At 42.9% G+C, this 218943-nt stretch overlaps 4 protein-coding genes, 9 non-coding genes and 1 pseudogene across 15 annotated transcripts; 3 read left to right on the forward strand and 11 right to left on the reverse strand.

Moving 5' to 3' along the window:
* Positions 1-18689: 18689 nt before the first annotated feature.
* trnat-agu (transfer RNA threonine (anticodon AGU)) lies at positions 18690-18763 on the reverse strand. The gene has a single exon. It is a non-coding gene; the product is annotated as a tRNA-Thr (tRNA).
* A 359-nt stretch (positions 18764-19122) lies between these two features.
* Positions 19123-19196, reverse strand: trnat-agu (transfer RNA threonine (anticodon AGU)). The gene has a single exon. It is a non-coding gene; the product is annotated as a tRNA-Thr (tRNA).
* Positions 19197-22647: 3451 nt separating this feature from the next.
* Positions 22648-22788, reverse strand: LOC130195999 (U4 spliceosomal RNA). The gene has a single exon (XR_008832150.1). It is a non-coding gene; the product is annotated as a U4 spliceosomal RNA (small nuclear RNA).
* Positions 22789-23914: 1126 nt separating this feature from the next.
* LOC130196001 (U4 spliceosomal RNA) lies at positions 23915-24055 on the reverse strand. Its single transcript, XR_008832152.1, has one exon. It is a non-coding gene; the product is annotated as a U4 spliceosomal RNA (small nuclear RNA).
* A 470-nt stretch (positions 24056-24525) lies between these two features.
* On the reverse strand, positions 24526-24657 carry LOC130196004 (U4 spliceosomal RNA; annotated as a pseudogene).
* A 7509-nt stretch (positions 24658-32166) lies between these two features.
* On the reverse strand, positions 32167-32307 carry LOC130196002 (U4 spliceosomal RNA). The gene has a single exon (XR_008832153.1). It is a non-coding gene; the product is annotated as a U4 spliceosomal RNA (small nuclear RNA).
* A 472-nt stretch (positions 32308-32779) lies between these two features.
* LOC130196003 (U4 spliceosomal RNA) lies at positions 32780-32920 on the reverse strand. The gene has a single exon (XR_008832154.1). It is a non-coding gene; the product is annotated as a U4 spliceosomal RNA (small nuclear RNA).
* A 473-nt stretch (positions 32921-33393) lies between these two features.
* Positions 33394-33534, reverse strand: LOC130196000 (U4 spliceosomal RNA). The gene has a single exon (XR_008832151.1). It is a non-coding gene; the product is annotated as a U4 spliceosomal RNA (small nuclear RNA).
* A 741-nt stretch (positions 33535-34275) lies between these two features.
* LOC130196030 (U4 spliceosomal RNA) lies at positions 34276-34416 on the reverse strand. The gene has a single exon (XR_008832179.1). It is a non-coding gene; the product is annotated as a U4 spliceosomal RNA (small nuclear RNA).
* Positions 34417-34892: 476 nt separating this feature from the next.
* Positions 34893-35033, reverse strand: LOC130196029 (U4 spliceosomal RNA). The gene has a single exon (XR_008832178.1). It is a non-coding gene; the product is annotated as a U4 spliceosomal RNA (small nuclear RNA).
* Positions 35034-43623: 8590 nt separating this feature from the next.
* On the forward strand, positions 43624-156525 carry plxnb2b (plexin b2b). 3 transcript variants are annotated; one of them, XM_056415851.1, is made up of 38 exons: positions 43624-44122; positions 66779-66965; positions 117512-118635; positions 119185-119373; positions 119846-119971; positions 120969-121069; positions 122236-122362; positions 122830-122989; positions 124187-124298; positions 124845-124956; positions 125300-125401; positions 126446-126541; positions 127037-127124; positions 127457-127641; positions 128578-128726; positions 130277-130388; positions 131112-131248; positions 131687-131869; positions 133332-133425; positions 135430-135627; positions 137084-137263; positions 138119-138255; positions 139217-139317; positions 139684-139913; positions 140438-140619; positions 143132-143198; positions 143480-143626; positions 145375-145531; positions 146401-146501; positions 147838-147922; positions 148306-148457; positions 148671-148831; positions 151220-151367; positions 151536-151600; positions 151760-151835; positions 152868-152942; positions 153492-153581; positions 154267-156525. In XM_056415851.1, the coding sequence occupies exons 3-38, from the start codon at positions 117514-117516 to the stop codon at positions 154285-154287; spliced, it is 5568 nt and encodes a 1855-aa protein (XP_056271826.1). In that variant the 5' UTR covers positions 43624-44122; positions 66779-66965; positions 117512-117513; the 3' UTR covers positions 154288-156525. The 3 variants fall into 3 exon arrangements, with proteins under 3 accessions (XP_056271826.1, XP_056271825.1, XP_056271824.1); XM_056415850.1 differs by lacking the exons at positions 43624-44122; positions 66779-66965 and adding an exon at positions 102719-102786 and having other exon boundaries at positions 153492-153645; XM_056415849.1 differs by lacking the exons at positions 43624-44122; positions 66779-66965 and adding an exon at positions 102719-102786.
* A 2965-nt stretch (positions 156526-159490) lies between these two features.
* Positions 159491-185247, forward strand: tubgcp6 (tubulin, gamma complex associated protein 6). Its single transcript, XM_056415789.1, has 25 exons — positions 159491-159776; positions 160032-160840; positions 160966-161129; positions 161452-161665; positions 163750-163908; positions 164182-164303; positions 164446-164509; positions 164620-164729; positions 164884-164975; positions 166828-166967; positions 168899-169048; positions 169639-169720; positions 170209-170297; positions 171503-171615; positions 172587-172725; positions 172836-172925; positions 173045-174974; positions 175853-176014; positions 177981-178125; positions 178971-179112; positions 180652-180846; positions 181720-181852; positions 182399-182612; positions 183541-183734; positions 184666-185247. The coding sequence occupies exons 2-25, from the start codon at positions 160052-160054 to the stop codon at positions 184755-184757; spliced, it is 5724 nt and encodes a 1907-aa protein (XP_056271764.1). The 5' UTR covers positions 159491-159776; positions 160032-160051; the 3' UTR covers positions 184758-185247.
* Positions 185248-185643: 396 nt separating this feature from the next.
* Positions 185644-203899, reverse strand: appl2 (adaptor protein, phosphotyrosine interaction, PH domain and leucine zipper containing 2). Its single transcript, XM_056415790.1, has 21 exons — positions 203795-203899; positions 202075-202173; positions 201008-201067; positions 200223-200294; positions 199140-199227; positions 197914-197955; positions 197768-197826; positions 196509-196655; positions 195880-195962; positions 195506-195658; positions 193942-194130; positions 193792-193834; positions 193503-193559; positions 192233-192327; positions 190619-190774; positions 190379-190431; positions 189577-189751; positions 189054-189090; positions 188782-188937; positions 188221-188268; positions 185644-187459 (listed from the first exon to the last, which is right to left on the reverse strand). Exons 1-21 carry the CDS (start codon positions 203849-203851, stop codon positions 187331-187333), a joined length of 1998 nt encoding a protein of 665 aa, XP_056271765.1. The 5' UTR covers positions 203852-203899; the 3' UTR covers positions 185644-187330.
* Positions 203900-208248: 4349 nt separating this feature from the next.
* LOC130195533 (overexpressed in colon carcinoma 1 protein) lies at positions 208249-217859 on the forward strand. Its single transcript, XM_056417117.1, has 6 exons — positions 208249-208388; positions 212033-212057; positions 213433-213468; positions 213860-213927; positions 215828-215860; positions 215979-217859. The coding sequence occupies exons 1-5, from the start codon at positions 208346-208348 to the stop codon at positions 215830-215832; spliced, it is 177 nt and encodes a 58-aa protein (XP_056273092.1). The 5' UTR covers positions 208249-208345; the 3' UTR covers positions 215833-215860; positions 215979-217859.
* Positions 217860-218943: the final 1084 nt, after the last annotated feature.

Here is a 218943-nt window from a genome sequence, read left to right on the forward strand (position 1 = left end):
ATTTAAATTGCAGGAAGGAAGAAAGGGGGGCAATGTGGCCACCACCTTCTTTATTTAGAGAAAGGGTCATTTTTAGCCCTCATGAATCATCCTCACATCCTTTAGTTCCTTGAAGCTGCACCCATCGATATGATTTTATTATCTATGAACAGAAGTGTGATGTAAGAGTAATGTAAATGCTCGTAGTGGGAAACCCATCGTCTCTACAGAGCAGTTAACATCTGTAAACTCATTGTTTTGGTTTGACGGCACTGATTTGGTTCACATCCGTTTGGTTTCTGTTTTTAGGAAATATGTAGACACTGTATTTATTTTGAGTCGATGACTCCTACACCATCATGTCGCTGTAAATACTTATTAAAATGGCTGTTTTATGAAATTATTGACCCTTTTTTATTTGTGACAAATTCAGAAGACGGAACGTTTTGAGATACCAACGAACATAAACCATTATCATTGTTGGTTTTGGTCTTTGAATATGTAATAAAATCGGCCTCATCCTTTTTAGTGGGGCACACGTTGATAGGACGTGAGCTTAAGTGATACCAAACAGCATTGTGTTGTTTTAAAGTGTGCGTGCGTCGCCTGCCACTCCACACTCAGCCGGAGCCGATTAGCGAGTCCGTCAAATGCCTTTGAAGGGCACCAGAGGCTCAACTTTCCCGCAGCTCTTGAACGAGCTCAGGACAATAGCAAGTCAGATGCTCTGCCACATGCTTATCGTTTGCTGGTACTGCGCTGCTCTTTGTTGTAAAATCTGACCTTTTGGATAAAAAGGTCCCAGCTGACATTTTGGTTTAAAATTTAACTACGAGACAGAAACTTTAACAATTTCAAGGAGGGTAACGAGTACAGAGAAACCTTTACTGTGCTATTGTAACAGACACTTTACTACTTAATATCTGACTATTACACAAACCCAATTAGAAATTCTTTCCCAATTAAACCACAAGCAAAAGCTTGCAAATATTCAAAATGTTCAAAGGTTACAAATCATTTTAAAAATGCAATATTCTCTTTAAAAAAAAAAGTTTTTAAACCTAAGGCATGAAAATACAAGAGTATTTGAGAGAACATCTATTGCCACAGAGCAGCGGGAGACTGCTCCTATTAAGCTGCTCTGGGTGTTTTTAGTAAATAAAAATAGACGCTTTTATAAACTGAGTATTGCTGAAAACGTTGTTTGGATTTCATCCTTAGAGGAAAAATGGACGGAGGGGAAATGCACAGCCCTTGAGAGGGTCGACCTCACTGATCCCGCTTCAAGCTTTTATCTTCGGCATACATACGTTCACTTATCTGAGAGCAGTGCTGCCTGTAAAGTCACAACTAAACAAATGTGGTTTGTCGTAATAAAATAGATATAACGGAACAATGCATCCGTCCAAGGCCACCATAGTTATGTTTTTACGACATGCATCTGAATATAAAGTCAAAACAAAGCTAAAAAAACTCTGCTTAAAGTGCAGCGGTCACCATGGAGATATCCCCCAGCTGAGAAACAAAGAGCACGGAGACTGACCTTTAACCTTTGCATATGCAACATCATTAATGCAGAGAGAAGGGTCCTGCCCAACGGCCTGGACAAGGACATGTTTGTGCGCGTTTGTGTTATTGTGTGTGTGCCGGCGCGCGCACTTTTATAGGAGACACCTCCCTGAAAAGGACACGTTATTGCATCATCATCCATCACGGACGAAAGTATCATCGAGGACACTTGATGTGTCTTGTTCTGAATGAATTACCAACTCCACTAGAACTCTTCATCAGATGGAGATCATCAAGGAAAGCAGAGTTCATGAAGAGGTTCTTTAATCTGTTAAACCAGGTAAAGCCTGTAATGAAGAAGTTGAAATATGTTAGACTTTTACTGAGCTGGAATTACTATCTTGCTGATTCTTCCTTGATTGATGACTGGAAGAAGGTCAAATCAAGGTCAATGAAAAGAGAGAATAAAAACCTTACACAAGACAAATGTAAGATCTTGGGAAGATGGACCCCTCAATAACAATTTGTTTACATATTGCCAAGGAACTTTATTTTTACCAAGCTCTTTCTTAGTTGTTTCTCATTCTCCTTTTTACAATGTATTTACTTATATTATTGACAAACAGGGCAAGCATTGACTATTTGTAAAGCTCCTGTAAATCCTATAGTTGGCAATAAAACATTATTTTTTAAAGCTGAATGTATCAAATCCATGTCTGGCAAAGTTTAGTGAATAATTAGTTATTTTAAAACAGCTATTTTTCCTCAAAGTACAGTTTTGTTTTTTTATCTCCCCAATGTGTTATTACCAGTGATATTTACTAACAGTGAAAATAAACTGGAGGTGAAATCAGCCGGTTTCGCCGAGCATCTCAATCCAATCTGTGAACAATGGAACAATAAGAAGATTCTTTTGTCGACCAGCAAAATAAAGCAGCAGCCGCAGGTGGTGTGATTTTTAAATCAATCGCAGTCAAAATGAGACGCGGATGAGAAATGAATGTGGAAAACAGTGCGTCGCATACAGGCAATCATCGGTTCCCGTTTCATGCATCTCTGAGAGGATTGTCGACTTGAAGTAATCACTTTGCAAGTGAATCCCGGATTCCGCAGGAGGTGATGAGCAAAAATGAAATGACTGGCTGCGGAGGCGAGAGGCCGGTAGGCTGGAGTAGTGCATGTTGTGTCACATCAGTGAAGTCGCTGCAGCCCTGCAGGCCGGTCTGCTGCGTCGCGGTGGAGTGAGTTCACAGTCGATTGCCCCGAAATCCCCAATTTAGCACAGGAGTTGTGACATTTCTGGTAGGATTGCACATAACAACGCTAGAGGTGTTTCTGTGTGAATTTCGCCTCTCGCATGAACACGACAAGAGATGTGTTGCTTATCTTGCCAGTTGGATTCCTAGTTAAAAAGGTGGAGGGACATGGCTCTTGGGCAGAGGTTTGATCAAGCACTAAGCTGAGCCTGAGTACACTACGGTGAGACATTAAGACGCGGCACTTATTAACTAAGATGAATAATTGCTTTGATTCTGATGCTGACGTATGATACCTGAGGATATTATAACAAATATTCATCAAATACAACCCTCTCCTGAAACAAATGTGCTAACTCGCCCCCCAGGACTGTAGTTAATCGATAATATATGAAATATGATATGCAACTTTAACCTGCGAGAGACAACAATGTGCAATTTTGAATAGCTGCCAGCTACACTATGATGTTGTATTAATAAACTGTATATAGTAACTGGCTGCATTGACCTGCGATGGGGGCCCTTATAACCCTCCTGTTCCTCCCACTCTCTAAGCATTGTGAACAGTATGCCAGAACTGGAATAGTAAGTGGTTTGTAGGGTAATTTGGACACAAACTCATTTAGCAATACAAAAAAAGCTATATTTACTATGATTGATGAACCCAATATTTTATGCTAATGCTATCACATTAGTTTTTGATTCTCATTAAATGTGTCTGTTATTTTTCTTCTTCCTATGCTTTTCCACAATGGTTAAAAGAGATGCTGCATTGACGGGACGTATCGAGTGAGGTCTCATCGGTGTACCAGGCAGCTGAGCTCAGAAAGATGGCGATTCCTTGCTGCCACTGATCTGTTTTCTTGGCACACAAAGAGATTCATCTTTACCAGTGTGTTACAGCAATGCATTAAACAATAATACACAGACACTTACCAAACAATATTGTAAATTATTAAACAATAACACACATTCTATAACATGTATGAAGTTATGGTATATTAGTAAATCCTAATTTACATATTGCTTTAGTAAATTGTCTAATTCAACAATCCCTCCTTTTACACTATTCCATAGTGTAAACATCTTATGTAGTGAATTATTATTTATCATTACAATGAAGTATTTTTCTCTTTGTGGTTCAATTCAATGTTTTAATTCCAATCCTAAAGTCTCAGAGGTAGATGTTTCTACTTTTCAAGTTATAAAACAGATTTCAGTCCTGCATTAACTCAGTGTGTGTGTGTGTGTGTGTGTGTGTGTGTGTGTGTGTGTGTGTCCTTCTCCAGTTTCTGCTTCGGTCTCTGCTTTGTCCTTCTCCTTTCCAAAATGTTCTTCTCCTCAGTCCTCGTCCTCCATGTCTCCAGTTCCTTAATTATCTTGGAAATACACATCAGAGCAAGCAAGTTATTAGTCGCATGGCATCTTGTTCATACTACCTGTTTCGGTGTGGGCGGAGCTCATCTGATGGTGAGGCCAACACAGCAGGTACAGATGGAGGTTGGTAATGGAGAGGCAGGTCGCTGTGAAAGAGAATTATGAAGTACGGTTTCCACTCTGGGCTCTGTCTGACATCTGGGATGTCTGACTCCGCGGTCTCTTCTTCTCTCGGACGCCTGGAACGGTTTCCTGGGGGCCATTGTCAGACCTGATTCTCCTCGGAACACCATATCTTGGTATCAGCTCATTCTTTAGCCATTTCACAACTGTCTTTGCATCCTCTTTCCTGCAGGGGATCACTTCAACCCATCGAGTATATCTGTCAACCATCACGAGTAGGTATCTGAACCCTCTGCTTCTGTCCTCTGCTCCGAATGGCCTCGCAGGGGTCCTCAGGATGGCTCTCATGTCACCCACAGCCAGTGACGTGCCCATCAGAATCAGAATCAGAATCAGAAACAGGTTTATTGCCAAAGAATGTTCATATTAAAACACAAACAAACGAGGAACTTTTTTTGGCGGAAGGTGCAAGAATCGCGCCAAAGACACACCGCGGCCGTCCCCCGGCGCCATCTAGAAAAGGGTGGATGAAAGATGACAGCATAACATGAGGAAAGCCACCCCCGAAAAAGCCTAGAGGGGGTGCAGTGGAGGCAGGAGAAACAAAAAACACCATTGCACATAAGCACATACATCTTAGACATGACTTGCAACGAGTAGGAAGGGGGGGAGGGGAGGTAATCCAAAGACTGGGCGATAGCCCGCTATTGGGGGGAGAAGGGTAACCAGCACAGCAGCAGCCCCCCCGGTCCCACGCCACGGGCGCGGCGCGCCCCCCCTCCCTGTCACCCTGGGGGGGCAAAGCAGGCGAAGGCGTGGGATGGGGGGGGGGGGGTAGTGAGTGCATTTCAGTTTGTAAAGTTCGTGTGTGAATGGCCCGGTGTATCGTCCTCCCCCAGTCCATGGTGGCTGCATTGAGGGCTCTTATCCAAGGGGCTCCTCCTGACGTCAACGGGGGCAGTTTTTCCAGCACTAAAGGGATGACTTTTGGGGTGTACGGATGGTATTGCTTCCGTCCATCTGCCAGAGTCAGGATTGGGGCCTGTAATTGGGTCTTATTTTCCTCTTGTTCGCTTTCATCTTCTTCGCTTTCCTCTTGTTCGCTTTCCTCGCCTGACTTTTGTGCATGTGAACTTGTAGTCCCGGACTTGATGTTGGATCTTCCCCGGAGCCTACTTTGTGTTCCTTGAGGGCCTTTGTCTCTGCTCCAGCATTCAGGTAGGGCTATTTTGCCAGTAAAGTTAAGCAGGTGGCGATCTTCTTCAGGTGGAGGGGGGGGTGATGCAGGGGCCTGGATCGATGATCTGGCTCCCCCACTTGCTGTGTTGCCTAGGTTGGTTTGCATATTCACATGATGTCATCACTCCGGCCACCATTTGCCCTCTGACATGCGGTCCACTGCATGAATGGGGTCTCCTTCAGGGGCTCTCTCCATGCCGGGGGGGGGGGGGGATTCCTTGCTGCCACTGATCTGTTTTCTTGGCACACAAAGAGATTCATCTTTACCAGTGTGTTACAGCAATGCATTAAACAATAATACACAGACACTTACCAAACAATATTGTAAATTATTAAACAATAACACACATTCTATAACAGCATGTATGAAGTTATGGTATATTAGTAAATCCTAATTTACATATTGCTTTAGTAAATTGTCTAATTCAACAGGTCCCTGGATAATAACCAATCATCCCACCAGTTTAAAACTTTTTTTGTTATGCGAGGAACACGCATACAAATAAATAAATAAATACCTTAAACAAAAGGGTGTGAATATGAGAAGCTGTGTTTATATTGAAGGAGACAAGCCATTCAAATTCTGCTCAACAAAATGGAGCAGTCATTCAGTTCTCACTTGGCAAGTTGTGGCAGCTGTTTTATTCATTGTGCATGTTACAAGCTGTTCCAATGTCTGCTCTGCTTCCCACTGAATCCTGATGTAGACTCTGTCATTATTGTTCCTCCATCTGAGTATTGCTGCTGCCAAAATTGTTATAACACTTATTTATATGGCACTGGCTGACAAGGCTATCTTTCACTTGGCTTCGCCCGCCGGAGGTCTTTCGAGAGGCTCCGTGAGCGGATTCCTCATCACCGTGTTTACTTTGGTTGTGACACATACAACATGGGTGATGCAACGTTCCCCGTGCTCTGGTCTCTCCATCACACGCTGAATAAATTATTCACAAGTGATCACATCGCAGTCGTGTAATTATTATTGTCGGACCCCGACACCTCAGCAGTTTCTTAGCAACTGCTATCGGCAAATGTTCTGCTTCCACAACAGCAGGAATTTCCATCTAGTTGAAGCCAGACTCCTTGATCGTGGGACTTATCAAATAACGGTATCAGGGTTGTCCTAAATACAAATGCACTCAGTAACCAGAGCTATTGTGTTGCTTTGCCACTAACTCCTATTCTAAAATGTGTAATAAACATTTCTGTTTCTGTTTTCGACGCAACTTTTGGAAAAGCTGGCTGTCGATGCGAGAAGCTTAAAAGAAAAGACAGCGGCTCTGTGCACGCCGGTCGAGGAGATGAACAATATCTGGACTGCCCTCGTCAATTATTCATCCGCCCTTTAGAGCTGGCTTTAGCACTGCATGTCAGCATGGATGACAGGCAACCGCCCCGGGGTACAGGCTGAGAGAGTCGGCCTCGGTCTTAGTCAATGTGGCGGTGGCTCAGATGGCCGTGTGGACGGCAGCTGAAACAAACAGGAGGGAGCTCCAGACAACTGAGCGGGGACAGAGACGACTTGTTTGATCTGGGAATGTTTCAGATCAGTGAAATGACACTTGGGAGAAGTTAGCTTATTTTGACCACATAGTCACATAAATTAAACTCCCGTAATGCCCAAAACGCTTTTATATTTTGGATTTCCACCACACCTCGAGGCATTTTAAAATTACATCCATATTTTCGCTTTAGTGTGATATTGATTTGATGTTAGAAATCTGTGCAACGGTGAGCCTCAGTGTCATTTGTGTTTATTTTACTGCTCATTGTGAAACCGTGCTGAATCATTTAGAGCTTGATTGACATCTGACGGGTAAGTTGGCCTGAAGATAGTTTACTGCTGATGCATCAATAACATCAATATATGTCGTCTGATAGAAGAAATTGCAGTATAGAAATGTCATGAATATGGTTGAGGTCATTTCAAAACACTGTCGCTGCTACATAGAAAATGTTTTTAATAGTAATATCTCACAAAAGTCCTTTCAAATAAAAATTAATTAGTTGTTTGTGTAAAAAATATATCAGCTTATATATCATAATTGGATTACTGTAACTTTCAAATATCGTTACCAGTATCTCCTTAAGAAATCCACTAAAGGCCTCTGCAAGTCTTTTTTATGTTTTGTTCGCCATTTATTTATTTATTTATTTATTTGTATGCGTGTTATTCGCATAACAAAAAAAGTTTTAAACCGAATCGCATGAAATTTGGTGGGATGATTGGTTATTATCCGGGGACCATTTGATTAGATTTTGGGATCGATCGGGTCAAAGGTCAAGGTCAAGGTCATGAAAAGGTCAACATCTTCTTGAATCGCATGAAATTTGGTGGGATGATTGGTTATTATCCGGGGACCATTTGATTATATTTTGGGATCAATCGTGTCAAAGGTCAAGGTCAAGGTCATGGATAGGTCAAAATCTACTTTTTACCATAGCACGGTCAATTTTTATCCAATTGGCATGCAACTAATGCCAAAATGTTCATAATCCAATGCCCAATCTTGTGATATGCGAAGGTATGCGCTCTACCGAGTGCCCGTTCTAGTTGTGTCTGTTATGCTGTCAATAGTACTTTCACACAGAAAGCGAATATTCTAGCAAAAAAATATCGCGATTGTTTTGGAAAGGAGAGATTTTTGAATAAATGCATCAACCAATCACTGTGTGCTGAAGGAATATATTAAAAACATGCTCTACAGCAACAAGTATACAGTCTACCTTGTGTCACTGTTTACTAGAACATTCCCTCTCAGAGCATTTCACTAAAAGGAAACTTCAAAAAAAAGCTTTCACTAGTTTAGGCCGTACAACAATGTACCTCCGAGAGAGTGCCAGATGTTGCTCTTTTAGTATTATCTAGTATTTTACGTGTCTGTGTAATGTATTCTTCACGCCCCTGGTGAGTAAAAATGTTTTACTGTCACAGTGTAAAAACAATTGTTGTTTCTCTTGCTTTCCCACTCTCTCTAAACATTTTTTTTTTTAATCCTCAAGGTAGTTGCCTGTACATTAAATTGTTTTGCTGGCCATCAATAACATCACAATCTTACCCCATGTCCATAAGAAAGTACGACCCTGGGTATTGTGCTCAAGGCACGGATGCAAATCAGCACGGTTTCCTCTTAAAGTTTCCCGCAGTCATAAAGGGTAATTGTTCCCGATAAGGTGATGATCACACATTACAACACACCTGGGTGATCGTCTTGGCGTCCCCACAGAGAGGCGGGCGAACGGGCGGCGACGTGCTCGAAATTGAACAGCTAGCAATCCGTCCGTCTCCGGAGGAGGCCGTTTATCACATCCGATGACTTTCACGCCGCATCCCGCACGTTGTCGCGGCGTGGACCAGTTTTTCACTCAAGCCGGTTCCATCACTTCCTCCCATCTATGATCGATGGTGTCGATGCCATTCGGAGGAAGCACTCAAACGGGAGTCGACGACTCAAATCGACACACCATCCAATCTCCTGTTTCTGCTTCTCTTTAACGTGGGATATTAGAAGCTGAAGGTCTGCGCAGCGCTCTGCTTTCTTATCAGGATACCATGAGAACGTTGGCTTTCTGTGCTCATGCTTATTGTGTGTACAACATGGGATGTGGACTGATGTCCAGGTGAGTTCTTCTCATTGTAGAGTAGTTCTGAAACTGGGCACTTCGCAGATGATGGAAAACAGGCTTCCGGACGCGCGTGAATTAAGTTATCAACATTTAATGGCAGGAAGTGAAAACAAACATTCAAGATGCTCTTCCTCGGCCTCGGGGATACCTGTAGAAGAGACCCGATTTCTCCAATCCATGGAGTTTTATATTCAATGTCACCGGCCCCGGTCAAAACGTCACTTCCAGTCAAGTCGCGAAACAAGTATTTTCACAATAAGAGTCCTGTCTTGTTATTGTCCGCATTAAAGTCACTTTCACAATAAATGTCCCTGTTATTGTAAGTCACTTCACGGAATTCAACCGGCCTCGTCAATCTATAATACTAACATACAGTCACTCTCATGCAACATACATTAATTCTTGCCATTTACATTTGCATAGAGTATGCTTCATAATACATTAATAACAATATCAATATTCTCCCTAATATTTTCTATTATAATATCTTTCTATTTGTATTAATTTAAAAACATAAGACCTCTGCAGATGTTATCAAAATAAACTATTACAACCTAACATCATCCAGTCCTGTACGAAGAGAAGGCCAATTCAGGCGGAAACCTCTTTGTATCCGATTCTGAATTCAAAATTAAAATGTAAATTTCAATTTGATACGCAGCATCTCAAGTAGCTGTGACACTAGAACGTCTTTCATATTGCGTTCATGTTCTTGAGGAATACGTGATCTCTTGTATACAAAAGCAATACAATATTTACTTGTTGTTGATTGGGAATTTATGTTTTTTTCTCAAATATTAATCATTTTGAAGAACAACAAAGTTGCAATATACACTTTACTGTTGTTTAGTGTTTGCTTCAAGGAAAGCATGTTATCTTCGCATATTTAAGTAGCATTTTGATGCATAACTGAGAAAATAATTAGATAATTCAGAATCAGAATCAGGTTTTATTGGCCAAGTAAGTTTACACAAACAAGGAATTTGGCTTGGTAAAGTGACTCTCAGTGTGCTTACACAAAATATACATTACAACACAATACAAAACAAAAACAAAACAGTGCAGTACAAAACAAACAGTGCAAAACAGTGCAACGGTCTAAGAAGTTTCAGAAAGTGACTTAAGAAAGTATATACAAGGCGGAATGGCTATATACAGTAGCTGTGAAACAGTAGTGCAAGAACAAGTGGATAGTACAGTGATAAATATATAAATATGTATGCTACAGTGGGTTAGCTGTTTAGTAGTGAGACCGCGAGGGAAGAAACTGTTTTTGTGTCTGGAGGTTTTGGCGAACAGTGATCTGTAGCGTCTACCAGAGGGGAGGAGTTTAAATAGTTTGTGACCGGGTGGGAGGGGTCTGCGGTGATTTTTCCTGCCCGTTTCCTGACTCTGGAGGTGTACAGGTCTTGGATGGTGGGCAGGTTGGCACCGATGATCTTCTCTGCAGACCTGACTGTCCGTTGGAGTCTGTTCTGATCCAGTTTGGTGGCCGATCCAAACCAGACAGTGATTGAAGTGCATAGAACAGACTCTATAACTGCGGTTATAGTGTTTTGTGTTTACGATGGTATTCGGAGCAAAAACCTGTACTATGAAAATGTGTTACATTCTTAGCACTGATTGGCTCTCGGGGAGTTGGGGCGAGAAAAGCAGTAGCGGATGAGGTAAGGAATATTCAGTCATATTTTTTTTAAACATAAATCTGATGATAAAAACCTCTGAGTCACATGCTCTTCTCTTTGACATTTAGGTTGCTGTGTTTTCTTTTGTTTGAGTGCTTGCTTTTTATTCAGTCCTCTCACAGCGGAGAGAGAGAGTGATGGGTGACAAAAGCTCCAGTCGAGGTCCAAACCAGTAACGCAGTCTTGCCGGCACAATACAATGACAAGGGCTCTACAAAATAACCCCGATTCTAATTTGCTTGTAGTGTCCAAAAGAAAGAACGAGATGTTCCAGGAAGAAAGTTTGAGTTTATTTCTGGTGCCTTCTTGTCTGCACAGCGTGTTGACTTTGAAGTCGCCACATTTAAGGATGCTAATTTGTAATTGAACGAGATGATCTGGCACAACTCATGACTCTCAGTAGGAGAAGCTTGTTTGGTGTTGAAAGCCTCTGTAATTAAAGTATGATTGCTTTTCTAACTCAATAACTGAAATTAGCTGATGGACCAAACACCAGTAGCTTAACTATTTCGCCACATTACACTCACGTTTTAATAGTTGTTTTCCAAAAGGATTAAATAAATGACTATAAAACTAATTATTAAATAGATGCTATACATGTTAGATGATTTCATGCCAGTTGTTTTATTTGTTATGTTTCTACACCAAAATGGCATTTTATTATACGACTCATTTTTCAAGCAGAATCCAAGATAATAACATCACCAGAGACACACAGTCCAACCAGAAGTACGGCCAGATGGTGAGGTTGCTTCACAGTTTGCATCTCTTACTGTTCTGTGACCAACTGGTTTCATCTGATCCATAAACGGTATTCATCTCTATCTGTTACATAAGCTTTCAGATGGGTTTGTTATGATACACGTGTCTGGTTGGCATTTAAATATCTATATTTTCAGAAGAAAATAGAATAATTTCAAAATACGGTTTCTAAATTGTGTTAAAAAAAAGACATTTTCAATTTGTGGTGAAATATTTCACTCCATATTACATACAGTATTTCTATTTGTAATTTTCTCTGGTTTTGGTTCCCGTTCTGTCTTGCCTCCCCGATAATGTCTTGCCCTCTGTGTTCAGTGGGCGGAATGAGAATCTGCCTGACAGGAGATTTGTCATGGATGCTGACCATGTCCTGACGCTCCATCACTCCCAAGTCCCTGTGACCTGGCAGACCTCACACCCAAATCAGCCTGCTCTTTAGAAAATAATAACGACTCACTGGAACAGGTGGAAGGTTGGAACGGAAATCAAATAATATACTCGGCTACGTCCATGTTCCTGCATGCTGGTCACCGCATTGACATTTCCCGTATGTCAATAGATCCACTCTCCGATAGAGCGGACTTAGCGGCTTTGGCGCTCTTTGTACAGAAAATGTCAAATCCGGCTGTTTTCATTGACAGATCTTTGGGCCCCACTGTTCACCGACAACGCTTCTTTCTTTAACAAACGATTACAGCATGCTGAGTCAGTCGGCAAAGTTAAATGGCAAAACAGTTGGAGACTTTGGAGTTTGTTTGGTGTGTTATTTTCAACTCATTTTATGCAAGTAAAAGCAGGCTTTGAAATATTATCGAGTCAAATTGGACATCAGACTCGCTTGTGGTTTTCAGCAGGATGTTTCACTATGGCCTATAACGTTTGGGCAACGTGTGAAAGCCTCACCGCCAACGAGTGTCGAAGGCTTTAATCCGCTCCTTTTTAATTAGCTGCAGTGAGATAAGGACCAAATAACTGGCGCGGTTCAGTTTCTGTTTTTCTGCTTTTTCCTCCAGCCGGCCGTCTCTCCGTCTCTTTCAATCATATCACGAATGAAGAACAAAAACATATCCTTAAGAACTAACTGCACCACGTATCGTTCTGCCCTGACATCCAGCATCCGCACTGCTTAAGCATCAAGGTGTCAATCAAAAGTGCTCATTAAAGTGGGTGAGAATGCACCACTGGTCCCCATATGTCTTCATTAATTCAGTGCGGCATTTCATTAGCTAATCATATCTTTTGTTGTTACTTGCCGTACCCACCATGTGGTCCAAAGGAGGAGACACCCAGCCATTTCCTCATGCATCCAGTGAATGGTGTCAACTGTGCCATTATGGGGTTAGTCCAACTAGGGGAGGGGGGAGCAGATTATGTAACGGTATGTAATTAGGTTCATTCTGATGTGTTATGCATGTGTGCAAGGCACATACAATGTTACAGCCTTGTGTTTCTACCTGAAGTTTAGGTTTAAAGGGGTAGCTTTTGTAACTTAACATATTTAACCCTCCTGTTACCTTCACATTTACTCACATATTTTACCCTCGGGGTCAATTTGACTCCAGCGATAAAAACCTCCAGAAAATTATTAGAATTAATATTGTTTCCCAAGTTTAAGTGTGAGGTACTTTATGTTTGTTCGTTGACTACCTAAATAGCCCTTTAAATATATAAAAAAGTTGATATTTCTTATATGTTTGACACAGTGAAAAACAGCCTGGGGTCAAATTGACCCGAAAGAACACCGACATTAAACATTGAATGGGGTCAAATTGACCCTAAAGGTAACAGGAGGGTTAAGGAAGTGAATAGTTTCACCTGCACTCATGGTGCAAACTAGATCCAGCTGATTGGAGGCTGTATATAACCTGATGCCTTTGGCTGTTACTGGGGGGAAGAACATTTCTGTATAGCATGTGAGGTTATGTTAATATAGGTTACCGTTATTCGGTTACGTTTTGTTGTTGTTGAATTGTTTATTTATATAGTTTTAACTCCTTTGCTTTCTGGATAGAGTATCTCATGTCTGCTTCCTATCGTTTTCCGAGCCGCTCCGGTCAGGCTTCACTACAGTGACCTTACAGAAGATGATGAAAAGTGACCCAAAAAAACCCGCTCTTTCCCTTTCTTAGTTATGGACCTTGTGACCATGGGACCTCAGAATAAACGCCATGGCAGCCTCGAGACCTGCTGGACCCTAATGATTCATTTAACTGCCAACGGAGGAGCATATATGATTATGTCCTCTAAATTTGATTTGTACGGCGAGATGAATCACTCTTCAAATGACTTCATATTTATGTTTCATGGGGGGCGACCAACCACAACACATCAGTGGGAATGTACTTGCCTTGCTATATTAAACATTATGCTTCCGTATGAATTATGCATCCCATATAAATGTGAAAGTGGATTATGTGCTTAGATTAACACAAATTAAATTAGGTAAAACAAAAGACAGCGTGTAGTGTAAGTGACACTTGGCCCTAATCTGGGATTTACAAACTGACAATCAAATAATGCTTAAATATGAAATATGAAATGATATTGGTTAAGCCTCCTGCTTGATGTTCTTCTCTGATTGAATGTTTTGAATGCAAAGCACACCAAAATGAACAGTTTCAACAATTCTCAAAAGAAGGTTGACTAATTTATTTCACTGATAAATACTACAACTATAGTAGTAAAACTGTTATTTATATTTGATGACAAACATCTGATATTCTGCAGTAAAACTTATTCAGTGTTTTTCCTTAATTAACTTAATATTTCTACTGTAATAAGTCAGTAGATATGCATGTTACTGTCTGACAAAACTGACTGCAATCATTCACTGCAGTTAATTAAAGTTATACGGATCAAGAAGAAAACATTTTAAAAATGTAATAATCATACAATCATGTTAATCTTTTTTTACTTGTTTCATCTAATTATTCAGGCTACTTAAAGCTGCACGAAATAGAGCAAAACCTAGATAGAAATCTGAAAAAACTGAGTATCTAATGTATACATATACTAATGTTGTTTGGCCTCTCAAAAGAACATCACAAAGATGACAACATGAAGGTCCAATGACGAAACCCCTCTGCTTGAAACGTTCGGGTCCGTTTCCAGTGAAATAAATCCAGCGCATCCTTGCCCAAGGCATCCACAGTCTGTTAACCACTTACCCCGCATTGTAAAACACTCTGCAGGCACGCCGGTGCAATGCACAGTTTGGCAAGAACATCGAGTCTCTTGAAGCAGCGTTCCTCTCTTTGCCGCTAACCAACTTCCTTTTGGATTGGGAACAATGGCTGATTTAGGTAAACAGCCCTTCGCAAAAGCAATGCTCATAAATTGCAGCGGTCGCTTTACTGTTGGGGCTCCTGCCGTCAACTCGTTGCAGATTCAGAAACATCTGCACCATGAACAGCGCCGGTCGACCCGGTTCAGATTATATAACCTCCTTTGTGATTAACATAATTCATAATGTGCGCCGACATGTTTTGCCACGGCAATCCAGAAGAGTTGGCATCAAAATGACTCGTCGTTGCGAGTGTTTCAGTTTCTTGATTGACCGTGGTAACTGGTGACTTTCAGCTGAACACATCCGTGGTTGCTCGTGGTAACATATGTAAACGGTTGGCTTAGTGATGCTCATTTGATGGGTACCAATTACTTTTGGGCGCTTTTAATCTCTCCTGTCCTGGGCCACACACACACACACACACTGCTTGAAGTCAGGATCCTTTCTATTGCTCCCCCGTAAAAGTCCATACTTTTTTTAAATTTTAGCAGTGTGAGGATCTCACACTTCAGTTTGTTCAACACCCCAATGTTCTTCAAAAAGAAGAAAACCTGCACAGTGTTAGATTAGCGCAAGCAACACCAGAACCCATTTTTAGCCGGCTCTAACAAGTGGCGAGAGGAGAACAGATGAGACGCAGCATGGAGGTCCGTGACACCGTGGAGTCAGACGGAGAGTCTTCATAAACTCCCACCTGATGTCCCAACCTCAAAATACCACACCTTGTTAAAATATCCCAGCTGAGCCACGAGAAAACACGGTCTAAGTCTCACTTCATACTTCTATCACTCAATTAGTGGAGCGCCTCTCGACAGTGCTGTGACAGAACACAATGTCGGACAATAGGCCCTCAAAGTATCAAGAGTGAAAAAACACTTTCTAAACATTGTTCCCGGCTGTCAAAAGTGAACAAAGCCAGAACATCGCAGCTTACTTGGATTTCATCGACTCTTTGGCGGTCACGCGTTTAAACTAGATTGCCACCTCTCAGCAGACTGCTAATTCAAATTAAATAAATACCCCACCTTTTTTTACAGTTCTGCGAGTATTTTAAAGCACATTATTGTTATACGCCACTATCCTTTAAGTAGAAACAATTTCCTACTCAACCTTGTGTAAGCCTCTTGTCTTTGATGGGCACCAAAATAGCCCAGCACAATTAAACTAAACAATAAAACATTCAAATTGGCACGATAGCATCTTTGTCTTTATCGATTAATGTGCCCATCTAGACGGATAATTGTTGCTCATTTCCTCTGACTAATTGCTTTTAGCCAGCTTGGACCATCTACGTCGTTGCAATGGGATTTTAAAGGAGCAATGGTTTTCTTAAGTATTTATAGGGCTGGTTGGTAAAACTCACTGCCTTCAGTTCATGCTGCTCTTTAACTGTCTTATTTAAGAAGGTTAACATACCTTGGATGTATTGGGGACCTTGGGATTGAATGTTTTTAGACTGCCTACATATTGGCGGTTTAACTTCAGCCCCTTGTGAAGGCACTTGTACAATATGGCTCTGGAAGTGCTGGGGCTCAAATTTTCTGCAACGCGTCCGACAGGATGACTCTCAACATAACTCAAAGTCTCACCAGGCATTACGGTGATTCAAGGGCAGGTCAACATTTGGTCACGCTGTAATTTCCAATCAAATCAAAGTTCTTTTCTAACTTTATTTGTGATTAAAGTGACTAGATGGTAAAACTACACGCCATCCAAGCTTGGATAATGTTGTCGAAGAAATCCAATTAAAAGCACCTGGATCCCGAGGAAACTGGGGAGACCGGTACCTATTAAATAACTATTTCTGAGAGAATAGCCCGCGGCTCTCGGGGCTCTGCTCCTAATTTGAACAACCGACACACTAACACGCGCATGAAGGAACACAAAAGCACACACCAATACACACCGACTCTAGATCTCAAACGAGGTCCTCAAACGAGGTCCTGAACACGGTCTTTTAATCCTGAGTATCTGACGGTACCAAGTGGGATCCAATAAAATATTTAAATGACACATTGAGGTAAGTAGTTCAACCGCATATGAATGATTGTGACATTGTGCATTGCTCTGTATGTAAGAGAGAGGATTTTAAAGTGAATCCTATACTCTAGTTTGGGGGTGATGTGAGTCTATTTGTCCTATAGTCAATAATCTGGCAGCAGCATTCTGGATTACCTGGAGAAAAGTGCATTACAGAAGTCAATATGAGAAGAGATAAAAGTGTGTATGATCATCTCTAATTCCACTGCTGATAATACAGACCTCAGTTTGCTCATGTTTCTTAGGTGGAAGAAACAAGCTGCTTAACATGAGTCAAACGACAATGATTGGTCAAATATTACCCCAAAATACTGGAGGTCCTGACTTATAAAGTGTATAAAGTTCAATCATTTATATATGAATACAAGTTAAATCAGGTGGATTTGAGGACAAAAATGTAAAGTTCAGGAAGGAATCGTCTTTAATTTAGTTGATAATGATCTATTAAAATATACCCAGTCCCTGTCTCCATCAACCTCCAACATTATATAAACATTTGGAGCAGACAGACAAATGTAAGAATCAGTCATTGGATAGATCTCTACATTGTATTGGCGCTGTGGCTTAGATGGTTAAAGCGCCTGTTTAGTAAACAGGAGATCCTGGGTTCGAATCCCAGCGGTGCCTTTTCACCTGCAGCACGAAATTACCTTTCAGTCACTGTACAACGGTGAGTGGGACAGGTTTATTGACTAACTAACAACGTTCATCACGGAATTCCACTCGGGCTCTTTCGTGGACCAATTTTATTTCCCTTACATATATTTATACACTACCGTTCAAAAGTTTGGGGTCATCCAGACAATTTCGTGTCTTCCATGAAAACTCACTTTTATTTATCAAATGAATTGAAAATTCAATAGAAAATATAGTCAAGACATTGACAAGGTTAGAAATAATGATTAATATTTGAAGTATTAATTTTGTTCTTCAAACTTCAAGCTCAAAGGAAGGCCAGTTGTATAGCTTAGATCACCAGCATAACTGTTTTCAGCTGTGCTAACATAATTGCACAAGGGTTTTCGAATCAGATATTAGTCTTCTAAGGCGATTAGCAAACACAATGTACCATTAGAACACTGGAGTGATAGTTGATGGAAATGGGCCTCTATACACCTATGGAGATATTTCATTAGAAACCAGACGTTTCCACCTAGAATAGTCATTTACCACATTAACAATGTATAGTGTGTATTTTTGATTAATGTTATCTTTATTGAAAAAACAGTGCTTTTCTGTGAAAAATAAAGACATTTCTAAGTGACCCCAAACTTTTGAACGGTAGTGTATATATATGCTTCCTTTGGGTAATACTATCATGAAACACGCCATCAACTTGCATTGTTATGCAGATGATACTCAATTAGATCTATCAATCAAACCTACTTGTGTCCTAGAGTCTTAAAAAGTAGGAGGGGACTACCACCAGTAGCCCTGCATTTAGTGAGCGCAGCTCTCTAGTGGAGCAATATGGTACTACGAGCTCCTTAAGATATGATGGTGCATCACCAATCAAGGCTTTATAGGGGAAGAGTAGCATTTTAGATGTGATTCTTGATTTTACAGGGAGCCAGTGCAGAGCAGCTAATGCAGGAGTAATGTGATCTCTTTTCTTGGTGTTAGTGAGTAAACAAGTTGCAGCATTCTGGATTAACTGGAGGGAGTTAAGAGACAAAGGAAACAGATATAAAAGGTAAATAAAGTCGGTCGAAGCAGAGAATCTTGTGGAACTTCGTGATTAACGTTGGTGGTGGACCGACACAACGTTACAGTAAGTGAATGGTCATTTCGGGTTGTACGAGGAAAAGGCACCGCTGGGATTCGAACCCAGGATCTCCTGTTTACTAAACAGGCGCTTTAACCAACTAAGCCACGGCGCCGATGTGGTTAGGCCTGCAGTCCAATAATTGATTATTACTTGCGTCTGTCTGAACAACAAGACAAGAATACAGAAAGTAACATGTCCTCAACATCGTCTAACTAGAAAAGTACCATAATAAGAGCCAATTCAGTGCGACTGATGTGCTAATCTGTGTTTTAATCCAGATATAGTCGGAAAAGATGTGTTTTTATTTTCCGGCGGAAGATGTAGAGACTTTCTGCTGTCCGGATACTTTCTTGAATTTTACATTTGTGTCACGGAAGCACCTGACCTTGTGGAACTCTGTGATTGGTGGTGATCATTAACCCCACACACAGTTTGAGTGACTGAAAGGTCATTTCGTGCTGCAGGGTGAAAAGGCACCGCTGGGATTCGAACCCAGGATCTCCTGTTTACTAAACAGGCGCTTTAACCAACTAAGCCACGGCGCCGATGTGACACTGACATTAGTCCAACATTTTAGCTCAGTGCGAAATAATATATAGTTTCTTTGTTTGAAGTCGTCTGCACAGAACTTCCCGACGTCGAGCAAAAGCAAATTGATAATCACTCTCGGGCGTCCGGCTCTTTTATTCCCAAACACGACGCGGGGTCGTCTTGCCAAAATCAAAGACGGCAGAAACGTAGCAAAGAAAGATGAACGCGAAGAGCGGAGGGGGGACCGATCACCTCTGCCTGAAGGGCCTTTGAGAGTAATTGAAGCTGAAACATAATCACGAAGCGGCGCGGGTGTCAGGGTGTCACCGGAGGCAGCTAATTGGGGGCAACCCCTCGGCGATGTACACGAAGACGGCATTAGAGCTTTGGAACAAGTTTAATTGGGTGTGTTGAATAACTTGATGACTTTTGAGGTTTTCGGTTCATTCATGTCATCTCCACGTTTCTGGTTCTCTGCCAAGAATAATGGGCCAATTATTCTGATCAACTCCGAGGAAGAGCCCATAATTGGACGTGAATCAAAGCATCTCTTTTAGAGTTGCACCTGTTTTTTTGTTTCTTTGTAGGCTATGGACCGAGTGATGTCTCACTCTTTGAAGAGAAACGTAACCGGATTTGTGACAAAAGGGATCAAAAACACACAAAAAAGACCTGCCGCCAAGCAGATTGCAAATTATAGCTTGGCTGAACAAAAGATCAACAAAACAAAAAAATAATAACATACGATTAAAAGAAGTTTTTGTTTACTCTCATCTTGAAAAAAGTCTCTATTTGTCATGTTGTTCACGCTGATTACAGTCTTCATACAAACGAGTGGGAGGGACGGGGCATTTAATTGCAATGTATGAAAGTGGAGTTATTATTTCAAACACCAGTGCTGTTTTATTACCAACCGTGGTGCCCCCCCCCCTTCCCCCCTCCCCCGGTGTGTTGCCTTTAGTCTATAAACCTGTGTCTGTGTGGACTCCACACCTTGTTCAGAGTAGGAGGGGAAATGACTTTCTGTGACGTGCCGGTGTTTTCCTCCACAACTGTCAAACCTAGAAAGTAAAAAACCAACTCGCAGGAAGAGGAAATATTCTCACACGTTTCCCAACAGAACTGAGAGACACAGACACGGAGTGAGGATACGCCGGTTTCCATAGCAATTGCCGGCACTGTCACATGGTTACCTAGGAACTAGTCCTATGATGCTGTGCAATGTGTGTGTTTATGTTTGGCAAGTCTCCAGCTGTCTCTTACATGGAACAAAGACATATATTTCCCTTTTCTGGCGGATGAAGAGAACTTTCAGGGGTATTTGAAAAAGGTCGGAGTTTGAGAGACGTAGAATGCGTCGAGAAGGAAGAATAAGTGCATCATATCTCACATTTTCTGTCTGAGAGCATCTTCACATGAAGGACACCGGGGTCACATAGAGGTCAAGAGGACCACACACGGGCATCAGCCACTGTGAATCTTCATTTGGTGCATGCGGACGGATCAATGCACAGTGGGCGTGTTTGTGTGTGCGTGTGTGCGTGTGCGTGTGTGTGCGTGTGTGTAGCGGAGATAAAAACAAGGTGCATTAGGGGGTCAAACTGAATGAAGATTAAATGCAAAGGCCCCCAGTAATTTATGCAAATATGAGTCATTTTTCAAAGCCCCCCCCCCCACACACACACACACACACACACACACACCGCTATCCACACAATTGAATTATCAGGATGGAGGAAAGCAACTGGTTCCCAATAATCACATTTGAAAATGTCTTATGATTAATTATTGATACTGACCGAAACCAAAGAGTGATGACACATGAAGATTTTGACGAAATACATAATTGCTCAGAAACATGTCTAAATAATAACATATGTTTTAACGGTGCAAATGCAAACGCATTCAAACTAATATTAAATGAAGTCTAATGGCAATTGTGTTTTAGATAATGATGTTTTAATGAATAGAGAACGCAGTAACCCCCACACAGTTGAATGTGAGCAACGCAATTTCAAAAGGTAATCCATTAACTAAATGAAACATCCTGGTGAGTTCTACTGATCCCAGAACAGTTCTCTGCAGCTACACATCTAGTGTGTGAACGACAGCTACTCTCCTGAAGGTAGAAATGACAACTCCATCACAGTAACAAGTATGGACGGTGTGAGAGAGTGAGACTAATAAGTGTGCTGCATGACAGCAGTGAAAGAGAGTGTTCACGGGGTGACGGGAGGTTCGAGCTCGTCTGCCTCATGACGAGACTGCCTTGATTATAAACCCCCTCACCCTGTGACTGCCTAATACCCACCTTTCTTCTAATCAGACATCACTGCAATTACGGTTCTCTGCAGGGTGGTTAAAACATCAATCACAGGAAACTGTGGAGCACAACACTCTTTCATGATGCAGCAAATCATCCTCGTCAATACCTCTGACACTGATAATTGTCTAACATCTTTCAAACACACCCGTACTTTTTTCTTCTTCTCACGTTGCTAGAAAACAAACTGACTCATGTTTAAAGCTTTGAAAGCGTTTCCTCCTCACCTCCGCCATTTTCTGTTGAAGTGCGCCCTCTGCTGGTCGAGTGACCGCATTGGTCACCAGACTGCTGTGTGCAACCGGATCTCCAGGTTTCCCTTCCAGAACTATAATTCACTCGAACTCAATAAGAATGAGGACAGACATGCTGGAGCTTTATCAATATAATTTTTATTTCACAGTAAACTGCGATACTACCTTACAAGAGTGCCGTCATGTTAAAGGGAGTGCGGATACTCCTCAAACTACACACCGGAAACTAAAAACACATATTTTCCGACTATATCTGGAGTAAAACACAGATTAGCACTTCAGTGGCACTTAAATAGCTCTCATTATGGTACTTTTGTCGTTCGACTATGTTGAGGAAAGGTTACTTTCTGTATTCTTGTTGTTCTTAGTTTGTACTCTTGGTTGATGCACTTATTGTAAGTCGCTTTGGATAAAAGCGTCTGCTAAATGACATGTAATGTAATGTAATGTAATAAATGTCCCCTTTTGGAGAACCGTTGATCAACATCACCAGCAGGACGTTAAGGTGAAGTGTAGAGACATTGAAGTGTGTGCGCATCAAGATACAAAAGTACTTTGTTAAAATGAACAGTTAAACTCATTATATTATACAAAGATATCAGGTCTCCTAATATCCATAATATAGACAATAAAGAATAGCAGTAAAGTACACTCATACAAGTATGTTTATAACGAGAATAAGTGGGGATTTGCAGAACTTGACGTGTAAGCAACGATTAAGAGTTTGCAACTGTGTCTAAATGATGTGACATAAAGTTGCTATATTTAATTGCGTATCTAAATAATTACAGATTGAGTGGAATCCATATGGAGATAAAGTTGTGTATTATTTTTAATTAGGATCTGCATTTCTAAGGTTCGACCGTATTATTTTCACAAAGTTACAGGTCTCCTGAGAGACCGTCAAAAATTGCCTTCGCCGACTATATTGCAAGTCGTCTAGGCGGGGTATTGGGTAAAGTTTTCAACCAGCAATAATCGCGCCTCGGATAAACCTCATGGGCTACGATACTGCCACTGCGCAAGGCTGACGTCATCACAACTGGAGAGCGATAGTCTCTCAAGTGCCCACGTCCCTCTTTCACGGTTTACATGCTGCTGAACGACAAGACAGGAAACCAGCTGGGCCGGATGTTAATTTCCTTATCGGTGATTGGTTGAGAGAAGTCTAGGAAATCATCGCGTAGATGAAACAGAATATACTTGATTATTAAACTAAATCATTCATCCATCTGGATTGTTTTTCGTGTTGGTTGAAGGATAGTATAATTTGTGTTATTAAAACTGAACGTCTTACTTCCAGAACTAACTTAGAACATATATATTCATTTTAATTTTGATTACCAAAACTAAACTTTTGTTCAGCATTCTTTACTGTTCTTCAATTATTATTTTGCATATTTTATTTTTAGCTGTGGTATTTCTGGAAATGTAGAGGAATATCATTGATTACATACACCTCCTATACAATGTTAAGTCATTAAATGCATACATTCATTGGTGTCCTCTGTCGTCTACATTTTGGTTTTGCATCTGTTCTTTTACTCATTTGAGTTCTCCTTATCAAGTCCTGCTGTAATCTAAAGAGGACATCCGGGGCTTTCAAACGATACCACATGTGTTGGGGTGGGATGATGACAACTTCCTGAAACTTTTGACGCGAGATCAGGCAGCAAATTTTTTAGAAAGTCAAAGGTTAAGTCAAATATTGCTTATTTATTGTCTTTTTTAGTATGATATTCATATATGTTCTTGTTTATTAACATGTCAGGAATAATATATTTAGATTTGACAGCATTGCAGTTATTTGTTTATTTAATTAATACTCCTTTTATGAATCTCCATTATAGTGGACAACGAGAGACAATGTATGTATTTAATGACTGAACATTGTATCTCCCTGAGAACCGAGGGAAACCCGTGTCTTGTAACTTCTTATGGGGAGTATACCAAATGAAAAAGAGAATATGGTACTGAGCATTCAATTGAAATTCAAAATAATTAATATGATTATATTTCACAACATCATCAGGTCTCCTGAGAGACCGTCAACAAGTTGGAATTCTCTATATTCCAACATAATGTTGTGCAACGGTTAGTTACAGTAATCAGAAGGTTCGAGAATTTCAATCTTTTATTTCACAATGTGATCAGGTCTCCTGAGAGACCGTCAAAAATTGCCTTCGCCGACTATATTGCAAGTCGTCTAGGCGGGGTATTGGGTAAAGTTTTCAACCAGCAATAATCGCGCCTCGGATAAACCTCATCGGCTACGATACTGCCACTGCGCAAGACTGACGTCATCTAAACTGTAGAGCGGTAGTCTCTCAGGTTCCCACGTCCCTCTGTCACGGTTTACATGCTGCTGAACGACAAGACAGGAAACCACCAGGACTGGATGCTAATTTCCTTATCGGTGATTGGTTGAAAGAAGTCCTGTAAATTAATATACAGCTTTTACAAAAATGGCAAATAGGTACAGTCTAAATGAAACATAATACAGAGAAGAAAGAATAGCAGTAAAGTACACTCATACAATTATGTTTATAACGAGTATAAATGGGGATTTGCAGAAGTAGACATGTAAACAACGATTCAGAGTTTGCAATTGTGTCTAAAACAAATATGACAAAGTTGCTATTTTTAATTGTGTAACTAATTAATTACAGATTGAGTGAAATCCATATGAAGATAACGCTGTGAATAATCCTCAATAAAGGTATGTATTGCTTTGGTTTTTGAATGTAATTTTTACAAAGTTACAGGTCTCCTGAGAGACCGTCAAAAATTGCCTTCGCCGACTATATTGCTAGTCGTCTAGGCGGGGTATTGGGTAAAGTTTTCAACCAGCAATAATCGCGCCTCGGATAAACCTCATGGGTCCGTGTACGTAATGTTATTTCGTTTTTTCGTTTCATTCCAAATACGGAATACGGAAATCACGTGGTTTTTTCGTTTCCCGTTTGAAAACCAAAAACGGAAAAACGGAATACCACCCCCGTATTTCGTTTCTGCTGTCTGAAACCAAAAACGACAGAACGGAAGTGCTTAAAATGAAGTCAAAATAAAAGCCAGTGATACATATTCGTATTGACCTTAGAAGAATATTAATTAATCAATATAAAGAATAAATAATTAAACCGGGATATTTTAACGATGCAAACACATAGCAGGGTAACGTTAGAAGAATATAATTTAGTCAATATAAAGAATAAATAATTAAACCTGGATATGTTAGCAACAGTGGTGACGACGGGAAGTTTAATATTCATGTACACAGCAAGAATCACCTTCTCACTTAATGTGTGTGTGTGTGTGTGTGTGTGTTTTGAAACATATGGTTGGAGGGAGCAAGAAAGACTGTCCCACATTTACAAAGAAACAAATGGTGCAACATAACAGGAGGGTTAAATGTAGTTGACACTACAAAGGGTTGCATTTTGGGTAACTGAGTTTATTCTGTGTTTATCTCCCGCAGTAGACGTGTTTAGGTTCGCCACTGCTATATACACCCTTTTGCACTGAAGCACGCAAGATGGACTCCAGCCTGTTACCTTACTTAGATATTGTACAACAAATGATGCATAGTGGCTGTAGTGATGTGGACATAAAAAAACACTTGATATTTGAATGTGGCTTGCGTAGAGGAACGTCCGTGGCCAATATTCGGAAGTTTTGTAAAGACCACGGGTTAAAAAGACAGCGAGTGACGGACCAACAACTTGAAGCTGCAGTCTCCAATGCAATAACACAGGTAGGGTGCAGTTAATTTATTTGCGCGAAAAAATGCATACAACGAAACTATAAGTGTGTGTAAGGTTAGTATGTTATACTTTAACCCTCCTGTTATGTTCGTTTCTTACATACAGCCGTCATGCTCCCGGGTCAGTTTGACCCAAAAGTGGTCAGAAACAAAAACATCCTAATAACTATAGTTTGTACCTCATCACCAACACCATTACTAACAATCCAATCAGTTTTTAGTGGAATTGAGTTATTCACCCCTCCATAGATTTAATGAAAATACATGTTCAAACAATTTTTAGGTACATTGAAAAATCTAAATCTAAATTAAATTGCATTAGTTTACTATAACATGTATATTCTCCTACATTTTATTAGCATTTAGTTAAAAATTGTCATGGGGTGATGTAGATAAATAGAGATGAGACACCTGTGTTCAGGGTCATAATGACCCGCCCACTAAAAATCAAGCCAAATGAGTCATAAAGGATTTGTATTGAAAGTAAACTTTAGTTATGTTCATTTATAGTGTTGATATGCATAAATTATGTTATAAAAGATGACCAAAGGCCAGCACATAGTCATCCTCTTGGTGCAGTCGTATGGATCTGCAGAAATGTCACTCTTGTCTGTCTTCAAAACTTGAGAGCCCTGAACAGGGTGTGTGTCACTCTCAGTCACCCAGTCTATTAGAAGTACTAGAGCACCATATTTATTAGGAGAGACATGAAAGAAAGCCTTACCTTAGTGTCCCATGTCCAATAAAGGTGTATTTAGGGGGAAAATGAGAAACATTTGTAAAGTGTGGTTCTCGTGGGGTGATGGCTGGGCACACAGGCAGGATATAGATGGTTCATACAAACAGATGGTAAGAAAGACTGTCCCACATTTACAAAGAGGGGGAACTCCATAATAGCTATTGTATTTAGTAGTTATATAGTTATTGTAACACGGTCCGAAAACTGTGCAGATCCACGCAGCTCCAGCCGCAAATACCTGCCGTAAAGTGTGATCCATGTGACGTCATTCTGTAACTTGCTTGTATTTATTACAATAACAAATGATAACGACATCTTTTAACATTAAAGTTAGACACAGATCTGATTAAAGGTCAACATCTGAATCCAACTAAATAATGTAGCCTACTGCTAATTAAATTGGTCTCTTACAACTATGAAAATGTATCGAGTAAAACATGTTTAAACTGCAACTAGTTTTCATAATCATCTATAATTCAAAACACTTAACAATTAATTGTAATTTAATTGGAGTTGAAGTTGACATTTCATGGCTTAACATTACAATGCAACATGTATTCCTTTCTTTATCTTCAGGGTGGTCCTACCTATGGCAGGAAAATGATGACTGGGAGTCTTGCAGCTGCAGGTGTCTTTGCATCAGAGGGTCGTGTTGGAGCTGTTTTGCGCAACATTCACCCACCTTACCATAAGGCACGATGCCAGGTTTTTTTTTTCTTCTCAAATTAGAATATGTTGTGCTATTCAATAAGGTCATGATGTTCTTTTTTGTCTGTGTTTAAGGGAGCAAGGAACCTCAACCCTCTTCCTTACCATGCAGCCTATGTGGGTCACAAAATCCACATGGACCAAAATGAGAAGATTGTCATGTTTGGCGTGACTCATGTGCTGGCAATAGATGGCTTCTCCAGCAAAATTGTTGGACAAGCTACTATGCCTGTAAAGAACAACCTCACCATCTACAATGACGGTTACAGGTAATTGAAAAGACTGTTGTCCTTGTACCCTAAACATTACAAATCATCCCCATTTTATGAGGTGTTTTAACAGGGTGTCTGTGGGTCCTTAAAAACAAAAAAATGCATTTAAAATTAAATATCTTACAATTTCTTGAATACCATTTTGTCAGCTCTGAAAAATGCACTTGATTAGGAAGAGACGCACATTTTCGAAAGTGGATTTAAATTCAATATGGCTTGTTAATGTATTAAAAGAAAATGCTCAACTTAAGTGGGATTAGTCGTATGTGAAAACCTTCATAATATATATATTTTTAGTTTGGATTTGAATCAACGTATTAAATTGCATTCATATTGGTCTAAAAAGGGACTTAAATTAAACTTATTGAAAACTACAGAAACCCTTTTTAAGCAGCAAGTTAAAACTCAACTCACCTCATCAGTACCTGATAACACAAGACCTACTACACATTTTGTAAATGTATCTGACACCATTAGCCTTACCCTCCATACTGCTGTCTGCCAATGTTATGTTTTCTTGCAGGAGTGCAGTAATGGAATATGGGATGTGGGACCAGGTCAGAGTGGATCATGGAAAGGAGTTCTACCTCACTCTTTTCATGCAGGAGAAGTTGGCCAGCCACCGCCACAACACTGAAAGGACACCATATCTCCAAACACCATCGACAAAGGTGATCAACATACAATGGTTTTGCTGATTATAAAGTTAATCAACATGTAATTAAATAACTATTTCACACTTTCATTAATTATTCAGAATGGTTAACTGAAGATATTGAAATGTGTGAAAGTAAGTTAGTCTGGGGGGGCGGGGAAATATTTGTTTATCAAGAATCTGAAAATGTCTCTATTTTGCAATGACAGAATCACAGAATCGAGAGAATCTGGCCAGAAATCAACAACCGGGTTAACTACCCGTTGAAAGCTGCATTGGTCCAACTGGTGGATCAGGAGGAGCTGGACATGGAGGACCAGATGACTCGGTTCTGTGTGTCATCTTTGACATGCCAGTTGGCCCAGATCGGTGTTAACCGAACTGTGCAAGCATGGAATGCACACAGGATTCCTGGTATGTCTTCGGGTTGGTCTTTCAAGCCTTTTTTAATGTGAATAATTATTTTCAAAATGTTTTACTATTGAATGTTTCTTAAACATGTTTTATCAAATACTAGAAGGAGCATGTTGCAATACATGGCATGGTTGTGACAGCCACATTGAATTATTATTACAGGGAGGGGGGATACCAAATTACTTGGCCAGAGATGGATGCCCAAAGAAGCTGTCGACAGACCTTTTGCCAAATGCATCTGTGGCTGCAGACTGGTACGACCAGGAAGTGGGCTCACTGACACGAGTGTCAGACTTTGGCACCAACCCATTTCCAAGTTTACAGGACCAGGAAGCTGCAGTGAGGGAATTTGCTCTGCAGTGCCCTGATACAAGTGTACTGCTGGACAATGCAGTGAATAATCTGCCACAACCGTTCAAAGATGGACTCAAAGGCCTCATCGACATCTCAAGGAGAAATTGTCAACGCTGATGTTTTTTTGTGTGTCCAAATTGTTATTGTCTGTGCTTTTTATTTGGTTCAACTGACGGGATGTTTTTTTCTTTTCTTCAAATGTTGGGGGTTTAAAGGGAGAAATATGTTCTTATTGAATAAACACTTATGTCTTTAAAGTCTGGCACGAATTTCATTTTTAATCTGTAATGGGAAAGGCTGGACCTGTAACACCAACTATTGATAGTGACACGGTGTGTTGACCCCCTGCCAGTGTGAGTAAGGCACTGGAAGATGGCTTGTTCAGTGACCTCTGACCTAGGTAACAAACGTACACCCCAAAATATACACACACAAGACGGTTGCAGCCGGTTTAGGGCGGTGAAGCCATGATAACTTCATACATCAGCCACCATCGTATCACTTGTTTCAGGCTCATAAATCGGTCTCCCCGACAGCCGGGTATCACAGATTTGGACCCAGTGTGAAGATTTCCCACTGGAGGAGGACCCCTATGTGGTTAGGAACCTCGCTTGTTTATGAAGGGCAGCTTAAGGACCCTGACACCCTCAGTTTGGATGTCAATCTGACACCTATTGCTTCACTAAGAACACAGCTGATGTCTGAGCACTACAATCACACAGCAGGAACAAACATCAATGATAAACAATCTGAGCCAACCTATAAATCACATCATACTAAACACCATTTTGACCTGAGCTTGTAGCAGGTAGGCTATAAAGCTTCAGTGAAGCTCAGTCAGGACGGTTCATACATCTGACATTCACTTTTCATTTGGAACAGCTCTTGGAAGGCAAAACTTTGATGATGTAAATCATGCGAGCAGATTGACTGCAGATGGAAGAATCAGAGGAATTGAGATCCAGCAATACAATTCAAATACAAGAATGTAATCCTAATGCAATGCTACCACTAATTCTGAAGGCTTCCTCTTTTAGGGGAGTAGTTAACTTGTGCTTGACATAAAGAATTAGAAAATACCAAAGATTGTCTTTCTTTACGAATCTAGAAGTGTGCAGATGTCATTGGATCAGATATAAGTACATGTGAGCTGCTGCTCTGAGCTAAACAAGGCCACGACCTGTTAGGCCTACTCTGAGCTAAACCTGTTGCTATTAGCGAAACAAGGTCATGACTTGCTGCTCTAAACTAAAGAAGGCCATGACCTGTTGCTCTGAGCTAAACCTGTTACTATTAGCTAAACAAGGTCATGACTTGCTGCTCTGAGCTAAACAAGGCCACGACCTGTTGCTCTGAGCTAAACTTCTTGCTATTAGCTAAACAAGGCCATGACCTGTTGCTCTGAGCTAAACATGTTGCTATTAGCTAAACAAGGTCATGACCTGCTGCTCTGAGCTAAACCTGTTGCTATTAGCTAAACAAGGTCATGACCTGCTGCTCTGAGCTAAACCTGTTGCTATTAGCTAAACAAGGTCATGACCTGTTGCTCTATAAGCTACACAAGGCTCTGAGCTGAATATGGCTTATCTAAATGTACATGCAGAGATATAGCCATACGGCTAAACACAGGCAACAATGCCTAACAATCACGACTGTAAACTATGTGAGACATGTTAGAGATGTGAGGAGCTGTGCTCTCCATGTTTCACTCTGATACAATAACTCATGTAGTCAGCTCCTCAAAACATGTTCACACACAACACAGAGCTCCATCCTTCTGGAGACCAGAGGACTACATGATGATGATGTGATGTAGTCAGAGGAGTAAAGACACTGACAGCAGAGTCACAACAGAACAGGTTATATGTTTATGATGATTTAGTTTATTTCGATCAGCAAAATATACAACAATCATAATTCAACAAAAGAAGAAAGTGGCTGACCGAAAGGGTCGAGGATGAAGCTAACGAGCTTATAAGTGCCCTAACCTATGATTTCTCGAAAAAACTTATTTCAAAGAATCATATATATATATATATATATATATATATACACACATACATACGTATACATATACATACATATACACACACACACATATATACATATAAACACACGCACTATACATACACACACATGCATATAAACATAAAACGAAAAACAAAACAAAACAAAAAACGTGTCCCCATTAACCGTTGATGTAATGATGATGTAGTAATGAAGGTTACAGGTGAAGCACAGGTGGTGCTGTGACTGGGTGCTAACTGAACGCTGCTTAATAAGAAAAACTCAACTGTCTCTTTATTTTTCAATTGTCAATATGTATTGCCTCGTGGTCATCATATCCTCACTCTTCCATGTGGGAATGTTTAGTTCCAAAATGACCCAAATAAAACAAGTAAATACATGATGTATACAACTATGCTGGAAATTAACCATGAACATAAATATCAGAGGAAATAAACGGCATTAAATACATATGTATCAATAACAGGTATACTGCCATCTAGCGGTATAAAGGTGAACCGTTTACTCTGCGGTGGAAATATAGTTTCTGCACAGAAACATTACTTTGATTAATCTATATTAGGAACTGTGTTGCATCAAACAATGCAACGATTAAGTGAGAAGGTGATTCTTGCTGTGTAGGCTACATGAATATTAAACTTCCCGTCGTCACCACTGTCGCTAACATATCCAGGTTTAATTCTTTATTCTTTATATTGACTAATTAATATTCTTCTAACGTTACCCTGCTATGTGTTTGCATCGTTAAAATATCCCGGTTTAATTATTTATTCTTTATATTGATTCATTAATATTCTTCTAAGGTTAATACGAATATGTATCACTGGCTTTTATTTTGACTTCATTTTAAGCACTTCCGTTCTGTCGTTTTTGGTTTCAGACGGCAGAAACGAAATACGGAGGTGGTATTCCGTTTTCCGTTTTTGGTTTTCAAACGGAAAACGAAAAAACCACGTGATTTCCGTATTCCGTATTTGGAATGAAACGAAAAAACGAAATAACATTACGTACACGGACCGAGCGGTAGTCTCTCAGGTTCCCACGTCCCTCTGTCACGGTTTACATGCTGCTGAACGACAAGACAGGAAACCACCAGGACTGTATGCAAATTTCCTTATCGGTGATTGGTTGAAAGAAGTCCTGTAGATTAATATACAGCTTTTACAAAAGTGGCAAATAGGTACAGTCTAAATGAAACATAATACAGAGAAGAAAGAATAGCAGTAAAGTACACTCATACAATTATGTTTATAATGAGTATAAATGGGGATTTGCAGAAGTAGACATGTAAACAACGATTCAGAGTTTGCAACTGTGTCTAAAACAAATGTGACATAAAGTTGCTATTTTTAAATATTGTAACTAATTAATTACAGATTGAGTGAAATCCATATGTACATAACGCTGTGAATAATCTTCAATAAAGGTATGTAATTCCTTTGGATTTTGAATATAATTTTTACAAAGTTACAGGTCTCCTGAGAGACCGTCAAAAATTGCCTTCGCCGACTATATTGCAAGTCGTCTAGGCGGGGTATTGGGTAAAGTTTTCAACCAGCAATAATCGCGCCTCGGATAAACCTCATCGGCTACGATACTGCCACTGCGCAAGACTGACGTCATCACAACTGTAGAGCGGTAGTCTCTCAGGTTCCCACGTCCCTCTGTCACGGTTTACATGCTGCTGAACGACAAGACAGGAAACCACCAGGACTGGATGCTAATTTCCTTATCGGTGATTGGTTGAAAGAAGTCCTGTAAATTAATATACAGCTTTTACAAAAATGGCAAATAGGTACAGTCTAAATGAAACATAATATAGAGAAGAAAGAATAGCAGTAAAGTACACTCATACAATTATGTTTATAACGAGTATAAATGGGGATTTGCAGAAGTAGACATGTAAACAACGATTCAGAGTTTGCAACTGTGTCTAAAACAAATGTGACATAAAGTTGCTATTTTTAAATGTGTAACTAATTAATTACAGATTGAGTGAAATCCATATGAAGATAACGCTGTGAATAATCTTCAATAAAGGTATGTATTGCTTTGGTTTTTGAATGTAATTTTTACAAAGTTACAGGTCTCCTGAGAGACCGTCAAAAATTGCCTTCGCCGACTATATTGCAAGTCGTCTAGGCGGGGTATTGGGTAAAGTTTTCAACCAGCAATAATCGCGCCTCGGATAAACCTCATGGGCTACGATACTGCCACTGCGAAAGGCTGACGTCATTACAACTGGAGAGCGGTAGTCTCTCAGGTTCCCACGTCCCTCTGTCACGGTTTACATGCTGCTGAACGACAAGACAGGAAACCACCAGGACTGTATGCAAATTTCCTTATCGGTGATTGGTTGAAAGAAGTCCTGTAGATTAATATACAGCTTTTACAAAAGTGGCAAATAGGTACAGTCTAAATGAAACATAATATAGAGAAGAAAGAACAGCAGTAAAGTACACTCATACAATTATGTTTATAACGAGTATAAATGGGGATTTGCAGAAGTAGACATGTAAACAACGATTCAGAGTTTGCAACTGTGTCTAAAACAAATGTGACATAAAGTTGCTATTTTTAATTGTGTAACTAATTAATTACAGATTGAGTGAAATCCATATGAAGATACCGCTGTGAATAATCTTCAATAAAGGTATTAAATTCCTTTGGATTTTGAATATAATTTTTACAAAGTTACAGGTCTCCTGAGAGACCGTCAAAAATTGCCTTCGCCGACTATATTGCAAGTCGTCTAGGCGGGGTATTGGGTAAAGTTTTCAACCAGCAATAATCGCGCCTCGGATAAACCTCATGGGCTACGATACTGCCACTGCGCAAGGCTGACGATGAGACGGCCGCAACGGAGAGGTCTCTCCAGTCAACACTCTTCTCTCTCACGGTGTGGAATAGTGTAAATATTCAAGTTCTTAAAATGAAATATTTAACGCTCGAATCACGCAGCAACTCGCGATCAGTGAGAATAAAGACACGAACAAAGCGTTCCGGAGTGTAAAACGCACTCACCACTGTAAATAAATACACGTCAATTGCAAGAAATAAGCGGAAGTGACGTGAGATCTGGTGCGTCTGTGTTTCAGGCTCCCCTCAACCCGGCCACACAGGAAACACGAGTGTTAGTTCCGACCGTGTCGATGTTACCGACAACAGTGTTTTCATAACAAACAGAACACTAAATACATCAGAATCAGAATTGTATTTATTGCCAAGTAGGTTTTCACCTACCTGGAATTTGTTCTGGTGTATAGGTGCATACAGTGAACATAAAATGAACATAAAACATAAAAACATACAAACACAATAAGTACTATACAAACACAATAAGTACTACTAAAAATACAAAAAGCAGGGAAGGAGTGCAAAAGTGCATGTGCAATGTTCAGTGTGCAAAGTAGTGTGAGCATGACATACATCGTGTTTTATTGAGAAACTAATTATTGAAGACCTCATAATCACACAAAAAGAAGTTGGAATTCTCTATATTCCAACATAATGTTGTGGAACGGTTAGTTACTGTAATGGAATGTTGGAGAATTTCAATCTTTTATTTCACAATGTGATCAGGTCTCCTGAGAGACCGTCAAAAATTGCCTTCGCCGACTATATTGCAAGTCGTCTAGGCGGGGTATTGGGTAAAGTTTTCAACCAGCAATAATCGCGCCTCGGATAAACCTCATCGGCTACGATACTGCCACTGCGCAAGGCTGACGTCACCTTCATTGCAGAGCGGTAGTCTCTCAGGTTCCCACGTCCCTCTGTCACGGTTTACATGCCGCTGAACGACAAGACAGGAAACCACCGGGACTGTATGCAAATTTACTTATCGCTGATTGGTTGAAAGAAGTCTTGGAAAGTATTGTTTCGCTTTTGAAAAACTGGCATTTGTACATGAAACATAATAGAAACAATAAGAAATGTCAGTAAAGTACACTCAAATACAATTGTGCTTCTAACGAGTATAATTGGGGATTAATAACTAGCGAGACGTGTATCAAAGTAAGTATATGCAACTTTGTCTAAAACGTGACGAGACACAAAGGATATTAAATTGCTATTTTAGATCGTATGCATACGTAATAACGACATCTACATAGACACAATGTACTTTGTGTTGAACATTAGTTTTTCATGGTAAACCGTATTGAACGATTGTGTGTGTAATATCTTAACAAAGTAATCAGGTCTCCTGAGAGACCGTCAAAAATTGCCTTCGCCGACTATATTGCAAGTCGTCTAGGCGGGGTATTGGGTAAAGTTTTCAACTAGCAATAATCGCGCCTCGGATAAACCTCATCGGCTACGATACTGCCACTGCGCAAAGCTGACGCACATTTACCACGGAAAGGTATCTGAATCCGCTACACACATTCTTTAGTCATGGTAACATACATTTAATTCGAGACAACCAATAGGTTTCACAACACAATGACATTTATTACCTTGGAGAAGCGCAACCCGCTGATTATTTTTTATTTTACTTGTTTTAATCTTAAATACATTTCGAACTGTAGCCATGACGCAGTGCATGATGGGATGTGAGCTCCCATAGACTCATTGTCATGTCAGCTTCAAATCGCCGTACCGTTTTCGTCCATTTAAAAGCATATTCACCTGAATGTCGAACATGCATCATGCGTGTGAGTCTTTAACACATTAAAGTATGCATTTTAAGCAATAGAGGCAATATGACTGTAAGCGGAAATCCTACGGTGGCCGATTTGAACTAATTTCTAATCGCGAGTTGTTGTTTGGGAGAGATGACACACATGCACGCGGGTTCAAACGCGTGTAGTTGTTTAAAAGGAAGATAATGATTTTCCTGTAGGTATATATACAAATGGTGTAAATTAAAACTTATTTCAGAGACTCTGCATTTCAAACGACTGGGGTCTTCCTGCTCATTATGGCTCAGAGTCCTCGACAAGGCCATACTAGTGAAACACCATCAGATGGCAGCAAAGACAATGATAATACTTCTCTACCTTCCCCTTCAGGGCCTGTCGATTAAAAAAAAGTAACGAGTATCTCATATAAACATACTTCAAGACAACATATATGACGTTACACACCATTACATCGAAGTGTTACCAACGCTAACGTGTAATCATCATGAATGTATTTGTCGATAGAACAATAAGCATTCATGCCAATAATACTACATCCACGGTATTTACCGTTTCGCAGAAAGCCTACATAACATCAACATTTTTGGATAACCAACACGATTCATCATGGCCTAGATTTCATTAATAATAGTGAATTAGATTACATTAATAATAGTGGATTCCTTTAAAAGTCTGTGCTGAGTAAGGAAAGTTTCCCAAGCCACAGAGTATTTCATATATCCGTGATAAGCAACGTCCACCTTGACAGTAGGTGGACATCAGGGTTGGTACTGGGCCAAGTGTAACAGGCATAAAAACATATCCGGACCGGAAATTGATTAAAGGAGTCGACCTCCATTGTTTTCGCACGTGTGCTATTAAGTGAAGACGATGTAATGGATTGCCTCTCAGAGCATTGCTTAAACAAATTCCATATTTGGAGAAGCTCATTAATTTGAAGCGCTGGGCCACAGACGACTTTAGACTTTCAACTATGGGAGCATATGACTTTGAATATTTAATAGCCCCGAGAAAGCTTTAAAGAGGCGAACTGCACAGTAGTAAGCAGTTAAGACTCGTGACTGTTATTTAATTGTTAAAAGTTGTAATACTCCCCCCCCCCCCCCACACTTATAAAACCCACCTATTCCAGATTTAATGAAGAAGTGTTAATGGAAGTCCTAATGGTATTCTGTTGAGAGGGATACAATAAATCAGTAATAGCTCAACCTTTTATTTATTTCATAGTTATAAAGGCAGATTTATCAGCGCTAAAATCCTCTCGCAGCCAACCACCAGCAGAAAGGATACTTCAGCGGGCATGTCTGACGCTGTACGTGCATTTCGATGAGGCTATAAGCCCTTAGTAATGCCATGCTCTTTGCATATTGCGTGTTTGTGGAATGACACAGACCGTAATGATCGCCGTGTGGATATGAGACGCCCTGTCGCTTGTCGTGAAGCTTCTGCGGGATAACGCAGGTGCTTTTGGGTGCTCGGCAGATAAGCATTGACGTGCCAGGTGTTAAAGCTGCCTGGGCCGACACATTAGACAGGGATTTGCTCCTGCCAGAATGTCGGGCCAATGAGGTTCATAGAGGTGTCGGCTTGGATCACTGTCAGGGACAGGTAAGTACGCAGATAAGGGGATTACACCATGTTGGCGCCGGGTAATCTCAAATGAATCCTGCCAGCCTCTGTTTTGTCTCCTCACCTGCAAAGCCCACATGTCTTCTTTCTCAACCTGTGAAACACGTTAGTGAAGTAACAATGACAAGATGATCCCTTTAACCTGGCTTGAAAAGCTTTTGAGGGCACATTATAGGTTCTGGTCATTTAATGTGACAGTAATAAACACCTCTAATTATTTCAGGCACCTGGTTCCTTTCTTTGTGTTCGTGTTTCCTCCTTTAACACCAGCTCTGCCAAGTCAAGCAAGGTGTGTTTGTTTTTTTCGTGGTCACCTGGGCCGTGCAATAGATTAGATCTGGTTTGGTGGTCCGTCACTGCGAGGCTTGGACAAATAGGTCTCTGAGAGAGCGGTGGAAGCCCCGATAGGCCGTGGCTCTGCCCGCTGGTTGGCTGAGAGATGGGAAATAGAGTGTGACAGATGGCGTAGCTGTTTGTGCCATTCAGCACAGGCTGCTGGGCAGCCCACATAATATCATGCCATCCGAGAAGGGACTCAGCGGGCTGCCCGTCGTCTTCAGCGCGCTGAGAGCTATTTTCATCTCGAACCATCAATCATAGGCCTCAAATAAAAGAGAGAGAAAGAAGAAGAAAAAGTCATACACGTGTCACAATCTAACCTATCCTACACAATGTGGAGCGGCTCGTAGTAGGAAACACTGTTTTGGTTTTGGGGGGAAATGTGAGCTTGTCAGCTCAGTCTGTGGACCGTGTTTGTGCCAATAGGCTGATCCAGCTTAGACCACACAGTGCAGCTTTCTCCCTATAATCACACATTTACAGACCTTGTTAAGGACGTACAACCACTCCAACTGGGAATGGATGGAGGGTGGTGTGTATTTGTGTACCCGCTGGAGCCGTTGTGTAATCTGCACTACATCTTATTAGCCTGGTTAGGGGCATTTATTGATGCTGAGAGGCACTCTGCTGCTTCTCAGAGCCGGGGCCACCTGGACATTACAGGATGAGCGGGGCACGCTGTGATTCGATTGAGCTATGAACAGGGAGAGGAAAACCATGACATGATTCTTGGATAAAGTGACAGGTAAGTGCAAGACGGACATCTGATAAGAGAAGACAAATGATGCTCACGGTGCCTTTTAGTTTCTTCCTAAACCTCAAGGTCAAAGAGTGATGTGACTCCTTCAGAGCTTTCCCCAGTGCCACACAGCAATCTGTATATATTTACAATATATACATATCAATTGCAGTATATATGTGTAATTACTCAACTCTCTACCAGCATCTTTAATCATCGCCTATTCAAATAGATTGTCTTTCTTTCTCCCTGACACACACACACACACACACATGATTGCAGACTGTTCACACCAACCCACAGACTGCTGCCATGCTACTATTCCCAGCGTGCGGTCAGAACGGCACCATAAGCCTGCCTGTCCGCTTTATGCCAAACCTGATGTCTCCTAGTCGCACATGCCTTGGCGGAGAATCGGAGCCCAGAATACAGTATCGCTCGGCCGCTCGCACATCCCTCCCTCACTCCCCCTGTAATTACGCGCAAGTCATATTGACAGCTGGAGGTGCACTTAGCTTGGTCAGGAAGCCATTCAAATCAAAGTGCTCCTTATGCTGCAAATAACTACCCTCTGTCTCCCCGCTGAGTCTTTCTTCACACCTGTATCATTCACCGCCGTGACAGTTTCCCGTGTCCATGAGCTGCTCCATCTCTTACCTCAGAATCTTTACGTTTGCCACTTCAGTATATCTGGCAACCTTCACCTGGTGGTACAGTAAACAACTAGGACGGGCACTCGGTAGAGCGCATACCTTCGCATATCACAAGATTGGCCATTGAATTATGAACATTTTGGCATTAGTTGCATGCCAATTGGATAGAAATTGACCGTGCTATGGTAAAACAATTATTTTGACCTATCCATGACCTTTGACCCGATTGATCCCAAAATCTAATCAAATGGTTCCCGGATAATAACCAATCATCCCACCAAATTGCATGCGATTCGGTTTAAATTTTTTTTGTTATGCGAATAACACGCATACAAATAAATAAATAAATAAATACACGGCGATCAAAACATTACCTTCCGCATTTTCAATGCGAAGGTAACAAGGCTGATAGATACAGACAACACAGCTGCACAGCAAGAGCACGACCAAGGGGATAACTGAATGTCAACGTGTGTAGATGCATTGAGCTATCTATTCTTATTATTCTACCAGTATTGACTGTACGAGAAGGGAATTCTGTAACCCCTTATGAAAGCCTAGACCAACTGGTGTGTGTTATTTATTAACACAACTTAATCTGTGAAAGTCTTATGTTGTTTATTGAGGAATGAATGCATTCTCTGGCTGTATCCGGGGAGAAAAAAATCCACAAATAGTTCCAAAACTATTTTGCAAGATTGGGAATAATTCCAATGTTCCCCCATTGTGCTAATGGTCTTGCTATTGAGGCATGCGCTTGATAACTACTCACTTATATAACACACAAAGCCTTATTATATGCAATGTAAAGAGCTACATGGTGGACGCAGCAGTAGTAGAATATAATATAATGCATATGTTATTATTATAGAGGTGCTGATGTGCCCATTTGATAGTTTTATTGTTGTTGTATTGGATTGTCTGCACGGTATTTGTCTTATTTTGTACTTTTGTTGGACACACAATGCACACGGTCAAGATGGATACAAAATGTGGAACTAACAATTCACCCTGTTGACAATGCTATCCTTAAAGTACCCATATCTAGCATTTAGAATCAGGATATAGATACTGAATTAATTTATATATTCATAAAACGCTATAATGTTGTCGGCAAATATAACTGTCTTTATATTTTACATGTCTTTATGGGAGTAGTAATAGTTGAATTTGTTTATATATACACTACCGTTCAAAAGTTTGGGGTCATCCAGACAATGTTGTATCTTCCATGAAAACTCACTTTTATTTATCAAATGAATTGAAAATTGAATAGAATATATAGTCAAGACATTGACAAGGTTAGAAATAATGATTAATATTTGAAGTATTAATTTTGTTCTTCAAACTTCAAGCTCAAAGGAAGGCCAGTTATAGCTTATATCACCAGCATAACTGTTTTCAGCTGTGCTAACATAATTGCACAAGGGTTTTCGAATCAGATATTAGTCTTCTAAGGCGATTAGCAAACACAATGTACGATTAGAACACTGGAGTGATAGTTGATGGAAATGGGCCTCTATACACCTATGGAGATATTTCATTAGAAACCAGACACTTCCACCTAGAATAGTCATTTACCACATTAACAATGTATAGTGTGTATTTTTTATTAATGTTATCTTTATTGAAAAAACAGTGCTTTTCTTTGAAAAATAAAGACATTTCTAAGTGACCCCAAACTTTTGAACGGTAGTGTATGTTTATATACAAACACACACACAATATATATGTGTTTGTGTGTGTGTGTGTGTGTGTGTGTGTGTGTGTGTGTGTGTGTGTGTGTGTGTGTGTGTGTGTGTGCGTGTAGAAATGGTCAATAGGTGAATAGGTTCCTGTGTGTTTGTTACTGAGTTGTAAGTTGATGAAACAATACCAGCTGCCACCTACAGAGGGCAGTCTACCCACGTGGCAAACAGAATGTGAACTATGAACCTTGATTCTGACGTGACCACTAAACTCCATCCTTATGGACAACTGAAACGCTGTATCATAAATTACATTGTATTGTGTGTTGATAGTCCAAACATGTCACTTTTCGGCGCTGCTGAGGGACACTGTATGACAAATAGTGCCGTTTGACACCGGCGTGATAACGGATCATCACTATTCAAGCAACATAAAAGGCAAACTGCAGGAAGGTAAAAGCACATTGATCAAAATGTCATCACAGTCGAGAAGGACAAAGTTAACTTGTTTTCCACCTTAGTGAATTCAGAGGGCTTTGCCTTGGCTCCCGCCATCCCCCAATGGCTCGCATGTCCCTAGACTCAGCACTCGTCTTTCAGACAAACAGGTTTGTACATATTGAACTCAGACCCAAAACAACTCAGCTCTACCACTCAGCCAGGCTCTGTTTGTGATCCTGGAGGTGTTTGTCTCTCTCACTCTGTCTCTGGGTGTCGGTTTTCCCGACACTTGTCTGGCTTGGCCTACTTTCTCCTTGTTCTCATCAGTCAATGTGAGGACCTGTGAAGGCCATCTTCCCCATCTTGCCGCGTGAATCCTTGCCAGCTCCCGTGCCTGTGTCAGCAGTTTGGGGATGACTCACGCCCACGCGCATGCAGTCTCTGGTCTTCGCTCCGGAGCGGCACATCTCCCCTAGCAGACAGCCTCATTTGCATGGCCATAAATCACTCACAAAACTGACACGGAGCCACACAACAAGGCATGACACCGAGCAACACAACTCAGTGCGCCAATTTGCAGTGTTATGTGATACCATGCATGGGCTCTAAGGCGAAAATAAGCTATTCATGTAACCTCCCGGGTGATGATGGAGCCAATCACGCTTGAGTAGTTTTCCCATCCACATGGCCCATTTCAGGGAAATCAGAGCCACTTGTAGCTCGCCTGTGCAAGAATGAGTTTAAAAATAAATATATAATCAGGGAATTTGTTATGAAAAAAGACCACAACATATGGCTGATTGTTGCACTTTCTAAAAACTTAGGCTGACTAAAGAGCTTCAAAATTATACTTCTTGTGATTAACGATTCAGCAGCGATGGTACAGCGAACACACAAATAATTTGTGTGATAATGACTACTAATACAGCTCTTGTAAGGACGTATAGTCAGATGGGGCTCGTTATAAACGAGGAGTCGTTGCTCTTGAAAATGTTTGAAAACCAAAGCAATGTCTCCAAATTCCCCTTCCACAGTAATCTGTGTGCATTTGAATGTAATATCAATAGTTTATTTGTGTTTGATATAGCTGTTCATTTGACTGGGAAAGTGCAGTAATCATCAATGCATTCAGCCTCATAAGATGTGACAGACTTGTTGCAATTATTCTCCCTAGGTGGGCTTTTAGAAGAATTACGCAGTTTAAAAGGAAGCCTGATTTATCCGAGAGGAGGAAAACAACAGAATAACAAGATTCACGTTATATATATATATATATCAGTATATATATGTATATATATATATATACTGAACATCATCAACGGCACAAATACTGGAACATAAAGCGTCGATGATCATAGTGATCCAACCAATCAGCCACAAAATGTCACTTTTTTGGTCAAGAATTGCGATGCAGATGAGTTTTCTTGGGTTAAAAATAGAGCTTCCTGCTGTCGAGGATTCTGCTTGTTGGTAATGCTCAAAGGAGCACAACAAAATGACATTTAAAAAACTCAACAGCAACGCATCTTTTTGTGGACTACTGACAGACCTCCTTGTCAACAGTTTTCATCAAAGACTGTTTCCCTCCAAGAATCACTTTGGTACAGCTGCCCGTGGTGACGCTGGCTGATTGTTCTGAGTAAACACAAGATTGTTTCTGAATAGACACACGCTGGAGGTTTTTTCTTCTTCTCATGTTGTCACTTTTATGAGAATCTTCAATTAAACAGCTGTAGCTACCATCAGACACCTTCAGGGTCGTTTGTGTGAAAGTGGTGTAAGCACCTGAGGGTGAGTATTTCAAAAAAAAAATTACACACACAAGCAAATTCTGATATAGATCACAAGTTATAGTATATTTCACACGTGTCATGTTCAAAAATAAAACTGCTATCGTGCACGTTAATGTAATGTCTCTAATATTACTTGATTATGGGGAGAATTTAGAACCAGAACTCCCTCTGAACTCCTGCGCTTTTATGGGTCTAACATTTTGACAATGCAAATTAGGAGAACAACTAGTAAACAAGAGCATCAAATTCCATTTAGCTGTGTGCACACTGGCTCCCAGTAATGGTGACCATTAGAATGCAACCATTAAGTGCTCTTTCTATTGTTAGTCAGATTGTGAGATGAGGGGAAATTACACATTGTTATATTGATGGCAACGGTCTCAGTAGCACATATTTCTAAAGGATCAGCATTTAACACAGAAACTATCTCTTACCAATCATTTCTAAAAAAAAAATCGTGGTTCAGGTGAACTAGCCCTTTAATCTGACCAACATGAGCATGATGGATCAACAAGTTGAATTATTTCATGGGAATGTATCCTCATATTTCTTTGGGGTTAATCGTTCTTCCAATATGACTCAACATAATCATGTGAGGCCGGAATGTCTGGGAACTGAAACCGTTTATTTTGAACATTTCCTTGTGAATGTTTGATTATTTTTGCATAGAATGGCCCAGAGGACCCACCCCCACAGACCCCAAGTCGGTTGCCGGACCACACTTTGGGAACCGCAGCGCGGGGCTGCTACCACTCTGCTCCCCCGGCGGCGCCACGGAAATATTTCAGTGTCGGCGAACAGACGACACAACTTGTTTCCATTTCTTTCTACTTGGCTACTCGCCGCTTTCTGTCTCCAAACACTCTCACACACACACATACACGCATGCGCGCGCACACACTCACACACAGTGGCTTTGCCTGGCGGTGAGTGTGGAGTGGGAGGGGAATCATTCCTTTCCGTACCCGGCCGCGTCGGTTCTCATCCAACGCGCGCGCGCTTCTCCCTCCCTCCCTTCCACTCCTCTTTTTTTCCTCCGCTCCTCTCTCCGTGCAACCTCCCGGTTTGACAGTCGAAGTCGAAACGCGCGAGCGGATCCCACAGGTGTGTTGTTGCTAAATGAGCCGCGGGCTCTTGGAGACACGCACGCGCGTGCACAGACGAGCGCACCTGGAGATTACCATGTGACTCGGCACCTGGGCGTGGAGAAAGTCCCTGATATTCTACCCGGAGAGTCTTTTGTTGAGGAGTTGCCTGGATCGCCTTTCAACGGGAATTGACAAACCGCGTCATTCCAAGTAGCGTTAGTACGTGTTTTCTACGGAATAGTGCCTTTCTCAACCCCCCACCCACCTACCTCCTCACGGGACGTGTGAGGAGAGTAACATGTAAACTTGATTCCGGACTGTTTTTTTTCCTTCCTACTATTTCTCCAGAGGGCTCTTCATATATCTGGACTTTTTCTCGCCTGTGCAACTCTCTCTCTCCGCTGGTTTTCCTCCAAGGTGAGTTCCGGGAAAGCTGGCGGATCCCGTGGGGTTGTGGTGATTTGCGTCAGCTTTTAACAATAGAAGCAATACTATAGTATTAATTTCACAACCTTTTGTGTGTGTTTTTAGTCGATATGTGTCATGGGAGCATAAACTGCATAGCCTTTATAATACCACCGCATGCTCTTTATACCATACTGTTTTAGTTATCGTTTTTTGTTGTTGTGACGTGGCCATTCCGACGTATTGGCATAGGCAAATAAAATAAGGCATCATAACAATCGTGAAAAGAAGAACAACAAAACTATTATTTAAACTTATCTACAGAAGTGTCGTAGTACAGGAGATGAGGAAACGTATTAGGGACACGCCACTTGTTTTCATGTCTGGGTGAAAAGTTGTCTTCCTGTTAAACTCAACAGCTGTGCGTAAAAAAAAAAAAAAAAAATCACCCCCCCCTGTAGACACGCTCCCCTCCCCCCTCAAACATCCGAAACCATTTCATCCGAGGAGCCGTGCGGCCACTGCATCTGCCCCCCGGTCACCTCACAAGGACCCGTCTGTCCCCCCCTATGCCCCCCCCCCCCCCCTGGCACACAAGGCCATTCCAGTGAGAGATGTCCGTGTGAGCGGTGTGCGCCTCACCTCCAGACAGTGAGCCGTGCATCAACAGCTGAGAGGACGCGAGTGGTCGCGGGCATCGCCTCTTGTTTGCCTTTTTCTTGTTCCCCTTCTGTCTGTGCCCAGAACAAGGAGACAGACTCGCCATTCATGTCCCCTGTTTGAGTCTCCCGTGCAGCTCTGTCAGCCTGTGTGTGTGTGTCCCCCCCCACACACACCCTGACCTCTGTACTTGCCTTGTTGACTTGCTAAATTGCCCTTTAAAAAAAAAAAATCCCATCCCCTGCCATCTCCCCCCCCCCCCCCACACACGTGCATATTTACTGTACATCCGATGAGCCGTCTCCTGGGGATTATCCCTATTTGATAACCTTATACAAGCAGTCTCATAGTGGGAATGGATTAGTGGAGGCAAAGGGGGCACGTCGAGGCAGCAAGGCGGCTGCTGGTGGTGGTGGCTTGAGCCAAGGGGTCAACCTCCAGTCTCCCGAGTGAGCGGGGGTAGTTATCCAATAGATGGACACACACAAGCAATTGAAAAATCAAGCTGTTTCCTTGTATTTTCCCTCTGTCCAGCATCTCTCCGTCTCCTTCCTCTCTCTCTCTCTCACTCTGCCCCACAATGCTTCATTCAGGGGTTATCTGTTCCACTCTGAATAAATAGAGACACCTTATCTGAGCAGAAGAGAGTGGTGATGAATGTCTTTCTCCTGCTCCCCGCAAGGGTGAAGAAGACAAGCGCTCTACACTTTTCTCCATTTCTTATTCGGGTCATGTTTGTGTTTCAGGATTCTGCCAAACAATTCCAAAAAGCAGAATGCAACCCTTTAATACCGGGGAAACCGAGAATGCAACAACAAATCGGGCATTTCCATGAATCCACCCCCACCTTTTTTCTTCTTCGGGTAATCGTCTGTCGGCTATGGAAATGAAACTTTGTGGTGAGATCCACTCAGAGTATTTTTGAATCCAGTAAAATAGCCTGTGACCAACTGAGTCACTCGGCTGTTACGCTGCTACACGTTTTGGGTGAGCCAAAGTTCGTTGTGTTTTTTTTTAGTGTTTGACAATTTATGTCGTCTCCTGGAAACGTGTGCCACATTTCAGAGAGCGCTGTACTATTTTTGAGGTCAAACGAATTTGAACTCCTCCCCAGTCTCTTTTGTTTGCTCGGCGTTGGATTACAGACTTCCGTCAATTTCATTTTGAAAATAAAACCTTAATCCTCGCAAGCAACAAGCAATCCCGTGCTTCCTGTCTGCGGCTTTCAAACAGCGAAACGGCATAAAAAGAACTGATACACGAGCAGGAACAATGATGGCGGGTAAAGCCGTTGGTTCGTCGCCAAGTCGTTTATTCAAATTTACTAGTTAATCTTCTTTTGTCCTAGCCCTATATAAGAATGCAATGTTCTCTGAATCATTATGATATTGCAGTTGTTTGTTAGACCTGCTTTGAAAAGTGGACAGTTGGGCAATGTTTGAACAACGTTCTCCCTCTGTGCCGTGGACTTTGTCAACTTGTTGGTCATAAAATAGGTGTGGCGCTCATGAGAAAGACCCATGTGCATTACCTTGTTCCTCTTGCTTATCTAGAGTACACAGTCTCCAGGGGACTGTGGGCAAATGCGCCAAAGGGCGTGTCACGCTTGGTATTAGATGTCTGAATAATCTGGGGAATAGAGATTTCCCTTCAGATAGGAGATGGGCTCGTCTTTTCATATCTTGAGGATTATCCTACGATGAAGGGGCGGCATGGTGAGGTAGATATCCGGTCTTATTATCCGCCGGGGTTTTGCATCTGCCACCCTTGCCCTTGGACTTTACAACCTTGTCCTAAAGTGACCGTGTTTACATGCATTCGAATAACTGGCTTAGTCGGACTGAAATCGAATTATCCGTTTCATGTAAACACCTTTGTTCGACTATGTGCGGTCCGACTACGATCCGATTAACACCCCTGGATAACTCGATCCGATCGATAATTCGACTATCGCGGCATGGAATAGTGAATTGGATTAGGAACTGGACTTTGCGTCTTTGCGCATGCTTGAGATCCCGCCGCCCTCCTCCCCCCTCCCTCCCATGTCGTGACCCGGAAGTCCAAAGAGACCATAAATTGTCACTGCCGGGAGCCTGGCCGGCAGAAAACAAACACACAACGCCAATAGCGCCATTTACATTCGCTGTACTCCTATTAACATCATGCAAGAATAGTCGAGGGATGTAGCTTCGCCTTGCTCTCTGTTCGCCATCTTTCTCGAAATGTTGATGTTGTTTTTGTTGGTTGTTGTTGGTAGTGGTGAAGAGGTCAAGCGGAAATGGCTGCATCACCACGAGTTGTAATGAAAACAGCGACGCCCATCGTATCGGATATGACATGCTTTCGGCCAATGATTTGAATTACTCACTGCCATGTATATCAGCAGATCCCCCAAAAGATAGCATAGTCCGACTAAAGCAAGATTTGAATTATACCATCATGTAAACGCACTGAGTGTGCCCATAACAGCGGCCCTTTTCTTTGCCCCCCCTGCCCCTCCCGCCCCCTCTCTTCTCTGATATTGCTTTGTTTGTACTTCACACGCCAAGCCCTCTCCACTCGACACTTCTCCCCTTTCTGTGTGTGCTTGAGATCCGAGAAGACAAAGCTGACGTACGACGGGAGCCGCGAGGTGTGATCATGCTGATTTGCATGCTTTACTCCCCCAGCAGCAGGCCTGCGAGGACGGGCTCTGCTCTGTTGAAGAAAATGGCAACCAGTTCACTTTAGATTCACTGCGATGCAGAGGTTAATCTGGTCCATCCGGAGGTTTCCAACCGAGGCCCTTTATGGTCAGGCTTTGGCTTAGCAGGGTGCACTTTTACCTCGTAAAAACAAGCTGGACACGTTCTCAAACCGACACTGTCTTTCATCTCACGTCCGTCTTGGCTTACTTTCTTCTCCGCCAAGTCATGCCCCCCCCCCCCTGCTGCTGCCCTCTTCTCTACCTTTAACCACTGTGACTCCTCCTCACAATGCATGAGTAAGAGCAACACAATGAATATTGTAAACATGCTCACACTCCTGAAAGAGATGAATGATTCACGTGGGGCGGGAGCTGACATAACTGCTCGTTCGAGAGGTCGTGGGCAGGATGTTCTGCATGAGAAATATATATATATATAAAGAGAGAGAGAGAGAGAGTTTTGACGTAATGTCAGATTTCGAGAGGTTGAAATAAAGAAGTCAACCCCGAGGTAAACCTAGTCTCCATTGCTGTTCAAAAGGCGTGTTGGGTGGTGTTGGCTGTCAGCAGACGTGAGGTTGCATAGCCGAGGACTGAACCCTCGTGATGGATACACAATACAGATATCTCCCTCAGTCTCCTCACTCCCTTCCCCATGGCGGCTGAACTGACAGGCTGACACGGACGCGTAGTTGCGCCGAGGCTTTTAATGCTACCTGCTCACTGGAGGCATGTCAACCAGCGCCGGCTACTTCGATTGAACCGGGCACGGCAGAAGCGGGTATCTGAAAACGAATCGGCAGCGATGAGAGCGAGGGGTCACCTTGATTCCTATCCTGGGAATCTCTGTCGGGATGCTTTCTTCTCGAGGCATGTATTGGCAGCAGGGAGGAGAGTGTGCGGCTAATTTATTTATTTAGCTTTGGTAATTGAAGGCTGGCACGTATCGCTTTCCAAACGCTATCCATTCATACACTTCACAGGGAAGTTGGCCGTGCCTGCTTCAATCAGCATAATGTGGCGGGCTGGTGTTTACTCCGGCTCCTCTGCTCTTTGGTGTAAAGAGCATTCAGAGATCTCTCGGACGTTAACACGTCGAACACGAGTGGGCGCTTAATGTCTGCGCTAATCGAGGGTTCCTGTGCAGGATTTGGTCGCGGTGTATCGTTCTCACGGAGACTTTGGTTAAATGGACTCGGGCTGAGTGGAGATGAGGAATAATGGAAACTGTGTGGAGCCACTTATTCCACCTGTAATGCATTTGCACTGCACTTTTTGCTCATAACTGAGAGTTGCTCCATGTTGAGTGTCATTTAATTCTAGCTAAAGCACCAGAGGGTGAGATTCATTCTTACCCAAGTCATTTCACAGTTAATCCTCAAACTGACCAATTTACTCCTGCATGCCAAGTTCATTGTTAATTATCACCTCTGTTTTACAGCTAATATGACATCCAGCTGGTTTATGGTAATATGGGCGTTGCAGTCAAGTATTGGCACTCTTCTTCTTTTTCATACTTTTTTTCCTCCTTTTTTGTACACACGCTGGGCAATTAATTATGGAGTGCCGAATGTGAGCCTCAGCCAGCACAGTGGTGGGTGACAGATGCATGAAGGGTCAGTGCACTGGCGGCAGCTGGAGATGAAGGTCACACCAACCTGAGAGGGCAAAGAGAGATGGTGTGGCCAACTGAGGAAGACTTGATACAAGGGATGAATAATCCTCATTGATTCAGGAGTGTGACTGAACAACCTTATTTTAAATATATGGTGCTGTAAAAAAACATGAACATGCATCTGATTGGAAACATATGAAAATGTTTACCACCGGAATTCCCATAATGCATGCAACAGCTATTTATTCATGCACTTTTACATATTTAAAACGGGGACATTTTAGACCTGTCGGGCATTTGTGTGTGAGTGAGTTACATAACTCACGCACCTCACATATGTCAAGATCGTTAGATGAAAAAAAAATAGAAATGTGTTTGTTTTCGTATTTATATTTTTGATTTAATCATTGAAACTGTCACAACAGTATAACTTCATAATTGAATTGTCAAACTTTTAGAAACGATGACATTAATTCTTTAGGCAGAGTTATGCAATAGAAATGGCAACTTTAGATCTTGAGGAAACATGCTGTCCTTATTATCTCTGGCATATGCTGAAACCTGCTGGCAGCTGGAAATGGACATGGGGTGGCAGCACTGCTGGATATTGTGTGTCTATCTCTTGCTTATCTGTTCAAATCCAAATTAGAAGTCAGGCCCGGTTTTTTGTGGATGAGAAGTTCATCATACATACTTTTGCCTCCCGGTGTGAAGCTCGCAGGCCTCTTTTAGCACTCGGTTGCTGTCGGTCATTAAAATGAAAACCAATCTTGAATGAATGAAATTAAAGTGTAAAGTTCACATGGAAGTGTATCTGAGATGTTTCTCATTCAGCTGCACGTAACACAAACGGGCACTTAATATGCATCTATACTTGTTCTACAGTGTTATTATAAAGCTGGGATAATACCGCCACGGCAAGGTTGTTTGCCTTTATTACATAATGAAATGGTGTATGAAAATGAAATAATTTCTCTGTCAGTGTCATGTCCTTGTCTATGGTAAATAAGGTGGGTAGCGTGGCCTTTCGGTAGACTATGATCCAAGAGGGACCTATTAAAATCTGTTCATACAGAAATTGTTAAAGTTACTGAGAATCTAGTTAAATGCCACTGGCTGCGTTGCTTCATCTGTAAACTGACGGACCATTTTACTCTGCCAGGACTCTCGACCGCAGTAATAACACTGCCTCAACCTTAGGGGCTGACATTTTGCAGTGACCACCGGCCGCTAATGTTCGAGGTGAGATTTAACTGTTTGTTTTGTTAAAGATAAATTTGAGGCTTCTTTTTTTTATTATTTTATTGATCCCCGTGGGGAAATTAGTCGCCCAGTGCAGCAGTAGAGACGGGGGGAAAAGACGAGTAGAATATAAGCAGAAAAACAAATGAAATCTGTTATAAAAACAGCCAAATGGAAACGGCCTCAACAGAAAATATATAAAAGAATAGTGAAAATAATCCAGTCCGCTCGCGAGCGTTGTCACATGCAGTTGTTTTTGTTTGCAGCCTCATGTAGGGCATTGGTATGAGTCAGGCTTTGACATTGACCTTGTTGAGTTGGGGCATTGTAGCCGATCTGTAGGAGTGTACACCTCTCTGGCTCGGTCGTGATCTAACAGGAATGTTGGCTGTGTCTAACCAGCCAACCACAACCGCTGTGCTGGAGCAATGTGGAAGTACCCACTGCCCTTGTGTTTATAACTTCCTGTTTATGTTAACGACTCCATCTCTGAACACACTGTCTGGCTTCCTTTCATCAACAGAACAAAGTCCTCTCTCTATCCATTCTCTTGCGTTCCATAACCCCCCCTCCCAACTTTATTCTTTTGTCTGCTCTTACTCGGTGCATCTGTGGTCTAGGTGGATATTAATCCTGGGTCTTCAAACCAGCCCGAGGCTCAGAACCGTCTTCTGAAATGCAGATCCGTGGAGGTGCCATCATGGCTCTACGTCTGCGCTCGCCCCCAGCCTCACTCTCCTGATGACATGCATTATTCCTCACTGACTCATCTTGCCAGTCTCAGAGCTGTCTAGTTTCAGTATCCCCTCTCAACGTTATACATGCCACAAAAAGGAAGTCGTTGGAGATGTTTTATGCTCGTTTCTGCAAATCACGTAGATGTGGTATCTGCAGTTTTGTTCTGTTCCCTAATGTGTGTACACAGCGGTTCAGGCATGTGACGGTGATGCAGATATCTTGCACCTCTTGCATGATTCATTTTTCTCCTGTGACACTTTGTTTCCCGTTTTCACAGATCAGTGTTCATAGTTGCGCCACACTCGGTTCCCGGCCTCTAACTAAAGCACGTGACGGGCCTCGGAGAAGTGACATCAGAGTCGCAGCCACATGTCCATGTAAGAATGTCTAAATATTTACAGGCCCCTCCATAACACATGCCGGCCTACCACTCGGCTTCCCGTTTCTACAGCCTGTAAGTTTTTTTTAAGTCGACCCTGTGGTCGCTTCCTTCTGCTTTAGCGACGTCTATTCCACGTCCCGTCTGGGCTGGTTCCACGTCATTGATCCCTCCATGGAGCTGGGCTCTTTTAATTACAGTCATTAGCTTGAGCAGATCTGCTGCTGGGCTTAGAGAACCTTATTAACAAGACCTTGTCTCTTTCCTCCCCGCACTGGCGAGTGTGTTCTCTGAAAACAAGCTGCAGTCGCAATGTTTACAGAAAACAAGCTGCCAGATTGGGTCCCCAAGTCACACAAGTCTCACCGGGAGACATTTACCCCGTTTTCCTTTCATCCTCATTCAGTTGGTTATGGAGTGGGAAGTTTGCCGCTCTCAAATAACCGATTGAAGCAGAGTGGGGTGCTGCTTGTTTGCGTCTGGACCGGTGCCGACTGGCGGCGCGACCAGACCGGAGTAGCCATCTATCCACCACTCCAGACCTCCATTAATATCTCTTTGTTGTCCTCCATGTTGATATCTACAGTACACTTCCACTGACATGCCTCTCCTCCTTTAGCCCGTGCTCTTATTTTTAACCAGGTTCTGTTCCCTTTCACGTTCATCCTCTTGTTTTTGTCTGCGGTTGCGCGATGCATTCCTCTGTGTCAGTTGCGTGATTAGTCGCACGGAGTTTGTCTCATCTTTGCGTAACGGAGGAGATTGTACGAACGTTTAGCTTTCATTGGGTCCTGATGCGTCTCCCCACCTTCCCACTTGATTGTTAAGCAGCGTGCTAAAACCTCGTCTGTTCTGCACATCAGATATAAACAAAAACGACAACAAACAAGATCATGTATCAACTGGAATTCCAAGTGAGAGAGTCTCTGTTGGACAGGATTCAAGTTAACGGGTAATTCATCCACGTCTGTGATGTTGTGACTCACGGGATCTTTGTGAGGCCCACAGCGTGTGTCCATGAAGCTGTGACTGTTTTTTTGGTAGCAGTCAGGATAGCTTTTGACACACCAGTGATGTGTCCTAAAAGCTCATGCATCTAACAGCATGACTTGGCTAGACATCTTTTTTTAAACTTTTTGTATTAAGAAACGAGGTTCACCCCCGAAAAAACCCACATAAAAAGAACCCGCTCCAACACACGTCCAGGTCCTCAGTCTCTGGATCGCCATTAAGGGAAGTGTTGACATGCTCCTGGGTTGAAGTGGGCTTTTAGGCGGCACGGCCTCATGACAGAATATAGTTCAACCTTTTGTCTAATGGCATGCACCTCATCTCGGCTGATGTTGATGCTGGTAACTGAAAACGAGGGCCTGTATTTCAGTGCATTATTAGCAGCGGCAGACCACCCATTGAGCTCAGACGAATAAAAATCCCATTTCCTCTCTGACCATTTCTGGTATTAGGAGCTGAGGATTGCGCTGTTGCCTGAGTGCTAATGAAAAAGCCACTCAGTGTGTGAGCAGTTAAAGCTCTCTCAGCGCAGCGAGGGTGAGGCCTTCCTGCTGCACGCATCGCCAGAGCCGGCTTGATCGATTCACTGTTTGCGCTGTCTCGTCTAAGTGCGAGCTCACACTGCCCACTCCAACCGCGGTTCATAATTCCAATTTAGACCGGAGCAACATGCTCCCCACTCGGCTTTCCCGGCACACGTGTCCACGCACACAGATGTATACATGTACAGGGAACACACACACACACACACACACACACACACGCACACAATCTGTTTTTCAGCCTGAGGGAGCTGGACAGCCCAGGCATTAATCCATGAATTCCTCATAACACAATCTGTTGGCTGATCAATAATTCAATTCCAACTGTGAGCAAGCATGTCGGGATCCAATCTCACCTGCACCTCCCTCGGCCCTCTCTTAACAAGGTGGCTGTTGTGACCTTGAGCCGGGCTCAGTGTTTGTCGGTGTGGTTCTGTTTAGCTTGCTTTCATTCAGTTCTCAGGCAGTGCTTGTTACAGTCCATCATTGTGTGTCCACTCCCCCGGTGCATGTGTGTGTATACACACACACAAATAATGGATTACGGAGCGCTCATTATTTTTGACTGTGTACGTCTCTCGCATCTGTGTCCTCACGGCGGTGTGTGGATGTGAACGTGAAAGTGTCCATCTACAGTTTGCAAAGTTGATGTGTGTCTGAGGAGCTTATGTCCAAATCAAAGGCATGGTTCTCATTAAAAGGTATAGAGCCTGTGGAGAGGTCAGCAGCTAAGTTCTCTGATTAGTGGGTTTCGGTGGGCCGCCTCGGTGCTGCAGGTGTGGTCCCCTCATCAACATGCCTCTCATCCTTCTCCAGCTCACACCTGGGGTGGGAGGCCCATACGCTCTTTCTCACCACAGGCCTCAGCCTGACAGGGTCAAGGACATCACACGGAGACACGGATTTACCCCCCAGGTCCCGCTGTCTGTATTTCCCCTTCATTCGATCACGGCCTAATGGGCGACCTTCTTCCTGTTCTGTTTTCATCCTGCTTTGAGTGTTTAAAAAAAAATCAAAGGCCACATTCAGTTTCCATCTCAGTGACAGCCTCTCTCGCTGCATATCAAGCCGCACCGCCCGCCCGACGAGCTTCTCTCTGGGTCGTTAGGAACTCGTTTCAGGGCCCGGGCTCCTATCAAAGCCAGCAACCATGAACCGGGGATGACTTTCAGCCAAGGGCAAAGTGTGTGCGTGTGACTGAGTGAGAGACACAGGACGCTTTTTGAATGTTGCCTGACTTTGGACTGTTTTCCCTTTCCTCTGAATGGTCTTTCTCTTTACTCGCGCTGCCGGGTCCCCTGTGTGCCTCTCAGTTGAATGCCCTTCCAGATAAAACAATGGCAGTAAACTTCGTCTTTGTTTCTCTCTCTCTCTCCTTTTCCCGCTGATAACCACGCTATCTAAAAGTAGGCCCCGGCAGCACTCTGTCTATTCACTCCACCACCACCCCACGTGCACACACAATCCCTCTCTGCTTGTATGTTAGGGTGCATTGTGTGTAATCTGTAGATGGTGCGGGGGGAAGGGAGTGTTTTTTTTATTTTCCCTTTCTTTTCCGGGCCGCCAGAGGAGGAGGCTGCGGGTAGATGGATCTGCTGACTGTCACTTCCATTAGGTGTGCTGTCTTCAACTCCCACCCCTGTATGCCCAGACCAGGCTCTCAGTAAGCCAAGGTCCCCTTTTGTTCAGGGTCCAACCTTTCCTAATCCACAAACCCTTCAGTCCACAGATATGCTGCAGTAATGACATGTAATGTAATTACAGGGCACTTTTTTCCCTATGTAAACTTTTCCCACATTTTTTTGGGCTTATATGTGTTGCTGTTTGTGTGAGGTTTTGACATTCAGTTCCCCCCGTGGGCAGAGATGGATGAAATCACAATTAGTCCACACACTGCTTCACACTTCCGTTGCCACTCTGTCTCTATCCCTCTCAGGCTCCATCAATTAATAAAGCTTGACATTTATTGGAGAAAACAAATACAAAATGCTTGGTTTGGGGATTGTCTCGTGTGCAAACCACTCTCCCATTTTTTGTGTTTGTTTACATATCATTGAACGTCCTGTTCCCCCGACAACAGCGCTGCCACAAACATTGGTCTCCAAGGAATTCAGTTAAACGCTCCGCAAGTGCCTTTTTCTAAAGGGCAGTGCTGCGCCTCTGGTTGTCGAAATATGTTTAGCAGAATAATCAGTGCTTTAATTAACAAAATATTCAGTTCAGAATATCAATTATAGTTTTTCCTTTATCTGCAGGCCGGTCACACCGAGAAACAATTATGACTGATTGTGAGTTTCCATTGTCTCTTGCTGTTAACAATTAGTTACTCTGCTCATAAAGTACACTTTTCTTTCAATATACGGTGTCCCATCCTGCCTTTCACTCTCATTTTCCTTTCATCTTTTCAGTTTTTGTATTTAATGTGACCTTACTTAAGCTCCCCCTTCCCTCAAATCATGAGTTTGCGAGTCTATCTTGAAAAACACACACTGCCCTCTCTCTTCAACAGAACACACTCATTCAGAGAGCCGTGGGGCCCCGCTAGCATTTTCTTTGTCTCGTCCCAGTCCAGACACGCTCCTCGTTTTGGTATGACAAACATCTCAGCGGTGCTGGTTCAAACTACATATACACACACACATATACACACACGATTCAGTCACACTTTCATACACATTCACAGTTGAACTCTATTCCCCCCGCCCACACTTTCTGTTTATCTTCCCCTCATTGTCAAACACCGCTCTCTCGACTCTCCCGCTAAGTCTCGGAGCATACCCGCCTCTGGGCCTCTTCTTCATTTGCCGGGGTAATGACATGGTTGTGGCCCTCGCCACGGTCCCTGTAAAACAACAGATCCGCCTCACAACCGCACCTTTCTGTCTGTTTTTGTGGAATGATGGAGTGTGTGTTGTCACCTGGAGGTGTGCCATCATCATTAGCCTCCCGAAGCAGGCAACGCACAATGTTTTGTTTCCCCTCTTTTCCGTTCCATCCCTTATTCCTCTGCCGTCTGATTGGATCAGTCCTCGTGTTTTCACTTCTTCCCCATGTGAGAAAAATAATGTGTCATGCTTGACTGTCACTGAGACATGGCCGGAGTTTGGATCTCTTCCAGTTTCTGCAGAGTTTTTCTTTTGGTGCATTTGCTGGTTGGCCGTCCAGAGTCGGAAAGAGCTACAGTGGAGCCAATTATGGCAATTGGTTTGTGCGCAGTTAGCGTAGAATGCCGGTAGTGGGTGTGATGGTTTTTTTAATGGGACTGGGCCACAGTCACAGACGTAAAAGCTTGCTGTTTTTGGTGATTGTAATGGTCTGTCTGTGATAGGTGGACAGTCCATTTGAATCTGCGTCTGATTTTAAGATCAATCACCATTTAAAGCTAGATAGTTTCCCACCAGTATTGTTAACCACTTCCACGGATTTATAATTGAAATGAGGGACATTGTCAATATTATTTTTCAAAACAGAATAGCGCCTGTGCTGTCAGGGGGGAATGCCCTTTCTCACTAACTATGTTTGGTAATTCTAGTTGGCTAGTAACTGAGGACTAAATGGAAATAGAGGCTTGAATAACCCTGAGTTTTCTCATAGATGCACACACACTCTCTCTTCTCCTCTGTCTTTGGAGCCAGTGTGTGATTCTGCCTTTGGCTAAGTTCTGTAGCCTAAATGATATGGCGAAGGCCATTAGCTAGATCGTTGTCTGTTCATCTCGCTGGCCCCTCTTGATAGCTTAAGTGTTTTCTGCTTATTAACCATACTGTCACATGCCCTTGTGGAAGGATCCACATTAATCTAAATGCATTCAGGTGCATTAAAATTCTTTACAGCTGCACATCGAATCACAAGGGGCTTCATCAGCTAAGAAATGACTGAGAGAATGCCGGAGCTCTTGTTTTCCCCCCCCCCCCCCCCCCCACCCGGTGTAGACTATCGAAGAAGTGATTTGTAGTCTTGCTGCCTTGCCTTCCCCTGCCCTGTTTGCAGTTGCCAATCTGGACCTGGGGTTGTTATCGGAGGGCCTGAATGAAACAGCTGCCTAGCACTCTTCAACACGGCTCAGCTCAAGTACTTCTACGCCTTTTTGAAAATGTTGCGTTCTGCCCGTTGTGTCAGACACACGACTCACTAATGGCTCCTGGCTCTGATCCAACCTCATCCCACGTTCTGAACCTGGCTTTGGTAACATCATGCCCTTCTCACAACTCGCAGACTTACCTGGATCACGCCAGCCAACAACAAGCTAGGGAAACCGTCTTTCACAGTGTTTGCAGCAGTTGTAGGATAAGCCCTACCCTCCCGGCGGACCGCTCCGAGAGGCCATGACTAGCACCTGCCACTGCTAACACGTGAATATTTAACGACCAGAGGGTTTCAGCATAGCCCTGTGGGTAAGCCACACTGAATTTTTCACTTCACAAACAAGCCTAGTCACATTGAAATGTTTTTTTTCTCTCCCTTTCCTCCACTATCCTCTCCATGCCCTTGACTCAGGGAGCCGCTATTGAAATCGAATGCACGTACAGACATGTCAGCTTCATGTAGCCGCTAGCAGCTAGCCTTCGTGCATCACCCTTATCTGTGATGTCACTTGCTTCCTCCCCTGTCCATGCTCGTCTGAGCCAGGTCATAAGCCCCCCCCCCCCCTCTCTCTTTAGACCTGTCTGTTTTGGTTGTAATGCAGCCTAAGCTTTTTTGTTGAGAATTGCATTAGCCTATATTTCTGGGCATCGGCGCTTTGTCATCCAGACCTGGGAAATGCTACTGCAGATGGGTGATTAGTCACGTGTGTGTGTGTGTTTGTCTGTGTCCTAAGAATGGTGTGAGTGCAAGACAATGGGACAGACGGCCTAAATGAAGATAAAACACGGGCACTTGTATCGTACACCCTTCTGTACGTGCATGGATGTGTGGTTCTGTGTGTTTATCATCCAATAGCCATCATCCCCCTGTCCCCTCCCTTGTACTCACACCGCCAGTGCAATCTCACCTCGCACTCTGACTCGGCTAGCTGGGCTTCTATCAGCGGTTTGGAGGGCTGCTCTCATGCCTGTAGGCTGCAGTAATGATAGCTTTTGCACACAAAAAAGCCCAGCTGTTTGCTCACAAAATATGAGAATGAAAAGTGCAGAGGAGGACGAGGAGGAAGGCAAAGAGGATGAAAGTGTCACCAGCCCTCTTTTGTACAGCTGCGAGTGTCATACAATTTCACGGAGCAGACTTAACAAAAGCAAGAACACGTGCACCATGAAAGATTAATTGGTTCTGTTAGTTCCAACACTCATCACCTGCATCAGCGGAGGCAGGGGATACTGGAAAATAGATGAGTTGCCTGGTATTGGTGTGGATAACCAGGCACCAGGGTGAAGGGTTGTTTCTCTTTGGCCAGTGGCCGCCAAAAAGTTCCCCCAAGTCGAGCACACCGGAGTTAGAAATTGAAGCTGAGATGCTGTTGTGTTGTGCTTGTCTTGTTAGCTCGGTGACGGCTCGTCAGCTGGCGCTGATTGCACTGTGGACATGGTTAACGGCCTATTTAGAGGTTGTGTGTGCATGTGTGTAAGCGTGCATACAAATGGAACAAGCGTAAACCATTGTGTGTGTATATGTGTCTGGAACACCACTGTCCGACACATCTGCCTGGATTTAATTAGTTTTTGCCTGGCACAGGGACCCACCGGTCTCTGGTGTTTAATAACCGCCTCGACAGTGTGCATTTATCAAGGTCTGAACACGGCTGATCATTCGTGGATTCACTTTGGCCAAAATCACTATAAAGTTTATTATGTTCTTTTTATTTTCTCCAGTAGCTCCAATTTCTCCCGTAGATGCTGGGGCATGCAGACGCATCATTTATCTCTGCTGCGCACATCTTTGGCACCCTTTTGAGTCATCTTCTTCTAACTTCTCTGCTCACTTTTCTTCTCTCGTCAGTCATTGTATTAATACGTCTTGTGTCTGACCCACATTTTTGGCTCTTGAATGCTTTCAGGGCTCCTCCGCCGCCTTGTTCCTCCGCCTGCTCTTTTTGATCCGAGCCATCGTGGTGAGAAGTATCCCAGGCAGAGAGACTGAGGCCATGTTTCGTTGTCTCCTCCATCAGGATCAGTGAGCGCTGCTCGGGCGCAAACGGACCCACCCCTGAATGCCTCCTCTTTCAAAGTGTCTCCGTCCTCCTGTCTTCTGACTGCAGCGGTTTCTAATCAGGGCAGGAGATTTTCGCCGGTGGACCAATATGAGCTGACAGACACCCTCCCATCCCGCCACCGATCTTCTTCCCCTTCCTTCCCTCCACGTCCATCAATGTTACCTGACGAGATTCATTTGTCAACCCCCTTCCCCCAACCCTTCTCTTTCCATTGCCTTCTTACCTCAGCCACCTGATCCCTCCCTCCTGTTGTGTCCGCCAGTGCCAACTGAGCTGAAAAGTGTGTGTGTGTGTGAGAGTGAGAGAGAGAGAGAGAGAGAATGTGGGCAGGTGTGCATGCATGGAGTCTGAAGAGAGGGAAACTAAACTGAGCAGAGCCAAGGTGCATACAAGTGCAGCTCCTCTTGCCGCCTGAGGGTTAGCTGTCAAAGTGTCCTCATTTTGTCCCTCTTCCTTCATGTCATCCTCACTGTGACCTTTATACGTCTCACTCACATCTTACTTCGGTTTAGCGAAGCACTGTTTTCGGGCACGGTGGCCCCAAGAGGCATAGTCTCCACAGGGAGGATCCCTGCGGCTGTTGCTCCAGCTGTTGATCTTCATCGTATGGAGATTGTTTTTGGTATTATCGCTGACTTACAGAAATAACAATTTTCCCATCAGGGATAATTCAGATTTCTACTACTCCTGTGATATATTGCATGCCAGTTGGGCCCCCCCCCCCCCAAAAAAAGAGAGCGAGGAATTCAAAAGCAGCAGGAGGAGAGGCTAACGTTGCCCCCGAGCTCTTCGCACAAGCCGAGTGAATGCAAATGGATTTTTTTTCTGCCTCTTTTTTTTTTTTTAAATAAAGGAAAGTTCCCCAGCCGTAATAGTCTGCACGTCTAGGACAATGCAGCATACGGCCCCATATCCCCTCATTCAATACCACAGCGACTTCCTTTTTTGGGTGGGATCGGCCGCCTGATTCTTTCCTCTGTCTGCTCACTGGAGGAGATTGCTTTGATTTTGGGGCAGACTTGACCAGATTAAATGGAGTCGGTCCGGAGCGGCGTGGACGGGTGGCTCCCAGCCATCGTCTCATTTGTTATTCTCATTGTCGCTTGCAGCTCCCCTCCAGTTTTGTTCTCTCTCCCTTCCTTTTGTTTGCCTCACGCTTATGTTCAGTATCTGGCCAATGATTGATAAGAACCAATGCCTGACAATGCTTGGCGTGCTGCGCGGGATCGGTGGGGATGGCCCTCATGTATTTTTGTGTGTGTGCGTGCATGTGTTCAGGCTTTAGCAGGGAGATGCAGTGCAGCTCTCGTCATTGTTTATCTACCTTTCCACGACCAGATGGCGCTCCTCAGAAAGAATGTGCTTCTTGACACACTCTCTCTCACTCTTTCTACCTCCCTTCCTCCAGCTCTCCTGTGGCTCACTCCGGTATATGGACTTGGTTTCGCGTCCAGAACATTCAGCATGAGGTGAGGGGGAAGGTGGTCAGAGAGCCAGGAAGGCAGACTGGCACTCGAGAGGGAGCCCTGGAAAGTCAGGTGGTAGTTTGAGAGTGTGTGTGTGTCTGTGTGTGCTGACATATGGCTTAGTGATTGTACCGCTGTGACTGCTGCACTTTTCCGTCTCTACATGAGTATTTTTGCGACTCTAAATCGGAATGCACGAGTGCGCTTGTTCGACAACACATTTGAAACACTTGACACATTTATTTCCGAGGTCATTGTATCATAAAAATGTTGTTTCGGGCTACAATGGAGCCGGCCGACCCCGCTCCTCTCGGCCGTCTGGATTGATGGACGGTCAGTTCCAGCAGCGGGAGATAATCACAGCGTGTCAGCCTCGACCACTGCAAACTCTTATCCGTGTCGGCCCACTGCCAGTATGCCACAAATGACCACAGGGACACCCAGGTCTCTCTTATTGTTCCGAACCCCCTAAGGGAGGGAATGTGCTTGTGCATGCTGAACTTGGCTCTCGCACGCTGCCTTTTCCACTGGATGAACACATTCACCTCAAGTGCACCTTCACCTCAGGGGCACTTCAACAAAACGCACCTCCCTGTTTTGGAAGGTGCATACATTTACGATAAGGCAGCGCTTTCGGATGTTTGCTTCCCCCACCCCCCCTCCCATTTTGGCTGTTCTCTTTTTAGATGTATTATTCTCTGACTGAAGTGTCTGGCGATAAGCTTTTCCCATTTCTGAATCCTTACTCGGAAATCTTCTACCGTAACATGACAATGGTATCACATTGTGGCACTGGAATTATCTTTTTATTTATTTGTTATCTTTTATTATAAAATCCTTCCTATTGCCTTCACCATCACATGTGAACAAATAAGATTACTTCACCCGAGCAACAATCGACTTTGGATGAAAGTCGCCTTGCTTCTCGCATCCACTCTGCTGGTTAAAGGTCTACGAGAGGTTTCTCTACCCAGAGTGCTTTGTGATAATTGGCCTAATGGTGTTCCGTTATACCAAAGAATGGTAAAAAGCAGCCAATTGGTGAGGCTTGTTGCCTTTTTCTCTGCAGGCTGATTACACTGTCTCGTTAATGCACACTCCTCGGATAAAAATGGAGGGTGGTTATTGCATCAGGAGAGACAGTCGGCCTGTCAAAATCGCCCTCGCTAACAGACAAAAGAGGGAGATAAAGAGAGATGGAGTAGAGCGAGAGAGAATATATTCTGGAGAGCCAATTTCACCGAGGGGATAGAAGCGTGGTTGTGCAATTATGAAATATAGCTTTCTGTTTCAATAATGACCTTTTCTCCACAGGCCTATATATAGGCAAGTGTAAATGATCCGGAGAATGGTCCATGGTGTCGTATAGATGATGTCCTGTGGATTCCTATGGCGAGCAAAGACAGTTTCCAGTGAAGAATTGCTTCTCGATGACAGTACGTTGAGCAGGACTGCAATGACAGCTGGGGAGATCGGAGAAAGTAGTGAAGGGCACTTCACCACTACGCCTTTCACGAGTTGTCATCCTTCTGCTGCTGTTAGTCACTTCCAGTTCCTATACTTGGTGTGTGTGGGGGTAGTGGTAGTAGTGACCACTCGCCTATGTGTATCTGCTGGATCTCCACAGAAGGAAAAAGGGCAGTCTCGTCTGTTTTTCTTTCGCCGTAATTAATCACCAGAGGATCACATGATTATTTCAGCCTAAGATTAATTTTCTTAAAAATACTATAAATCCCCATTCAGCACAACTTTTTCGCTGCAAGTCACACATGAAAGCCCAGCTAAACGTGGCCTCAGCAATGCTGCCAGTTTTGCCAAACTCCCACCCTGCCTACCGCTCTGCTTACCGTGCATCCGTCTGGATGGATTCTCAGAGGTGGTAAAAGCCAGCCGCTCTCTCTGCAGCTGAGCCAAATTTGGGGGGGCGTGCGGTGGGGGGGAGACGATGACGAGGGTCAGGAAGTGAGCGACTCCTTTCTGACCTGCGAATGTAAGAAACAGACACTGGTGGAATTTCAAAGCTTCTGTGAACCAGAAAGCATGTCTGACTGAGTTAAAAGCATATGCAGGGACCTGAAACATTTATGCTTTACCACTCACCAGCGGCAATTACACATGCATATATTTATCAGCTTGTTTACATGCTCATTATTCCATCTGTCATTAAGAGCAGGTCATCATGTTTAAGAGCCTGTTTTGTACCGAGCAGCAGTACACCGACGCACAGTTCTCCTAAATGTATGGAAAGCACATTCTTTTTCTTTTGCATTTATGCAGACATAAACTCTAGGCATATATCTCCTAAAATATGCATGTGGGCTGGAGCTCATAATGTATCCATTTAGAATTTTTGGGCCATGAATAACTTTATTGTTCAAACGGTGGAGAAAAACACATCGCGAGTGCCCAAGGATATCTGCGTGACAGTTTAAAATCCCATATTGATGCATTTTCATCATGATGAAGAAACTAAGAAATGCTACAGATATCATAACACATCAAATCTAGAATGGAAATTGTTATTAATTCATCTTAAATAATTCTGTAATCTTCCTTCAAATATCTAGTGTCTTCAAACTAAATCACGATACATTTCCAGATTTACCTCACTGATGATATACACTTGGTTACTATTTGCCTTTAAGTTGCATATTTACTTTTTGGTTTTTGCTTTACGCCTATATGTTTGTCCTGATTATGTACAGAATGACTGGACTGTGAAGGCATTTGGTTGGTTTTAAATCTTCAGTCTAGTTGTAGCTACTCTGAGTTTAATTAGGTTGGATTTAGAGAATAGTAACATTTTAAATTCAATAAAACCAATTTATTACACACACACACACCTCTCTTTACCCAGCAGTCGGTGAACTGAGGCCCCCCTGCGGTGCCGGTGTATTACTACGCACTTATTATCATGATTGCCACGCAAAAGGTGGCGGGACACTGAGTCCGTTCACGCTGCCAGGAGGCTACATGGAATGAACGCCAATGGTTCCCAATTGGTCCTCATCAGCTTCAGCGAGCAGCGAAGTGCCCGGGGACTCCTGCTCTCTGGAGTGACGATAGGTTTTCTGCCGATGTTGGGAGAAAAGCGAACGGGGGGAGTGGAGGAAAAACAAGATGGCTGCCAAACATAAGGAATCTGTTGAATGCCTCCATAGGGACGTCATCCAGGAAGTAATGAGGTGTAACGCTGCAGTAGAGCGGTGCCTTTCAATCCGTTTTTGGACATTGTTGCGTTCTAATGAGTGTCTGTTGTGAGTAGTAAGGACCTACTTAACTGCACTAGGCAGCAGTGTTGTCTGTAGATCACCTTTATCCACCACCGCCTCTCTCTCTCTCTCTCTCTCTCTTCCGGTAATCTTCTTCATCCCCCCCGCCTTCCCTCATTCAGAACAAGGCAAGTAATGCTACTCATGGACCATTTCCCGAGCGTAATCCAACATCTGTCTTGCACACATCTCTTGCTTTGGCATTACCACCTTCACTCCCCCTCCTCCACCTCCACCTCCCCTCCATCTTCCACCCCCCCCTCTGGTAGCCGTCACAGCTGCTGAACGATTTCCTCTCCCTGGGAGGCTCCTCCGAGTCACTGTGGCAGTGTCAAACGAGGCTCCTATTTAAGCTCATTAAATGTTTCCAAGAGAATAGGAAATCAATGGTGCATAGCGGTGCGCGAGAACTTTTCTCTTAATTTAATTTCCCCTCCCCCATTTTCTGTTTGCACATCTCTCTCTCTCCTGCTTTTTCGCCCATCATTCTCGCTTTTTCCCCCGCCAACCTGTCGTTCTCCTTTAAGCAGTGGAGGTGGGGTGATGTGGGGGCAACGGTTGCCTTCAGAAACCATTTTGGACTCGTATTCGTGACGGGCACCATGGTGCGAGGCTGCCCAGACTTTTCAGTTTTGTTTAGCCCTCACCACATGGAGGACAATCGACTTGAAAGTTTTGCTCCTGCTGACCTCAGCCCCGCAGTTTCAGCCTTTGTTTCAAGCGAGGGAACAACGGCCAGAACAAAATGTCGCTTTCAAAACATGTAGGGGAGCGAAGCGGCGGGACGTTTTGGATTTCAATAAACCCCAGTTTCAACATACTCCCACCTCGTGCTTCCTCCCTGTTTTGTCCATCTCCGTCTTCTGCTCATCAGAAGTTGTGCTCATTCATGGTGTGTTTGTGTGTGTGTGCGTGTCTGGCAGGGCTTTGTGCTGTGTGAAACTGGCCTTGGGGGCTGGGCCCACACCTTCTCCGGAGCTCCTGTAATTGCTCTTTTGGGGCCTTGTCTCTGGCACTGAGCCCGTCTCCATCATTCTCACTCTGTCATTCTCCCTCGCTCTTTGGCCTCTCCCCTTCTTTATTTTGTGTTGCCCTCACTGCGACCCCCTTCCCTCTCTTCTCTCCCTGCATGGCTCATTATGGCTGATCCCCACCTGCCCAATCTGAGATTTCTCTTTCCACACACTCGCGTACACACAGAGCCACTCGGCAGTTTTCAGAGCCGCCTGGCGCTTGGATAGTTTGTGTACTATCTGCTATAAAACAGCTTTGCTAATACCGTTTGGCTGAGAAATGGAAACAATAGAGCCGTCCCATTTTGCCCCCTCCAACTGGTGCAAACAGACAGTTTCTCATATCTATCCTGTCTGTTTGGGCACCGATTTTTCACAACGCCCTGGTCCTTCAGTCCTCCTGCCTTTTTTGGATACACTAGCCTCAGCCTCGGGCCACTAACCACAGGCCTGGTCTTTTCCATTCTAGCCCTCCTTCCAGCCTCTCACTCAGCTACCTCACTTTGCCTGTTCCCAAGCTAGGGGCCTTACTTTGAAGGATAATGGATCGGACCAGTTGCAGCTGCTCAGTAGCAGGGCACTATCATTGGAGTTATCTAAGGGCCTGAGTGGCCTGTGATGAATGGCTAGGAGCTGTGTGTCTCCACCGATCAATAAGCCACTAGCACACAGATGAGCTAGATGCCCCCTCGCTCTTCGTTTCCCCCGTCCACACATGCATCTCCCTCTCATAATCTCCCACTATGTTTGTGAACTTTTCCCTCCAATTCATGGCCTGAATTGGGCCATTGATCTTTTATCCTCGACTTGTTTTAAATAAAGGGCCAGTATCTCCTCTCCAGCCAAGCTTGAGAGGTTTCTGACAGCACTTATTGCTACACTGGCGGCAAAGTGTGCAAACATTACTTTAGCCTGATCGAAGGCGTGTAATCGGAGACCAGGGAAAACGAGGGGAAGAGAGTCTGAAGCTGCTGCTGCTATCCCCACCCTGGAGCACTGCTGGGATTTCCATCACGGGGTTGATGCAAGCAGAGCTCCCAGGTGGATATGCACACTTATAATGCAGACAAACCCAGACACACACATGCACACACACACACACACACACGCATAAACCAAACAGTCTTTCTGTCAAGGCTCATTGAGCGCAACTTGTCCCAAAGCACCTAAACAGCCCCACCCAAGCTGAATTGAAATGGGATGCTGTCAGTTTACCCTGTCCTTTGGCTCTCATTGTTGTGCACACGTGTGCGTGTGAGGTCTCTCCAGACCACCAAAGCGTGTACGTTGTTATTTCTACCGCAGAACAACAGGTGTGTCATAGCTACTGTATGTGTTGGTTTTTGATCTGCTTCTCTCTTTTGTTTTGCACTGCTGGTGAGGGATTTGCAATGAAAAGAGCGGACAGGAAATCTCTCTCTCTCTCTCTCTCTCTCTCTCTCTCTCTCTCTCTGTGTCCTCTCCAGGGACTTTCTGTTGTCTGTATCTTCTCTGCCTCTTCCTCGTCTCTTGTCTCTCGCCTCTTCTCCCACTTCTCTACCCTGCTCGCTCTGATTTTCCCTGTGATCTGCCGTCGTCTCTGTCGCAAAGAGCACATTTCCCAACCTGGTAATTGCATGTCTGCTGGCCACCACACCTGTTGCCGCCAGTGCAGCGGTGTGGGAGAGAGGGGGTCGCTACGCCCTCTGGCCTCCATGGGTCTCGCCTCTTCACCGCCACCACTAAGGTGGGAGGTGTAATACAGTATGTATGGTATGGGGTGCTCTCGCAGTGGATTGGGTTTACCTGTAACCTTGAGTGTCACCTCTAACGCGGACGTGTGTGTCTTCTCAAACCTGCCCAGTGCGGATGCTTTTCACTCTCATCCCTAATCCTCTCCTCTCTCCCCTTATCCAGAGCCCGGGCCCTTAATGAAGCTGGGGGTCAGCAGCAGTGTGCGGCTAATTGGCCAAGTTTGCCCGGGGCTCCGGCTGCCTGTGATTGAAGTGTCCAGCGAGGGCCCACTGTGCAGCCGCCGCTGCACCCTGCTCTGTTCCACTCCAACAGCCAAGACGCTCACTGCACCCCTGCCTGCCTCTCCCTAGTGAGTAGCACCCGAGGTCATTCCGTTTTCCCGTACACAATACTTTGTCTAGTTTTCTTTCTACTTTCGACTTTTCTCTGAATCACTTGTCCCTCATGTCATCCTGTGTTTCCTCTTATAAACATTTATCTTTCGTGCGTCGTTTTTTCTATTCTTCTTTACCGAACTGTATTTTTCTTTTCCTTTTTGCTAGACTGGACCACATTTAATCTGAGCATTTTCTCACTTCCCGAGGTTTCTACCAACCTTGCACTCTTTCTCATCACTTGCTACTGTGGGATTCAGGCAATTACTACGGTCCCCCATTAGCTAACGGACAGAAAAAGAGACCCCCCAACAACTTCCAGCCCCTATTTCTCGCACAATGGGCCCCAACAGTCACAGCCCTGGCCAAGACACACTACACTGCTCTCAGTTAACAGAAGAAGTTGGAGGCGATGGAGGGGTAGGGGGCGCCTCTAATTAATCGAGCCTCCACTTTCGCCTCATTAGGGCAGTCCTGGCTCTCATTGTTTGTCTGTCAGTACGGGAGTAGAGGTAGCAGGATGATATTAAGCTCTGGGGAGCGGACTGAGCAGATAGGGAATGGGCAATGGCTGACCGTCCCACCATGGAGATACAAAGGCAAGGGTCAGCCCCCAAGTGCCACACAGTACACCAACGAAAACACCCTTTGTGATTGAACTCAGAAGTGGAACGTTGCTGGCCAGTAAACGGTCAACACTTGTATCTGGAAACAATGGTCCACTTCTAAGTCAAGTGCTGCAGCTTAGGGCATGTTGTATTCTGTCCAAACTTGTATTTGCACTTTACTAGGTATCTGTGCTTGTTTATTAAGAGCTGCAAGTAATTACATTTGCTCTAATGCTCATTAAATGCAGAGCCACAGCAATTAACTGCTGATATAATAATTACTGGGCATATTTCACTGAAGTGGGAACACGACCATGTTTAACCATCATTCACTCAATCAATGAGGTGAATGAAAAGGTGAGGAATATTAACATGTAATTGCGCAATATATATATATTTATTTAAATATATACTGTATTTGGGTTTATTCAATGTTCATCATTTCTCCCTAAATGGTTTCTGCGGTCTACTTTAAAACCCAAAGCTGTCACAAAGTCTCAGGACTCGCTGGTTTTCGCAGTTTGCCACACTTGTCCATCTGTTAAGGGTTTAGCTTGACAGACGACTTCCTTTCTTCATAATCAGCTGCTTGCTTAGGTCATAACTCTTGTGCTCCACTTCCCATCACATTTCCTCCAGTATGCCTGCCGGCCTGCCCGCCAGTGCTAAAGAAACACAAAATATGGCTCATTTGAAATGTAGGCTACTCCTTGCTGTGCTGAATTAATAGAAGTTGGACGGAGACTTGCGACTCAAGACACAGCGCATTAAAACTTCACTCTTTTTTTTTTTTTTTGTCCACTGTTTTTATCCTTTTGTTGTTCACATGCTTCATCTCACATCCTAGAAGATGGTGTAAATGTCTTGGTAATGACATGCTTTTTGGTATCCGTGAGGATTAAGAGGTGTCAGTCATTTCTCCCATGAGGCTTTGCCTTAGCACTACCCCGGAGCAAATAGGAATTCGGGGATGAATGAATTTGGATGCTCAAGAGCAAACAAGTCTCTTGTTTTTGTTGTTGTTTTTTTGCAGCTGCTTGCGCAACACTGACCTTTTTAAATGCAGTGTTGCTTTTTAGATTAATCAATGCAGTCAACTTTGCAGCTCCACATTCTTATTTGTGTTGATGATGGTTATTTAGTTCTTTTTGATGTGTTTCTTTAAAGGAAATAGCAACGACAAAAAGTCTAAACAAGACTATTTAATGGATGGTTATAGCTTTTGACATCTAATATTTCAAAGAGCCCATACACAATCTTGTTTTTGAAAAAGGCTCCCCATTTGTTTGGACTATTACTGACTGATACCATAATCCTTTGAAGTTGGTTCAGGTTAATCCAGTGAGGGGGATCAAAAGTCCTTTCTATGATGTTTTAAATTAGTCCGAATGTCACTATGCATCTCCAGAGATGAGAGTGAATAATTAATGTGTCAAACTGAATCAAAGTGATGATCCTTACTTCAATGTTTGTGATCTTTGGAAACTAAAATTGTCACAATGTTTTGTCAAATGAATATGTGTCATGTAATCTACAGCTCATTTCTAAAAGGTAATTGTGGGAAAAAATGCACATGTTGAAGTCATGCGATATATTCTGTTTCCTCTCGTTAACCTGAGGGGAGTTTCTCTTCTCTTTGCGGTGATACATGTACAATAAAATCCTAGGCTTTAAAAATGTATCCTCACCAAAACAAGGCGTTGCAGAACTCTAAACTAAACATGCTGCTAGCCCCCTCCAGACATACCTGCCAGATGATACACTTTAAATCACTGCAGGCCTCCACAAACACGGGGCCCTCATCAGCAAATGCCGTGTCCTTGTGTTACCGAAATAATATAAAACACCTTGTTCCTGACTCAACACGCCTCCTTCCCCGAGCTCCCCCGTATCCAACATGGAAGTGCAGCCCTCCAGTTCTCCATCGACCCCTGTGAATATCCAAGCTGTCGAGTCTGACTGGGCTGAACGTTTTCTTGCCAGGGCACAGTTGGAACAGATCCGGCCTCCGGGCCACATATACTGCTCCACTCCAGACCCTGCAAACAAAGCCTGTCCTGCGCAACTGTCATCTAAATGCTAAACGCTTTGGATCGTTACGGTAAATTCCTTTTGTACATACTTAATCGTCTTGAGACGGCTTATCCTTTTTATGCTGTACATGCTTTGCCATTGCCGAGCATGAGCCGCTGTTTTGTGATTCGTTGCAATAGCCTTTTGTTCGTCAACGACGTGTATGATTGCAGAAATCTGGATAGCCAGTGCAGGTGCCTTTTGTGTGGTTCCCCTATTTGAGGATTATGGGTTGTTTTTTTACACGGATGTATAGTTGTTGTTTTTTGAAGCAACATATTAATGAAATGGTTGTCTTTCAGACGATGTCTGCCAACTTAATCTTCCATCTGTACCCTTGGGGGGGCTGAGGAATGTGGCCGTCAGGCTTGACAGGAACATAAGCTAAACAGTCCAGCCCACTTTAAGGGGAGGCGCGTTGAGGGACAGACTCCAGACGAGCCTCTCAAACTGTTTCATATCAAATCCGCAGACGTACAAATCTCCACAATGATCTGCCAAGTTCCTGTAGAATTCACTGGAGCAGGGATTTGCAGAATTTCACACCCCTGCCCCCTCCCCCCTCTCAACCATCACTGGACGACTCTTGGCAGCACAGAGTGATGAGAAACATCTGTGTGTGTGTGTGTGTGTGTGTGTAGTTAAAGGCTCCAGGGCTACTTTTTTATTATCGATTCTGTTGGCAGATGAAGGAGCAAGTTGGAAAAGAAGAGATGATAATGCACTTCCTTTGTAGCAAAATGACTTCCTGTGGCTGGTGAGGCAGCCCCCTATTGGCATGATTTTCCTATTTCTACTTAAACTTGACAGTAACAATGTTGTGTTTGCATGCTGACTATTATATTGTCATAAAAGAAACGATGATTCAGCAGGTTACCCGGACGCTCCTGTGCAGCTGCCAGAGATGTAACTGTTCAGTCACAAAGTCTCTTTTATTTGGGTATTTTAAGCAATATAAATAATGAAAAGGAGCCAGTAATTGGTGGTTCTTGGTAATTAGGACCAAGCTGTCAGCGAGCAAAGTTGCAGTCTGATGGCGGAGCAGCAAGGGCAGTAATTACTATTATCTATGGGGGTTGTTGACACAACAATAATCCCATTCTTAACCAGGAGAGGGGAGCTTATGTTTGTAAGAGGTTCATCCACATTAATGTAGCCGACGTAAATCCTTAAGTATTTCGAGCTAATGGCCGCCAAGTAGCTAACGCAAACATTAACATAGAGGGAGACCCCCTGGCCTTTTAATTTTCTGCTTGGTGACGAAGCTTCTCCATATTTTCCCCAAGTTTAAACTGTTCCCCTGCAAGCGGTGTGACGCCCAACCATGAACAGCATTATCAACTCTCTCAGCAGGTTTTCTAATTCCCCTGTAATCCTGTCATTTCATTCATGGATAGCGCCTGGGATATTCTGGGCCCGGGGCATATCTGCCCGCCTGTCTCTGCTCCTCTGTGTGAGAGATTGGATTCCCCAACTCCCTTCTTGCTCCACTTTTACACACACACACACACACACATGTTCATGCCCAAGTGTTTGCTCATCGCTTGTCAGATTCCCATAGTGTAAGTTGGCTGGTCAGACCTGATGATATATAGGGTAGAGGACTAAGGCACCATGTAACGTTTAGGGGAGGATTCCTACTTGATATTAACTCTCCCACGCCGAAGTGAAATTCTGCTCTTCCAGCTCAAGACGTGCAGCATTTGCCCCATGAGATGCAGCAGGCTAATGGCCTCAAAAGAGTACCCAGGTGACATTTCCTCCTCCTGAAATCCATGCAGAGTAATGACCCTGCTGGAGATTCGCATGACTATGCAAGAAAGTGTGATTATTGGGTGATTTGAGGGGCCAGCTTGGGGACGTGAGGGTGAATAAACGTCAGACGAATTGCCGTTTCCACCTACACTGTAGCACACAACACACAAATTGCATCCGCTCTGAGTCTGAATTAAACATGTGCCACGTCGTTGCTTGAGGCGCGATAGACATTTAAACATATTGCAAGGCAGAGAAAATGGCCTTTTCAGTAGGTTATTTATAGTTAAGACATTGTATTCATTTGATTATAATAAAACATCCATTAGATGCCATTCTGAGTGAACGGCGTGGGGAGGTGAGGCCGGCGGAGTGCAGCTCAATGTAATAACAATTGTGCGTCTGCCCTAAATGAGCCAAGGAAAAGAGCGGGTTGCTGCCGATATTAGTTTCCTTTGTAGGGCTGCTCGGATTTGGTGATATGCTTCGTGAGGAGTAATAAAGAAATATATCTGTTTTTATTGTGCCTTGGCGACAGAGTTATGTTTAGAGCTAGTATAAAGAGCTGGAACATGGCGTAAAATGATATTATGGCCCATTAGGTGGGGGCCCGAGCTAAGCGTCGCTAGCGGTAACGGAGGACTGGGGGTAATGGGGCCGCGGCGTATTGTCTGCGATCTGCTCTTTCACTTCTCACTGATTGAATCGTCTACAACACTGGCACTCCATCTCCTGGGGAACAGGAGTAGACGAGGTGATTTTGGCTGAAGACATCATTCAGTCAAACCTGGGAGATAAGAGAATGGGTTGGGGGAATTGGAAAGAAAGCACTCTGTAAAATGCAAAGGAAAGGTGACGTTCAGGAATAATTGCTGGACTGTTGTTGGGAACATATGGATACCGAGCTGCATAGATGTTTGGTTTGCTGTCTCTAGGGTCTCCTGCAACAACACATTCACATTAAACATGTTTTTTTAGTTAGATTTCTAAAAGATCTGTTTTCCTGCTCTCGTCATTTGGTTCAGCCTCCTTATGCTGCAGTACGGCCTGAACCAATGCTCCCAAGTCTTGTGACCTTGTTAAATCTCTGTTTCTTTTCTCTGGATGTCTCCGGAGTTGGCCTTCTACATCAATGGAAGGGGCTTGGATCATTTTACGGCGCTGTTCAGTCTGGCAGAACCTTTCACGTGCCCTTCCCTTTGGACCCACTCCAGGATGACATAATGTAAGGATAAAAGGGGTCCGCAATGGCGGAAAGGCAATGCATTAGAGTACTTAGCTCAAGGCCCGTCTACACCCAGACCCTGCCTGTAAACTCGACTTCACCTCGAGTCCTTGTCAAGAGCTACACCCTTCCAATGTTGAATAGGCGAGTCATTGTGTTGAGCGGCATAGTTTATCTGCTCTCCTGCGCAGCCGGCATGGGGGCTCGGGAAGTAATCTGAACCAAGCAAGCAAAGAATTCCAGGCATCCTGACTGGAACCAGATGTGTGTTTTTGTTCCCTCTGTCTGGTGCATGCTCTCTGTGACTTGCACATAGGAAACAGAGACGTGAGCGTGCTTATGTGGGCACACACACACACACACACACAAGCATACAATAACAAAAACTCCTGCAGTGCAGTCTGGCTTAAATAACTGAAGCTGATGATATGATAAGAAAAAGAATTTGACAGGAATGGCCACTGCAGGCTTGTTTATGTCAGCGTGACCCTCCTCCCCCCTCCCCACACAGATTACCACTAAGATTGTGATGCCTCCACATGTTTGTACATGTCTGGCAGTATTGACCCAGAGATGAGCAACACACTTCTCCATCAGCTTTTTCTAAACGGTTTCCCTCATCTGAACTACCTAATTATTTCCGGGAATACTTTTTTTAATCTTATCTTTTAGAATCTCAGCCACTGGAACCGCCGAGGAGGGGTGGTACAAAATAACAAGAATAGGTCTGTGTTTGAGTATATATATATAATTTTTTTACAAAGAAAAAACTGGACATGCCATTCCAAACAATTATTCTGAAATGTATCGACTGGAAACCTCAGAGGAGACTTGGTTCAACATAACAAGCCCAGGACTGTGTTTGTTTGTGTGTGTGTGTGTGTATATATATATATATATATATATACTTCAAAAAAACTGGACATGCCATTCCAAACAAGTATTCTGAAATGTATCGAGGGAACACTGAAGCGACTATACAAGGGAGGGACGGATATCTGACGAGTCTAATTTATAGCCAGAGAAAAAGAGTTAGACTTTGGCACCACATCCAAAAACAGAGAAGTGACTTATTTGTTCAGGAAATTCCCTCAATGGCTGTCAATGAGCCACCAAGCACAAAACCAGATCAACTAGAACTGGGACACCTCAGTTAAATGTTTTTTGATAATCATACTATGTCAACATGACTGTCAAGAAAGGTCCTACTTGTATTTACATGTGTGATTGCCCTCTGAAAGCTATTGGTCCTATATGTTGTGTTTTTGGTCACAAGAAAAGTCAAGAAATGGTGAACACCACCAGCTGGTTTCTGGCATTACACCCACATTGCGTAAGTGTTGACCTCGAGGCCGTTGCCCAAACACTTAGATGCTTCCGCCAGCGACACACAAAGGCTTTTCAAATCTATTTCATATCCAAATTTGCGTTCCTCCTTCTTCTTGGCTCCGCTGTACCATCAAAGGAAGTGGTGTTCAACGGCCGAGGTTATTGCTGGCAGGAATGTGTGACTAAGTGTGTGCTTGCTTGTTGCCAGAACATGGAGGCCCAGTATCAGCCATCGCCACAGGAAATGACCAGCCTTTTTCTTTTGAAGTCCCAGCAGAGTTTTTTATTATTTCTACTATCTCTCGAGACACAAGGTGACAAACCCGCCCCCCCCCCCCCCCCCTTTTTCTCTCTCTCTTCCACTGCTGATCCCCTGCACTCAACCTCCGCTGTTCCCAACTCGCCACCGAATGCTTGTCGGAATGCAGAACAAGCGTCTATTAGCATAAAGTATGGGAGTGCTGGCCGCCACAGGGCACAAACCCCACCACTACCCGCTCCTTTCTACGGAGCACACTTGCCTGAAAAGGCTGAGAGGGCACGTGTAATTGCTTTTTCTTCTCCCCGTGCAGAAACCCAAACGCAACATACGGGAAATTCCGAGATTCCCCAACCCTGGCCCATCCTTCCGCTTCTTCTCTTTCTCCGTTATTCTCACTGGCCTCACACCGCTCACCTCCAACCCTCTACTTCCTCTCCTTTATGCTCCTAGCATGTCAAAATGTGTGCTATACACTACTCTCCTCCCAATAGCACAAACAAACAGCAACTGTATTTTCTCCTGTGGCGCATACAATAAATATATATATGTACAATTTTCAGGGCAGGAAGGCAGATGCCTGTTTTATCTGCCAGGAGGACGCCTGCCAACGCAGCGTGCCCTGGTCGGGTGTGGTTGAAATCTGGGTTAGGAAATCCCTCGTCGAGGTTATTACATGCAATAATGCTAATGAAGCGTTTGCTCCAGTAATGGCATTATCAAATGGAAATGCTAACTCTCTTGTTCAAATTGAGCATCACAATTTACAATGACAAAATCCTAATGACTAAATATCCAGTCCACTCGCAATGGGGAAAGTCTGGATTATGAGTGTTAATGCAGGCGATGCAAAAGCAGAGGCTCTGGGCTACAATTATAAATGCTAAGCATGTTTTACTCCATCCTGAAGCCGGTAAATTTTTGTGACATGTGACTATACAACACTGGCTGTCTGTGCCGAGAACCATCATCTGATCACTATAAACCTCTAACAAACAAACCAAGCTTCTCGAGCACCGATAAGAGTTTCTACTTTGTCTCTCTGGCCTTGCATTTCCCTGCTCTTAAATTCTCATAAGTGCATCAATGTTCCCTGATTCGAGATGAGCAAACATCTGATCATAGAATAAACGCACATGACAAAAAACAATTCTTAACAAGCGTTTAGTGCTTTGGTCACACTTTGGTTCGAACGCAAAACAGCCCTGAGAGTCGATACACAGGCCTCCTCTGCCCAGCGCTTCCATTATCTGTGTGAAGCCTGTCTTGTGTTGTTATGAATGCTTTCTCTGTTCAAAGGTTGCTATTTGTTCCCCCCTTGCTGTCCGATCAGTGCTGTGTGGCTGTGGCTTTTTGACTTCTCTGTTTGGCCTTCTCGCTCTGTCCTGCTGGCTGCCTTTGTCTGATTTATGACATTCTGGAGCTAATGGTACGGCACCAGGATTTGTGTCTGTGGTGTTGCGACTGGACCGGTGCCGGCTCATTGGCCTCTTCCCTGCTCTCCCTCGGGATGAGGTGAGCAACAGAGGGAGAGTGGCCCGGCGAGAGACTCGGCTGTTGATCCCTGAGCTGCGGCTCATTCGTCTTCACATAGCCCCCCCCCCCACCCCACCTCTCTCTTCTATACTTCCCGCCGGAGGAACCAGGCTGCCGGCTGGCGGGGGGGAGCCGACTCACCTTCAGACAAGGCCAACACCACCAGACCTCGCCTCACCTTTTCATCCCTTTTCATTCCACGCACTCCCCCGGCCCTTCCTCACACACACACTCACTCCCACGTACACATTCTCCCGCCGCTCTCTGTCCCTCCGCGTCGGCACCGAGGACCGGGGCCAGGCTGCGAGGCAGGCGGGGGGGCCTTGTATGTGGAACTGTGTTGATTAGCCCGAGAATCTGGAGACGAAAGCCACGTTATCTACCGCCACAACCCCCCTCCCCCCCCGCCCCCCCCAAACCCGCTCATCCCGCTCCCTCCCTCCATGTCTCTGGAGGTTGCTTCCATCATGCCGCGTGCGTCGCCAGGTTTGTGAAGGATGTCGCCGCCAGCTGTCTTTTTCATGGACGGCTGCCAACTTCTCCCCATATCTTCCGTCCGTTGTCATTTCCTCGTTTATTCCCTTCTCTCGCTCTCCCTTTTCCTCACCTCCCGCCGCTCATCTGTTGATGAACTCGATGTCTCGAGCCCGTTTCTGCTTTCCAGCCACGGCTCGGAGAGAGTGTTTCCTTTATAGGCAAGGACGGGGAGTTTTGTTGCCCTCGTTGGCACATTGGCGCAGTGGTACCAAGGTCGGGCAGAGCGGGTGGCGCCCAGGTCGGCAGGCAGTCTGGCCGCCACACCATGCCAGCGTTGCAATATGTGTGCAGTATTAAGTGCAAAACAGACACTCCATTTCTTCTTGGTTTGGCAGCGTTTGCCTTCTTCAACGGCCTCGATAAAGGTCAGAAAAGCATGGGCAGACAAAGAGAGCTTTATATCCCATTTCAACAATGAGAATCCCGATCGATCGGCACATTCTGTGGCACCTTCCGCTCTTTCCCATCCGGCCCAGCAACATATTTTCTGCATGGTAGCAGTTCTGCCACGCTGCTTTCGCCACCTGATTTGAGTTCTTTGCATCGTGGGAGAATTGTTGCAAAGTCCAAGAGGTTTTTTTTTAGCCAGAAAGAGATAGCGAAAGACGGAAGCAGAGTCGACCATTGTACATGTGTCTGAGCTACTTAATGTAGTTGAAAGGATGGCTGGTGTTGCCCACACAGGCTTTATTTCTGAAACTTAGGATTTGTCTATCCGCGGGGTTTCGTGAGTGTAAATCCATTTGTGTGTTTCTGTGTTTTAGTTGCTCAGTAGCTTTGTCTCCCCTAGTGTGCGAGTGCTGTTAAGCTCTCCTGCACTTTATTTGACCCTGGCCTCCTATGTGGTGTCATAGCAAGCCAAGTGTAAAACAGATGTATGCCAAATAAGGACTCTCTCACACACACACCTACACACACACACACCTACACACACACACTCAGTCCTTTTGTTCACGCAGTATAACTTTTGCTCCAGGGAATTCTGGCTTCATAAATTGAGCTCACTTGGCCCTTGATTGTATCAATTAATCTGCAGTGGCAGTGCTTGATGAAGGACACACGGGGCAACGCTAAAAATGCCTTTTTAAACCAGTTGCATTCAAATAATTTCCATTTCATTAGTCACTCTGCAACAAATCTGAGAGGGGCTTCCCTGCTCCTCTTTCTCTAAAACTTCTTCAATGCGTCTTTGTTGTTTTGTGTTGTTTTTCTGTTTTCTTCATTTGTCCTTCAACACTCCCAGAGGCCTCCTAATAGCATTTCATCCATGGTTATGTTTTCTTTTGAAATATAGGGTTTTAAATATCCTCATTGATGAGTTACTTTGATGGCCTTGCTAGAGAGAACTGATTCCAACATCAGGGGAATTAAGACCTCTTTTGTACACTGTAGCTCCTCGTTGCCATGCAGAGCTGTTATTGTGCCTTCTCTCAGAGAAATAGAGGAATGGGTACAGAGAGGTGGGAGGCAGCTTCTCTCTGATGCCTCGTGCCTCTCTCAGAACCATCTGTCTGGTGCGGGTCGGCATTCTGCGCCGCTTAGCATTAGCACTTATGCATTTCTCACATCTAGCGTTTGAGAGGAGTCGGACCCCTCGCTGAGTTATGCTCGCCAGGAGATGGGAAGCGAGAGCAGATTGGGAGCCGGGCGGAGTTGCGGGAGTGATGGCTGCCAAACGCTTCGTTGACGGGAGGGGTGGAGGGTTTGGGAGGCAGGATCAGGGGCGCACATGATTGGTTGGATAATGGAAGGAGAGCTGCGGATTGGCCTCTGGATCATAGTTTGTAATATATATCCCAGAGTGGCTAATGGAATATGTTTGTTTCCAGCAGCTTGATAGCACAGCAAGCAACATTAACTCTGAATACTGCCTGGTATATGGGTACATCCATCACTCCCATTCGTACGCCGAGAGAACACGCATCAGCAACAGGTTTTACAGAGCGGCATTGTAAAATCACTAACTTGTGTGACGGAAAGCCTCACTGATACCCGCACCGAACATGCAACGGCGTGCATTAGACTTTTATTCATGCCGTGTTTGCCAAATAATGTCTGCTGTTGAAGATGGTGTTGCTCTGTCAGTCACAGGTAGAGGTTTACGAAGTTTGGGGGGCACCGGCAAAATGATATTCACAGATGCTAATAAGCTACACACAGCGGAGCACTCCTCCTGTCAGTTGTCAGTGCTAGATAAGCTTCTGAGTCGTACAGCAGGATGATTTGGTGTTAAGTCGGTATGCGCCTCTTTTTTTGGGGGGGGGGGAAGATATCTTGGGGTGAGCAGCTTTTATCCGAGGCTTCCATTTCTCTTTAGAGGCTGGTAACTGACTCTCCCGCCCCTCCTCCTCGGTTCCTCGCCGCTGTGAAATGGAATTGCTTTCTCGTTCGTTAAATATTTTCTTGTCGCCGTACTTCTCCAGGAGTGAGATCACTCGAAATGGCTGAAAGTTCTTAGAAACCACTGGAGTATGATGGTGTGGCAGCAGCGGTGTGAGGGCGGATTGGTGAGCCAACACAAATAAAGAAAGTTGCCTTTTTTCAAAATGAAATTTGTTTTGGGGGACTTTTTTTTTCTCCGTCTTGACAACACGCAAATGAATTCCGGCAAGTTGTCGCTTTACATTAAAGCGTGACGTGGCCTGCTGGTGTAAGGCAAAGCAATCCCTCTCTTGGTTGCCATGGAAGCAGATGCGTTGTAGCATTGGGCGCCGGGCGTGTTGGTTCTGCCAAAACCACTGCCCACCTATATCCTATAGGCTTCTCCGAGGATGAGCGGTTCAGACCGGCGAGTCTTCTCTGTGCCAACAATTTGCCCATTTTTCAAGTGTGCCGGTGTTTTTCAAACCCTTGTTCCCATGTGTGGCTTACCCCGATCCTTTCGTGTGATCGCTCACTCACTCTTTAAGAATCAAACGGTAGAGGATAATCTTCATGTGCCCCGAATAATCCCACTCTTCCTGAATTATGTTTCTCTAAACACTTTTTTGCAGCGAATAAGCCTCGTGAACTTTTCTCACGAGAACCCCCCCCAATAACACAACTGCTCCAACCGGCACCCACAGCGTTGGCGTACCAGTGCAGCGCTGCTCGGGGTGTTTACAGCGCCTATCTTAATCACATTGGGTGAGCACACCTGTGAAAACAGATGTCCACCGGGGCTGGCATGCTGTTCCTCTTCAGGGTGGAGCGTCTGCGGATGGCTCTCCACCACTCCTCATCCTTCTCACCCCCCTCGTCTGCACAGAGTTTCCCAGGTCCCCAGCAGGGATGCTTGCCCCCGACACCCAGACAGGCTTTACCCACTGCTCCGTTTACTTTAATATTAGTCCTGCTCACAGATGATAATGAGAGAGAACGATCAAAGAAACACTGCTGTTCTCGCTCCCAAATGGGCAGGCATGTTGATATATTATGAAGTACAAGATCAATTTGAAAGGAATTTGGAGCTGCTATCACCCGCGATCGGTTTTGTTCGTCCTTTTTATGAGAGAATTTGATAAACACCAGGTGTTGACCTTTTTAAAATGAACCTCTAAGACTGCGAATGGATCGCAGTCATAAGAATGGGCTTACGCCGTTATTTGCCGTCGAGAGGCATTAGTGCAGGCATGCTAATTCCTCGATACGATTAAGTGCTTTATGATGGCATTAGCCAACACAATATTGTGTTTTGTATAATTATGTCCTAATCTGATGGAAGCCATTTTTCGAAGCCAGTGCCACAGAGCTGTGCTTTTGTCTCGAGGCGTTGGGAATAATGTACGGCAATAAATTGGTTCGCCAGATAACTACCGATGGTAATGAGTTAACCAGACAGAATTATCTGTATTAGTGATTTTAAAAGAGGCAATAAACGCATCACTAGCCTTCGTAGGAAAAGGATTATGTGATTTCTATCCTTTCCCATTTGCCGGTCGACCACCTCTGCCATGTCCTATTGCCGAAACCTCCTGGCTGCCCAATTTCATGAAGGTACCCAAGTGCCCCACCTACTGAGACGCAGAGGTGTCCAGGCGGAGTCTCCACCCATGCGCTGATGCTTTTCAAGGTCGCTGCACCCAAATTACAAAAAATTTACTTCCTCACTTTAATCTTCTATGTTTCTAGCCATGCAGATATTTTCTATCTTAGTGCGTTGAGGTTTTCTGAGACATCTGCCGCCATCCAAGCACAGTTTGGGTGAATGAGAATGTGTGTGTGGCTCTCACAGCAGTGAAGAAATGACATCTAAGAAAAAAATAAATGAAACCGCAGTGTCTCCTTCCAGAAACGGAGTCTCCATTATGATGGATAATCTACCCCATTGGAACTACTTTCTACTAAAGAAGTAGTCCCTATAGCCCAATTTGGATGGGATTTATATCTCTGAGTGGCTGTAGCGGTGTGATTTCATTTTTTACCTGCGCCACTGGTTTTAATCTGGTCTGGAGCGCATATGTCTGTGATTTTTCACCTCTTGCACAGTCATAATTTCAGCCTATCTATCTCCTATTTTTGGCAAACTTGCTGGTCCTGTCAGGAGAAACATTTAGCAATTCAAAAGTGTTCGTTTGAATTTCTAAACATTATTATATTAGCAACTAAATTAGTAGAATATAATTTCCTTACATGACTAATCACACATTAACATCAGTCAACTCTTACTGTGAAGGAAGTACTGGAGAAAAAACATATTGCGACAACGACTATATTACAACTTAAATGAGCCGTTATGATGTTACAGGTGATTTTCTTTGCTGGTTTACCTATTTATATGACACTATTGCATGTGTCAGTCCCTTTCTTACTGTAAAAACAGTCAATGTCAACCAGTTTGCAACTGAATGTGTAAAAAACTAAATTACAACTAAACTTCAAGAGATTATGATATAGGACATAATACTAAGCCTGTAGGTGATGAAGGTGATTTTCCTGCAGCTGTCTCTCACAAAACCAGCTCCGGCAGCCAGTCGGTCAAAGGTCGTCCGAAACTGCGACATGGTAAAAGGAGAAGTATTCAATTACCAACCCCTCACTGCTTCGTGTTAACACTTGTATTATTACACCACCGATGAAATTCCTTCGACCTCCATTCCATTATGTTAGAGAGAGAAATTCCGAGCTAATATTAAAGCGACCTGAATATCTGGCCCCACCGGAACAAAAGAGATACTTCTTCTTTTCTTCTTTGAGTGAACACGCCCTTTTAATACTTTTTACATCAAGACAAGTGACAGACCCAGACCCATCCATCCCTGTTCCAGCCTCCGTCCGCTGCTCCATCCAGCATCGATCCAGGCTCTTATCTCCACTCTGATCCCCGTGTTATTTTGGGAGCATAGGGATTGCTTAATGATCTATTGACCTGATCTACCGATCTGTACAGTCGACCACAATGGAACATCTCCTAAAGAGGAGCCTGCAGGGCAAACACTCTCCACAGCCCTCCCACCTCTCCTGCGACCAGTCTCCGTGCTCATTGGTTCGCTGTGCAACCCCGGAGAGATTAGGCCTTAATGTGCTTCAAGCATCTGGCTTTAAAGTGGTCTACGTATTTTTGCTATCTAACACCGCGGTTCCTAAGTTGACTGCTGATGGCTCGGCTAAATCCTCTCCCTGCACGTGTTTTCATTTAACTCGATGTCTGTGTACATATGAATTACAGACAGTGATTTGTTGAGCAACTCATGTCTGCTTGCAGCGAGATCCCCTCATTTGAACTGTGACTTGTATGCTCTCTGCAACCGGATTACTCCTCGATTGAATTGAAAACAAGGCACCAGAGTGAGTTGAACTTGCGATGAAGAGTTGCAGTTTTATCCATTTTGTTTTCCCCCGATGTTCGATATTAGTTCCTAGTTTTGACGGCGGTAAACATAAAGAAAGCCGATCGAAGGGACATCGGGGATGCAAGTATAGTCCAACATATGTGAACACACCAGTTAAACACCACCGACACATTTGATTGGATCCCACCCCGTGTCTGGTCTGGCACCCTGGGCCGAGCGGCGGCGGTTGTTGCGACACACTGAGCTTGTCATGGGTGAGAACACTAATAAATGACTCCTCTGTGTTTGATGCATTTGTGGGTGTTTTCCTTTGTGGTGTTTTTGTGATTGTCTGTCATGCTGCGAGCACAGCTTTGAGATGGCAATGCTGGATGGTCAGTCTGCCTGCCACTCCGTGACAGCTCTGACCAGATTTCCATTAAGTTTGATATGGATTTTCGCAGCCCCAAGAGAATCATGTATAATTATTTTTACTAACTTCTCATCTTCTGTCACAATCTGGTCAAAATGTCTCCCTTAAACAACACTTGAAGTATTTCAAAGAGCTGGGTTTGCTTTAAATTTACAGCGGATTGGATTAAAAAAAATAAAAATTGAGTTTAATATTGTGAAGAAGTCTTTGAACTGATGGTGATGCTTAGATAAAGGTTATCGGAAGCATTTCTTCTGATCCTGATGTTGTTTCATCGCTTCTTGTTTACTCGGCTGGCTGCCAGGTGTACACATACCACAGCGTGACGTGGAGCAAAATAAATAATGAAAGTTGTCCAGTCAAGGTCAATCTAACTGCTTGAGTTCAACACTCCTACAGTTCTGCTTATGTGTGTGCATGAATTATTGATTAGAGCCTGGCAATATGGATCATGCATGGCATAATCGCATTTGTAACCAAATACCTTAATATTGATATTGCGACGATATTGCAAGGTTGACTTTCACACAATATTTACACAATGAGATTTTTATAAATAATCATCAGTAATGTGCATGTGATGTAAAAGAAAAATAATAGAACAGCTAGAACATCCTTTTACGTTTTAGAAATTACATCGCCGCTCTCACAGGACTTGCCAGTGGAATAACATTGCATGCTTTCAAATTAGGTCAGTTGTCCTCTCACATGGGAAATATATATATATTAAAGTGAAATACCAAATGTATTGAAGAATAAGATGGCTCGTGAATAATTTTTTTGTTTTTCGGTGCTCTTCTTCACCATCCTGATGAGTAATTAACTCTGGGACTGGTTTAGTTGTAGGGCTTTATCTCATCATGTTTAATTATATGGACCACACTATTATCAACTGCTTATCACATCCATTAACAGTTAAGTGAAGGCATTTTGCACAAGGCCACGCTAATTATGGCTAAAATTAAACTACAGGTCTTTGTGAACAGTATAAAGTGGTATAGCGTTTAGATTTGACGAATACGCCATCGTCCTGCAGTTATTAACCGTATGATGTCAACCACAATATGTTGTATACACCATCAGTCGTGCAGCGTTGACATTAGAGGTACATGACCTGCCGACGCAGACGGGCACACGATGCAGAACGTGAGTAGTGCCATTTGTCCGGTCGCAGAGATTCCACGATGCGATTGCGACACACACACACACACACTACTGCATGTGACGTTGTGAAATTAATGTGGCTGCGATCGATATCGGACAACTTTCAAGCAGCTCAATTTTACACTTGCTGCAGGGAACAGATGGAACTCACTGATAACGTTGCTGGAGGTGGATCCATGGCAGAGAAGAAGATACAGTGAGGGGAGACCAGATCCTCCGGCGCAAAGGAGAAAAGCGGTTAAGGAGCTATGCGATACTTATTCACATAACCTGCCTGGATGAATAATTCCCAAATCAGTTTTACGTAATGAATAGTTAATTGCACATCAGCGCCGACTGCCTACGTACACAACACACGACCGGCACCGAGCTCCAGATTCATTTATGCACAAACAACTGCAACGCCGTTTCCGTGAACAATGATCTCCGTGCTCCTGTGCTGTTATCATTAACATCAATGCTTTATGTAGCTGGAGGGCGAACATTTGTGTTCACACTGTTTTGATGGAAAAACATTCCTGTGGAACTCAAATATTAAAATACATCCACAAGTGCAGACTAATGCCTCCGCCGCTGAGTGTGGTGCATTGTATTTCTGCCATCTAAGGCTGAGAGGATACCTGTTGGAGAATATTCAGCTTGCAGAAACCTGTCTTGCCTGTAATTGATAGGCCTTGGCATCGCATTGATGGGACCGGGGAGCTATATGAAAATAGGCCCCTATCCACCCCTCGTAAATCTCTGTCATGTCCGGTTGAATCTCCTCAAACTACACGTCCCGGGGGAATGGGTGAATGAGACAAGGGCCCCAGTGTTGAAAAGCATGTTATTGGAGCCCATTCTTGCTCTGGGATTCCTTTTCGGGCCCTTGTGATCACAGTGCCTCGGCCAGGCAGAGTTTGTGTGCATGCCTCTTACCGAGTCTGTGTCTGTGTGTGTCAGAATATGAGCTCCACCAAGTTTTGCTGAGCGTGTGTGTGTGTGTTTGTGTGTGTGTGTGGTTACTCGAAACGACTCGCTTAGAGCTGAAAGCAAGACTGAGTGAGAGATGAGAATTCTTAAAACAAGTCTGTGCACATCTGGTTGTGATTGGCATGAGAAAAAATGGTCCTTGTGTTTTGGGGGAATTGGCAGCAATAACCTGACCCAGCCCAATACAGTACAGAACCAGCCAACACTGGGGGGGGGGGGAATACCAGCAGCAGGACTGCTCCCCTTCACCCTCCCCGCTTATCCTGACTCTTGGCCAATTCTCATAATCCCACAGTAAAGCCCCTGCCAGCGGGTTTTTTCCTCCCTCCGTATATAAACACTTTTCAGACTTCTCCCATTCCTTCCATTTCAATATAGAAAAGTAAGGCCTGTCATGAGCCAGGTAGACCCAGAGCTCTATTACGTTTGGCCGCAACTCTTGTGCCTGGGATAATGATGCCCCCGGGGGCGAGTGTGTGCCTGAAAGTCTGTTTGCTCATCTTGCCACCTTAGTGGAAGTGGGAGGAGGGGGAAATTGCTATGGGCAGGCGGTATATTGAAAGGCATTTCATGGCGGGTGCTAAAGTGTGTTATTCTTCCATCTGTTTGATTTTCAAGCTAAAGGTTTAGGAGGGCTTGACGCAATATGTGTGTGTGGAGGATGGCACGCCGCAGATTGAGCGCGACAGAAAGGACCCCCCATCCTCCCCTTTAATGCCAAGCGTAACTGAAAACAGTGGCAATTAAAAATGAAAAAAAGTGATCGATGTGTTTTACAGCCCCGAGCCATTGTTTACCGCGCCTAGTAGTCTCATCGCGCTCATTATTTGGACCGGCGTTTTGACCTGCGACACGTCAATGCAGTGCTGGTTTAGGAGATAGCCTGGCCGGCTTCTCCCTGGTGGCGACAGCTGAAAACGAGCCCCGTCACCTCGGTGGCTTCAGCTCTAATTCAAATGGAGCGTATGCGTTTAGCCTTCTGAACCTCCAGCCCTCTGCTTGGACACAGAGGCAGTTAAACTCCAGCTACAGAGAGAATATCATGGCTCCTGTTGCTGTGCCTTCAGTGCTGCAGGGACTATTGGCCGTCCTTATTAGGCAAGCTGACTCGTGACTGGGCAACAATCATGGGTGTGTGTGTATTCTCCATGTACGAGAGACACTGCTCAGTTTCTTGTGTGTGTGTTTGGACGAAGGCAGGCAGAGGACGCCTGAGGCTGAGCACTGAAGCCAGAGCACTACTGGTGTTTCCACACATGCCACAGATCCACTGACCCTCACCAGCATAATGACTGCGGGGTTAATTCCCCAGGAGTGGCCCGGCGCTCAGAGGGGAGAGATGAGAAGGAGCGTGGCGGGGCGGGCGATGCAGAAGGCCACGTCTATACAATGTGGTGGCAGCTCTTATTCTTCCATGTAAAACAGGCTGATCTGTTTCTACCCCATCCTTTCTGATGGGATTTTGCAAGCTGCCAATAATCCACTGGCATTGTGAGAGGCGTCTCTCTCCCTCCCTCTTGCTGTCTCTCTCTCTCCGTTTCTCATTCTCATGGTTTTCTAAAGCTAAAAATAATTCCACAATAAATGGGTAGAAAGCTGAGCGGGAGGAAGGTTTGTTTTTCTTTCTTTTTTTCCCATCCCTGAATCATGGCTGAAATGTTTGAGAGGGCTTTACTGGCACAGAAGAAGAAGTGGAATTATACAGTGACAATATCCTACTCTATCTTTTGAGGCTCTGTAAGATGAGGCAGAAATGGCCATTTCCCCGGCGCATGAAGTGATTTGCAGGGCGGCATTTGGGTTGGCTTCTTTATGGGGAGCACATGAGAAATCATCCGTTTGCATGACATTTTCTTTGTAAAAATGGAGCGAGGTGTTAACTGTAAGTTTCCGTTTTCCTCTAGACACTGTGGGAAATTGATCTCATAAATATATATATTTTTAAAGAAAAAACAGTGTATCCATGAATGGTTTTTTAATAATACCTCCAAGGCCTGTTCACCTTGCCCGTATCTTTTAGAATATTTACTTTACATTGCTGCGTACCAGTTGTGCTCAATGGCTGTGCAAAACCTGTCCATTAGTATTCTAAGTGCACTGTAATGACATGGGGGTAAAAAAAAAAAAGGTAGACCTGGAAGCCAGAGTGAAAATTCTCCCTTGGATTTGAAGCTTTTGATTTTCAGCAAGTCTCCCCAAATCCCAATTTCTCTCCGCCGTGGCTGCGTTTTTTGTTTTCCGTGCGTTTGTGTTGTAAATTGATGAGAAGGCTGCCAGTTCGATCCGCAGGGGAAGAGAGAGCATGCGTGTGACGAGCGGCGGCGGCACCACACTCCCTGTTGTTACATAATGATGAGATATTGAGTGTGTGACCTGGTACCACTCTATCTTGCCCTGCACAGATTGCATTCCATAATGTAATGAGACGGATTCTCTTTAATGGAAATCCTGGACAGGGTCGTGATTGCCGTGATAAAACTTAAGGTCACACTTCATATTACACAAGGCGGATTCAAATATGCGTAATAAGAAACATACTGTAATCATATGCCTCAGCATATTATTCCTTTCCTTATTAATAAACAAGCTGAGAGTTGTTGGTGCTGACAATTGTGCTGCAATGACAAAGACCCTGTCACGAGGTAATGACTAATAAATCAGTGCATTGTGTATTCATGTTGGACCGAGAGGCGAGGACCAGCACCAACATGTACAATATGCAGAAAGTGACTACTTCAAAATGACTCATTTATTTAAATTGGTCATACAAATGAGTTTGGAACAATTCCTGGCACTTCTGGGGTGTTAGCTCTTGAAATATGGGCTTCAAGTAAATCAGACATCAGAGACATTAAAGGCAAGCTGTGTTTGTGCAGTGATCATAACATGGACGTACAGAAACAACCTTATGGAAAGTCTCACCAGACTTTGCTGCAGCTGGCTGAAGATTAGATCATAAGCCTTATTGAAATAAGCAAGTCTTGGACATTTGGTTCGGGTCTTCGTTAGTTTTGGCACCATGTGACTCCCCACCCCCAAAAAAGAAAAGAAAAGGGAAAGAAAGAAAGATTAGGTGAATATATTTTTCTTTAAAAAAACCAACGTGAATATTCTGTCAAAAGCGTGAGCGGGAATCCTTCTTTCAATTTAGCTTATATGTTTAATGCATTGTTTTGGGGAGCTACGTTGTGCTAAATGTTTGAAGAGGCCTGATGTCAAACGGAATAAAAGTGTGACCTGCGAAGCCGAGACGATCGCGGTCGGAGAGGCGAGGCAAACGACATCATAAGTAAAGCAAATGTCATTCCAAACCGCTGCATAGAATAGGTTCCCCCTATGGAACAGCGGGGAAGAGACGCTGCGACAACAATACCATCATGCGGGGGGAAAAAAGCCTCTTTCCGCCAGGCGGTGAATCATCTTAATTGACGATCAACAATATAAACAGTGGGCCTTAATTATGTCTGAATGAGAATAGATAGAAAGACAAACCGCGTGAGCGATACAGCTAGAGAGAGACAAGAAGAATGATTGCAGAAGGAGATTTGCCCTTTTTTTTTTTTTATTTGGCGCCTTTGCCATCGGAAGCCTGACTTTGGTTTCGGGGGAGAGAAAGTTCTGGTTCCAGCATTTTGGAGTCAGACGCCTCACATACCTCCCTCCCTCCCACTTTCCTTTCGGTTTCTGTCAGTTTTGTTTTCCCTCTGAATGTCTCTCTCTGCCCCTGACTCGCATGCCTCTACTAGCTGGAGGGTTTGCATGCTTCATACCACAGAGGGAACCCAGCTGCACAGATGTGTTGCCTGGCTTGCAGTTTTTAGCATTAGCCTGGAGCAGCTGCCCCTCCAGGACCACCGGGCCTGATGAAGAGCTGCGGAGGCTCCATTTGGCAGCTTCTCATTCGGCATGGGACTTCTTTCCCCAGACATCCTCTTCCAACCCCCCCCCCACCCCTTCTCTCATCCTGAGTTCTCCTTCGAAACAAGGAAAGCTGCCAGGAGGGGGAATCCATCATCGCATTGGCCCAGGGCGCTACGTTTAACGTTAGCGCCCAAATGGGAAAACGTGCACAGCACAACAAAAGCGCCGTGATGAAGGGACCTTCCCCTCCGCCATCCATTGAAAAAAAAAAAAAAGAAGAGTTGTACGCAGCCCACCCTTTCTTTCTGATTATCCATCACCCTGCAGCTTGTTGAAAAATCATTTACTGTACGCGAAGGTGATTGACGACAGAAAAACGGAGTCTGCATGCCTGTCTCATCGGTCTACCCCTAAAGACATAATACTCTCCCTCAGAGCACACACACACACACACACACACACACACACACAAAAACGCATTCCCAACACAATTTCCAATTGTTTCTAGAGATGTGACACTTAAAGTTCAAAAGAGGCTGCAGGGTGGTTGTAGGCAGAAAACATCACAGTTCAAAATAGTTAACATGCCTGGAGAAATGTTTCTCTTGTCACTCTGCCTGATTCTCTCTTAGAAATCCTCACCAATGGAAAAGATGACCTGCTTGGTTCAGTGCAGTAGCATCCATCACAAGAAACCACCACAGCTAAAGATAAATGGGTTTTTCCCCCCCATTATTTTTGGCAAGAGTTGAACCAGCTGTTGTCAAACTAATATTGTAGGGAAATTGAGTCCGAGGCAAAAAGGAAAATATGCTGGAGTGGGGGCATGCCGTCTAATCTGACCTTGAGAGTAGGCCTGCTGTTGAGTTTACTGGTGGGTTTGTAATATGTTTTGCGAATTAAGTGGACATTTTCGGAGAATCCTTTCTAATCCACCGTTCCTCCTGATCAAAGGGAGCGAGATAGCTGTGAGTTGAACTTACTTCTCCTCCCCACTGTGTCTTTTAATCATCACAGCACACACTCTAGTCTCGATCCTTTCAAATATGCACTTTGCCCTGGCCTTGTCCGATGGTTTGAAATTCATCGTAAAGAGAAAGTGTGTGTGTGTGTGTGTGGAAGGTGGAGGGAGGGGTGGAAGATAGGGCAGGAGAAATTGGACTTGGACTATCTTTTTTTTTTACGGTAGGCGCTCTCGCTGCAAGTGTAATTGGTTGGAATGTTGAATTGAAAAAACCCATCGTCGGTCATGTGTGGGGGTTAGAAATGTGCGGGGTCAATTGTCTTCAAGACTTTCTATATCTGTTACCCACGCTGTGATGATTTTTCTCAAATTTCAAAGAACTATCTCCTGATAAAACACAGACACCCAATTTGCTAGAATTTGCAAGAATGACCAATTATTCTTGCCAATCTCGCTGTCACGACTTGTAATTTGTGGTTGTCATTTGCGCTTCTTCAGTTCTGTTTATAAGAAGGGAGGTGGTGGGTGCAAGGTCGAGAGCAGGTCGTCCTTTGATCACAAGGTTGGGGGTTTGGATCCTCTTGTCCGCATGCTGAAGTGTCCTTGAGTGAGGCATTAACCCCAAGTTGCTCCCTTCCTTCATTGCAGACCACTGTTCCTATATGCTTAAGATGGGTGCTATGCAGAGGACATACTTCATGTATTTTTGCTATGTAGTAAGTTAAAGTTTTACATTTTATTTAAAAAAAGCTTGGCTTTTGGCCAAAAGGTCATGTGGCCATTCTTTTTTATCTAGATTTAATTAATAAGTAATATGACAAACTGCTTGCAAAGGGACACTGCCACATTCGTCCACAAATACTGAGTATTTTTGCAATGTGTTATTAGTAGTGCTGTGAAAAATAACGCGTTAACTCAGTTAATTAAATTACAGGTTTAACTTCGTTATTTTTTTTAACGCATTTAACGCATGCGCAGAATGAGCTTCCAATTCGTCTGTTGTTGGTCGTCTCGAACCAGCAGCATGTCATTCTGTCTCTACGTGTCACGTTAACATGACTCCGATCCCCGTCTCGCGTGCCGCAGAGCTCGGATGCCGGCGTGTGTGCGCACATCGGGACGAAAACAAGTCACTTGCACCAATGTTTTAATGCAGGGGTGCTCAATATGTCGATCGCGGTTGCCGCAGAGTTCAGATGCCGGTCTTCGCGCATGAAAAGTCACTAGCACCCCCCTAACTGTTACTTATAAAATGTAGTCAAACAAAAACGGAGCAAATCACCGTGTTCATGGCCGGGCAAAGACAGCGCGGTCTCCTGGCTTCAACACGTTACTGTCAGGGAAGACACAGCGCACCAAAAAAAAAGTTTTTTTGTAAAACTTTTTACCTTTTCTGATTCCGCTAGCTCTTTGCTAACTTCCGCTAGTACTTCCGCGAATACCTCCGCTAATACATCTACTTAGAAAGTGTATTCTGTACGTTTTCTCCGTCGAAATGTTGCAAGACCCGACTTGCTGCATTGATCGCGACTTTAGACATTGTGTGTTAGGGCCAGTGTTGGGCAAGTTACTGAAAATTAGTAATTAGTTATAGTTACTAGTTACTTCTTTTAAAAGTAATTCAATTACTTTACTAGTTACTGTATATCAAAAGTAATTAGTTACTCGGGAAAGTAACTTTTAAGTTACTTTTATGTCTGCTTTTTTAATGTAATGAACAGTAAAACACAATAAACATATGTTGTAGACCTATTTATTGCAATCAACAGGGCAACAGGCCTTCAAATCAAGCAGTAGTACAAAAGTCCCTTTTAATACTTAACTTAATACAAAATAACTGTCTCAGTCATTTAACAGTGTTTTTTTTTACATTAGGCCCAATGAAATAAAAGTGATTGGCCTACAGTATTAACACTAATTAAAAGAGAAAACAAAGGTGCCTTGAGGTGCTGCATATAATTGAGGGGGGGGGGGGGGTGCTAGTGAGGCGTGTACGTGCTGATCTGGAGTCAGTTTGGTAGGATTTGGGTATAAATATATTATTTCATTTAAAATATGGATTTTTATTTCAAGATATTCATGTAATTTGCATGCAAAATAGGTCTACCCGAACCAGCGGACAAAAAATTCAACCAGCGGCAAAAACCGCGGACCTGGCAACACTGGAAGTGGCTGTCAATCACAGTGTGGCACCGTGCATGCTGGTCGAGGGGGCGTGCCTGTGATTGGCGGAGTAGAGGGGAGGCGGGGTTAACCTGTCGTAAAACGGAAGTTACGGGTGGTTGACGGGAACCGTTGTTGTTGATGTTCGAGCTGCTGAGCCGAGAGGAGCACGCTGTCTGTGTTGGTGGATGCCCAATAAAGGGAGGAATAATAACGTCGTCCCGTCTCCGTGTCATCAGTCCATAACGTCCGAGACGTTACAATATCATTGCGCCACCAAGGTCCTGCGATGTCAGATCAGAAGCAGCTAAAGTAGCCTAGCTTGTCTTCTTGTCTGCAAGTGTTCATTTTTTACAAAAGAGAGTAACGCGAGTAACGAACTCATTTAAATTTCAGTAACTGTAACTGCGTTAGTTCATTAAAAAAATACTTCGTTACACGCTCGTTACCGCTAAAAGTAGTGGAATTACAGTAACGCGTTACAAAGTAACGCGTTACTCCCAACACTTGTTAGGTCTCCTCTTGTGAAAAATTATTACGAAATAAAAGAAAATGTATATGTTCTTTGCAAAGATGAGGATATGTTGAATGCTGGGATACCAAACATGCCCATGTTTATTGACGTGGTCTGCGTGAGCAAGCCGTTTAAAGGGAAGGGGAGGGTCTTAAGGACGCCGGCATTCTCAGTGGAGTGGAAGAGGTTAACCCTCCTTTACATTTACTAACATATTTTACCCTCGGGGTCAATTTGACCCCAGCAATTAAAACCTACAGAAAATTATTAGAATTAATATTGCTTCCCAAGTTTAAGTGTGAGGTACTTTATGTTTGTTTGTTGACTACCTAAATAGCCCTTTAAATATATAAAAAAGTTGATATTTCTTATAAGTTTGACACAGTGAAAAACAGCCTGGGGTCAAATTGACCCCAAAGAACACCGACATTAAACATTGAATGGGGTCAAATTGACCTGAAAGGCAACAGGAGGGTTAAACATTCTGTTTAGGATGAAGATGTATTAATGTTCCATATGGAAGAAAACTGCTAAATAACTGCTGAGTTGCAGCACCATTGTATAGAAGAATGTATAAATGTATATATCCGTCTTTTGTCATAAATCTCTATGTTCTCACAAAATATACCGAGAATATCGGTAATATGTGATTAATCATGATTAATCCACAGAAACCTGTGATTAATCCGATTAAAAATGTTAATCGTTTCACAGCCCTAGTTATTAGTACTTTAACTTAAGTAAAGGATCAGAACACTTCTATCCCTGACAACAAATACTAATAAAAAATCAACATGAAGAAGTCCATTTCTGATTTAATGTGTTGCAGTTGTAAACAAAGCTAAAGAATAAATGGAGTCCAACAGAAATACAACACAACCAGCCTTTTTCAGTGTGATGTGTTTCAAGCTGGCCCATCATCAGTTTGAGCTTATAAAAAAAACTATTGACATGAACATTTTCACTGTGATGTTTTGGTTAGCGGCCTCGGTCTCAGCGGATTGCATAAGCAGAAGGCAACTGCGTTGCAATCAGCATTCTCAAAAAGCTCCGACTTGCTTGATGCAAACTTGGAATGCGCCCCTCTGTCACTGCCAGCGAGCAGCAAAAACAACAACAGTAGTATCTGTTGTGGATAAGGGAGGCCCTGCAGCCCACTCCTCCTGATATGCTATCTTAGACGTGATACGAGACACACACGGCTTTATTGAAAGACTGTGTGGAAGCGCCCCAGAAAAAACGATTTAAAGATCCAAGTTGACGCAATATTTGGTTAGAGGGATTGGAAATAAGACACAAGCCCAGTGAAGGCGGGAGTTTCTAGGAAAAGATGTTTGATCGTTTTTATTTTAAATAATGGAGCCAGAGGGGATTTTGAAAGCATGCCAGTGTGTGGTGAATCAAGCGTAGACTTGAAGGTAATAAAAGTCTCTCTTGAAAGAAATGGCTGGATTTGTGTCTGTGCCTGGCATTCTCTCTCCGTTTTGTTTTTGGATCTATGGTATCTATATTTCCCTTCCATCAAAACTGTCTTGAGTTGCACTGGAACACCTCTTAATGCATTTTTGATGATGTAAAGCTAATGGCCGATACTTTACCTCTAAAACACTACTCCCTTTACAAGTCACAGGAGACCAGAAGTAATTGATATGGATTTTAATTTTCCAGACCCATCCTCTTAACATGCATTAAAAGTGCTGAAGTGGAATGGCCTATGAAAGCTGTCATTGCCCTTTTCTCTGCGATGACGGTGCGCTTGGGTCCGCTGGACAATTTATTTGCCCTAATATGAGAATTTGCTCTACGCTATCTGCACTAGCGGGTCAGCTCGAGCCTCCATTCACCACATTAAACGATAGGGAAGTAGACCCCTGCAGAATAAATGTGAGGCTTCTTGTCGCAGATTATGTCTGGAGTGATCAGTTTGAAAGACAAATCAGGTGGATGAGTATCTGCTCAACTGTAAAACCCAGTAGACTTTGAACAATTTACTCCTCCTTGAGCTGTTTATACCAAAACAGAGGTGATTCATTTCACCTAATTCTTGCGTGTGACCTTTCCATCGCCGACCTCAGACTTGTTTGTGGGGTTTTGCTCCTCTGAATACCATTGTGCCATCTTTAACTCATGGTCTTTGAATACCATAAGGAGGCCTACGACGCCCTGTGGGGCTAAAAAAGAACAACAACATGCAGGGAAGCGTTCCTCTCTCTGATTATTCTATCCGCGATGGTTCACTGACGTTGATTATTTCGCAGCTTTTCGTTCCGGTCTCTAACTGGGAGTCAAGTAACATTTCCCCCAGCTGTTTGTTCCAGCATGAATGAATAGCAAGGAAGTGAACTTGTTTGCCTTGTGTTATTTCAGCATTTCTGTTGCAATAGCTCTCCCAGGCAGCCATGACAAGATATTGATGTGCCGCTTTTCTCCAGTCCTCTTTATTTCCCCCCTTTTTTTCTTTTGCAAAGCCATCGTTCCCTCCAACACAGCCCACACCCTCAGTACCCTATCCCGGGCCTGCACACTCATGCCATCTCTGCAGGACAAAGAGTTGAGGAGAGGAGCTGTCTGGCTCATCCCCCTCCCCCCTCGAGACTGCAAAGTTCAGATGTTAGGAAGGGGGCGATTGAAATACAATAAAACCAAACTCAAACAGAAGGATGCTGCTATTCTGAGCGTGCGAGCTGTTCACATAAGTGAGTGGCTGTCATGCATTTTGTTAGCATCAACACTTTCCTTTGGGCAGCCCCGCAGAAAAAGGATTGCTTGTCGCGGGGAGGAGATGGTTGTCAGGGCTGTATGTTCTTGCCCCGAGGATGGAGACTAACAGGAGCCCCTCTGCCTGCCTGCTTCATCTCTAAAAGATGGGGAGGGTGGGGGCAGCAGCAGCTTCTGGAGCAGACTGCTTCCCGCAGATCTGAGCGGCGAAGTGGAAAAAAGGCACTCTTTATCAAAGCTTCACTTCAGACAGCACTCGGGGACTAGTCGTTTTTACAAAGGACCCCGTGGCCTGAACAGGAAAAAATTGCCACATCAATGTTCAGGGGGCAGCCAAGTTAAAAGGCCAGGCGGGGGCAAGAAAGTAAAAAAAAAAGGAGGGAGTTCAGTCCATAAATGCAAAGAGGAGGAAATGTCTTGCTTAGCAGGTGCAATCTAAAGTGGACTCTCGTTCTTCTGTGACTGATGGTAAATCTATCTCTTAATCACCTAATGCAAAGAGGAAACCATCAACATTAGGATCTTGTAGACCAGAACATTGTTACATTGACTTCTCACTTCAAGAGTCACTACACACACATTCACAGGCGGGTCACTAAGTGTCTGCAATGTGTGCAGTCACTTTGTTAGTCACTATCAATTGCTGCTGATCCCATTATGTAGTCTATATTACAACGCAAGATACTTTTCCTTCTCCATGGAAACAATTCAGCATTTTTTTTTTCATTCGCAAAGGGGCATGCTCAAGCTAACACTAAGGGTCGCATCGATCCATGATAACCTGCTTTCTTAATGTGTTTATAATTATTATTATTATTAGCGATGACGTTAATCATTAACACACTTCTTCATAGATATTTCAGAGTAGAAATTCAGATACCTGTTTTCTTTCACAAGCAATCTTCAACTTTGATGATTATTTAGTTTTGAACCAGGTTTTCAAGGGTTTTAAGTTCAGGTTACTCTCAAAACTCACTTGTTTATATGACTGTCTGAAGGCAAAAGTGATGAGAGCTGCTATGAACATTCAATGAGGGCGTGAAAAAAACCTTCCATCACTGAAGTGTGATAATCTTTCAAACGGCTTACACTTTCAGACAATCTGTCCTCGCAGGCATTCATAGTGTTGCATTAACTTGGGCACATAGTGACGGAAGTGGTTATGTGAAGATTGGAGGGCAGAAAAAAAGAGTTAAAATCCTGCGTTACATTCTCACCTCCGCTCACCTGGCCAATCGCTGCTGAAGTGATGGCGGAAGTCCGATTTTTTTTTGAAAGCTACACAAATATTGTTGAGGGATCCAAGATCTCCCAATACCAACATCATAAAGGTAACAGGGGGAGCTGTTTTCAGACACAGTTCGTCAATCCGGCAAGCACTTTCTGTGAAGCGTGACGTTTTTGATCTCATTTAGCTTTTCTCTGATTGTCTCCGTACCAGTCACTCATTCCCCCACCCCTCCGCCCTTTATTTTTACATATTGCTGTCTCGCCACCCATTCCTGTCCTGTCTTCAACCCCCTCCTCGCTTTGATGCTCTTCACTATTTTTTATCTCTCTTCCCTGCCTCATTCCCTCGGGCCCCATCTGTCTGAACTCTGTCCATTTCCACTGCTGACCTCATAAAGACGAAAGTAAGAGGATTCCACTCTCAACGGTGTCAAACAAAATCACTCTGCAGCCCTATATAGGATAAAGAGCTTAGATATTAAACATATTACAGCTTAAAAAACACACATCCTGTAATGTCCACCCTGTGGTTGTAAGCTTGGTTCTTGATTTATGCTTTCCTCCACAGTGTCAATGGGACTGTCATCTACAAAATACAAAAGCTCACGTGTCTCTGTCACAGCAGTCTGTCAGACCATTTATTTATTCATGAGGATGCGTAGCCTTTTAAATGGAATAGGGGAAAAAAAAATATTCTACGAATAAGTGTGTGTCCTGCAAATGTATGTGTGAGTTGGCCTTTTCTGACTAGAATCTGATGGCAGGTTGGGGTTTATTTTTTCGTTGTTGGTTTGTTTATTTTCCAATACAGCAATTTAATGAAAAACTCAAAGACCAGACTGGTAATCCCCGACAACAGCCATGCAATCCCTGATTTGTGATGTTGAGCATGCTGCATTGTAAACAAATCCAGGCAGTACACCGAGGCAGCAAACATGGAAAAGATCTATTGAGCTGAGCAAGGTCATTGCCCTTGAGAACATGGCGGTTTCCCCCTCCCACTTGTACAGAACTGGCTACTTAAAATACAATGAGATAGATAGGGGACAATATTTGTGTTCACTGTGTACAGATAAACTTGATGAGAGAGGGGTGTACTATTCTAGGTTGTATTTATACTGTTTTTATGGACGGAGAAGTAAAACTAAACGTCTCACTTGTGATGAACAAGAGCAGAATTCTGCTTTCCCCGCTGTCAAGAACTTATTATAGCAGCCCGGGATTGCATTTAACTGAAAACAATTCTTCTTTTTCACCGTGACCCTCGGGTGAACCGTGTTTTGCAGAGAAAACGCTTCTTCACCCAAAGTGTGCAGCACAGATTATTTTCAGCGGTGGCGATGTCATTATGGGTTGGGTTTGATTTGTTTTGTTAATGGCGTCCTCCGCCAAGGAAACGCGAGCCAGCGCCTGTTTTTCCCTGTATGTTAAAGACTCTTTGAGTGCATGTGTCCCGCCAGAGAGTGTCTGTTAGTGGTCTGACACTCAGAGAATCGGATACTGCTAAAGGAATGACTGTGGTTACCCTGTTTGGTTTCTGGACCCACATTCACACAAACGGACAGACTCTCAATCTCCAATGCGCTCTCACGCCTCTCTCTCTCTTACCAATCTCCCTCTATTCATTTCCACCTCTCGTTTCTCTTTAACTCCTTTTGCACTTTAATTTGAACACCACTCCCCGAGCATTCGGCATTTGTAATCAATGTTATTTATTGTGATAGATATTAACTCGGCCTAATCGACACAACCCACATACCCAGAGAGAGAGCTTCTAAGCGTGCCTGTCTCTATTAATTGCCTCTTAATGAAAACTCAAAGTGTAAGTTGATGATGAGAGCGACACCATTGGCATAGCGCAGCGAAATGTTGATGAGGTTTTTTTTTTATACCAGGCTGGCATTGATTTGATCCAAGATGCAGGGTTGGATAACTGGTGTACATACTAGTTATTGATCTGGATATGAGAAAACATGGGTGACGTCTGGGCTCCTTTGCTGCAGCATAGCAACCTATTTCTACTCTTTCAGCATAGATGATCTCTTGTTGGAATCAAACATTCTGCTTTCTTACGAATGTATTACTTTTTTTCTTTAAAAAAAAAAAAAATAAGAACCCAGAAGGGCCCTGTGAGAGAAGATTGTCACTCATGAGAAAGCTGGTCGGTAGGATTTTAGGATTTCGCTGGCAGTTGGAAGCTTAGGCCAGATGAGTTTCCCTGGAAGATTGGAACACACTTGCACACTGACATACACACACAAATACTCGCACACAAATACACATGTGTGCGCACGGACCACTTGAGCTGCCGGCTCACAGTGATTATAAACCTCGGGAATATCTCCTATACGTGCGGCCTCACGCAGCTATCAAGAGTGGCACGCCATGTGATCCTTAGTCTACCATTGCTATGGTAACAATCAGTAGTTACAGACCACTGCACCACCACCACCACAACATGCCATCCCTCCCTCTGCTCACTCCCACCACTTAGACGTGACTTGTCGGGGGCTATCTGGGATGTGGAATGCCAGGCCATAAGCCCCGACACTTCTCCTGCAGAGGTGGACTCGAGCCAATCAAGGAAATGGACCAGATCCACCAGATCCCATTTATTATTTGCATAACCCACTTTTGCTCTCCCACGTGTGCATCTGTGCAGCCGCTTATTTATGTGTACCTCTTGACGATCGAGGCTATAGAGGTCAGACGAGTCGTCAAAGGCCCCGTTTACACCTGCGGTATTAGCATGCACCTTGGGTGATCCGCTCTAATTGTGTCAGTTCACAGCTAACGCGAGAAGACATCCACACGAGCGTCCCGAGTGACTTCTTGTCCGCCACCTACCAATGAGATCTGAGCAATCGGCTCTCGATGCGTTGGGTGCGATCACGCCCGTACTTCGAGCTGTCTACTTGGGATCCGACTGCCCATGAAAGTGCACGTTTATGGATGTGTGAACACATCCTATGTTTGGAAATGAAGAGAAAACATTCCTAGCTTGATGTGCGTTGTGCCTGTAATCATGGCTGGAGAAAAACCCCTCCAGCACTTGGGTTTCGCCTCTACAAATTCTGCGACGGATTCTAGGTGCTTTCCATTGACTGATGGGATTGATTGTCGTACACCTACACAGTTGTTAACATCTAACAGGGTTACATGCAGAGATGAAACGCTACATGCTCTGAAAAGCCATCTCCCTCCAACTCCGCTCGAGTGCTTCCCCAGGAGACCATTAGTTGCTCTCTGAAATGCGGTAACAGACGCACGAGGGAGGAGGTAAAAAGCTTTCCGCGCGGGGAGTTATTTTGCGATAGATGTGGTAGTTTCCTGGCCTCAGTGTGGAGTGAAGAGGTGTTCTTCTGGGGGTTGTTGAGAAGGCTTTGATGTGTTTGTGGTTCCAAAGTGGTGGATCTGCCGTCTCCGTTTTACCCATGTAGTTCATGAGGGAAATCATTTGTAGGTGTCGAATAATTTTAGCTTTAAGCTCCCATATCAGATGTTCCTTGCTTGGCGATATCTCACCCCCCCCCCCCCCCCCGGGGGCCCGTTTAACAATTAGTTGCCATAGTACAAGTGTACTACCCACAATATTTCTCCATTAAAATACGACTGGGCGTCATCCCTTCTTTACAGGGAAAGCTGTATTTGTGCCATCATCACCGCACTTCGGTGCGACAGTCGTCTCTGTCGTTTATTGTTCCTCATAGCAACCAGCTGGTGGATCTGACTCTGAAGACTCTACTATGCGCGTGTTAATCCACATACTGTTGCAAAAATGCCACAATAATGAGCCGTGTTGTTTTAGCCTTTATCATGGAACAAATGATTTTTCCACCCCTCGCGATTATCATCATCAACGAGCGAGACAAAGAGATGGAGACGCTAGCTAGTGTGAGGCAGCCACCCGCTCAAGCTCTCACGCAAGAAAATGTATTTAATTGGTATAAAGATAGCAGGGGTGATCATGACATCAGCAACCTGGGAACTTAAGTGCTGTCTTTACTTCCCTCTGTTATTTGATGAATACTGTGCAAGAACAAAGAACCTCACATTTCCGCCGTCTGACTGTACCATCCTTTTTGATTTTGGTCTAATTGGGTGCGCGTTAGCCCCTGGTACAACAGATACAACTAATTAGGCTCTTGTGCGTGTAATTAAAACAATGTACCATGGCCAAGCTTCCAGCAGGGTATGTGTTTAACAAAAGCTATTAAGAAATTTATCACCTGGAAAGATCCGTTATCCATTTTTATCTCTGTTTGTTTTTAAAGACAAAGGTGCCACCATTTTCTGATAGGGACTCTGCAGTGCCATTGGAGCTGTGGAGAATTAGGTTTGATCCTGGGAGGCTGGCACTTATCAGGACTGGAGTGTTGTGATACGCGAGGTTCGGTAACCTCCTCGGAGATTCCTCTTCCTTTTCCCTTGCTCTCTTTATATTCTCCACTCCTCCCTCACCATTAAGCCCCGTATTAAAGATTCATATGGCACCTACAGTGTATTTAGAATACACGACGCCCCTCCTGCTGCTCTCCTCTTCCTCCTTGCTCATTCTGCCCTCTACCTTCTTCCCTCATCCGTTACCCCCCGTCGCCCCCGCACACCCCACCCCCACCCCGTCCTCATCCCGATATCGGTGAATTCCCACTAATAAGGATACTTAGAGTAAATCCTTCCAACTCCTCTTTCCACAGCGGATTAGCATTCTCACCCTCGGCGAAGAGAACAATCGGTCGAGTGGGGCAAAACAAAAGGCCTCCGTGTTGGTGATGTGCTGTTTGGGATCCTGGAGCTTGTGTTCTTTCTTTCTCAATCGCTCTCTTTTCTTTCTTTCTTTTTTTCTTCTTCTGGCCGAGGCAGACGGTTACTCATGCTCTCTGTGTCCCTTACGTCACTCTTTTCTCTCCATATTCCATGTTTTCTCTCTGCCTCGAGTTCCCATTTGTCATTATCAGACATGCCATCCATGCACAAATGCCCCGTTGACCATGTATGGATTTGTTTTCCATTCGTACATTCCTAACTTTGACTCAAGTTAATGCTGACTGAACTCAATCAAACAACTGGGGCTAGTAATGTCTGTTGAAGTAGATACAAGTTCCCTGAGGGCAAAATATATTTTCCCATCACTTGCATCATGCATTCCTCTCAATAAAAAAAGATCGTAGAGACAGCAAAGTTCATATTAATGATGAATAGAGTTGATGCAAGCGTTTATCCCTTTCTATCTTAACTCACTCTATCACATGTAGAAATGAGGCAGCTCACACGAGCCCCACCGGAGTCTTCTAGCAATTAGGCAAGTGCCAGAAAAACACATTAATCTAGCTATTATATCTAGTCTTGTTAATTTATAGTTGGGTTGGAGAAGCTCACTCATTAATTGGCTGTGTTGGATGACACACAGCGAAATTACATTTGCATAGATCATTTTTAAAGTGCCACCAACTATCCAGCTGGGAGCAATGCTGAGAAAGACACCCTTTGGTGTAAAATGTTTGCTTGTTTTTGACGGCAGTTTAGGGATGAGAGAGAGAGCAGGCATGAAGAAAAGGTGTCTGAGGGAAGTCTGTGGGAGCTGGGGGCTGCAGGGCGTTTTTAAGCTGCGCTTAGCGGTAGCCATCTCGCCCACGTCGCCATACAAGCAGAGAAATTGGCTGTACTCATCGGACCAGGACGGAGATGGCGAGTGGCAAGGGGGGGGCAGAAGCGGTGACAGAACGGGCCCCCAAGCTGGAGGAGAGGAGAGGGCAGGAGGGGGAAGAGTCGATTCCAATAGAACTCTTGAGTTTCATTCCAAAAAATTGAATCGTCAATTTCCATTCAGCCGTCCACTCTGCAGGATTGGAAATGAATGAGTGTCAAGGCGCTGGTTGTCCTGGAAATAGAGGTTAGCCATGGAGTGGAATTCCAGTGTGTGGGCCGGGAGGGTGGAGTGGATAAGTGGCAGAGGAGAAAGAAAGGTGGACTGGAATCAAAAGTGAAATTGAACACGGGGCCTGACCTTGGCGCACTCCATTTTGCGATGGCCCGGCCGATAATTCCTCTGGCTCGAGCCGCGCGGACTGGCAGCTTTGGCGCGACCGAGTACGGGCGGAAGGGACGGCTGTAATTATCAGCAGAAGGCTCGGGAGATAAAGAGACCCAATTGTTGGCTTCGCTTTCAGATACCGTCGCTCTCTCGCACTCAGACTTATCACTCGGTCACGGTCGTGGCGGCTGCACGCGGGCGCGTGCGCGAGGTCGTCCACGTCTTCTCACAAGAGCACGCTGTGTGCGTCCGTGTTTGCTGCCAGCGTAAACCCGGACGTTTGATGTTCGGCACACCGCACACCGTCTCATCGGAAGTCTGGACGCGACAGAATGTCAGCGCGCTCGCCCGACATGAAAGACACGGTGGCACCTTTCGAGACGAGGTGCAGATGCTATCGCTATGCTGCGGCGACCGGCCGTAACGCCGCTGCGCTGCTTATCGGGCCATCTGCAGCCTGATTAAAGCGGCTTATTTTGCCGGCAGCGGGGGGCTAATTCCCCCTGACCTTTATTCGTCTGCATTTCATTAGAAACGGTATTCACGTGAGCACTCGGCAATTAATCAAAACTTGATCCAACGCATAATATGATCGTAGCCATGCATCAGGTGAGGAATGTATGTTTGGGTCTCCATCACATCATACGCGCGCCTCATCAGGGCTGGAAGAGGTACGTTCCTTAACTTAAAGCTACGACGAGGAACTTTCATTTTGTGTTGATGTTGGTGGTCATCTAGAAAGCGGGTGTGTTTCCCAGCTCCAGTCTCTTTTTAGAAAACCCTCTTTATTTTAATGCAGCAGGCGGTGTGACAGTCTGCAATGCGCAGTCATAGTGTGGGCCTCACCGCATGGTGTCGAGGTTGACTCCCTGTGGGGACCGGCGGGGTAGCAACGCGAAGCTCTGCTCCAGTCTGGAGGAGGAGACTCTGCTTCCGGGTGCAGAACCCAACATTTTCTAAAAAAATTAAAAAAAATCTTCAAACTAAAATGAAACAGTTCTTATTCATATGAATACATTTGAAGGACCTGCCTTCATCTTGGAAAAATAAACGATGAGGTTCATCACTGCCCTTAAATGTGCATTCTACTCGCAGTGACAGCTTTTCCGTCTAACCAATAGTGCAAACCTAAAAAATTAGAAAGAAATCATGAAATTCATTAGTGAGAAGAAAAGCAGCAAATCCTCACATTCGAGATGACACTTGAACCACAAGACATTTGGCATTTTCGACATGAAAAAGGACTTTATCGAAGTTTCCAATTAATTATGTGTCAATCATGTAAATGTTCCAGCTCGTATCTTTCCGTAGTTCATTTTATATTTCATCATCGTGTTTCATTAACTCGAGATGTGTCTTGCAAAAAAATCTAAACTTGGAACGTGTAAAAAGTATAATGTTTGCTTCTAAAGTGCAATTCCCAAATGTATTTTTTGAGATTGTTGCATTTCCTCATGTACCGTAATTTAGTTGCATTCCACCACTGTTTCGACACAACCCCTCAGCTCCAAGGGTTTTGATACCAGGGGAATAATCCACCTCAGCCTCTATAAGTGTACTACAGGGAGCTGGACTGTGTATGTGTATATGTGTGTGTGTGTGAGACTGTGAAATGGCTCCTGCCTTTTTCAACGTCTCACTAATACATAGAGTCCATTTTTCTAGGATTACAGGTGGTGGTGGTGGGGAGGGAGTGCGCTCTACGTGCTGCTCATTCCAAAAGGCATCCATCAACAATCACTGCAGCTCCAGCTCCTCACAGCAGCCCTATGGGGAACAGAGCAATCATGGCACAGAAAAAAGGCTGTAGTCTGGACAGGATTCTGGTACTCTGGGATTTATTTATTTATTTTCTAACACTGATTATTCTGGCCAGTGTGTGTTTTTGTGAGATTTATGGAGTGCAGTGCTGTACATTAATCGGTGTGAGCAGAGCTGAAACAATAGAGTGGAGCAACATGCACTTAATCAACAGTTATTTTGATTGCTCCTTGAGGATTTCACTCTTTAATGTTTTTTAAAGCAAACGTGTTGGTTCAGCTTCTCAGATGTGTGCATGTGCTCCTTTTCTCTGTATTACGGTATTTATTTCATCAGAGTTTTGGATAGTTGGCTTAACCCTTGTGTTGCCTTAGGGTCATTTTGACCCGAATCAATATTACACCCTCCCCCCGCCTTTGGGTCATTTTGACCCGATTCAATGTTTCACCCTCCTGTTACCTTTATATTTGCTAACATATTTTACCCTTTGGGTTCAATTTGACGCCAGCAATTAAAACCTCCAGAAAATTATTAGAATTAATATTGTTTTCCAAGTTTAAGTGTGAGGCACTTTATGTTTGTTTGTTGACTACCGAAAGAACACCGACATTAAACATTGAATGGGGTCAAATTAATCCTAAAGCGGGGGGAGGGTGTAATATTGATTCGGGTCAAAATGACCCGAAGGCAACACAAGGGTTAAGAAAACAAGTCCTTTAAAGATGTCTCCTTGGGCTCTGGGAAGTTGTAATGACAACTATTTTCACACTTCACAGATTAATTCAATTCAATTCTTTTAATTAATTATCTAATGGAGAAAATAATCAGTAGATTAAGTAATTATACTATACACTGTTGGTGTGATACAGTACGAGTGTATAAAAAGCAATATACAGTATATAAAGTATCTGAATACCCACCATCAGAGCCCAAGGTTGAATTCCTGGTCCAAAACTAAATTCTCCCATTTGAGAAGCTTGAACTAGCAAGCGTTTAAGTGTCTTGAAATCATTAATTTTCCTGTCAAGTAAAGTCTCGCTCTCTTAAATAGCCCAAAAAATCCCCCAGAATTCTGAAAGCGCTTCACCTGCATACGACACCTTCAATCCAGGGAGAAAGAAAAAGGAATAAATCAAAATGTTCTGCCTTAACGATCACTTATATAATAGTTCCACATTCCTTTCCTGCTTCTCCTCCCTTTCAGAGTCTCAGATTAAATAACACACATGATTTCCCTCACACAAACACCTCCGTACCTGTCAGATAGCCTGAACACTCTGGTAGGAGCGGGGACACGGCGAGGGGACCGGAGGGAGGCTGGCGGTCTGAGTGGCAGCACCGCTGATCATCTCCACGATTTTCAAACTTAATTAACCCGAGCGCCGCGTCACGCGTCCTCCGGCACGTCAGCGGTGAGTGCCGGTTCGCTATCTCCTCAGAGATCTGCGGCGATGACAGGTGAAGTGAGCGACGGGGAAAAGGGCGAGGAGAGACGGATGGGAAGTAGTCCCACCAGTGTCACATAATTTAACCTGCTATTAAAGCATAATCCCAGTTTGCCTCAACGCGACTTATTTTCACAGTTTTTGTCGTCATTTCTATCGGATATGACAACACTGTGCTCACCAAAGAAGCTGCTGATGTCTGTGAAGATGACATCATCGCTACACCAAAGTCAGTCGGTGTGAAAAGTCAGAAGATCAGACTACTGTAAAACTATGGGAAACAACTTTGGTCGGTCAAAGATGAAGCATGGAGTGGGTTTATAACCTGCGATGGTTGTTTACAATTGTTATAGTTTTACTGTTCAACTGAGGTTGGCTAATTGGGGATAGTATTGTTCCGGTGTGATCGGAGCATCATGCATCAATGAACTTCCCTTTAGCGATGTTCAGAACTGCAACTAATGTTTTTTTTTCTCATGTGACCTGCTAGACCTGCTGTTAGTGATTCATTGTTTGGTTTTTATGTAAGAAAATAGTGAAACTTCTTCATTGCATCAACATTTTCAAATTGCATGTTTTGTCTGAGCAACAGTAAAAAAAATCCAAAGATAATCAGTTTACTATCATTGAGGGAAAAACTAACTAATCAATTATTCAAAATAAGTTTCTGTTTTATTAATTAACAAAAGTTTCAGCTGTAGTGAGGTCACATTTTATACTTCAGCAATGAACCTGCTGATTGCTATTGTGACGAACAAATATGATCCAAGTTGTATTGGCCTTCGAATTAGCCTTTAGGAGATGGACCTAACGAGCTCTGTGTCATTTAAAAAAAAAGCCCATGCGTATCATTTGGCTGCTAACGAACCCTCAGCATTTAGTAGCTCAACAAACCTTCAAATAAAACCTTGGTTGCCCCGTGCTCGCTCGCTCCTCGGAGGCCTGACTCAGACGATCCTCTCTGTCCGTCTGAGCTCTGAGAACACGGAAGTGCAGACTCAACCATGGCGACGGTAGCAGAGGGAGGTTTGTGTGCCCACAGGGCCTGCACGGTATTCCCACAACCACCAGCACATTTAAAAATACTTCTGCGTTGCTGTTTGTCATGCAAAAAGGGAAAGCACCAAGACAGAAGATTGATCTATGGCAGCTCTCTCTCTTTTTCTGTCTTTCTCTCTCCTTTCTTTTTTTAAAGTTTGTGAGGAACTAGTAACTGGTCAGTTTCGTACTGATGCCTCTCTATCGCCGATATATACGCAAACGAGATCATCAGTGATAAAGTCTGGCGTAGTTATTGTTAATGGTTGTCTGCGAGGACACCGGTCAGGATTCTGCACAAAATCAGATTAAACTAGAATGGGCACTCGATAGAGCACATACCTTCGCATATCACAAGATTAGGCATTGAATTATGAACATTTTGGCATTAGTTGCATGCCAATTGGATAAAAATTGACCGTGCTATGGTAAAAAGAAGATTGTGACCTTTTCTTGACCTTGACCTTTGACCCGATCGATCCCAACGTCTAATCAAATGGTCCCCGGATAATAACCAATCATCCCACCAAATTTCATGCGATTCAAGAAGATGTTGACCTTTTTCTTGACTTTGACCCGATCGATCCCAAAATCTAATCAAATGGTCCCCGGATAATAACCAATCATCCCACCAAATTTCATGCGATTCGGTTTACAACTTTTTTTGTTCTGCGAATAACACGCATACAAATAAATAAATGAATAAATACACGGCGATCAAAACATAACCTTCCGCATTTTCAATGCAAGTTCACCAGAAACTCCTTTTTTTTTTTAGCTCAGACTCCAGCTGGGCAGACCCGGCTCCTGCAGTCTGAAGGCTCTTGCGCTAGAAGGAGAGCCTCAGCATCTCCTCCTCTGCCGTCCCCTGCCAAGTCAACACCCATCTTCTTGTGTCCTTCTGTTAACTTATTCCCCTCTCTTTCTCACGTTTCTTCCCTTCTCTCTTCCCATGCATCCCTCCTTCCGTCTCCCCCTGTGCCTTCTTTTCTCCTCCTCCACCGCTCTGTCTGTCTGGCCATCTCGTTTAAGTCGGTGACATTTGATGTGAAGTGATGCGGGCCCGAGAGCTCACAGACGCTGACTCATAAAAAAACACATGCGCATCGAGGACTTGATGTGGAGGGAAAGGTCAGGCCTACTCTCCGAGGGCCTAATCACCCACTCTCATTGAGTGGCTTGCTCACTCAGTCACGATTGATTGATTGAGTGTGTCTGTGTGTGTGTGTGTGTGTGTGTGTGGTTGTACATGTGTGTGTGTGCCTGATAAATGTGGTCACTGGTGTGACTTAGTCGGCGAATGTAGGCGAGTGCTGCGCCTCGAGAGATGATTGGTGTGCGAAAGTGCGTTTATTGGAAAATGTGCATTTCTCTCTCGTGGACGTAGGAATAGCGGATGACCGCATTGAGTCATCAGGTGACACGCAAAGACAAATGTGTGCGCAAACACATACGCGCCGTCCTCTTGCCCGAACATGTGGTGTAATCAGCGGCCTTATCGTGGGAACTGTGGGGCTGCAAAAGGCTCATTAACTTCCCCCTGAGTCTTTTTTCTTTAGAGAGGGGATTGGCCAAGACGAGTGGGCCACACTTCTGTTTTGCCCCTCTTAACGCAGTCCTATTCTCCACTCGGCTTCTGATTCAAGTGATTGTGCTTGTGTGCGCATGGATGCGTGACGATCCTCTTTACCTCACGCCTCGTCCTCGCTGATGTTGCTGTGCTTATTCCCTCATTAGTTGACCTTCAGCGGCACCCCCTTCCTAGTTTAGTTTCGAGCAGCCGCGAGCAGAGCAGGGCACCGGGGATTACGTATTAAAGAGCCTCAGCTGCTCTGCGGCTCCTGTAGCTCAGTGTTCGGCCACCGAGGCCTGATAATGGTGTTTGTTTAGCCATTAGTCAGGCCCTGCTTAGCAGCTCGCTCCCCTCTGGCTGCTGACACACTGATGGATGATGGATGAAGATAGCGGGGTCGGCGGACGGAGGGATGAGTGTTGTGTGGAGTGGTTTCAATAGCGTCAAGAATATTTGTTGAAAGTGTACGGCACTGAGGAGGAGTGGTGGAGGTCGTCCGTGCAAATTTGGATTTTCAATAATTAATATGAGAGGAGAAAGTGAGTAGGTGCTCTTGTGTTATGAGTCGAGGTTTCGTGTCGAGGCGCACGTATTTATCAGACTCCATCCTTCCTGTGATTCGGTTTCGTCGTCCGACTAATTAAAAACGAGCCAAGTCTATTTCCTTCTGCACGGCCAACAGAAAGACCTCCTTCACGCTGGAAGCTATTTAATTTTATGAGGTATTCTTTGCAGCTAATTTAGCTATTACTGTTTAAGCTCTAAACGTGACCCTTTCTCCATATGTCGAGGAGAGATTTCTAATCTTTGGGCTATTACTTGATAGCTTAGTCATTAACAAAAGCTGGAATCTTTCTGGGCCTCAGCCAACCATTATGCCGCCACTCTTACAGTACGAAGACCCTGTTCACACTCTGACTCATTTCAACAAGTGACAGGCACCTGCCAGCCCGCACAAAGGAACTATGGAGACTCAGCTGGTGGTCCTGTCTTTCTGTCTCTCGATCATCTCTTCATCCCTCCCGACGTCTTTTCTGAGATTACCTCTCTCTCGCTCATTCAGCTCTCACGCCTCTGGAAATAACCCTAACCCCCTAACCCCTAACCCCTGGAAAAAGAAATATCACTTAACAACAACAGTAAAGCTCATTGTGTAGTTCAATACGCAAACAAAAAGTTATGGGGGGAAAAAAACAACAACAAAAATGGGGGTTCAGCTTTTGCTGTAATTAGTTATTGGCGAGCAACAGATGGGTGCAGTGACCGTGGATTTCTTCGACGTCATGTAATCGGGCAGAGCATTGAGAAAACCTGATATCCCCTGCTGGATGAGTATCTCCTGGCCAACATCAATTTCTTGTGACCAAGTTTCTAATCTGCTTTCTTAAGAGTATGCATGTGCAGGATAAAAATGTAAAATGAGTAACTGCCGGTGAATTAAAGGGCAGATGATTACACGGAATAATTACAAGTAATGCGTCCTTGTAAGTAATTCCATCCGACGTCAGACTACAAGTGAAACTAACACAAAGTACCTGCGATAGTCTAAGTTTGTTTCCCCCCCCCTCCGCTCAACATTTATTTGATAAATGCAAACAGTTTCACTTAAACACACACAAAGAAAGTCAGCAGTATGTCAGTTAAATCAAGGATGAACTGCAATATGAGGTATTTCGTATGAAAGACATCTGGTTACTAACCTGCTGCATGTATGGAGCAGGTTTTAAACCACTAACTCATGCCACCGTCACAGGGAGGTTACCAGGTTTGGTAGCTTGTACAGAGAAAACACCTATGCCCACCCACCGTGTCTGGCAACCCACACTGTCATCAAAGATGCTGCACAGAAGTACATGACAGATGGATGGACAAATTGTAAACCGAATAATACTTTTTTTCAAACTAATCAGATATAACGTGTTGATTACTGAGCTTCGGAGGTGTTGGAAGCTGTATATTTTCACATTGAACAGATCCAGGCTTGCTGCCTCTCTCTGCTTCCAATGTTTATTTTAAGCTGGGCTAAACACGTCCCGGCACCACCTCTGCACCTATCGCACAAACACACGGGATTGATACCAAGCTTCTCATCTCACTCTTGGACTGAAAGCAAATAGGCACGTTTCCTAAAAAGTGTCCTTTTTAAGAACGAAGCTACGATAAAGAGACATCGGTTATCCTCGTGCTCCGGTACAGACTTTTCATTTGAATTCTTCTAAGAGGCTAAAGCGATCAGTCACCACACGATCAGTTTTCCCCTTGAAACCAAACTAAAGCCGGGCACTGAGACTAACCCGCATTACAAGATACCTTCATGGCTCATTGGCGTTTATGCTGGTGAAGTGAAATCATTATAACCAATAAGGTGTGTAATGGATTTCTTCCCAGCAGTCAGTCTGCCTGCCTGACTTCTTAATTGTGGCTGCATGTGTGTTGAGAAGCTGCACGTAAGTGGAGGGTGAGTGTGTGTTGGGCGCAGAGGATCGCCTAAGGGTGCCATGCGGATTAGAGAGGATGCCCTCCAACCAGAGGAAGTCGGGATTTAAGTCCCTGTGTGTGTGTGTGTGTGTGTGTGTGTGTGTGAGCGAGCGAGCAAGCGTCAAACTTGCTGAAGTGCCCTTGAGCAAAAGAATGAGTTATTACCTGTTCTTTGAAAGAGAGTCTGATCTCTGACAGGAGTGAGAGAAAAGAAATTCCCTCCAGCGATCAAGCAACTTGTCAAAAAGAAAATGATTTTCTGATACGATAAGTCGACTAACCAATTGCGTGATTGACAGAAAATTACCCAGTGACGATGTTCATAATCAATTTGAGCAAAATATGTCAAACCTGATCCAGTTTCATGAATGTAAAGATTTGCAGTTTTCTACATATATGATGTCATTTGGTGACAGGATATTCACCAATTTATATATTTTTTTTAAATCCCCACAAATCTGCAGATTAGTTGATATGGTAAACCCTTTTTATTTGCCACCCTAGTTGTGGAAAAATGGGCAGCTGTTTCCATACGCCGCAACAGTGATGGCTCTCGGATGTTTATCTGAGAGGGAGTCGAGTTGATTAGCGAGCTTGTGTACGCACGTCTGCCCCGACACCTTTTTGTGTGTTTTAGCAACCGTCTGGATGTGGCGGCCGATGTCTGAGAAGCCATTGGCTCCTGAAAGTAGCTTTGCTCCGCCAGACCGGGCCATCTAATCAGGCTTCCCCACATCCGCCAGCTGTGTCCACACGGCAAACAGTCACTCTGTCCCGCTGGAGAGCTGCGACATCCAGCTGGGGGGCGTCGAGAGCCGGTTAGCATCGGGAGATTAGCCCGAGCTGCGGCTGCCCAGACATGGAGAGGTTTGTGTGTTTGTTCGAGAGTCTAACGGTGATTGAAAGATTGCAAGAGACATCGAGGTCGGCGGCGGAGAAAGGTATGAAACGTCCCTGCCCAACGTGCACATTTAAATGTGTACTGTGTGTGTGGGTGTCCTTGTGCCTCTCGTTGCTCAAGTGTCCAGCTGGCGGAGGGGAGATAGCAGGAGCCTTGAAAATGGTGACGGAGCGGTAAACAGATACAGAAGCAGCCTATCGGTCCTAATGAGCAAAAGTGTCGTGCCCAAAAAGGATGGTGCGGGTGTGTGCGGCTCGCGGTCGCACCCGAGTTTCTTGGTCGTACATCAAGTAAGACAAACACACCCGAGAGGGCACGTCGACACACGAGAGGAACACACACACACACACACACACACACACGGTCTATTAGGAGAGCAAAGTGTGATTCACACACTCCTTGGGTCACGGGCAAACTTTAAAGGTGTTCGCATATTTAGGCCAGAGCAGCTGGATCCCAGTGAAATGAACCCGGCCCATCAATCCCCCCCCGCCCGGCGCCACGAATACAATGGCTGTGCCGGCTGCTTTGGTGAGCGTGGTTCTCCCAGTCAGTCAAATTGAAATAAATGAACTGCCAACCCTGACGGCGGGGTAATTGTTCGCATGGAAATTGGATTGTCGTCGTCACAACAGCCTCCCGTCGCAACTCTCGAAACAATTTCACTGTGCGGAAAGGACAAGAGCGCTTGCGTGTCAAAAGAAATGGGAGAGATGGGGAGACGTGCAGAGAAAGAACGAGTTCGCTGCACTCTCCCACTTCATGTTTCATCTTTTAACAAAGCCGCTTGTTCCTGCCTTTTTTTCCCCCTGGGCGGCGGCGGCGGGAAAATAATGGATGAAGATCCCGCCCCTCATTTCCGGCTCTCCTTGTATGGCTCCTAACCCGCGTTGTCATGTTGCCTTGCACACACTTTCATCAGGCCTGTTGTACGCATGGCGCGATTCACTTTAGGGCATTAACCCCTCCCTCACCCACCTACTCCCCCCCCCCCCTCCTCTTCCAGCCCCTAGGGGCCTCTCGGGACATGCAAGTAATTTAATAGCAGTTCGCTTTAATCGACGTGTAACACTTCAATGTAAAGACCCCCCCCCCCCACACACACACACACACACCGATGTCATCTGTCAAAGCCCGCTCTCCGGTGAAGAAAGTGCTGAATATGAGTGATCGCAGTATGGGGTGTTATCCTATTATGTTTTTCGGGGTAGGGCATCTGTTTTTTTATTTATTGTATCAGTTTCCTTTCCGTATCTGTTTTAATGAGTAAGAGGGGCACTCATGCTTGTTCAAAACTTGCCAGGTCAGCAGTTGCGCAAGTGTTTGTGATCTAATCATGACGAACACAGACACACACACACACACACACACACACACACACACATTCTTGTTCTCGCTTCTCTCCTTCCTGATCTCTTGCTCCTTTGCTCAGGCATGCTCAAAGACTTCCTCCTGGTCCCGGTGGGTGTTGTCCTAGAAAGGGGGCGGGGGGTGTCGGCCGAGAGGCATGTGGACTGCCATGCTGGGCTTTAGTGCCCCTGTGTCAAAGAAACACAGCGTGGCTGTTTGAAGAGAAGAGTGTCTCTGTGTGGTCGGAGCGGGATTACCTTGTCAGCACTTCAAGCTGCGCCGGTGCACGTATCGGTGCATGCACATGTATCTCTAAGCTGAAGAATCAGTGTGTGTGTGTGTGTGTGTGCGTGTTTCTGTGCACACCTGCCATGTTTCAATTATCTTTCATTTTACTCTGCTGAGAGCTTCTTTCCCTGTCCAGACGTGTCCTAACTTGTCGAGGGAGGTTGAAAGAAATGGCTCTAAAGTTGTCATAAAATAAAAAAAGAGTGTGAGCGTGTGTGTGTGATGACCAACAAGCCAACAAAGAAACACACCTCCAGGTGCTATTTTCGAGGCTTCTCATGCAAGTACCTCAGCAGTTTTCTCTCCGACTGTTCATTTCCCCCTTTAACAATAAAAAATAAACTGTTGCTGGAAATTCAGACTCACTTTGCCGAATAAAATCTGTCTCTCCAGTTCATTCACAAAGCGATCACGTCTCTATTCATAAGGTTTTTCAGCATGTTCAGTTCAATAGCCCACTGGTCGAGTACAAAATAAACCCGGTGTATACATTTTGTACTTGTTTGTCAAGCTATTTCAGATATATCTCTAAAAATACAACATATTTTATTTAGAAATTGAAGGTAGTCTATCTTTGTGAAACTCTAAAGGGTGGTGGACTGTGTAAACCCCCCAATGAACAGTTGTCATTGGGGGGTTTACACAGTCCACCAACCTTTAGAATTCTGATTATTCGGATATACACTAAAAAAAGAACACAAAACTCATAAAACGGAATTAATAATCAATACATTGTTTTCAGGTTGTCAGCTCAAAAACCACATTTTTGCTCCAGAGTTACCGCATCATTATTGTTTATGTGGCTTTTGGGGTCTTTTTAAAAAAGGCTTTTGATGAGGAAGTATTGTGCAGTCTGTAACGACACTTATAGTCACCAGGGAGGACAACTCCAGCTCCAAAACTACAGATTTTTTCAGCAACGATGAGGATTCGGTTTAATCGGTTCAGTTTAATGATTCTATGTATTTTCCTGTACCTCTAAAGTGAAAAATGTGCACAGGAATTAGTTGATATTTATAATAGTCGGACGGATTTAATTGATCAATTGTGTCTTGTAAAGGATCGCATTTTTCATACGTTCCAGCTTCATTAGCACATGATTTGTTTCATTATTTTTTTATCCCAAGCCATTGGAGGCTTCATTAGCTGCAGGCTGAGGCAGCACGCGGCCTCTAAATTTAGCATCTTTTTATTTATTCAGAATAGCCACGCGTTGGATGCGATGCCCACTTGCCGTGTTCTCTCACAGCAGCTCAGAGACATTTTGAGAAAAGCAAGGTGGGCTGGCCTGTGGAGAAATGGGCCTCATTCCACCTGTGTCACCCCCACCAGACGTCTGTCTCTCCTCAGCTCTTTGAAGCCTCTTTAATTCCAGCGTTCAGGATTAAGCCCATGAAAAAAAGGATAACAAGTGATAGAGCGACAGGAGGAGACATCCTCGGAGAGAACAGGCTCCTTTGAAATATGTTACGAATTTCGTTTGCACTGACCCACAATGAAGCATCCGAGGGATTTTTTCCCTTCTTTTTCTTGATCGAGGGCTGGCTATAGGATTTGCATGAGTGGAACAGGACTCTTTGAAGTCGTGGATGTAAGTGGAACTGGAGTTTTCTGAAACCTAAATGAGCGCCTCGAGACATTGTCCTTGCATTGTACACGACAAACGGAAAGCGATGCTTTGTCACAAAGTGTTTGATTGGAAGTCAAAGGAATCAAGTCTTTTTTTTACAGAAACCATTGACATAATTCACCTTTTGTTTACTCTCTGTGTAGTCTGTATCCCCAACCAAGCAACATTTATAGAAATATGGATATTACAGTTGTTGGTGGATGGCAGACAATTACTATCCTTATTTGCAATAACAGCCACTATTTAGACAATATAGTCATCCTGGTTATTTACAAACGGAAACAAAAACTCTATAAAATAAAGCAAAGCGCTCTTGTTTATATACAGACATTTTGTAGATGCACAGAACTACAATAGGTTTAATTTATATTTACAGAAGCTGCTGATAAAGTTACAAAACACTGGATTTTCCTTCCAGGTGTTTCCACAAACGGAACAAAAATGCACATTAAAGGTCATGTGACATGTCAGACGACCTGAACCTAGATAATCAAAACTGTTCATCCATCAACAGACTGTAAAAGGAGAACAAACTATTTGGCTGTTGCAGAAGACAAAAATGAGAAGTAATTATGATTCAAATCTAAAACATTTGACAGCAGCACCTTTTCGACTAAATCATGAATATTTTTAATGAAACGACAAAGATAGGTATTAAAAATATGGAAAAAATAAGATCTAAATGTGGAAGATGGTGAAAGCCAATGGATGCGGGTTTGACACATCTGACGTTACCGACACCTCAAATTTGACACCCTCGGAGCACATTTGAAGTACACGTCAGTTATCGCAAGTGGTGCATTCAAGCGTTTACTTTTTTTGTCGCATACATTTTTTCTCTGTGTTTTTTGTTGTTTCTAACTTGAGTATAAAGCCACCTACATCCTGCTCTAACGGTTTTGCACGTTACCGCCAAAAGGCAGCCCTAAATACGCCCTAAATAAGGCTTTCTGAGGCTCTCTTTTACAGAGATTACTGAGAAATTGCCTCACAGGGGGCTTCATTTAAGTCTATGATCATTTTTAAGGCAATTTCTTCCAACTTTCTGTGAACATTTTGCAATTTCCCACCACTCTTTGTAAGTGCAGCTTCACTGCGTTTGTTAATGTTGTCAACATTTTTCCAGCTGCAGGAACGTTTTGCAGTTGCATGCATTTTTTTATTAAACGCGGGTTATTGTTGAGCCTCTTAAAGCTGACACATGTTTGTAATTGTCATTCAACCTAGCCAGAGGATATGTCTGTGTAATTGAAGTGTGTTACCTCGGAGCTTAAATAGTTGTTTAAGTGGCGTTTATCTTATTTTGCCCAGCCCTGTACTGTTAATGTAAACATTTCCAAATTTTATTTCAAAACAACATTTTTCTTTTGTCGTCTCCTCTTCGTAAAATCTTGACTCGACCCTAAACCCTTAAAAAACGATAACACGATAAAAGCTTTTCATTGCACCATTTCAATTGGTAATTTAAATATCCAAGGCTATGAATTGAAAAGGGCACGATGCATGTAAGCAGTTAAACTGGTTGTGGGTCGGAAGAAGGACAAAGGTATGAAAGAAATCGAGTGGTCGGCGATTAAAAGCTGATGGAAGTTGCCAGTTCTGGGTAAGAGGTCTAATCAGCGGCCTCCCTTCTTAGTCTGTTGAGGAAAGGCAGGTTAACATAATGAAACCCAACTTTGGCGCGTGACCTCCTTGAAGCGGCAACAGGGGTTTGCAGTTTGATAAACGTGCCTGTGGACTTGACTGGCAAGGTGTAATAAGAGGGAGGGAAGCGTTCAAGCTGCAAAACACATGCAGACACATTTGCCGTGTGCTCAATAGATGTGTCGAAGACACCTGCAGTTACACATTTACCACAGCCTGGGTGAACTCAACAGGCACCTGCTGTGAGCCAGTACATGATGCTGTCTGTATTTTACATTGGACGGTGTGTGATCATGCTTCCTGAGACAAAAAGGTACTTCCTGAGCTCATAGTGCTTGGAGGTGTTGTTGCTGTAAAAATAAAAAAAAGTGCAAATGCATGTTTTTAAATAGTTTTTTATTGTGTTACGGTTTGAGATGGCACTCTGCCTTAATCATTCCTTACCCTCACACAGAGCAGTTGTATTTCTTCTCCAGCGATCATTTCTGATACTTTGTCTATTAAATCCAAATTAACACAACTTTAGAGCTGGAGCAGTAAGTTGAGTCACACTCAAAAAGCTGCACGACATACAGTCGCTTGCTTCTGATGTGTAGCTCTTAAAGGGTCAGTATATCCAAATTTCATGTCGACAGTTAGTCTCTGAGATTTCAGTTTCATAAATGAGAATTTTATTTATAGATAGAAAAATAATCATTGAAAGAACTCAACAGCGACGCAACCATACAAAATACCAATTACTCTGAGCAGTTTTCATGGAAATGACTTATTGCCATATAAATAGTCCCAAAGTAAGAAATTCAGTGTTTTGGAGCAGCTTCTTCAGAGACGGATATCTCAAATACAATCAAATGATCTGCATGGCTCTAGATATGCTAAAGTCATTGAGAACACGAATTGCTGTAACTTCAACAAACTAACTCTTTTAAGGGAATACCTCAACATTTTGAAAAATAGAAGATTACTCCCATATCTGTAGGGTAAAAAAGAAATTTGGAGCTAACTTTTGTCCTCAAATCTAAGATGTTTATGTGTCCTGACTCCAGTTGCACATGTAATTTTGCAAGAAAACTAATAACCATATTTACCAAAACATTCTTTAAGCCCTCGTGATTGGGCCATCTGACTGGTCCAGATGACCACTGCTTTGCATGTCTGAGTGTGTGTCAAGTGTTGTATTTTAACCACACGCCTACTCCACACTGCTGTTTTTGATGGTTACTGTAAATTTATGGGTGCAATTAACTGCATTAATGATTAAACTCCTCTCTTTTTCTTTTCCCTCCAGAGATGGCAAGCTGGGTCTCCCTCCTCCTCTTTCTCTTCTGCCAGCCAGTCTCACAAGCCCAGGAGGAAAGCAGCACCATCCTGGAGTACATCTCCAAGACCTCCATCGACAATGTGGTCCAGGACCCCCAAACCGGACTAATCTACCTGGGGGCGGTCAACGCCATCTACCAGCTGGGGCCGTCGCTCCAGTGGCAAGCTCAGTTTGAGACGGGCCCCAAGGAGGACGCCCGGACCTGTACGCCTCCTTCCTCCACCTGCCAGGACACGAAGCCCATGCCCAACCTCAACAAGCTTCTGCTGGTCCATCCGTCCAACGGGTCGCTCATCGTCTGCGGCAGCCGCTACCGAGGAATCTGCTCCCTCCTCAACCTGACCAACGTGGCCGAGCAGCTGTATTACAGTGACAATAAAGGAGAGAGGACTTACGTGGCGAGCATAGAGGACAAGGTGAACGTGGTGGGCGTCATGTCCACCTACTTGAGAGAGAATCGCTCCTTCAGCGTGTTTCTCGTCGGGAAGGGCTACGGAAGCCTGGACAGTACAAAACTCATCAGCACGCGAATCCTTCAGGACTTCCGCGATTGGGTGGTGTTCGAGAGCATCATCGAGGCGTCCACGGTGCAGACGACGCCGTTTGCTCCCAAGTACCTGCATGACTTCCGCCACGCCTTCAAAGAGGACGGTTTTGTTTATTTCCTCTTTTCGCGGACGCTCGACGGTTTGGATAATAAAAACCTCACCTTTGTGTCTCGTCTTTGCGAAGATGACCACCATTACTACTCCCACACGGAGCTCCAGTTGAACTGCGGCCAAAACCAAAATAACAAATACAACAAAGTTCAAGCCGCGTACGTGGCTTCTCCGGGAAAAGAGCTTGCGCGACTCATGACCGAATCGGGTATTTATGGGAAGGTCGTCTCATGGAGCAAAGTTCTCTTCGTGGTGGCGAGTCCCGACGACGACGTCAACGAATCGGCTCTCTGCATGTACCCACTCGATTTCATCAACGAGCGTCTGGTGGACCTCAGCAGCGCCTGCTACAGCGACTCGGGGAAAATCTCCGGGTTTCCCGCTGTGGACATCGCCTACTCATCTAAAACTGAATGCACATCAACAATTCCTGTAAGTGTTTCTCTTGTGTCCGCTGTTTAAAGTTTTTGAAATGGAGTTTGGAGTAACAGCTGTAACTGGGATATGTTTTGAAGCATCCGCATAATTTATGGATGTGTCACTGTTTACTTTATTGTCTCAATGTTTGCTTTGTTCTGCAGATCTTCTTTTGTTCATTGTTCTCTTTCAAGCTCTCGTTCCGTCTCAAACATCTTTCCTCCTTCCATGTCGCTTTTCCCAAATCCCTCAAATCATCCAGAATAACTACATATAGTGGTGGGCAAATCACCATCAACTTTCATGGTTTACATCAAAGAATTTACATATAAAGCAAATGTAACATCTAATACTGCCTACCACAAACATGTTAATTAGAAAAAATCCCCTCTTGAAAAAAGCTTTACAAAATATGATTTGCTCTTATTTTGTTAAAAAATGTATCCTTAAAAAAAGCGTACTAAAAATGCACCTACAATGCAGTTTATTCCCACTTATAGTGTTTGGATTAAAGCGTTCAAAATGTCTCATCACCCTTGTTGTTTTATCCTTTTTCTTTTATAGAAGGACATGTTGGAGAAGTACAAGTGTGGTGCAGACTTCCTGCCTTCCCCTCTGGCCAGCGTCCCGAGATTTGCCTTAAAGGCAGAGGCGGTTTGGACCCATGTTGACTTGCTGACTGCCGTGGCCGTTGCTGTGGAGAACGATCACACCATCGCCTTCTTGGGGAACACCCAGGGGGAGGTCCATAAGGTAGAGTTGTACTCTTCTCTGCTAGACTTAATGTGTTTCTTCCTTTTAACCCTCCTGTTACCTTAGGGTCAATTTGACCCCATTCAATGTTTAATGTCTGTGTTCTTTCGGGTCAATTTGACCCCAGGCTGTTTTTCACTGTGTCAAACATATAAGAAATATCAACTTTGTAATATATTTAAAGGGCTATTTAGGTAGTCAACAAACAAACATAAAGTACCTCACACTTAAACTTGGAAAACAATATTAATTCTAATAATTTTCTGGAGGTTTTAATTGCTGGGGTCAAATTGACCCCAAGGGTAAAATATGTCAGTAAATATAAAGATAACAGGAGGGTTAAACATTGAATGGGGTCAAATTGACCCTAAGGTAACAGGAGGGTTAAACATTTAGTCTTACCTGAGGGAAGCAGGATGAGGGAATTAAAGACTTCACATCTGACAGCGCTACCTGTTTGTTTTCCATCCAGGTACACCTGCTCGAGATGGGACACTGGTACAGTCAGGCTCCTGGCAAGACCATGGGAGAGAAGGTCAACAAGAACCTTTTCTTTGATCTCAGTCAAAGCAACCTCTACATTACCACAGGAAAAAAGGTGTGTATGTCAGGGCCCTTTTGTGTAACACATATCATCTATAACACTTGTCTACATAGGAGGCGTTCTAGCATGTAGGTTACGCCACATTTTTGCAGCGAAGAACAAACAGATAGGGGAGGGGTACAGCGAGGGGAGATTGACGACGAGTTAATTGGTGGCAGATGGCGTTGTTCTCTTGGACAGATGAAATATAAATAAATAAAATAAAGTGCTAAAATGGATCACCAAATATTCTACGTGTGTAGTCTATGTCTGGGCACTGAGGTAAAATCAGTGGAGCAAGAGGGACTTTTTTTTGTGTGTGAATTAAATTGATTAAAACGAGTAATACCCAAATGTAAAAGTATTATCAGCACATTTCCTGTGGAATCAAAAGCAATAACTGTCCCTTTCAGAATGTTATATAATTGTTCTATATCTTACAATGCTGGATTTGTATTGTAGTAATGTCTAAGCAGCAGTTGAATATGCTATAGGTAGTGGTCGTAGATCTAAATCCAATTCCACAAACCTAATACTATTGGGTACTTTAATCTATAACACTGTCTCATATTTTACAAGATGAGAGCACTATATGTAACCCGATAATAACACCGCGTTTCAATTGAATTTTCCCTTCTTTCAGTCCGAGTCACTGTAGAACTAGGAGATTTGATTCAGAGCTCTGGAACGAGGCTCGATGATGATCTATCAAAGTTAAAATCCTGCCGGCACACCTGGCCTATCTGCTGTCCTGTCGAGCACTTGAACTCGATGCTTCCCACCACTGGGTACAATAAACATTTAGCATGCAGGGAGAGGCAGTTGTTTCCGTAATTGAACACGGGGCGCAGACATGCGACGGGAAGTCTCTTTGCTTTGACAAACTCGTACTCTGCACACCTGCGACAAACTAAGGATAATCTCTCGACGTATTTTAAATGCCCCGTATTGTCGAGCAGTGTCCCCCCCTGAGGTGCACTGTTTGATCATGTTTCACGACGCTGTGCTCCAGATCACCAAGGTGCCGGTGCAGACGTGCCTCCAAAAGAAGGACTGCCAATCATGTGTGGAACTGAGGGACCCTTACTGTGGCTGGTGTGTCCTGGAGGGCAGGTGAGGATCACACTCGCACTGAAAAACGCATGCGCACAGCGACAGACCAGCACAAAACACCCACGCATGCAATTCCATCTGTAAAACACAGCAGGGTCTTTGTTCAGTTTTTTATTGCAGACACTTTTAGTACCCCTTTGTGTTCTTATTCGAGCTCCTCGTGTCCGCGCAGCCGTAAGGAATTAAAGCTGTTTGTCAGCCTCATGCAGCGAAGACAGTCTGTGCAATTTACTCTCATCGGCCTATATTTATCAGGGTCTTGAGGGGTAGATGGGGCGGTGTGTATCATCTATTTTACAAGGATGTGAGCAGGGAAGAGCAAAATATCAGAAAAACAGTCGTGTTCCTCTGGAGGTTGTTGATATTCTTATTCAGAGACGATGCACCCTCTTTGCTGAGCTTTAAAGCTGCAGAGTTTAGCAGATCAGTCAATGACAAATTAATCTGCGACTATTTTGATTATCTTTTCGCTCATTGTTCAAATAAAACATCTGATGATTCCAGTTTTCCATTCGATGACAAGAACTTGATCAAGGAAACTGTGACAGCCATTATTCTCCGTTTTCAGATGTTTCATCGACAAAATGATTGTTGTGATGAAGAAATAATGATTAGAGAGATGGATAATGAAAATAGTCCTTCAAAGCGACTAACATGTTTGCTTTTCGCTCTTCAATAATACATCTTGAAATCTATTTAATGACCATTCATTTATTGTATTGTGTGCTCCTGTTGGTTTTCACATTATTGACATCATCTCTGTCTGCATTCGGTTTCTAGTGTGCATATTTGTTTTAATTGTGTTATACCTAGTTTTTGGTCCCAAAAAAAAATCCATTTCCTCTGCAATATACTTTCATAAAATCAGACTGTACATTGTCAAATGTTTTTTCACATTATTTCACACCGCAAAACCAGAAACCAATGTAGGCCTTTTAGTTTTTTATACTTTATTATATAACTGTTTCACTATATCCATCACTAATCTTGGAAGTCTGCACAGGGACACCGCTGAGTCACTTGAGCATGCGGTGGTGATTGACGGAAGCAAAATTGAAAATCAGTTGGAGTCCATAGGCTTTGTTTCTTTGAGGCCTTGTACTGTAAAAGCGTCGAGGGGTTGTGGAGCAGAGGCCGATGGGAGTTTGCTCATTCTTTGTCTGAAGGTGTACCAGGAGGTCTGAGTGCCGACGGGCGGAGGAGAAGAATGGCTGGCTGTGGAGCCCCAGGCAGCAGTGTGTCAAGATCGTCTCCTTCTATCCCCCAAACCTTTCTTGTAAAAAGACTCAGAAGGTACTGCGCCGCTTCTCCATCTCACGTTCTCTCTTTGTTGTTCCCTGCTCCTCTTTCCGTCTCTCTTTGGCTCTGCAGACGTGTCTCACATGTACGTCACACAAACATGCACCGCCTGAGAAACAAACTGTTTCCATTGTGAATCGCAGACCTCAGGCTCAAGGTCTTCCTGCCTCACTATCGATCCATTTAGAAAACTCCAAACTGGCTTATTATAACCGACCTGGATGATTGTGCTCACAGCCTGAAGATGTAGAGCCTCTCCTGTGCACTTTCTCTAAAAAAATATATATGTATATTTTCTCTTTTTCCCCATTTCCTGACTCACACTTTTATATCCACAAACAGAAACCAATCAATCCCCGGGCTTTAAAAGGAAACGGTTATACAGAGATCAGAATCACACCGAGCAGCGAAAATGAATATCAATTAAAGTGATATTAATGTATATTTAATTCTGCGTTCAGGTGAAGATCAACATCCCCTCCCTTCCTGCGATTGGGCTTTCTGACCGTTTGCTCTGCTCCATTAAGTCGTTCAAAAGTGAAGGCACCATGTCTGACTCTGGTCAGGTCTCCTGCAATCTACCCGACCCTTCACTTATACCACCCACACCTGAGGACCAAGGTAGGTCCTTTTTAATGAACAGTATCTCTCTTTAATACATCCTCTTTCAAGGCAAATGTCTGTTGTTATCCATTAGAACGAAGGTTCTATGCATCATCAATGGGCAAAGCCGTTCAAGTGAGCAAATAGCCTCAGGGTTTGGGGACCTTGAGGGGCCCAAAAAGCCTCAGGTTTTACAGTATGTCAGATGGTTTTGGAAATTAAATTAATTGTGTATTTTTCTGGAATTCACACCATTGAACCACTCAACTAAGTTGTGTTATTAGCAAATCTCGTGGCCTTGTTTTATAGAGGCGTATACTATTCTAATTATTTTTTGGGGGGCTTTATAATTCTAGTTTATGCCTTTGGTACACACATCCATGTCCCCCATGGGATAATTGGTAAAACTGAATTGAAGAATATTCATTAGTTGCATATTATTTACTGTCATTTGATATCAGAAAAAGCCAACACCTGCTCACTTATGTCATGCCTCCAAAGTTTTAGTATTTTGTGTGAACTCTTTCTATGTACAAAATTGTGAATATTGCATCATCCAGTTTCTTTGGATAAACCACTTCCTTGCACCGGCCGTTATGGAGCTTGTTTGCCTGTTGTTCTGCGTAACTTTAATAGCCATGGGTGCGGTTTCCACTTTTGAAGATCCAAGTAGGAAACATAGTCACTCATTTGTGACGCCGAGTAAATGTGCTGGCGTTACCTTATTGGAAACTAATGACGTTCCCATCAGCCTCGGCTGTACTTTGTGTGTTTCGCTAATTTAGCAAATGTATTCGCGCTAACATGCTGAACTGAAATGAGCAACATTAACTGGTGAACATCAGCATGTTGGCATCATCATTTTGAGCCTGTAAGCACGACGACAAGAGCTTTTAGCTCAAAGTACTGCTGTGCAAGGACAGCTTTACACAACCGCAAGCATAGCTGTAGACTTTAAGTCTGGTTAGATGAATGCATTAATACATAATTATTATCAAGGAAGTTGAGGCCATGCTCTGCCAAAAATGATTTGAGGATCATGTCTTGTGTGTCAGAATAAATCATCAATCCTTTGCTGTTTTGTCTCGTCATGAACACTTGCAGTCTTGAATAATCAGAATATATTCCCAGTGACGCCATGCCCATTCATAAATGTGTATAACTCATATCCCACCAAAAAGCACATTGTAACCCTTCTTTTTGCTTTGTCCTCAGACTTTGTGGCCGTGGCCATCAGGCTTTTTGTCAACGAGAGCGTGGAGCTGGCGACGCGGGAGTTCAAGTTCTACAACTGTGCCGCCACAGTGAGGAAATCTCTAAACACACCGTGAGTCAGACTCTTCATCTATCAGTTCTGCTCCGTCACTCACTGAAAATACACAGCGACACTGAGCACAGCATCCACTGACAACCTTGATGTAAATGTATCGCTGCGCATGAACAGATGAGAGATCAAGGCTGTGTTTGTAAATTGTGATGCATGGTAATTTTGAATGCCCTCTTGCATTTTCTCCTCCTTTTATTACCAAGTCGAGGAAATTGACTCTGTTCCCTTTTCATTAATAAAAAAAATGAGTCGATTTCGGCATTATTTTTCCTTCTTTCCTCCAACTCCTCATTTTTTTTCTTCATTTCTTTCATGCCAAGGAATGTGTGATGAACGAGCTTTGCTTATGTGAAGTTGCAGAGATCCATTTCATTGTCAGCAACATGGATTTTTTTTGCCGAATGCTCCTTGATGAGTTTGCATGTTTTAAGATTTGTGTGCGTGATGTTTATGTTTTTTTTTCTTCCGTGCGCCTAATTATATGCCTGTGAAAGCATTTTCTCATCTTTGATTTTTATTCGAGTCTATTTCTCTGTGTGCCATCAGGTGCATGTCATGCGTGGCCAGTTCGTGGGACTGCCAGTGGAACACACAGGACCACACCTGCAGCGACATGGACGAAAGTGAAAAGGGTCCCAAAATCATCAAGCACCGTCAGGTGAGACATTCTCAATGACATGCCAAGGAGATTCATCTCTGATAGCATGTGTGGAGAAAGTGTTGCAGGAGTTTTTAAAGACAAATCTAATCAATACACGTGACCGGGACGAATGAGCGATCCAAATTTCCCCTGAAAATTGATAGAAAACTCAAATCCCGGTATCAGCTGGCACCATCTTGCATGACAAATACTGTAGGGTGGAGGATATCAATTTATAAGTGAGCAGATGTTTCAGCGATACACTTATCTGTAGGCTCAGATGAGAGTGTCCGTGAAGAGGCTGGCATATTTAAAATGTAAAAAAGTGAGAGTATCTGATTTAGTTTTGATGTTTTCTCAGGGAGCGAGATGTCCTCAGTTTGAGAATCCGGATCCTGTGCTGATCCCCGTGGGCTACAAGACTCGCATCAGCTTCGAGGGGATCAATTTGGACATCTACGAGGTAAAGCGATACAGAATTTAGAACATTCCTGAAGAACTAACTGGCTCTTTTAAACATTTATTCAGAATGGCATAAGGCCACCGAGAGCCGGATTGATCCCACATTTTAACCAGTGCATGAGGTGAAATAGTAAAAAGAAAAGTAAGGTACACATTTGGGCAACTCTCACAGTATATCGCGGCTTGAAGTGAGCTATTACTTTCATAAAACACTCATAAGTATGGCATTATAAAAGTTAGAGACATAATCCAACTTAAATATTTTTCTTATTAATGTTCACAAAAAGAGCTGCCTGCACAGGAGGCTCCCCGAGGGGCTTGCTATGGAATGCACACTAGCAGCTAGAATATTCATTTTTTCATCAAACTTTATATTTCTCTTATTATTTGGCTCTTCATTTACATCAGTTGCATGTTGCCATCTATTTCGCAGCCACTGGAAAACTCTCCGGCGTCAGTAGGATGACTTTGATAACGGCTCGCACTCGGCTCGCTCTTTATTTCTGGAGATGTGTCGCTCTGCGACGGATCTCGCTCCACTTTCTCCGGTCCTTAAGTTTTGGTTGACGATGGCTTTTGTGAGAGATTTCACACTTTTGGTTACGACTAGCATCTCTCTTGCATCTGATTTTTTTTTTTTCATACTTTGTCTAGTGCAAAGGAATTAAAGGTCATAGCAGTCACATGTGAACCAATCAGATTGCTTGATTTGAGCTACATTTTATTAAAAGTATTTCACTATATTTAAAAAACTGTGCAACTAAAACGGTTTTATATAATAACCAAATTGATAGCTAGCAAGGCACTATAACAAAACAAGTTAAAGACCAGCTCTGTGTTGTATTTTCTTATAGAAAAGTTTTAAATAGTTAGGAAAACAAGGAAAATAGCTAGTCGTGCCCTGTCAACCAAGGGCTGGAAGAGTCTACAGTACAATCTAGTCTTATACATGTGTTGCTCAACAGTGAGCAACACATTAGAGAAAAGGAATTATCAAATAAGATCAACCTATAGTAATCCGCCTTGTTATTTTTGGGTTCTCCAGGGTCGTGTTTTCACAATCGGAACTGAACTGATGAGAAATACGGAAGAGGAGGTGAAGTTCGAGGATAGCCCGTTCTACACTTTCAGCGGCTTCAATGTGAGTATGACTGTTTTGTAGTCGCTTGACGCTCGGCCCTTAACCGAATCCCTGTATTCACATCGATCTGTTGATTTTGTTCACTGAGATAGTTCACATGGCTTCTGGCCAATTTGTCCTCCGATTGAATTTTTCAGCTTTCGAAACTTTCCAGGTTATAAATCAAGTCGCCCTTTTAGCAGTCCCCTTAATATTCTCTAGCTCCCTCTAATGGACAGACTATCCTTACTGGAGTTATTTGAACTGCATCTCCACATTGAGAATTATGTCATTTGGAGGCTCAAACAGTCCCTCGCCCCCAGCTATGTTCTCACCCACCATTGATTTCTTCAGCTTAAAATCTGCCAGTCGGGGTGTAATTTTTTTTCTTCCCTTCCTTTATTTACTTTCCGTTGGCATGAGGGAGCGACAGCCAGGACTGTTTGCCGAGAAGAGCTTAAGCGCCATTAATCACTGGATTCTTTATGAATAATTAATTTTCTTCCAATTTCTTAGTTTTCTTACGACAAGTCACCGGAGACCAATGTTCTCTTCTACGTGAAGGACAAAGAGTCGGGCAAGAAGATTGACAGCACGCTGAACGGTACACTCTCGCATTTGAATGTGGAGACCGTCTAGTGTTTTTAATGCCGTGTGTGTATATTATGCCAGTCCCAGTGTGGGGCCTCCATTAGATGTGAGAAAGCTGCCTTTAGTCTATAATTGAAAATGAATTAGAAACTTATTGGGTAATGACTGTATCTGCAATGTTTTGACAGAATATGAAGGATTCAGACGCAAGTGTACATTTTACTTCATCGTGTATTTTAAAAGTTTTAAGAAGATCTTGCTATTTATTCATGAAAAGACAGTTTGATAACAATTGTACAATTAAAAATGTGCTAATTGTTTGACCTCTCACTACTTCTCTTACAGTCACCCTGTACAATTGCTCCATGGGGAGGGAGGATTGTAGTCTCTGTAAGAATGCAGATCCAATGTACAGGTGTGTGTGGTGCGCCAAGCAGAGGGCGTGTGTGTACGAAAAGCTGTGCAATCCTGCCCAACAAGGGGTCGAGGATGCTCACAACACCGAGTGCCCCGACCCCCAGATCACTGATGTGAGTAGTTACGGCGTCGTCATCTCTTCATGTTGACCTTTGGACTGCAGACAATACGTGCATGAAAGGCTTGTGACTAGCAGAGAAGCGGCAGCGATTTTGGAGATTGCATTATTGATTGGACCACTTAATTGGCCTCTTCACTGTCCCTCGATGGAGGAGTTGCTTCTCCTTGAAGGGCGTGTTGAGCTGGTCGGCAGCACATCATGATTGGATCAATTCTTTCTTCGCTCACTTAATTGTTGGTGTCTCATTGTCATTGACAAAAATCGTTGATGTCAATGTGACAGGGGTTATGACCATAAATACAACAGCCTGACCGATACATAAAGGTGTGTGTGTGTCTGTGTCTGAATGTTTCTAATAGAGAGCTGGAGATCAAGAAGGTTGAGAGGAAATGTGTGTAACTATATGACAAAGCATTGTGTGTGTGAGGAGCTTCTGTGTGAGGTTATTATCGCATTTTAATCTATATAATCGGTTATGTCAATCAATCCGTCTCATTGGTGGTGCGGACTGAAATATCCCTCGTTTTCACACGGACATTCATCGTCCCCAGAGAATGAAACCTACGGGCTTTACTGACTTCCTCTAGTCCCATGCCCCGTCGACAACTCGATGGAAATAGTGAACATTTACTTGACTTGACTTATAGGTTATGATTTGTTCTTATGATATGAAATGTTATTATACTATGTTTTGGATCCACATCCAAAATCCAGCAGCAGTTGGGCTCTAATACATATAGACTCACACCGTATGAATGTAACTCTCAACCATGGTCTTGAATATTAAACACGTAAACCATTCAGTGGACTTAAACAGACTGTGTAAATCTCTTGTACGTTCTTATTGCACAACTAATCTTTTTAAATCCATTTCAAATCCCTTCTTCTCAAAAAACCCTGTACCCCACCGCTGTGTCTCCCCATCCAGATCATCCCTCGTTTTGGCCCCATGCGGGGAGGGATCTCCATCACCATCCGGGGCTCCAACCTCGGCATCCACAAGGAAGACATTCAAAGCATCAGCGTGGTCGGGGAGCCTTGTAACCACCAGAAGGAGAAATACTCTGTTTCCACAAGGTAATACTCACTTTGATGTACTTATGCAAATGTGTGAACAATAGCAGCACACGCACTGTGTACACACTCTCTATATTGTTTGCTTTTGGTCAAACTGTGTTTGTCAGGTTTGCAAAAGGGAAGATAACCCGGGTGCATGTTTTAATTAGTGTATTGATGAAAAATGCAGTGGTGGAAGTAGTCCAACTTCCCGAATTCTCTTTATTTAGTGAAATTACGTTCATCTCTTTGGGCCGAAACCAGTTATTTAATTTAAATGAAACTATAATAGTTCTTTTGGGGCGGGATTAGTCTCTTTAGTGAAACTTCTAATGACTCATAGACATCTGAAACATGACAGTAAACACACAAGCCAGACACGTTTTTTAAACCACTAGTTTAACTTTTAGCAATGAATTCTACATGTTTTTTTATGTAACTACACCTGTCATAAAAAGTACAATATTTTCTTCTGAAAGGAATTGCAGTCGGATGAAGCATCAGAAAGTAACTCAAAATTGTACATAAATACAGTACTTGAGTAAATGCACTTTCCACCTCTCAGGTGCTGCTGAATGTCAGTCTTTAAGTCTGCGGCCACAAATTCTTTAAATTCTTCAAGCTATTAATTCACCAAAGTACTGATTTGCCGTCGTTTTTTCGTTGGCCTCCTCACGCTGCAGACACTCCGTTTCTCCCACAAAAAAAACATTGGAATTAACTTCAAGTCTCTCGCAAATGCACTGTAGTCACAGCGGCGTTCACTTCATACAAATGGTTCATGAAAAAGAAAACATCCACATCGTCCCCCCCCCCCCCCCCCCCCCCGTAGCCACAAACCAGAAAGCTTGACACCAGGCAGGATGAATCCACGTTTATGACGAATGCTTGCCCTGCCATCTGCATGATGAGGCATAAACCAGAATTTATGAGACCAGATGGAATGTTTTTCACCCTTAATCATCCACTTCTGGAGCTCACACGCCGGCTGTAGACTTAATCTTGTTGTTAGTTGTCCTCCATGGTCCACAGCATGTTGGAGCTCACTTGCTTTACGATTTTGAAAGGTGTTCCACTGTAATATTTCATTCCCCACACATCACTGTCGGAGCTGTTAATTGTCGACTCGTGGGCCTCTTGTGAGCCCCCCGAACCATGCTTGCCATTTTATGCTGACCGGTTTCATCAGCGACACATATTCGGTTTATCACAATTCTCACAGACTCTGCAGTGTGTGAAAATTCCCAATGGACTCAATTTCTAACATGCTAGAAGCAGCCAATCTGGCATTAAAAAACATATTGTTTTCATATGCGCTTCGTCGTCAGATGAACGTGTTTGTACTTTCCTTTTTTAAATATATTTTTCAATTACCTCAGTTATTGTCACCGCTTTTGTCTGCCAATGTCGACAACACTCAAGAGCTGATTTAGATCATTCAAAGTAGCTCCAGGTCGTAAGTTGTAGAGACAAGATTTTGTTGTTGTTTATGTTCAGAATTTGCTAGTCCAATTTTCCAAAAGAATCAATTAATACAAATATATATAATTTTGTTCCCTTGTCCTGTCCAGCGTGGTGTGTGAGATCGGCCCTGTTGACCCTAAAAATGATAACTGGGGCCAGGTGGAGGTGGAGGTGAAGGGAGGAAAGAGAGGAACCTCTACCATTTACTTCACCTACAGGGTAAATACTCACGACTACTACTCACTACTACTCACTACCACTACTACTACTGCTACTACTCCCTCTTCTCTGCACTTTAAATATGGAGGCATTCAGCTTTTGACCCAGAAAATAAACTCATCCAAAAGCTTTCAGCTGATTTTGTAATTTGATGTCCTCTGCTATGTTTCCAGTTCCTAACTGATGAGAGCTCCTTATGAGAACATACCAAGAGCACGTAATTTATGTGGACTGTACATCCCATTGTTTTGGTAAATGCACTGCCTGGATGCTGTCACATTACAATGATAACACACTGTATGAAAAGCCCCACTGTGTGTGCTTTCCTCTTTAACCCGATGCTGTGCAGCAGGCCCCCTCTTTCTCTCATATAGATACGCTGTAGCATGTTAAAGTATTAAACTGGCTTTTCATATCTCTGGCTCCGCTAAAGCTTCCCCACAGGGGAGTGCTCCTCCGAACTGTTTGCTCAGCAAATTGAGGCAGATGTGGTGCTTGTGTGAGCGTGTGTGTGTGTTTGTATGTGAGAGAGAGAATGTTTCTAATAGAGAGCTGGAGATCAAGAAGGTTGAGAGGAAATATGTCTAACTTTATGACAAGGCTGTGTGTGTGTGTGGGTTGAAGCTTGTGTGGGCATGTAAATCCTTGCAGGGAAACGATGTCTATGTATTCATGCTGTGTCTTGCGACACCCCCCCCCCCCCCCCATCTCCACCCTCACTAGAACCCGATCCCAGAGGTGGTGAAACCCTCCAAAGGTCCGAAAGATGGGGGCACCCTCATTACCATTTCTGGACGATTTCTGGACACTGGCAGTAAGGAAGATGTTCAGGTTACCGTTGGAGAAGTGGACTGCACTGTGTAAGGGCTTCTTTCCTCAATAATTGTCATTCATGCCAAAGCCCAATTCTCTTTCAATTCAGCCTCGTAGATTGATAATGCTACTTGTTATTCAGACATTGTATCATAGGCACACTTTAAAGCCGAGAAATTGATTTTATTTTTGTTCTCACATTTCTGAAGCAAAAATGGAATTGACCTGAACTTTGGTGTCATGAGCTGGTTTTTTTTCTCTCTCCTACCATTTGCCTTCACCTTTGTGACCAACAGTGTTCTGTCAAACTCAGTCCATGGTGACATTTTAGGTAGAGGTAACGTGAAAAAATAACGAGCTAGAAGAGCAGCAAAGCCCGGATTTAACAAGCTGTCAGACTGCTGCCATGGGGGCTTCCACTGCACAGTGACCTTGTGCGACCCCAACTCCTGCAGCCAGTTAGTGTTGTGTCCTCGTCTTCGCAGGGAGCACTTCGGAGCAGAGATCACCTGCAGAACAGGAGAATACCGAACAGATAAGCTGCCCACTGACCCTCTCACCGTCACACTGAGGTATGGAAAGAGTACCACAACAACCATCCCAAGTGCCTTCCAATTCTTGGAAAATCCCATCGTGCTGGACCACCAGCCCAAAGCGAGCTTCATCTGGTCAGTATGAAGTAGCAAAGTGTTTTTTTGATATTGATACTTAATGTTGAATGACATTTCAAGGGATATTGTATTTGCCGTGTGTTATTTTCAAGTTTCGTCCACGTCCTGTTTTACCCTTCACCTTCTTTGAGGAGATTTGGAAAGTCGGTTACAACCGCTAAGGCGATTTTAAGTCTCCGCTTTTTTGTGTTTTCACTCTCCGATGTGCTCAAACACAAGTGTTTGACATTATTCCTGTTAGATTCAAGTTTGTAGCGAAGCTATTGGCGTGGACCCTGGCTCTGATGGTCGGTCCACCGATTTGATCCACACTGAAACATCTCCACAATTATTGGATGGATGAAATGTGGTACATATATCCATGGAGCGAAGGAAATGAATGCCATGTAAGCGTCTTTGTGTATGTAAAAAAGCGCTATATAAGTTTGAATTATTATTATTATTATTCACTGTGATGATCCTTTGACTTTTACTCTCGCAACAACTCAAGGATCTTATTTGGCAGTTTGAATGTCTCGGTTAGATGTCTTAGCGACTATTCAGCGAGATTGTCATTCAAATTGAAACAAATTCATGCCCCCCCGTTGTTTTCCCACCATCATCAGATCAATTAGCGCGGCTGTACAGTTGATTGCTTTATTTGGAAAGCTACAGGAGGCTCGCTCTCCTTGTCCTAATCGATGTAATTCTTACCCGAATCTGCAGATAGAGATGTGGTGTGGATAATTTCATAATGATTAGTTGTTAAAAAATAGCTCAATAACATCCAGATTGACGGGGAAGTAATTATTCCTCTTTAACTACCTTGCACTTTGCATTTGTTTTTTAAATTTAGAAGCATAAAGCGGAAGAGAAAATGCACCTTTGTTGACATTTATAACAAGGTTTTATCGAAAAGTACTGTTATAGAAAATTTAACACTTAGAAAGGCACCTGCCTTGCTCTCTGCCCCTCTGTCTGAAACCTTGGTTAAGGTTATTAATGCCAACAACCTTTTAGTTTTTTTTAAAGTGTGATTTGTCCACCTAGAGTACCTCTGTTGTTTGTGTGTGTGTGTGTGTGTGTGTGTGTGCCGAATGTCCCTTACTTACTTCTGATTCGCTCCAGGGGATAGAACATGCTTGATGTAGTACCAAACTGCTTGATGATCTCTGAAAATAGATGTGTTAGTAGGTTTCCTTGCTTTTTTCTATGCAATTGAAAGCACTAGTGCGCGTGTGATTAGGCACGCAGCCTGGAACAACAGACAACAGATAGTTGCTGCTTGCAGACTAAACTAATTTGTTTTCATCTCCGGTGAAAAATGACCCCAGGTGCAATTTAAGAAGTGTATCTGTCTTCCCGTAACTCTTTCTAAGTGTCTTCGTGTGGCTGGCTGGGGATATCTGTTTTTAAATCTAATTTATATGTTTTACTTTGATTTTTTCCATCTGTGTTTGTGTGTGTGTGTGTTTTTTAGTGGAGGGAGGAACATTGTGGTGACCGGCTCTGGCTTTAACCTGATCCAGACTGCAGTTCTGAAGGTCCAAGGAGACAATTCAATAGCCTTCGAGGTTTGTTTTCTATTTCTGTTTTCTATCTTCCTTTATTCATCAGCCTGTTGATTATCCTGCTCTAAAAGTCAGCATTTCTTTGCTCACTTCACACTTTCTCTTAACTCTCAGTCCTACTATGCTTTGTCTCAGAACATGTCTACTTTTCCATCTGTCCCCCCTCACGATCCATCTCATGAGCACACAACTTCGGTGGTGATTTATTCAAACTCTGTCAAGCATGCACACACACACACACACACACACCAACAAACACCCATCTGCACTCCTCCATGCTTCCACTGATCAGAGAGAAAGTACATAAACCAGTATTACTTAATCTCACTCCTCAGGCTATAAATCCTTAAAATCTGTAAGATTGCAGAAAGCAGCGCGACTGTTTCACACTCGGCTCACACCATGTTCCTCGTCCAGCTCAATCAGGTGGATTGACTCTGCCCGAGAACTTGAATGAGTTGCACTCAGCATGCCGCTGCCTGCCCTCCAGTTTACCGTGTTAAGCAGTAGCAATTTTGCTCATTTAATTTAAAGGGCTAGATTTAAGACTGGCATTAACAGGTTTTTTTCCTGGTCTCCTGCTACCCAGAGGACAGGAGAGATTTTAAAAGCCTCCCGGCTGCCACACACTAGCAGCGAATGTAAAGTGTTATCTCAAAGGCCTTGGCTGGGCAACTTCATAAGCTACTCTTGGTTTAAGTCTATCCACTGAACTGCACCCAAATAAATTTGCCGGCCGGCTTGTGGTGAAAACATGTTGATTACATTGTGGGTCAGGTCAGCGGCTCAAAGAAGTGAGGGTTTTTGGGCTGTAAGGACCCTGCAATTTCTGCTTGTAATTGTAGACTGAGACTTCTGCAGCCGGTTGCAGCAGCTGCTCGTAACTTCAAACTTAGCCGAGTCACTAGAGAAATTAAAGCTAAATGTAGCTATAAAAATCACGAAATTGGAAGAACTACTTTGGGTGGTGCTAACCAAAGTAGTTCTTCAGAATACATGTTGACCCCTGATTTTTCCTATAGCGCCACCATGAGGTTCAGATGTGTATGATCAGTTCACAGAGCTACTTTAAGGTGACAGTTTAAAGGAGCAGTGTGTAGGATTTAGTGAAATCTAGGAGTGAGGTTGCAGATTGCATTCAACTGAATACCTTTCCGCTCACCCCTCCCTTTCCATACGTGTTGGAGAACTACGGTGGCCTTTTAGCTAACGTAAAAACACAAATGTCCTCTCGAGAGCCAGTGTTTTGTTTGTCCGTTCTTGGCTACTGTAGAAACATGGCGGTTCAGCACTTGGACTACGGCAAGCTATATGTAGATATAAACGGCTTATTCTAAGCGAAGAAAAACACGGTCATTATAAAAAAAAAGAAAACATCATTTTTTTTTAATGGAAAGATTCACTTTTTAGCTAAACAACCTTCAACTCATACAACCAGTCTCAAACTTGATAGTAGGTCAGCCAGACTTATCTGATGTAGCCCACGCCTTTCCACTTGTCCTCTTTGAAAAGCGTCACTGTGTGTAGGACGGTGGGGTTTAGCTGTCACACACAGTGTTGTCAGCCCTGTATCGAAAACAATCAGAGAGACAGAAATATCACCATCGGTCCAGTTAATCAAAACCAACAGAACAAAGCCAGCGGAGGAATGACTCAGTCTGAGTTGTGATTCATCAGATGCTGCTATTCTTTGGCGGCAGATTAGGATTTTAGTAGAGTGACTGAAAAGAGACGCATACTTTTTACCTTACCAATTTTACCAAGCTAGACTTTGTTCCCGCAACAAAGCTAAAACACTCGTCACTCAGACAACAAAAGCTTTAAATCATTCCCTCGTTGAAAACACCCACTCTTTGCTTTTCTCTTTCACCATATTTTCTATGTTGAATACTGCTATATTTTCCTTTTACATCTGTTTTTTTCGTACTTAATGTGTGTTGCGTGTCAACATGGAACGTTGCATAGTTACTAAAGTCCAGTTATGTTTTACTCGCCTCATGCATTCAGAACGCCCACGAGAAGAACGACACGGTCATCCAGTTTCGGTCTCCAGCAGTAAACAACTCCCTGAACCAGCCTTTTAAAACCTTCATCCAGCTTGACAACTGGAAGAAGGACCTAAAGCCCTTCGAATACTACCCTAACCCCACCTTCAAAAACCTGACCAAGAAGGTCATCACTGAGGGCGGCATCATCATCGTCACTGTAAGTCCAGGCTGCTCGGATCCCTTTTTTTTTATGCTGCAGTTGTAGTATGACAGCACAGTGTTTCTGAGAAATATGCCCCTTTGTGTGAAGGAATTAAGATAAATGGTGTTATTATCTGACTTGAGGATAAAAATTGAAAAGATGCTGAATTGCAGTTGCTGCACCATTTCTTCGCTCTTTCGCTGCTTATGTTATAGATGTGCTTCATTGCATATAAACGTTATGCAAATGAAAGTACATTTGACATTTTAGCACAGTGGAGATATTCTTTGGGAAGTCAAATGAACTGAGGCAAATATACATTAGTAGTTGTATTCATTTATTTCAACCCTTTTAAATGATAAAAATACTAAATATTGTAATATTCTAAATGCAAATATGTTTTTCTCTGAAACAGATTTCCCCCCAAATCTGGGTTGGTCAAGTAAATCCCATGAGTGGATTACCAGGGAAAACACTGATTTCTGAAAAACTCTTCACACTCAATCTCAATCCAGGAAGGAAGAATGTCATTTTTTGTTCCAAACAATACATATAACTTAGTTTTAAGTGGTCATAGGCCAAATTGATTAAAAACCTAAAAGGAACTTTACAGATTTTCAACTGGCTTTGTAACTTTGCGATGTGAGTGGTACCTGCAAATGAACTATGTTCGGCTTCCCTCCATGTGACCGGCGGCTCTTTTCCCCTTGAGTATACATTCAAATATATGTCGAATTAAATATTCTCTTTTGAGAACTAAATAATGTCCAATATTGGGATAATGTACACTTTACCCAGCCACTATTGTTTAAAGAACCACGGCAGGGTGAGCAGGGAAGTTAAAGGTTTATTTTAACACGCTATCTTGTTTACAGATACATCAAATCATGTTTCATTCGTCATTATCCTATAAAATGTCCAAAGAAAATATAAAAAATGTCCATTACAAACTCCAAGGTGGAAGTCCAAGGTGCTCTCTTTGTGCAGATACTCACTAAGTACTGCAGTATATTACTCTGTAAAGGCGTCTGCAGAAGGAGGGGGAAAAAGCCTTTTCAATTACTCAGACGCGGGTTTACTTAAGCTAATTTCATCTTTCTTATATTGCAGGCTGCATTAGAATAATTGAAAGTATGTCTGTATATACAAAAGTGTGCTGCAGAATCTCAAAGTGTATATTGCACTGCCAGAACTGTGGGATTGACTGGAGCTGTGCCTACAGTGTCTTAACCAAGGAATTACTTAGAAATGTGCTTACAATGAATATAATCTTCATCTTTCTAATTACTTTTGCCACGCATAGTGGAGCAGTGAATAGCCGTTATAAACTTTCCATCCATTGCTAATGAAAATGTTTTTAATTCTCATCATATGGTCTACTCGATGGTGTATAATAAGTGCAGTAATTAATTTCTCTTCCATGTAGTTTTGTCAAGACACTTTGAGCATTACAGTCCATCTCCCCCTGCAGGGTCAGGGATTCTCCAAAGCTATGACGGCCAGAGAGGCTCAGGGGTTTGTGGGCGACGTTTCCTGTCTGGTCAACACCCTTCAGGATGAAAAGCTGTTTCTGGACCCCCCTGCCACCACACCCAGGGCTCGCTCCAGACGGCACCGCAGAGACACTCGGCCCGAGCTGCTGGACTTAATGGTCAGACCAACAAACGTCACACAGTAGTGGAGGAAACATTTCCTAGATCCTTTACCACGCTGTACAAATACTCCATTACTTGTCAACGTGTTGATATGTACACAAAGCAGACCCAAATTGTGATATCAATATTTGTTATTTCATTGAAGAGAGAAAACAGAACAGTCTTTCCCTCTAATATGTAGTCAAATAGATGTGTACAGGTGCATGAAAAGGAAATACTCAAGTGCGAATATTCCAAAGTTTAATTTAAATGCTTGAGTAAACGTACTGACACAGATTTGCAGATTGGAGCACACATGCGTCACAAACCTTTACTCTACTTCTCTCTGCGTGTCCTCTGTTCATTTGGGGAACCCGTTTTTTGTCACTGGTTGAGCAGTTTTCATGTAGCTACAGGCCCTTTTTTATAATTACATTTAATTATAGCCGAGCCATAATTGTGATGAATACTGTAACCTCTCCTCTGTGTAACTCCTCGAAGTGAGCTATTGTTTCACTTCTGTGGCTGCGTGCTGCATGAAGAAGTGACACCAACGGACTTTAGAAAGGTGCAGAATACCTACATGGAAAAAGATTGATTGCAAAGTGTCAACCTCAATGCACATGCCTTTTGTACAGTTAATGTCGGCCCACCGACTCGCATATCGCCCCAGAACTTTAGAAATACGGAAAGGTCCTGCAGCTGATTTAGCAGAACTGTTAGAAATCACATCGATCCTCCTCTGGCCCAGTGTCCTCTCCAACGCTGTCGAATCTTTACCATCGACACCTACCTGAATAAATCTTGGGCTAAAATGTCAAGAGCTTGTGCAGATAATAAGATTCCCCTTCTCTCTTTCTGTTCATCCACAGATCAAGTTTGGGAGAGGGGAGTGGGTGGTCGGCTCGGTGCAATACGAGAAGAAGAATGATTTGTCGCTCTACATCATCGTCCCTGCTGTCATTGTGCCCATGCTGCTCATCATCGCTATCTCCGTCTACTGCTACAGGTAAGTTGAGCTATTTGTGAGTTAGCGGATACTATCTTCCTATTTCACTTACTTTTGAGATTAGATTAGTAGAAACGGTTATTATCTGAACCTCCGGTAAATGTCACATAGCACTCAGTTTAGGCCTTCTTTCATAATTGTAGTTTGACACAACATGTTACATAACTCCCTTTTCTTGCTGGAAAGGACATTTGTTTGTGTTGTTGTGTTGTTGTAAACTTACAAACTCACGTTTTTATGCCAGTGCTCCAGCCTTTTGCCTTGTGACCCCTTAACCCTTGTGCGTTGTTAAAATTTGCTTTACTTCCCACTGTTGATGGTCTTACAAATAATAACAATTATTACAATATGGATTTTTCTTTAAATACTTTTTTACTTTTCTTGTAACCTTTTAAATCCCAGTTTGTAGAAAGGTATTGACGTGCCAAAAGATGGGCTTTCACATTTGATGATTACTTAAGTTCGGGGAAAAATAAATGTCAGGGTGGTGTACAATAACACCCTGTTTGGCCACAAATACATAAACCTATACACCTACACTGACATGCTTTCTATTCTGTTCGGTACATATTAATGCGATTCATAGTATTTTTCTCAAATGGCATTGTTATAATATGACACTAGTTTTAATTTGACCTCATCAGTCTGTGCCTTAGAGGTTCCCCAAAAAGACACAGGCGACCATGGGTCAATTAAACTTGCAAATTTTCTGCTGAATATTTATAAAACCCCTAGATCAGTGAGTAAAACCAGCGCTAATAATATATTTTTGGGCGACTCAAAGGAAAGTCTGCGGCTAGGTTATCAGCCAACTGTGCCGACTCTTACAAAAGTCTTTCAAATAATTAGACCTCTGAAACTTTTTAAAAACTTTTTAATTCTTTCAAGTTTAAATCCCTTCATTTTTTCCTTCTTTTTTTTTTTTAACGACACATGTGTTGCCTTATTCTAATGTGTCCAGGAGAAAGAGTCAGCAGGCAGAGAGGGAGTACGAGAAGGTGAAACATCAGCTTGAGAATCTGGAGGAGAGCGTACGGGACCGCTGCAAGAAAGAATTCACAGGTACCAACAGTACAGCTGCACAAAAGCTCAGCAACATCACTAATGTGCCTCAAAGGATCCGTGCTTCTCAGAAGCTATTAAGTAATGAAGTGCTTCATACCTCTGATTACATTTACTTGATGTATTGTACTGCAGTGAATTAAATCAATTATCCTGCTTAACATCATGTTATCGCGATTATGAGACTCTGTTTTGCACTCACAGAAATAGAAAACAATCTTTCACGGCTGAAATTATTTTCCAGGCCGAGCTCTCCCTTCGCTGACCCTCGCACCATAATGATTGAGACAGACGAGCGGCACACAAATGAGAAAAGCTGCTTATTACAAATGAACGAGGTACTATTTTCTTGTTTTTATCCCGCAGACTTGATGATTGAGATGGAGGACCACACCAACGAACTGAGCGAGGGACGAATCCCCTTCCTGGACTACAAAACCTACATCGAGCGCGTCTTCTTCCTGCCCTCTAAGGACGGCGCCAATGATGTGATGATCACAGGAAAGCTCGACATCCCAGAGGCGAGACGGGCCATCGTGACTCAGGCGCTCAACCAGTTCTCCAACCTCCTGAACTCAAAGACCTTCCTCATTCATGTAATTATACTGCACGTTAATATGTAAAATATGTAAATCTACGTTTAGGTTGAGGAGCATTGGGGCTGCTTTACAAGACCAATTGGGAATGGGAGGACTGGTTTCGACGCTCATGGTTCTCAGATGATGTGTCTTAATGACATTGGAAATCACCGGACTTTTCCTCTAACGTTATCAGAGGATGGCTTTTATGCTTCTAAGTGAAATGTTCCATATTGAACAACAAATTATATTCAATTTGTAGATATTTATGTCCCGAGAGGATCATTTGTAAAGGATTTCATGATCCCCCCTGACATATCGAGCCATAATCAGGTCAAAATGACCAAATACCTCCAAAACTATTGACATTCTTTATCGCCTGAGCCGTAATTGCGTTTACTTAATTAGCTAATGCTAGCGTTCTAACATGCTTTGCTAAATGGGGCACATAATGGATCAAGATGTTCGCATTTATCAGGATGATTAACGTAGCTTGTCTTTTTCCGACCGTTTTCTTAATGTGTGCGTTGGTGTGTTTGTAGTTTATCCGCACCCTGGAGCGCAGTCCGGACTTCAACGCCAGGGCCAAGGTGTACTTCGCATCCCTGCTGACGGTGGCCTTGCACGGGAAGCTGGAATACTACACCGACATTATGAGAACACTGCTGCTGGAGCTGATAGAGGAATACGTCCACAGCAAGAACCCTAAACTCATGTTGCGCAGGTGAGTAAGGAGTCCCTCAGTGCCGCTGCTCGGTACACACTTATACTGATACACTTCATACACTTTATGTTTATTGCTAATGAGCAAACGTTTGGCATCAAACTACAATGTCTATACTGCTAATTCTCAGCATGTCAGCTTCGTGATTGTTAGCGTGCTGAGGTTAGCTGTCGCTGCTGGTAGACCTCGGAGAACAGCTAGCACGGCACGAGTGTCCTGCTTCGCCCTGATGTCATTAATATCCTTACTTCTAAGCTCTGTATTCAGAATCACTACATATCTCAGCCCTTGGCAGCAGCAGAATTAACCATGTTCGGAGGACTGGGATTCACTTCAAGAAAGAGTGGACTGTTTCATTCTGTTGCCATGTTGTCTGCTGAATTGTGCACTGACTACTGTGGTCCACTATTAAGAGCCAGATGGTTGCTTGATCTATTCTATTCCTCCTCCTTCTGTTTCTCCGTCTGTGTTGTTTTTTTTTCTCCACCAAGTCCAATCACAAAGTGCTGTGTGATTCTTCTATTGCTGTTCCCCGTCATCATCCTCTTCGTCTTCTTAACCTGTTGCTCTCGACCAATTGGGTGAATGGGCTGAAAATTGCTTTTGCTCCATACAGTTTTTAATTGCCTTGAATACATGAATCCAATTATATTGGTTGTATTATTGTTTAATCTTGCACCAGGAGGATTTTTCAATGGATACTGTATCTCTTAAAAAATGTTGAGACTGTTTAATTGTACGAATAAGCTCCAGCTCTCAATTCTGATCAGAACAAACTCATCAACTGAAGGATACATCCCCTGCACCCAACATCTAATCTGACCTGAATTTTATTTTATGAACTGAGAGATCAATTGTTATACTACAAAAAAATATCAAAACATGAGTCATACATTCTTAAAATAAATAATGTTGTGATTGGCATGACATACCACTATTTATTATTATTATTAAGCAATATTAATTACTCTGTGTTGTCTCCCTTGGCTCATCAGAATCAGAATCAGAAACAGTTTTATTGCCAGGAGTGTTTACACAAACGAGGAATTCTTTTTGGCGGAAGGTGCAACATTTGGACATGACAAACAACAATCAACACGACAGAAAGACAACAAATAATGTGAAAGTGTTTGGGTGTGTGCTTCAAGTGGTGTGTTTTAGTTAAAAGTGTATGTTACGCGTGGCGTGTGTTTAAGTTAAAGTGCATGTAAATAAAGTGGCATGTGTGTGGAGGAGGCCTCAAGTTAAAGTGCATGTTAAAGTGACGTGTGTGGAGGAGGCCTCCAGGAGGGAAGAAGAGGGAGGAGGAGTGGGAGGAAGAGGGAGGAGGAGGAAGAGGAAGGAGCGGGAAGAAGGAGGAGAGAGGAAGGTGGAAGAAGAGGTGGAAGTCCTGGGGGTGACAGTCAGTCAGTCCCGGGTTCCATTGATGAGCCCGACTGTCGACGGGAAAAAACTTTTGGTGTGGCGGGTGGTCTTTGTCATGATGGACCGCAGCCTCCTCCCCGAGGGGAGGGACTCGAACAGGGAGTGTCCAGGGTGGGAGGGGTCAGCGACAATCTTTCTGGCCCGCTTCAGTGACCTGGAAGTGAACAGGACCTGGAGGGAAGGCAGATTGCAGCCGATAACCCTCTCGGCCGAGCGGATGATGCTCTGCAGCCTGCACTTGTCTTTGGCCGTGGCTGCAGGGTGCCAGACGGTGATGGAGGAGCAGATGATGGACTCATAATGCCTTTTGTAAAATTAGAGTCTGTAAACATTTAGCTGACTAATTTGATTGAAGTTTATAGTCCTCAGAAAAGAATCTCCGATTCTAGCTTCTTTTGTTGTTGTCCTTCACGATCTCCACCACCGTAATGATCATGTCGAGGTCAACTCATCCACTGATGGCGGCCTCCTCCCCCTCAGCAGGACCCACTTGTCAGAACGTACAATCACTCATCACTGCTGGGAAAGGGTTATGTGAATTGAACAGTCTTCTGTGGCTAGGCCTGCCGCGACTAGCTGTTGTGCAAGTACACAATCTTAATTATCCCCAATGGAGAGGCTCATTATGCTGATTAGCCCATTGTGCCAACACAAGCCCCCTTATATACAAGACATCTAATTAGGCATCCTAGCAGCTAATGATGGGCGCCACCAGTGGGTATGTGACATGAGCATTGACGATCTGTCAAGTGACCACTGACATGATTTTCGTATTAAAATATCCTGGTACTGACATGCTGTGCAGGCATTTCCCTTGTTTACATTCTGGGAGATGCACATTCTTAAGAAAGTATTTCAACACTTTCAAGAGAGTACAGTGAACATAAAAGTTGTTCAACTTTTTACAGTCAACATTCTTGAACATAAAACACAATAAACGCATTAAACATATTACAAATATGTAAAGAGAAATGCTAAAAAGCTCACATTAATCAGTGATATACAGTATGGACTATTAATTACTGTTTATAAGGGGTTTCTAAGTTGTATTCAGACGATGATATGAAAATCTCGTGTTTTTTTCCAGGTCAGAGACGGTGGTGGAAAGGATGCTTTGTAACTGGATGTCGATCTGCCTTTACCAGTTTTTAAAGGTAACAAGAGTTTGTGGTCACTAAAAATGTATTATCTGTAATCTGTTATCTTAACTATTTAATCGCTGATACAGAAAATGTGTATAACGACATCCCTTCAACATTAAACTGTGGGCCAAGGGCATGGCTTTCTCCATTTCTTTCATTAGTTCTCTATTGATAATGTGCATTTATCTGTCTTCTAAACTGCTAATGGCAACAATTAGCTTCTTAACAACATCTGGAAGTCTAAAGCACTGTGTGTGTCTTTGTGTGTCTTTGTGTGTCTGTGTGTGTATTAGGACTCTGCAGGAGAACCCTTGTACAAACTGTTCCGAGCCATCAAGCACCAGATTGAGAAAGGGCCCGTGGACGTCAGAGTGAAGAAAGCCAAGTACACCCTTAACGACACGAGCCTGTTGGTCGACGATGTAGAATACTCTGTCCTGGTGAGATGGACGGACTCACTCACTCACACCCACACTAAAGGACCCCACACGCACACACACACATTGATGAAACGTGGTGTAGGAAATACTGCAGCCACTGCTTTGATCACTTAATTTGATGGATGCATCTGTTTTCTCTATTTAGGCATTCATCAAAAAAATCATTTTTCAAAACATTTTTTTTAAAGCATTTTTCAAAAAGCCCATAGTGCATTGTCATATTTCATTTTGTTCAATACTATAGGTGAATATACAAGTACACCAGCATTACCCTATACTCTTTCATTTGGAGTATTATTGTGGTATTATTGACCTACTATAAAGATGCATAACATTTAAATAATATAATAGAGCAAATCATGACTGACAGAATGCTATAACATGCTTAAATATCTAATAAATAAATCTAATTAAATATATTTTGTACAGCCCACAAACACAAATATCAAATAAAGCAGTGCAACAAAACAAGATCTTATTGATCTCTGTATTAAATCATATTACACCACTGACATTCATAAGAAATCACATATTAACTTTTAGATACATTAATATTATTTATGTTATTCTTATTAATATCAATGATGAGATGATTCGTAATATCGTAATATTTGAAAAACGTTTAATATTAATAGCAGTTATATCAATATTCATATAATGTATTGATTTGTGTATCTATTTATTTGGATATTTAATTACCTTTTTACAAATGTAGCAATTTATTTACTTTTGACCTGTTTTGAAGCTTTGAGGGGTCTGCCGGTGGGGACCTCATTGTTGGTCCCCACAGTGACACCGGGATAGAAATACAAGAACACACACACACAGTGCAGTTGCCATGGTAACAACCAGAAAACCCCAGGGCGACTGCCCGCTTTTGTGTGACATCCATTTTCAGTGTCAATGTTCTCTGCTCGCAAACGACAGAGGCAACACATTCCAATACAGTGGTGACAGGCATGGCCGAGGTAAAAGTACTACTTGTTGGTACTGGCGACCTCCTTAACTTCTCCTCGATCTTCCGAGCTGCACCTGCACCTGCTCCGTGTCTATTTGGGCAGTTTACAGAAGTCAGAAAAGGCCTGCGTCTCGCTTTGGTCTCGTGTTTCAGTAATGGGAGCTAATGTGAACACAGCTGTTTTCTGTTGAAGTCAGCACAAACAAAAAGACCCATGGGTAATGGCGTTGTCGAGGACAATTACCAAATTAGCCTGAATTACACATCTCCTGCCGTGATGGATCGCCTTCTGTGATTGAATTATAGGAGGAGGGAAAAAAACTCGACGGGCTAGATTTTACAGGCAGACACCGTTTCCTGTTGGCTTGAAGTCACAGCGGGGCTCGTCTCATTCACCTCAAAGACGCAGAGAGGCTGACGAGATTGCTCCTGCGGGAGTCCCATTTTTGAGTGTCGAGTGGTCAGTTAGTTGTATGTGAGAGGCGAGGTGGGTCAGAGTTTGCACCCGCTGAGCCTTGGTCATTAGCTGGCCACGGTGACAGGACTCCTTTCAGGTGTCACCACAGAGAGCGTGTGTGCTTACAGAAGCCTGGTTACCATGACGACAACATCCCGACAGAGGGACTATGATTGTGTAGGAGGGTGGCTGGGTGCTCTGGCCATGTTTTAATATGCATATTTATCATGTGTGTACGTAGCTGCATGTATAAATGCACTTGCTATTTTATTGTTTTGGAGCTAACGTGTGTGTGTGTGTGTGTGTGTGTGTGTGTGTGTGTGTGTTTGCCAGAGCCTGGAAGTGCTGGTGCAGGGCGAGGGTCCGGATGTGACGCCCGTCAAGGCGCTGACCTGTGACACCATCTCGCAGGTGAAAGACAAGATCATAGAGCAGGTCTACAGGAACCTGCCGTACTCCCAGCGGCCCAAGGTCGACAATGTCACACTGGGTGAGTAAACGAGGGCCAGAAGAGGAAGAGCTGGAGAGATAAATGTCTAACAATGATGAAGCCTTACAGGGAGGGAGAAGGACATCAAAAAGGAGATGCTATTTCAGTCCTGACTGAAATGCCCTTTTAATTAAATCGGAATGCATTCGTCTAAATAGATAATTGATTATTTATTTTATTTTAACTTAATTTGATAGAGTGCTTTGCAAATGATCTCGCTTTCTGTCTCCGTTTGTGGAATAAAATAGGCATCGTGAAACAATGTTTGTGCTCGCTACTGTAGTCGGGAACCTCGGGGACTGACTTGAAAGGCAAATGCTCTATAGACATTTTCCAACATCAAAGTCATTTTTATTCCCACGCAGGCTGTAGATCCCATTCCTTTATACATTTTATATAAGCAGAGATCTGTCTTCTTTCATGGTGAATCGGAGAGATAACCCTCTTATATTTGGTGCCACTTGTAAATGAATCAAATGTCACAGATGGAGTTCAGGTCTGCCGTGGCGGCGGAGTCTTTTCCCCTAAATTGAAAGTGTTGGGGTGCAAATAAAAGTTTAGAATTAGATTTTAATTATTCAGAAAATACTTATCTGTCAATTCTTCAGCCGAAATTAACTCCAGTGTGCCACTAAATCTCAAGGGGAGAGATGGAGAGAGAGAGAAGGATGGGTAGCTGAATTTATTTCAGAGCGCATTAGTAGTGAATAACCTCAGGGTAACAATGACCGATGATGACATAAAATGCAAACCACATTGAAATCAAGAACGAAAGGAAACGTTGCAGTGTGGTGACACGTTGCCAGTCACAACCGTCCACCTCCAGGAGCCGAGATAATTGATGGACTTTCTCTCCGCCTTCATCACAGAGTGGCGCCCGGGCTCGACGGGTCAGATTTTGTCCGATCTGGACTTGACTTCCCAGAAGGAGGGCAGGTGGAAACGCATCAACACTCTGGCGCACTACAACGTGAGTACTGACTACATTTTAGTGTCTTGCTGAACCATATTTAAAATAGAAGCGACGTGAAGAGGCAGAGGGGGAAGTAAATAGCTTTCAGTGGGCGTGTGGATGTGAACGGCGTTGCCTATTTTCACCCCATTTCACTCAAAGGCTGAGCTGTACATCTTGTGTCAGTCGCAGTGTTTGGTGTGAAATCTGTCTTCTGCACATGTATTCACCCACAGCTACATGTGAATATTTGATTCATACTCTTTGAAGCTAATTACCCTATTTACATGTGTATACTATTAACCACTAGTCTAATCAATCTGTAAATGTGTAAAAACATGTTCTGTTTCTGACTTGCGTGGCGGAAAAAAACATGCCAGCATTCACAAACGATCTGGAAGTGTACTGTGCACTGGCTTTTTGGCTAAAAATAAATCCCTGGGTGTCCTGTCGACGCGGGGGTGTTCGGAGTGATGATCGCAACTGTGCTGGTTTGAGTCCAGCTGGGGACTTTAATTGCGCGCCAACCCTCTTAAAGGAATCGTTTAACTTTTGGGAAATTAATCCAATTACCTTCTCGCAGAGAGTTAGATTAGGAGAGTTTCAAATGTGTCCATTAAAAATATGACGCCGCAGCCTGTTAGTTAGCTTAGCACAAAGGCTGGAAATGGGGGCTCTTAATTAATGCACTTTAGAGTAGCTGGTCGGCAATAGTATGTTACCTTTGGAAAGAACCAGACTTGCTGTCATCCTGTTTTCTGGCTTTGTGCAACAGATACAATATGTGTCCCTTAATCAAATATAGAAGGAAACACCACAAAGCCTTTTTCCTTCAGGGTTTGCCTTCATCAGTTTAGCAACATACCAGCACTGTATTATTATTACCAGAGTGGCGCCACCAGCTAGTTGAAAGGACCTGGACTTGGTTTGTTCTCATCAGTTCTGTGGCGACGGAAAGCCACTAAATCTTCTGGGCACTGTATTGATCCATGTGAAATAAAAGGTCACTTGCAAATTTCCCCTACGTGTCCCTCTATTCTCTCCTCTCTCAATGGTGCTCCTCTTTTCTTTTTAACTTGCTGATGTCTTGCAGTTGTTCTTAAAGGACAACCTTGCTGCCATAGATTCACTGTGTCAGACGTGTGCTAATCACAATATTTGTGAGTTCAATAATGGGTTGACGCAAAAGAGAATTGCCTGTAAGTACCCCAATAAAGACCCACTGTTGCTGTCCACTCAATTGCATTGATTATGAATGAGTTCTTGGTCACTAAAAGAGACCAATTAAGGTGTGTTTATTGTATAGTGTGAGTTTTCGGTTTTCTTTTTAACAAAAGACTTATGTGCATTCCAGGTGCGAGATAATGCCACATTAGTCTTGTCCAAAGTGTTCACCGTTCAGCAGAACTATGACCAGAACCAGGAGAACCATGAAGAGCGTACGTATATCTATAAATACACATAAGCTCACACTTGTTGAAAAGAGCATAGATCAGGTGTGAGCTTGAGGATACAATGCTTGTCTTTGTTTGTGTCTTTGTCTTTGTCAGCATCCCCGCTCCCATTTAACATGCAAATGCATGTTCTTTTATGTATAACTCACTTTGAGATTATGCTGAAATAATATGGACTTTCATCTTCTGCCTTTTTTTTATGTGCATTTCAGAATAGCGTATTGTTTAGCATTTCCCTTTGGATATTCTCTCTTCATCAAAATTCAGTTGACAAGCTCACACTCCCTTCTCATCATCTGTGAATAAATGAGGACCGAGAAGAAAGTTTTTAAAGTTATTTTTTCTTCTTTTCTTTTCACCGCCTCCAGGAAATGCTCTGCTGGAAGATGACAAGGTGTTTCACTTGGTGAGGCCGGCGGAAGAACTGGATGAGATCAAATCTAAACGAGGAAGCATAAAGGACAAGTCGATGACCAAAGCCATTACAGAGATCTATTTAACCCGACTCCTTTCTGTCAAGGTACAAAGACAGGCTCATTTATCCAATCAAACATGTGTTAAGTAGTTATCTAATTCCATTTGTTGCTTTACAAGAAATGTTTTTTCAGTTGAAAAGTTAAATTGATGTCTTCTGGCAGAAAATGATAATATACAGCCTCAATATCTCCAGTCGCATTACGTGCAAATAGATACGTCTCACAGCTGTGATATGTCTCTGTCTCACATCTTTCAGGGAACACTGCAGCAGTTTGTAGATGACTTCTTCCGCAGTGTGCTGTGCTCTGGGACAGTGGTGCCACCGGCTATCAAATATTTCTTTGACTTCCTGGATGAGCAGGCGCTGAAACACAACAATGTGGACGAGGAGACTATCCATATCTGGAAGACTAACAGGTGAGAGTACTGTAAGCCTGCAGACACAGATACTGTTTAATGTGTAGGTACTGGACGGTAAATAGCGGTGGAGAAAGTCCACCGACAGTTTCTCGTTTCCGAGCACCGGATTTCTTTTGAGAACATCTCTCATTCTACTGCAGCAGGGTCTGACAGTATTCAATTCAATTCCGTTTATTTGTATAGCCCATTTTCACAAATGTGCTTTACAATCTGTACACATAGACATCCCTGTCCCAAAACCTCACATCGGATCAGGAAAAACTCCCAAATAACCCTTCAGGGGGAAAAAAAGGAAGAAACCTTCAGGAGAGCAACAGAGGAGGATCCCTCTCCAGGATGGACAGATGCAATAGATGTCATGTGTACAGAAGGACAGATTTAGAGTTAAAATACATTCAATGGATATGACAGTGTATGAATAGTTCGTAGTAGGCATATTCCACGATGGAGACCTCCACGATCCATCAGGCAGATGGAGGTCGAGAGGAGTGGGCGGAGTCTCAACAGTGGGCGGAGTCTCAGTATAACCTGCTCAGGTCTCGTTTCTCTGGTTCTCCCGCTCCTCACTTCCTTCCATTGGCCCCAGCAACACTGCCTGGGCCTCCAGCAGCATAGATAGATAGATAGATATATACTTTATTCATCCCCAAGGGGAAATTTGTCGTAACAGTAGCAGCACCAATAAACTAAACACACAAGAATAAAAAAAGCATGGGCTTGGTATTGGCTTCCAGAGGGAACCGGCGGAGCAGCGAGGCGACGCTCTGCTCCTGGCCAAAGGGGAAGCTTCCGCTGCCAGGCGTGCAGCTCCCCCTCCTCGCCTCCTGATTTTACCTTAAATTCAACCCACAGGCGCCAATTGGCCATTTCTGGGTTCCTCACAGTCTTTCTTTAGTAGAACTGCGAACAGCTTACAGACGTTTACTTTGTAGTGAACGTTCACAAGCCAAAATGTTGGAAACCACTTTGATATAGCATCATATTTATAAGCTTATCAATGTATAATGCAAAATCCGATAAGTAGGCCTAACTTCAACGTCCAATATTTCCATTTGAAATGTCATGGAGTAGAAGTGTAAAATGGCATCAAATGGAAATACTAAAGTAATGTGCAATTACCTCAAAATTGTACTCTACGGTGCTTCACTAAAATCTCCACAACAAAACATATACACACACACACACACACTGTCTGAGCAACACCACACATCCCGATGCCAGAGTGTTGGAGAGTTATAGTGACTCTCCAAGAAATAGAAGGTACTTGTCCAAGAAAGAGCTGAATACGAATGCACAATTCCAGCTTACTTAGTTTGCAGTTGCAATCTCCCTGCTCCCATGTGACATTTAAGTGCATAAATTAGTGTCACGTCGGCTGAGGCTCAAGCGTACAAGTCGGCGTGTTGCATTTAGATGCCAGTGATTGACGTAAGGCGGGCAATAGAGCAACCACACAAGGACAGGAGATGAGCGATTTAATTACTTACAAGACTCCACACCACGTTCTGCACCCACCCGCTCTGTTTATCAAATCAACTGAGGGCCATGTATTAAATATGAATGTGTGTGAGGCACAACAACAAACAAACATGGTAATTATGTCCCAAGCTAATTTAATTCTGTGATTAAAGCAACATTGCTATTTTTGTCCTTCTATTGTGTTCTCGCTGCAGCTTTCCCCGGAGATATTACCAAACCAGTATGAATTTTACACGGTTTGCGCTTCGTGTCTCAGATGGCCCGGGCAATTGCACGGATCCGGGAGGAGAGTTGTTGTTTTTTGTGCAACTACTGCATCTCGGGCATTCTTTTGAATACACGAGGTGGAAACGGAGCGTATGGAGCGCGTGTTTTCCTGTTCAGAAGGGAAATTAGCAAGCATACTCGAGCATCACTGCAACGTTGGTGCTTCAGTTTGTGAGGCTGCACGCAGACTTGAAAGCTCCAAGTTTGGGTGTTACTTCAGAACTTCTAATCACTTTTCTTTTCGCGAGAGCAGAAAAATCATGATTGGCAATTTAGATGCCTTTTTATATGAGGAACTTCTCAGAGGTTTTTTTTTCCATTTCATTGTCATGCAACAGCAAATGTTTCTTAGAGAGGTCAGCATCATATGAAATAGTAATACAAACTGACAATTGAGGGTATTGTTCTGAATAATATGACACCCGCAAGAAAGGATTTTCTCCATCTCTGTTATTATCTTGTGCTGCACTCAATTGCACCTCAGGCAAGTGCTCTCACACATGAAATGCCTCTCTGACTCAAATTAATTCATAGATGTAATACGCTTGATTCCCCCCCTCCCCCTCCCCATTCCAGAGGGATAGCAATGGTAACAACTGCGTTTGACGGTCTATCTGTTTCCCTTTTTCTCCCACGCAGCCTTCCTCTGCGGTTCTGGGTGAACATCCTCAAGAACCCGCACTTCACCTTCGACGTCCACGTGTCTGAAGTGGTGGACGCCTCGCTCTCCGTCATCGCCCAGACCTTCATGGACGCCTGTACCAAGAGCGAGCACAAACTCAGCCGGGTGAGTGGAAACGGGAAGGAGGAGGAAGGGAAAAGGGGGGCGGGGGCGAGATCAGGATGATGAAGTGGATTACATGAGAAGTCAAACGGAGGGAGAAGCAGGAATGTCAAAGATCACTCGATCTAAAGTGCCACTGTTTTCATTGTTGCGTCTACTTTTTTTCCCTAGGACTCTCCAAGTAACAAACTACTCTATGCAAAGGAGATCTCCACTTACAAGAAGATGGTGGATGAGTAAGTCCCGTCAGCACAATATTCTTTTTCGATCTGTGGTTTTCATGTCGGTTTCAAAGGCTTCTTTTAAGAGATTGGTCAATAACAATTGTAGAATGTAGTGATTAAAACCTCTTGTCGCCTCGCTCTCTCTCTCTCTCTCTGTGTGTGTGTGTTTAGTTACTACAAGGGCATCAGGCAGATGGTTCCTGTCAGTGATCAGGACATGAACACTCATCTGGCGGAGGTGTCACGGGTGAGAAACACTGCTGTCATGTTCTGTTCCACTTAGATTGCCATGCTATTAAAGTTTTAATCCCTAAAGTCCCAGTGAAAATAATGTGTTATTGCTCCTGGTGTATCTTGATACATGTGCTTCAAGAGTTGTGGGCATAGTTCACATTGTTCCTGTATATAATGTAGAAAACCTGTAATACAGCCTTTTTCTTGGATGTCGCCGTAGACGACCAGTTTTTAATACTCCGATTCTATAAATATCGAGTTAATTTCATCCGTGGGCAATAGAATCGGTTCAACGTGACTTAACATACTTTTATTTCAATTAAAAATCTTTTAAGATCGCCCACTTCAAGCTCTCAGTCCCGGTTGATTATGAGACACCCGTGGTTACCGCGGTAACAGTAAGTGAGGTTTAACACGACAGGAACATTCCTTCAGGAGCTATATGATGAGAAATACAGTTGAAGAGCAATTGGCGTATCCGTTTACAGTCACGTTGATTTTATAGAGACGTCTGTCAATATTTATGTTGTGTGGCGAAGGAATGTCGCCATCGACAACCAGTTCTTAAGTTATCTGGCGCAGGAGGTGGAGGTGTCCAATTGGTGCCACCGACTGTTTCTCTCAATGAAACAACTTCTAATATTCAGTAGTAGTAGCAGCACTAGTGAATGAACATGCAGATACATTTGCATTCTGGAAATAAGTTAAAAATATGCACTTAATTTGGTTGGAAACTGCCGTTGGAGAGGAAATTCAGGGCTTTCGGATGCGTGTTTTTTTGTACGAGCAATAACTTAATAAGGTTCTGATTCAGATGTAGTAGAGCGAACAGCGAGGCTGATATCAATAAGAGCGACAATGTTTTGTCCTTATTACTTTAGAATAGGATGTCTCTTTGTTCATTTCCTTGCATATTGCCTCTAGGAGTTTGGTTTTTTTTTAGACCTGGAAACAAGTAAAGCACATTGCTAATTTAACTCTCTCCAGTTTCACGATTAAGTTAAGCATTTTCTCTTTAACCCTAATTGCCTTTTATTTTCTCCAGTCTCACACAGACAAACTGAACACACAAGTGGCTCTCCATCAGCTTTACCAGTACGCCAGCAAATACTATGATGGGGTAAGAGGACCTTCTCTTTCCTATCGCACCCAAAGGAGACTATTCCACTGAATGCACTACTGCCCACTATATTATTGCTTTTCCTTTTTTTTCCCCCTCTCTCTTCACTCTTGATATGCCAGAAGAGTGATTCTATGAAATTTTAATTGAAAGCATTTCTGTGGGACGTGAATTGGAAAATTGCTCTGGGAATTGATTTTTAAGCGTCCATTGTGCATTGCCACTTGAGGTCACGAAAAGGGGATAAACAAAACCTAATGAACAAGTTGGATAAACAAATGGGGCTGTCAGTCTCCCCTAAGTGTTGCTTGCAAATAATAACAGTTTATATGATGTGCCTGTTGATGTCAAATAACGCCGTTCTCTCCTCCCACTCCCCGCCCTTTTTCTTCCTCTTTGTCCTCATCTCATTCTCTCTCCGTCTCCCCCGTCCCCGTTCCCTCGCTTCTCCGACATTCCTCTTTTGCCCTCCTCTGCCCAATTCGTCGCTTATCATTTCCGACGTCTCCCTCTCCCTCCTCCATTTCTCTCCTTCCCTCCCTCTTTCAGATCATCGCATCCCTAGAGGAGGACCCAGCTGCCCAGAGTAAACAGCTGACCCTGCGGCTCCAGCAGATAGCAGCCGCCCTGGAAAACAAAGTGACTGATCTCTAACCCACGAGTGGAAGGAGGGAGGGAGGAAGGGAGTTAGGGAGGGAGGGAGGTGAGGAGAATTATAGGATACCGCCAGTGACTACAGGGGCTTATTTCCTTTCTGGAGAATAAAACATGGAAATAAAGAAAGGGGAGGGGAGGCTCATGTGGTCGTGTATATTCTCGTTGTTGGTCCTGCGGCACATTTTCTGTGCTGTGGAGTAGCAGGGACGAGTGAAATGCAGATGGAGAGCAAAAGAGGAGAGAACATGATGTGTTACACTGTCATAGGTACGCCTTAAAGCTCACTTGCCAAACCTTAAAGGTCTGCGCGCTCATTCATGCTTCACTGAATATTGCTCCCACAATGCAGTGCTGTAGACCTATCTTTGAGAATTAAGCCCCTCTGTGGACCACTGGCACAGGCGATAATCAGATGTTCAGTTTCCTTCTGTCTAGAAAAGGTTTTCAAGAATTGTATGATATATTTTTTTTATTGTGCATTCTTTATGCGGAAAGCTTTATAAGGAAAACAAATTATCTTTTTAAATGGATCACCGTATGGTGCGGAGAGTGTTTTTATTAGCCTGTGTGTGTGTGTGTGTGTGTGTGTAGACGTCTGCGTGAAGTACATGTGAACAACAGTGCGTTGATACATTTTAATTGTGTGTGAATGTGTGTGCACACACAGGATGCCTACTGTCAGCCGTGAAGGCGAAGGGACGACGCCTGCTTTCCGTCATTTAAAGCCCCCGTACCCAATGACATGCGGGAGCCTGCGCTCTCACCGAGCTGTTCGACTGAGACCAAAGCGTCCTCGGCAGGACGCCGGTTAATCGAGCAATGTACAGGCTCCTGTGATTGATAGGACAACAGTAGTTTCAGAAATGTTTGAGTGAAATTATTTTGACTCAATTTGCTTCGAGCTGGATTGCCATTTGTGCTTGTGGAAATCGATAATAGCACAGTCTGTCTCCCTTTATTGTACAGTGCCATGATACATTCCACTTCAACGAAAGCACACGAGGACATTTCAAAAGGGGTTTTAAGACATTTCAGTTCATATTTTTTTTCCTGTGCTGTAAAAGTGATTTTCTTTTTCTTTTTCTTTTTTTCCTCCAAAGTGTCAGCTAGAAGCAACTTTTTTTCTGCCATGGAACAATATTAGCCCTGCAATAATGTCAGAATACCATGAGCCACAATCGACACTCACATTAGCTTACTATGTGTATTCACATCCGGTAGCAATTCAGCAATATGTTAGAGAAATTTCCAAATAGATTCATTTATTGTTCGCGTTCATGATTTTCAGTGCCATCTTTTTGAATTGCTCTTGTAATGTTCCAAATAGTCATCTAGCATCGGGCCACGAAAGCTATGAAATAGACTTTTGCTGATTACCTGCCAGAGATGCAATTGGTACTTGGTATGTTTTGAACAGATGACAGTGATTCTGGCCTTGGTGTGATGTTCAGGAGATCAGATCCAATCATGTACATAATTGTTAGAGTAATTGAGTTGTTGATATGTCAGTGTCAGTTGCCGAGGTGTTGACAGGGTAGGAATGAGGGTTTGATATTTCTTGGGCCATTGAACGCCACCATGCTTCATCACATAACTGTGGGGTTTTTTGCCGTTGACGGATGATTTAATCGTTCTCCCCGTATCTGATCGTGGATGTGTGTGTAGTTGACGGAGCGGAACGAGCTCCAGAGACCCCAGAATGTTAACTATTCCTTGCCTTGGCGAGAGCGAGGTTTGCACAGACCTCGAGCCGGCCCGTCTGCCTGCCATCTCAGCGTGGCACCCTGGCATCCAGACCAACAGCACTTGGCACTGCCCACTCAGCGCAGTGCAGAGTGGCACTCTGTATAATGGAATCAGCAGGGGAGGCTTTCGATCTTAATTGCATACCGACCGCAGACTCCATCCTCGTCTCCGTTGTTGTTTCCTGCTGACTCCGCCCTCACTGACAGAGTTGATGCAAGAAGCTTCTTTCAGAGCCTTTCTTTAACCAAAAATGTGCCTTATTGAGTGGGATGATACATATATATTGTTTCTAAATTATTCTATTGGTAACCTAGGTGATTATGATGACGATAGTGCTATAGACACAGCAATGTATTTGGACTTGTGATATTATGTGTGCTGTCTAAATTTGCTAGATGCCCGACTGCAGCCACGTACGTGCCAATAGGCTGAAGACATTTCAGTATGATTTCTTTTATGGTTGCAGTTTCGATGTTTGCTTTTCCTTTGGGTGTCTGTGGCGTGTGCTTAGTAGGACTTTGGTGGCTAGAGGGCAAAAGGCCAACATGAATACATGTAGAACAGTGTGGCCAATGTGATTTGGGTTTCCCTTGAAAATGTCTGGCATTCCTAAATTAGTCTGAAATCAAAAGGGTGTCCTTATGTAGATTGAATATAGCGCAAAATTGTTCCAGCGGTGTTCATTTCTTTGCCCTGTGTTTCTAAGCTGTTCCACGGTGTGTACGATAAATGACTATCTGTACTCGTCAAATTACCTTTCTTACTGCTGTGCAGTTATTATTTTTATTTCTCGTTTCCTAGAGCATATAAATCTTTGTAAAACATGTTGAAATACTGTATCTTAACTGTATAATCCTATGCATTGAGTCCTGGGACAAAAAAAAACAAAAGAGGAAAAAAAAACTGTTTGTGCAGTTGTCGAGACTATTTACCATTTTGAAACTTGTGAATGTGCTGTAACGATAAAAAGAAACTGGGACACTCCAATTTTCAATGCAGGACCATGAACGGGAGCCAACTTTTCATCCGAGGCAGCTCAGAAGATTCTCCATCTTGCACCTGATCTGCTTGTACGGGATGAACTTAAATTTGACAAAGGTTGTTTGTGGACGGAGCGGTTACCCACAGATTTCATCATACACTCCTCCGTGAATAAACTCAGAGACATATACGCCCTTCATATCTGCTGTGTTTATTTCACTTTCAGAATATTGATTCGCTCACCTCTCATGCATATTGCATGAGTTACAATCACCTTGTGATGGAGTAACATTTGCCCCAGGTTTCTTGGAGGATGGAACTGAATCATTGCATAAAGTCTTTGGTATTTATGTGGCATTACATAACCCTCACTGAGGAGCTTACACAGGCAGGAGTGATAGCTGGATGTAGGAAAATTATCACTATCAAACCAACCAATCACTTTACGAAAGAGAGGGCCAAGTGCATGGTCGGTTTTTTTCAGATGCGTGTGCAGATTATGACCTCCAAGCACTTTCTTAATGGCATCGGTGCTTATATGCAGCATACCCTATCATCATGACGGCTGACGCCTTTTCCCCAAATGCCACATCTGGTTCCTGTCGCACGGACGGGAAGCAAAGGTCTGGCTTCATGAAACAAGTTGATCATGTAAATAGCCTCGCGGCATCTCTGTCGTCAACGCCGAAGGTTGGGAAAAAATTGATGCGAAAACATTAATTAAGTACTGACTGTTAAAAATTAAATTGGAGAAAAGAAAGATGAAAGGCAAAATTGCCTCATCTGACTGCTTAACAAACCCTGACGTGGGGGGGGGGGGGGGGGTATCAAAGACAGACCAGGGGCCTACGTAGACCATCATCTCACTGAGCAGATTATTGATGCAGCAACAGATAGAACAACTTCAAGGGCTGCTGCCAGAGAACGAGTGATTACACTTGATTATCGCAAACACGCCATCTTGTACGCTATCCTTGATCGCTGCTGGAAAATCATCGGCAATACTGTAGTTAATATTTATATTATGAGACGCATCTTACAAAAAATTTCGGGAGTCAACATTATTTGGCGTGCACTGCACTTGTGATAAATTGCACTTGTTTCAAAATAACCATCCCCTTGAATGTCCAGAAATCAATGATACAATACCGCTCACTGAAAATAACGATTTTAAGTCTGCAGGGTGTCTGTGATGAAATTGGGTTCAAATCTGCATGTTTGCTGGCTTCTCTTCTCCTGCCTGGGATACTTCGCAGCCAGCCTCTCCTTCTGCAGGAGATGGTTGTGTTTACCAGCACATGTTTCCAACCATCTAATGAGATTTGGCTTTGATTTTCTTCGCCTTAGGGGAAGAGGAGGAGGAGGACTTGGAAAATAAAAACAATGATGGTGTGGTGTCATTTCTAAACAGTTGTTTTGATGAATAATTTTAAGCCGACCAACAACTGATTCTATGGCTCACTAAGCTGAGCAATAACCAGCCAGAAAAATATAATATCCTGTTGGCTTTGCTCGCCTTTTGAACAGATTTGGAACTACCTTATTTGAGAGTGGTTTGAATTTCAACTTTTTTAAACCAGAGCGGTCAAAGCTGTTGCAGACAGTTAGATCAGCGGTGGTTTCGTAACAGCTTAGTTTAATAGGCTGGGTGAGAGAGAGAGAAAAACAACTTGCCTAAAGAAAACTGTTCTCTGGGAGGTGAGTTTCAAGCCACAATCCTAGAAGCCAAAATATTAAAATGATAGAATATCCTGCCCATGTGTTGTGACTGCTTGGGAAGTCAATATATCAGTGCACTTTGCCTACAGCTATAGTATATGCAGCCAAAGTAACTGAGTAAAATACAAACATTATCCCTTTTTTTTTCTTCAAGAGACCAATATACATTGGTTACAGTGACGTTCAAAATGCTTGAGTGTACCTAAATAAATGTTTTTGGAACTGTATTTTTTGGGTATTTCGGGCTACTTTCAACCTCATTTTGAATACTCAGTAGGCCTTAATGTAAAATGTTGTATGTGATCAAATATTCATATATGGGTATTTACATACACAATTCCAATGAGCCCATACGAATAACCCTGTAGTAATCACAGATGAGATGCAGTTTGGAGAAGGTAAAACACTTGTAAAAGCTGAAAAAGCCTTTATAGCTTCAAACAATAACCTAAAACAGCAGGTTGTACAGGCATAATTTGGGAATATATAAGGACTTTGTTTTTCAAGTCTGTCTGGCTACAACAATATTCACATACTCGGTAGCCTACTGTACACTTCAGAATAATTGCTTGTTGTAAGCATTCCTCCTTCCTACTGGCAATCAATTCTATATCCGTCACAACTCCAATGTAAGAGACGAGGGACAAAATCCGCTCTACTTTGTCTCATTCTGGCTTTAGGAACAAGCTGCATTTTTGCACAGAAATACTTAATTGCTGTCCAGTATGGACAGATGAACAATATACATAACCATTGAATATTTTTACATTACATATAGGTATGCCGTATTAAGATAAACGTGACAAACGTTGAACTAATCCATTAAATTAAATGATTCAGACCAGTGCGTAATTACGTAAAGGGTAGGCTATTGCTGAAGTCTGCATGACTGCCCGATCATGACTAACTCCAGATATTGAATCAAAGGAAATTGAAAGACCATATTTTAAAATTAGGCGTGTTTGCCTATCGAGCCATGCACAACAGTTTCGTGATGCGTGTAAACCCAATGCCGTAAAGAAGAAAGCACGTTTGTCCATAATAACCGTCGGTGAGTTTCCGCGCAATAATTGCTTGAAAACTCTCCTGCTGCATTCAAGCTCATGAGGGAGACAATGCAGTATATGTTAACAGAGTGACTTAATTCCGTAATTGTTGGTGTCTGTTGTTAGTTATTATGCTGCTGTCACTTATTAGCGAGTTATTTCCTATTATCTTTACGAGCCAAACGTTGCAATCCCATGTTTAGATATTTGTTACAATGACTTGCTGGTATCTACAGTTTTTCCCGTATCACCTGAATGCAGCAAGGCGCCCATCCTGATTGACTAACACCCCTGACCAATCAGAGTGCCTTCTACAACAGCCAATCACTGACGTCTGAACATCCTATTGTCCAATCAGATTCAAAGAGGCAGATTCTATTTGAAGCGCCTTGGTGGATGATGGAAGATGAATGAAGCGTCTAGCTAGCGACAACAACAACAACAACATTACAGCATATTAACTGGAACGAATATGCCAGAACAAGAAACCACTGAACAATAAAGACATGGGATCTGTGAAACGGACCCGCCCCCTGGGCTACGCATGCTTTGCCACACAAGCTAAGCACGACAGCTAGCTTGTTGATCCGTGGGAACTCGCTACTACTAAGCGCTAGCATGCACTGGGAGGATGCGAGGTTGAAGCTGTCACTCTGAATCTACAACAACAGACGATCTCGAGAGGGTAAATAACTCCGAGAAGCATTGATTTAAAACTGAGCTGGATATTTCAATATGCAATTGTATGAGACGTTACAGGATTAAACGCTAGCTATTTACCGTTAGCTGATGTCATTCATCGAGCTAACCCGAAAGCTAACTAGAGTATTTGGTTGGACTCTTAAGCATTACTAGTTCCTAAAACCTCAACATATGTTTTCTATAGTTTCTTGTCTATTCAGTGCACAAAAATAAATCCCTTTTCGTTCCACTCATACAGGCTGAAGTAACCGTGCCACCATGTACTCGAGACCCAACGACCACATGAAGCCCAGCTGCAGCAGCAGCAGCAGCATCACTGAGCTGCTGGGTGCCCTGTGTGACTGCAGCCTGTCTGGGGTGTCCTGGAAGCGGCGGGCCCTGGGTGGAATCTCGAGAGAAGGTTTCCGTAGAACTCTCAAGAAGTGTGCGTACGGCTCGTTGCTGTCTAAGCTATTTCAAGATCACACCAAAGGGTCCGCCTCAGCATCGAGTGCCACAGCTAACACACCGCCCAAAAACAAAGTCCTGATGATCTGCTTTGACTTGCGGGTGGCCGGGTGCCGAGAGGAAGCGGAGCAGTTGGAGGAGCAGCTGGGGATGCTGCCGGAGGGAGCGTCCTCCGGCCTGGAGGAGATGGACGCAGTCATTGAGCTGTTGGTACATCTCGCTGGTTCGGTACCACCACCCCCTACATCTTTTAGCAGAGACTACATGAGACGAGAGAGGCCCGTGCTTCGGAGGCCTCAACCCTGGGGCTACCAGAGCGAAGAGCTGCAGAGGCTAGAAGCCCGGGCATGGGGTCTAGTGTGTGGAGAGGAGTGGGGCTCTTTGGAAGGTCTGTGTAGAACTCAGAGGTTGATGGATGGCCCTCCAGGCACCGGACTGCTGACTCTGAGAACTAAATTGGAAGCGGAAGACAGATTTGAGAGGGATACCAGGATGACGCTGTTTGGAGCACTGCAGCACACGCGAACCTCAGACATAGACATAAAACTGGACCTTCCTCCTGTTCCCAGAAATATTGATGTAACTGGGCTGGCTATAAGGGTATGACACTATGTATTGTCCTAGTATCGAAGCACATGCATGTTGTTTTGCAAAATGTACTTGAATAAGGCCTAAACCCCAGCATTATGCAATGGTATAATCAGGGTTTATTGCTGTCTGTGCAGGTCCCGTCGTGTTTAGATGAGTCTGAGGATGAGGGCTTCCAGTCCGCTTCCAACATGACCCCAGACTCTCAGTCAGAGACCAGCCCCATTCCAGACGTTGATATATGGGAGGCTCTCCGCACGTTTGAGCCTGGAAGACGCCGCTGCTGGGAGTCTGTTGGCTGGTAAGTGACGCGTCGGTTGTGCCGTGGAAAGTTTTATCGTAATAAGTCTGAGGTGATCAACTCTTTTTGTCAGACCAAGAGATTTTATTTACAACAATCTAAAATGTTAAAAATAACAAATATTTAAGATTGAGAACCAGTGTTTTTTTCTGGCTTTTTGTGTTGGAGTGAATTATTTAGATTGAAAAGTAAATTTGGTGTACAAAGTAAATTTGGTGTACAAAGTCACGAAACAGGAGAAAAGAAGCAGTTTGGAAAGTAACAGATGAAGCTCTGAGTCTCTGAAACACAACACCACATTTTACAATGAATTTCTTTGCAGCCCACCGGGGAAAAGAGAGTCACTCTATCTCACAGAGGGAGGCAGGGAGGCCTTTGACCAGCTTTATCGTCTATGGGAGGGGGAGATGAGGGTGGTCAGCACTGCTACACCCTCTCCTCTCCTTCCACTGCCCCTGGACACTGAGGCACAACTGGTATTTGACCTCCTCAACGTCTTGATCGGAGTGGTGTCTACAACCTTCCCTCTCAACCAGGTGCATTTCATTATCTTTCTTTATCGGTCTCCTAAAATGCCATTGATCTGTTGTTTTTTGTGGTTCTATCAGACTGAATGGATAAAAGTGTATGAGGTGATAAATGCGCTGTGACAGCAATTACGAAGAATAAAACACAGAGAGAAAATAAACCGCAGAATCAATGGACAATCTGTGCATGTGCGACATAAACACAAACCCAATTGGTTTATAAAAGCATATTAACTCAAGAAAAAATAGCACAGTTAATCGCCTGACAAGATGCATTGCAAGGAAATAAAGGAAAATATTCCTAATGCCAAAAACAAAACCACAGGAGAGCTCTTGTGTTGCTTTATTGTTTCCCATTACGTCTTTTTTTGTTTTTTTTATCTTCAGAAGAAGATAGTCATTTAAATCTTTATTCTCTCCCGCTTTTCTTTTTTTAGCCCCTTGTGTTCTTGCTTCCAAGCATACTTTATCTTTAACATGCAGGCTTGTAGCGACACCTTACTGCAGTTAAACAGCTGCAAAGCCAAAGCCCTCGTTGTTGGCACTCAGGTTCAGTCATCCTCCATAACTCATCTCACCTTTAACAGTCATACCCCTCTCCTTCACAGTCACTCATCTGGGAGTTAGGTTTGAACCTCACCTGACCTTTAATGACCTTATAGAAATACCTGTGCAAAACCCCCTTTTATCATCTTAAAAACATCTCCAAACTCCGCCCCACTTTAACCATGTCAGATGCAGAGAAGCTCTTCCGTGCTTTTATCTCCTCTAGACCGGATGACTGTAATCTTCTCTTCACTATTATCACTGGCAAGAACTTCCAGAAACTGCAATGCATTCAATACAGCGCTGCCAGGATCCTGATGAGAGTCCGGAAATATGAGCACATAACAGCCATTCTCCACTCACTCCACTGGCTCCCTGTCTCATTCCGGATTGACTACAACACACACATTTAATTTTCATTTACACTACACACATACACACACTTTGCATTTTGCACACTCTGTCTATATCTATATTTAATATTTTTATATTTAATTTAATTTTACACTACAGTCACTAGTATTGTATTGTATTTGTGTATGCATATATGTTGTATATAAATATATATATATATTTTACTTTGTGTACTTTGCACAGTCATTGTATTATATTTGTTTGTGTGTGTGTATATATGTATATACATATGTTTCATTTTATATACTTCATTTTGTATTTTATATTTTACTTGTATACATCTATATCTTTCATCCCTGTTTTTTTATATTTTATTCTCGTGTGTTTAGTTTATTGGTGCTGCTACTGTGATGACGAATTTCCACTTGGGGATTAATAAAGTATCTATCTATCTATCTATCTACAAAGTCCTACGACTCACCCGAAGATGCATAAATGGAAATGCACCTCCGGCAGCGCCGCGCTTATGGAACAGTCTCCCTGACCTTGTGAGGGGTGGCACTGGACCCTTCTAAGACTGGCCTGAAAACCTTTTTATTCAGGAAGGCGTTTTTGACTTTGTCTAAAATCACTGCCATTTTATTTTCTATTATAGTTTGTTTTTAACTATCTACTGGCTCTGTAGCACTCGAATGAAAAGGGCGTTACAAATAAAATTCATTATTATTATTGTAGAAGAGAGTAACACAATATCATGAACACGTGTACAATCTCATATAATCTAATACTGTAGTCCTGCATCATGCAACTTCTCCAAGGCGAGAATGTCAGAGGTGTTTATTAAACTCAAAGGTAATCATTGAGGCTGCGTTAGTGTTGTGCTAGATTTCACAAATATCGTCTTATTTCTTACCTCCCCAGATGGATACCGTCTGGGACCCCTTTGTATCCACTTTTCATAAAACAACCATGACGTGGACAACATAGCAAAAACTTGATTATGTATTGCGATCTCATATAATAACACCACAAACCATGCTTTTGTAAAAACTCACCATGAAGGTGATTCTCAAGAAAAAAAATCTATATTATAAGCTTTTCAAAGACGGGCTTTGCCGCGGGGCTCGTCTGTGAGATGTCATTCATTGATTAATGAATGTCCGCCCACTGTGAATCTGCCATCTCCTTCGCAGAGTGTCCAGTTTGATGTCAGACCTGGTGTGTGCATGTCGGGAGCCTCCTCGGAGAGTGTGTCCCGTCTCTTGGGGGAGTTGGCCCAGCACGGCACCCACTACTTGAGGCTGAGTCGCTTTTCTCTGCAGAGTGCCGACAAAAAAGGCCTCGTCTTTCAGGTATGTCGCATGATCATCGTCAATATGTTTGACCCCTATTACCAATTTGAGACACGTGAGTTATCAACACAAGCGCACAAAACAATCTAATAACCCAAATAAGATAATGTAAGAAGAGTGTAAGTTTCAGATAATTGGTGTTAGAACATCTGTAGCCAAAGCTATCCAACATCCCAAAGGCACGATCATCGTCTATTATCTCTGCTGAATGTAACGTGACAATTTCAGTGTATTGATAATCTAATAAAAAAGCAAACATTTTGTTTCTCTCAGGCTTTTACCGGTGGTATGCGGAAGTATCTGCATTACTACAGGGCTTGTGTTCTCAGCACTCCACCCACCCTCACCCTGTTGACCATTGGCTTCCTCTTCCGCAAAGTGGGCCGCCAACTGAGGTGAGGTCAAACCTGTCCCCTGTGCCTTCATGTGTCTAGTATTAATGTCACTCTTTTGAACCTCGCAGTGCAGTCGTGACCTAGAGGACCGTGGTTTTTTAATATCATCAGATAAAAATAACCGCTTCCATTTTAATCTTAGGTACCTGTCAGAGCTGTGCTGCGTAGATGGGCCTTTAGGTGCAGGCCAGGCCACCTTCCCTGTCGTGAGTTCTCTTCTTTTTTTTTTCTCCGCAAACTGCAATGTGTCATCCATCACGGCTGTGTTTAGCCTATCGGATGGGTTGTCAGCTCATTGTCGTGTGGCTCTCCTCAGGGTGTGAAGCTGCTGTCCTATCTGTACAACGAAGCACAGAATAACTGCAGCAACGAGAACTACCCGGTCCTGCTGTCGCTGCTGAAGAGCAGCTGTGAACCGTATACACGGTCAGTCACGACGCTCCTCATGCAGACATGTATCCTCAAAGCACAATATAATCAAATATCGCCCTCATTGCTATGCAGGTCTTGCTCTATTTACATTGTTCTAAGGACTGTCAGGACTGGGTGTGACTATTGGTTTTTCCTGCGCTTTCCTTAGGTTTGTGTCTGACTGGGTGTACAGTGGCTTGTTTCGGGACGTTTATGGAGAATTCATGATCCAGGTCAATGAGGACTATCTGTGCTGCAGAGGTGAGACGACACGAACGCACGCTGTCCTCAGTCAGCAGGTTCTGAAAATGAAAAGCCTGCACGACAGATTGTCTCGCAGAATTTTTTTTTGTTTCATTACAGCCTTTATTGCCCAGTTAGATTTGTCCTTGTGTCTATAAAGGATGTCATGAAGTTATTTGATGATAATCAGTGGGAAACAAAATCATCTCCCGCAGCTTTGGAGACCAGAGCCAACTTTGCTCAGTAAGCCACAGGGACGGAAACAACACAAATATGCTCCCTCGTTCTTTTCAGTTGGTACACCATGCTGGCTGAAACGATTTTCTTCAATAAATTAGAGTTTTTTTTCTTTTGTAATTGCCCTTGACAAATCTGGACGAGCCGACTTATTTTTTAATCCAATTAGTGACGTGGCTTTTTCAAGAGAGCAGAAGAGTAGCGTTGAGACAGGAGGAGAGGATTCTTCCACTGCAGATACATGAAGAGCCATCTTTAAGATTTAACATATTCTATTATTTTCAGCATAATATAAAGACACAAGCATTTGTTACAGCCCAAGGCAACACCTAATTGTTAGAAAATAGCCCATTCACAATAAATATATATATATATATAATATATATATATAAAGACACTCATATTATTTTCTTGACTAATTCATTTTTTTATTTTTTTTATCAACATGTATGTAAGACTGTGTTTCTCCACAAAGAATCACACAAAATAACCACTTTAAATATTTTGTTCACCAGAGATCCACTCATAAATCATTCTGCATGAGAAGAACCAAACGACCGATTAGTCGTCTAATTAACCAAGCGGGGGCAGCCCGACTCCCTAATAGATCGATTTAGTATGTTATGCGAAAACAAGATATGACCATAAGATGGTAGATCTTAAACAACTTATTGATTATTGAAGTCATCTTTCATAATATAAACTTTCCGCTTGCGGAGGCTTTTTTAAAATGAGACAATTTGTGGCTTTTCTCTATCGTACACGACGGTACACTGATTATCTTTGGACTGTCAGGGGGGGACGGGACATAACTACATTTGAAAATATGGCTCTGGCTCAATATTTTGGGCTGTTTTCCCTATTTACAGAAATGTGAAAACAAAACGATTAATCAAGTAAATAATCAGCAAATTAATCGATAATGGAAATAATCGTTGGTTTCAGCCCTGACTGGGGGGGAATTGTTTGTAAGCGAATTATCATCTAAATGAAAACCTGTTCCCCAAATGAGAACACTTCGTAATTGCTTCATTTGGACAGGACTCCATAAATATAGTTTTTGTATGAATCATTATAGCCTGTCCAAATATTGTATGTCATGCAACACCCCGTTCAAGGTCAGACCATCACCTCGGCTTTGTCTGGCTCAGAGGTTCAATTTGCTCATCGGCTACACCTCATCAACTCCTGCAGTGAACCTCTGCACTTCTTGCTCCCGCCTTTTGGAGGACACACAAATGTCATTGTTCTCCTCGAAGTCTGTCGGCCAGGGAAGCAATCAGCAGCTCGGCTTTCTCGGCAAGCCGCAGGCTTTCTGTAAAGAGTTCTCGGAGCTCAGCGCATTCATGTTCTCTTATGCTTTTTGTTTAGGATCACTAAGCTAAGCGCTAACAATTTCCAAGTGTTAATTCAAGCGACCAGAGTTTTGCCATGCCCCGTAAGTCGTACTAATAAGGAAAAGTTTTAGGACTAGTGCAGGCTGCATAATACGACACCACTGTTACTTTTTTCTTTTCTTTTTTTCTTCCAAATGTGAGTGTGCAGTGTTATCCGAGGCATAATGGAGCAGTAAAACCACTTGGTCTAAATAGTAGCGCAGGATGTAATGGCCCGTCTTCTTAAATCTACGCAGACAAACACTTTTGGGTCCAAGGCTACACTCTGATCTCGAAGGACGTGGAGGATTGTGTGCCCATCTTCCTGGGACACATCGGCAACGACGTGTACGTCTGTGGGAAGACCATCAACCTCCTCAAGATCTGCTGCCCGCAGGTTTGCTTTGCACATTTAACACATTCATATATGCAGACGGGGGCTTTTAGGCAGCTGAATGTTCTCTAAAGATACTCGTGCATCTGATAAAATTAGGTCTTAATTTATTCAGTACAAAAAGAGTCTTTGCCGGTTGTTTGCTGTGAATACATTAGGCATGTAAAACGATAAACCTCAAGAGAACACTACCGTAGTTCATCTGGTTTTTTTTTCTTGCTTTTCAGTCATTCGATGTCGTGAATCGTTGAGAACCATCTTACATCCACAAAATACACTTGCACCCCGCAATTATCTACTTGCCACAACATGCTTCAACCCATCTGGAAATCCATACTCCCCAAAGGGGATTGGACAAATATTCAATAGTGCAACATATGGGGACACGGGCTCTGGCCAAACGCTGTCGAAACACGTGCATCAGTATTGAATTGTTTTGTTGGTTCTGACAGAGATGATTTCATCATCGTTCAGACATTTGAAGCCTGAGCTGTTCCTCTCTCTCTGTTACTGCAGCCTTCTGCCACTTTGAGTCCTGCTTTGGTAAAAAAAAAAAAAATGTATATACATATTGGCGTTTTAGATGTATATTTTTTGTGATAGCGGGGCTATCGGAATGCATCAAGGGGTGAAATGAATAGTTGATTAAAACAAATTGTCGATCTACAGGAAGATTATTGCCAATTTTTTGGAAATGATAACCACTCCCTCATCCCAATTCCTAAAATTTGAGAATTTTATGCTTTCCTCTGTTTTATATCGATTCAAACGTTCTTCGGACACTTTGGATTTTACACACCTTATGATGAGCATTTCTCCATCCTTCCCGATGTCAGATCAGATAGTAGGGCTGCATATTATGCTGATCTTGATTATTTGTTGATTCTATAAAACAACAGAAAATGGTGCAAAGAATGTCATCACAATTTTTCCAGGATCCAAAATGCTGTCTCAATCCCCTTTTTTAAATTATTTTTTTACACTTTTGCTTAAAATTGACTGCAATTATCAATCAAATTGTTGCCGATTTATTTCCTAATTTAATCTAGATGAAATTCCTTCAATATCTTTGATATCTCTGAATTGTCTATAATGGTATTGTGCCCGAAATACAGCCTGTGTGTCCATACGAGTTACCATGCGATGCAAAGCACCTGTAAACCTCAGCGTGTACATGTCCCTCCTCCACCTGGCATGGTGATGGGTAAACTTAGCATGCCGGACAAATAGAAACGCGCCAGTGAAGTGTTGACGTTCTTACGATATATAATTGTATTCAATCTCCTCCCTTCTATGTGATTCTCCCGCTAATTCACCAGCACATTCAGGTTTTTTTTTACGACTTAACCCGCCTGACCTAAACCACAGGGCTCGTGCTCCGGACTAATTGGCATTCTGTAACTACAGAGTCTCTCGGTGTGCTAATTTTAGTCCGTTATTCTTGGACACAGCTGAATGGCACATGTGAAATTATCTTAATAAAAAAATAAAATAAAAAAAGGACAGTTAGTAATGTGCTATTTAAGGGCGACTTTAAGAAATAGGTATGTCATGGCGGATGTTTTGAAGGAAACGGCCGATGTTTTCCCACGTGGGTTCAGCCGTGGACAGTAGCTGGTTATTCAAAATCATTTCCCAACAAGGCTCATGTCTCTCTTTTACAGCTGATTGTACATTTTTTGTTACGAAAGGTGCTCCAACTGCATTAGTCCATTAATCAAGTTGTTTAACAGCAAATTGACCAACTATTTTGATGCCAAATATTTACTGAGTCCAGCCGCTCACGATGGCAAAGACACTTCGCACTCCTTCCTGAGGTTTAACAGAGCAATCAATCCATCCAGAATATAACGGCCCAATTAATCAACCGTAAAGACACTCGGGACAAAGAGCGTCTGATTGGTGCGAGCTTTCTGTGCGCCGTGTGTCCACAGCACTACATCTGTTGGTCGGATCTGCCGGTGCCTCGCATCGCCGTCACCTTCTCCCTCCAGGAGGTGGAGGAGATCGAGAGGGACTGCGTGGTGTATCGCGGACGCATGGAGAGGGTCGCCAAGCACAGCGCCGTCAGCAGGGAGGAGCAAGTACGCCTATTTTATCCACGCGGTCGCATCCTCCTGGCTGTGATGTCTTTTCAAACCAATTTCTTCTGATGTTTGTGAAGCCTTTGTAATTATCGCTTCTCAGTTGTGTCTGACAAGAGCTTTGGTCACATCAGCTTGAAGAACAATATAAGGATGTGTTCCCATGTAAGTAGACACGTCAGTCGACATGGTGTGTTCGCAGAATGAAGACTCCATTATTTCACTGCTAGCTCACTAAAATGTAGTAAATGTGTAATAATCAATGGAAGCCTAACATCGAGTGAGAAGGCAACCCTGTAGTAAGACGAGTCAATACACGGGTATAGTCCAGATATATATTTATCTAACATTACATGATTCATGATGGGGACACTGCCCCTCAAGTCCTGAGAGTTTCAGCAGCGAGCCATTATAATGATGCGGCTGACGCCTGGGCTTCGCACGCGGCTTGATTTAGTGTAGCAGCCCGGTGCGTGTGACCCATCACGCTGCTGGCAGTGCTGACTGGCAGAGGCGGGGGAGGTGGGGTGAGCTACAGGGCAGCCGGATGGATATCCGTTAATGATGATTTCTTCTCTGTCTATTGTAAGGCTCAGCGAGCGGAGGAGGCACGCCAGGAGCTGATCAATCAGGTCAGAGAGTCGGCGGTTAAAGCCCTGGAGAGCACTCGCGGTTAGTGTTCCACTTCTCTCTCTCTCTTTCTCACACACAAACACACACACACACACTCTGAGTATCATTTTTGATATCCTGTTTAATGCATATGCACACCCCTGTTTAACACACACTTGCTTCTTCACTTTTGGCGACGAGTGTGTCCTTCAGCGACTCATTCCTCTCTGCAGAGCAGCGGGGATGCACAGGGCCGAGGGCCGCGAGGAATGCTTTCGATTGGCTCACAGCTCTACGGGCCGTGAAATCGAATCATATCTCGCACAGTTTAGCAAACTCCTTTTTAAATCCAAAATATGTGTGGCGAAGTTTGGGAGGGGTGGGGAAGAGTCTGGCCTGATGCTCCGGGCATAGGTATATTTGTGTGAGTTTGTATGCGGCAGATGGTGATTGTGCGTGCGTGTGTGTGTGCATGTGAGAGATGATGTTATGCACTTTTCCATGTGGGGGGTTAAGCAGCCCACTGTTATTTCTCTCGGCTCCCGCAGGGCGCCAGGTGTCGCTTCGTCTGGCTGACGAGGCCAAGAAGAGAGAGTGTTTTGAGGAACTGAAACAGCAGCTGAAGCAGGAACAAGAGGTGTGTGTGTAAAATAGGTTCCATGTGGATATGAGTAACACCGATTTAACAATATACTTATTTATTAGGAAATGTGTGACAAATTGTGTGCTTTGTCTGTAAGAGCATTAGACGTCCGACTTAGAGCCTGAAGAAAGATGGACAACAATAGAAATAGAACACAGTTTTCAGTGATAATTGTCAGGTGTAATATATATATATATATTGATGTTGGTATATATATATATACCAACATCTCTTTTCGTCTCCTATTTCCTATATTATTGATAATAATCAGAAGTTATAGTTGCAATAACAGAATTTTCCGGGGCCACTTTGAAGCAGACACGTTTGGCTACTTAGCTGCTAAATGCTTCATTATGTCCATTAGTTTTTCATTGTTACTGTGTTTGTCTGTCTTTTGGTGCTGAGCAGGTGTTTTACAGTTGTTGTTTTTTGGAGAGTTATTTTGGTGAACAATGATGCCTTCTGTTGTCAAATATGGTGCTAAGAGAGTGAACCAAAACAGTAAATTTACAGCTAAATGAGCAAAAACTTGCCTTAGAAATCTGTAAAAACAACGGGTGCAACATATACAGGACTCTCAGAAAATTAGAATATTGTGATGAAGTTCTTTATTTTCTGTAATGCAATTAAAAAAACAAAAATATTATGCATTCTGGATTCATTACAAATCAACTGAAATATTGCAAGCCTTTTATTCTGATTTATTGCTGATTATGGCTTACAGCTTAAGAAAACTCAAATATCCTATCTCTAAATATTAGAATATCATGAAAAAGTATACTAGTAGGGTATTAAACAAATCACTTGAATTGTCTAATTAACTCGAAACACCTGCAAGGGTTTCCTGAGCCTTGACAAACACTCAGCTGTTATAACTTGGTCTGAGGAAATATTCAAATTTTATGAGATAGGATTTTAGAGTTTTCTTAAGCTGTAAGCCATAATCAACAATATTAAAAGAATAAAAGGCTTGCAATATTTCAGTTGATTTGTAATGAATCCAGAATGCATGACATTTTTGTTTTTTTAACTGCATTACAGAAAATAAAGAACTTTATCACAATATTCTAATTTTCTGAGACAGTCCTGTATATATATATATGCACTTTGAATGTAATGCTATCTCCTCATTGCTTTTGATGCTGTATTTAGAAACTGAAAGCATTGATACATGTTTGTTTGTGTGTGTTTGGCTCCAGCGGCACAGTGTAGCCAAGAGGCAGGAGGAGGATGACTTTGGCTTTGCCAGAGAGCTCCGGGATAGAGAGAAAAGACTACAAGCCTTGGAGCAGCAACTGGAGCAGAGAGCCAGGTCTGACTGCTTTTACAGCCGCAAATGTTTTTTATTGATGATTGATTAATCTCTGTTCACAATATATTTGATCTAGTATATATATGAAGTGACTATGTGCAAACCTGAGGGGATATCAACTCTACCTGTGTGGGATATTACAGCAGCTGGGCTTGTGCCGAACGACCATGCAGTTGGGATAAAGGCATGAGCAAATATGCTCCGACCATGCCACAAATAGATTTCCATAAGGTGGCCAAAAGTTGCTTATTTTTGACTAATTCACAGTGGCTTCATTTACTATTTCTGCCTTGCAGTATAATTTGTAGCATAGTTTCAAGATGTAATAACCTTATTATTCGGGATGTGCCGGGAACATATTCATTAAAATAAAAACGTACATTTCATATATAAATGGCCTTTACTGATTAATCAATTATATATCATTGAACAGGCTGACAATTGGTGAAGGAAATTGCTCGTAATTGAATTCGGAGCCGACACAGAGCTTGAAAGCACATATTCACACGCAAGCTTATTGCAGACCAACATGCTTATCAGAGCCGGCACATGAAAGCTTATTTTGCCGGAGTACAAGGAATACTGATTGCTGAATGATTTGCCCTCCAATTTGAATATAAATGATGCAGTATTCAAATATGACATTATTTATAATATGTTGCTACCCTTGTTGAGTATTAATTTATAGCGAGCTACAGCAAAGCCACCTGGTGACTGAATGACCTGCTGTTGAAGAGGACAATCCCATAAATGCAAATTGTGTCGCACCATTGGAGCGCGGCAAGACAAGTGATTCCAACACATCCCCTTACACTTTGAAATATTGAGATGGTCATTTCAACAAACAAGAAATATTAGTCAATTGCAGCCGTTTGTGACTTAGACCGTTTTCTAGAAATGCATTAAACTGTGTTTACTAAACCAGAATATGACCCCGTCACTCGTGCGTTGCTGCTCCGCCCACACCGTAGGAAGGAGCTGATCGATCAGTACAGCCGTCTGTCGGAGGAGGCGGCTCGCAGAGAGAGGCGGGCCTTGTGGCAGGTGCAGCGAATGAGACTCGACGAAGCCAGGGCTCAGTTCTTCATGCATGACGCGCAGCAGACTCAGGTTTGTATTGAATTAACATTGGAATCACACACACACACACACACACAGGACAATGTATTTATTTTAATTACTTAAGGGAAGTATGCAAAGCTCTCGTGACTTCTTTCCAGGCAATGCTGAATAAATATCCATTAGGCCAGGAGAGACCTCCCATGGAAGTGTTGCCTCCGGTTCGCTCCGCTCTAAAGACTGCAACACTGGTACGGCGACACACTTATTTCTCAACCGTAATCCCCATTTTTTTCTTCTTCTCCCACTCAATTATGTTCTTTGGAAGTGTGTGTGTGTGTGTGTGCTCAAATGCATCGTCTTCTCACAGGAAGCTCCCGGTCCAGATCCGTCTGAACAGCGGCTAGCGGAGACTCCAGAATGTGACGCTGTATCGCCACCACCTGGGGCATCTGTGCTCACCCTGGCAGCTGACCCTGTCCTACAGGCGATCAGCGCTGACCGACCCGAGGCGTGTCCGACGGAACAACTAGTAGACTATGACTTCAGTGCCCCCTTTAGTCCACTTGAGGGTATCACCGGTCAAGCTGCAGTCCAGTCACGGCCTTGCCGGGGATCTGCAGCTCGGCTCGACTTGATCCGAAACCATCCGTCTTTTTCCCACATCCCCATTGGAGAGAACGTGTCTCAGTTCCAGGATGTCTTTCCGAAAGCCAGCCCCTTTGGCCAAGCCTCCAAATCCAGCTTTCCTCTCGGACAATACATCGCGGACGAGCACCAGAATACATTCAAAGCGAGCATTTACGGACATCCCTCTCACTCCACAATGCAGCTCGGCGATGAGAGCGGCTCGACGGCAAAAAACAAGCCGATGGAGGTTTCATCTGCGATAGAACCGGTAATTGAAATGGGAAATTTAGAAGGTGCGGTAGAGGGAAATGATGACATGGGTAAATCGGTTAAGGATGCAAAAGGTGATGATGCGGTTGATTCCCCGTCGACGCCACCAGAGCAAAGTGGCGAGGATAATGGTCTTCGCCGTGGCGGGATTGATCCACTTGACGCAAACACTCAACCGAGCACTCGAGACCACCGCTCGGACGTTCAAGACGAAGCGGGCGCTGATATTCCGACGACGGACATTCATCTCTCCGGCGCTCGCCTAAATGCCGGAGAGCCGGCTTCAGATGCCGTCGCCCAGCAGCCGTCATCCAGCATCCACGGACGGTTAGATGGCAGAGAGCTCGCGTCAGAGGTGACCGATCCCCTCCCGTCCCCTAACGTCCACGGTCACGCGTCCGATTCAGGCATCAAGATCGGAGAGCATATGTCGGAAGTCGACGCGCCTCTGCCTTCCGCCAGCGTTCACGGCCACGCTTCCGACGCTCACATTAAAGTCGGGGGAAACGCGGCGGAGTTCGTCGCTCCTCTCCCCGCCCAAAATGTCCACGGCCACGCCTCGGACGCCCACATCAAAGTCGGCGAGCACGTGTCGGACGTGGTCGCCCCTCTACCTTCCGCCAGCGTTCACGGTCACAGTTCAGACGCCCACATTAAAGTCGGGGAAAATGCAGCGGAGTTTGTCGCTCCTCTTCCCGCCCAAAATGTCCACGGCCACGCCTCGGACGCCCACATCAAAGTCGGCGAGCACGTTTCGGACGTGTTCGCCCCTCTGCCCGCCCCCAGCGTTCACGGTCACAGTTCGGACGCCCACATTAAAGTCGGGGAGAATATCTCGGACGTCGCTGCGCCGCTTCCTGCGCCCGGCGTCCACGGCCACGCCTCCGACGCCAATATAAAAGTGGGCGAGTACGTGTCGAACGTGCCCGACGAGAGGCCCCGTTGGAGCAAACACGGGCACGCCTCCGACTGCACGCTTCAGCCCGGCTGCGTGACGCCCGGAGCGCAACCCGCCTCGGCCGCTCTCCCCGGAAGCGCGTACGGTCACTCCTCGGACTCGGGGTTGGCCACCGGATGCGTGGTTTCGGGAGACGAGCCCAAGCCGTCTCCTCTGCCCGGCAGCGCCCATGGGCATTCTTCAGACTCCAATTTAGGCATCGGGTGCGTCGTGGCCAAAACTGAACCGCTCGCATCGCCGCTACCGGGCAGCGCATACGGTCACTCTTCTGACTCGACGCTGGCCGTGGGTTGCGTGGTGTCCGGGGCGGAGACGCAACCTGCCGCGCTGCCCGGCAGCACTTTTGGCCACTCGTCAGATTCTTCCCTCGCGGTTGGCTGCGTGGTGAAGGACAAAGACGTCTTGAATCAGGACGAGACGGAAGAACACGAAGATGTGAAAGGTAATTTCTTTCTTCTTCGATGCAAATATAATACGAAATCAATAAACTCACTCTTGTATTTATTTATTAGTTTTACTATTTTTATTGCATTAACTCGAGACAAAACGGTGCAACTTGCATACATAGAGGAGATGCTCTTGATGAGTTGTTAGGGTTATTGAAGACAGAAAAAAATAGATGGACGTGCTCATAAATACGTCTAGTTGCGGTTCAATTGCTGTAATATTCTCCTTGACATAAATGTAATACATTATTTCTTTATTTTAGAGGTTGCAGCTTTTACCTTGAGACTGTGATTGTGATTTCATTGCTACTAAAAGCAAAATGCTTAACATAGCGTAATGATTTAATGGATTAGATGTGTTGTCAGGTGAGATGGAAAGAATCGAAGGTGCACTAGGTTTTGGGCAGTTCCAAAAGATATGAGTTAGAATATATATATGATGCACACCTTGTTTTTATAGATTTTTAAGGCAAGTTTTTGCTCATTATTTAGCTGTAAATTTACTGTTTTGGTTCACTCTCTTAGCACCATATTTGACAACAGAAGGCATCATTTTTCAACAAAACAACAACAACTGTAAAACACCTGCTCAGCACTATAAGACAGACAAACACAGTAACAATGAAAAACTGATGGACAGAATGAAGCATTTAGCAGCTAAGGAGCCAAACGTGTCTGCTTCAAAGTGGCCCCAGAAAATTGGTTATTGCAACTATAACTTCTGATTATTATCAATAATATAGGAGACAAAAAGAGATGTTGGTATATATATATATATATATATACCAACATCAATATATATATATATATATTACACCTGACAATTATCACTGAAAACTGTGTTCTATTTCTATTGTTGTCCATCTTTCTTCAGGCTCTAAGTCGGACAGCCCTGGGGAGCAGCTGGTTGAGTTCATGGGGTCCTGTGCTGCAGGCTTCAGTTTGTCCCCTGGAGAAAAGTCTGAGCAGGAATACCTCCTGGCTTTGTGTGCTCAGTACGAGGTGGACCAATACGAAGACTGCTACAACCTAATGGGTTAGTTCATCACATACGACTGGTTCATTGTGGGCGATGTGAAGTTTATGACATGCTCATTTTTGGTACATGCCAAGAGGAATTTGGGCAGCGAGTCGGGATTCTTGACACAAAGCAACAACAAATATCAACCAGAGCAGAACCGTGAGGATTTCCATGTTTTAACTATGTCGGAAAGGAAATGGAAGATTGATTAAAAGCAGAGCTGTTTCATTTCCAGAGGGCATATCGTGTGAAAGGTTTTGGTTACCTTTTTAAAAGGTGCTATATAAGGAATTTAGAGCATGGCTATTGCTCTGTATCTCTCAACATGGAGAAGGCTGAGCAGGTGGCTAGGATGATAATGCTCTGCTTCACTAGCCTTTACTCCACTATATCTATACAAAGCGGAACATTTTTTGCTTCAATATTAATTCTGACTGTAGATCCTTTAATGCTCTGAAGCCTGTATATCGAACCTTAGTAGCAGGGGCCTAAACTTTATTTATATCCTTATTTAACCCTCCTGTTACCTTCACATTTACTAACATATTTTACCCTCGGGGTCAATTTGACCCCAGCAATTAAAACCTCCAGAAAATTATTAGAATTAATATTGTTTCCCAAGTTTAAGTGTGAGGTACTTTATGTTTGTTTGTTGACTACCTAAATAGCCCTTTAAATATATAAAAAAAAGTTGATATTTCTTATATGTTTGACACAGTGAAAAACAGCCTTGGGTCAAATTGACCCCAAAGAACACCGACATTAAACATTGAATGGGGTCAAATTGACCCTCAAGGTAAATGGAGGGTGAAACAATTTGTGCGGGCTTATTTCACAGCACAACCAAAGTAAAGTAGGTACTGCATTCCAATCATAAATGAAATGAACACAATGTTGTTATTTGGCTCATAAATTGTGTACAATTAATGAATTAATGTTTCTTCCACAGGACAATAATTCTTCTGAGAGTTTCCTTTTCTTCTGGACTGAGCTGAGACTAAAACGAGGCTCAACCCATTCCTTTATTAACAGATTGTTATGTAGCATACCCTACAAACCAGTTAGGAAATGAAATGGGGCTCCTCTGACTCCCCGACTGTGGCCTGCAGCCGACATTGAACAATATGAGCGCGTCTGCATGGTGACGGGTGACTTGTACGCTACGTGCAGGCCGTTAAAGTCCTTGACGTTTCCGAAATCGCATCTTGTGGAATAGAGCAAAACAATATGTGACATTGTGGATAAATGATGCGCCATAGAGCGGCGGGGCTTACTCAATTAAAACAAGCCCCCTTTTTCATGTTTAGGAGTGATGCATTCCCGGGGGCTGTTTAATATTCTCCCCAACAGCAGGCACACATGATGTATATAAAGCAGTGATATTTCATGAGGCTATTAACACTGGTTTATGTTTGGCGAGATGCATCTTGGCTCGTCACTCCGCGTGTCATGCTGCTATTTTTCCTGCCAGCTTCCAGAGTCTCCATGAAATCAGTCGGCCGAATACGTCTTCCGCACGACTGATGAAAGTCAGGAGGCCTAATTATTTAAGGGGTGCTACTAGAAATATAGAAGGTGGATGAAATAGATGGGGCAAATTACAATATATGCTTTTTAATGGACTAAATCAATTAAATTCTATCCATTGAGGAGCTCTTAATGTTTTATTTTTATTGTGCCAGAGAGGTGCAGGAACACATTTATAGACCTTTTTGGGGCGGCTGATTCCTTTCATTATCAATGAATCGTTAAGTTCATCACACTTTTACAAAATCGTAAAAAGCCCAGTCGTATGTTTCCGTCTTCCTGAACTTGATCTTTAATGTTTAATAATTTACTTTGGCATCATGCATTCCCCGCAAAAATATGACTATGCCGTCATTTGTTTTTTTTTTTCATACTTCCACTGTCTCCGAATTGTTGTTTTTTTGAGACCGATATTCACTCGGCGAACATGCCTGTCATCTCCCCCCTCGCGCAGCTTCGGCCCCCGAGTGTCAGCTGCTGAAGCATGTAACTCGGGGCCCCCGGGAACTTCCCATGGACCCCGCCGCTGTCCAACTCAGCGAGATGGTTTCCCTGCCAGTTCTGATCAAACAGGCCATCACCACGCCGCTCATCACACAGTGAGTGTCTGACTGAGAGGAAGAAAGATGCAGGAAGAAAAGTGCCGGTTTTGTGGTTATAAAAGGACTAAAAAACATCATATTTGAAAGCGCATTACGCCATATTATTTATAAGTATGAGTTTTGAATGTGTGAAAAAGATGATCGTTTTACCTAGAAGCTGAAATACTATGTTTAAGTGAAATGCAGGTGTGAGGCTTTAATTGATCTCCTCATTTTTCTGCTACTCCAGGACACTTAAACTTTAGTTGAGTGCACATTCTGCACCGGAGGAATAATTTAAATTCTTATTACTTTTCCATCATTTGTTCCATCTTTCTTCCGCTTGAAATTCCATCAGAGATCGGGACTAGCTTGTCGGTCTTCAATGCAATGTTTCTGCACACTATGCAGTTCATCCTTTTGTGTGTAAAGAAATGACTTTCCCTCATCCCGTTCTGCACACAGAAGGGTGCGCAGTGTATTAAGCATTGGGATTCATAACTTTTCCGAAGACATTGTCATCCCGTGCTCAGCGACACGGTGAAGTTTGCCAGAGATTTGCGACTCTATTTTCATATCTTCTCTGCTGTCTTTTCAGTTAAAAAAGAGTTTCGCCTAAATCCCACAGTGTTACAAATGTGAATTGCGTTGGAATAATTTAAAGAAATGGGGTAGAGGAAGTCATCTAAAAAAAAAGCGAAAACCCCCGGTATATTCCCTGAGCTTTCTCCAGAGCAGATGTCTATCATCCTCTCACCCTGTATCAAATATGCAAGTCGGCATAAATTTTCCGTTCTGATTATTGTGTCAAACCTGCACTTTTCTTATCTTGGTCCTGCTCTCCTCCACCTTTTCATCTTCAGTGTGTCTTTGGTGAACAAGGCGGTGGTGGACTACTTCTTCGTGGAGCTGGGGGTGGAGAGGCACTTTGAGGCGCTGCGCCACTTCCTGCTGATGGAGGACGGCGAGTTCGCGCAGTCCCTCACCGATCTGCTCTTTGAAAAGGTGAAGCTGTTTTCAAAAGTGTTGCCGTCCGCTCGATGCGGAACATATTTACCTTCGCATTGAAAATGCGGAAGGTTATGTTTTGATCGCCATTTATTTATTTATTTGTATGCGTGTTATTCGCATAACACAAAAAGTATTAAACCGAATCACATGAAATTTGGTGGGATGATTGGTTATTATCCGGGGACCATTTGATTAGATTTTGGGATCGATCGGGTCAAAGGTCAAGGTCATGAAAAGGTCAAAATCTTCTTTTTACCATAGCACGGTCAATTTTTATCCAATTGGCAACTAATGCCAACATGTTCATAATTCAATGCCCAATCTTGTGATATGCGAAGGTATGCGCTCTACCGAGTGCCCATTCTAGTTTTAATATATATTGAGAATGAGGAGGTACATACATCTGATGGCCATGCGACTCCAAATAAATGATAATGTTGCTCCTCTGGCACATTTTGCTCCGACGTTCAGCACATCAACGGGCAACAGGTCGATATTATGTTTACAGCCTGGCTCCTTGTGAATACAAAATTAAGCTTGTTATCACTTTCTAGGTGAACATTTCTGTTCAGCAGAGTGACATAATCATTCATTTACAGTCCAGCTGTTTCCTGAGGGAAATATCTGCGAGTATTTAGAGCTTTATAGCCGAATGAAGCGCCTCTAGCGGCTGAAAACGGCGTTATGAGAGCGGCGAGAGCGACCCAACGTCGTGAAGTTGTGGGCCGTACCGCTAAATCTCAAACTCTCTGTAAAGATGAAGGCAGATTCATCGAGTTCATCGATACTTATTGCACTGTCACATTGTTACCTTCGCATTGAAAATGCCGGAAGGTTATGTTTTGATCGCCGTGTATTTATTTATTTATTTGTTTGTATGCGTGTTATTCGCAGAACTCAAAAAGTATTGAACCGAATCGCATGAAATTTGGTGGGATGATTGGTTATTATCCGGGAACCATTTGATTAGATTTTGGGATCAATCGGGTCAAAGGTCAAGGTCATGGAAAGGTCAAACTCTTTTTTTTTACCATAGCACGATACATTTTTGTCCAATTGGCATGCAACTAATGCCAAAATGTTCATAATTCAATGCCCAATCTTGTGATATGCGAAGGTATGCGCTCTACCGAGTGCCCGTTCTAGTTTTCACAATGTTTCCCTCCATCACATTGTCTATTGCCGGCACGCGTGGCGTCTCCCCCCCCCCCCCCTCGAATCCTCGGCGACGTACGATAAGCCCAGAGCTCCCCGCCGTGCAGCAACGAGCACATCCGCCGCTAACACCTGTGTGCTGCTGCTCTGCAGGAACATCTGTCTCCCCGAGGGCCCCCGAGACAGAAGTTTTTTTTGGGTTGCAGTCAAACACACTTCACCAGCCGATTAGCACACCTTCAACCGGAAAGCGAGCGAATCATCGCAATCGGCTCCACGCGGTGTTCGTTCTGGGGTGGAAAGCTGGTACCGGGAAGCGCCGGTGATCCGTGTTTGACCGCTTTGTGTATTCATTTGACAAACGTCTCCTCCACCCAGCTGGGCAGCGGCCAGACGCCCGGCGAGCTGCTGACCCCCCTGGTCCTGAACTCCATCCTCAGCAAGGCCCTGCAGTACAGCTTACACGGGGACACGCCCCTGGCTGGGAACTTCACCTTCGCCCTGCGCTTCCTCCCAGAGACCTTCCACCCGCACGCCCCCGACTCGCTCAACTGTCTGGAGCTCCGCTACAAGGTCAGGCGGCGTGTGTGTGTGTGTGTGTGTTTGTGTTTTAACGGGCCGAGTAACTGAGTGAGTGGCAGCCTGAATGCGACAACCCGTCATGTTTTGATAAACTGCCTCGGGTGTCGAAAATGAGCTCATCACTTAAATGGTTTGAGCTTATAGATTGATTGGAGAGTCTTTTGGACGTGCACAGTGACCGATGCTGCACATATTGTCCTTTGTCCCCCGTCTTGCTGAATCTCCCTTATTACCTTCGCATTGAAAATGCGGAAGGTTATGTTTTGATCGCCGTGTATTCATTTATTTATTTGTATGCGTGTTCCTCGCATAACAAAAAAAGTTTTAAATCGAATTTGGTGGGATGATTGGTTATTATCCGGGGAACATTTGATTAGATTTTGGGATCAATCTTGATCCAATTGGCATGCAACTAATGCCAAAATGTCCATAATTCAATGCCCAATCTTGTGATATGCGAAGGTATGCGTTCTACCGAGTGCCCGTTCTAGTTTATAAATGTTTTAATCTCCTCCTCCTTTCCCGTATCTTTATCTCTAATGTCTTGTTTCTTTTTTCAACACTCCCCATATGTCTTTTCATCCTTCCTCTTCCACCCCCATTTCTCCCCTGCTCTGCCTTCCCTTCACAATCCTCTCACCTCCTTTATCAACATCCTTGCTCTCACACCTTTCTCCCCGCCTCTTTTGTCACTCTCCCCTTCTTTTTTTTTTTTTTTACCCGTTGTTGCTAACTCCCCGTTCTTGTTTTTTTCTTTTCCTCTCCCCGTTCACACTCACTGACTCTCACACCTTCACACACGGTATCCCCCCCCTCTCCGTCCTCCCTCGGGCGCCTCTCGTTTTCCGTTGCGTCGACTCCCAGGTGGACTGGCCGCTGAACATCATCATCACGGACACCTGCATGAACAAGTACAACCGCCTGTTCTCGTTCCTGCTGCAGCTCAAGCACATGGTGTGGAGCCTGCGCGAAGTCTGGTTCCACCTCAAGAGGACAGGTGAGGAGGTGGGAAGGTGGGAGCTGTCGATTCAGGCCGTGCTCCCGGAGCCTGCTGTGCTTCGACTGCTTGCACCGTATGCGGCGAGGGGAACATACCGCCGTTCCTCTGTTTTATTTACACGGAGCACATCTCACAGCAGTGGGACTGTTGTTCGCTATTGTGCCAAAGTAGGTCGGATTGTATTGATCCGTGGACGCCTGGGCACAGACGACTTAGATGGATATGCCGAAGGAGAAAAAACTAAGCGTTACGGTATTTAGAGGGATGTAGACTACAACAATAGTGTTACCGATCACCAGGGGGAAATGTGGATGATTACTAAATAACGCAGGACTCTGAATGCATTTTTTGACTACAAGCGAGATTAATGTGACCGCTTCATTGTGTTATTATACATTCTAAAGTCTGCCTGGAGTGTTTCCCAACTCGCTTTTAAGTATGAATTATTGTCATTAATAATTCATGTGCCCAAAGTGAGCTCGCATCTCTAAACCCACCAGTCATGCGACGCACCTCTTCCCGCCTTTTGTCGGTTTCCCTCAGCGCTGGTGAAAGGAGCCGGCCGCTCGTTACAGTTTCACCAGCTGCAGCTGTACAGGCACGAGATGCAGCATTTTGTCAAGGTGATGCAGGGATACATCGCCAACCAGATCCTGCAGGTGTCCTGGAGCGAGTTCACAGCCAAGCTGGCCTCCGCCAGCGACCTGGACGCCATCCACCGGACGCACGCAGACTACCTCAACAGAGCCATCTTCAGGTGAGGGCGGGAACTGTTTGTCTCTCAGTCGTCTCGAGGTGCACAAACAAGGCGATGCATGATTTATTAAATTTTTTTCAACATATTGCTTTGGAGAAGATATTTTGGAACGAGACCAGACGTCCTTGTCTCCCCCTTGGATGCGATGCATGTTCAACTTGTCATCGCGTTGAGTGATCACAGCTCTCGGGGCTCAGCGTTGTCAGCGTTTAGCCTCTGCATCCCACCGACAACCTTGTAAACTCGGAGATTGCGTGCATAGGCGATACACAACGGGTACAGGCCGAATGCACCAAAAACACTTCGCCCGAGTACAGAGTCGAGTTGTGCCACAGTAGAAGGAAGGTCTTCACAGGAAGTCACTCCACACATATACTGTAACTCTATTATATTTGTATTTTGCCCCTTTTTCATACATTTTTGCTGGTTATGTCTGTATTGTCTTTTGTCTTATAATAAATAAATACATGTTTTAATTTGAATATCTCAAAGTGTGTATAGAAATGCTTGGCATTTGCGCCTTTTTAATATAAACTTGTTTTTTTATCTACTACATACATCAACTTATGGTTGCAAAACTATGTCAAAACTATGTGTTCAAGGTGTCGTGCCAATTGTTTGAATTAGACTTCCATATTAAAGTTCACAACAATCAGGATTTCAGGCTGCACGAAGGAGAGTGAAAGGAGAGGCAGAGCGAGTTGAAGTGGATCTCTCGCTGCACCCGTAATTTCATATCACATTAATTCAACCTCCTCGTACCATTGTTAATTAAAATTCCAGCTGGATGTGAGGCTAACTTTTGAACCCGGTGAAGGATTTAATCTCCTCCAGAGGTTGTTCGTGTCGCACTTATGTCGGTCTGAAAAAGTCCTTTCAAGTTTCCTTGTCCTGCTTCTTAAACTTTTCACTCCCCCCCCCCCCCCAGGGGTTTGCTGACGGAGAAGGCGGCTCCGGTCATGAACATCATCCACAGCATCTTCAGCCTGATCCTCAAGTTTCGGGCTCAGTTGATCGCACAGCCGTGGGGCAGCCAGCAGGGGGAGGCGGTGCACCCCAGCTTCATTGCCATGCAGCAGTCGTACAACACCTTCAAGTACTACTCTCACTTCCTTTTCAAAGGTGAGGACTGCATCTTTATAGATCCTTTTTTTTTTTTATCAAGTCATTTGATTCAGCTGTTGCTTAGTTATTCAACGATGAAGCCACATGTGTTATATAGTAATGTCAATCAATCAGGTAATTGAAAACAGAATATATATATATGTATGTATATATATGTGTATATGTATATATATATACATATATGTGTATATGTGTATGTATATATACGTGTATATATATACATGTGTATATATATATATATACATATATGTGTATATATATATACATATGTATGTATGTGCATGTATGTATATATGTATAGGGTTTTTTATTTTCTTATTTTTAATTATTTGATATTCATTTTCTGATTTATTTGATATTTATTTAGGATAGGAATATATAAGCATTTTTTGCTTCTACCTATACCTTTTCAGTCTTTCTGTTTTGTATAATATATAGAATAATATTGTATTTGATTGACTGTATAAAATACACAACAACAATATCGACTAAATAGGAGGAAAAGAAGATAGGATGAAGTAGCCTGGATATTCCCTCCATTTCTACAATATCTTCACTTATATTTGCAGAAACTGTAAAATGTTAAAATTGTATAAACTGCAGATTACCTTAAAGTATAAGGTTTGCCAAATTATATCAAATTGAATTAGTTTTTTAAAGCACATCAAATGTTCTCTACATGTGGGGATTCAAGAAGTCGTGTGAGGTTGACCCTTTCTGTAATTACATATATAATGGAGACCGTTGTTTGAAAGCATATTGCATGAAGCATCGTTTTATTTTGAAATACTGGATTGTATGTCGTATTTTGAATTAAATTAAACCGTGTCTAGTTTGAACTTGTTTTAAAATGTTCTCCCTTGGTTATCTCAAACATGTTCAACACTCATGATCTGTCATCTGAATGTGATCTTTGTTTTCTTCTCAGTGGTGACCAAGCTGGTGAACAGAGGCTACCAGCCTCACCTGGAGGATTTCCTTCTCCGCATCAACTTCAACAACTACTACAAAGACTCCTGAGGTGTGTGTGTGTGTGTGTGTGTGTGTGTGTGTGTGTGTGTGTGTGTGTGTGTGTGTGTGTGTGTGTGTGTGTGTGTGTGTGTGTGATCCAAGGCACCATTGTGTATCATGAGTGTTTACATTTTTTTTAAATCCCCCAATATGTGTTTATAAGACAGATGATCATATTTACGTGTGTATATAATAAATTCAGTTGATCTGGCCTTCATTTCGGTGTAAAAAATATATTTTTTAATCCACCTGTGCTTTATTTTACGGCATGCGTTTAACATTCAAACATGACGAAGCAATAAAATGTGCATGATTTGAAGTGCGTGTGTGTGTGCGTGACTTCTAAACTGTATGCTGCCGAAGTCTGTCATCGAGATGATGCTAATGGCGCCAGCCTCACGCCCAGGTGTGTCGATTTTTAAGTACGTATACGCTAAGTGGCAATTTATATGTAAATACCAAACCAAAATGCTTTGTTAAATAAATGCTCTATTCTCTAGCGTTTGTTTCTTATTTTGTAACGTAGTGAAAACACATTAACGTGAGTGAGATAAAAAAGGTATTTATTAAAGATGTCATGTCACCAGAGTTTTTAGAAAACCAGGACACATTAAGTGTAAAGCCTTATGGGTAATGGAATCTGTCTTTTTGTAAATGGCTGAATTGACAAAGGGAGAAAATGCAGTCCTTGCTCTAGGAATGACATTTAGGACCCAGATTTCTCCTGACTGTGCATTAACTTGCAAAGCAAAAGCTATATCGCTGTCAGAAGTGTAATGAGCTGCAGCCGGACACAAGAGGATTGGGTTTCTGGACCGGTTGGTAAAGTTTGGGATTCTTCTCACCAACTGATCCAAAGCCAAAGAAATCTCAGACTTTTGAGTGAAGCATCGAGCTCGTTTGTTTGCATCGCTGTCGTTTTATTAATGGTGCGATTTCAACCAGTGTTAAAAGGAATGACGGTACAAGGTCATTGGAAGGACGACATTATTTAAAGCATCAGAAGACCCGCTGCTGCGCATTCACATCCAGGCAACAAAAAAACAAAAAAAGAGTTAACCGTTATGGCTTAAAGCGAACGTTCGACATTTAGGGAAACACACTTTTTAGCTTTCAGGCACAGAGTTCGGACGAGAAGAGAATCCATCTTCCTCTAACTTTACACCAGAAAGCAAATAAGTGTATTTCACAACCGTCAACCTTTTGACCGTGAGCAGTGTCACAAGCAATCCAACATAATCAATTCAAACTAAACATTTCAACAGGTGGTCCTCAAGCTAGAATCCATCCCAGTCTGATTTTACCAAGAGCCGACAAGCTGGTCAACACGATGCAACTTTCACGATCAACGTCAAGGCCGTGCTTTTGACCCCGTCAGGACAGCGGTACAGAAACGTGTCACATTCACACACACGGCGCACGAGCCTCCACCGGCCATGAGATTAGTGGTGAAGCTCAAATGGAATAATACTGCACTGACATCGCGATGAGAGGCAGAATTCCACCCATCAGTCGCTTCCCTTTTGAGGTTTGCTTTGCCCCGCTGGCGTCTGCCCACATGCAATATGCGACACGTCGGTAAGAAGTTGTTTTACTTCGACAGGTCGGCGAAGATGTATTCTTCTGCTAAAGGGACGGAGAGAAGAGAACGCCATTATTTAATCATGCGCCGCATCAGCCGTAGCATATCGCCTCTTCGCGTAGCCGACTCCCAGCAGACATCGCACAGACACTCGGAACGGCTCGTATTTACAGAGCCTTTCGAGAAACATCGCACGAGCTTCTAGTTTTACTCCAGAATACGTGGGCTGCTCAAAGAGCACCTTGCATACACGTCATCTCGGACTTATTTAGCATATTGAAGAACAAATAAATATGACATCAATTAAGTTTTCGTGGGAATGCTCGAGATCGTCGCGATGCCCCGTCCGTAAGAACCAAAGGCGTTTCGTCACGCGCTCGTGGCGTCCGCACAGAAACGATAAGAAGCAACGCAGCGGTCGCTGCTCGGCCCGACGACCCGCGTGACTTCAACCCATCCAGAGTCCTTCGTCGTGTTCATGGTTTTGGAATTGCAATAACCTTTTCGTACACGAACAAGAAAATAAACACCAAAGTAGTTGCATAAGAAGAGCCTTACATATAGGTTAATGTGTAAAAACAAAAGTTAAAGGATAAACTCTCCAAACTATGTCAACCTAAAAACTAAAAAGGATTCACCGCCTTCTGTTAGACGGCTGGGGATATTAGAAGACAATGAATCTCAATCGGTACCTATATAAATATATATAGTGTCCCTTTTGGTGGAAGTACCACCCAGTTAGCTCCAAACGACTCCAAATCCAAAGACTCATGCAACAGTCGGACCACAGAAGAGCCGATCCAATGAAGCGCCCATTGGATCGGCTTTTTCCTGTTTTCATTTCAGCAAAAAAACTGGACATTTAGTAACACGGGATAAGTGGAAGTGAACTGCTCTCTAATATGGGTGTTACTGTAGCCGAGAGGGGATGTCCCCTCTCTCCTGGGCGAGAGGTGGACCGGGCCCTGGTCTTTGTTGGTCTGTTGGGGTCCTGACCGGGCTAGGCTTCAGACTCCAGGTCTTCTTCTGCTCCATTAGTCGTGTCGCCCGTCTCCGCCTCCAGCAGCAGGAATTTGCCATCATTAGTTAGAGGCATGTTCTTCATCAGCTGGGCCAGGGCCTCTGGGTCCTTGTAAAAAAACAACAAAAGTACATTATTGATGGAACAAATTATATTCTTTATTTTTGTTGTTGTTATAAATTCCATTTGTTGTGACAGTACATTTTGAATGTGCCAACTTCACCTTTATATCATTAGAGCTATGGGAGCTACACTGTTGGTCGTTTTCCTATTTATCATTAATTAAAGATTTTCCTTTTCTGATATTCAGCCACTCAAACATAACCGATTCAGTGTTGTAGAAATATAAAATCTAAATAAATAATTTAATAAAACTCTTGATAAAGCAGATTAAAAACATGTGTTATAAAATAGGAATTACAAAAGATGAAAAATATACATACAAAAACAAAGCAAACAGGAGTTCAGAGACAAAGGAGATTAAAAATAAATACTTAATAAAATGACATTTTACAAGGACACATTTTGGGGTGAAACAATTAGCTTGAATTTGTTTCTTTAAGTTATCGACAAGGGAGACTGTTCCAGAGTTGAGGTAAGTCTTAATACTTAACATAGGCACATTATGTTCACAAAGATAAATGTTTGAATTAAAGTGGCGTCATTAAAATAATATTGCAGTGATGTTGCGCAGCACATTTAATTTCTCTCTTAAGGGGAACAATCTCATCCCAGTAAGAATACCTAATTTGTTTAATTGTATTATACTTCGTCCTCCTGTTTTTGCCTTAAAAATCACAAACAGTCATGGGTTTTGAATATAAATGCAAGAACGGTTTACACATGTTTATGTTTACACGGTGAAGTACCTTCTTGGCTTCTGTAATGTCCTTCGCCAAGTTTATGGTGTAACATATCTGAGAAGACACAAAGACAAAGGTTAATATACAAGGTTTAACTCAGGGATCCGTAAGTTAAATGTCATTTTCAACCGCAACATCCTTTAACTTACATTAACTATGCATCGATTTTAAAATAGCATAACTAAACAGTTGAAGTTTGTAATATCGCATTGGAAAACTTGATCAATGCAAAATTAATCCAGATAGACAGTGGGAATCAATTACAGAATAAATTGACTACTACTTCAATTGATTATTGATGTTACTGTCTTTATATCTATATTCAGGCTCAATCAATTAATTTTTTACGATATACTATACTTTTTATAGTATATCAGGACATTTTATGTACATATTTTATACTATACAAAGACTTTAATGCAAATTATATTGTGACTTTTTGATGGCATGACATTATTCAATTTTAGAATAACATGAATTTTATGACTGAACACGATATTTGACGATATCCTCACATATTTGTGCATCAGTCAACGTGTGAAATAGTTTGAATGTTTCCGTATCGACCTTTTCTCCCTCCGTGTTGCTCTCAAACACGAAGGCGCTAAACGAAGGCTCTCCCTCTTCCTCTCCGTCGCTCCAGTCTCGGCCCTCGACCACGAAGCCCATCAGCCTCCCGTTCTCCTGGTGCGCCGCAAACTGGACCACTTCTCCGAGCTGGAACTGAGAAACGAGAGAAGGGAAAGTGAGAGGATAAATGTTTAGAAGAAAAATGTAGTCGGAGAACAGAAGATACTTCTTCGTGAAAGAGACGAGGATGAATATCTCGTCATACTCACACTTATTCTGGTAACTTGGGTCTGAGGGTCAATCAACCTATTGCGAAGACGTAAGAGAGACTTATGAAATAATATGAAAACACGGCAGTGATAAAGTCTCGGCCTTGGATTTGTCTGCATAGTTTGTCTCCGACTGGCGCTTGAACAATGTTCAGAAAAGGTGAAACTTCAAATCGTGGGTTATTATACTGTTGTATAATAACATCACATGTTTTACAAAATAATACAGGTGGTGTGGGAACATTTGTCGCAGATATTTATGTTTGATTTTATCCAGACGAACACTTCATTATGAGATCATTACAAAATAATCTTTTCTCCACAGAGAACAAGGACCAAAACATTGAGAACACACAAACTGCACTATGAATATACCAGAATATTGTCTCTATACTTTTGGTCCATGACTATCAAAAGTAGAATAATCCCATACACCAGTATTCTTGTGAAGAAACCAAGTTTGGCCATTTCTATACGCTGAGATCCACGATCAGCTACTTCATACATATGTGATCAATTCTACCTGAGGCTACTGCTGGTGACCATGAGGTGGGACTCGGTGGTCCTGAAGATGTTGTGGATGGCTCGGGCAGCCAGCACCTGCCTCATGGCCTCGAAGATCACCTCCTGGTTGTTGCCGTAACGCACCGCCATCGAGCCTTGGAAGCGCACGGCAAACACTTGCTGCAGGAGGGAGTCTGCGGAAACACACACACATACGCACACACACACACACACACACACAAACACGGATCAGCGGCATGAACACTTAAGTCAACAGCACTCATGTAGGAGAGTAAACGCCTGGTACACAAACAACGAGTTGAACCAGAACTCAAACAGTGCTTCACACAGAGAGAGAGACACAGAGAGAGAGAGAGACACACAGAGAGAGAGAGACAGAGAGAGAGACAGAGAGAGAGACACAGAGAGAGAGACAGAGAGAGACAGAGACACAGAGAGAGAGAGAGAGACAGAGAGAGACAGAGAGAGAGACACAGAGAGAGAGAGAGAGAGACAGACAGAGAGAGAGACACAGAGAGACAGACACAGAGAGAGACAGAGAGAGAGACACAGAGAGAGACACAGAGAGAGAGAGAGAGGGAGACAAAGAGAGAGACACAGAGACACAGAGAGAGAGAGAGAGGGAGACAAAGAGAGACAGAGAGAGACACAGAGAGAGACAGAGAGAGAGACACAGAGAGAGAGAGAGAGAGGGAGACAGAGAGAGACACAGAGAGAGAGACAGAGAGAGAGAGAGAGAGAGAGAGAGAGAGAGAGGCAACCATTGAGTTGCATTTAGATTGAGGGAGGAAAATGGTTACCGTCACTTTCTGTTGAGCAGTCATCGTCCGTTTCTCCAAACGGATTTGTGCGTCTGCCAGGAAGGGAAAACACACGGCATCACTTTTTTTAATTAAACTGCTGCATTGTGGCATTGAGAAGCATTCAGCTTCCTGGAAATATTACATAACCAATATGAGGCCAACGTTCAGGAAGGCACTTGTCTTTCATGTCACACACACACACACACACACACACACACACACAGGTATGCCCCTCACCTCCCCCCGGACCTGTTCTGGTCCTGAAACTCGGAGGCCGGCAGCATGATGTCAAACTGAATGGGGGTCCCAGGGGCTATCAGGTCTTCTGGCTCCGGAGCAGCCGCCGTCCTCTGGGAACCGCCACTGGCAGCGTGGACCCCTCCTGGCTTCGCCCTTCAGGGGGGAGACGGTCAGAAAGTTAGTCAACCCCGAAACATCCACTCCTCAACTTAAAGCTCCGGTGCACATGGTTTAAAGTCTCTGAAGACAACACGTACATACTCACACGTGTATTAAAGTGAATTGTTTCTCGAGATCCCAACACAACTAAGTGATGGGGTTAAAATCTACATTCCTGGAAAGGCATCGTGTAATACAACCTTCAGAGTGAATATATATATGATAAGTTAGCCATGTATGCTTGGTAATAAACGAGTTAGCCGGACGTGCCAACATGTGCATCAGGCATAAATCTACATGAAAGTGGAAAAACACGATGTTTAAACGAACCTATTCCGCAGACATTTTTCTCTTGTGCTATTTAAAAGAAAGAAAAACACCATCTAAACTCTTGATGTAAGGAGTATAATAGTATAATTATATCTAATTAGAGCCACATGCATGCACAGCGCTTCAACCTGCCGAGTCATTCAGATCCAGATGGAACTGGACCATTCCCGTTCAAAGAAGCCTTTTAGTGGAAAGTCAAGTGACCACTTACTGCAAACTGTTAGATGTAGTGGTCAGTATGCGTCACGCTTGTGTCTTTTCAGTTCAATCATTATAATCCTCATAGATTGCAATTATACGTCTCTCTCCGTCAAACTATGAAATTGGGAATCACTTTGTACACCAAGAACAAATACATATGGACGCGTCATGTTTACGTGTAGCACAGACACAAGGAAAAACTATAATGAAATTTAATGATTTGGTTTTTTATAAAATAATGCAGACAATGTAGAGCTAAAGCGAAGTCACTGCCAGACTGTGTACAAAGTTTATTTTCAATACATGAGTGTAAATATGATTTGAGAGATGTTTGTAAGTTCACGTTACAAAAGGCTAAAAAAGGGATAAAAAGAAGATGTATTTCTATTGTAGGAGTCAAATTATGGAATAATGTTGAAATGGATGTAAGACTGGTGAACTCCTTTTTGGTTTTCAAGGGAATTATTTATAAAACAATTCTTGAGTTATAAATGTAATTAAAAACGTATTATGGAAGATGTATGTGGTAGTATATATAAATATATTTTGTTTTTTATTTTGTTTATTGTTGTTTTGTTTTATTTTCTTCTTTATTTTATATACATTTTCTGATTTATTTTTATTTCAATGTAGGATAGGAATTTATAAGCATTTTTTGCTTCTACCTATACCTTTTCAGTCTTTCTCTTTTGTATATTATATAGGATAATATTGTATTGTATTTGATTTGATTGACTGAATAAAATACACAAACAATACTGTCGCTAAGAGCCCAAAAACTATGCTAAATGCTAAAAACGCGCAACATACAAATACAAAATGACGTTGCAGCTTAGTCCTCGGTGTTTAAAATGATAAGCCACCATAAAAGCATTTAACATCAGAAGAGGATGCAGTATGAATGACAAGCAGCGTGCTGACCGGTCAGTGTTGGGCGAGCCCTCTGGCCTCTTCTCAAAGCTGGTGATGGGGGTGACTGCCTGGATGGCGGTCTGGTTTAGTCGGATGGCCACAGCCTAACAACAACAACAACAACAACAAACACAAACATTGCTGCGTCTTTGTATCAATAGACGAGTCATTCATAAAACCAGACCAGTAAATATGCATACAATATTTTTAACACCACCAAATCTTAATATTTCACTACTCTTCTGTGAATCTTTATGACATTTTTCTGACAAAACACTTAATTATGAGATTATTACAATATAATGTTTTCTCCACAGAGCACAAGGACCAGAAGATTGCTGAGAAAACAAACTGCACTATGAATACACCAGAATATTGTCTTTTTAAATGCCATTTGATGATTTTTTTTTACAAATTAGAGAAGAAGAGAATGTGGGGACATTTTCCAAATTACGAACGTTCAAAACAACTAAGATAAAGATAAAATAAATAAACTCTGCTTGAAATCAATTTCCATTTGCTGCACTCTACTTTTGTATATCTTTTGTGTGAGTTTTGTGTTGCACCATCAAAGGTTACCACACACACAATACAGTAGTTTACACAGTGTATATAGGTAAACAAACATTTCCTAAATCCTGAGATGACAAGGATATGATTTGCCGTTACGCAACATTCACCTGTCACACGATCACTCGTATCAGCAATGACTTACTCTTTGGTAAAATACCAAGTGATTGTAATGTAGGGAAAATATATAAGTGTCTAATTTCATATTCTGGGATTGAAAAGCTTTCAAGGCTCTGAGGATAGCGTGTGTACGTGTCAGCACTGGGGCCACACCTTTACATTTGACGTCTCTTTATGTGTTATTCATTAAACCCTGAGCAAATTATGTTTTATGTTGGTTTGTTTTTTATATTAAGATGATTATATTTGTAATAACAATAGGTTCATTATTTAAATGATTCAAGTTATAGAAAGGGTGTATGACAATAAGGGTTTACTTCTGCCTACTCCTTGTCAAACATATAATACTTATTGGTTTTATTTTGAATTAGCTGTACATGTTTACTGTTCATTTTATTTCATATTATTGTTTTTTTGTTATTTTAAATAAATGTATCTTATCTGAAGTGGTGAAACAGAAGATGTCTCCGTGCCTGAACAAATCAACTTGGGTGATAGTCCATCTCTCAAGACTAAAGATCAAGTGTTTCTTTTCTAAATTTGCAGTGTGTGTGTGTGTGTGTGTGAAATGACATTGAGTGTGCGTTACCTCTGGGTTGTCAGTCAGGTAGATCTGTCTGGAGATGTTGTTCACAGTACAAATCCACTGAGAAAGAAACAGAGATCCACATTAGAACTTCCTGTAGCTCAGCCGTGAGCCGCCTGTCTTCATGTGACGGACAGCAGCTGTGACAGGCCGCTCAGACGTGTCCTCACATGAAAATCACACACATAAGTCTTGACAGCGCCTCTATGAAATCTTTGGACCGGCGGATGTCTTTGGAATGTAGATGAGGAAGATCAAACACCGCTGTTGGAAGGGCCTCTTTCACACTTACTTCTTCATACTCCCTCTTGCTCTCCGCTTGTAGAATCATCGACCTGGAGGCATCGACGGCAATGGAGAGAATTAAATCAAATTCATCCAATATTTCAGAGTCGTGTGTGCATTATTCTCACAGTTGGATATGTAGAAACGGCGTACATACTTTTTTCCAGAGGGGGAAGTGATTTGTAAACAGTAGCGTCTGTCTTCACACTCCACAGCCATGACAGAGCTGTTGTCCAGGTCCAGCACCATCCCCCCCGCCACCGCCCCACGCGGCTGACACATGAGGTTCCCTCCCTGGGTGAAGAAGTACAGTCGGTCCCAGGCGGTGCTCACTAGCCCCGTTTTACTGGAGAAGTAAAACAAGTGAGCAAAAGGTCAGCATTTCAAGATATATATATTTTTTTAAACTGATTATGGCATAATATTAAGTTAAATTGGTGAAGACGGCTACATATAGTGTTTGAATGTGAAGGATTTTAGGCTGGATGTGATGGAGATTCCTTTTCTCACATCGAAGGTCAAAATGAGTCTCTTTTATATCCCTATGCACGTTATGTGAGGATATTAGGGATGAATGATCACAAACACACTCACTTTAAGAATTTAAAAGAAATGACGTAATCTGTCTAATCAGACATGTCAATGTATTAAATACAAATATGGCTGCTTAGTCTGCAGATAAAACAAAATGACAGAGAGTATACTATTGTGCTTGATTAAGAAATGGAAATGGTTTGGGAGACAGCGATAAACCTTTTCATCATAAACTTTGAATAAACAGGTGACCAGTGCAGTGTGCAGCGGCGGGGTGGGCGGGGCTTTAGTGCTCTATAGACTACGTCTAGCATATCGTCTTCAGCGGCTGAGCTCTCCTTTACTTCACACAAGTTCACGAGCAGAAATGTATGTTTCTTCCATATTAACCTCATACGTTAATATGTTCAAAAACAGCGATATAATATAATTTAACTTTTAATTCACTCCCTTTCAAAACAAAGCAACACAGGTATGACTCATTGCCTTCCGCTCGGACATCGGGTTTGAAAAATATTCCGAGATAAATTTCCTCTGATTAATATCTAAATGAATGTCTCACGCTGCCGTGGGCGACCGAGACCCTAAATATTAAGAAAGCAGGCGAAAATAGCAAAAGCTCTCCGGACCCACCATCCGACGAGCCTTTAGGGCTGCTGGCGCTGTGTCATTACACAGAATGTCATTTCGTGGAAACCTTTTTTTTCTGGTGTCAGACATTTGTCAGAGACTTTGGATTTATACGAGTAAGAGACAGAGTTTGACAGCTCTGACATTTCACTGAATCACATTGCGGGCTACGCTGCAGTTCTACCCGCTGAAACCATTAAGGAAGTTTCCCTTCTCATACACTCTGCGACCCGCTGACAGTGCACACTGTCAACACGTCAGCTGACCCGCCTCGTCTGCCCTGTCAGACGGATTGTTTACTGTGTTCATCGGGAATTCGAGCAACTTTTGCAAGAGAAGCGCAAATATATTTCTCTTTGATTATTGAGCGATTTAGAACTTACCGCAATCCACCAGCCTTAATGACGTATTCACATGTGTAAAACAGAGTTAAAGCTTCTTCTCTCCCCCGCACCCCAAAGACAACCCTTAACATTATAGGCGAGCAAGGAAAGCTACGTGCACAGGAAGCGTCCTTCGATTTACGATGGGGTCGTGATGAGTGCAATTAATCTTACTTCCTAATGTTGAGGTAGCCAGCCTTCTGGATGAGTGTGCGGTTGACCGGCTCAGTGTCCATATCTGGCATATAGACCGTGTCCTCCACAGACAGGAACTCCCTCTGGGACCCACGCATGGCCTCTGCTTCTACGTCTAGCTGGGCCTGGATACTAGATGGGAACAACAAGTTTAAACACAGACAAATTCACTAAAACCTTTTTGTCGCATTGAGATATGATAAGGATGCTGAAGTATCATTATGAATTCGCCAAAATCCCACTATAACTATTATAACATACACAGCAAAGGCAATATTTTATATTCTTAATACAAAATGGTTCATCCCATTTGCTGCACACATGAAAACGAATGGTGATGAGACGGTCTTTACTTATGAGTCATGTTGGACACAGAGGAAAGAAAGTTGTCCATCTTCTTTGACACCAACGCGATGCCTTTCTTGAAGAAGCTGATCTAAAAAGTAAAAGACAATGAGGGATTCAGCTTTTATTTTGTTTATTTTTTCAGCTATACTTTTAATTGATAGACATTTCTAGAAATAGATAATCACTTGAGCTCATGTACAAGTGCAACTAATGATTATTTTCATGATTGATCAATGTGCTGATTATTTTCTTTGTCTGTAAAATGAAAGACAATCAGACAAAAATATATCAAAACTCTCACATTTGACAAGCTGATAGAGTGTTTCTCATTATCACTTGAACATAATTTTAAAATATTGTCTCAGATTCATTTTCTGTCGATCGACTGATCTATAAAATCCACTACTCATTGCAGCTCTAGATGTTTACAGACGTAGGCCGTTGGTTACGAGGATAACATGTTATTTTTCTCAGTAGTTTGTGATAAATTGACATTTTGCACCTAAACAACTGCCATTTGTAAACTAATTAATTTCCAATAAGGAAACACCTTTTCTTTTTTTGACTCCTGAATTTGAACACTGATATGATGATGCGGTGTGACCTTCTCTGTAGGTCAACAGCTGCTCAGTACCTGTGCCTTTGTGTAGCCAAGCATGGGTTCGAGCATCGCGACTCTCTTGCGATACTGCAGGGCGTTGAGGGCGCAGTAATACTGCAGTGAGCCTTGGTGCTGCTTCCTCCTCGTGTACGCCACCTCCTTCACCAAGTCCGACTTCAGCTGTCCAGACGGGAGAGGGTTAAACATGCAACTATACAGTATATATACACACACACACACACACATATATATATATACATACAGTATATATAAACATATCCAGCATGAAGTCATGTGATATTTCAATTTTTCTTTTTTAATAAATTTGCACAAATGTCCACATTTCTGTTTTTTTCTGACAAGATGGGGTGCTGAGTGAACATTAATGAGAAATAAAATGAACTTTTTTGATTTTAGCAAATGGCTGCAATGAAACAAAGAGTGAACATTTTAAACGGGTCTGAATACTTCCCGTACGCACTGTACATACAGTATATATACACACACACACATATATATATACATACAGTATATATAAACATATCCAGCATGAAGTTACCATCAAGCTCTGCACACACTCAGACATATGCAAATCACAGTCCTACTCTCCCACACACGCATACAAATAAGCAACTCGGTCACATAATCTTGAATGTCTAACAAGACACGGTGACGCGTTCAATAGACGCAAAAAACAAAGGAATTTTTGCTTTGCAGCCATTGTAGGGCACGCCGTTAATACACTATGAGGCCTGGTAGTTAATTCCATGTATTTGTATTTTGGAATGCTAATTAAACAATTCCGATGCATTACTTCACTGAAAGTCTTTTTAGAGATTTTTGGGTTGAATTCAGGAAAGCTGTAACAGTTTAGCTCCACACCTTCCTTTTTGTATTAGTAGTTTTCATCCTGTCACTAACTATCATGTCATTCCAGATCCTGCTTCCCATCTCGTCAGTCCACCTCCCTTCACCTGCCTCTGATCACTCCCTCGTTAGTCCCTCATTACCTTCACCTGGTCTTCATGCCCATCTCACCTGTTGCCCATACCCTAATTAGTCCCTGTCTACTTAGGTTCCCTCACTTACCCTCTGTCAGATTGTCTTGTGTATTTCTGACCAAACCCTCAAGCGGTCCACAGTGTTTCATTTTTCTGTCTGTTCAGTTCCTGCCGACGCTCTCAGTAAAGGACCTCTATTTGCGTTATCTGTCTCCTGAGTCGTGCATCTGGGTCCATCCTAATCCCCCCCCCCGTGACAAAAGCAATGAAAGTGGCTGGCGCTCTCTCTACCTTCTCATTCTCCTTCTTCTTGGGCAATCTGCTGTATTTGACCATCGCTGCCTCGTGCTCTGCAGGACAGTCGAGAGAGAACACAAGGGTCAGATGGAAACTGCAAAAGATTGTTTTTCTAAAAGTCTGTGAGGATTTCTACTTACCATCGGTGGCGATGCCAAATATTTCCTTGAGTGTGCCGATCTCTGAAACATTTAATGTGTATGACGTTTTGTTAGAATATCTCAAAAAGATCCACAAACCTAAAAAAAATGCACTTGTGCTGAAAGTAGATCCACTTAAACTGATTCCTTTACATTTTAGGGTTGTTGATAAATCTCACAGGTAGCTATTTGCTTTAATATCGTGAACACTATTATTCAGTGGTGATTTTAAGTGGGAAAAAATGGTCGGGCAAATGATTTTCCAATTTCACATTTCTCACACAGTTTAATGCGGGTGATAATCCAACTGTGCTCTCCTCAATTTGTTTTCACACCATTTAATTTGCAGTTTACACACGCTGTTAATTTGGGGCATTGTCCTGCTGCTTTCATGTTTGGTAATCCTCGGAGTAAAATGTTTGACATCCTGACAGCCCACGCACCATCCCCTCAGAATAACACACACTCCTCTCTGACAAGCCAGCACAGTTTGCCATTTATTTATGTGGAGAACGATTCGTTAAATCCTATTATTACCAGCAAATTAGTTTACAACAATATCCCGCGGCGTGTGTTTCACCTGACGTTTTACTCAAAAGGCAGGCTTTAAAATGTGTGCTGTCGGCGAAAATCCACATCGTTTATTCTTTAAAAGAAATACTGACTTCTGCGAATAATTATCTCATAACGATATTAATATAACGACGAACAGTACTTGACAAATTGCCAATCAAATTGCGGCGAAAACGAGTCGGGAAAAGCGTATGGTTGTTTCCCCAGCCTTCAAGAATTGTTCAACATGCCAAATAATTATTTCTGCAACAATTATTTAAAAGTATAAATCTACTTGACGCATGATTTACTGTCAAAAAATGCTTTCGTTCAACTGAACTGGAACTTAGTTAGCCTAAAACTGACATTTGGACAAAATGCTTGTTGCACACTTAGCACCACTAAAACTGTCTTTTACAAGAAAAAGTTGCCTCCAACTGTTGCAGAGAACAGGTTAAAAATAAGTAATAATCTCACAATAATATAATATGTTATAATTGGTGGCCTAAGGTTAATGCACCGACATGGATTTAGATCCATTGGGCACTGATCACAAACCACGGCGTCTCCGGTTTGAGTGATTCCCTCCTCATTATCCGTCATTTGTCGACTGATATTTACACCTAAGATAGTTAGAAAAAAAAGTGTTTTTGTGTGTGTGTGTGTGTACCTACCTGTAAGGTCTTTCTCTCTGAACTGGATCAAAGGAAAAACCATACCGTCAGCCATCTGGTTGGCTAGCTCAGAGTGGAGCGAGTTCAGCTGGATGGAAAAAAATAAAAATAAAGATTACACAAAAATATCACGCACTGCACAAAGAAATAAACAAAAGGCGCACCTTTGCCAAACATCTTGAGGGATTTCAATTTATTTTACTGTGTACAGTGACATCTTCTGACACTTTTTGTTCCTGCAGCAAGCTGGAAAGTGACATTTTGAGAGAAATGGCAACTGCAGACAAAGCCTCCGCTACATCATTAAAAAGCCCACATTGTGAAACGGCACATATCTTGAAGACAAGAATAAAATCCTTTTGTTCACTTTGATATTGGAAACAGGGACGTATATAGCACACAGCAGAAAACCCAGCTAGAATTCTCCATGCTTATCAACAAAGCTAAAATTGCAGAATCTAACAAGGTGACACCCAGGTTTATCTGAACCGTTGAGCAAGTGCTAAGGTTCACATGCGAGGTGCAGCAATACGCCTCATTCTCATTGTAAAATGAGTTATCAGCGGTAAATCATGAGGTAAAGGTCAAGTCAACAATCTCCCTGTGTCCTCTGAGCAGACGTGTGTGTGTGTGTGTGTGTGTGTGTGTGTGTGTGTGTGTGTGTGTGTGGATTGATGTGCCCTAAATCCTGTTGAGAGCTGACTAAGCAGGCTTGTGGAACCCCTCCATGTCTGAAGAGATGAGAGGCCCATCTGTTTTGTCTGTACACCTGAGCCTACACACCCCTCCTTCATCCATCCATCCATCCATCCATCCACCCGCCGCTGCCTCCTTCCCGCCGTCCGTTCAGTACGATCGTCATCAGAACCACCTCACTGCTCCCCTCTTAGCATCTGTATGCAATTAGTTCTGGTTTTACAGCGAGGTTAATGGTGTCGGTCTTCTCATTGAGGGGCTCGTGTGCAACATGATGAAGAACCAGCTACTGACCATGCAGGAGTTCCTCATCCCTCTCTTCTGCTGCAAGTGTACGTGCACACACACACACACACACACACACACACACACAAAACTGCAACTCACCTCCGATACAGTTTTGGCAAAGTTCTGCAGCGTGACGATTACTTCTTCATCACCTTTTCCAAGGGCAAAATTCTAGAAGAACAAGAAGAAGAAGGATGGAGTGGGAACAGGTTCAAACCCTGATGAATCTGGTTAATGTTGCATAGATCTTTCTAGTCTTTACTAGGTGCCAAAAAGTAAAGTAAAAAAATAGCCTGCTAAGCCAGCCGTGATTTCTGGCGTGTTCTTTTCATGGAACGAGGCCACAGATGCTAATAAATCCCAAATGCTACGACGCTGACTTTTAAGTCTTGTTCAAAGGAGCTAAAGGTGCATCCATTACTGGTCATTGCATTTTTTTGTACCCGGCCAACATCCACTCTGCAACCTAGAAAGCCAACTGATGCACACGTCATGATTGAATAGGCCTGTTCTTGTTGACTTCAGCAACTCTTCTACTTTGTAGCTCTCGTTGGCTGCGGACAATAAAACCCCGTGATGGATCGATTGCCAACAGAGAGACACTTGAAGGTTATTTCACTCAGAGAGATTTCATTAAGACACACGTGCACATTTACGAGGCCTCGCACACACATGCCAACTCACACATCCCACGGAAAGACATGAAAATGATCAAACAATGCATCTCTTTTCGTTTAGTTTTTTTCAATGCAATCATACATTGTTATTTCGCTCTATTGTTGTCGACTACTCTCTTCTTTTATCTGGGGGACAGTGGCTGGCCACAGTAGTAGGAAAATCAAGCTGACGGGGACGTGTCCCAAAATCGTGGCACCCTCACTTACTTTCTTCTCATAATCCAGAAGTTGCCGTGAGAGCTGCTCCGTGGCCAATCCCATCTCACTCTGTCGGGGGACGATAAAGGCAAAAAGCAAAGTGAACAGAAAGGATTACTCAGGATTTATCTGTAGCTTCTACATTTCTCACTCTCCCCCCTGCAGCCCTGGAAGGAATACAAGGAAAATAAATGGACAACAGGTTGACTCAAGGTTCAAATGAAATGCACTTAAAAAGCACAAAGTGACGGGTCATATTAATGCCAACTCCACCGGTGAACTATCACGGGTTCAGAAAAGGTCTGACGTGTTTTCCTCAATGTTTTCCGGAGGAAAATGAAGAATATATTGTGACTGCAACATTGAAGCATGTTGCTCAATTTGGCATCGTCTTGTCCAGAGAACAAAGAACAACAAAAACAAAGCTATCTGCACCCTGACGGCACAAGACGAGTTTCACACCACTTACCCAGACAGTAAGATTATTTCAATTGGGAAACTGAAGGTTTCTCGGCTCTTTCTTCAATAACCGTTGGTGCCTCATTCATCTTTCAGTTTGCATTTGTGAGGTTAAAAAAAATATATACAAAACCTAGTTTGGCATTCGTTTATTCAAAAGGACCATCTTCTCTTAAGTGCAAACCACATTAATCCTCTTATGTCATTCAATATTGTAGATGTTTAACCACAAATCATCTTCAACCAGGCAGATAGAGTTATGACTCTTGTTCGGATGTAAAACTAGAATTGCTGGCTAGCGGTTGTATGTCTGTCGTGTTGCGGTTTACATCCACATCTGCCCAAAAGGTCCTCACTTTCATAAGGTTATGCTATGAGACATGTGTGCAGAATTAGCATAATGAGCATATTACTTCTTAAGGCCAAAACAAATAGTCAAAATGAGGTCACCGTGACATCTGACCACCAAATTATAAACCAGTTCAAACATGAGTGCAGCTGGACATTTGTGACAAATTGGAAGAAATTCTCCCCAGCTGCTACCCACACACACACCCACACACACACCCACACACAGTCTGCGTACATGAGCATTTGTTTGTGTTTGTGTTTAGTACCTGGGCTCCAAATACACGCTGCATCGATTGCAGTAGCTGGTTGGTGTAGTCTGTCAGCGTCCCAGAGTCTTCCTCAAACACGCTGAGCAGGGAGCGAGTCTGTGGAAGAAAACACCCACACTCTCTTTTGATGAACATGACACCGGGGCCAACGGATGAGACAATAGTTGAATTAACTTATAAAAGGACAAGTAGCTGCATACACAATCAATGGGTCTCATAATAGATTGTAAAGTTGATGTGAAGCTTATGAGGCGTCAGCAGTCTGAGTTTAATGTTACAATCTGTATTTTTCACCACATTCTGACATTTTATGAAGAACAAACAAAGTATGAATCCATTAACTGAATAATCAGAAATATAATCGGCTAATTATTAAAACATTCTGTAGCACTAAGATTATTTTTGAATGAAAAGTGCTTTATAAATAAAATGTATTATATAATAACTAAGTTGCATTACTAACTGTAAATCCTACTGAGGTGTGTATTGGGGCAACAGCTCATTATGCAAATGAGATGGTGTTTTTTACAAATCACATCCCATGTTTGTGTTTAATACTTCAGGGGAATTCACGTGGAGCCTGGCACACTCTCATCATGCCCAATGACGTATGCAGTATCTAAGTTTAAAAATAAAAATAAACACAATTTGATGGGAACCTGTAACTCATAAAAGCAATGGAAAGATGCCATGAGATAATGAGTGTGGAGGTGCAGTTGGGAGGAGAAACTAAGAAAAGACATCTTGGTTTTACTGCAGTCTGGCTATGCAAACTAAAAGAAATCCTGTCGGTGTAGTTTCTTTTCCATAAACAGGTGCAGCAAGGCAAGCCACATACACCAGAGGACACGCCCATCAGCCAGAGTGTGCGTACAGTTCACTCAAATTGACTTTTGGAGCCATATTACACCAAAAATAAATGATCTGTAAACCTTGGCCATGTTTATATTTGACTCAAGCCCCCATTTAATGTTAGGACAAAAAGCATTTCGTTGCACACGAAAGCAGAGGATTCAAGATTCAAGATTCAAGGGTTACATGTAAATGTGCATAATGTGCATAAATGTGCATAACAGCAAATACTGTCCTGCATTTCCCGACACCCTCACTGATACCCAGGCATGGGGCCACTTCCAGAATTTAACTGCACCCCGGACCGATAAGCATCAGACACCATATGGTGCTCACTCCGGACATGGCAAGCTATTGCCTCATTCTAGTGGAGTCCGATAATGGAAACCCCGCCCACATTCTGTGACTCGGGCCCAGCTCAGCTCCAGGACAGTGTCCAGGCCCTGAACACAACTTCATACGACATTGGAAAATAAAAAAAATATGTGCATGATAGCGATATTCTGGTAGCGCTGCGGTCGTGCCAGCTTCCACGGTGATGCGCGAGTCTAAATGTACACCAGCAGTATGGCCCCGTGGCGGGGCGCTAGCGTTGTAAACAAAACACAAGACGCACATGAACGCCCAAATAATTGTGAATAGCAGAATAAACGACACTGTAATTAGAGCGTGAAGGCGCATCCCGGTGCGGTGTTACAGCCCCTTAAAGAAATGTGTGAATGGTCGGGCTGTCACCGAGCAGTGGCTACAGCCTGCAACGGGAACAAGCTGTTGTTTGGGGCTCGTGAGCTAACTTCGGTGCTCGTACCGTCTCATTTTGTGACAGTTACGTCTTAAAACGTGATAAAAACACACGCAGGCCTACCTGAGGACTGTCCTGCAAAGCTTCCTCCAGGAGCAGTTTGTGATGTACGGCCGGCATCTTGTTAGCGGTGGAAGAGAAGGAACGGGAGCTTGAATTGTTTGGGAGCGTGGACTCGGTTTCCCAGAGGCCTTTGCGCGGGGTGAAAGGAACACGTGGGAGTTGGAGGCGGGCCCAGTATGACCTCATATCACAGCACGTCAGAGCACAGTGGCCAGTTAAAAAAACCAGCTTCACTTTAACTCCAAAACTAGAAATTTTTATTGTTTTATATTTATAATAATTTTTTGAAGATGTGATTTTATTTTATTTTGAACGGTTGACTGTTATTGTAGATGTGTAGTCTTTATCTAACGTGTGTACCATTTAACGTATCAACAGTGACCCCATGTGGACATAAGAAAAATTGCAAAGTTTAATTTTAGAAAAATATATTTGTTCCTTGAAAAGAAACATTGACTGATTGCGCAACATCAAACCAGAACAATACAATTATGTCAAGGTCAAAACATACTAAATTATTGGCTGGCAAAAAGCAGTGTCCAGATCCTTTTCAGAAATCCAGGCAAGGACAGACATCATGAATTCTGCTGAAATCTACCCCAAACAAGTTATTTCAGTGGTTACTTCCAGAAATATTACTCTTACTTATAATGGAAGCGAAATCTTTGTCATATGTTCTGTATAATATTATTAGAGTTGTTATACTAATTAATTAGTACAATACATTTGATTACTTTTTGATTGCTTCTGCTTAAGTAATGTTTTAAATTATAGGCAATACCACAGAAAGGTCCTAACATTTTTAAACCTTTCTGTGTAAATGTCATAACAGTCCTCAACACTGACCGACTCAACACATATAATTAATATTATATATTTGCTTTTTACCAAAATAAATATATTCAGATGAAACCCCTATTATATACCAACATTTAATTCAAGTGTTTTTTCAGTAGCTTTAACTGATAGTCATTTCATTCATTTGGTAATTAAATGACTTAACTTGGTTGCATATAACTGATTATTCCCTCTGAAATGTGGAGTACAAGCATACAGTGGCATCACTTGGGGATTCTCAAATTAATTGAAATTAAATGAGATGTCTCTGCAAATGGAGCTCATAAAGTCTACAATATTCCGAAATGAGATTTTCTCATTTGATAATGATACAGCGTTGAACTGGAGGCATTTAATAAAAGTGTTGATTGATTTTCCTTTACAAAATAGTAGAGAAAAAACAATAACTTTAAAATATAATCATGATCATAATATTGTATTTTGCAGCCTTTCTAGGCACAAACATTTGGGTTGTCATTTTTTATTCTCATGATTGATTATCTGAACAATCAGTTAGTTGATTCTTTTTTGTAATTTTCCCGGAGCAGTTTAATCATTAAAACATTGTTTAAACCAAATAAAGTGTGAGGCAATTGAATCATCTCTAAACCTCTGGGCCTCTCGGCTCTTGAGATAATAAGCTAGGAATTATCTTTGGCAAAATAAATGGATTTGCAGTATAATACCGTGTGTGCCTTTTGAAATCACATCTATTTGCATCCTGATCACCATCCAGCTCTCGTCCTGTTTTGTCTCGATTGGCTAACCATCAAAAGAGCATGATGGACTGACTCTTTGTTTTATTTGGACTTGGTGACTGTCATACCTGAATCATACCTGAATCATACCGTAATGATTTAGACTTCATCTAGATATTCAACGATATCAATAAGTAAAGAGTCTGTTTACATTCTGTAAAGTATTGGAAATGAGTTATTTTCATAAATGAATGAAAATGGTGGTCTTTATTTTCCTTTAAAAATAGTAACATTTTATAGTTCAGGGCTGACACCTGTGTTATGGATGGTAATACAATAATAGCCCAAATATATAATATAACACAGTCAATATGTGTATTTGGAATTAAAACTTTGAACAGCGATAACAAATTCATAAAACTGTCACACAAGTATTAGATTATTTTTCTCTCTTATTTTTGGCTAATATTCTAATTGAATATTTGTGATTGACACATTTATTTGGCCACAGAACAGCACTGATGCTGCTTTCAACTATTTGTTTGTAAGCTCATACATCATCTAATTTCTCTAACATCCATCATAAATTAAAATAAAATGGACTATTGTTATCCCTTTGGTATGCAGACTGCACTGAGAGGTAAATAAAAAATCCCCTTCTGTGTGGAGTTTGCATGTTCTCCCCGTGGGCTTCCTCCCGCAGTCCAAAGACACGCAGCTCAGGTTAATTGGACTCTAAATTGCACGTCGGTGTGAACGGTTGTCTGTCATGTGCCGTGTGATAAACTGGCGACTTGTACTGAGTGAACTTGGCTCCAGCGCCCCCGTGACCCTTTTGACCCCATGCCCATAAATAGGATGAGCAAGGAATGGAAGTAATACCTTGATGTAATAGAGGTAACTCAATTATCTCTGGATATTGCCACTGAAAGAAATCCTCAACAGCAGATCGAACACGAGTTTTTAACGGTGAAATCGTCTCCGTGAACCGACTTTATCCAAAACATTTTAGGGCTCAATACTAGTCTCGTTGATTTGATGAGAGCGCCATGTCACGTTGTGTTTTGATAATGTAGGCAGGCCATGACAAGCAGTGTCTGCTCAGCAGGAGCCCATCCTCTCCTCCCCAGTGTACCTCTGGTTTAATTGGGTAAGTCGTGGCTCTAAATTAGATAAGGCAATTCAGTCCTGACTTTCTTTGCTGGCTCGGCTAAGTCCGGCCTATAAAAAAAAATGCTTAATATCAGTGGAACTAACCTGGATTTTACAAAGCAAGTGATTCAACACTTTATCCTGAACACTTTAACCTGCTGACAATACACTTTAAATCACTATCTTGTGTATATATATTTTGTATTGATCTGTATATTTAATGTTCTTGTATTTAATTTTTTACAACTTTTACTACTGCTCTTATGTGCACCCGCTGATGTGATCCTGCAACTTCCCCACTGTGGGACTAATAAAGGAATATCTAATCTAAACTAATTCAGCCGACCAAGGACACACACATTTAGAAGAAAGTAGAGAAGAATTGTTACAGTGCAAACACCTTTCCTTAATGACTGACAGCATGTTATACAAGTAGATGACATTACAAGTTAATTATTGAACACTTTGGCGAAAAATAGAAGCTCTTTTGTATTCAAAATGTACACGTTCTCCATTTAGCGAGCTCGTCCAGCTGGTGATGCCACGGTGGGATTAGGGTGGACCCAAATGCACGACTCAGGAGACAATAATGCAAATAAAGATCCTTTACCGAGAGCGTCGTCAGGAACGGAACAGATAGAATAATCAAACATACTGTGGAACGCTCAAGGGTTTGGTCAGAAAAACACAAGACAATCTGGCAGAGGACAAGTGAGGGAACCTAAGTAGACAGGGACTAACGAGGGAATGGGCAACAGGTGAGATGGGCATGAAGACCAGGTGAAGGTAATGAGGGACTAACGAGGGAGTGATCAGAGGCAGGTGAAGGGAGTTGGACTGACGAGATGGGAAGCAGGATCTGGAATGACATGATAGTTAGTGACAGGATGAAAACTACTAATACAACAAGGAAGGTGTGGAGCTAAACTGTTACAGGTGATGTCATTAGTTTTTCAGCCATTTTGTCAGAAACCAAAGTGAAGACAAATGAAAGATGTTACCTGATGATTAGCTCTGGGGAAAAAAATTAAGGGATCATAAAGTTATTGGAATTTATCCTCAGGGGAACTATCACATTATATTTCAACCCATCCAATATAGAAGATTTAATTTACAGCGTCTTGTGAGAGCTTGCTGTGAAAGCACAAAAACACATGTTGACATCATGAGATGCCACCACTGAGTGAATGTGAAACTTATTTACGGAAGCTGCTGACGCTCCACTCACGTGACTGCACAAGTTAGGCACACAATGGAGTGAGTGAAGAAGGGGAAGAGATTGAATTGGGAATAATTTGGGTCTGCTAGCTGACCTAAGCGTGACCCTCGTGGTCTGTTGAAGGATTATTTGAACTTCACTCTCCAAGAGCAACAACGTGTGTGTGCAGACTGAATGAAGGTACACAACGACTATGTGAGGATTTTACAGGCTGATGCGTTGATGACACCTAAATGTATTTTATCCCCCCCCAAACACACACACTCATAAAAAACAAAGAAAGCTCCCTATTGGTTGATTCTCGCCCCGTCTCACGCCCACTGTCCCTCGGTTTCCCGGACAACCATTTCAGGGTGGAGGGAAAGAGCAAATCATGTGAGGGCAAAGCATCTTTCTCTCTCTCTCTCTCTCTCTCCTAGTGTGTGTTTGTTTGTGTGTGTGTGTGTGTGTGTGTCAGTGTGTATAAAAGCTCTTCTCTCCACGCTTTCACTTCACTCTCAGCTCTCCACTGCTTTGCTGATTCCCGCGTTCCAGTGAAAGACATTTCTTTCCCCACTTCTCCCAACGAGTTTCGAGTCTCTCTTCTTTCCTCCTCCTTCACCCTCTCACTCCGTTCTGCTTGGACGGTGGCTGCATTGATGCACAATGGGTTGTGGCAATTCCGCAGCTACCAACACCGCGGGAGACGGTGAGTGTTTTTAAGGAACATGTGTGAGTGTGTGTGTGTGTGTGTGTGCATCTACATGTGTGCGTGTGATAATGGGGGAGATTATGAGGGAGAGAGTTATCCCTGCATCTGCAACAAGGGGAGAGGGTGTTTTGAATGTAAATGAAGTATGTCGGGGTATGCCTTGCATTCAGTGATGTTGTGAGATGTGCCCTTGTGTGTGTGTGTATGTGTGTGTGTGTTACTTGTGTGTGGCTCTTATTGTCTTGATTTCCTACAGAGACAGACAGCTCAGTCATATATCATGATGATTATTTGTGCATCAAAAATTCTAATTTTTAAAAATTTTTGTGCGTGCAGTGGTCTCCTGGTGGTTGATCATGACGGGTGGACAGTATTCCAGAATAGTCGCACTAGGAATGTACTGCTTTGATAGTAATCATGACACTGATATTGTAATTACAGAGTTATAACATATAACGTATATCATTGACAGAGAAGCGAGTCCTTCGTGGTTCACAGGTTTTTTAATTGTTTTCTTTCTCTTGGAGTTCTCAATGGATTTTTGAGTGTGTAAAAACAGCCATTTTTAGTGACATACACACACCTTTGATCAATGCTTCATTCATAAAGCCAGGAGGATGCATTTGAGAAGAACAGATATCCTGCTTCCTCGTGGCTCGTCCTTCCTCTCACGTCTCTCTCCGTTGATTCATCCGGATTCAATACCTGTTTTGAATTATCCTAAACAAAGTCAGACAATCAAAGTCAAATTGAGCATGTAATTAGATTGAAGTATCTGCAGGATTACCTCACCACCGTTGCCCATTAAAGCCGTATGGTGTGTGCTTGTGCTTGCAGGTTCCTAATCAGTGCTTGCCAGGCATGTTAACAGACCACAGGGAGCTCCTGGGAAACATAACCCGGTGTTCTCTCTTGCTTACAATTCGATGGACAATGAGTTTACGTTATCTGTGAGCTGCATCTCGGCATCCAAGTTTGTTGTGAGTGTGGCTTGTTTGTCTATAACCAGCAGCTGCGTTCATTTGGATGCAGCAGGGTCTGTGTTTCCTGTTGCGTCTTAGAGGTCAAAGACGTGTGACACCACTTTGACAAAGGTGGAGGAATGGTTTACTTACCTGTCCACGGCAGGTGACACAAGGCCGGAGTCAAAGGACAGTTTCCACACAGTATTATGTTCAGTAGGTACACAATGGAAGAACCCGATTGCTCCTTTTTAACTGAGGATGTATAATTGTGTCACAACACATTTTTTCATAATTTGCTTATAATATAGTTACCTCACCGTCTTATCATCTATAACAAGTACGTAAACATGTAATAACTAATTATGACACACGATAAAGCAGGTTTAAGCAGACTTAAATGTATATTAATGTACTTTTTTGACAACTATAACTTCCGTTCTTGACATAATAGAAAAAATAATGATTAAATACGTACTGTATTCAGAGTAGAAGTAGAAATTATGATTGTTGACAAATACTGCATATTATGAAACACCTTATGTAGTTGGAAATGGATACACGGATATTTTTAGTTATCTCAGGTATTAGATGTGTGTACACTGCTTAACTGTGTCACTACACATTTGTGGTTACACACTATAATGTATTTGTAAGCAGATATAAGTGTTTCACAATGTATTTATATAATAATATGTATATAACTCCTCTTTCGAGCACCCAAAAATGCAGATAATTAATGATAATACAGCAAATAACTGGGAGGATGTACCTTCATGAGAGAAAATATAATTGTTGACAAATTCTTTACATTCAAACCATTTGTCCTATACATAACAGTGCAATAATAACACTTTATTAAATGTTTATTCTTCTAAATGCTAAATAGTAGGGTTGAAATAAAATGAACGATAGTTCTTGGCTTCCATGCGATATTCAAGTCCTACAAAAATATTTTGTAATTTCAAGTTAATCAAACTCCAATTACTGCCTGAGTGCACTCTGTTACGTGGCTCATCCCTCGCCGTATGCACCCAGATGTGTCCCCTCGGCTATGAATGAGCTTTTGTCGGGCTACTGAATCGGCCCCTGTGTCATGTCAGCAGACTACATTTTCCAAGGATAACATTCGCTGTCTTTTTGTGCAACGTAGATTCTCCAGTTTTCTGATCTCACAGCTCAATCATGTCGTGAAAACCCGTTTTGAGAGACAGAATTGAGGCTTTTGTTCCACCGCGGTAATCAATGACGTGATACTGCACATTCAAGCAGGATGTTCGGTTTTCATCCAACCGAATGCATCGTGGTCTCATTTCGATTTAAATCAAGTTAAGTGGACCGCCTGTGAGTTCAGTAAAGAACTCACAGTTCACAATAAAACCAAATCAAACAGGAAACTGACTCGTTGAACACTTATCCAGCAACATATTTACTACAGATTATACTGCACTAAGAATAAACTACTGTATCAAAAAAAGCATGAAAGTAAAATGTTATTTATGTTTATGAGAGTCTTAGTTATGTAATAAAAGTAATCGTAAAAGAGCAGATTATTATTATAATTTTAGAAAATGTACAGTTGATTTACATATTGTCTAAAAGGGAAATAAACTGAGCACAAGGGGGAATCTGTCGGCGTTTCTCAATTCAAAGTACACGAGTACAGACTTGTGTTCTTTTGGAGTCTGGACTTGGGAGTCCAGACTCCGGAGGACGGGACGACGGGAGGACGGTTTTTCTGCGATTGGACCAGCAGCTGACTTGATGATGTCACCACATCAGCTGTTCTTGCTTCACTGATGTGTTTCCAGAACTATGTTATTCTACTGCAGAGACGTTGTGGAGAGTTTGTCAGGTTGCATTATGGGAAGATATAAAGAATTAAACGTTGACACTGGAGGCCGGGGTTTACATCCTGAAATGTAAAAAAAAGCAAGTCATGTCTCGAGCTTCAAGTCCCCGTTGACTTTTTAAATATTAAAACCAAGACCCCGACCTTATCCAGTGCCGGAAAAACGTTAACTCTGTGTTGTCATGGAGCATTTTCCAACCAGTTCATTAAAAAATGTTCCTCATTATGTACATAATAAATATAATTCGGTTTGAATTAGGTTCATTTTGAATTTGTAGTAGCCTATATATAAACATAATTTCTCGGGTATAGGCTCGCACATCTTGTAATCAACGCCTGAAAAGACATTGAATCATTTTGAATATAGTATTTATGCCAGACATGAAAAAACACAAAATACAATAATTTTTGGTTAATTTAGCCTTAAAAAATACAGTCGGTCTATTGTAGAATAGTCGGTCTATTGTAAAATACAGTCGGTCTACTGTAAATCTCACACGTTCTTTGTCTCTACTGCACTAAATTGGGACCAGGCAGAGATCCATGAACATGTCCCAGGTGGTCCCATGAAGAGCTCTCCAGCTGAGGGTTCACATCTTTACTTTAGTCCCTCTCGTGTCCTCTTAAGTGTTCGCCGTTAAACGTTTTAATGATGTGACATGTTCTCCGAGAGGGAGGAGGGAGTTGTTAGATAAGTCGTGTTATGAAGTGTGATGTATTATATATATAGCTGTCATTTCATGGCTGTTGAATGATGGTCTTTATACCTCCTCCAATACTTTTCACTACGAAGATGAATTAAATCTGGTCTTTTCACCTGTCTTCAGGGCCAGCTGATGTCTCCAAAGATGTGTAAGTATCAGTCATTTTATAACTTTTTAAAGTATTTATGAAGTTCATCATATGTGGCCTTTGGAGATACAGATCACAATCTACACATTGATATGTCTGCCCGTATAAGTATTTCTGTCCACACCGATGTTACACCAATGTAATACAAATATACATTTTAATATAAAAGCATTTTACAGTAAACGGGCAAGAAGGAAAAATAGTACATAGATAATAATACATTTTAATTTTATATATATATATTTATATATAAAATTAAAATTAAAATTCCAAACGTAGAGTTGGAAACTGTGAAAATCACTTTCACACTGATTTTGAAGTATTTCAGTGCACTGATGGTTGTACGCAGCAACAACAAAAATTATAATAATGTTCTTGCAAATTTGATTATGAGTATTTTCTTTTGCATCATGCGTGATATTGAATGATATAGTTATTTAGATAGACAGAGATAGAGACTTTATTCAAATTTCTTATATTTCCTTCATGACATGCAAATCCATGCTGTATGTTGTAGGTTTGTCAAAAACTGTCAAAATCGAAAAAAGAGATTGAAGATAAAATAAATTATTAGATACTTGAACCTGAAACCTTGGCCACATTGGTTCTTGTCCAACCACTCTTTTGAAATTAAGAAAATGTAATTCCGACATTATTCTGGGGAGTGTCATGTGGAGGACTGGTGTTTTTTTTTAATTACCATGAACAGTTAGCGTCTATCAAAGCTTTAGGAGGGAAAGCATTTCCAAAACATTTCCTGGAACGAGTGAATATGTGTGTGTCTGTGTGTATGCGTGTGTGTGTGTGTGTGTGAATGTGTGTGTGTGTATGCTCCTTGATAACCATCTGAACAGTCAGCATAGGACTCATGACTCATGAGAGCTGACAGTAGCACATCACTGACTCACTGAAGCTAATCACAGCTTCTGAGGACAACACAACAAAATATCACGCACATGCACAAACACACACACACAGGTGAACGCAAGATTACGAGAACGATACACCCGGAAATATTTAGCTTGCACTGCTGGAAAAGTAAGTGGGTGGTACAGCTTCATGTCAGGCCCTGAAAAAACATCAACATCAACAACAACAACATACAAACTGAGGCCATTTAGTTGCCTGGTTCCAGACCTGAAACAAAAAATTGCAACTCAGCCTGATCATCAGTTGTTCAGAACTCCCACACGGGATGAGCAGAATTCCCCAAAGGGCTCATGCAGCATATCTCGAATGCTCTGCAAGTGAGCAAATACATTTCCACCGTCCAGTCCTCAGTGTGTGTGTGTGTGTGTGTTTACTGTTGAGTGTGTGTGTGTGTGTCCTCTGCGCTCCCATAAGAGCTGACCTGACCTGTGCTTCTCTCAATCAGGACAGAAGAACCCTTGGTAGACGATGAGAGGAGAATGTAATTATTTTATATTTCATTCAACTTCTTGTTCTCCTTCATTACATCAAAGTGGTTTTGTTTGCCGGTGGGTGCATTTGAATCAAATCATATCAAGACACTTTGTGCTGTGTAATTGCAACGTTTTCTTATGCCGATTATGGAACCTGAATATTAATAGGCCTGTTTAATAGAGGGCATTTTGTCCAGCACTGGTATAAATAAAAAGATAAATGATGTCTGTGTTCCATTTAACACTTAATTACAAATCGCTGAATGTCAAAGCGTTTGATGAAAAGATGCAAACATGTCAGGCTCACCTAATTCTCATTTTTAATCGATTACAACATCACACAAAAGCCAAATGAGATTTTTTTTCTTTTTTATAATTGCTGCATTCCTCTCCTCTCAGAAACTTTGGTGGCGTATACGTCGGCATACCAGCAGACCTGACGGCTGCGGCTGCCAGCCAGTCCTCAGGTAAAGGTACACACCGCTCACACTGCACTGTGCATTTCACAATCTGGATCATTGAAGAGCATCTTGGAGAGAAGCAGCTGAGGGCGAAGAGAGAAATAATCCCAAGTGGCTCATGGAACCATTTGTCTGCCTCCCTGCCTCCAGCATTTTGGGGTTTTTACTTTTATCTGACCTTTACTTCTCGTGCATCTTAATAAGAAGCTTGACCTTTACTGTTACAGTTTGGTTACATAGCCGTGAAGGTTAATGTGCAGCATTTGTTTTGGCCAAAGCAGTACAAGTACAACTAGAATGGGCACTCGGTAGAGCGCATACCTTCGCATATCACAAGATTGGGCATTGAATTATGAACATGTTGGCATTAGTTGCATGCCAATTGGATACAAATTGACCGTGCTATGGTAACAAGAAGATTTTGACCTTTTCATGACCTTGACCTTTGACCCGATTGATCCCAAAATCTAATCAAATGGTCCCCGGATAATAACCAATCATCCCACCAAATGTCATGCGATTCAAGACGATTTTGACCTTTTCATGACCTTGACCTTTGACCCGATCGATCCCAAAATCTAATCGAATGGTCCCCGGATAATAACCAATCATCCCACCAAATTTCATGCGATTCGGTTTAACACTTTTTGTGTTATGCGAGGAACACGCATACAAATAAATAAATACACGGCGATCAAAACATAACCTTCCGCATTTTCAATGCGAAGGTAATAAAGGATCTGTTATCTCACTACTGTGTTATAATACACTGTTAGTAATGCACTATAATCTGTACAATCCATGTCATACATGTGTGTATAATGTATGGTGATAATCTAGGTGATCAAGTGTGAAGAGGACTTTTATACCCAGGAGGCCGCTGTTTGTGTTAGTTAACGTTAAATTAGGACTTCCGTATTTAAGTAACGCCACTGCTGTAGATATATGAACCCAAAAATTGATTTATGATGTAACTTCCGTACCAAAAGGAGCAGTGTGTCGGATTAAGTGCCGTCCAGCGAAGAGGTTGCAGATTGCAACAAACGGAATATCCTTTCCTCACAACTCTAATGTAGAAACATGGAGGGGCAACATGGCGGTACGCATGGCCACAATAATAAAAACACAGTTATGAAGATTGTATTCCATTTCTACAAATAGATCCCCTAAATCCGACACAGTGGACCATTTATGTAACGCCTTATTTCAAAATAAAACACGATAATTTTTGTAAAAACTTACCAAGCAATTGTGTTGCCTAAACACCACAGGAGGCTGAACACTGAAAGCTCATGTTGCCGGACATTCGTACGTTCATAATTCTTCATAACAAAATAGATTTTCATGACATATTACACAACTATTGTATTTTTTTTTACGACAGAGCTATGGAACCTACACAAAAAAGTGACAATAAAAACAAACTATTGCCGTTGTATTGCACGTTCCCGAAGGATGTTCCTCCCATGTTTTTGCTCAAGGTTAAACATTGTTTGTTTGTTTGTTTGTATTTTATTCAGTCAATCAAATCAAATACAAGACAATATTATCCTATATAATATACAAAAGAGAAAGACTGAAAAGGTATAGGAAGAAGCAATAAATGCTGATAAATTCCTATCCTAAATTGAAATCAAAATAAATCAGAAAATTTATATAAAATAAAGAAGAAAATAAAACAACAATAAAACAACAATAAACAAAATAAAAAACAATATATAAACAAAACAAAAACATGATAATGAATTGATTGGTTTTATCATCTGGCAGTTCGGTGGAGTGCGTGGGTTTTTTTTTGTTGAGTACACACTTGACATAGATAAAGGAAAAAACACGAACAAGAAACTTGTCAACACATTGCCCAATAAATATCCTGGCACTGATTCTGTTTACGCTCCTCTTGCAGATTAGCAGCTACACTGAAGTGAACACAACACAGGTAATATATACACGAGGCAGCTCGTTCAGGTATCCACATCACTTCTGTATTTCCTCTCAGAAAGTGAAGCTGCTGCAAAGACTCACACGCGAGCCGATGACTCTGTTCTGTTCAACAGGATTCCCGCGTATTCATTCACCCAGAGACCCTCGCGTGACAGGCCGAGAGCATGGAGGCGCTCCTGTTCGGGCGACCCCCCACACTGAATAAAGTCGCTTTATAAAGTCGGTGTCCACGGCTTGATCTGAGGATGCTTCTTCCCGGAGCCGTGGGCGGCGCGGTGATGCTGCAGGGTCGCACAACCAGAGGTCTTTGTGACGGCCATCTTGGCGTCTCGCTCACTCGACTGGAACGTTCTCTTTGTTTCTCAGGAGGGGACAGGAGACCCAGACAACTCACTAACACGGGGGTACACAGACATTCCCGATAGCCCCCCTGCAATAATAATAATAAGAGTCACTGCTCAGTTATTTCTCTCCGAAGCCAGCAATGATTCATCGTTGTGGACGAGACAGAGTCAGAGCGTCATAAAACATCAACGCGTGATGGAAAACAGAAATGATTTCAACCAGAGAGCTGCTGCAGCAGAAGAGATTTTAAATGATGGGTCTAAATGCTCATAACAATAAGACCCCCGTCCCCAAATGTGCCGGGTGCGTCAACCAGCATGCAGCTGCATGGGGTCGTCACTTAACTCGTGCCCCACACTGGTAGTGTACAGCATATGACTCATGCCACTTACAGGATCTCTCTCTCTCTCTCTCTCATATTTTATTGTGAATGTTGTTCTTCTGTATGTAATCCTTGAAGGATAAAGCTGATGCTTTGCTGTACAAATCGAGGACGTAAACCAACCAATCTTGTGGCCTTCAGTAGCTGATGGAGATGTCGAGTGCAAAATTGTGTTCACATAATGTGTTACGTGAAGATAACATAACATATATATATATATACACTACCGTTCAAAAGTTTGGGATCACTTAGAAATGACTTTATTTTTCAAAGAAAAGCACTGTTTTTTCAATAAAGATAACATTAAATTAATCAGAAATACACTCTCTACATTGTTAATGTGGTAAATGACTATTCTAGGTGGAAGTGTCTGGTTTCTAATGAAATATCTCCATAGGTGTATAGAGGCCCATTTCCATCAACTGTCACTCCAGTGTTCTAATGGTACATTGTGTTTGCTAATCGCCTTAGAAGACTAATGGATGATTAGAAAACCCTTGTGCAATTATGTTAGCACAGCTGAAAACAGTTATGCTGGTGATATAAGCTATACAACTGGCCTTCCTTTGAGCTTGAAGTTTGTAGAACAAAATTAATATTTCAAATATTAATCATTATTTCTAACCTTGTCAATGTCTTGACTATATTTTATATTCATTTGATAAATAAAAGTGTGATTTTTCATGGAAGACACAAAATTGTCTGGGTGATCCCAAACTTTTGAACGGTAGTGTACATATATATACATATATGTATATACATATATATATATACTGTTTATAAAGGCTTCTGTAAAAGGTTACGGATGAACCTTTAAGCTTCTTCACTCTGTCTTTGGCATTCAGCCTCAAGCCCCTAGCACTGTGTTTATTTGTCTTATTGTCTTATTATCCGATGTTATGCACCACCCGCCAAGACAAATTCCTTAAATGGCCAACATACTTGGCAATAAATGGTTGTAATTCTGATGCTGATTATTTAGTTCCCATGTTAAATCTAATCCTCTTAAAAGATTCAGTAATTTCCCCAAACCCCTGGACGCTGTATTTTTTCGCAAAAGTTACTAGAACAGGATATTTGCATTTGTCATTGACTATTTTTCTTATTAATAGCCATTTGGTGCTCTTGTGAGGTTTTTACAGAACATGTCGGACAAAAACGAATCTACAATGCCCATGTTCATCATAATGAATGAACGAGTGCAATATTGTGACAACAATGGAAGTCTATGATGCAGAGGAATAAATAAATAAATATATATCTCAGGCCCCGGTTGTCTAATCACTTTATATTTGTTAGAAGAATCAATTCATATTTCTTTTTCATGGAATCTGTTGACAAAAAGAAGAATATAGAATATCACCAGTGCACAATACAGCTGGGCGGACATTATGGGCCAAGGTCATTTTTTCAGCCGGGCTTCTGACGGCCTCCTCTTCTCATGAATGTACAACATCCTCCACTCACAAGGACCCCAGAGGAGGGTGGAAATAGGCCAACATTAAACACTTGAGATTCAAGAGATGTTCCTTCCCGTGATACACAAAGCCAGGGGTCCCCAAACTTTTTCCTGAGAGGGCCACATAACGTTAATCTACATGAATTGAACTCTGATCCAAAGTCTCTGTGTCCTGTGGGTGTTTGATTACTGAGGTCCAGAGGGTGAGTGTTCTGTGGCATCTCACCAGCAGTCAGATAGGAGAGAGATACAAGTGTATATGCATCAGGTTAAGAATTGAGTTAGAATGGACCAAAAAGGAAGAAATCCAGCCACAACAGTACAGACGACCATCGCCGGATCACTACGACACTGAAGAAAAGGAAACGTGACGTTTCTATATGTTTATTCCGAAGCAGATTTGTGGACGTTTTCCGAGACGAGGATTCCCTTTAGACGTGGAAGTCACATTTAATCTAAACGTGTGTGTGTGTGTGTGTGTGTAATGTCGGGGTGTTAAGATTTGACTGAGTTATTACTGAGAAGGAGACTTATGGTAATTGGACAAGTAACTTTATAACCCTTCTTGAGCCGTGTGTGTGTGTGTGTGTGTTTTGAAAACCTGGTTGAGACCCAACCATTCATTTTAGTATTGCTACTGACTTGGTGACGGTTTTAATCTAATGTTATGTCAGAGAAAGAAAAGTGTCTTTAACAGATGTTTTTAAGCTTTGAGCGGAGAGCCGAGGTCGAGCATGTCGCCGTAACCGTTGACGACAAGCGACTTTATTGAAGGTTTCTCTCGTTTTTGACACTTCGTTCTCCGCTTTTGGCCGTTTGGGCCTCCGAGTTGAATGTCCGCCCGTTTGGATCGTGTACATACTGTACAGATGTATATGTAGGACTTATATGG

Source organism: Pseudoliparis swirei, chromosome 6 (genome assembly GCF_029220125.1).
Source record: "Pseudoliparis swirei isolate HS2019 ecotype Mariana Trench chromosome 6, NWPU_hadal_v1, whole genome shotgun sequence".
In the NCBI taxonomy this organism is placed as follows: domain Eukaryota; kingdom Metazoa; phylum Chordata; class Actinopteri; order Perciformes; family Liparidae; genus Pseudoliparis; species Pseudoliparis swirei.

Coding starts and splice junctions, on each gene's coding strand:
- plxnb2b (XM_056415849.1), top strand. CDS start 102,732: ATGTATGTTTGGGTCTCCATCACATCATACGCGCGCCTCATCAGGGCT. Junction 102,787..117,511: donor CCTCATCAGGGCTGGAAGAG/GTACGTTCCTTA, acceptor TTTTCCCTCCAG/AGATGGCAAGCTGGGTCTCC. Junction 124,299..124,844: donor AGGAAATCTCTAAACACACC/GTGAGTCAGACT, acceptor GTGTGCCATCAG/GTGCATGTCATGCGTGGCCA.
- tubgcp6 (XM_056415789.1), top strand. CDS start 160,052: ATGTACTCGAGACCCAACGACCACATGAAGCCCAGCTGCAGCAGCAGC. Junction 164,304..164,445: donor AAAGTGGGCCGCCAACTGAG/GTGAGGTCAAAC, acceptor TTTTAATCTTAG/GTACCTGTCAGAGCTGTGCT. Junction 169,721..170,208: donor AGCCCTGGAGAGCACTCGCG/GTTAGTGTTCCA, acceptor CGGCTCCCGCAG/GGCGCCAGGTGTCGCTTCGT.
- appl2 (XM_056415790.1), bottom strand. CDS start 203,851: ATGCCGGCCGTACATCACAAACTGCTCCTGGAGGAAGCTTTGCAGGAC. Junction 202,174..203,794: donor CTTTGCAGGACAGTCCTCAG/GTAGGCCTGCGT, acceptor TTTCTTCCACAG/ACTCGCTCCCTGCTCAGCGT. Junction 196,656..197,767: donor AGAAGAAGGAGAATGAGAAG/GTAGAGAGAGCG, acceptor CCGTCTGGACAG/CTGAAGTCGGACTTGGTGAA.
- LOC130195533 (XM_056417117.1), top strand. CDS start 208,346: ATGGGTTGTGGCAATTCCGCAGCTACCAACACCGCGGGAGACG. Junction 208,389..212,032: donor TACCAACACCGCGGGAGACG/GTGAGTGTTTTT, acceptor ACCTGTCTTCAG/GGCCAGCTGATGTCTCCAAA. Junction 212,058..213,432: donor GCTGATGTCTCCAAAGATGT/GTAAGTATCAGT, acceptor TCTCTCAATCAG/GACAGAAGAACCCTTGGTAG.